This window comes from Oncorhynchus kisutch, linkage group LG2, assembly GCF_002021735.2.
Source record: "Oncorhynchus kisutch isolate 150728-3 linkage group LG2, Okis_V2, whole genome shotgun sequence".
NCBI lineage: Eukaryota > Metazoa > Chordata > Actinopteri > Salmoniformes > Salmonidae > Oncorhynchus > Oncorhynchus kisutch.
Genome location: NC_034175.2, coordinates 50,480,939 through 50,769,296, shown reverse-complemented (window position 1 = coordinate 50,769,296; position 288,358 = coordinate 50,480,939). Strand labels below are relative to the sequence as shown.

Sequence of the window (288,358 nt, the reverse complement as noted above, 5' to 3'; positions counted from 1 at the left end):
AGGGGAGTGAAAGGAGGGAGAGGGGAGGGGAGTGAAGAGAGGGAGAGAGGAGTGAAGGGAGGAAGAGAGGAGTGAAAGAAGGGAGCGGGGGAGGGAGGGAGAGGGGATGGGAGTGAAGGGACGGGAGGGCGAGAGGGGAGGGGAATGAAGGGAAGGAGAGGGGAGTCGAGGGAGAGGGGAGTGAAGAGAGGGAGAGAGGAGTGAAGGGAGGGAGAGGAGTGAAGGGAGGGAGAGAGGAGGGGAGTGACGAGAGGGAGAGAAGAGTGAAGGGGGCGAGAGAGAGAGGAGAGTGAATGGAGGGTTGGGGAGAAAAGGGGAGTGAAGGGAGGGAGAGGGGAGGGGGAGAGGAATGAAGGGAGGGAGAGAGGAGTGAAGGGAGGGAGAGTGGAGTGAAGGGAGGGAGAGTGGAGTGAAGGGAAGGAGAGGGGAGTTTTCTCTTTCTGTATGTTCTGGTTAATTTGTGGGGACCACATCCAATAGGTTCATCAAGACCTGGACAAATCGGTAACACTTTATTTGGATAGTACATCTGTAGATGCTCTTGAGCAGAGATGGACAACTTTGATTGGGGTGGGGGGTGGGGGCCACAAAAAAATCGCAACTCATGATGAGGGGCCGCAGTTCTACACATTTTGCCATGGGGTGTAGAGAAAATGTTGCTGCTTAAAGCAGGTTTACTGCAATTCTAATCATTTTGCCATGGGGCGGAGAGGAAAATGAGCTGTTTTACAGCACATTTTGTGCAATTCTTAACATTCTGCCATAGGGTGGAGAGAACTATTTGCAGGTTTTATATATAATATAATATCTGAGTGAGGAGACTGACTAACAAAATCAGTGCAGTAATTTGACCATGATTACTACAAGTTTAGATAGCTGATTTTACCAATCAAAATATGTTTAGCTGACATGGGCTTATTGAGTTACTATCAATGACTGACATAACAAGAGAAAAACTGCTCATAAACAACCAAATGTTGAATTACCCCTTGTGCATTCTACTTTTCTAACTCGCAACAGTAAGTTGAGACCCCGACTAAATTCCACCCAAAAATGTTGGGTTGCCCACCCCAGCTCTACTATCTACAGACTATCAGTAACATTTCAACTAACTAGCTACTAACTCTTATCCGAACCCTCAACCCTGGCCCTGTCCTAACCCTAATCTTAACCCTTACCCTTATTCTAAACCTAACCTTAACCCTTATTCTAAACCTAACCCTAACTGGCACCTTAGCAAGCAGTTGCTTATCAACAGATAGTTTGTTGATAGTATGACTATCCCAATAAAGTGTGACCGCTATGTCTTAGACATTTGTTTAATCCATCTCCCCTGTAAGAGGGTGTCTTGTTGTTACCCAGCAGTTGTAAACTTCTTTAAGGCACCTCTGCTCCAGAATATTTCCTAATGGTCCTGTAGACTGTTATCGGTGCTTATCACCGGTCTGGAAGTGTTAGTGGCTGCCATTTTCAGACAGTATCTTCCTAGGCGTCTCAACAGATAAGGCATGAGTGTGGCCTGATCCTTGATTGTTTCAAGCCCAGCTTTCTTGACACTCATCGATAACTTTCTCACTAGTGACCTAGTAGTGTGAGTGGCCTGGTGGTGGGAGAGGTGGCGGGTGCCTTGTGCCCACTACAAGTCATTTTAGGAATCTTTTAAAGGTGATACACTTCAGGATCTTGTTTGAATTTTTGCATTGTAATTCCAGAAAATGTCCATAATATATCTGAAGTAATAGTGTAATTATAGTGTTTCACAGTATTATTTACCCACCAGTGTTGTGATTGGCAGTGATATTCGCCTATTCATTTCTCCCGCAAAAGCGGCATCTGTTGTCAAAATGGGAGAGCTGTTTTGACTTTGTGGCTGTGTTATCTAGTGGAAATCGGGTCAAGCGGCTGATGTAGAAATCGTTCTGTAATTTTCCTGGTTATTGAAATTCTACACTGTTCGCTCAATTTAAGTTTATGTGAGAAAACAAGCACTGAATAGTGATAGTGTAGGGAATCATTGTACCATTTAAATCGATGTGAAATATATTTTCAATAACAACAAATATTGTTTTTACAGCTGTTTGAACTGGTGGACCAAAACCGAAAGTAAAAGGCTCAATTGGAGTCTCCGCCATGGAAATGCTACACGGGGCAGATTTGTTTTGAATGCAGCCTAGTACTGTTGCAATTCACCTAGCTTCCACATAGGGGAGAAATTTGGAGACATTCTAGATGTAACACCTTTAAAGTGTGTCATGACAGCATGCCTCTGCCAAGCATGTGAAGAGGCACAAACAGAGATCACATTTCTTCTTAGCTTCAATTCCTTTGTAGTCTCTCTTGACCCACATTCGGCAGACTCAATAACCTTGGTTTCTCAAATGACTGCCTTGTCTCGTTCACCAACTACTTCTCAGATAGAGTTCAGTGTGTCAAATAGGAGGGCCTGTTGTCCGGACCTCTGGCAGTCTCTATGGGGATGCCACAGGGTTCAATTCTCGGGCCGGCTCTTTTCTCTGTATATATCAATGGTGTCGCTCTTGCTGCTGGTGGTTATCTGATCCACCTCTACGCAGACGACACTATTCTATATACATCTGGCCCTTCTTTGGACACTGTGTTAACAAACCTCCAAACGAGCTTCAATGCCATACAACACTCCTTCCGTGCCTCCAGTTGCTTTTGAATGCAAGTAAAACTAAATGCATGCTCTTCAACCTATTGTTGCCCGCACATGCCCGCCCGTCTTGAATCACTACTCTGGACGGTTCTGACTTAGAATATGTGAACTACAAATACCTAGGTGTCTGGTTAGACTGTAAACTCTTCTTCCAGACTCACATTAAGCATCTCCAATCCAAAATTAAAACTAGAATCGTCTTCCTATTTTGCAACAAAGCCTCCTTCACTCATGCTGCCAAACATACCCTCGTAAAACTGACTATCCTACCGATCCTTGACTTCGGCAATGTCATTTACAAAATTCCCTCCAACACTCTACTCAGCAAATTGGATGTAGTCTATCACAGTGCCATCCGTTTTGTCACCAAAGCCCCATATACTACCTTGTTGGCTGGTCCTCGCTACATATTAGTCGCCAAACCCACCGGCTCCAGGTCATCTATAAGTCTTTGCTAGGTAAAGCCCTGCCTTATCTCAGCTCACTGGACACCATAGCAACACTCACCCGTACCACGTGCTCCAGCAGGTATATTTCACTGGTCATCCCCAAAGCTAACACTTCCTTTGGCCACCTTTCCTTCCAGTTCATTGCTGCCAATGACTCGAACGAATTGCAAAAATCATCGAAGCTGGAGTCTTATATATCCCTCTCTAACTTTAAGCATCATCTGTCAGAGCAGCTTACCGATCATTGTACCTGTACACAGCCAATCTGTAAATAGCACACCCAACTACCTCATCTCCATATTTTTACTTGCTCTTTTGCACCCCAGTATCTCTACTTGCACATCATCATCTGCACATATATCACACCAGTATTAATGCTAAATTGTAATTATTTTTGCCTCTATGGCCTATTTATTGCCTTACCTCCCTACTCTTCTACATTTGCACACACTGTACATAGATTTTTCTATTGTATTATTGACTGTACGTTTCTTTATGTGAAACTCTGTGTTGTTGTTTTTGTCGAACTGCTTTGCTTTATCTTGGCCAGGTCGCAGTTGTAAATGGGAACTTGTTCTCAACTGGCCTACCTGGTTAAATAAAGGTGAAATAAATAAAATAAAAAACATTAATACTAGTGTGAGATGTGCTTTAAGAATAATTACATTGATTCAGATGACCATCCTATCCATGCTAGATTATGGAGACATCATTTATAGATCATCAGGAAAGGGTGCAGGTAAGGGTGCTCTCGAGCGGCTAGATGTTCTTTACCATTCGGCCATCAGATTTGCCACCAATGCTCTTTATAGGACACATCACTGCACTCTATACTCCTCTGTAAACTGGTCATCTCTGTATACCCTTCGCAAGACCCACTGGTTGATGCTTATTTATAAACCCCTCTTAGGCCTCACTCCCCCCTATCTGATATATCTACTGCAGCCCTCATCCTCCACATACAACACCCGTTCTGCCAGTCACATTCTGTTAAAGGTCCTGAAGCACAAACATCCCTGGGTCGATCGTCTGCAGCTAGCGACTGGAACGAGCTGCAACAAACACTCAAACTGGACAGTTTTATCTCAATCACTTCATTCAAAGACTCAATCATGGAGACTCTTACTGAAAGTTGTAGCTGCTTTGTGTGATGTATTGTTGCCTCTACCTTCTTACCCTTTGTGCTGTTGTCTGTGCCCAATAATGTTTGTACCATGTTTTGTGCTGCTACCATGTTGTTGTCATGTTGTGTTGCTACGTGTTGCTGCCTTGCTATGTTGTTGTCTCAGGTCTCTCTTTATGTAGTGTTGTGTTGTCTCTCTTGTAGTGATGTCATTGTAAATAAGAGTTTGTTCTTAACTGACTTGGAAGTTAAACAATTTTTAAAAACATTGTCGCCACAAGGTCAAAGTAATTTCCTTCTACGTAACTGCTGGATGGTTTGCTTTGTTAATCAGTCAAAGTCTGACATAAGGGTGACACATCGATTGTTTTGAACTGACATGAAGGTCAAATGCTTTATTATCTAAATGTTGAAAGTGCCTGGGCGACGGAGAGAAACAAAATGGTGCAGTTTGAGGTCATGTGGTGGAGAGGGATGAGGGTGCTGGAGATGGGGGATGTGAGCAGGTGGGTCTGGGCAGGTGTGATGTAGTTGATGTTTGTGTGATATTGTCATTTGTATATGTATGTTTTGTATTGTTAAAATAATCTTACCAAGAAATGTACTGACATGAATATTTGGTTTATATTCCCATACATTTTGCCATAATGAGGTAGTTGTAACATTTGTCGTCGGAAGGAGACCAAGGTGCAGCGTGGTAAGTGTTCATGATTCTTTAATTACTCAGAACACCAAAAGAATAACAACGGCACGTTTTGCATGCTTCACAGAGCTAAAAAATAATAATAAATAAATAAATAAAAATACAAGATCCCACAAACACCAAAAGGAGAATGACAACTTATATGTGATCCCCAATCAGAGGCAATGATAAACAGCTGCCTCTGATTGGGATCCACACTCGGCAAAAAACAAAGAAATAGAAAAACATAGAAATAAAGAAACTAAAATGCCCACCCTAGTCACACCCTGGCCTAACCAAAATAGAGAATAAAAGCCTCTCTATGGCCAGGGCGTGACAGTAGTAAATAACAGTTATTTGTATTGATGGAAAGATTCTAAATGGATCATTTAGAATGGTGAAATCTGGTCCTGGTACCATTAATCCTAACTAAATTGCCTCATTGGTTGTTTTCAATGGGTTTCAACTGGGTCTTTTAGGTCTTTTTTTGCCAAAATACCCTTTTTGGTTTGTTGTTATGCTCTGCATATTTTTGTTGTTTTCAAAGTGACAGGTAGTGCTCAAGTTTTCCTGTACCTTTTGGTTCAGTGGAATGATATTCTTGGCCAATGAAGGTGCTGGTGAATGGTATGGATATTCAGTACTTTTTGAATATTGTCTTACAGTGAATTCACAAGTTCTTTACATTCCTCTGTCTTACTCAGAGGGAGCGTCATGACCACAATGATAACAGGCCATCAAACATATTTGTGCTTCCATTGTAGGATCATGGATGCTCTATCACAAGATAGAAGGGAATACTGCAAAGGATCTGAGTGTTTCCCATCCTCCTGCAGTCTCCCCAAACTTCCCCTATCCCTCCATCCTCCCGAGTATGGTTGAATCTCCCCCTCCTACTGCCAGTATAATTCCATCCTTCCTTAGTCCCCACCCAATTATGTCTGAGTCTCCTCACCCAGTGTAACTGAGAATCTCCCCCATCCTCCCCTAGTATTTCCAGTCTCCCCGATCCTCCCCTAGTATCCCCAGTCTCTCCCCATCCTCCCCTAGTATCCTCCAGTCTCTCCCATCCCCTAGTATCCTCCAGTCTCTCCCATCCTCCCCTAGTATCCCCCAATCTCTCCCATCCTCCCCTAGTATCCCCCAGTCTCTCCCATCCTCCCCTAGTATCCCCCAGTCTCCCCCATCCTCCCCTAGTATCCCCCAGTCTCTCCCCATCCTCCCCTAGTATCCCCCAGTCTCTCCCATCCTCCCCTAGTATCCTCCAGTCTCTCCCATCCTCCCCTAGTATCCCCCAGTCTCTCCCATCCTCCCCTAGTATCCCCCAGTCTCTCCCATCCTCCCCTAGTATCCCCCAGTCTCTCCCATCCTCCCCTAGTATCCTCCAGTCTCTCCCCATCCTCCCCTAGTATCCCCAGTCTCTCCCCCATCCTCCCCTAGTATCCACAGTCTCTCCCCATCCTCCCCTAGTATCCCCCATCCTCCCCTAGTATCCCCCAGTCTCTCCCATCCTCCCCTAGTATCCCCCAGTCTCTCCCATCCTACCCTAGTAACCCCCAGTCTCTCCCATCCTCCCCTAGTATCCCCCATTCTCTCCCATCCTCCCCTAGTATCCCACAGTCTCCCCATCCTACCCTAGTATCCCCCATCCTCTCCTAGTATCCCCCAGTCTCTCCCATCCTCCCCTAGTATCCCCCAGTCTCTCCCATCCTCCCCTAGTATCCCCCAGTCTCTCCCATCCTCCCCTAGTATCCCCCAGTCTCTCCCATCCTACCCTAGTAACCCCCAGTCTCTCCCATCCTCCCCTAGTAACCCCTAGTCTCTCCCCATCCTCCCCTAGTATCCCCCAGTCTCCCCCATCCTCCCCTAGTATCCCCCATCCTCCCCTAGTATCCCCCAGTCTCTCCCCATCCTCCTCTAGTATCCTCCAGTCTCTCCCATCCTCCCCTAGTATCCCCCAGTCTCTCCCATCCTCCCCTAGTATCCCCCAGTCTCTCCCATCCTCCCCTAGTATCCCCAGTCTCTCCCATCCCCCCCTAGTATCCTCCAGTCTCTCCCATCCTCCCCTAGTATCCCCCAGTCTCTCCCATCCTCCCCTAGTATCCCCCAGTCTCTCCCATCCTCCCCTAGTATCCCACAGTCTCTCCCCATCCTCTCCTAGTATCCCCCAGTCTCTCCCATCCTCCCCTAGTATCCCCCAGTCTCTCCCATCCTCCCCTAGTATCCCCCAGTCTCTCCCATCCTCCCCTAGTATCCTCCAGTCTCTCCCCATCCTCCATCTTTCCAAATACACCAAGACAGTCGTGGGCACGACAAAACTATTTTCCCTCTCAGGAGACTGAAAAGATTTGGCATGGGTCACCAGATTCTCAAAAGGTTCTGCAGAGGGTGGTGCGAACGACCCATTACATCACTGGGGCCAAGCTTCCTGCCATCCATGACCTATACAATAGGCGGCGTCAGAGGAAAGCCCATAAAATTGTCAGAGACTCCAGTCACCCAAGTCATAGACTGTTTTCTCTGCTACCACACGGCAAGCGGTACCGGAGCGCCAAGTCTAGTACCAAAAGGCTCCTTAACAGCTTCTACCCCCAAGCCATAAGACTGCTGAACAATTAATCAAATGGCCACCGGACTATTTACATTGACCCCCCCCTTCAATTTGTTTTGTACACTGCTGCTACTAGCTGTTTATTATCTATGCATAGTCACTTCACCCCTACCTAAATGAACAAATTACCTCAACTAACCTGTACCCCTGCACATTGACTCGGTACCAGTACCCCTTGTATATATCCTTGAATTATTTTACATGTTTTACTTTAGTTTATTTGGTCAATATTTTCCTAACTCTTCTTGAGTTCACATCTTTTTTCAAATTTTTTCAAATTCTGATACTATCATCAGTTGGATGGCAGTTGAGGAGAGGCATGTAGGTTCCAGTGTGGCACACTTGGCTTGTACCAGATGATGGGGAGGTTAGGTTGACGCTACAAGCTTGGCACACCTGTATTTGGGGAGTTTCCCCCATTCTTCTCTGCAGATCCTCTCAAGCTCTGTAAGGTTGGATGAGGTTTGTCGCTGCACAGCTATTTTCAGGTCTCTCCAGAGATGTTTGATGGGGTTTAAGTCTGGGCTCTGGCTGGGCCATTCAAGGACATTCAGAGACTTGTCCCGAAGCCACTCCTGCGTTGTCCTGTAGAAAGGTGAACCTTCGCCCCAGTCTGAGGTCCTGAGCACTCTGGAGCAGGTTTTCATCAAGGATCTCTCTGTACTTTGCTCCGTTCATCTTTCCCTAGATCCTGACTAGTCTCCCAGTGTCTGTCGCTGAAAAACCTCCCCACAGCATGATGCTGCCCCCACTATACTTCACCGCAGGGATGGTGCCAGGTTTCCTCCAGACGTGACGCTTGGAATTCAGGCCAAAGAGTTCAATCTTGTTTCTCATGGTCCGAGAGTCCTTTAGGTGCCTTTTGGCAAACTCCAAGCCGGCTATCATGTGCCTTTTACTGAGGAGTGGCTTCCGTCTGGCCACCCTAACGTAAAGGCCTGATTAGTGGAGTGCTGCAGAGATGGTTGTCCTTCTGAAAGGTTCTCCCATCTCCACAGAAGAACTCTGGAGCTCTGTCAGAGTGACCATCGGGTTCTTGGTCACCTCCCTGACCAAGCCCTTCTCCCCTAATTGCTCAGTTTGACCGGGCGGTCAGCTCTAGGAAGAGTCTTGGTGGTTCTAAAGTTCTTCCATTTAAGAATGAGGGAGGCCACTGTGTTCTTGGGGACCTTCAACACTGCAGAAATATTTTGGTACCCTTCCCCAGATCTGTGCCTAGGCGCAATCCTGTCTCGAAGCTCTACGGAAAATTCCTTCCACCTCATGGCCTGTTTTTTTCTCTGACATGCACTGTCAACTATGGGACCTTATATAGACAGGTGTGTGCTTTTCCAAATCATGTCCAATCAATTGAATTTACCACAAGTGGACTCCAATCAAGTTGTAGAAACATCTCAAGGATGATCAATTGAAACAGGATGCACTTGAGCTCAATTCCGAGTCTCATAGCAAAGGGTCTGAATACTTATGTAATGAAGGTATTTTCTTTTTGTCATTATGGGGAATTGGGTGTTGATTGATGAGAAAAATAAGTTTTCCCCACTTTAAATAAGACTGTAACGTAACAAAATGTGGAAAAGGACAAGGGGTCTGAATACTTTCCGAATGCACTGTATAGGCCAAAGGAAAGTTATGACTCACATGGTCATTACATCATGTGTATTACATCATGTCACAGTATGATAAGTCATGTTTTCATGTCTCCACATGTCCTCTGTTGTATAAACTTCTAGGTTTCTATTACAGCCAATGGAACTGCATAGTCCACACCGTGCATACAGGAGCCAGCATATGTTACTGTTCTTGACAGGTTGTAGCATGGGAAAATGATAAAGACACTGAATAATTTTGTGAGCATATGGAAGAAGAGGAGGTGGTCGGGATTGATATACGTTGTGCCTACAATCTTTTGTCTGTAAGCAGAGGATGATGTAACATAGACGCAGGGAGTCAGGAAGCAGGTGCAGTTAGTGCGTTAATAATAACAAACATGGAGCAATACAAGAGAAGCGTCTGACATTGAAACATAAGCAATACTTGTGCTCCTCCAAGCTAGCTGAATAGACCAGAATGTCGTCAATATACACGACTCTCTGGCGTCCAAGCATGTCCTGGAACACCTCGTTGACGAATGCCTGGAACACTAATGGAGCAAAAGGCATCACCAAGTACTCGTAGTGACCAGACATCATGCTGAAGCCAGTCTTACATTCATCCCCCTCCCGGATCTGGATCAAATTGTAGGCACTTCCACAGGTTCATCTTGGTGAAAAACTAGGCCCTGCGGAGTTGTTCAATTGCGGCCCACCCCAACAAGAGAGTGTAGCGGTACTTCTTGGTGATGGAATTCAGATTTCTGTAATCGATGCACGAGCACAATCCTACCCCCTTCTTGGCAAAGAAGAAGAAGGCCACCAACAAAGGGTAGATGCGGCCACACGGAGGCTCAGAGCCTGCAAGCAGGTTGATGGCACAGTCCCAGGACCGATGAGGAGGGAGACAGGTAGCGTGGGTCTTGGAAAAACCTCCCAAAGATCTTGGTATACCTCCGGGATGTTGGGCTGAAGGGTAACCACAGGACTCTCAACCGATGTGGAACCACAGGGAAAGGGTAAGCAGGTGGATGATCTTGTGTACGGGTGCACTGATGATGAGGAAGGGAAGGCTTACTTGATGTATGGATTCCACGGTGAGGGTGAGAAGTGCTGTGATGTGTGTGATTATCCCAGATTCCAGTGGTTGAATCTCCAGTGCTTGAACCAGGCAAGGAGAGGAGAGCGAGTATGAGGTGATGTTAAGGGAGGAGGCGAGGGCCTGGTCAATAAGATTCACCCGTGGCACCGGAGTCCACTAGACCTGTAGAAACAAAACATGAAGGACAGCCAGCCAGTGAAATCGTTACAAGGAAAGGTTTAGCGGAAAGTGATGATGATGGAATACTCACACCTAACCCGTGGACCCCCTGTTAGAACTTACTGGACACCCTAGAAGCTGGTGTCCCTCCTGTCCGCAATAAGGACAGAGCCCCAGCTGTCTATGACGGTGTCGCTCAGCCACGTAGAGACATGTGGCCCCCACCTCTATGGGTTCAGGCTTTGACTCAGAATGATCAATGGAGGAGGGAGAGAGGCGATGGCGGTACCGACGCTCCCGAAAAAGGTTATCAGATGGATGGCCATCGCGTTGAGTGGGTCCAAGGATAGGTTGCCATAGCCAACTCCGTCTAGAACTCTTCGCGCAATCCTCTTCTGAATAGGGTGCGGAGCACCAGCTCATGCCGTCCTCTGGATGCTGCCACTGTCCGAAAGGTGAGTGCATACTCCAACCATAGTCTGCACATCCTGCCCTAGTTGGAATAAGAGCTCACCCCCCTCTCTGCCCTCTGGTGGATGGTCGAAGATCCCCCCCTAAAGAGAGCCATGAACCCCTCATAGGAACCCATCTCTTCCTCTCCTAGATGGCCATGGCCCACTCCAACGCTGGTCAAGTCAGCAGAGAAATAACCGTGGCAACCTTGGACCTCTCCGTGGTGGGGGCTCCCATCTGATGAGCGGAATAGAGGGAGTACTGGAGTAGGAAGCCAAGGAATTTCAATGGAGTCCCGTCATATTTGTCCAGGAGAGACAATCAGGCATCGCTGACCAGAACGGACTGCTGGATGGGCTGCGGTACTGGCTCGCTGGGTCGACTTGTGGTAGAAAATCCTCCTCTGTTTGGAGATGACGCCCCTTGAGTAATGTCGACTCATTGAAGAGCGCGGAGGACCTCATCCATAGCCGTCCCCAAATGAGCCAGCTGGTCATTGTGTTGACGAAGTAGGTGTCTCTGTTCGCCGACCATCTGGGAGATGTCTTGGTTAACTGCTACTTCCATTTGTTGAGGTAGTATTCTATAACGTAGATGTAGGGAGTCAGAAAGCAGGTGCGGTTAGTGAGTTTAATAATAACATGGAGCGATACAAAACAAGAGAAGTGTCTGACATAGAAACATAAGCAATACCACCTGATGACTGAAAACAAAAAAGTCCTATATAAAGGTCAAGTAATCAAGGGAGTAATGAAGTGCAGGTGTGACTGATGATGATGAGATGGAGGTGTGCGTAAAGATGGGTTGCCAGGACCGGTGGTTAGTAGACCGGTGACGTCCAGCGCCGGAACGGGTGAGCAGGAGTGAACGTAACAGGTGAGGTATGAGGGGTGGCAGGTAGCCTAGTGGTTAGAGCGTTTGACTTGTAACCGGAATGCAAGATCGAATCCCCGAGCTGACAAGGTACAAATCTGTTGTTCTACCCCTGAACAAGGCAGTTAACCCACTGTTCCTAGGCCGTCATTGAAAATAAGAATTTGTTCTTAACTGACTTGCCTAGTTAAATGAAGGTTTAAAAAAAAGTATTTATTTTTTTTTAAATGAGAGAGAGAAAGAAGGAGGGAGAGAGAAGGCGAGAGAGAGATAAAGGGGACAGGGCGATTAATCAGACTGGACATTGATGTCAACAGTAGTAGCAGCAGCAGCAGTGGTGGTGATGATGATGATGGTGGCTCTCCTCTCTCGTCACTCAGCCTGCTGCAGTTATATAACATGTGGTCACGTGACTGACTGGGGGGCCTGGTCAAGGGGCAGGGGGTGACGAGTGGCTGATGGCTATGATGCAGCGGGGCCTGTGAGTCGCAGGACAGTTCAGTATCCTATAGACCAAACAGATAGACAGCAAATGTTACATCAGTAGATGTCACAAAGAGTATGTGCCCAGTGTTTGTGCCAATTCAAAACAGCCACAGATTTAACCCTAGGACTTGAAAGTAACATATTACATGCCATTATTGTATTACTTATTAGACAGGAATGGGGGCAGGTCTAGAAGTAGGAGGGCATATGTCTGCCTTGTCATCAACTCTTTAGCAACATCACATGTCACAGTAGACACATCAAGACCCAGAACTGAGATATCAGTTGTCTTTGTAACACTCTGAGTGAATGTTATAGCCATTGTGACTGCACACTGCGCTGTAGATGTGATCATCGTCATCATGTCTAGCATTGCCTCCGTCAGGAAGCCTGAAATAGAGTCCCCTTGCCCCCCCCTCAGAATCATCCACCCCCTTGCAGCAGGCAGGCACTGCGTGCTGGCATTTGGGGCTCCGCTGTGCTGCTGTGCTGACAGTGTGTTCTGAGTCGCTCACAAGGCTGATGGGAAATCTCTCTGTCTCTCTGTCTGTGTCTCTGTCACCCTCTCCCTGTCTATCTATTTCTCTCTCTCTCTCTCTCTCTCTCTCTCTCTCTCTCTCTCTCTCTCTGTCCCTGTCTGTCTCTCTTTATCTATCCCTCTTCTTCCTCTTTCAATCTCCCCCTCTCTCTACTTTTCTCCCTCCCCCGCTCCCCCTCCTTTTGATGTCCTTCTCACACTTTCTTCTCATCCCCTACTCACTCTTTCTTCATGGTCTGTCCCTCTATCTTCCTCTATCTCCTCTTCACACTCTCGTCTTTCCCGCTCTGACTGAGGGGGTGTTGTACCGGGCTCTCTCCCAGCAACTACTGACTCGTTGCTAATAGAGTGGTATGTGTGTGTGTGTGTGTGTGTGTGTGTGTGTGTGTGTGTGTGTGTGTGTGCGTGCGTGCGTGCGTGCGTGCGTGCGTGCGTGTGTGCGTGTGTGTGTGTGTGTGTGCGTGTGCGTGCGTGCGTGCGTGGTATCAGGGGCAGCTCTTCTAATCGTAATGACATGAGACTGCCTGAGGTTGGGTGGTGGGCCGAGCCACAGTACCCACGTCCACCCAGGGAAGCAACACACAGGGACAGAGACAGGGACACACTCTCTCTCTCTCTCTCTCATTCTAATCAGCTTCCTGTGAAGAGACTATTGAAAGCATTAGAAATAGACTACTTTGATCCAGGAATCAAAAGATCCCACACAAAGGAACAAGGGCCTTGAAGATTGATTAACCTTGTTGCACCGAGCAAGAAAAGACAGCAGATCTTGACCAAGATTTCTTTGAACCTTTTAGATAAATAATTTCACTGCTGCTTTTGTGGAAGTTTCAATGACCAACTACACATCATGGTGGTCAAACTGGTCATCTACCCTGGCAATCACTGTCAGTTCCAACACTAGTCCACTCTGCTCCATTCAGCCTGAGGGGTATTGATGTAGAAAGGGAGCTGTCTTGCCACTTGTGTGCCAGCCTGCCGTCCTTGTCTCTCTGTTCTCGCTCTCTCTCCTTCACATTTGTGAACTGTGTCGCACGGCTCACCAGCTTTAATCAGGGTCCCTTTGATCCCGCTTGGAAAGGCATATTCCCTGCCACATGACGTACGGACCCCCCCTCTGTAGCACCTGGCTGTAGGCCTGTCTCTGCCACATCTACTCTGTGCTTATTCATTGCATTCTGGTAATATTTAGGACATGTACAGTAGGCTAACCATTTAGACTTACCTAATATCTGTTCACAGCATTGCAGCTTTCAACACAGCATTACAGCTTTCATAGTGATGCAAAAGTTCACAAACTTCACTGACCTGTGTAAGCGCGGAAAAATGTGCCATAATAGTAATGAGAACTACAGAGTGGTTCAGTTACAATATTGAATATATTTCAGGGACAAATGTCATAATGTCTTGTTCCTGTCCAGGGTTAGCTGACTCCTACACTAGCCGACCATCTCACTGTTGTCAGACTGTTGTCTGGCTGTTTTCTAACTGTTATCTTGTCCCACTACAGGGTTCAGCTGACTCCTACACTAGCCGACCATCGGACTCAGATGTCTCCCTGGAGGAGGAACCGACAGGCGGCAAGCTGGAGAAGGAGCAGCAGGCCACTGTTCAGCTGGAGAAGGCCAAGGTGAGACAGATTTCTGCTAGGTGTCCCACTGTGTAGCCTTATGCTATGTTATTGTACTATCACAGGCATATACCTTAAGAACAAGGCACCTATCATTGGGAAGGCCCCAGTAGGCAAAGCTGGTTGAAATTACATTATTACAACCAAATTAAAACCAGAATGGGCATCTTTGCAACCAGTAATGCCCTGTGGGTTATGGTTGAGCTTATCTACCTAGGCTAGGCACTCTTCTTATACATGGTGTTTCCTGTATCGTCTCAGGCCAAAGCCGTGGCCTTTGCTGTGAAGACTAACGTCAGTTACTGTGGAGCCCTGGATGAGGATGTCCCTGTGGCAGGAACCGCCATCTCCTTCGATGCCAAGGACTTCCTGCACATTAAAGAGGTACAGCATATATAACACACTGTACTGCTAAAGCTATGGCTGCGTTTGAATTGGCATCCTATTCTCTATGTAGTGCACTACTTTTGTCCGGAGCCCATGAGGCCAAAAGTAACTCTGGCCAACAGTAGTGCACTATATAGGGAATAGGGTGCCATTTCAGACAGCCTATGTTTGCTTCAAGCCACATCTGTTCACGGGCCATTATGGATGACGCAATATCAATAATGCATGTCCTGCTTTGGAATCAATGGAGTCACATAGAGTGTGTATACAGCCTTGTATCTCTATGGAGTTTACACACTCTCTTCTGTTAGATTCTGAGTCATTGTGTTGTTTTGTGTTGGCTTTCACAGTCGCATAGAGTTAGTACCGTATGTCTGTGGATTGTTACACACTGATATTCTAAGACATTGGTCTTGTGTTGCTTTTCCCATAGTCACATATTGTATAGTGTGTGAATGTCTATTTAACACATCATCATCACACACACACACACACACACACACACACACACACACACACACACACACACACACACACACACACACACACACACACACACACACACACACACACACACACACACACACACACACAAACACAAACACACACACACAATGCACACACACTTCAGTCATTGAGTTGTTTCATGTTGTCTTGCCCATTATAGAAGTACAGTAATGACTGGTGGATTGGCCGGCTGGTGAAGGAGGGCTGTGAGATTGGATTCATCCCCAGTCCTCTGAAACTGGATAACATTCGTCTACAGCAGGAGCAGAAGAGGGGCACACGCTCTTACGGGTAAGGCCTGGGTGGAGGGGCTGGGGGTGGTGTATTGAGGGTCTGAGGTGGGCTTGGTTGGGTGGAGGGGCTGTGTTAGAGGATAGGTAGGGGATTGGAGAGGGGCTAACAATCTATAAGAACTTTCATGAATAAGCATTAATCAACTATTTATCAACTTTATTAAGCATTTATAAAAGTTATTATAAAAAGTTACTAAAGTACAATGAGAAGCCACCTACTCTCCATTCCAGGTCTGACTCTGCTGTGACTATGTGTTTTACTTATAACAGGTCAGAGATTACTCATAATAAGAGATCAGAGGTTACTCATAATATCAGATCAGAGATGACTCATGATAACAGATCAGAGGTTACTCATAATAACAGATCAGAGGTTACTCATAATAATAGATCAGAGGTTACTCATAATAACAGATCAGAGGTTACTCATAATAACGGGTCAGAGATTACTAATGATAACAGATCAGATGTTACTCATAATAACAGATCAGAGGTTACTCATAATAACAGATCAGAGGTTACTCATAATAACAGATCAGAGGTTACTCATAATAACATGTCAGAGATTACCCATGATAACAGATCAGAGGTTACTCATAATAACAGATCAGAGGTTACTCATAATAACAGATCAGAGGTTACTCATAATAACAGGTCAGAGATTACCCATGATAACAGATCAGAGGTTACTCATAATAACAGATCAGAGGTTACTCATAATAACAGATTAGAGGTTACTCATAATAACAGATCAGAGGTTACTCATAATAACAGATCAGATGTTACTCATAATAACCGATCAGAGGTTACTCATAATAACAGATTAGAGTTTACACATAATAACAGATCAGAGGTTACTCATAATAACAGATCAGAGGTTACTCATAATAACAAATCAGAGGTTACTCATAATAACAGATCAGAGGTTACTCATAATAACAGATCAGAGATGACTCATAATAACAGATCAAAGGTTACTCATAATAACAGATCAGAGGTTACTCATAATAACAGATCAGAGGTTACTCATAATAACAGATCAGAGGTTACTCATAATAACAGATCAGAGCTACTCATAATAACAGATCAGAGGTTACTCATAAAAACAGGTCAGAGGTTACTCATAATAACAGATCAGAGATTACTCATAATAACAGATCAGAGGTTACTCATAATAACAGATCAGAGGTTACTCATAAAAACAGGTCAGAGGTTACTCATAATAACAGATCAGAGGTTACTCATAATAACAGATCAGAGGATACTCATAATAACAGATCAGAGGTTACTCATAAAAACAGGTCAGAGATTACTCATAATAACAGATTGGTGATGTGTTTCTTAGTTGACATTCATATGATAAGAGATTATATGCGTCATCATATATAATTTTCCTCATTCAGCTATGCTTTAACTATTTGTTATCTATTTTAAAGGACATTTTGTATTCCCCGTTGGCCTCATGTTGCAGAGGGTTACATTATGCAACAGTTGTGGTAAAACAGTGTGGTAAAACATAGTGCCGTGATAGATATCATCTCCACGGCGATCACGGCTCATAAATTATATATTAGCCAATTAAATTCCAGCCCTGTGTTATCATAATTTCTGGAACAATGTATAGTCAATACTTATATAGTCTACCATGTACTTATAGTATTCATCCAATTACATTCTACTGTTGGATAATTATATTCTACTGCTAAATATTCAACATGGAAGTGCATTTTAGAAGTGCATTTACCACTACAACACAGTTTACAGTAAAATAGTACAATTCAAGAGATAAAAACATGCAAGCGGCAATAACGGAGAAGAGTAAAATAACAGTAAATCACCAAGGATGTCTAAAGTAACAATAAAATGACTGATTAAAGACAGAGAATTGTTAGTGACCCTGTTTCTCCTGGGGATAGAAGTTCTGTTTGACTCTGTGATGAAACTATCTGTGTTCCACATGAATGATTCTTCTCTCTATCTCTGTCTGTTATCCTTTGTGCCTTGCAGTAAGTCCAGTGGGAATTCCTCCTCCAGTCTAGGAGACATGGTTTCAGGCGGGTTCAAACCCAACCCTCCCTCTGCAGGTGAGCCTCCAGACAGAAGCCTATTAGGGAAGGGCATCTCTCCAGGTGCGACGTCTCATTAGTTGTTTGTCAGAAGGAATCATTAAGCAAACAGAGCTATGATCTAATTGTCCCTGTCTCTAACAAAACATATCATTGTTGCTCAGTGTGTTGTTTATTAACATATCAAATCCAGTGTGAGAACTGTCGGTCCCGTCACTATGAACTGAATGGTTACCAGAGTATACATACCCAATGTTATTGTTCTACACCAGCAGAAAAAAAAATGTAGTTACATTTTCGTAGAATTTCTTAAAAATGATGCACCTGCAAATGTCAAATGGGAAACAGTGGCTGGAGGTTGGGTGGATGGAATATGGAGTTGTGAGATCTTTGTGTCTTCCAGAATGTGCCATGTTTTGGACTGGAATGAGGTGGGCCATGCACTCTCAGTCCACTCCTCTTCCTCTTCCTCCAAGAGGATTATGGACAGGCATTATGTCCATGCAATGAGTTTGCTTTAAGTGAAACATAACCATATAGCCCAAACTCTGGTTATCCAAATCAAAGGATCTTCTCCAACTTATAGCAAGGGCTACTAAGCATACATTGAAATAATACTCTATCTTTATTTCAATTTCTTTATAAGACACCAAACACTTTTATATGATAATGCAACTTCAAAGTTAGTTATCAAGTGCAACCAATGGCTGCCACCTGCAAAGGGAGGTTTGGAATAGAAGCAACAACTAAATAAAGTGTTTCGACCACTAATATACTGTATACATACTGTATATTTAATACTTCATTTATTTGTGTGATAATAAGTTATTTCCATCCATCATTGTACAATTCAAATGTTTCCATCAAATGTTTCAACCCAACCACTGGGTATTAAAGTACTGTGATACTGAAAAGGTATCACTGTAATGTTTTGTACTGTATATTGTATTAGGTCTCTGCTTTGCATTCAAAGGCACTTATCAGTTATTTTCTCATTTTTACAGGAAAACAGAAGCAGAAAGTGGTGAGTAGTATACACACTTTTCATTCTTTCATTCACGTACAGGTAACCTCCAAGATCTGTAACCAAATAAGAAACTGGTTGTACCCAGATTCATAAGTTCGGTCGGCATTTCATCCTCCATATCCAAGTTTCGATCTCTATTTCAGGCATACAGAATAATAATAACTGAATTTACTTGCTATTTATTCACCCCAATTAATGTCTTATAAATACTATACTATCTTTATTTAATTTGTTTAATTTTTTAGGGGGTAGCTTTAATATTGCAAATCGATTGTGGCTTCCATTAATGTAATTGTCTGGATCATTTCCAATCCCCCATATATTCTTTATAAATATATACACTACCGTTCAAAAAATGTCCATTAAAATAACATCAAATTGATCAGAAATACAGTGTCGACATTGTTAATGTTGTAAATGACTATTGTAGCTGGAAACGGCAGATTTTTTATGGAATATCTACATAGGTTATCAGCAACCATCACTCCTGTGTTCAAATGGCACGTTGTGTTAGCTAATCCAAGTTAATAATTTTAAAAGGCTAATTGATCATTAGAAAACCCTTTTGCAATTATGTTAGCACAGCTGAAAAATGTTGTGCTGATTAAAGAAGTATTAAAACTGGCCTTCTTTGACTAGTTGAGTATCCGGAGCACCAGCATTTGTGGGATTGATTACAGGCTCAAAATGGCCAGAAACAAAGAACTTTCTTCTGAAACTCATCAGTCTATTCTTGTTGGCTGGGAGGCCCCGGTGCACAACTGAGCAGGAGGACAAGTACATTAGTGTCTAGTTTGAGAAACCGACGCCTCAAGTCCTCAACTGGCAGCTTCATTAAATAGAACCCGAAAAACACCAGTCTCAACGACTGGGGAGCCCACATTGATATGTTAGTCACTCAGATATCATATTAAAAACTGGAAACAGTTTTCTACACCCTATGGCTGAATGTGTAGAATTGGATATCTCGTCTTTAATCTGCTGGCAGTATTTTTTGTAACAACACTTTGTCAGCACATTATCAGGAAGTAAAACAGAACTGGCCAAATGTCTTAATAGCATCGCTTAACAGAGGATAGCTGTAATACATCCAGCTACTGTTATACACATTCAACATCCATTGGTAACACGTTGCGTTGTAACACTGTAAATACACTGACAAACTTTCTTGACATGTAATAATACCTAATAAAAGGACTTCATAATGGTGAATGGCATGTTACATGTTGCTGTGGTGTCTGTGCTCCCTCTAACCATCTATCTCCACTACAGACTGAACACATCCCTCCCTATGACGTGGTCCCCTCTATGAGACCAGTGGTCCTGGTAGGACCGTCCCTGAAGGGATATGAGGTTGGCATCATAGCAATAATACTTTTGGTCTCTTGTTGTTGTATTGGTCATGTCACGGCCGTCTTCCTGGAAGGAATAAGTGGACCAAAGCGCAGCGTGGTCAGCATACATTACTTTATTTCTAATGTCGCCAACAAAACAATATGACCGTTAAGAGGGCTATAGTGCCACTAACAAAGGCAACTTCCCACACTGACAAAAGGGGAAAAGCTGCCTAAGTATGATTCCCAATCAGAGACAACGAATGACAGCTGTCCCTGATTGAGAACCATACCCAGCCAAAGCAAAGGAATAGAAAAACATAGAAAATAGAACATAGAATGCCCACCCAAATCACACCCATACCAAACCAAAATAGAGACATAAAAAGGCTCTTTCAGGTCAGGGCGTGACAGGTCAAGTGTTATTAAGCCTCCAAAATAGCTATTCAGAACGACTGCAATATTTGGTTGTGTGCCATACATTACACCAAAGTGACAACAATTCCCAGCTCTCCGTTTTGTAATCAATATTGAGGACCGACTAGAGGTTAAGATGCAGCTCCATTGAAGAGGTTTACCCACACATTCACGGACAGTGAATAACTCCCCCATTTATTATCAGAGTAGATATTTGGAGGTCTCCAACAATAACAGCTATGTCAGGCCAATCCATTCATTGCTAACCAACCAGCAATGGGGGCTTGCAGAAGAAATAGGGCAGCATCTTTTCCCCGGCATGTATGGGGGGAAGTGAGGAGCTAGGATCATCTTCACACAGAATCACAGTCCTCATCTCCTCTCCACCGTGTTGCCGTGGTAACAACCTTCTGGGTAAAACACGTCAGTCTGAAAAAGTGGAACATGGCTTGAAATTAGAAACACAGAGCTTAACAGCACCAGAAGATCTGTGTGTGTACAAGAAAACTGTGTTTGTTATTATGATAATACAGCAAAAATATATTTTTTTTTTGTCAGCGACAAGGTGGATGGAATGGGGGCACAATTTGGTCTTATTAATGGGAATTTTTGCCCAACTTACAGAGACGTGTGTATTGGTCCAAAATATCTCATTACAGTACACTGCTTTGTTGTGTGAACAGCATGACGCTGTTGTCATTCATGCTCAATGTCAAGAGAGCTTACACAACATCTGTTTTTTCCTCTAAAAATGTCCCTAGCGAAATGTAAAAAATGTCAATGTTGCCATTAACTATAAAGAATATGATTATTTCTGTGTGAAAAGCACACAAAAAGTCTTTAACTCTCATATTTTTGGATATACCATATAATAATTGTTCCACACTGCTCCTTGCTAGACTTGTCCTCAAAACTACAGTTCTACCCAGCTTCAGAGTGTAATTCAAATAGCTTGCAAAAATAGCATTAATGAAGACTGGTCTGGCCTGCTATAGCCCAATTCATCACATCGGCATTGGTCTTTATGACACTTCATTGTAGGCCTTAATCACCTTATTTAATGTAACCAGGATTAATTCTTTAGAAAATGAAGTGGAAAGAAACCAGAGATCATGCTTCTCCTTTGATGGATGCTTTGGCCCGGTGGAAAAAATCACAGGCAGGACCAGAGGAGCCTGAATGGACCTTCTGGGTGGATGTCATAATTCATTTTTATTTCAACTTTATTTAACTAGGCAAGTCAGTTTAAGAACAAATTCTTATTTACAATGACGACCTACCAAAAGGCAAAAGGCCTCCTGCGGGGACGGCGGCTGGGATTACATTTTTTAATAAATTATATAAAAATATAGGACAAAACACACATCGCAACAAGAGAGACAACCCAACACTACATACATAAAGAGAGACCTTCTAGATATGAAGAATATGGAGAAATCTTTATTGGATGGATAATGGTGGTGGATGGGGAAAGATGGGATGGTCATGATTTAGCACTAATACTGAAATCGAAAATGATTGCAAAGTTGACAACTGTTCTTTTGACATCATTGGGTACCTTTGTCCATAACATGTGCTATTTATAAACATTGCCCATCAGGGAATGTAGCTTCAGCATATGAAATGTGTCTTGCAAGGGTTCTTCCAGGCTTGCTATAGCTGTGAGGAATTGTCAATGAATTTCTGCTGGCTTATTTCCTTGCTGTCTGTCTTAACCCTCTCTCCCCTGTCCTGTTACTCACGCTCTCTCTCTCTCTTTCACTCCTTTTTCCTCACTGTTTTATCCCTCTTTTCTGTCTGCCATCCTCTGCTGCTCCCGGGCTCTGTGTGCAGGTGACAGACATGATGCAGAAAGCACTCTTTGATTTCCTGAAGCACAGGTTTGATGGCAGGTGAGGAGTCATCAGGCCTTTTCCTGCATATTGTCTCCAGCCCTTTCCCCTGCACACTGTACTAACCCTCTGCATGCTGCTCCACTTACCCTCATGCAAACTACTATAGCTAGTTGAAAAAAAGATGTAAAGCACTTGTAAATGAATTGAATGAGTTGTCAAAGTACCTTATTTGACCACCTGTTTTGACTAGGTCTTTCCTTAGGTTGTATAAACATTCTGGTAACCATACAACACTAGTCTGGATTGTGACTAATATGTTGTGTTGTATGTTCTCCTATTCTGTCTGTCTTGATTCTATAACTTGTAGGATATCCATTACAAGGGTAACGGCAGACATCGCTCTGGCCAAGAGGTCAGTGCTCAACAACCCCAGCAAGAGGGCCATCATTGAAAGATCCAACACCAGATCCAACCTAGGTATCAACACAATGGCATTGAATGCTATCATTCTTTACTTTAATGTGGGTATATTGTACATGTTAAAATGGAAGTTACAAATACATGTATGCATATAATATATTTTTCATATCTGATAAAGGATCTGTTTTACACAGAATTTGTGGAATTTATGTCTTCTGAGCTTGTCGTTATAAATAGATTCATCCTCTGTCTGTGATCTGTCTTCTTTTTCCTGTACAGCGGAAGTTCAGAGTGAGATTGAGAGAATATTTGAGCTGGCCCGATCCTTACAGCTGGTGGTTCTGGATGCTGACACGATCAACCATCCGGCCCAGCTCACAAAGACGTCCTTAGCACCTATCATCGTCCATGTTAAAGTGTCCTCTCCTAAGGTAATTTTTAGGCTTCCCTTTATCCCCAAATGGTTCTAATTTTACTAATGTACCTGGATTGAAAATGGGAGAGAATTCAGAGGAACCAGGCTCCGGGAGTGAAATCCTTTTGACATCTACAAATATATTTTTTAAGGTGAATTCCAGGATTTGACATTGATGGGTTCCCACTGTGACTATTTCCATTCCCAACCATGACCAGGCTGATTTGCATTGCTGCCCTCTTCTGGCTTGATTTATATATCAACTATCCACAGGTTCTGCAGCGGCTGATCAAGTCGAGAGGGAAATCCCAGAGCAAACACTTGAATGTGCAGCTGGTGGCAGCGGACAAACTAGCACAGTGCCCCCCGGTAGGCATCCAATATCCCCCACAGTACACTCTGTCAACTGCTACATCCTGTTACTGTCTCTGGCCTTCACAAGGGGTATCAGCAAGTCAGTCTGTCAAGTCTAATTCTACATGTCTCTGCTCTCACCCTCGCTCTCTCTATCTGTCTCTCTCTTTCCCCTCCTCTCTCTCTCAGGAAATGTTTGACATCATTCTGGATGAGAATCAGCTGGAGGATGCATGTGAGCACCTGGCAGAGTACCTGGAAGCCTACTGGAGGGCCACACACACCTCCCTGAGCACCCCTCTCAACCCTCTGCTGGGCCGCAACCTGGGATCTACCGCTCTCTCTCCGTACCCCACAGCCATAACCGGGCTGGTGAACCAACAGGTGATTATAATTGATCTTATTTAGTTATATAGGGGGTTAGATGTGGTGGAAATAGCTATAGTGACTGTTTATTTTGCTGAATTATCGTTGGGCAAATCAGTTGTAAATAATTAATTGGAAAAGGTATCAGTCAGTAGTAAAATGATACAGGATTGTTGCCTATTTATGGAGTCTTATAGTCACTGAGATTTTTCTCACTATATAAAAAAAATATTGCCACAGTAATGAAAATGCTGATGCTATAGTCAATGGCTGAATGACCAGATTTATACAATATGTCCCCTCCTTCTCCCTGGACAGGGCCAAAGAAATACAAACAGGAACAGCAATCACACAGCAGGAGACCACTCACCCATCGAGAGACACAGCCTAATGCCCTCAGACGAGAACTACCACAATGAGCGGCAGAGGAAGAGCCGTAACCGCCTATCCTCCGGCTCGCAGCACAGCCGGGACCAGGTCCACTACCCCCTGGTGGAGGAGGACTATCATGACCCCTACCAGGACACGTACAAGCCCCACCGCAACCGCAACGGCTCCCCCGGAGGCTACAGCCATGACTCCAGGCACAGGCTTTGAGCTGAAGACCCTTATATCACATAGGCCTCTCTTCCCTTCACATTGGGTACGACAGAGCCACAAGACAGCTCTTTCATTTAATTGTACTGTAACAACCTTTTTATAAAGTGTTAGTAACTCGCTTTACCTCTGGCACTGGTTCACACTGGAAACGTGAACATTGACCAACTGAAAATCAAATCTCGACGCCTCCATTTAAAAAAAACAAAAAATAGGATGAGGAGCAGATTTTCAAAAAAAATTTTTTAGGGGAAGGCCCAACACTGGGCTTGTCTTCTTCTTTTCTAACATGGCAGAGACTTGGCATGGCTGGGTGAAAGTGGTGACCATGTGGTCCTCGACTCCCTGTTGTCTCAGTTTTAGCAGGGGTAGCTGTCATGGTGGTCATGATGACCCATCATCACCTGCCTTGAACCAGTGCCAGGCAGCACCATGCATCACTCGATCAGCAGAGAACCTCTTTGCACGTTTCCAGGAGCCAATAGCAGCAGAGTCAGTGCACTGTATCTTTAATTAATATCACTAAGTTGTTTGAAATTGTCTTAGATGTTAGTGTTTCCAGTCCTGTAGCCTATAACCTGCTTCTCAGAGCAGACAAAGTTTCTGTTTTGCAAAATGTTGAGTGATTATTTAGGGGGTTTCTGAATCGGAATCTTCTAGTTTCCTGGACTTCTATTCCCTTCTTCTCCTCAATGATACTTAGTGCCATTTGCGACATGCCGCATCAGGACAGAAAATCACACTTTTCTAAGTAGAATTTGCTGAGCAAGTTTCATATCTTGTGCTCTTTCAGGAAAGGGTGCATCCCTTCTTTATATAGTACCTTAACACTCTAGTGTGAGGACTTTGCCTATCAGTTTAGTATGTGGAATCCAAGAGGAAATAGCCAAATTCAAGTTAGTAGATCTCAAGACTAGGCATCCAATGTTGAGAAGGGCAATATGCCCATGTGTGCTTAGTTTCAATTGTTCAAATGGGTTTCAGAGGATAGGCTCAGTGAAGATGGTTATACTTCCAATCAGGGGACTATTGATCATCTGATTGGTTTACCACATCCCATGTTCTGTACAAGCAGCCTCTGATAGTGATTTCATTTGCATCATATTTTCTTCTCTTTTTAACAGTCTTCTTAATTCAAGTGTAATATATTCAAAGAAAGTCCTGTTTGGCCAGTAAGAAATACCTGCTGTCCGCTCAGCAAAGTTTCATTGGTTTAGAATGATCAATGCCATCATGTCTTTTTGTCAATATACAGTATGTCATGGAATAATGATCCAGTGCTGTTATGTATGTGTTGTTGCTATTTGAAAAACCAGTAGGACACTGTAGTTGAGGAAGTGACTGTTATTTATGGTACTCACATTTCAACAATTAAATTAGTCAACACATAAGAGGAAGAGAAGGATTCAGTGTGCTGTGAAGTTAATGTTATATTGTCAGAAAGGTTTGTGATTCTGACATCAAACACTTGGTCAGTATTATTTGCTTTCCAACCATCGGCTATTCTATATTAATGCCCCATTTAAAAGTCTTCCATGTACTGGCCGTGAAAACAAAATTATGTCGTTTTTTTAAAGGACAATTTTACTATCCCAAGAATTTGCGTATCATAACACAAATTACAGCCTTATTGCTTAACCCAGGCCTTGTGTTAAACTTCTTTCTCTATTCATACTTCCTTTCTTTTTTAGCACTGTAGCAATGGAGTGGTTACTCTCCTAATCATATACATATCCTCAAAATGTAGCATTTTAGTTAGGAGTTTTTAAGGTCTATATGGTTAGCCAATTATAAAAGTTAAGTTGTGTAGAGAGTGTGAAGGGTATAGACTGGGGAGGTGGTGGCTAGAAGTTTACGTCAGATAATGTCTCTCTATATACTATGAGTTGTGTGTTGTGCACCAATACTGGGTGTGCGTCATTATTATTTCTTCTTCATCTTTGAATGCCTTCTTCTATTGCCAAGACAGCTTGATTTCTGTTTATGCTGTATTCTATAAAGGCATGCTGGTAAAGAGAAAAACAAAGAAGACAAACTAATCTAGAGAAAAAAGATAATTTACTATGCAAATGTGTACAGTGCTGCATGCTGATGCTTTTCCTTCCTCGGCTACTTAGCGGCTTCATTGCAGTTCAATGATTATGTTATTGTGTTATTGTTATTTTTGTGAAAGATGACATTCAAAAGGGAAATGCATAACTGCATGACTAATACAACACTTTAATTCATCAAGAAGAAAGAGAAATATGTTTTATGGAACATTGATGTATAATGAGAACCAACTCTAGCTGCATAAAAAATTTACTTATTTTGTTAAATAAATTCCGAGCTCTGTTATAATGAACTATTTTCTTCATTGCCTCCCTTCTTAGGACAGATGTGTTATCTGAAGATGTAGGCCATTGAGTTATCAAAAAAATCATTTCCTCTTCACTAAAACAGAACACAAAGCAGTGTACATCCAGTGGATACTCACCGGATTACAGTGAATCATGATTTATTCATTGTGATCATTTACTTTCCTTCCTTTGTTGTGCAATTTATGTTTGTTTGTCCCACAGGTTCCCTGCATAGACTAAACTGAAGACACTGTCTTATCAAATATGTGGCATTTTGTGTATGCTTGCAATTGCCTCACTTCAAAATATGACTTAAAGTGCCTATTGATGCAGTACTACTGTGGGTAATAATTTTCTGATTCTCTCTGGAATCTATCCTCACTGGACCGACTGTGGAGAGAGTGCAGTTTAGAGTAGGCGTGCGTCAGTGTTGACGACCGCACTCCAGCGGACCAAGCAAGCCAGCTATCATTGTATTATCTAGAAATAAAATGTAAACCGCGTCCTGTAATTCTATGTCGACCATAAAGGCCTTCGTACAAAGATGAAAACGTTGTCAAGAAGCGTTGACATTACCGGTTTATTTTTCACCGTCAAATATTGCCAAGTGTGATACTGACAGCAGCATTGCCTGGCTAGTGCATTAGCAACATCTTCAGGAATTCGCTATAGCCTAGCTAAATTAATTGGCCGTAGCTACTGGTAGTTGTCCAAAGGCTCCGCAACAGCCATGGGAATACTTTTCACCAAGCTATGGAGGCTTTTCAATCATCAAGGTAAGTATATCGTTAACGTCGAGTGTGAAGTTAAATGGATAAGTTAGCTAGCTAGTCCAGCTGTTAGTCAACACAGCCAAGCCGGGTCCACTGGCTACGTTAGCTAGCTACGTTAGTTTACTTGCTAATGTATCATAGCTTTAGTTTTTACCGGGCCTATATCAGTCTAACGTAAAGCTGCCTTTTCTTTACCCAGTTACTGTAGCTACCTAGGTAACTATTTTGCTGTAATTTACAGTAATACATACATTAGTTAGGTAACGTTAGTTGAATGATATATCTCATAGCTAGCTAGCTATCGTCAACACTGCAGTGTTCAGAGGGCCTGTGCTGTACGATTTTATTTGAACCTTTAACTCGTCACGTCCATTAAGAACATATTCTTATTTACAATGACGACCTAGGAACAGTGGGTTAACTGCCTTGTTCAGGGGTAGAACGACAGATTTAGTTAACGTTATGTCCTTAGCTATTCTGATTTTCAAGGCCTAACATTGCTAGCTAATGTTACATTGTCATTGTTTAGAGTAGACCGACTCCGGTTTGGCTTAGTAAACAGAGGAACAGGCACTACAGTACAATGTATATAATGTTGCAAATTTTCTTCCTCTTGGGAAGCATAAGCTCCTGAGTTTTTCTTTTCCATGGGAAGTGTACTAGTAGATTCCATAAAATACAGTACTCTTTTGGTGGGTGTTTATGTTATCTAGGTGTTGTGTCCATATTGAACTAATTTAATGAGAGGTATATTATCGGGTAGGTAAATTCAGGATCACTGGAGAGTAAAATGGAACTTCAAGTTTCAAATTTGAGCACGAGCCCAGCTACATTTGTCCCGTTCCTTTCACAGATTGTAGACTAAAACTGTGTCTGTTGTCTTTAGTGCACTGTGCATTTGTCTGAATTAGCTGAAAATGTAACCAATTCCTCCCGGCTCAATCATGAGCTCACTCAATATGTAATCAGATCTGTGCGAATCCCTGTAACATGAGCGCCGAGGGCAGCAGAGTATTTCTATGGAAAGTTCTCTCTGGACCGTTCGGTTTTATGTTGTAGGCCTATCTATTCTCAGGGGATCACTGACTGCGGTACATACTTGTTTGCCTAGTCAAATAAAAGGCCAAATACATAAACAATCACGGATATAGTAACTAAAGTGGTTCACTCGCATGCAGTCAGTAGCTTGGTTTCCATCCAATTTGCGACAGATTTTCGTGCAAATATTATAAAACCGGCATTAAAATATGTCCCTTTCCACACCAGAGGTGTTTCCATCAGACTGACTTTGCGGATACAAGTCTGTGCGTTATGACATAGTGCACATAAACCATTTTGGCACTTAAATGTTCATGTAACGAATAACAAAACAGTGTCAAGTGTCTCCATTCCATTTTCCATAGTTTTGTCACACAAACTGTTTCGATAATTGGAACATTTGCCCAATCTGGTTATCGTGCATGCTCTCCAGACAACTGTTCACGGATAAAGTAGACACTCGACAGGTAAGATTATATGTTGAGATGGATAAAATCAAAATTATTTTGTTAATTGACAGCTAAGCACCGATCATCGTGTAACTAATTTACAAATTAAGACCCTCGATTTTATTGGAAAGTAGCATCAAGCTCATCACCATGCACTTTTACCACCCTGGACTACATAACTGCCTTGATTTAGCTGGACCTCAGGAAGAGTAGCTGCTGCCTTGCACCTAATGGGGATCCATAATAAATATAGCGTCACGTGACTGCAAATTTACCTCGACATGAAGGTTATTCTATCAACAGTCACACAATAAATCGTTTCCACCGCAATTTGTTGCATAATACATTTTCTGTCGAAAGAACAAATTATCTGTCGACATTTTAAATTATACCGACATTTCCTGTTTCCTTCACACTTGTCGTTTTAAAAATATATATTTTTCATATGCCATGACTTTCCTCGCATACAAACTAGTGATGGGGGTGAAAACATATTGTGATATTATTTCGTATCGTTTTGACAATATAGCAATATTATTTTTGCGCTAGTTGGCTGTACCTGCACCAAAACGTTTTTTTTCCCTCATAGCTTGATTTCCATCTTCTTTCTGAATGGGGAGACAATTTGTTTTTAGCACTTTTATTTCCATGACTGATCAAAACTAGTTTTCTCATGGTTCTCTTGTCGCTCTGCAGAAGGCACTGTGAGCAATATGCTTCAACTATTGAATCACAATACAATCACAGTATCAAATAGCAATACATAGAATATCGAGAATTGCAATACATATTGTATCTGCACGTATGTATCATGATAATATCGTATTGTGAGGTCCCTGGCTGGTCCCTGGCTATTCCCAGCCGTAATAAAAACTGGATGGAAATGTGTTTACTGCCACATCAGAATGTGTTTACCGAAGGATGAAAATGAAGGAATGACTCATTCTGAATGATGACGACTCCTGTCTGTTGTCCTAGTCTGGTTCCAGATATGCTTGATATGCTAGTGTTTTTGCTAACTCCATTTCTGTCATTGTCAAGCCAAACATGTATGGTATGGCAATTCCATAAGGAGTTTACAATAAAGCTACAGTTGTCCCTGGCTGGACAGCTAGCCTCTAACGAAATACAACACCATCTTTTTTGTCTGTTACTACCAGAGTTAGGCATACCTCCCACCCAAAGCATGTCCTGTCATGCAGTGCTTTTTATGTTTTCAACGCTGCTGAAAATGGAAATTATCTGTTTTGTCAACTTTTTACCCTTTTTACCCAACTTTTCACTCAGGCGAACTATTGTTAGAGGCTTACAGCACCTTTCATAAAGCCCATGGGGCGCGAGGCGTTCCGTTTGTGCTGCGGTGTCAGTAGTACGTCAAACGGGAATTTCAAAGACTCATCTCACTGTGGGGGTTTAAATGGAACAATGGCAGTTCATTCACAAGGTGAAGGACAAATACAATACACTAGCACAGCACCAGTTACAATGGCTATTTACAGTAAATAGGGACGGTAGTAGAGTGTGAATGGAACAGTATGCATATATTTTAACTGCTCACACAGCCTAAAGCACCTGAGCGACCTTTGCAACTGAGAAAAGATCTTATGCATTTGCTTACACAAGACTAACTGGTGGTGAGCTCAAACTCCGGTGACGCAGCTGTGTGCTCTGTGCAATCTGCATTTTTTGCAGTGGCTGCAAAAAAAGTTCACATAGTAAGATTTGTATCAGGTTCAAAACAAGTTGGTATCTTACCTAATGGCAAAAAATAACACTCACCAGAACAAGTATCTACATAATGGCATCGATAAGACCACCCCCATGGGAAGTTGGCTTCCCATACTAGTATTGTGTCATCATCTTTAACTAGGAATATACAGTTGTTTCTGAGAGCAAAAATAGGAATTTCCCTTCCCTTAAACTACCAAAGTAGTCTTCTACTATTTGTTCAGTTGTAATGAAAGTAAAGTACTCCACTGACTGACAGACTTTGAAGACAGTCCAGAGTAGTTCAAGTAGGTGTTGAGTGCCGTGTCAAGGTACAGTTGAAGTCGGACGTTTACATACACCTTAACCAAATACATTTAAACTCAGTTTTTCACAATTTCTGACATTTAATCTTATTAAAGTCCCCTGTCTTAGGTCAGTTAGGATCACCACTTTTTATTTTAAGAATGTGAAATGTCAGAATAATAGTAGAGAGAGTGATTTACTTCAGCTTTTATTTCTTTCATCACATTCAGTGGGTCAGAAGTTTACATACACTCAATTAGTATTTGGTAGCATTGCCTTTAAATTGTTTAACTTGGGTCAAACATTTCAGGTAGCCTTCCACAAGCTTCCCACAATAAGTTGGGTGAATTTTGGCCCATTCCTCCTGACAGAGCTGGTGTAACTGAGTCAGGTTTGTAGGATCCTTGCTCGCACACGCTTTTTCAGGTCTGCCCACAAACTTTATATAGAATTGAGGTCAGGGCTTTGTGATGACCACTCCAATACCTTGACTTTGTTGTCCTTAAGCCATTTTGCCACAACTTTGGAAGTATGCTTGGGGTCATTGTCCATTTGGAAGATCAATTTGCGACCAAGCTTTAACTTCCTGGCTGATATATTGATGTTGCTTCAATATATCCGCATAATTTTCTTTCCTCATGATGCCATCTATTTTGTGAGGAGCACCAGTCCCTCCAGCAGCAAAGCACCCCCACAACATGATGCTGCCACCTCTGTGCTTCACGGTTGGGATGGTGTTCTTTCGCTTGCAAGCCTCCCCCTTTTTCCTCCGAACATAACGATGGTCATTATGGCCAAACAGTTCTATTTTTGTTTCATCAGAACAGAGGACATTTCTCCAAAAGTACGATCTTTGTCCCCATGTGCAGTTGCAAACCGTAGTCTGGCTTTTTTTATGGCGGTTTTGGAGCAGTGGCTTCTTCCTTGCTGAGCGGACTTTCAGGTTATGTCGATATAGGACTCGTTTCCCTGTGGATATAGATACTTTTGTACCTGTTTCCGTCAGCATCTTCACAAGGTCCTTTGCTGTTGTTCTGGGATTGATTTGCACTTTTCGCACCACAGTACGTTCATCTCTAGGAGACAGAACGCGTCTCCTTCCTGAGCGGTTTGACGGCTGCTTGGTCAGAAGGTGTTTACACTTGCGTCCTATTGTTTGTACAGATGAATGTGGTACCTTCAGGCGTTTGGAAATTGCTCCCAAGGATGAACCAGACTTGTGGAGGTCTACACATTTTTTCCCGGAGGTCTTTTGATTTTCCCATGATGTCAAGCAAAGAGGCACTGAGTTTGAAGGTAGGCCTTGAAATGCGTCCACAGGTACACCTCCAATTGACTCAATTATGTCAATTAGCCTATCAGAGACTTCTAAAGCCATTACATCATTTCCTGGAATGTTCCAAGCTGTTTAAAGGCACAGTCAACTTAGTGTATGTAAACTTCTGACCCACTGGAATTGTGATACGGTGGCAGGTAGCCTAGTGGTTAGTGTTGGACAAGTAACCGAAAGCTGACGAGGTAAAGATCTGTCTTTCTGCCCCTGAAAAATGCAGTTAACCCACTGTTCCTAGGCCGTCATTGAAAATAAGAATTTGTTCTTAACTGACTCCTGCGTTGGCCAGCAGCTCTTCGCTGTGCTTCAAGCATAGCGCTGTTTATGACTTCAAGCCGATCAACTCCCGAGATTCGGCTGGCAATACTATAGTGCCTATAAGAACATCCAATAGTCAAAGGTATATGAAATACACATGAATACAAATGGTATAGAGAGAGTCCCATAATTACTATAATAACTACAATCTAAAACTTCTTAATATTGAAGACTCACGTTAAAAGGAACTACCAGCTTTCATATGTATCATTTTGACAATACTGCAATGTTTAGTTTTTGAGCTAGTTTGCTGTAACTGCTGGAGCCCATTTGTTTTCAGCACTTATTTTCATGACTGATCAAAACTTGTTTTGTCATGGTTCTCTTTTGTCCCTCTGCAGCAAACATATTGTGAGCAATATGTTAGGAACATTGAATCACAATAAAATCACAGTATCGAAATGCAATACATGTAGAATCGCAATATTGTATCGTGAGGTCCCTGGTAATTCCCAGCCATACTAAAACACTTGTATATAGGTTGAAAATGGCAGATTTGGAGACATATGTGCCTAAATCGGAATGCAGACAGTAGCTGTACACTAACATGTTATACATGACATCAGAGCGCAGGGTCTCCACTTCACACCGCTGTATCAGTTATGACTGACAGCCGTTCTGAACTTGAGCACCACGGGCAACAAGAAGTTGCTCCCCATCCCGTTAATTGGGCCACTTTTGCAAGTGTTTTGTTGTCCAAGTGTGCACTTCACATTTCCATATCATAAAATGCATGTACTGTAATATACTGAGTGTACAAAACATTTACACCTTCCTAATATTGAGTTGCACCCCTGAGTTTGTACACTCAGTGTACGGTGTCAACCTTTCTGATCACTATGTTTGGTGTACAGTTACAAAATGACACGGCGTTATACCCTGGGTTTCCCTGAACAGAATGAGTTTGGTTGTTGTTGTGTTGTCAAGACTATTTGCCGTGGATCACACATCTGAATGCACTCATGACTCTATTCTGTGCGCACCAAAATTATAGTCTGCTTCTCTGAATTGCCTTGTGAAATCCTAACACTGTAAGATCGTATTAATTTACCTAGTCATGTTTGCAATAGAACAAGCTTTCAAATAATGCCCACCTGACCCAGATTTCGATTTACAATGGGCCGTTTTTCGATTGTCTAAACAACAACAGTAATTGTGTGATGGCAAGGTTGAGTTCCAAACAAAAGTGTGCTTGCTCTAATTCCTCAATGACACAGCTAGGAGAACTAGTTGAAGACTCTTTCAGTCATAAGTGCATTGAAATGACTTAGGAACTATGCACATCTCACTCAAGTCCTTGTCATTTATTTGTTGTCTTATGCTTTACGTTTTCCACAAAATTCCCAAGAATATTCTTATCATGTTACTGAATGTATCCAGAGTATTTTCAGATCAACAAATGCAGAGAGAAGGACAGTAAATGTAAAATGCCCATAAAATCAAGTGTAATGTTTGGATTCAGTCTTGTCAGGTGAACTGTTGTCCTCACCTTTTAATCTAATAATTTTCCCATTATCTCCTAACTGTTCCCTTTTAATTGCTACCATGGTTATGCCATCAGTTATGCCATGGTTATGCCTTCCATATTTATTCTGTAGAAACATTTCAATCTAGCCCTATCTATATAGGTCAGTTCCCACTGAGTGTAAGGCTTCATCTTACAGAATGCAAATCATTTCTGCAAAATGAAATATAAATGTTGGTAAAGGTCATTGTTGAGAAAAGTGTGTGTGTGTGTATATGCATGTATGTATGTGTATATATATATATCTATATAAGCACCAACATGTGAAGTTCATAGGAGCACATACAATTTGACTATGAACTTCACATGTTGGTGCTCATGGTCCTTTTACATGGAAATGACCAGAGGACATAAGGAGACGCTGGTGATAATGACCTAGGAGCAGTGTTGGCAGAGTGTAGGCTACTGTTTCTTATCTGCAGTACTGGATCAGTCCAACTATATGTGAGCCCCAGTGCCTTAGACTCAGCATGGTGGATGGTCCTGAAGGCATGTCAGAAAACATGTAGAGATGTAAACTGACTCTCTCCCCTCTTGAGCCTTATGGCCCAGAAACTAACAAGGCTCTAGATGTTCTTGAGGCTCCCTCTCAGTTCTGGTTTTAAAGACAAAAGATTCACTTCTGTAATTTCCGTCCTGCTCAACCAACATTTCCTTGTCAGTCACATGATTAGTCTACATAAGTTGATCATATGGGCATGAGTAAGGGAGATGTGAGAAGGAGAGAGTATTGAGTAGGCCCAGCCCTAGATCCAATCCAAACACACTATACTCCTGTCTGCAGCTTTCAAAGGGGGAGTGGTTAGGCTATTTGTTCAGCTTTGTTAGTAATAATTTTGCTCAACCTGGCCTATGCCCATATCTGGTTGGTTCTTCTCTGGTAATACTGTGCATTTCTCAAATTCCAGTCACAATGTGGTTACGTACAGGCGACAGTGTTTACATGGAGCTGCATGTTTGAGTCCAGAAGGCTTTGACTTTGCTTGGATAACCAGGTGGTGGCTCAGTATCCGTCCAACCATTCCCAACAGCTGCTGCTTTCAGCTTGAGCAAGCAAGCTCACCCTAATGTAGGCCTAACTGTGCGTGCTCCCCCCTCTACTGCTAAGTCTGAGTGAGAGAGCAGTGTGAAAATGTGTCAAACATGGTAGTTTTTCACTGTCAAGTCTCGAAGTCTGCTCCAAAACAGAATGGATTGTTTAATTCATGGATGTGCTTTGGAGATCTGAGGTCCTTTGTTTGAACAATATCAACACTGTTTTAGAAGAAAATTAAGAATGGTGCTGCTCCCTATTGTGTGTGTAGGTCAGCCACAGTGCATTGAAGTCAGACTTATTTTAGAGGTTTATAGCCTAGTGTCTTGTGATTATTTGTACGTGTTTTTAAGACGTATTTCTTCTTACTCTTTTTCTTTCAGAGCACAAGGTTATTATTGTGGGCCTGGACAATGCGGGGAAGACCACCATACTTTACCAGTTGTAAGTTTTTTGCCTACTGTTAGGAGATGAAGATAGGGGGGTGAGAGTGAGGTCTGAAGAAGGGAAAACAGTGGTACAACAACAGTAGTTTCTTCTCACAACTAGGGGGAGATTAGGACTTCATAAGGTTTTTTTCTGCTAAATGAGAAAGTGACCTTAGCTTAAAAACTTTTTGGTTAACCCACTTATGGAAGAATGTGATACAATAGGGAATAGATTTACAAAATTACCTGTTGACAACCACATTGTTTTCATGCCTACCAACATTCTTACTGACTTGATTGTTGTTTTGCATTGATATTGAGAAACTCCTGTGCTTGTGTTTGCAGTTCTATGAATGAGGTGGTCCACACATCTCCTACAATAGGCAGCAACGTGGAGGAGATAGTGGTGAACAACACGCACTTCCTGATGTGGGACATCGGAGGACAGGAGTCACTGAGATCCTCCTGGAACACGTACTACACTAACACAGAGGTCAGACCACATACTGTGGCTGTATGGCAGTTGTTTGTTGAACTGTTAACTTGTGTGTGTCTTGAATTAAACTAGGCTGTCTGGTAACATGTAACAAAAACTGCTCAACAATATTGCTATGTAATTACAATGTATATTCCAAAATATTAAAGGATTAATACAATGTTGCTAGTGTTATTACTTAGATATAAGAGCAACTTAATGTACAGTGTTACGACTGTCTTTTTAATATCCTTTCTTATGTCTCTCTCTATCTTTCTCTCCAGTTTGTGATCGTAGTGGTGGACAGCACAGACAGAGAGAGAATCTCTGTCACCAAAGAGGAGCTCTACAGAATGCTTGCACATGAAGTGAGTTTTGGTGTTCTTGGCCATGTTTTATAGTGCACACTGCACACAATATTTGTGTCAACGTAGAATGAGTTTTACAAATTTGTCATAGAGGGCAGAGCCAAGCACGAGCTAGCGAGATCCTATTGGCGTGTTCTTGCAAACATTTGCCTATTTCCGTTAGGGAACACCTACTCTGTGAAGTGTGCGTGTGCATTAACTCAATTCACCTTTGCACTTTTTCTTATCAACACCATTTTTTAGAACTTTGGCAAAGGCTAAAGTCTACAAAACTTTGCCACTGTTTGAAACAGATTCTAGTTTCGGGAACAGAAAATGTGCAGAATCTCGTTCTTCTATTGCCGGCCGCTGGGCTTCCTCTCACTACCATATTTGGTATTGAGTGGAAACGCCAAGCGGATGCTTCACATTTATACGTCCAGTGAAATATCTGTCTCATTGTTCAATCTGTGATACTACCCTCAACCTAGCAAACATGGAAGCAGCCTATGTTCTATGATGATCTATGAGCACATGGGTACCTCTCAATTTAATTCTCCTCATCCTCCCTCCTTGTATTTACTCCTTAATTGTCTTAGAACCAAAACTCAAATCAAATTTTACTGGTTGCATACACATATTTAGCAGATGTTATTGCTGTTGTAGCGAAATGCTTGAAACAGAGTTGCTTAGGAGCTGGGAATAAAGTGACCATGTCTATCGGCGTCATCTTGTCATCCACCCTCAACCTCTCTTCAGGACCTGAAGAAGGCGGGCCTGCTGATTTTTGCTAACAAACAGGATGTGAAAGGCTGTATGTCTGTGGCTGAGATCTCCCAGAGCCTGCAGCTCACCTCAGTCAAAGACCACCAGTGGCACATCCAAGCCTGCTGCGCCCTCACTGGAGAGGGGTAAGCGAAACATTTTCATTCAACCATTATTTATGCCGGTTATTCTCGTTAGAATTAAAGTTATTTTGCAAGAGACCTGGTCCAACATTCATACAGTAGGGCACTGTTGCTCAGCTTTTTTTAGTGCCAGGCACCGGCAAGCTATGGTCTTTCCTCCTTGGAGGGTCGCTTACATTTTAAACTAGCATTTGTCTTATTCCCACTTTTATATGCTGAAAATGACATTATCTCTCTCCTTCCTGTCTCCCTACCTTTTAGGTTGTGCCAGGGCCTGGAGTGGATGATGTCACGACTGCGGGTTAGATGACCTTTGACGCTGATCAACAACAACAACAGTGTGATGTTCCTTTCTTCTCTCTACACCTTCAGTCCTGAGGGATTGGGTGGTTTACAGGCGACTCTTTTCCTCTCCATGAGACTGACTTGACCCGGTTGGCCAGACTCCATACCGGCCAGGATGTTGTTTTTCTGCTGCGTGTTTATTTATTTCTACAGAACACTGATCTGCTCTGACTGAGAACTGTGAACAACCAGAACTGTACCACTCTACCATTTCAGGATCCATTCTGGAAAGAAAAACTAAACAAAAGACTCTGTATTTAATTTCTGAATCTGCACGCTTGGTTTTCATACTATAAGAAAAAGGAATGCTTGGGACAGCTCAGATTTAACAGGAGTCGTCTTTAGTTGTGTGTGAGTGGGCTTGCCTGCCCAGAGTGGCCTTGTTGCAGTATTGTCGGACGGCCTGAGGTGGTGGTATTGCCCTGTGTGTACAGTCCAGTATTTACATTACATCTGCATCCCAAATGGGATATATATATCAGCAAAAAAAGAAACGTTCTCTCACTGTCAACTGCGTTTATTTTCAGCAAACTTAACATGTGTAAATATTTGTATGAACATAAGATTCAACAATTGAGACAAAAACTGAACAAGTTCCACAGACGTGACTAACAGAAATGGAATAATGTGTGTCTGAACAAAGGGGGGGTCAAAATCAAAAGTAACAGTCAGTATCTGGTGTGGCCACCAGCTGCATTAGGTACTGCAGTACTGCAGTGCATCTCCTCATGAACTGCACCAGATTTGTTAGTTCTTGCTGTGAGATGTCACCCCACTCTTCCACCAAGGCACTTGCAAGTTCCCGGACATTTCTGGGGGGAATGGCCCTAGCCCTCACCCTCCGATCCAACAGGTCCCAGACGTGCTCAATGGGATTGAGATCCGGGCTCTTCACTGGCCATGGCAGAACACTGACATTCCTGTCTTGCAGGAAATCACGTACAGAACAAGCAGTATGGCTGGTGGAATTGTCATGCTGGAGAGTCATGTCAGGATGAGCCTGCAGGAAGGAGGAGGATGTCTTCCCTGTAACACACAGCGTTGAGATTGCCTGCAATGACGACAAGCTCAGTCCGATGATGATGTGACACACCACCACAGACCATGACGGACCCTCCACCTCCAAATCGATCCCGCTCCAGAGTACAGGCCTCAGTGTAACGCTCATTCCTTTGACGATAAACGTGAATCCGACCGTCACCCCAGGTGAGACAAAACCGCGACTCGTCAGTAAAGAGCACTTTTTGCCAGTCCTGTCTGGTCCAGCGACGGTGGGTTTGTGCCCATGGGTGACGTTGCCGGTGATGTCTGGTGAGGACCTGCCTTACAACAGGCCTACAAGCCCTCAGTCCAGCCTCTCTCAGCCTATTGCCGACAGTCTGAGCACTGATGGAGGGATTGTGCGTTCCTGGTGTAACTCGAGCAGTTGTTGTTGCCATCCTGTACCCTCCCCGCAGGTGTGATGTTCGGATGTACCGATCCTGTGCAGGTGTTGTTACACGTGGTCTGCCACTGAGAGGATGATCAGCTGTCTGTCCTGTCTCCCTGTAGCGCTGTCTTACGCGTCTCACAGTATGGACATTGCAATTTATTTTCCTGGCCACATCTGCAGTCCTCATGCCTCCTTGCAGCATGCCTAAGGCACGTTCACACAGCTGAGCAGGGATCCTGGGCATCTTTCTTTTGGTGTTTTTCAGAGTCAGTAAAAAGGCCTCTTTAGTGTCCTACGTTTTCATAACTGTGTCCTTAATTGCCTACCATCTGTAAGCTGTTAGTGTCTTTAATGACTGTTTCACAGGTGCATGTTCATTAATTGTTTATGGTTCATTGAACAAGCATGGGAAACAGTGTTTAAACCCTTTACAATGAAGATCTGTGAAGTTATTTGGATTTTACGAATTATCTTTGAAAGACAGGGTCCTGAAAAAGGGATGTTTCTTTTTTTGCTGAGTTTGTGTATGTGTGTGTGTGTATATGTGTATGTGTATATATATATACACATACATGTGTATATACAGTGGGGCAAAAAAGTATTTAGTCAGCCACCAATTGTGCAAGTTCTCCCACTTAAAAAGATGAGAGGCCTGTAATTTTCATCATACACTTCAACTATGACAGACAAAATAAGAAAAAAAAATCCAGAAAATCACTGTACGATTTTTAATGAATTTATTTGTAATTTATGGTGGAAAATAAGTATTTGGTCAATAACAAAAGTTTATCTCAATACTTTGTTATATACCCTTTGTTGGCAATGACAAAGATCAAACGTTTTCTGTAAGTCTTCACAAGGTTTTCACACACTGTTGCTGGTATTTTGGCCCATTCCTCCATGCAGATCTCCTCTAGAGCAGTGATGTTTTGGGGCTGTTGCTGGGCAACACGGACTTTCAACTCCCTCCAAAGATTTTCTATGGGGTTGAGATCTGGAGACCGGCTAGGCCACTCCAGGACCTTGAAATGCTTCTTACAAAGCCACTTCTTCGTTGTCCAGGCAGTGTGTTTGGGATCATTGTCATGCTGAAAGACCCAGCCACGTTTCATCTTCAATGCCCTTGCTGATGGAAGGAAGTTTTCACTCAAAATCTCACGATACATGGCCCCATTCATTCTTTCCTTTACACGGATCAGTTGTCCTGGTCCCTTTGCAGAAAAACAGCCCCAAAGCATGATGTTTTCACCCCCATGCTTCACAGTAGGTATGGTATTCTTTGGATGCAACTCAGCATTCTTTGTCCTCCAAATGCGACGAGTTGAGTTTTTACCAAAAAGTTATATTTTGGTTTCATCTGACCATATTACATTCTCCCAATCTTCTTCTGGATCATCCAAATGCTCTCTAGCAAACTTCAGACAGGCCTGGACATGTACTGGCTTAAGCAGGGGGACACGTCTGGAATTGCAGGATTTGAGTCCCTGGCGGCGTAGTATGTTACTGATGGTAGGCTTTGTTACTTTTGTCCCAGCTCTCTGCAGGGTCATTCACTAGGTCCCCCCGTGTGGTTCTGGGATTTTTGCTCACCGTTCTTGTGATCATTTTGACCCCATGGGGTGAGATCTTGCGTGGAGCCCCAGATCGAGAGAGATTATCAGTGGTCTTGTATGTCTTCCATTTCCTAATAATTGCTCCCACAGTTGATTTCTTCAAACCAAGCTGCTTACCTATTGCAGATTCAGTCTTCCCAGCCTGGTGCAGGTCTACAATTTTGTTTCTGGTGTCCTTTGACAGCTCTTTGGTCTTGGCCATAGTGGAGTTTGGAGTGTGACTGTTTGAGGTTGTGGACAGGTGTATTTTATACTGATAACAAGTTCAAACGGGTGCCATTAACACAGGTAACGAGTGGAGGACAGAGGAGCCTCTTAAAGAAGAAGTTACAGGTCTGTGAGAGCCAGAAATCTTGCTTGTTTGTAGGTGACCAAATACTTATTTTCCACCATAATTTGCAAATAAATTCATAAAAAATCCTACAATGTGATTTTCTGGATTTCTTTCCCTCATTTTGTCTGTCATAGTTGAAGTGTACCTATGATGAAAATTACAGGCCTCTCATCTTTTTAAGTGGGAGAACTTGCACAATTGGTGGCTGACTAAATACTTTTTTGCCCCACTGTATCTGTATATACATATACAGTATATACAGTGCCTTGCGAAAGTATTCAGCCCCCTTGAACTTTGCGACCTTTTGCCACATTTCAGGCTTCAAACATAAAGATATAAAACTGTATTTTTTTGTGAAGAATCAACAACAAGTGGGACACAATCATGAAGTGGAACGACATTTATTGGATATTTCAAACTTTTTAACAAATCAAAAACAGAAAAATTGGGCGTGCAAAATTATTCAGCCCCCTTAAGTTAATACTTTGTAGCGCCACCTTTTGCTGCGATTACAGCTGTAAGTCGCTTGGGGTATGTCTCTATCAGTTTTGCACATCGAGAGACTGATATTTTTTCCCATTCCTCCTTGCAAAACAGCTCGAGCTCAGTGAGGTTGGATGGAGATCATTGGTGAACAGCAGTTTTCAGTTCTTTCCACAGATTCTCGATTGGATTCAGGTCTGGACATTGACTTGGCCATTCTAACACCTGGATATGTTTATTTTTGAACCATTCCATTGTAGATTTTGCTTTATGTTTTGGATCATTGTCTTGTTGGAAGACACATCTCGGTCCCAGTCTCAGGTCTTTTGCAGACTCCATCAGGTTTTCTTCCAGAATGGTCCTGTATTTGGCTCCATCCATCTTCCCATCAATTTTAACCATCTTCCCTGTCCCTGCAGAAGAAAAGCAGGCCCAAACCATGATGCTGCCACCACCATGTTTGACAGTGGGGATGATGTGTTCAGGGTGATGGGCTGTGTTGCTTTTACGCCAAACATAACGTTTTGCATTGTTGCCAAAAAGTTCAATTTTGGTTTCATCTGACCAGAGCACCTTCTTCCACATGTTTGGTGTGTCTCCCAGGTGGCTTGTGGCAAACTTTAAACGACACTTTTATGGATATCTTTAAGAAATGGCTTTCTTCTTGCCACTCTTCCATAAAGGCCAGATTTGTGCAATATACGACTGATTGTTGTCCTATGGACAGAGTCTCCCACCTCAGCTGTAGATCTCTGCAGTTCATCCAGAGTGATCATGGGCCTCTTGGCTGCATCTCTGATCAGTCTTCTCCTTGTATGAGCTGAAAGTTTAGAGGGACGGCCAGGTCTTGGTAGATTTGCAGTGGTCTAATACTCCTTCCATTTCAATATTATCTCTTGCACAGCGCTCTTTGGGATGTTTAAAGCTTGCGAAATCTTTTTGTATCCAAATCCGGCTTTAAACTTCTTCACAACAGTATCAGCTCTCTGCGCTTTTAACGGACCTCTGAGACTATCACAGTGCAGGTGCATTTATACGGAGACTTGATTACACACAGGTGGATTGTATTTATCATCATTAGTCATTTAGGTCAACATTGGATCATTCAGAGATCCTCACTGAACTTCTGGAGAGAGTTTGCTGCACTGAAAGTAAAGGGGCTGAATAATTTTGCATGCCCAAGTTTTCAGTTTTTGATTTGTTAAAAAAGTTTGAAATATCCAATAAATGTCGTTCCACTTCATGATTGTGTCCCACTTGTTGATTCTTCACAAAAAAATACAGTTTTATATCTTTGTTTGAAGCCTGAAATGTGGCAAAAGGTCGCAAAGTTCAAGGGGGCCGAATACTTTCGCAAGGCACTGTATATACTGTATATGTATGTGTGTATATATATATACATACATACATACATACACACACACACACACACACACACACACACAGTTTTATATATATATATATTGTATATACATACAAACACATATATATATGTGTGTGTGTGCATATATATATACTATATATATATGCTGTATATATACTGTATATAAATACAAACACACATACATGTATATGTATATGTGTGTGTGTACATGTATATACTGTATGTATATATATATATATATATATATATATATGTATATATACTGTATGTGTGTATGTTATTTGGAATGCACATTACATTACCTTGTGCCTGCTGTGTCTGAATCCTCACATGATGGTGGCTGAAGACACTGAATCAAAGAAAACAAGGGAGAAACCCAACTCCCTCAGCTCATATGAAATACAGTGAATAAAAAATGTTTTTAAGTTTTGGGTGCATTACATATGTCATAAATGTGTTTTTATTTTGCAGGTAAGTAATATTTCTCTCTGTGGTTTCTAAACAGTGGTTTGTCTTCATGTGACCTTGTGATAGTGTTTTTTTTTATGTATTGATACTCTTCAACCAACCTCTGGGGGCAGTATGTTCTGCTGTGATTCTTCAACCAACCTCTGGGGGCAGTATGTTCTGCTCTGGACCATTGGACTCATGTTCAACATTCTTTCAGAGAATGGCCACTGACTGACGGACAGACGGGAACAGTGAGGGAGTGACACTGGACAGTCCATGTAGAAGTCTGTAGGACAGCCAGGGACGGGATGAGGAGAGAGTAGACCAAAGTCAAAGTATCCTTTTATTATCCCAAACGTGGGAAATCACTTGCCTTGCTTCAGATAGAAATGGTGAGCAGTCAGGCAGGGTTGAGGTGAGCATCTCCAGCGCTCCCATAGTGTTGTTGTACATAGTGAGACGGCCCTAAATACTGGGCCAGGTTGTCCTTTCGCAATGGTTCAGATTTCAATATTCCTAAAGACAGAGTAAGTCATTTATATCCCAGAACAGCACTTCAGTCAGAGTTGATATTTGCATCATATGTTTGTATAGGAACCTAAGTATTTTATCACCCTTTATTTACACTCGTTCAGTTTTACAATGAGATTAGTTTTAGTTAGCCAGACGTATTTATTTCAGAACTGACGTTTGTCAGTCATTGGTCATCAAACGTGAGTAAAATGACCAATATTAAGCAAATAATAATGACAGTAAGCAAATAACCTACAAGTATAGGTAATGTCTGTTGTCTCCATGATTGCCTTGGTGAGTCAGTAGTAAAACACTATTCCATTGGTCACCTGTCCAGAGTGGAGTAGATGGCCTGTCTTCAACAAGGAAGTCTGTCATTGTGGGTGTCAAACACCATAAACATAAGAATAATGTGATCTGAAAGGTGAGTACCAAATCCTGGTAATGTTATTCTCATGTATGACGCTCAAGTGTCCCATGCTGCAAAATAGTTTTTTTTTTTTATCTCGATGAGAAAAACCTGAGTAAATGAAGGATACATGAAAAATGCAATCGTGTTCATCCGACATATATTATAATGATAGTAAAATATAAACATGCCATCATGACTTGCATGACTCAGCACGCAGTATTAAAAAACAAGACCTCAGTCAGAAAGCATTCAAACCATAGTCATAGTTCAAACTTTATGGGCTATATGACTCTTACATGTCAGTTACCCGTACCCATGGTAAACATCCCAGGATCCTTTGCACGGTCATGCCATGATGACCTATGACACCATCATTGCCACATCTATCCTCTTACCTCAGTGTTGATGGGGACAATTGTTATCCATGAGTTAGTGGTGAGATTTTTGAGAGCTCAGTACCATTGGCATAATGCTGTAGCTATCAATGTGCAGCTGCTACTGTCCTCTATGTCCTCCACCATGCCATTTTTTCCAGTGACTAAGCATAATCATTTGGCTTCTCCCCTGGTGTCGCTCCTGGGTAGTTTTTATCCCTCTACTGTCTGCTAGAATCATATCGATAGCCCCTCCAAATCCCCAACCAAAATAGCAAAATTATCCAATTCTGTTGAAAGAATGGATAATAAAGCATTCTATTCTATCCCCAAACCGTATTATACATTCACAAACCATAAAGAGATGGGTTGTTTTTTAATATACGTTTAACCTTGGCCCATAGTGAAGATACTGTAAACACTCCTACTTCACTGAAACACTGGTGCACTGACTTAGTCTGATAAAGGATGCCATAGCTGTCTCCAATGCAGATAAATTACAACAATATAGACTGGGTACAACGTGTTGAGGTAATGAGCTTTCTCAATGAAGACATGTCTGTATCTTAGCCCTATTTCTCCATGAAGGCCAATTTACCTGTCGTTCTGTTTTTATAGACTTGAAAAACTGCAGCGACGTTGCTAACATGGGCTAGACATCATTGATTCAGTGTATCACAGACCAGAGTGCTGAGACTACTGCTTTCAGACGAGAGAGAGATGTGTTGTGAGGTGATGAAAAACTCAGCTGTGCCTGTTAATCAAAGCCCTGTGACTCCCTTCTCCTGTGGGGGATGTCACATACCTCAGCCAGAGTCGCAGGCAGAGCCATAGGATGGAAAGAGAGGTAATAGAAAGGTGATGCTACTGAGGTAACAATACATGTACAACACTTTTTCTATGAACTTATATACAGTTGCCCATACCAACTTAGGTGAAGGGATATTTTGTATTTTCTCAGGGAAAGCTGTATCACTGTAACATCATCCCCTCCCCCCACTGTACATGTACTTCCACTAGCTGAAAATAGTCCACTGTTGTAATTTTTATTTACAGTGGGGTCCATAATTATTGGCACCCTAGATAAAGCAAAAAAACACTATAAAAGATATAATACAAATACTGAGCTATATTGAATGCTCAAAAATATTTAATACAATTGCTCAGAGATAGAGATTTAGTTTAACAAGTAATAAATCAAATATTGGCAGCCCTGTTTTCAGTACTCCAGCAGTCTACCGAGGATAATGACACTGAGCCTTTCTCTACCAGGTTTTTGGCTAAAATGTCCTGGTACTTTGTAAAGTTCATGATGCCATTGACCTTAACAAGAGCCACAGGACCAGTGGAAGCAAAATAGCCCCATAACATCAAAGATGCACCACCATATTTTACTGCATGTATGAGGTATGTTTCTGCTTATGGTTCCATTTTTTTACGCCAAACCCACTGGTGTGCATGGCAAAAAAGACCTATTTTTATGGCATCTGACAATAGCACTGCCTGGAGTTTGATAAACGGCATTGGCACTTGGATTGGAAACGGTTCTATGGTCAGAAAATAGAGCTATATGGCCACGCACACCAGTGGTGGGTTTAACTGGGATACCACATCTGGGATAACTATAGTTTTAACTATGCTTTGTGTAAAGGATAGTTACTTTGGAGGTGACAACAGCTATTTGAATACAGATCCCAAAAATGACATCTTTTGAAAACTATTTGAGTACAGATCTCAGGAAATAATTACTTTTTAAAACTATTGGAATATAGATCTCAGAAAGCAACTACTTGAAGGAAAGGAGGGGAGCGACTAGGAGAGGGAGACATGCAAGACTTCAGAGACGCAACTTGAAGGGAGGGAAACTGCTGGAAGAATGGAGATGGTTTGACACCACAAACCATAACAGGGTAATGTCATACCAGCTTGACTGGTGCCTGATCTAACCTTTAACTCACAGGCTGAGCTCAATCTAGAAGTATGGTATGAGTAACTTGTCATACGTCTTCTGCAGCATACAGTTACATCAGGAGCTCAGTATCATGCTGAGTTGCTATTTACTTCTTTATGGTGCATATTTATTTAGGGTTGGTGGTGTGACAGCAGGTCAATGGTTTGATTCCCTTTCCTTCAAATCCAGTGGCTCATAATGGTGTTGACCCTGCTCCAGATACCACACAGCCCTGTGGCCAGGGAGACTTAACACAGGACCTTGATCAGAGAGTCTCCTGCATAGAGTCAGTCAGTACAGTCAGTACCCCCACCTGAACTACAGTACCAGTCACTCCAAGGGCAGTATCAAGCGTCTCAGAGTACTGATCTAGGATCAGGTCCCCCCTGTCCATGTTATAATCCTATTCATTCATTATGATCAAAAAGGCAAAACTGATCTTAAATCAGCACTCCTGCTCTGAGACGCTTGATACATACAACCCCAGACTCAGAGCCCACTTCCACTCAAGGAACCTCCTGCAACACACTGTCCCCACTGACATCACCCCCAAACCAGCCAACATTCGTGATCACTTTCCATCACCCCCTAGGGGGGTAGGTAGTTGGGGTTTTCTCTTGCTTTCTTTCCCCTCTCTGCCCCTTCTTACCCCTTCCTCATAGTTGTATACAATGTGTATACAAAACATTAAGAACAGCTGCTCTTTCTATGACATACACTGACCAGGTTTGATTTGATTTGATTTGTTGTCCTCATTTGGATTCCAAGAGTCTTTAAACATTAAAATACAATTTATAATACAATCACATTTTCACATGTAACTCACTGTTACAAACAGCAAACATAATACACTGCCATATTGACCAGATAAATAATCTAACAGTATGCAAAGGTAGATTGGTTCCTTCATGTACCATAGTCCTGCATAACCTTCCAATTTATTATATTTAAATGGTTCTAAAGTATGGTTTTAATTTATTTAATGAAAGGTATTTGGTTTGCTCAGATAAATTATTCAATTTCTTTATTCCTCTGAATCTAAATGTTATTTTGATTATTTCTCTTTTCTGCCTGGATAACACATTGATGGTGGACAATCTATTCTTACTATTGACTGAATGTCTGTCTCTTACCTACTGAATACTGTTGTTAATGGAGTTTGGCCGTTTTAAATGGTGTGCATCGTAAAATAAAATAAGCATGTTTTTTATAATTATCTTGTTGATTGATGACCACCATAGATCATTGTGCATATGACTACAACAGAAGAATCATATCTCCACCTTAAAACAATCCTTGCTGCTTTGTTGAATGCTATGAACCCTTATTGATGTCACTTGTTAAATCCACTTCAATCAGTGTAGATGAAGGGGAGGAGATACAGTTGAAGTTGGAAGTTTACATACACCTTAGCCAAATACATTTAAACTCAGTTTTTCATAATTCCTGACATTTAATCCTAGTAAAAATTCTCTGTCTTAGGTCAGTTAGGATCACCACTTTATTTTAAGAATGTGAAATGTCAGAGTAATAGTAGATATAATTATTTATTTCAGCTTTTATTTCTTTCATCACATTCCCAGTGGGTCAGAAGTTTACATACACCATATTAGTGTTTGGTAGCAAATGTTTCGCGTAGCCTTCCACAAGCTTCCCAGAATAAGTTGGGTAAATTTTGGCCCATTCCTCCTGGCAGAGCTGGTGTAACTGAGTCCGGCCTCCTTGCTCGCAAAAGCTTTTTCAATTCTGCCCATACATTTTCAATAGGATTGAGGTCAGGGCTTTGTGATGGCCACTCCAATACCTTGACTTTGTTGTCCTTAAGCAATTTTGCCACAACTTTAGAAGTATGCTTGGGGTCATTATCCATTTGGAAGACCCATTTGCAACCAAGCTTCAACTTCCTGACTGATGTCTTGAGATGTTGCTTCAATATATCCACATAATTTTTCTTTCTCATGATGCCATCTATTTTGTGAAGTGCACCAGTCCCTCCTGCAGCAAAGCCCCCCCCACAACATGATGCTGCCACCCCCGTGCTTCACAGTTGGAATGGTGTTCTTCGGCTTGCAAGCCTCCCCCTTTTTCCTCCAAACATAACGATGGTCATTATGGCCAAACAGTTCTATTTTTGTTCCATCAGACCAGAGGACATTTCTCCAAAAAGTATGAACTTTGTCCCCATGTGCAGTTGCAAACCTTAGCCTGGCTTTTTTATGGCGGTTTTGGAGCAGTGGCTTCTTTTCTTGCTGAGCGGCCTTTCAGGTTATGTTGATATAGGACTCGTTTTCATGTGGATATAGATACTTTTGTACCTGTTTCCTCCAGCATCTCCATAATGTCCTTTGCTGTTGTTCTGGGATTGATTTGCTGTTGTTCTGGGATTGATTTGCACTTTTCGCACCAAAGTACTTTCATCTCTAGGAGACAGAACGTGCCTCCTTCCTGAGCGGTATGGCGGCTGCGTGGTCCCAAGGTGTTTATACTTGCGTGCTATTGTCTGTACAGATGAACGTGGTACCTTCAGGCGTTTTGAAAATGTTCCCAAGGATGAACCAGACTTGTGGATGTCTTCACTTTTTCTGAGGTCTTGGCTGATTTCTTTAGATTTTTCCATGATGTCAAGCAAAGAGGCACTGAGTTTGAAGGTAGGCCTTGAAATACATCCACAAGTACACCTCCAATTGACTCAAATTATGTCAATTAGCCTATCAGAAAGAAGCTTCTAAAGCCATGACATCACTTTCTGGAATTGTCCAAGCTGTTTAAAGGCACAGTCTATTTAGTGTATGTACATTTCTGACCCACTGGAGTTGTGATATAGTAAATTATAAGTGAAATAATCTGTCTGTAAACAATCGTTGGAAAAATTACTTGGGTCATGGACAAAGTATATGTCCTAACTGACTTGCCAGAAAATGTGTGGAGTGGTTGAAAAACCACCATGTAAACTTCCGACTTCAACTGTAGGTTAACAAGGGATTTTTAAGCCTTTGACATTTGACATTTTAGTCATTTCACAGATGCTCTGATCCAAAGCAATTTACAGTAGTGAGTGCATACAGTTTCGTAATGGTCCCCCGTGGGAATCGAAACCACAACCCTGGCTTTGCAAGCTCTACAAACTGAGCCACACGGGAACACATGGATTGTGTATGTGTGCCATTCAGAAGGTGAATGGGCAAGACAAAAAGTGAACTACCTTTTGAACAGGGTATGGTAGTAGGTGCCCGATCTTTTTTGTCGAGAACTGCAACACTGCTGGGTTTTTCACGCTCAACAATTTCAACACTTGAAGGACATCCAGCCAACTTGATACAACTCTTGGGAAGCATGTGAGTCAACATGGGCCAACATATCCCTGTGGAATGCTTTCGACACCTTGTAGAGTCCATGCCCCGATGAATTAAGGCTGTTCTGAGGGCAAAGGAAGGGGGGTAAGGTGCAACTCAATATCAGGAAGGTATTTCTAATATTTGGTATACTTAGTGTATATTGCACTCAGATAAATTTACTTAACAGGTGCTATTTTCTTGAGGGATCACTTAGGTATATTTAGATTTTGAAACCTGAGAGCGCCAGCCTCTGATTGGTTGTTTGGACCACATGATAACCACGGTGCTGCTGCAGCTGTGAGCTGTCGCCCATCGTTTCTGTGGAGGGAAGTTGGGGAGGCTCTTTGGCGGCTTGGGAAACAATTAAACTCTAAAGTAAACTGGTAAGCTAAAAGAATCAATAAACTGAACATATTCCTTCCTTTCATCTTACCGCTCCAGCATTGCCATCGTTTGGGACTATTTTGTCTTCTGTACAGTTTTGTCTCCTGCTGCTTTTGGATTGCTTAGAGATAGTTAATGAAGGAACAATCCCAGTTAACGGGCTGTGTCCTCATTAAAGCAGTCTCGAAGCAGGTGATTTCCAGAGACCAGCAGACCAACAATGGGACACCTTTTTAAAACACACCATGAGTTTGTTGCATTTTCCAAACCTCTCCTGCTTCTGTTTTCAAGTCATTTTTGGTGGAAAAGTACTTTCGTGAATGGAGTGCTAAAAAAGGGTAGTTAGTACAGCCATCCTAAATTTAACCTGCAGCCTCAGAAGGCATTGGAGCTCTGTTAGCTAAACAAAGCCAGCCAATCAGACTGTGGTATCAACTTACATGACAAACAGCTGTCCCAACCCTTCAGGACTGCTCTAGGGGGGTTTAAGGTGTCAAACTCTCATCAAAGTCTACCGGCCTTCAAAAGGCATTCCAGTACAACTGTGATCCCACCTTTTAGCTGTACCTGAGCTTTATCTTATCTGGTGTGGAATTGGAGTTGATCACATTGAGAGTGAATGTTAATTCTGACGCTTATTTGTTTACTTGTCTAGGCTTTAGGACAAAACACAAATTGGAATATCAGTTTGGGACCCTAGTGGACAGCAAGTCAGCAGCTTCCTTTACTGTAAGGTTGCTGGAAATACTACAGGAGTCTTTCTTGGGTACGACATGTTGCACTGTTTGGCATCATTGTGTGTGCATGTTATGTGTGTATGACTTTGTTAGAAGGTTCTGTCCATATCCTGTCTTTGACTTTGGTGGTTTGGGTTCACCAGAGACTGCAAGGCAGGTTCTTAAAATATCTCTGTTAAATGTTGTCCTTCAGCCTCTGGTAAAGACACATTGCTCTATGGAGGGCACTAGTACTGCTTTTTCCTTCTAAAGAGGAAATGTATTGTAACACAGAGTTTTACATTGATGTTGACTGTTACGTTCAAATTATGGATACTAGATGATTGTGAATTGTGCTTGTAAAGTTTCAACCGTATTTTACTGGGAAGTGCATCATTGAGAATTTAAATGCCTGATGATGTTATGTGTTTGAGGTAGAAACCCCTAAAACTGCATCATCATGGATGAGAATGAAGAAATTGAGGAGGAGTTTGAGGAGGATGAGGAGATTTTTGAGGAAGAGGTAAGTAAATATTTTCTTGCGACATCAACACAACACACCGTCATTGTCTTAGGTACTCAGACTCAGTCAATTCAATTCAAATTCATTCAAGGAAAATTAGAATAGGAATCAGAATTTCAGTTTACCTCCTGAATTGAAATGTAATTGGAACCCCAACCCCATTCCAAACCCATTACATATGTTCTTAGGTCTGAGTTGAGTTATTGAGTTGAGTTTATTTTATTTTTTACAGGGACAGTGCACATTAATCAACGTTTCAGTAAAAGTGCCGGTTTTAGCCAGCCGGCTAATTTTCAACCGCAGTCCCTGGGCATGTTATTAAAAACAATTACAATATATACAATAGCAACATAGGACACACAAGACATAGCATACAGACATAGCAACATAGAACAAAATGTTGTCCATGTTGTCTGTTGTCTGTAGCTTGTGAGGTGTTTCCACACCTCACAAGCTACAGACAACAGACAACATGGAAAGCGGCAACACACAGCTAGGGACCATGTTCACAAATCTGATTGACCTTTAGCCATGTCTGATTGACCTTTAGCATTTTGTGAAAGTGGCCACAGTTCTATGGCCACAGTAGTCAAATCAAATCTAATTTTATTGGTCATATACACGTGGTTAGCAGATGTTATTGCGAGTGTAGTGAAATGCTTGTAAACAAAGTTTCCTAAGGACTAGAAGCGAGACAGGCTCTCTGTCGGCGCCATTTCTCTCTTCCCTGGCTCTGGTACTGGTGGGTCTCCAGGTTAACTAGCTAGCTTTACTCAGTCCCTATGACTAGGTAACTTAGTTTTGATACCACCCCAGTAAGTCATTCAGGAGTCCAGGTGTCTTTGAGCTGTGAGCAGGGTTAAATCCTGTTTCCAAAGAACACGCATCTTCCTATATGCTAGCTATAGACATGGCCCTGGCTAGCCCTGTACAGTCCAGATAACTGTAAATCAGACCAGGGACCAGCCATTAAAATCAAAACCCCTGCCACTTTCCTCTTTTCTTGGACATTTTAAAGCCCAGTTATGAACATAAAAAGTAATCACACCCTTTTGTTTACAAGGACCATCGCACTTAAGCAGTGTGATGTTCAAAATGAGAAAACACCTTTAACTTGGTAGTCGATATAGAAGTAGTAGAAGTACACTTCACCTGACCAACCACCAACCACTTCAAGACTCCCAGAGAGATCAACTTCTGACAACTATAGGCTTTGATGGCAGGAGCACACTGATGTAATAGGTCTAGTTATTACACAACAGACAGTGTGAAGACATTGCTGTCATTCCTGCAGATATTGTCAATTTGTATTAAGTTACACTGCAATATGCATGAATGGAAGAGTCCATCATCATTCGTCATCTATAACATTTCTTACACTATTGGTGTAAAATGTATAGTAATGTTGGGATGATGTTCCATTCAGAAGAGTTATGGATTGTTTGGGGAGCTGCTATTTTGTTGGAAGTAACCAACGATTTGTGTTAGATATAAACATGTATCTGTAAGATTATACTGTGCCTTTCTTCAACAATGTGTAATATTGGTGCAAAACCTCTGTCACACAATTAAAACATTTTGAAGCATTTGGCTTCAGACTGGCAGTTCTGGAGATGTAGTATCACCATAATCTACACAGTCTATTCCAGTGTTGACAGCTCCCCAAGCTCTAACATAGATTTTCATACTGTGTCATTGTATTTCTTTGTGATGGTCCACTCAGAGCGTCCAATGGAAGAGTGAAAGCAGAAGGCTAATAACTGAATCTCTTATTTCCTGGTGAAATAGGGTTAAAGTTAGCCTCGTATTTGTCTAAACTTTATGTTGTTGATAACTTATAGGGGAATCCAAATCATTTCTTCCTAATTGAGGATGTGGAAGATACTTCTGATTTGTCATTGTTACAAATTCAAAACATGAACTACAGTATTTGGAAAGTTATTGTGTGCTTCCCATATAACATATCCACTTTTTCAAAGAGATTTATCTTTAATGCAAAAATGTAAATGCTTTGTAATGCAGAAAAATAATAATACGCTCAACTCAATACACTCTGATTTCACTACTACTTCCATCTACACTTTGGAGGTCATTTTTAAAGAGATGACTTTGATCTTAATAGTAAGATAGCTTCTTTCATCTGATCTACAGGCTGGGGAGAAACGTGCAGCTGTGCATTTTATAGGATATACAGTACTCTACGTTGCGGATAATAACTGGGTGGATTGTACAATCATTCAGGACAACAGTTTTTTGTTGACATTTCAGGGTGGTTATTAAGTGGTTATTAATATGGATTATGCATCATATGCAGCATTTAACGATTTGAACAAGAGCAGTTTCTCATGATAGTACATTGTTTTATGTTATGCTGCTTTTCCCTCTTAATGTTAATCAAGTTTGAGATCTTTTCAACTTCCAATTTGACAGCATATTTTTTTCCCAGTAAGATAAATATTTATTCTGAGCTCTGATATGTGGCTGTTAAACACTCTCGGGACGGGACAGCACAGGAGATACACATTTAGCAGTTGACATAGTGAGAAGTGCTGCCTGCTGTAAATCACACGGTAGCAGCTCCAGTAGCCGAGCTTGGGTCTGCTAACATCACTCATAGGATGTGCTTAGGAGGTTGATTCATGTAGAGAGAAACCAGCAGGCAACTAGCAGCTAGCTCGAGGAGGAAGGCAAATCTGAGCTCTGTAGGAGCAGAATCTCAGCCTGATTCCAGATCTGTTCGTGATGTCTTGCCAACTCCTGACAAGAAGATTCTACCTGTTCTCTGTCCTCCATTGTTTATTGTCATTTCTAAAACCTGTTGGGGAACAACAACAAAGCGGGTGTGGGGTAGTTCATGTACCTGTATGATTCTCCTCCTGTCTTGTAGAGTCAGAAAACGGCCTCTTACAACTGCTGTTTAAAGTGTTTGCGATTTTTTTTCTCCCCCAGCTCTGGTCTATCAGTGTTTCAGTAGGCTGTTTGGCATTTGAATCGCAGGCCTATGTTGTGTCGGGACGATAATGATGATGATTCTGACCATTAGTTCGAGGGTTTTCTAGACAGTTCCACCAGTAGGGTTGTTAGATGTGTTCATTGGGCTGTCCCCTATTAATGGTATGGCAATGAGTACCTTCCTGAGTTAGAGAACAATGTCTCACTCTCAACTCACAGAGGCCACTGGTTATAAGTTTGGCTTAGTTAAAGTTAGACACAGGCTATTCAGGGAACATGTGTGAGAATGTTTTTAGTTTAGTAGAGTATGTTTCTCTGATTTAAGCTAATAGTAAGGAGATTTATTAGTATAATCACGAAGGATTAAAACAGTTTTAGCTGTCTTGTTGATATTTGGATTCATAGCGACTGTTTACAACAAGGACAATGGACTTGTTAATCGAATAACCAACAAGAATAGCCAGTGAGGTCATGTTTTGCAAATATTCTACTGTTTCCATTGTCCCAGACAAACTCAGTCAAAACCAGCTAAAGTTATTATTGTAAGTAGATTTGAACCCAGGTCTGGTCAGAGGGCTCTGTCAGATGCAGGCAGGCAACCAGCACAGAGTCAGTCAGGCAGACAGAGCCGTCAGTCAGGCAGTCATTCAGGGCTATTATAGGCTCCTACTCCTCTTTCCCCCTGGAATAGAGGCTTCATTACACTCTTCAGTAATCACAGTATATACCAGGATCCAAAAGGACACCTTCAAGGTCACTGGAGGGATCTGGGATATATGGAACCTTTTATTACATTATAGTGAATGTAGTTATTATATCATTATGCTAATTGTCAAAGACTAGCTGAACGTTAGTGCTGAAAGTAGAATATCTGACTTAACTACCACTGGTGACAGTGCAGATGAGTATTAAGTGAGTATAAGAATGAGTATTACTGTTTATCAATGTTGTTTACAGTATAAAAGACTAACTGAATGTGTCAGAGATCAGGGAATTATTGCACCAGAGCTGGGGAAAAACTCCATCCAATACATTTGTGATATGTCTTCCTTTTGCTTGTAATGGCGATTTTGAAACCAGCGAGTTGTTCCTATATTTATAGTATTTTGAGGAGACGGTGACTTCGACCACCTCTCACCAGACCACAACTCAGGTGGGAGCAGAGGTGAAGCAACAGGTAGAAGACAACAGTGAAATAAACAGCACATGCAGCTCATGATGCTTCGGTTGTGCTTGCATGTCATGGGGGTTATTCCACAGATGTAAGCCTAACAAAGGAGAGAAATTCTAGAAAGGATACTTTTTAAAAAGGCGATGTGTGTGACCCTGTGGATTATTAAACAAACTACCTTGTTTAACAATTCACAATTTACTCAAGTCGAGGAAGACATTTTTTGGGCCATTCCAAAAGTGAGTTCCCAAACAAAAAGGCGATTGTTTGGGTAATTCACAAATCATGACTTCATGTACATTTTCTCAGGCTAGTGAGTGATTGATGAAATAGCCCTCATATAGGCAGATTTTGCTAAATGATGCATGCAGTCAATTGTGTCTTGTTCACCACTGCTTTTGTCCACTGGCTCATTCATGGCCAGTCTCTCCTTCCCTTTCCTTCAGTCTCCTTTCCTTTTAATTTCCTTCATTCATTCCCTTTCCCTCAATTCCTTTCCTTTCCGTCATTCATTCCCTTTCCCTCAGTTCCTTCTTCTTTCCTTCATTCAGTCCCTTTCCCTCAGTCCCTTTCCTTTGTTCAGTCCCTTTCCCTCAGTCCCTTTCCTTCGTTCAGTCCCTTTCCCTCAGTCCCTTTCCTTCGTTCAGTCCCTTTCCCTCAGTCCCTTTACTTCGTTCAGTCCCTTTCCCTCAGTCCCTTTCCTTCGTTCAGTCCCTTTCCCTCAGTCCCTTTCCTTCGTTCAGTCCCTTTCCCTCAGTCCCTTTACTTCGTTCAGTCCCTTTCCCTCAGTCCCTTTCCTTCGTTCAGTCCCTTTCCCTCAGTCCCTTTCCTTCGTTCAGTCCCTTTCCCTCAGTCCCTTTCCTTCGTTCAGTCCCTTTCCCTCAGTCCCTTTACTTCGTTCAGTCCCTTTCCCTCAGTCCCTTTCCTTTCCTTCGTTCATTCCCTTTCCCTCAGTCCCTTTCCTTTCTTTCATTCAGTCCCTTTCCCTCAGTCCCTTTCTTTTCCTGTAGCCCTGATAATAAGTCCTATTCTCTGTCCCTACTAGACCTTAACCTAGCCAATACCATATTATCTCCCATCCCATTACCTCCATGTAGAATTACATTGTCATGTAATCATTCCATGTAATGCCTTGATACAGTCAAATACCACAATTAGTAGCTAAGGTGTTTTTTTTAATCAGCCATTGCAATGAATTCTTGCAGGTAAGTGAACTTGGTTGCAGAGTAGCATGAAGTAGACTAAGTCATTGTTGCTTTCACACACGTGTCCCTTTTGTAAGAGACTTATGATAGTCAAAATGTAATTCACTTGTTTACCCATTTATTTATATTACACCTAGTATAATATTAATATTCTGTCATTGTTACAGTAGCATTGATTCTGTCTTGTTTCTGGTTTCTCTGTATTGTCTCGCCAGCCTCTTTGTTGTAAATAGATATGTACCTCTGGCCTGGTTTCCTCTCATAAAGGAACAACAGTCATAGTTTGACACATGACTAACAGTCTTACCTCTGTTCCCCAGTCTGGTGCTCCGGTGAGAAGAGTCGTCAGGAAGAAGGCTAAGGTGGACACCTCCAAGTTCATGACTCCTTACCTGGCCCACAGCCAGAAGATGCTGGACTTGTTCTCCTACGTAAGCAAGCCCATTACAACCAGGTCATGTTCATTAGGGTACATCGTAGCAAAACGTTTTGAAAAGTCTAGGTAGTCCCTTTTCTGTTTCCTTCAGTATTCTTCCGTATATTACCAAATGAAGAGAACCCAAGTCAATGCTTTTTTCATGCCCCCCCCCCCCCCCCCTTTTGGATCATGATTATGAAGTTACATTGTTCCGATGTGTCCCTAACAGAACAAGTATCGTCATGCCTATGACAAGGCTAAGGGGAAACCCTATGACATCTCGGCTGACACCCCTGAGATGGTCCGGATCAAGAAGGCTCAGGAGCAGCTGTCTGAGGTATGGAGGCCTCGGTTCTATTCTGTCCGCTTCTCTGATAGATATCATATATCACAGTCTCAGTCAATGTTGCACTGTCACTAATAATAATATCAAAATAAAACTTTGGTCAAATCTACACTTGACTCATTGCCCCTACCAGGTGAAATACCGGATGGAGGGAAATAAGGTCAAGTGTACCAGTCTGTACGATGGGGAGGCCAGAGAGATCGCCCATGTCAAGCATGTCTCGGAGTTGATCAGCAAGGTTCTGTACAGGGCCAAGTGGGATGAGACTAAGGACAGGTACTTGCTGCCCCCTGATGCCCCTGAGCTTGTCCTGGCTGTGAAGAATGCTGCCAACTACAGCAAGGTAACTTCATACTCAGCCTTCACTGTAGTGGTGCTGTTACAACACTTGTCCCAGGCTAATTTATTGAGTCGTAGGAGAGAATAATAATATTTTGTACGTAGATTACTCAATTTAGATGAATCAAGAATGATCTAAGTAATTCATCTTTATTCCAAAAAAGGTAGATTGCTTTTCTATATTTGAACTTCTCCTTTTGTTTTTCTGTGTGATCAGAAACTGTACACAGAGGCCTGGGATGAGGACAAGACCATGTGCTATCCCTACAGTGACTCTCCTGAGCTGCGCAGGGTGGCAAAGGCACAGGAGGTCCTCAGTGATGTGAGTACTGCAACTACCTGTTGGTATTCTAACCTACACTTAACTACACTTTTCCTTGTGATTACAGCAAGTTGATATCAGTGTTATTAGGTCGGTTTTATAGTACTGTTTTAAAGTTACTGTACGTTGTATTTGAACAGCATTCATTTTTTACACTGAGTGATTGTTATAACTGGTTGTTCTATGATTTAAACGTTGTAAGTCATAAATATCCTTCTCAACAACACTTCCTAGAATGCAGTGTCTGCATCAGTCAGTCAGCTGAACCACGTCCACGAGTGTGGTGGTTCACTTTGTAATTCACTTGGAACAATTCATTGCTCACATCACATTTAGGACAGTAAGGTGTCCAACGTCAATCAGACTTCAGGAAAACACAGTTTACCCCCTTCATTTAAAAACTCTATTTTTGCTTCCTGAGCTTTTTGTTTTCTGCTGACTCAGATGTTCCATATGGAACCATTTCTTCTGAGCAGCTATTTCTACATGTAAGATGCAATTAAAATGGTCACTGCTGTCGCTCTTTTTTTTAAAGTGAACTTCAGATTTCCGCTGTTCCAATTTATTGGCTTATCCAGTTAGATATCATCAAGCAGAGCATTACCACATGTAGCTAACAGGCATCACATGTTGTGTCAAAGATCAACTATTGATTAGAGATACATCTCGTCATGGCCTGGGGTGGCCTAGCGGTCACTGCTGCTGCCTTCAGAGCGAATAAGCTGGTGTTAATATGGGTTTGAAACCAGCACACACCCTTCTAACACACTGTTCTCCTTACTTTCCTGTCTCCCTTCTGTGTCTCTTCTGTTCCTCTCACCATTCTGTTCTGCTCCATTCTGCAGATCTTGTACAAGAAGGGTCATGCTGAACGCACGGCGAAGTACACCTCTCTGGCTGTCCCTAACGATATGGAGTTGGCCAAGAAAAATTTTGAACAGCGCAGTGACGTAAGTGGTGTGACACACACACACACACACACACACACACTGATTAATTGACAATGGCTTCTCATCATCCTTGACAGCATTGTAATGTAGACATTTGAGAGAATCATTATCATAGCCCTCAGCTGTAGAGTCCTGACAGTGAGGACAAGGTGGACCAGTGGGTGCTGTCAGTCACTGCCTGACATGGGTGAGGTCCCCAGCCCTGCTGTCCTTGTCCCTGGGAGATAGAGGGGGATGACTGCCACCTGCTCCATGATATTATTGGAAGGCAGCAGCCCTGTTCTGGCAGACAGACGTGGCGCAACGACAATAGCCTGAGATTATTTTAAATCCCCGCCACTCCCAACATGTTTTATACACCCCCTGTAGCTGCAGAGGCCCAAACAATTTCAGCGTCCATCTATAATGTTCATATCATTCTGTTTTGAATGACTTTTAAGGCAACATTTTGACAGATAATATTTGAAGTGTTTCTTGATTGTGTCATGCCTTTTAGTTCAGTAGCTTATTTTAAATGACCCCAAAGTCTGACTTTTCCTTGCTTTTCTCTTGCAGCTCAAGTACCATGAGGACTACAACAAGAACGTCAAGGGCCACTGGTGCGAGACGCCCTACATTGATGTGGCTGTTGCTAGGGTGGCTATGGACAACGTCAGCAATGTAAGAGCCCACTATTGTATTGCATATTAATAGTTATTGGCATAAATTACATTACAGTATGCCTTCATCAAGTCATAACCCATCATATCAATATTTGTCTTTTCTCATTTCAGAAAAAGTACACGGCTGCATATGAGGACATAAAAGACCAAATAAATTTTATGCAAACTGAGACGCCAGAATACAAACAGAACAAGAAGGCTGGTCACGCTGCCAGCTCAGTGAGTCTATAGTCCTCAAAGAGAGGGACATAAAGGAGAACACACAAGCACACACAACACACACATACACACACCAACCAACCAGCTAACCAACCAACCAGCTGTCTTCTGCTTCTCTCAGAGTAAAGATGCAGGGAAGTGGGAGCTGGCTGAGTATATTTTTATAAGATCCATCTCATGCGGCAGCAAGCAGAGAGACACACGACACTGGTTTGACCTCGAGCTCTAAACAGAGCGTGAGTCAACACTGTGACTCTTTTGTCACGCAGACATCAAGATGTGCCCACACATGTTCTGTACCCAGAGTCAGAACACTTGATAAAGAATAAATCACTGGCAAACAGTAGTTTAAATACATTTAGGCTAAAACGTAGGTGGTAACAAAACTGTACCTTTTTTTTTTTTAGTTTTGAGAAGGAGTCATTGCCTATAAGCATTTTTCAATCCAATTTAAACACTTCAATCCAAAATCTGCTATCATGATGAGTAATTGTATTAACCTTGCCATGAATCACTGTATCACAGCAAACCATATGTATAATGTTTTGACTTGTACCCATTCTTCTCTCCTCAGATCAAATACAAGAAGGACTATGAGAAGAGCAAAGCGGTGGCTGACTACAATGTTCTCCCAGCCTCTGACAACCCTATGCTCAGGCAGCTGAGATACGCTGGCACCATCTTGAGTGACGTAAGTGTCTAAGTCGGGGAGACTGAACCATTGGTCCAAACAGGTGTCATACTGAAATAGACAGAAGTTACAGGAAGCTAAACAATCACATCTCTTCTATGAGAGGCAGTCATTAGTTACAGAAAACAATTCAGTATCCCATCCCATGTTCTGGCAGACAGCAACAGTTATCTTTCATCTCCGTTCTCAAAAGTCACTACTCGTGTTTCAAATGAACTTGTATAGTTTTTACTAGTACATTTTTATCTAGACAGTTGGCAGTTTGCTAGTTGGACAGTTTGATAGTTGGCTGCTAACAGGGTAGAAGTTATCACAGCAGATTCCTGCTAGTTAAATCATGACAGTAAGTAAGGGTGCACCCCCCCCCCCTCTTACTGAATTATCAGGAGCCACTTATACTGTAGTTAACCCACTGAAGGTGTAACATGACCCAAGCACTACTTTGATGAGTCTAGTTAGTTACTAGTCATTCACTGTCAACTTCTTAATAATTAGTGTAGCCATTCATAGAGCCCTATATTTGGAAATAAGATGGATATAGTTTTACTCATTTTGCTGAATTTCATCAATTGAAAGCCAAGTGCTAACTTTGATATGTATTTGTGACATATAACTACTTTTGGTTGCCATTATTTTCTGCTCATCATTTCTTCTCTGATCACTCCTTTTGCAGAAAGTGTACAAGGCCAGCTATGAGAAATCGAGGGGGTCCAGTATCAACTACTGTGACACGCCCAAATTCAAGATGGACTCTGTTGTACAAAAGTTCAGTGACGTGAGTATTCCCTTCATAGTCTTCACTGACGATGTTAAATGTTTTGTTTTTTAAATTGTTCAACAAATCATTGAACAGCACATTTTACATTTACATTTGACATGTTAGTCATTTAGCAGACACTCTTATCCAGAGCGACTTACAGTTAGTGCATTCATCTTAAGATAGCTAGGTGAGACAACCAGACAACGCAGTCATAGTAAGTACATTTCTCCTCAATAAAGTAGCTATCAGCAAAGTCAGTGCTATTAAGAAAAGACAAGTGCGAGTGTTAGTTCAAGAAAGACATTACAAATGGCAGCAACGACCCGACTGATGATTTAAAGTGGATCTCCTTTATTGTATGTAAGTGGCGAATGGATCTTACATGGATTCATCTTTACTCCCTCTATCTCCCCTCACAGGTACATTATAAAGACAAGTATAAGAATGAGGTGAAGGGACACTATATTGGCAGCTATGAGGACATCTACATGCTTCACTGCAAGAAAGTGGAGGAGATAAAGAGCGACGTAAGTCATGTTGCATTGTTTTTATTTTGTTCTCTCCTCTGAGGCTTTGTTAAGAGTAAGACATTGGTTGTCTCTCAAATGCCTCCTTACTCCTTATATAGAGCACTAGTTTGATCCAGGGCCCAGTGTACGACAGGCAAGTTCACTCTCAGTGATTAGAAATGAATCATCTGTTCTTCTGTCTTTTCAGCAAAATTACAAAGCAGATTATGAGGACATCAAGACGAGATGTTTCTATCCTCAAACCATGACGCCAGAATATGAGGCTTATAAGAAAGTTGCACAGTGTAAAGATGTAAGTATGCCTCTTGAAGAAATATTACAAATTATAACCAGTCATTTGCACTATGATTAGTGATTGAACATTAGATTGACATAATTCTTTCTTTTGTATTCTTGATATTGATATGTATAATTTACTTTTTGATATAATTTAATTTACTTTTTTGCAGAAAGTTTACCGGCAACATCCGGACACAGTGAAATTTACGCAAGTGACAGATTCGCCTGTTCAAGTGCAATCTGCCATCAATGCCAAACAGCTGAGTGATGTATGTATTCAACTTTTACGACAGACCTTATATGAGTGTTAAGTTCAATTTTAAATAGTTACAGTATGAAATTACAATTATGTATATCTGTCTCCCTTACAAAATAGGTATTATGACCTCAATGGAACAACCTGTTAAAAAATATATGATTTAGAATTTTGTTAGAATTTTGGAACATATACCAGAAAATAGACTTCAAGGTTGAGCCGTTGCCATGACATTAAAGATTCCTGAAGGCTGTTGCCTGAAAATGTGCTCATTCATCCACTTAGCACATAGCTCAGCTGTCTTCCTGTGGACGCCATGGAAACCAGAGAGAGTTATCTCTCTCTCTCTGTAGTATTAATAGCAACATGCATTCAGTCTGCTGAAAATAACCCTAGTCTCAAATGAGAGGAGGGGGGCTGACAGTTATGAGAGACTACTCTGAAAAGGAGAGGCCTCTCACTCCTTTGAGACAGGCAGCACTGCCCTCTAGTGGTGTGGAATGACCCATGTAGTACTCATCTTCTCCACAATATAGCTCTCCTCTGATCTACATAATACCAACCGTACATTTTCCTGTACCTGACTACTGTATTTTCATGAGGTTCTTTCTGTCTTTTCCAGCTCAACTACCACGCGGCGTATGAGTTGGATAAGTTTAAGTGTGCCCTGCCTCCAGACTACCCATTCTTCATCCAGTCCAAAGTTAACGCATTTAACCTTAGTGATGTAAGCCAAATTCTGTTGATGATACTGTAGATAATGTTTTAAAAATACAGTTGTAAATCGAATCCAGTTATAATTTAATTTGTTATAATATGATTTGAAAATAATATGCTAGTATTGACATCATTTCACAATCATTGTAGTTGGTTATCGTTGACCTCATTGGATAAACCCTCCTGATTTTTACTTGCATGATACTGATATTTTCAATGTATTTGCAACTCTGTGCAGAATTGTTACAAGTATGATTGGGAGAAAGCAAAAGCCAAGCAGTTCGAGTTTAAGGGTGATGCTATCTCAATCCTTGCAGCCCGTGCCCACACAAATATAGCCAGTGACGTGAGTATGCACGCACTGACATAAACAACTACACATACATGTAATATTAGTATTCATATCGATAATGCTGACAGTTTCCTTTGGTGTACTTTGTAGTATAGGCCTTGACCTAACTTTTGCTCTTTGCCCTCAGGTTAAATACAAGAAGGATTTTGAGAAGAACAAGGGAAAGATGGTGGGAGCCCTCAGCATCCATGACGACCCCAAGATGCTACACTCCATGCACGTGGCCAAAATACAGAGTGATGTAAGTCATTTTCCTGCCCAGGGAATAATCAAGATTAGACCAAAAATGTGTCGGCTAGCTTAATCTGGCACATTTGAAATGTTGGTTGATGTTCAATGTCTTTGACAAATAAACCTAATAAAGTAAATTCAATTCCACTTAGTTTTGGTATGAAACAGAAATATGAGGATAGTGGCTGTCAGTGTGACAGGGGTATAAGGGCTTACTGTGACTCGTCTCAACTTTATATTAAATAAACACTTTTTTATCATAGAGAGTATGTGGTGCCTCACCTTCTAATTCTCTCAAACTCTCTCCACAGCGTGAGTACAAGAAGGACTACGAGAAGACAAAGACCAAGTACATCACCACGCTGGACATGATGTCTAACACCCTGGCCAAGAAGTCCCAGGGTATCGCCAGCATGGCCGGCTACAGGACCATCCACAACCGCTACTTCCTGCCCTACGACGCCATGTCCCTGGAACGGGCCAAGAATGCCAACATCATCCAGAGTGACGTAAGAACACCATCAACCAGATTGATCGATAGATAGATTGATGAATGAATCTGTCTGATTGATCTAATTGATTGACTGATTGATTTGGTTTGCTTCCATCCTATTAAAGGTCTGGGGAAAAGGTTTTAATAATATTGGAGCATTTCAAAAACAGTAGAAGTATAATGAAAGTATTACTCCCACTTGGTTATTTTCCCTCACTACAGAATGAATACCATTCAGACTACAACAACTTCACCAAGGGATCTGGTTGGGTCACCTTCGGCTCCATGGAAGTGGAGAAGGCCAAGAAAGCCGGAGAGATCCTCAATGAGGTAGCTACTACAACATGATCTTGTTCAAGGTTTAAGTTTATTTGCCATAATGTAGTTAATACTCAGGAAACCATATCATAACTCTCACAATAAAAACACTATAAATTGTAAAATATGTTTTGTTATGTATGGTCCTTTCTTGCTTTGACAATACAGAAACACAACAAGATTGGTTTCATCTGCTTTGACCTATTTGTTCAATTTTTTCCTCCACTTCAGAGAAAGTACCGTCAGCACCCAGACACCGTCCCGTTCACTTCCATCGCTGACCACCCAGTCATGATGCAGGCCCAGGTCAACCAGCTAATGAGGAGTGATGTGAGTATTATTATAGTAACATTATTGGATGATAGAATCGTGTTATTCAGATCATTTAGACATCATGGGGCGGTTTCCCTGTTTCGAGAAAACTGTTTATTTCATAGAGGTGACATATTCAACTTAGTACAAATGTGATTTACATTTTTTAAAATAAAGATGAAACAATCAGTAATTCATTTATTTGGACGGAACACCTATTTTATATCTAGAAATATGTGTTTGTGCACTCAATGCAATTTGTATTCTTCTTCCACTGCAGCTTCACTACAAGAAGGGTCTTGAGGAGATCCACCAGAAGTACTCGCTGCCCCATAATGACCCCCAGTTCCTTCAGGCCAAATGCAACGCCTACAACATCAGCAAGGTACTGTTGACTAAGGCTAATTAGTTATGCCTCATATTCATATTTAATTTCATGAATTATCAAATGTTTTATCATATTATCACTGCCTGCCCGTTCTATAAAGAGCACACTACTCTGAACTGTGTAGACATCTTTCCTCCACATACAACACATACAACATGCATGCCTATACTGTGTTGTATTAGTGTCTCATGGAAATAGTGTAATAATTTACCGTATTGCTTTATTTCAGAACTACTACAAGCAAAACTGGGAGGAAACCATTGCAAAAGGCTACGACATGAGGCCAGATGCTATCTCCGTCATCCATGCTAAGCATGGCAGACATATTGCCAGTGATGTAAGTATGCAATAAATCACCAGGACAACATAAAAAGCTGTACAAGATGTAGTCAACAACAATGTTCCTACTTTAAATAGTGTCAGATTATCTGATTATTTTTTTACTTGTTCTTTTCAGATCCAGTACAAGAAAGACCATGTGAAGGGAAGAGGCAAACAAGTGGGCTGCCGTAATCTTCAGGATGACCCCTTGCTGGTGCACTACATGCAGGTGGCCAAGATGCAGAGTGAGAGGAACTACAAGAAGGACTACCACAAGTCCAAGCTGAAGTACTGCTCCCCAGTTGACATGATGAGTGTTGCACATGCTAAGCAAGCCTCTGCAGCACAAACCTATATTGGCTACAGGAAGATCCGACACCATTACAGTCTTCTCCCTGACTCCATGAACTTTGAGCTGGCTCGCACCATGAACACCAACGCCAGTGATGTGAGTACTCTGACTCCTACCCAGGGATAGAACAAAATAATTGGTTCGATTCCAGGCTGTATCACAACCTGCCGTGATTGGGAGTCCCATAGGCGGCGCACAATTGACCCAGCGTCGACCAGGTTAGGGTTTGGCCGGGTTTGGCCGTCATTGTAAATAAGAATTTGTTCTTAACTGACTTGCCTAGTTAAATAAAGGTTAAATAAAAAAATGCAAACATTTCACTGGCCTGGTGGGCTAGTTTGGCACATTTTCTACTAGGCTGGTTGGAAAAGTACTAGCCTCCGGCCTTTAGAAACTCTAGCTTTAACTTGTAAGTTGTAATGCTGCATCTTAGATTTTTATTGTAGTGGCTTTTTGCAGCATTTCTCACATTGTCTCCTCTCCTTGCCGGATGCAGGTGAACTACAAAGCGGACTGGGAGAACTATGTGAAGGGAACTGGCTGGATCCCTATCGGATCCATTCCAGTGGAGCTAGCCAAGCAGGCCGGCGCCGCTCTGGATGAGCACAAGTACAGGCAGCACCCTGAAAACTTTAAATTCACCAGCAAGATGGACGGCATGAATATGGAGCTGTGCAAGCAGAACCAAAAGATTATGAATGTTGTGAGTAGTATTTACTTACTAGGAAGGCCAAAAATCTAACCATGGTTGTCCATTGAATTGAATTTTTCTATTGAATACATTTGGTTGAAATACACTTTGTATTAAATACATTTTGTTGGATGGAATTTAATTGAACTGAACAGAAGTGTTGATTTAAATCTATTGTTGTTATGATGTGTTTTTTTTTGCAGCATGACTATAAAGCCAGTGGAGAGAAGTTCCTGCACACCTACAATCTCCCTGCAGATGCACCAGAGTTTATGCAAGCCAAATACAACGCTGTCAACATCAGCACGGTTGGTTACATGTTGATCACTGTCCATACTATTATATACCTTTGCTATCATACACAATCAATACACATACATATCCATACATTCATTTAAATGTGGCTTTATTTATACTGTATAGTTGGTTATATGTTGACTGATTACAGTCCTATTTTACACACACACACACACACACACACACACACACACACACACACACACACACACACACACACACACACACACACACACACACACACACACACACACACACACACACACACACACACACACACACACACACACACATATATATATATATTACCATGATGCATTCATTGAAATGTGTCTGTAAGTAATGTGTTTATTTCTCATTCTCCTCATCACAGAACTATTACACATACGCTCACCGTCAAGACATTCTCAAAGGACACCAGATGAAGGCAGATGCCATCCCCATCCTCGCTGCCAGGGCCTGCACTAATATTGCCAGCAATGTATGTATGAATTGGAAGAAATTCTAAATCTGTATTTTGGTTTATTGATTAACCATAGTTGACCATAATCATGACATGCTATTCATGGTATTTACATTCATCATTGTATTTCCTGTACAGTACAAGTACAAGCTGGCGTACGAGAAGGGAAGAGGCAAACAAGTGGGCTGCCGTAATCTTCAGGATGACCCCTTGCTGGTGCACTACATGCAGGTGGCCAAGATGCAGAGTGAGAGGAACTACAAGAAGGACTACCACAAGTCCAAGCTGAAGTACTGCTCCCCAGTTGACATGATGAGTGTTACACATGCTAAGCAAGCCTCCGCAGCACAAACCTATGCTGGCTACAGGAAGAGCCTCCACAACTACACTCTTCTCCCTGAGGCTATGCCTGTTCAGCTGGCTCGTACCATGATGGAGATCCAGAGCGACGTGAGTTCATTTCAATATCCTTGCCATTCAATACCATAATGATGGTATGAAACCAGGCTTGACTGAGTAAGTGTACTATCGACCTGTGTGCATAAGCAGTAACTACTATCGATCCGGTGGGCATCAACACTAACCGCATCCATTGCTGACAATAGTAGTAATGATTTTTGTGTATTTTGAGTGAGAGGAACCTGTCTGATACCTGTGCTGTCCTGAAACCTGACCTGTTCTGATACCTGTCCTGATACCTGCCCTGTTCTGATACCTGTCCTGATACCTGCCCTGGTACCTGTCCTGATACCTGCCCTATTCTGATATCTGTCCTGATACCTTCCCTGATAACTGTCCTGATATCTGGCCTAATACCAGTCATGTCCTGATACCTGACCTGATACCTGTCCTGATACCTGACCTGATACCTGCCCTGTCCTGATACCTGTTTTGATACCTTTACTTATACCTGTCCTGTCTTGATACCTGTCCTGATACCTGTCCTGTTCTGATACATGTTGTGATACCTGTCCTGCCCTGATACCTATCCTGGCCGCATACGTGGCCTAATAATTGTCCTGATACCTTCCCTGATACCTGTCCTGTCCTGATATCTGACCTGTTCTGATACATGTCCTGATACCTGCCCTGTTCTGATACCTGTCCTGATACCTGCCCTGGTACCTGTCCTGATACCTGCCCTATTCTGATATCTGTCCTGATATCTTCCCTGATAACTGTCCTGATATCTGGCCTAATACCAGTCATGTCCTGATACCTGACCTGATACCTGTCCTGATACCTGACCTGATACCTGCCCTGTCCTGATACCTGTTTTGATACCTTTACTTATACCTGTCCTGTCTTGATACCTGTCCTGATACCTGTCCTGTTCTGATACATGTTGTGATACCTGTCCTGCCCTGATACCTATCCTGGCCGCATACGTGGCCTAATAATTGTCCTGATACCTTCCCTGATACCTGTCCTGTCCTGATATCTGACCTGTTCTGATACATGTCCTGATACCTGTCCAGATTCCTGTCCAGATACCTGCCTTGATAACTGTCCTGATACGTTCCCTGATACCTGTCCTGTCCTGATAGCTGTTCTGTTCTGTCCTGTCCCGATACCTGTCCTGATACCTGCCCTGATACCTGTCTTGATACCTGTCCTGATACCTGCCCTGATACCTGTCCTGATAGCTGTCCTAATACCTGTCCTGATACCTGTCCTGATACCTGTCTTTATACATGTCCTGATACCTGTTATAAAACCTGTTTTAATACCTTTACTGATACCTGTCCTGATAGCTGTCCTGATAGCTGTCCTGATACCTGTCCTTATACCTTTCCTGATACCTGTCCTAATACCTGTTGTGATACCTTTCCTGTTTCGCTGTGTGTCTCTACAGAACACCTATAAGTCTGACTACAACAACGTGTACAGGGGTTCTGGCTGGATTCCTATTGGCTCTATGGAGGTGGAGTTGGCTAAGACAGCCAAGGCAGCCCTAGATGAGCACGGCTACCGTGTGCACCCCAGCACCCTGAAGTTCACCAGTCTGACTGACCAGATGAACATGGCTCTTGCCATGACCAACACCAAGTTACTTGATGACGTAAGAACTTAAAGTAACTTTGATTATCATTTATTGTTTTTTAGGATCTATTTTAGCCCACCAAGGCTAGTCTTTCAGAAGTCATACATTTATTGAGTTTACATACAAGATATGAGGAAATTAATGGTTTTCATGTTTTTATTCCATGTATTTTATTCCCTACTATGGATGTTGAATGTGATTACCTTGTTATTTCTCTCTGTTCAGGCTTCATACAGAGCGTCTGGCGAGAAGTTCAAGCACACGTACAACCTGCCTGCAGACAGCCCTCAGTTCCTCCAGGCCAAGTACAACGCCCAGACCCTGAGTGAGGTCAGTACACACCCACAAACATACACAGACTCAATTTCTCTGACATTTTAAAGATGTGCAAGTATTGCCTATAGACAGGCGATGTTTGACTGGTTTCTTTGATTTCTCATAGTCTCACTACAAGCACAAGTGGCTGGAAGATATCGCCAAAGGCTACGACATGAGGCCAGATGCTATCTCCGTCATCCATGCTAAGCATGGCAGACATATTGCCAGTGATGTAAGTATGCAATAAATCACCAGGACAACATAAAAAGCTGTACAAGATGTAGTCAACAACAATGTTCCTACTTTAAATAGTGTCAGATTATCTGATTATTTTTTTACTTGTTCTTTTCAGATCCAGTACAAGAAAGACCATGTGAAGGGAAGAGGCAAACAAGTGGGCTGCCGTAATCTTCAGGATGACCCCTTGCTGGTGCACTACATGCAGGTGGCCAAGATGCAGAGTGAGAGGAACTACAAGAAGGACTACCACAAGTCCAAGCTGAAGTACTGCTCCCCAGTTGACATGATGAGTGTTGCACATGCTAAGCAAGCCTCTGCAGCACAAACCTATATTGGCTACAGGAAGATCCGACACCATTACAGTCTTCTCCCTGACTCCATGAACTTTGCGTTGGCTCGCACCGTGAATGCCAGTTGCAGTGATGTGAGTACTTGTTTATGCGACTTCAGCCTAGTACTAGGGGTGTACGTTTTCTGTTAAAAAGCTTTCGGGTGTCAAATACTTAATTTATTTGCCTTTGTTTCATTCTCCAGTACGAGTACAAGTCTGACTGGAACAACTATGTGAGAGGAACGGGATGGATTCCTGTTGGCTCGCTGCCGGTGGAGCTTGCAAAGGTTGGCGCGGACATCCAGAGTGAACATAAGTACCGTACACACCCTTCCAAATTCCAGTTCAAGAAGCTGATGGACTCCATGGACATGGTCCTGGCCACTGACAACAACAAGATCATGAACAAGGTAAACTATAAACTGTAACACCATATTGGAAATTAAAAACAGATTGTTTAAAATGTGATGTTATCTCGTTTGTCCTAATGTTATTCTTAATCTGTGTTTGTGTCAATTACTTTGCAGCAAGAATACACCAAACAATGGCACAAGGACAAGCTCACAGTCCATGTGATGCCAGATGCCCCTGAGATTGTCCTGGCCAAGGCTAATGCTATCAACATGAGTCAGGTATGATCATCACGTCTCATCTTCCAATGTCACTACTAACTAATACTGTATACGACGGCATACTCGTTGCCCCTTTCGAACTAGTTACTGTAATTTTAATCATAATCTATAGAATCAAAACTACTTTCAAAAGTCTGAAAGTCACAGACATTCAAACTGTAATTTAAAAGTAAGAACCATGCATTTAATAGTCCTTTTTGGGCTCTGTTTCTAAGCTGTGTCTATATACCTTTTCAGAAACTCTACAAATCCGGTCTGGAGGACATGTATAGAAAGGGCTACGATCTCAAACCTGATGCCATTGCCATTCTGGCTGCCAAGAAAGGCACTACCATTGCCAGTGATGTAAGTGTAAAATAATTTCATTTATTTTTGCTTGCTGCATAGATCCTGTTTTCTGTCACTTTTATCAGCTATCAACTGTGTAGAGAATTAATGTGATCAGATGCTGCTTCTGTAATTGACTAAACACCTGTATATTTTTTACAGTACAAGTACAAGCTGGCGTACGAGAAGGGAAGAGGCAAACAAGTGGGCTGCCGTAATCTTCAGGATGACCCCTTGCTGGTGCACTACATGCAGGTGGCCAAGATGCAGAGTGAGAGGAACTACAAGAAGGACTACCACAAGTCCAAGCTGAAGTACTGCTCTCCAGTTGACATGATGAGTGTTGCACATGCAAAGCAAGCCTCTGCAGTGCAAACCTATACTGGCTACAGGAAAGTCCAACACCACTACACTCTTCTCCCTGACTCCATGAACCTTGAGCTGGCTCGCACCATGAATGCCAGTTGCAGTGATGTGAGTTCAGCAGTTACATAGTAACATAGCACCAACTAAACATAGTAAACATTGCTGATCAATTATACATCCTTACCACTCATATTATTGTTTTGCTAATCACCCGTTTCTCAACTCTAATGTCTTTCTATAGTACGAGTACAAGTCTGACTGGAACAACTATGTGAGAGGAACGGGATGGATTCCTGTTGGCTCGCTGCCGGTGGAGCTTGCAAAGGTTGGCGCGGATATCCAGAGTGAACATAAGTACCGTACACACCCTTCCAAATTCCAGTTCAAGAAGCTGATGGACTCCATGGACATGGTCCTGGCCACTGACAACAACAAGATCATGAACAAGGTATGCTCAGACCAGACGTGTACGTTTGTGAAAAATAAAGCTGTTATCACAGTTTATTTCTAATGTGTCTCATAATGAGAGTCGAGGTTAATTGATTGGTGAATCATTTTGATTGCAGCAAGAATACACCAAACAATGGCACAAGGACAAGCTCACAGTCCATGTGATGCCAGATGCCCCTGAGATTGTCCTGGCCAAGGCTAATGCTATCAACATGAGTCAGGTAAGGCTACCATTTCCACACGTGTGTTACTATCTATCATCAAAATATTCCTCTTTGTATCCATCATGCTTTTGCAATATAACTTCAAATAGGTCTTGGAAGTATTTAACAAATGTTATTTTGGTCGTATTTTTTATAAATAGTTTCTCCTCCATTCCAGAAAACCTACAAAGCAGGTCTGGAGGCAATGTATAATAAGGGTTACGACCTGAAGGTTGATGCCATCACCATCCAGGCTGCCAAGCAGGGCACCAAAATCGCCAGTGACGTGAGTGACTCAGACCAACAAATAAAAGCCTTTAAAACCATTTTACAATGTGCTCCAACCTCTGTTTGAGTATGTGAGTCTATCAGATCGGTTGGGATAAAGCAGAAGGGGAATTTCCATTGGACCTTGTGTCCAATAAATTCTTATTTTTCGAAATATTATCTTTCGTTCTGGGAATAATACATTGTTTATTTACACAGTACAAGTACAAGCTGAATCACCAGAAGAATAGGGGAAAACAAGTGGGCTGCCGTAATCTTCAGGATGACCCCTTGCTGGTGCACTACATGGAGGTGGCCAGGTTGCAGAGTGACAAGAACTACAAGAAGGACTACCACAAGTCTAAGCTGAAGTACCACTCCCCAGTAGACATGATGAGTATTGCGCATGCCAAACACGCCTCCACAGTGCAGACGTATGCAGGCTACAGGAAGATCCAGCACCATTACACTGTGCTTGCCGATGCCATGAATGTGGAGTTGGCTAAGCAGATGCAGACGATCGCTAGTGATGTGAGTATTATTTTACTCATAAATACATAACAACAAACAAAAAAACAACAACATGTTTTTGTGTACAATGTATTATTTTCCCTGACAATAATTGATCCATTCCCCTATTCTGAGCTGTTAAACCACATCCAAATCTGTGAGAATGTTTTATGATGTCCGTCAATTCTTTACTCTGTTATTTAGAACCTGACAGTATTTACTTATTTCTGCAGAATTTGTACAAAAGTGACTATGAGACTTACATCAAAGGCACAGGATGGATTCCCATTGGTTCTCTGGATGTAGAGAAAGCCAAAACAGCTGGCCTGATTGGCAGTGAGAAACTTTACCGCCAACACCCCAGCGGTTTCAAGTTTACCAAAGACATGCACTCCATGGACCTTGTCCTGGCCAGTGCTAACAATGCGATCATGAACAAGGTCATTCTTTGCATCTAGGTCTATGCATACTGTATATGTATACAGTATATTATATACACATATACATGGTGATACTTCAAAACACTAACAAATATATCTGTCTTATAGCAAACGTACATTGACACCTGGAATAAGGATAAGACCACTGTCCACATGATGCCAGACTCAATGGAGGTGGTTTTGGCCAGAGCCAACAAGATCAACTGCAGCAATGTAAGTTATTCCTTCCACACCTCATTGTATTGTTCATCTAGGCTGCATTGTCATAATTCAGTCATTCAAAACACGTTTTTCTTCTCCTGTACAGACACTGTATAAGCTTGCCAATGAACAGGACAAGAAGAAGGGTTATGACCTGCGCAACGATGCTATTGCAATCCAGGCAGCCAAACAGGGCACATCCATTGCTAGCGATGTAAGTTAAACACTGTTTATTGAATAAATGGTGTGTGAACTTCAGCTTTTGAATGAAACCTAACTATCTCAATATCATTTATTAAGTTCAAATACAGGGCTGGCTACCGTAAACAGATTGGCCACCACATTGGAGCCCGCTGTATCGAGGATGACCCTCTGCTCATGCTGGCTCTGAACTCAGCTAAGATTGCCAGTGATGCTCTGTACAAGAAAGACTTCCACAAGTCCAAGACAAGGTTCCATCTCCCATTGGACATGATTGCCTTTGAGTTGGCCAAAAAGAACCAGATTCAGGTCAACCATGCCAAATATGTAACTCGCCTGCACAACTGGACCTGTCTGCCAGACTCCAGTGATGTCGTCCATGCCAGACATGTCTATGACATAGCGAGTGATGTAAGTATGTATTAACTAGATCATGTTTTTCCAGTGTGATTGTTTTTATTCTGGCCATGTTGACCTTTGTGGTATTGTTGTGTCTAGGCTGTGTACAAGGCTGATCTCAAGAGCCTACAAGGTATCGGATGGGTTCCCATCGGCTCACTTGATGTTGAGAAGGCAAAGAAAGCCTCAGAGGTCCTGAGTGAGAAGCTGTATCGTCAGCACCCAAGCAACTTCAAGTTCACCAGCTCAGTTCAAGACATGGGAATGGTTTTGGCTAAACAAAATAATGATAATGCCAACAAGGTATTTGACTACCTGGTATATCTTTACTAATCCTTTGCCTTCGTATGTTTCCCCTGGTAGATTATATTCAAATAATGATTCCATCATTTAAACCCTCTTTAATGTAATCTGATCTCCCCTACTTTGCATTATATTTGAGCCAATGATATGAAGAGGCACTTAATGTTGTTAGTTTGAACTTGAAACTCATTATTGCAGCAAGCGTACACTGAGGCCTGGGAGAAGGACAAGACCAAGAACCACATTATGCCAGATGCGATGGAAGTGGTTTTGGCCAATGCAAACAAGTCCAACTACAGTTGGGTAAGTAAATGGTGGCACAAAGGTAACCCTCCTGATGAATGTATATGTTCAAAAATAATACTTATTGTAGAGAAATCCATATCTATGGATGTTTTATTTTCTTCATACAGAACCAATACAGAAAAGCAATGGAAGAGGATAAGAAGAAGGGCTATGATTTGCGCAATGATGCCATTGCTATCATCGCAGCCAAGCACGGCAGGGAAATTATCAGTGATGTAAGTTCATTGAACATCTAGCCATCGTAACCAATTATATTTCTTAACTATTTCATGACACAATATATAAACTGTACTTCTGGAAAATTAAGAGAATCCTCAACACTGCCATTTCATATTTGCTTTCTGTAGCACAAGTACAAGACTGGCTACCGTAAGCAGGTTGGCCACCACATTGGAGCCCGCTGCGTTGAGGATGACCCTCTACTTATGCTGGCTATTAACTCAGCAAAGATTGCCAGTGATGCCCTGTACAAGAAGGATTTCCACCAGTCCAAAACCAAGTTCCACCTCCCATTGGACATGATTGCCTTTGAGTTGGCCAAAAAGAACCAGATTCAGGTCAACCATGCCAAATATGTAACTCGCCTGCACAACTGGACCTGTCTGCCAGACTCCAGTGATGTCGTCCATGCCAGACATGTCTATGACATAGCGAGTGATGTAAGTATGTATTAACTAGATCATGTTTTTCCAGTGTGATTGTTTTTATTCTGGCCATGTTGACCTTTGTGGTATTGTTGTGTCTAGGCTGTGTACAAGGCTGATCTCAAGAGCCTACAAGGTATCGGATGGGTTCCCATCGGCTCACTTGATGTTGAGAAGGCAAAGAAAGCCTCAGAGGTCCTGAGTGAGAAGCTGTATCGTCAGCACCCAAGCAACTTCAAGTTCACCAGCTCAGTTCAAGACATGGGAATGGTTTTGGCTAAACAAAATAATGATAATGCCAACAAGGTATTTGACTAACTGCCCTATCTTTACTAATCCTTTGCCTTCATATGTTTCCCCTGGTAGATTATATTCAAATAATGACTCCATCATTTAAACCCTCTTTAATGTAATCTGATCTCCCCTACTTTGCATTATATTTGAGCTGATGATATGAAGAGGCACTTAATGTTGTTAGTTTGAACTTGAAACTCATTATTGCAGCAAGCGTACACTGAGGCCTGGGAGAAGGACAAGACCAAGAACCACATTATGCCAGATGCGATGGAAGTGGTTTTGGCCAATGCAAACAAGTCCAACTACAGTTGGGTAAGTAAATGGTGGCACAAAGGTAACCCTCCTGATGAATGTATATGTTCAAAAATAATATATATATATTTTTTTTCTTCAGTAAAGTATGTTGTAACTTTGTTAAATGCATTTGAAATAAATTGTGATTTGATTGCCATTGCTATCATTGCTTGATGCCCTCAATCTCACACAAATTATCAATGAACCTACCCGGTAAAACCCGAAATCCGTAAACACGGGCACCCTCATAGCTATCATCCTAACTTACTCGCCTTCCAAATATACCTCTGCTGTTTTCAACCAAGATCTCAGGGGTCACTGCCTCATTGCTTGCATCCGAAATGGGTCTGCGGTCAAACGACCACCCCTCATCACTGTCAAACGCTCCCTAAAACACTTCAGTGAACAGGCCTTTCTAATCGACCTGGCCGGGGTATCCTGGAATGACATTGACCTCATCCTGTCAGTAGAGGATGCCTGGTTATTCTTTAAAAGTGCCTTCCTCACCATCTTAAATAAGCATGCTCCATTCAAAAAATGTAGAACTAGGAATAGATATAGTCCTTGGTTCACTCCAGACCTGTCTGCCTTTGACCAGCACAAAAACATCCTATGGCGTTCTGCATAAGCAACGAATAGCCCCCGTTATATTCAACTTTTCAGGGGAATTAGGAACCAATATACACAGGCAGTTAGGAAAGCTAAGGTTAGCTTTTTCAAACAGAAATGTGCATCCTGTAGTACAAACTCTAAAAAGTTCCGAGACACTGTAAAGTCCATGGAGAATAAGAGCACCTCCTCCTAGCTGCCCACTGCACTGAGGCTAGGAAACACTACCGATAAATCCCCTATAATTGAGAATTTCAATAAGCATTTCTCTATGGCTGGCCATGCTTTCCACCTGGCTACCCCTACCCCAGTCAACTGCCCGGCACCCTCCATAGAAACCCACCCAAGCCCCCCCCATTTCTCCTTCACCCAAATCCAGATAGCTGATGTTCTGAAAGAGCTGCAAAATCTGGACCCCTACAAATCAGCCGGGCTAGACAATCTGGACCATATCTTTCTAAAATGATCTGCCGAAATTGTTGCAACCCCTATTACTAGCCTGTTCAACCTCTCTTTTGTATCGTCTGAGATTCACAAAGATTGGAAAGCTGCCAAGGTCATCCCTCTCTTCAAAGGGTGAGACACTATAGACCCAAACTGCTTACAGACCTTTATCTATCCTACCCTGCCATTCTAAGGTCTTCGAAAGCCAAGTTAACAAACAGATTACCGGCCATTTTGAATCCCACCGTACCTTCTCTGCAATGCAATCTGGTTTCAGAGCTGGTCATGGGTGCACTTCAGCCACGCTCAAGGTCCTAAACGATATCATAACTGCCATCGATAAGAGACATTACTGTGCAGCCGTATTCATCGACTTGGCCAAGGCTTTCGACTCTGTCAATCACCACATTCTTATCGGCTGACGAAACAGCCTTGGTTTTTCAAATGACTGCTCGCCTGGTTCACCAACTACTTCTCTGACAGAGTCCAGTGTGTCAAATCGGTGGGCCTGTTGTTCGGACCTCTGGCAGTCTCCATGGGGGTGCCACAGGGTTCAATTCCCGTGTCGACTCTCTTCTCTGTATACATCAATGATGTCGCTCTTGTTGCTGGTGATTCTCTGATCCACCTCTACGCAGATGACACCATTCTGTATACTTCTGGACCTTCTTTGGACACTGTGTTAACTAACCTCCAGACGAGCTTCAATGCCATACAACTCTCCTTCCGTGGCCTCCAACTGCTCTTAAATGCAAGTAAAACTAAATGCATGTTTTTCAACCGATCGCTGCCCAAACCTGCCCACCCGCCCAGCGTCACTACTCTGAACGGTTCTGACTTAGAATATGTGGGTGTCTGGTGTCTGGTTAGACTGTAAACTCTCCTTCCAGACTCACATTAGGCATCTCCAATCCAAAATTCAATCTAGAATCGGCTTCCTATTTCACAACAAAGCATCCTTCACTCATGCTGCCAAACATACCCTCGTAAAACTGACCATCCTACCGATCCTCGACTTCGGCGATGTCATTTACAAAATAGCCCCCAACACTCTACTCAACAAATTGGATGCAGTCTATCACAGTGCCATCCGTTTTGTCACCAAAGCCCCATATACTACCCACCACTGTGACCTGTACGCTCTCGTTGGCTGGCCCTCGCTTCATACTCGTCGCCAAACCCACTGGCTTCAGGTCATCTACAAGTCTCTGATAGGTAAGGCCCCGCCTTATCTCAGCTCACTGGTCACCATAGCAGCACCCACCCGTAGCACGCGCTCCAGCAGGTATATTTCTCTGGTCACCCCCAAAGCCAATTACTCCTTTGGCCGCCTTTCCTTCCAGTTCTCTGCTGCCAATGACTGGATTGAATGGCAAACATCACTGAAACTGGAGACTCTTACCTCCCTCACTAGCTTTAAGCACCAGCTGTCTGAGCAGCTCACAGATCACTGCACCTGTACATAGCCCATCTGTAAATAGCCCATCCAACTACCTCATCCCCATACTGTATTTATTTATTTATTTTGCTCCTTTGCACCCATGTAACTCTACTTGCACATTCATCTTCTGCACATCAATCACTCTAGTGTCTAATTGGTATATTGTAATTACTTCGCCACCATGACCTATTTATTGCCTTACCTCCCTTTTCTTACCTCATTTGCACACACTGTATAAAGATTTTCTTCAACTGTATTACTGACTGTATGTTTTGTTTATTCCATGTGTAACTCTGTGTTGTTGTATGTGTCGAACTGCTTTGCTTTATTCTTGGCCAGGTCGCAGTTGTAAATGAGAACTTGTTCTCAACTTGCCTACCTGGCTAAATAAAGATGAAATAAAATAAACATTTGAAATACCCATATCTATGGACGTTTTATTTTCTTCTTCATACAGAACCAATACAGAAAAGCAATGGAAGAGGATAAGAAGAAGGGCTATGATTTGCGCAATGATGCCATTGCTATCATCGCAGCCAAGCACGGCAGGGAAATTATCAGTGATGTAAGTTCATTGAACATCTAGCCATCGTAACCAATTATATTTCTTAACTATTTCATGACACAATATATAAAATGTACTTCTGGAAAATTAAGAGAATCCTCAACACTGCCATTTCATATTTGCTTTCTGTAGCACAAGTACAAGACTGGCTACCGTAAGCAGGTTGGCCACCACATTGGAGCCCGCTGCGTTGAGGATGACCCTCTGCTTATGCTTGCTATTAACTCAGCTAAGATTGCCAGTGATGCCCTGTACAAGAAGGACTTCCACCAGTCCAAAACCAAGTTCCATCTCCCATTGGACATGATTGCCTTTGAGTTGGCCAAAAAGAACCAGATTCAGGTCAACCATGCCAAATATGTAACTCGCCTGCACAACTGGACCTGTCTGCCAGACTCCAGTGATGTCGTCCATGCCAGACATGTCTATGACATAGCGAGTGATGTAAGTATGTATTAACTAGATCATGTTTTTCCAGTGTGATTGTTTTTATTCTGGCCATGTTGACCTTTGTGGTATTGTTGTGTCTAGGCTGTGTACAAGGCTGATCTCAAGAGCCTACAAGGTATCGGATGGGTTCCCATCGGCTCACTTGATGTCGAGAAGGCAAAGAAAGCCACAGAGGTCCTGAGTGAGAAGCTGTATCGTCAGCACCCAAGCAACTTCAAGTTCACCAGCTCAGTTCAAGACATGGGAATGGTTTTGGCTAAACAAAATAATGATAATGCCAACAAGGTATTTGACTAACTGCTATATCTTTACTAATCCTTTGCCTTCATATGTTTCCCCTGGTAGATTATATTCAAATAATGATTCCATCATTTAAACCTGCTTTAATGTAATCTGATCTCCCCTACTTTGCATTATATTTGAGCCAATGATATGAAGAGGCACTTAATGTTGTTAGTTTGAACTTGAAACTCATTATTGCAGCAAGCGTACACTGAGGCCTGGGAGAAGGACAAGACCAAGAACCACATTATGCCAGATGCGATGGACGTGGTTTTGGCCAATGCAAACAAGTCCAACTACAGTTGGGTAAGTAAATGGTGGCACAAAGGTAACCCTCCTGATGAATGTATATGTTCAAAAATAATACTTATTGTAGAGAAATCCATATCTATGGATGTTTTATTTTCTTCTTCATACAGAACCAATACAGAAAAGCAATGGAAGAGGATAAGAAGAAGGGCTATGATTTGCGCAATGATGCCATTGCTATCATCGCAGCCAAGCACGGCAGGGAAATTATCAGTGATGTAAGTACTTATTTTGTTATCATAAAGGAACTGACTATATCAATACTGTGTACACCTTTAATTTACTGAAATCCCCATTACATACTTTCTACCTTTTTGGTTCGGTATAGTACAAGTACAAGGCAGGCTACCGTAAACAGGTTGGCCATCACATTGGAGCCCGCTGTGTCGAGGATGACCCTCTGCTCGTGCTGGCGCTTAACTCAGCTAAGATTGCCAGCGATGCTCTGTACAAGAAGGACTTCCACCAGTCCAAAACCAAGTTCCACCTCCCATTGGACATGATGGCCTTTGAGTTGTGCAAGAAGAACCAGATCCAGGTCAATGACTTCAACTACAGAACTCGCCTGCACAACTGGACCTGTCTGCCAGACTCCAGTGATGTCGTCCAGGCCAGACATGTCTATGACATTAATAGTGAGGTAAGTTTAAGAAGTTAATTCCATTCTTTCTTGTAAAATGTTTACTCGCGTTGTTAATGAAGCACCCAGGACTGGTCAAACCCAGTGATAAAAGGTTTGAGATGGCACCATGTAATGGGAGTATGATATCCCTCTTAGGCGGTGTACAGGGCTGACACAAAGTGGCTCAGGGGAATGGGATGGGTCCCCATTGGCTCACTTGATGTGGAAAAAGCAAAGAAGGCCGCCGAGATCTTGAGTGAGAGGAAATACCGCCAGCACCCCAGCACTCTGGCCTTCAAAAGCCCCCTCGACAGCATGGATATCGTTCTGGCCAAAAGTAATGCCCAGATCATGAACAAGGTAAACTTCAACTAATGTCTTCCAGCTAACTACACAGTTTCCTGTTACACCAGAATTCAACACCAAAATCCAATTTGAGGTTTTATGGAGCTGCCATTCTCATATGATATCTTGCAGCATTTCTACACTAAGGCATGGGAGAACAAGGTCCACCCCAACACCAAGTCCAAGACCCTATCTAATACAGTTGAAGTCAGACGTTTACATACACCTTAGCCAAATACATTTAAACTCAGTTTTTCACAATTCCTGACATTTAATCCTAGTAAAAATTCCCTGTCTTAGGTCAGTTAGGATCACCACTTTATTTTAAGAATGTGAAATGTCAGAATAATAGTTGATAGAATTATTTATTTCAGCTTTTATTTCTTTCATCACATTCCCATTGGGTCAGAAGTTTACATACACTCAATTAGTAGTTGGTAGCATTGCTTTTAAATTGTTTAACTTGGGTCAAACGTTTTGGGTAGCCTTCCACAAGCTTCCCACAATAAGTTGGGTGAATTTTGTCCCATTCCTCCTGACAAAGCTGGTGTAACTGAGTCAGGTTTGTAGGCCTCCTTGCTCGCACACGCTTTTTCAGTTCTGCCCACACATTTTCTATAGGATTGAGGTCAGGGCTTTGTGATGACCACTCCAATACCTTGACTTTGTTGTCCTTAAGCCATTTTGCCACAACTTTGGAAGTATCATTCTCTCAACTACATTTCACATTCTTAAAATAAAGTGGTGATCCTAACTGACCTAAGACAGGGAGTTTTTACTAGGAGTAAATGTCAGGAATTGTTAAAAACTGAATTTAAATATATTTGGCTAAGGTGTATGCAAACTTCCGACTTCAACTGTAGATTCAGTATCTAATACATACAAGGATTGTTCAGCTCTTTCATAACATAGACTGACCAGGTGAATCCAAGTGAAAGCTATGAACCCTGATTGATGTCACTTGTTAAATCCACTCCAATCAGTGTAGATGAAGTGGAGTAGACAGGTTGAAGAATGATTTTTAAGCTTCGAGACAATTGAGACAAGGATTGTGTATTTGTGCCATTCAGAATGTGAAATGGCAAGACAAAAGATGAAAGTGCCTTTGAATGGGGTATGGTAGTAGGTTCCAGGTGCACCGGTTTGAGTGTGTCCTGCTGCCCCCTGAGCGTGCTCGCACACACGACATCTATTTCTATGGGCACAAGCACTGTTCATGACATAAACTGTTCACACCCTTCTTGTTGGTCAAGAGAATTTTGCAGGTTTAAAGCTTATTTCCTGCAATTCTACACATGTTGTCATTACATTTGGAGTGCAAAGACCATTAAGCAGTTTTAAAGCCCATGTCTAATGTGCATTCATGCAATATTTGTGTGACCAAGAAATTACAACAAAATCTATGGGCTTAAAAACCTAAATAAAAAATGGGCTTGTTGATCTGGACATTTCTGACAAGTTATAAATAGCTCTCTATGCAATGACTGACATGACAAGAGGAACTGATGATGCACTACCCAATTTAGCACATACACCTTGTGCATTCTACTATTACAACTTTCAAGAGTAATATTAAAGCCAGACTGAGTTGCTTAAAAAAACATATACATATTTATTATTTTTTTCTCGTATTTCAGCGCCAGTATGTTGAACAATGGGATGCTGATAAGATCAAAATCCACGTCGGCAATGAGCTTCCAGAGCTTGTGCTGGCCAAGGCCAACGCGATCACCTTGAGCAACGTAGGTCCTCCTTACTTTACCTCAATCTGTTTTCGTTCACTCAAATCTAGTTTTAGCTATATCTATATATGTACTGTATATCTGTCTAATCTATATATCTCTCAACCTCTCCAATGTTTTGTGACCCGTTTTTTAAACGCTTGTTCTTTCTCCTTTTTATAGAAACTGTACAGACAAGGATTTGATGATACCATCAAGAAGGGCTATTACCTACCTGTCGATGCTATCTCCGTTAAGGCTGCCAAGCACGGTAGAGAGATTATCAGCGATGTGAGTACTGTACTTTTGTCCCCCTTTTTTCACAGAATTTTTTTTTCTTCATAATTTTACCATTTCCAAGGCCTTAAGCTATATTATCATTGATGTAAGCAAACCTTTAAAGATATTTTCCTAATTATTAAAGTGCTAAGGAAGCGTTATACTAATAACAATTCCCGAATTAAATTCCTGAATCAATTAATGAGTGAATGACTCAGGCATAAATACACTTGGAATGTCTTATTTGAAACACTGACAAATTTATAAGGAAAGGACGTTCAATAAATGCACCCTTTTATGACTGAAGTTGGTACACAAACTCGAAAAATTATCTTCTGATCTCTTTCAGTACAAGTACAAGGCTGGATACAGCAAGCAGCTTGGCCACCACATTGGAGCGCGCTGCGTTGAGGATGACCCTCTGCTCATACTGGCTATTAACTCAGCCAAGATTGCCAGTGATGCCCTGTACAAGAAGGACTTCCACCAGTCCAAAACCAAGTTCCACCTCCCATTGGACATGATGGCCTTTGAGTTGTGCAAGAAGAACCAGATCCAGGTCAATGACTTCAACTACAGAACCAAACTGCACAACTGGACCTGTCTGCCAGACTCCAGTGATGTCGTCCATGCCAGGAGGGTCTACGATCTACATAGTGACGTAAGCTTCTTCTCCATATACTGGATCAAATTCTTGTTTCTTTTCCATTAACCACTTACAATTGTTTTTATGTCTACAGTAAGTGTGATTGTTTGTTTGATTGATTGATGCTTTCCACCCTTCAGGCTGTCTACCATGCCGACATGGAGTTCATTAGAGGTACTGGCTGGGTCCCCATTGGCTCTCTGGATGTGTTGAAAGCCAAGAAAGCTTCAGAGATCCTGAGCGACCGCCTCTACAAGCAGAAACCAGATACTCTTAAATATACCACCGACATGCACTCCATGCCTATGGTGCTGGCCAAGGCCAATGCTGAGATCATGAACAAGGTTGGTGAAATGTTCAATACATAAATGCTTTTTGAACTATGTCTCTCACTCAGATCAGTGGTTTGGATGGTCAATCTTGCATTTCTGGTTGCTGTTTTCAAGAGTCTTTGGGTCTGACAAATGCGCTATTAAAATGGCATGTAATATTACCTTAATATTTTCTTATAACATAATAATGTTTTCTCTTGTTTTTCAGGGCAACTATGTTGCACAATGGGATGCTGATAAGGTCAAAATCCACGTCGGCAATGAGCTTCCAGAACTTGTGCTGGCCAAGGCCAACGCGATCAACATAAGCAACGTAGGTCCTCTTTGCTTACTTTGCTACATACATTCCTATATTACACTTTCAATAGCTGATGTGTGGCCAAAGACTTTATCTGAAGCTCTAGTAATTAATAATATATCTAGTACTGTTCTAGTAATTATTATTAATGTGTTGGCTTTGTTTCTAAGCTGTGTCTCTATATGCTTTTTCAGAAAACATACAAATCCGAACTGGAGGAGATGTACAAGAAGGGCTATGACCTGAAAAACGATTGTATCGCCATCAAAGCTGCCAAGAATAGTAGAGAAATCATCAGTGATGTGAGTACAGGATACGTTCCTCCTTTTTTCATATTATTGGAAACATTTCAAGCGGTTGATGCAAACAGATTATCATCATTTATGTCATGTTGACAACGTTGTACAAGTAGATACTTTTTTGCCTCTATATAGTACAAGTACAAGATGTCAGTACTTATTTGTTATGTTATCACGTTATCACAAAGGAACTGACTATATCAATACTGTGTACACTTTTAATTTACTGAAATCCCCATTACATACTTTTTCTACCTTTTTGGTTCGGTATAGTACAAGTACAAGGCAGGCTACCGTAAACAGGTTGGCCATCACATTGGAGCCCGCTGTGTCGAGGATGACCCTCTGCTCGTGCTGGCGCTTAACTCAGCCAGAATTGCCAGTGATGCCCTGTACAAGAAGGACTTCAACAAATCCAAGACTAAATTCCACCTGCCAGTGGACATGCTGACCATTGAACTGGCCAAGAAATGCCAGATTCAGGTCAACGACTTCAACTACAGAACTCGCCTGCACAACTGGACCTGTCTGCCAGACTCCAGTGATGTCGTCCAGGCCAGGAAGGTCTATGCTCTGCATAGTGACGTAAGTAGATTATCATCACTCATTAAGATTATGAGGTGTCGGGGGGGCTACACCTATCATTTCAGACAAATATTATACCGCTGACGTTTACTTCCTGACCAATTGTTCTCTCTCTGTTGCTCTCATATAAAACAGGCTGTGTACAGGGCTGATTTGGAGTGGCTCAGAGGCACTGGCTGGGTCCCTATTGGCTCGATCGACGTTGAGAAAGCCAAGAAGGCCAGCGAGATCCTGAGCGAGAGGAAATATCGCCAGCATCCAAGCAACTTCAAGTTTACCGCCACAACCGACGGAATGCCTTATGCCTTGGCTGCGGCCAATGCCCAGATAATGGACAAGGTAAAATTACTTATTTCTTTCTAGTGTGGAGGGAGATTGAACTCAGGTATACATACATTCAGATTCACAGGATGCAGAAACTAATATTGAAAACAGAGGAATAGTGAAACACATTATTTTCTTATAACATTGCCATCCTTTTCTCATATTTCAGCGCCAGTATGTTGAACAGTGGGAGGCTGATAAGGTCAACATCCACGTCGGCAATGAGCTGCCAGAGCTTGTGCTGGCCAAGGCCAACGCGATCATCCTGAGCAACGTAGGTCCTCCTTACTTTGCCTCAAGCTGTTTTCGTTCACTCAAGTTGATCTAGTTTTATCTATCTATATGAGCTATAGGTCTCGCAACCTCTTCAATTCTTTAGATTTTTGGTGTTATTTCAGAAACACTACCGTGAAGGATTTGACGAGATGATCGGACAGGGCTATCATCTGGATAAGGATGCCATTGCTGTCCAACATGCCAAGAAGGGCAGAGAAATCATCAGTGATGTAAGTTTGTATATCCATCTCCTCTGAATGAGCATAGGCAGCAATCATAAAAAAACAACTCAATACTTAGCTAGTCCTCTCTTTTTTCAGTACAAGTACAAGGCCGGCTTCCGCAATCAGTGTGGCCACCATGTTGGAGCCCTATGCATTGAGGATGACCCTCTGCTTGTGATGGCTGCCAATGCCGCCAGGATTTCCAGTGATATTCTCTACAAGAAGGACTTCCACCTCACCAAGACCAAGTTCCGTCTCCCACTTGACATGATGTCCTTCGACTTGGCCAAGAAAGGCCAGTCCCAGATTCAAGAATTCTCCTACAGAACTAAACTGCACAACTGGACCTGTATGCCAGACAACACTGATGTTGTCCAAGCCAGGAAGGTCTACGATCTGCATAGTGATGTAAGTACACAGAGAATTATAGTCCAATCCGTATTGTCTATTTCTGGATCCTAACCTATCGACCGTTGAAGTTCAACCAACTATTACACTACTATCCCATCAGGAGTAATGATTACCTGAACCATGGTTCCTTCCTTCCAGGCTGTGTACAGGGCTGATCTGGAGTGGCTTAGAGGGTGCGGCTGGTTGCCCCAGGGTTCTGTGGATGTCATTAAGGCTAAAAATGCCCAAACCATCCTCAACGAAAGGCTGTACCGCCAGCCCCCCAGCTCTATCAAATTCACCAGTGTCATTGACTCTCCAGAGTTTGTCCTGTCAAAGCAGAATGCTGAGACCCTCAGTGGTGTGAGTACTTTGTTTTTTCCTATTGAAGTGTCCTTCTTGAGTAGCCAAACCTAACCTGTTATCTTGGTCTCTTTGTAAAAATACATTTCTAGTAACAGCGGAGATCGAGATTTTGTAAAATATAGAGCTAGTCTGCGATAACAATGGTTGGATTTATCATTAACCCTTTGATTGTGTGTGTTTGTTGCTTTTCACAGAGGAAATATAGAGAAGTTTGGGATACTGAGAAGACCAATATCCACCTGAACAATGACCTACCTTCTATAGTGCTGTCCAAGGCTAATGCTATTGCCATCAGCAACGTACGTCTGGTTCACTGAACGCTTTGCACATACTGTGTCTTTTGTTTAATTTAATCTATTTTCAGAGTGCAATGAATGCAATGAATATTATATTCAGTCAGCAATAATATAAATAAATTGATTCAGATACACATATGAAGAAACCTATAGCGATTTTTGGTTCATATGCATATAACAGTATGCCCAGATATTATTATTTGACTCACTGACTCAATGATCTTTCCATTTCACAGAAACTGTACACTAAGGATTGGGATGCTGACAAGGCTAAGGGATACCACATCAAGGAGGACGCCATCGCTGTGCTGAAGGCCAGAAAATCTAGAGACATCATCAGCGACGTAAGAGAAAATAACTGCGTCCATTTCATTTAGGTCACTTGATTCAATGGAGTCAGTGGAATTAACTCTCTGATCCCCCCCTGTTTTCACTTAGTACAAATACCACGAGGGCTACCGCAAGCAGGTTGGCCACCACATTGGAGCCCTCAGCGTCAATGATGACCCTCTGATCATGTTGGCTCTGAACTCAGCCAAAATTGCCAGTGATGCCCTGTACAAGAAGGACTTTAACAAGTCCAAGACCAAGTTCCACCTCCCAGTCGACATGCTGACCATTGAACTGGCCAAGAAATGCCAGGTCCAGGTCAACGACTTCAACTACAGAACTCGCCTGCACAACTGGACCTGTCTGCCAGACTCCACTGATGTCGTCCAGGCCAGGAAAACCTATGATCTGCAGAGCGATGTGAGTTCCTCTTTTTATCCCTCTATCATATTGTAATTATATGGCCATGATAATGTTTTATGTGCTATATTCGCCTGAGAGTATTTCAGAGACATCCTTATCGCATACATCTTTGTTGATTTTAACCCTCTGTTCAGTCGTATCTGGGAAAGGCAATCAGTATTTAGTGGCACACTGACCCCTATGCCAATACAAACACCCTGTTGTCTTCTCCCAGGCTGTGTACAAGGCTGATCTGGAGTGGCTCAGGGGATGTGGTTGGAACCCCCATGAGTCTGTGGAGGTGTTGAAAGTGAAACACGCCCAAGCGGTCCTGGCTGACGTAAGTCATATAATATAATGTAATAAGTACATATCATGTAATAAATAAAGTACATATGTGAACTTGACAATAATATAACAGTAATATATGCCACCAAGTGTCTGTCGTCTACCTGATCATTTTAATTGAGGACAGAAAAAGGTTCATATGCAATGAAATTGATTGAAGCTTGATGTTGGTTTGACTGTTGTTGCCGATGTTGTCTTGCAGAGAGGTTACCGCGTCAAGTTGGATCAGCAGATGTTCACGGCTCCTGTGGACCGAATGGACCTGGTTTGCGCTAAGAACGCGGCAGATATCCTCAATGAGGTGGGTGGGGACATGGGCCAATTCTTACATGTTACAACACATGAAAGAATCACAATGTTTTTTTTCTGTGGGGAATGGCTATCAAAATGATGAAGTAAAAACATTGGACTATTGAAGCAACTCTTAATAGAGCCAATAGTAATCATCATAAGTACAATACTAGTCAATTGCTTTTGTGTTTTGATTTTGTGCAGGCTAATTACCGTGCACTCTGGCACACAGAGAAGACTAAGTACACGATCACAGACACCCCAGTACTGGCAACAGCAAGAGAGGTGGCCAAGAATCTCCATCCAGTAAGTTAACTCTTCTTTCTTTACATCAAAGCCTTTCCCTACACCCGCAATAACATCTGCTAAATATGTGTATGTGACCAATAACATATGATTTGATTTGATCAGGGTGCTCAGACATTTGAAAAGCTCAAATGGCCTTTTCCAGTCTGAATAAAGCTTCAACAATACTGAAGGTAGAGGGGAACTCGAAGAAGAAATGCTCATACGACGTGGTGTTGTCACAAAATTGTACCATTACTTCCTGTAATTTACGGTCCTATCTATCTTACCCTTTCACAGAAACTGTACACCAAGGACTGGGATAAGGTCAAAGCCACCGGCTTCTTCATGCCCGGAGATGCTGTTCCCATCAAGCAGTGCATCCACAACAATAAAGTCCAGAGCGATGTGAGTATCACCGTTTTCACCTTTATTTTAACAGGTTATTGAGGTCAAAAATACTTATCTCATCTGAATGCAAATGTAATTGAACAGTAAGTGTCCGTTCACTCCTGATAAAGATAACATTAACTACATCATTTACTTAAGTTCCTAACTTTGTAGTGTTTAAGTGCCTCAAAATATCCATTCACTCAATCCCGTTTTAATTCTAAATGCTTAGATCTCTATTGCAGTATGTATGAATAAACAGTCAATTAAATTCCACTAAGTATGGCACTTTTAATTTAATTTGATCATTTTATTAGGATCCCCATTAGCGGACACCATGACGTCAGCTAATCTTCCTGGGGTCCAACACAGACCTAAAAAGACATTACAAACAATTACAATTTACATTAAGACATAACCGACACTCTACAAGTTTGTTATGACTTCGACATTGTAGACCATTAAAATACCTGACAGGTAATACAGTAGATGCTCTTCAGAATAAGACTCTGTCCAGTCATATGGTCCATCGCATTAGATGTTCTTTTATTGTTTTATTGAAGGTGGATTTACTTTTGTCTCCTGAGAAATGTGAGTTGGTTAAGAATTCCATTCAGTGATGGCTCTGTAAATTACTGTAGATATGAGGAGATTTGTCCTTGGTCTGGGGGTTATCAGATTACCTAAACTTGCCTGGGTGGTTTGGTGGTTATGTTTGTTGCTGGTATACACTAATTTGTATAAAAAGTACTTTGGTTTCATGAAAAATATTACGTTCCTCAAGAAATTCAAAAGACTGCTAGTAATTTGCTTTCAACAGGAATCCATGAGAGATGAATGCATTCTTTAAAAAAATATACAGTGGGGCAAAAAAGTATTTAGTCAGCCAGCAATTGTGCAAGTTCTCCCACTTAAAAAGATGAAACAGGCCTGTAATTTTCATCATAGGTACACTTCAACTATGACAGACAAAATGAGAAGAAAAAAATCCAGAAAATCACATTGTAGGATTTTTAATGGATTTATTTGCAAATTATGGTGGAAAATAAGTATTTGGTCAATAACAAAAGTTTATTTTCCACCATAATTTGCAAATAAATTCATAAAAAATCCTACAATGTGACTGTCTGGATTTTTTTTCTCATTTTGTCTGTCATAGTTGAAGTGTACTTATGATGAAAATTACAGGCCTCTCTCATCTTTTTAAGCGGGAGAACTTGCACAATTGGTGGATGACTAAATACTTTTTTGCCCCACTGTATATATATATATATATATGGATAGAACAATGAAGAGCTAATCTGGCAGCCCTGTTATTTAGGGGCTGAACAGTACTCTAAGTGTGACAGGAACAAAAATGAAATCACCTGATTCAAAATGCTGGATGTTAAATACTCAGAACATTTTCTTGTTATAGCAATGCCCTTACCCATTTTAATGACAATGTTCTCTATATGCTCAGACCAGGATAGATCTGTGTCCAACGTGACGCAAAGTAGTTTGGTCTATTTAACTTGTTCGACAGGCATCCATTCATCGCCAAATTTAATTGAGGGTCACCAGCAAGTATATTTCTTGTACCAAATACAATACTTTGACACTTGCTTGTTCTCTTTCACAGCACAAATACAAGGCAGAATACCGTAAGCAGGCTGGCCATCACATTGGAGCCCGCTGCGTCGAGGATGACCCTCTGCTCATGCTGGCTCTGAACTCAGCCAAGATCGCCTCTGATGCCCTGTACAAGAAAGACTTCAATAAGTCCAAGACCAAGTTCCATCTGCCAGTGGACATGCTGTCTTTCGAGCTGGCCAAGAAATGCCAGGTCCAGGTCAATGACAAACATTACAGGACCCATCTACACAACTGGACCTGTCTGCCAGACTCCACTGACGTCAAACAGGCCCGCAAAGCGTACGACCTTCAGAGTGACGTGAGTAGAATATCTCCTCTCTCTCTCTCTCTCTCTCTCTCTCTCTCTCTCTCTCTTTTGCCCCATCTCTCTCTCTCTTCTCTCCCCATCTCTCTCTTTCTCACCCCCGCTCTCTCTCTCTCCCTAATTAAATCAGGGAAATACCCCGAGATACAATTATGGTTTGTCTAACTCTCCTCTGTCTGTCTGCAGTTTGTCTACAAGGCCGATCTGGAATGGCTCCGTGGCTGTGGATGGATGGCTGCAGACTGTGTCGATCACGTCAAAGTTAGGAATGCCCAGAAGATCATGAACGAGGTAAGCTCCTCTATCTGTATCCATGCTGTTTTTGGTGTGGTTATTGGTTTCATTGGGCACATTCTGCTCCTCAAATGTCAGTCATTAGTACTGCATGTGTTTGCTACCCTTCCGGGAATTCTTACCACTTCTCTCTCTCTACTGTCTTTTTGCAGAGGCTTTACAAGAAGGATGCCAAAGACAACTTTGCCAAATACACACACATCGTGGATCGTCCTGAGATTATCCTGGCCACCATCAATGCTTTTAACCTCAGTGATGTGAGTGAATCATTTTACTAGTTTAGCTTATACAGTATGTTAAGAATAGCCAAAAAACGACATACAGTCTTTGGATGTCTCTTTTGTTTGATGCACATTTTCTCTGTTTCAGATAGCCTTTGACCCATACCTAAGCTTAGAGAAACGTGAGGATGTTGTGTTGTGTGGGTTGTTTCGATTTGATCATGACCTGTGCCTATATGTCCTTCTGTTGTAAAGCTGAAGTACAAGGAGACCTTCAACGCAGAGAAGGGCAAGTACATCGGCTCAGAGGACACACCCCAGCTGGCCCATAGCAGAGAGGTCGCCAAGGTCATCAGTGAGGTAAAGTACTCTACATCCATATGATTTGGTCTTCATAGGAACATCTATCTGCACAAATGTCAAATTTTATATGCAATTATATTTTTTATAATGTTGATAATAATTATAATAATATTGTTGAAACTAATACATTTTATAATGATGATGTTATTTAAAAAAAAAAGTTTTATCTGTAACTTCTGATTTTGACATTGAGGATTGTTTTGATGTCATTTGTAGAAATACTACAAACTGGCTTGGGACGAAAGCAAAGCCACTGGTTACCAGCTCGACCCTCAGTACATTCCAGTAGTCGGAGCCAAGAAGAACAGGGAGATCATCAGTGACGTGAGTCTAATTTACATCCTCTTGACAATCAACAATACAAATATTATGATTAACTATAAAGAATATGATGATTATTACTATAAGTGTAAGGGGTGCGTAACCGGTGGCAGGGAAGTCTGACGCAGGAGAGCAGAACTAAGTAATAGCCAAAGCAGTTTAAGAGCAAAACCAACGGCATAAAGAGTAACAAGACATGAGTAAAAAAAACTTTGCGCACCGGTCATCATGTGCACAAGCATTTACAATAAACAATTCTGCACAAAGACATGGGGGGAACAGGGGGTTAAATACACAACACATAATGAGGGAATGAAAACCAGGTGTGTGGGAAAACAAGACAAAACAAATGGAAAATGAAAAATGGATCGGTGATGGCTAGAAGACCGATGACGTCGACCGCCGAACACTGCCCGAAACAAGGAGAGGAACCGACTTCGGGAGAAGTCGTGACAATAAGATATATATAATATTTAAAGAGCAACAGACACAACGGACTTTAGTACTATTAAATCTAATTCAAATAGTTCAATGCGTGTTTGTTAAATGATTAACTGTAAAGAATATGATGATTATTACTATAGGATATAAATAATACTTAAAGAGCAAAGAACACAACGGACTTTAGTACTATTAAATCTAATTCAAATAGTTAAATGTGTGTTTGTTAAATGATTAACTATAAAGAATATGATGATTATTACAAACAATCGTATAAACTGGGTGGTTTGAGCCATGAATGCTGATTGGCTGACAGCCGTGGTATATAAGTATACCACGGGTATGACAAAAACATTTTTTTTACTGCTCTAATTACATTAGTAACCAGTTTATAATAGCAATAAGGTTTCAGGGGCTGCGTCGTGCCTAAGAACATCCCTTAACCGTGGTATATTGGCCATATACCACACCCCCTCAGGCCTTATTGCTTAAGTAACTGCTAGTGGTTGCATATGTTGTTGTGGTAAGCTCTTTCGCTCCCTGCAATCATTGATGACAATAGTTTTTTTTTCTTTGAAACTGAAACCTTTCAGGCTAAGTACCATGACGCCCATGAGAAGGCCAAGGGCCACTACCTGGCTGGCACCCTGGTGGACTTCCCTGAGGTGATGCGCTGTGGAGAACAGGAGAAACAGAAGGGCCTGGTAAGATATGATACTGCTATATTACTATAGTATATCTACACTATATCTAGTAAGATATAATACTGCTATAATACAATAGTATATCTACACTATATCTACTAAGATATGATACTGCTATATTACTATAGTATATCTACACTATATCTAGTAAGATATGATACTGCTATAATACAATAGTATATCTACACTATATCTAGTAAGATATGATACTGCTATATTACTATAGTATATCTACACTATATCTAGTAAGATATGATACTGCTGTATTACTATAGTATATCTACACTATATCTAGTAAGATATAATTCTGTTATAATACTGTAGTATATCTACAGTATATCTAGTAAAATATATTATACTGATAACCTACACAGCATAATCTAGTAAATCACACACATGATAATCCGGTCGCTACAACAGCATCTCACCATTAAGAATTTGTTCTTAAATGACTTACCTGTATAAATAAACATTTTAAAAGATACTCTGTTGGAATATGCCATATTTACTCTTTAGATATGCTTTCCTATGTATAATTCTATCATGTTCTTCTATTTATTTATTTTTCTTCCATTTAATATTGTTTTACTTACGTATATTCTTATTTTGTTGTTGCCATGTAGAGAGGTGAACCTGCATGTAAGCATTTAATTGTACTCTGTACAACACGTGCATAGGACAAATACACTTTGTATTTGCACTCATTTGATTTGAAAATAATCCACACAGTGCGCTGTTCTTTCTTCCAGAGGGATTACCAGAAGGAGTATAACACCAACAAGATCAAGAACCACATCCCCGCTGACATCATTCCCAACGTGGTGGCTAAGAGGTCTCAGGACATGCTCAGTGATGTGCTGTACCGCACCTACCTGCACAACTGGACCTGCCACCCCGAACAGGAGGACGCTATCAGAGCCCGCAAGAACAACGAGATCCTGAGCGATGTACGTTTCAAGATTAATAGATTTGAAAGTGTATTTCGCAAAAGGACACAACACATCTTTAGTTGGCTACACTACCTCACACTATCACAGTATTTGTAAAATCATATCAAATCCAACTATCTGAACTCTGCATTGTGGTATTGTCTATCTGTTTGCTAGGTGTACTACAAAGATGACCTGAACTGGATGAAGGGTATTGGTTGCTATGTCTGGGACACACCTGAGATTGTCCGCGCCAAGAATGCCTACCTGCTGCAGAGCGAGGTGAGTAGCAAGATAACTTACTGTCATTTATACCAATGATTTTCCTAGTCTTTTGTTTGTTATTGATTGAATACCAGTCTATCATAAATGGATAAATACATATATATTTTATCATAAAAATACTTAAAGACAATCAAAAGGAATAGTGATAGAGACTACTTCAAAAGGAGTATTCCTGCATGGGGACTATGGTTTATTAACCCTCTGCATTTGTTTTCTTGCAGCTCAAATACAAAGAGGAGGGTAAGAAGGAATTCAACAACTACTCCATCGTGACAGACACCCCTGCCTATGTGACTGCTATCCTGGGTCACACCTGGGCCAGTGATGTGAGTGTCAGATGTATTGTACAGAAATAAATACTATACTATACTACACATCACGTCTTAATAGTATAGACATTTATAAAAACCCACTTTGTATCAAAACATATGCTCTTTATCTCAACAGCTGAACTACAGGGAGGCTTACCATAAGGAAAAACATATGTATACCACAATTCTGGATACCTACGACTACGTACGCTACGCCAACCTCAAGCACATCTACAGCACCGTAAGTGTGGCTCTACTGTAGACGTACACTGTGTCTCCAAATACTGTAATGTTTACCTATTAGGATTGAAATGCTTCATTTATGATGTTTATGTTTTCTTTTGTGTCGTCTAGAAAACGTATACATCTGCCTGGGACCAGATCAAGGCTAAGGGTTACACGCTGCCATCAGACTCCCACGCCATGAAACACGCCAAACAACAGAAGGTCATCCTCAGCAGTGTGAGTTCAACTTATCACCCAACTTATCACCCGTTATAGTCTAAGACCCTTTTGACTTTTGATGTTCCTCATTTGCTTGAACTTGTTGTTTAGGATTATCAGTCGTCACATACGTAAAAGTTGCATTGTACATTGTCAAAGCTCACTACCCAAACCTACCCATATGATGTCCTCCCCTATAGGTCAAATACAGGGAGGATTATGAGAGGTTCAAGTCCCTCTACAGTCTGCCCAAGTCCCTGGAGGACGACCCACAAACTCTCCGCTGCATCAAAGCCGGACAGATGGGTCTTGACGTAAGTCTATCGCCTCTTTACTTTACTGTCTTCCATATGGCAGTCAAAGACATTGATCTTAAATCAATGGAAATGTACACACACATGATAACATAATGGTTTATGTACCCTCCCTACATGTAGCGCTTGTACAAGGCAGACTATGAGAAGATCAAGGCCAAGAACCACATCCCTCCAGACATGCTACATGTCTTGTCAGCCCGTCAAACTCAGAACCATGTCAGTGAGATCGGTTACAGGAAGTACCTGCACCAGTGGATCTGTATGCCTGATATGCAGGTGTACACCCAGGCACGCAAGGTCAACGAGCAGCTCAGCGACGTGAGTCATCCGAACCTTTAATATTTTAATAAACTTTCTTTATGTGGAAAACTGTATATATTGGATTTTCACATTGCATTTAATCACAGTTTCATGTGAAGTTAAATGATTCAATTGAATTCACTTTTTTCCCTTACTTATTATAAACAATATTGTTGTTTATAATAACATATATATGAAATGTTCTTCGGGTAGACCTAGAGGACTTTTATTTTATTTTATTTTGGGTTATAGTAATTTATTTAGGATCCGGTAGTGTCAGAAAAAGTAACAAATATTGCTGATTACTTCAAAACTATTGTGACATAGTTATATATAGTTATATTAGGTAGTTCAAAGTTATAGTTCCCAAATGCTGTACTTCTTCTTGCTTGTCCTTCTATAACTTTCCTGTGGCTCCCCAGGTCTTCTACAAGGATGACCTGAACTGGCTGAAGGGAATTGGCTGCTATGCTTGGGACACCCCTGAGATCTTGCGCGTCAAGGCTGCTGACAACCTGCAGAGCGAGGTAAACTCCCTTCCCATGCCTCTCACCTATCTTTCTTCATCTGTCTTTCCTCCTCTCCTCTCCTCTCCTCTCCTCTCCTCTCCTCTCCTCTCCTCTCCTCTCCTCTCCTCTCCTCTCCTCTCCTCTCCTCTCCTCTCCTCTCCTCTCCTCCTCCTCTTCTCCTCTTCTCCCCTCCTCCTCTCCTCTCCTCTCCTCTCCTCTCCTCTCCTCTCCTCTCCTCTCCTCTCCTCTCCTCTCCTCTCCTCTCCTCTCCTCCTCCTCTCCTCCTCTTCCTCCTCTCCTCTTCCTCTCCTCTTCCTCTCCCCTCCTCTTCTATCCTCTCTTAATCTAATGATTCACTCCACAGATGTGGACATTGATGTGGATGTGGATGTATTTGTGTGATTGTTCTTGTCATTCAGAACAAGTACAGAGCCAAGGGCATTGAGGCATTCAAGGAGTACTCTATGGTCATCGACACTCCTACCTATGAAACAGCCAAACAGAGTGCTCAGAACCTGAGCGATGTGAGTACTGTCGCTAAAGCTTCTTCTTTTTCTGTCACCATCTTGTTGTTTTATTTAACCCTTATTTAATCAGAGTTCACTTCCTGGTCCAGGCTCTCATTTTTGTACTGTCTCTCTTCCCTACTCTGTCTCCCCTGTATATCCAACTGTCTCAATAAACAAAACATTTATATATATATATATATATATATATATATATATATATATATATATATCAATTCTAATTATTTTCATGATGGGGCATATGAAGTTTTCTCCTCTCATGTTCTCAGCTCCACTACCGTAATGACTACGTCACCAATGTCAAGGGAACTAACTCTTCCCCCGCTGTCACCGTTGACACAGAGAGGGCACGCCTGGCCAACTACAACCAGAGTGATGTAAGATATCGTCCATCCTCACTTCTTTTTTGGGGATCATTTCTTTACTTTAAGTACACTCTTACAAAACATAACTCACTCGTAACTTTCAAAAACGCCTAAATAGTAACTACTCCCTCACTGTTTATAGAAGTAAAATATGCTTGTTTTATTATGATTCTCATATCTTATGTCCTTCCGTTTTTCCTCTCTCATGATTCTCCTCAGAACTTCTACAAAGAGGCCAACAAGAACTTCATGCCTACTGGCTACTCTCTACCCCACGACAATCCTCTCATGAAGCAGGCTCAGCACAACACCATCGTTGTCAGCAGCGTAAGAAAGACACAACACTTTCTTTTATTCAATGTTCATCTATTCGTTTTTTTAAACTTGAACCGTCCCCCCCAAAATAGAGAGAAACCCCCCCACCTTGTGTATAAAATATGAACCATTAAGATTCTCATTGAGGTAATTATCACACCAAAAAATCTATTCAGATGCAAACGTTCAGTTACGAGAGGCACGCACTGTGTCACTCACACTTGTCTTCTGTACTGTAGCTAGGTGAAGTAGAAGGAAGCCTGTATGTTATATATCGTATCTCTATTGTAGGAACTCACACGTGGAATTCTGTTGTGTTGTGTAGGTGAAGTACAAGAATGACTATGAAAAGTCAAAGGCTACGAACTACACCCTAGACCCAGAAGGTGTCAGCTTCGTCAACATCAGGAATGCCAACAAGGTCACCAACCCGGTAAGATTACAAACGTCTTCTCCTCTACACCCAGTAATTGGAAAAATATCATAATTGATGAATTATTGAATTTGATTGATGATCCATCTATGTGGCTATTTGTTATGAGTCCCTTGAAAGATGTTGAGTCATTATAGCTGTGTACAGTCCAAGACCCGGGAATGTGGGCATCATTAAAATGATTATTTGGGGCGTAGTGGTGATGTTATTTCCCCTCTCCATCTGTCTGTCCCAGCGTCTGTACCGTGAGCTGTATGAGAAGGAGAAGGATAAGGTCCACAGCACCTACGACACACCTGAGATCAGACAGGTCAAGATGACCCAGAAGGCCGTCAGCGACGTACGTGACCTTTTGTCATCCTGTCATTATCACTCCTAGACTATTGTCATGATGTTTGTTACTATTACTTAGTGTTGATGCTTGCTACAAGACTAATTCCATCATGATTATCTCTGTTTTCATTCATACACTTCTTTTCAAAACTATTTTATTTGTTTGTTCTCTTTGCTGTGAAGTTTGTCACGTGTTCTAAGTACTGTGTGTCTCCCTTTGTTCCGTGAAGTTGTGTTACAAGGAGAAGTACTTCGCCAACAGAGGCACCATGATCCCCATGGGCATCACTCCCCAGATGATACACTGCAACCACGTCAACGAGATCACCAGTGACGTACGTGGCCCAATAACATTCACTCAAAACAATGCAGCCAAGCAACTTCTGAAACATGCAATGTGTAGGCTATAAAACCAATGAAATATGTTTTTTTCAATGAAAACTTAAGTTAACTTCAGTGAGGATACGGGAAGAATTTCATTGATAGGTTATTGTTACTTTACCAAATCCCTCCATGCCTATTGAATGATTATACAGTAATGTAACCATTGTCTGTCTCTGTTTCCATCACCAGCTGAGATACAAGGAGGACCTTCTGTGGCTGAGAGGCGTTGGCTGCTTCATGTATGACACACCTGAGATGGTCACTGTCCGCAACATTAGCAAGTTCAGGGTAGATGGCCTTTCCTTTCTTTTTCATTTTATCATGGCTTCAATCAGCAATCAAAGGAGCTAAGTATACACAATCTGCAAATACTGTAAATAATATGTCTATGCTAAGCTCATAATACATCTGCTAATCCATGTTAATTTATCTCCCCAAAACAGGCCAACTATGATGTTGAGGCAAAGAAGAACCGTGCCAACTTTACTGTGGTCCTGGGCACACCAGAGTACCAGCGCATCACTGAGCTCAAGACCCACATGAGCAACGTGAGTCATCTTCACTATCATATCTCCCACCATTTTCCACACATATATATATATATATATATATATTATTATATAATATTATAATATACAGTACAATATATTATATTAACACAATACAGTAAAACGTCCATTAACTGCCAATATACGAGGTTGATGCTTGTTGGAGACTCAGGTCTGTCTTTCTGTCTGAATTGGCAGTGTTAACCTTTAACCTCTCGTCCTCAGCTGAAGTACAGAGCCAAAGGCAATGTGGAGAAGAGCAAGTGCACCACCACCCTGGACTCCCTTGAGGTCCAGAGAGTCAAATGGGCCCAACAGCTCAGCAACAAGGCAAGTCAAAAGGAGATGCCCACAGCTTTTTTTTGTGTTTCATCTTAGCGCTCACAGATACATTAAACCTGCTTAACTCTTTGGAGGACTGATAGCTGTGTTAAGATTTCTATTGAGGCCAACTTAAAGCACAACAATGACAAAAAGGTACAAAGAAAGAGATTTCTGACGTTTCTGTTAATGTTAATTACAGTTTATGTACACTGACCTGGCCTCCAAGGAGAGAGCCCACTTCACTCCGGAGATCAACACCCCCATAATGGACCACGCCAGGGCTATGAAGGTGGTCTTCAGCGAGGTAAGTCTTTCCAACGTCATTTCTCCAACATTCCTCTATCACCACTATATTGCCCTTCTTATGTCCCAGTATGATACCATAGTATTTGCCCTTCACCACAGCTCTAACACAGTTTCTCCTCTGTGTCTTCTCCCAGATCAAATACAAAGATCAGTATGAGAAGATGAAGCACAAGTACACCAGCATCCATGACACACCCATCCTGGTCCGGGCCAAGAAGGCCTACCTACAGTCCAGTGATGTGAGTATGCTCTCTGGTGATCCCTCCTCCACCTCTACTGTCTTTGGTCTTTAAGTTGTCCTTCTTCCAAATGACTGACCTATGTACTACTCTCTCTCTCTCTCTCCCTGTCTCTCTGTCTCTCTCTCTGTCTGTCTGTCTCGCTCTCTCTCTCTCTCTCTCTCTCCCTGTCTCTCTGTCTCTCTCTCTGTCTGTCTGTCTCGCTCTCTCGCTCTCTCTCTAGCTGCGCTACAAGGAGAGCTTTGAGCAGGCCAAGGGTCACTACCACAGCGTCAAGGATGCCCTGGACATCGTGTGTCACCGCAGGGTCACCGATGACATCAGCGAGGTCAGTGTGCCAGCCAATTAGACGAGATCTCCCCAGCGACCAAAACTGGTTGAAACGACATCCCTACAACCAGTTTACGAACAGTAATCTGTGTTTTAAGGAAGTCGTTTCAACCAGCTTTGCCTGCTGGCTCAGAGCCACCCAATAGGATTATTTGGTCTATTAAATGGACTCCATTTGGTATGTGGTTTTTGCCAAACACTGTATGTATGTTATCATACAGATAAAAGACACTTCTCTGTCTCCACACAGATGAAATACTGTATACACATATGTTATCATACAGTATAAGTCAATTCTCTGTCTCCACACAGATGAAATAGTGTATACACATATGTTATCATACAGATAAAAGACACTTCTCTGTCTCCACACAGATGAAATACTATATACACATATGTTATCATACAGATATAAGACAATTCTCTCTCTCCTTCACACAGGTCAAATACAGAGAGAAGTACAACAACACTCTGGGTACGTGGAGATCCATCCCCGACCGTCCCGAGTTCTTCCACAGCAAAATCATCTATGATAACGTCAGCAACGTGAGTGGTGTCAAGTTAACATCTGAAAATACCCTCACAGCTGAATCACTGTATTGTCAATTCCAATACATTTGAGTGCTTACAATGTGTAGTTTGCCATAGAAAGATTGCATTGTCCATTTCCGCGTATTAGAATACTTTAACCTGTATGTTTTTGCGTGACCCAAAACATGAATATATCTGCCTAACATTAGATCAAGTACAAGGAGGACCTGGATTGGCTGAAGGGTATTGGCTGCTACGTGTGGGACAGACCTGAGATGGTCCAGGCTGAGAAGAACAAAAGCCTCTACAGTGAGGTAAGAATTTAGGAAAGAAAGAATTGACCACTACAAATTCAATAAGACCATTCTCAGATGTTATCTTTCTCTTCTCATATCCACAAAAGCTCTTTTCTCCTCTTCTTTTCCCTCTTCTCCTTTGAAAACAGAGACTCTACAAAGCAACTTTTGAGAAGAACAGACACCAGTTCAAGTACACAAGTGATACTCCATTCTTCCAGGCCGCCAAGAATGCCTCCGTTATCATCAACGAAGTAAGTCACAGCTGCACTTTCGGGAACACATTTATGCAAACTCATGTCTGTTTTAATTTGGATATACTGGATATATTTCATCTTATTTAAACGATCTTATGAAAACCAGATACAGTAATGAGTATAACATGTGTTCTCTTTCTATCTCATTTGGATTCTCAGCTTTGAGGGTAACAGATGATCATGATTAGTTCATAACATTTAGTAGATGTACTGTAAATGGTGATGAATGCACCCTCCTTCTTCCTGTGGTGGTCCTAGCCACAATACTGTGTCGTTGTCACTCAAGTTTCTCTTGTCTGCGATTCCTCTATTTATCACATGCTATTAACCTTGACTTTCTTTCCTGGTAGTCTTCTTATTTCCTGACTGTCGCAGCTCACTGTTTGTTTGTCAGTTGTCTTTAACTTTTTGACATTCTGAGCAGAGGCGCTATAGAGCAGCCTATGAGAAGACCAAGGATAAGTACAGCAGTGTGTTGGATGATCCTAGAAACCTCCTGGCTAAGGAGAATGCCAAGAATAGCCAGGTAAAGCTATGATTGGCCCACTGCCGAGTCCCGCCCCCGTCCGCCTCCGTCTACTCTGGGCCTATCAGAACGCTTGCTTCTGAGCCCGGCGCATGAGGTCATCTGACTGCAGGCCTTTCCGGAGGTCGTAGTCGCATGGCTAAGATGTCATCATTCGTGTTCACCTCTCTCTCTCTCTCTCTCTCTCTCTGTCTTTTTCCTTACGCCACAGGTGTCGTACTCTGCCACTCAAATAGCCCTCTGTGGTGGTTTGAGTGAGCGGCTACACTTTCCTTGATCTGTGCACTCAGTGTTGAACCCGTAAACTTGGTTGAACCCTTTTCTCATGTCAGTTTTAATGACAATTGTCAAAAACAAATTCAGCATTGTCAAAACCATGAAATCTAATAAAAAGGCGTATTTGATTCATTGATTGAACCCAATTCAACCAGGTTTAATATAGCTGGGCGATTCACTCTGAGGGCACAAATCAGGAGGACACAACTCAGACTCCACGCCTGGGATCTTGGGAGCTCCTCTCTTGTCCTGTCTGTCCCACTGTCCCTGTCCTCATCCTCTGCATGCTGTGTGTGTTTGTTGGTGTGTGTCCCCGTGGACAGAAAAGATATAGGTCCAGGGCTAAAGAGCTGCTAAAGAATGGCTGCAATGAGCTGCTCCGTCCAGACATCCTCAGCGCCATTTGCCAGTCCAGCGCGCAGTGTAAGGTAATCATCCATTGGCCCGGTAGACCTCATCTCGTAAAGTCCTCAAAATGTCCACTCCATTCCAGTTTTCCCAATTCTCACTCCCTCCGGTTGTCTTCCCAGCTCAGCCCTCGCTAACTGTAGCTGTGGAAACCCATGCTGAACTCCCATTGGCCAGTGACTAGAATACCTCACCTCTGTCTGCCCCACATTCCCCTCACACCGCTGCTTCATAAACACTCCTGAATCCTCACTGATCTCAGAACCCGAGCTACCCAGCTTACCCCAAGTTATAATTCATCTGCCTATAACCCACATCACAAGTACAAACTGAACTGTCTAGAAATACGTTTTACGTCAAATTATGAACACAGTCGATAGATTTATTTTCATTTATTTTAGTTGAAATTCTAAATCCAAATGATAATTTAAAAAATACTTATTAACCTCTAGCCGTACTACTCATGTTCAATATGTATCCACACCAGATTTATCATCAGCAGGACATAGTGTAGAAACAGACAAGCTGATCAGGACATAGCGTAGATACAGACAAGCTGATCAGGACATCGTGTAGAAACAGGCAAGCTGATCAGGACATCGTGTAGAAACAGACAAGCTGATGAGGACATAGTGTAGAAACAGACAAGCTGATCAGGACATAGTGTAGATACAGACAAGCTGATCAGGACATAGTGTAGATACAGACAAGCTGATCAGGACATAGTGTAGATACAGACAAGCTGATCAGGACATAGCGTAGATACAGACAAGCTGATCAGGACATCGTGTAGAAACAGGCAAGCTGATTAGGACATTGTGTAGAAACAGACAAGCTGATCAGGACATAGTGTAGAAACAGACAAGCCGATCAGGACATAGTGTAGAAACAGACAAGCTGATCAGGACATAGTGTAGATACAGACAAGCTGATCAGGACATAGTGTAGATACAGACAAGCTGATCAGGACATCGTGTAGAAACAGGCAAGCTGATCAGGACATAGTGTAGAAACAGACAAGCTGATCAGGACATCGTGTAGAAACAGGCAAGCTGATCAGGACATCAAACATCAGCTGGAGAAAATCATCCATGAGAAAATGACAGACTGTGCCCTAACAGACTATTGGTAACACGTATCCCTTGTCTCTGTTTTCGTTCTCAAACTGTATATTTGTGGAACTCTCTTTCCACATAATTTCAGTTTGTTACCTGTTTCCGTTAAGCATGTACCAACCTCTGCATGGTGTCTTCCTATTGCATTCATTCATTACATTGACATGTGCTGTAGTTGTTTCACAGAATCACCATTTCTTTGAAAATACATTTCATTTGATCAAGAATGGATATAGGCATGTAAAATAAACTCATATAGCCTACTGAAAATCAATATGCAAAGCACATAGATAATCTATAGATAATTTAAACACTGTTAATAATATATACATTTATACTTATTTGACAGTAATGTCTCCTGTGTGTGTCTAACTCTTGTGTTCTGCCCCCATTACCACAGTGGAAGTACAGGGCGCAGTATGAGCGCGCTAAGAACAAGTTCACCTCCATCCTGGAGACACCTGAGCATGAGAGCCACAAACGCAGCAAAGCCATATTAGACGTGAGTTCACTTGGCCACACAACATTGAATTAAAGATACTTTTTGTTGCAATTGTTGTCACTGTTTCTCTCTTATAAAAATAAATAGTTATTACAAAAATAAAGATATACAAATAAATAAATATACAAATAATAAAAGAATATAAATAAATGTGTCCTTTCCTTACTGCTGTGCATTTATCTACATAACACTATATGTGAATCATTTAGACTTGCACCATTTTCTCATCACTTTTTCCAGAATGTCTACAAGATGGAGTATAACAAGAACAAGGCTAAGGGCTACACCCTGGGCCATGACACTCCACACAGCACACACATGAAGAAGGTCAAGGAGATCACCAGCGTGGTATGTACTCTACACTCTCAAAATGGCCACCTTCCTTCCCTCTCACAACTGGACCTCTAAGATGGAGGCAGATACAGTCGTTGCCCTGGTACTGTATGTGAGTGTGTTTTTATCTCCTTTGTCACTCAGCTGAAGTACAAGGAGATGTATGAGAGGAGCAAGGCCCAGATCAACATGGACCCTGAATCCTTTGAAATCCGCGCTGCCAAGGAAGCCTACAAGAACATCAGCAATGTGAGCCTCTCTCTGCTAGTACTCCTCTTTTCCTTGTATCCATTTACTTCTGAAAGCCACTTTTGAATAAATGAATTAATAAATGAATTAATAAAAATAAAAGAATGTGGCTTGTTAAGGACAGGCATAATACCTGATGTGTTCTACCCCACTTGAATGGTTGCTTGAGACAGGCCCTTCACTCACTCACTGTTCTGTTCCTGTCTGATTTGTCTCCTTCCAGCTGGACTACAGGAAGAAGTACCAGGCCACCAAAAACAAGTGGATCTGGACGGTCGACAGACCTGACTTTATCCAAGCTGCCAAGGCCAACTTCCAGCAGAGTGATGTGAGTGATGCACTACAGACATAGTGTAGTTTGGATGTATTTTAGCCCACAATGGTGCTAATCGTCTAAGAGTCCATGAAGAACAAATCTAGACAATAGCGACGTACATGACTAACACACATAACACCATCCCAGGTTTCTATACTGACACCTTGTATCTTTGACATGGCACCTCTGGTCAACCCCTGTTGTGTATCTGGCTGTCCTCAGGTTGAATACAAGTATGACAAGGAGATGATGAAGGGTTGTGTGATGTCCATCGTGGACGACAAGTTAGCCATCCTGGCTAAGAAGAATGCTGATTTCAGCAATGTGAGTAGTTGTTCCTTTACCTGCCACCCATCAATCAAAAGAAAATTATTATATTCTGTTCTATCCTATTCTATTCTGACACATGACATTTTAATCTTAAGAAAAAAAGAACCTGTGTTAATTGTTGTGCTTTGTTCTGTCCAACAGGTGAAATACAGAGAGAAGTTTGAGAAGGCAAAAGGCCAGTATAAGACTGTTCTGGACACTCCTGCTAACCTTCATGCCAAGTCAGTGCGCATTCTGGCATCTGAGGTAAGAAGCAGAAAACATCAAACACATGTTAACTACAGATACTTACTATGTAATGTTTATTACTGCCAGTGATTGGCTGTCTTTACTAACCTACAGTATAGTTATCATAGATAGATCGTAAATGTCATAATGTAGGTGAACAAGGAATTTGCTACAAAATATTTCAAGAACACATGTTTTAATGAAAGAAGCTACTGTACACTATGTTAGTTTCGTTTGTACGAGACCCAGTCAGATTCCTGTCAGACACTAGTTGTTTGTTTTCTTCCTTTCCTCAGAGCAAATACAAACTGGCCAGCAAGATGGAGCATCAGACCAGCAAATTCAACACTCTGCCCACGACCCGCGATACCATCCACGCCAAGGACATGGGCAAACTGGTCAGCGAGGTCAGTCCCTACTCTCCATATCAGCTGTTTAGTTGGAGCTGGTATACAGGCTTGAACCTCCATTTCCAGATTTCTCACACAGAGTGAATGAGACTTCCCAAGACTATACAGTCCTGAGCCTTTTGTTACCTTTGACATTTTTGTCTTTGCCATTTTGTCCACAGAAACAGTACAAGAAGAAGTTTGAGAAGGAGAAGGGCAAGTCCAAGTACAACAACATGAGTGTGCCTCCCGATGTGCAGCACGCCATGGACGTAGCCAAGAATCAGAGCAATGTAAGTCACTAACCATCCTCCTCTAGAAAAATACATCACTATATCTCCTATATTAAAGACATTCAACAGTTCATGCTTGCTTGATATAATTGGTCGTTATTAATCAAGTATTCATTTTTACATCAGCAGTTGTCACAAAGTGGCTTTTATGTTTTTCACTCTCTATGTCATGCCTTTAATATCAGTCTTTCAATGTGGGGGATTCACTCTTTCCTCTCTCCATCTCTAGTTTGCCTACAGGCAGGGCGCTAAGGCCAAGCTCAACTACACCTCTGTGGCTATGCGCCCAGACATCATGAAGGCCACCCAGGCCTCCAAGCTCACCAGCAATGTGAGTGTTTAGTACACTGTGAATAGCCTACACAGTGGTGAAGACTGTTAGCCTGTTTGGCAAAATGTTGTATTTGTTTACCTTTCTGAGTTGAATATGCATGTTTACACTCTCAGCATAACAGCATCACAAGGCATCAAGTCAAATCACCACAGTCTGTGCTGAGCTGTTACTCACTGATGGTTTGTGTATTGTGTCTGGTAGATTGGTTACCGTGACAAAGCTCGCCAGGAGGCTGCCCATGGAGGCTCACTGACCCACCGTCCAGACATCGCTCTGGCTACTGCAGTGTCCAAGCTGACCAGCCAGGTACGGTCAACACCAAACCCTGGGACAGGGTCAAATGGGCTGCAACTTCCTGTCTGTGTCTTGCGACTTCCTTTCTCCTATTGAATGACTCACTGATTGGTTGATTTCTGGTAGCATCTGTTGGGGCTTCTCTGCTTCCATAATTTAAGATGACGTTTTTTCATTTGTGTTATAATTCTTTGATATCTGCCAATATTCTTGATTGTTATAGTTTTTCCTCCAGTCTTTTTTGTTTTGTGTTTTGTTTCCTTATACCTGTAGCTATCTTCTTTTTCTCTCTCCCATCGCAAGCTTTTGCAAACACAGACATGCATTCTGCCCTACCAAGCAAAAAGGCAGTAACTGCTCATAGCGTGGAGAAAAATGGCTTTAATATACCTTTGTTTCACAGTAACTTTATGCAGTTACTGCTAACATGACCCCCATTTTCTCCAAAACACAATACAATAGAGGCAGGATACTTGTCCACATGATTAAGCATGTATTTAATGTAGCAAAAATGGAATTAACTCATTTTCGACCAAATGAGCAGTTACTGTCTTTTTGCTTGGTAGGGCAGCATAGTGACGCAATAACTATTTTCCTAAAAGTCAACAGAAAATATTGTTTTCTATTGCTTTTTTCCTTTTTATTTTTCCTTTTCTCCCTCAGTTGAATCAACGTCTTAAATGATCAATGTCAGAAAAGCCGGGACATCTGGTTAGTCAATGTCTCTGCCTCCTCTGGAATGGCCCCTACAGTGATAGCATGTCATAGGGTTATTGTTGCTGCATCGTTCGACAGAATTGTCTCTGTGCCACGAAGACTGTAAATCCTGTATCAAAGCTTCTGTCTAAAGTATATTATTCACAACTCTTCTATAGTATAGACAACACTGAACACTAGGAGGCAGAGTTGACCATTTGATTGGGTTGCCAGCAGTTCTGTCATTGCTTTTTCATTTGGAGCATGATTATAATTAGACAGATTTTCTTTCCTAATTTCTATTGGATTTACACACTCTCTCCCTCTTTCTCGCTCTCCCTGACTTTGTGTCAGCTGGTTCCTCTACAGAATAGGAGTCTATCTCAGACTCTCAGCAATGGGATCCCAGCATCACTTTCTCCCTCATTTTCTATTTCTGACTACCATACACACTGTTCCAATGGTATATGAAGTCAATGTTCTGTTTGTACAGTTGCTTCTTCTTAGTGTTGTCTTAATTGCCTTCTGAGGTTAGTTGACTCATTGAAAGTAAGAAATAATGCTTATTTATTCATTTGTTATACCCACCAGATACATTATATCAAATTAATCCTAGAAGGCAACCTATGGTTTTTGACTTCAATTGGTTATGCTGTATAACAAGGGCTACTAAAACAGCACAGTAAGGAGCTACCTAGATGTAGAAATTCTGAATTTGGATCCCTCTAAAATCATTCAACAAGCCATGAGCCCTTTTTATATTATGTGACCGAATACTGTATTTTTCTCCTCATTAATCTGACTCTCGCTGTGTTTTTCTTGGCTTACCTGCCTCACAGACACAATTAGACTGAGACTAACACACACACTGCCATATGATATCCCTCCAGGTGCAGTACAAGGCCAAGTTTGACAAGGAGAAGGGGCTCAGGCCAAAGTATGACATGAAGGAGAGTGTGGTTTACAAGACTCAGAAGGATGCACACAAGCTGGCTAGTGAGGTACGTGTTCCACTCTCCCAAGTAGGTGTAGTACTCTTTTAATATGATACATTTGCTTACGGGCTAAGACCTCTTTACTCACAGGTCTTTATCAAAGATATACAAAGTGACCAGGACCAAGCAGTTCATGAGAAATGCTATATAAAACTCTAGAATAATAAATCTATATATATATATAATTACACTATATTCTAATAATACAGTGCCTTGCGAAAGTATTCGGCCCCCTTGAACTTTGCGACCTTTTGCCACATTTCAGGCTTCAAACATAAAGATATAAAACTGTATTTTTTTGTGAAGAATCAACAACAAGTGGGACACAATCATGAAGTGGAACGACATTTATTGGATATTTCAAACTTTTTTAACAAATCAAAAACTGTAAAATTGGGCGTGCAAAATTATTCAGCCCCCTTAAGTTAATACTTTGTAGCGCCACCTTTTGCTGCGATTACAGCTGTAAGTCACTTGGGGTATGCCTCTATCAGTTTTGCATATTGAGAGACTGAATTTTTTTCCCATTCGTCCTTGCAAAACAGCTCGAGCTCAGTGAGGTTGGATGGAGAGCATTTGTGAACAGCAGTTTTCAGTTCTTTCCACATATTCTCGATTGGATTCAGGTCTGGACTTTGACTTGGCCATTCTAACACCTGGATATGTTTATTTTTGAACCATTCCATTGTAGATTTTGCTTTATGTTTTGGATCATTGTCTTGTTGGAAGACAAATCTCCGTCCCAGTCTCAGGTCTTTTGCAGACTCCATCAGGTTTTCTTCCAGAATGGTCCTGTATTTGGCTCCATCCATCTTCCCATCAATTTTAACCATCTTCCCTGTCCCTGCTGAAGAAAAGCAGGCCCAAACCATGATGCTGCCCCCACCATGTTTGACAGTGGGGATGATGTGTTCAGGGTGATGAGCTGTGTTGCTTTCACGCCAAACATAACGTTTTGGTCAATTTTGGTTTCATCTGACCAGAGCACCTTCTTCCACATGTTTGGTGTGTCTCACAGGTGGCTTGTGGCAAACTTTAAACAACACTTTTTATGGATATCTTTAAGAAATGGCTTTCTTCTTGCCACTCTTCCATAAAGGCCAATTTTGTGCAATATACGACTGATTGTTGTGCTATGGACAGAGTCTCCCACCTCAGCTGTAGATCTCTGCAGTTCATCCAGAGGGATCATGGGCCTCTTGGCTGCATCTCTGATCAGTCTTCTCCTTGTATGAGCTGAACGTTTAGAGGGACGACCAGGTCTTGGTAGACTTGCAGTGGTCTGATACGCCTTCCATTTCAATATTATCGCTTGCACAGTGCTCCTTGGGATGTTTAAAGCTTGGGAAATCTTTTTGTATCCAAATCCGGCTTTAAACTTCTTCACAACAGTATCTCGGACCTGCCTTGTGTGCTCTTTGTTCTTCATGATGCTCTCTGCGCTTTTAACGGACCTCTGAGACTATCACAGTGCAGGTGCATTTATACGGAGACTTGATTACACACAGGTGGATTGTATTTATCATCATTAGTCATTTAGGTCAACATTGGATCATTCAGAGATCCTCACTGAACTTCTGGAGAGAGTTTGCTGCACTGAAAGTAAAGGGTCTGAATAATTTTGCACGCCCAATTTTTCAGTTTTTGATTTGTTAAAAAAGTTTGAAATATCCAATAAATGTCGTTCCACTTCATGATTGTGTCCCACTTGTTGTTGATTCTTCACAAAAAAATACAGTTTTAAATCTTTATGTTTGAAGCCTGAAATGTGGCAAAAGGTCGCAAAGTTCAAGGGGGCCGAATACTTTCGCAAGGCACTGTATATCCATATAATAGCTCTCTATAATACGATGATGTTCTTCTGTCCGTCTTCTCATCTCACAGGTGAAGTACAAGGGTGACCTGAAGAAGCTGCACAAACCTGTAACAGACATGGCAGAGTCTCTGTCCATGCAGCACAACCTGAGCACCAGCAAGCTGTCCAGTGACGTAAGACAATCTGCACATAACACCGTCTTCCTACCCGGTAGTGTCATCATCACCATCATCCCTTCTGCATAACCACTGCCTTCTCAACAACCAACCACCTCACCACCACAACCCTCCAAGAAAGTCATTCCATATAATTAGGCTTTCCCTAGCTCTCTCTCAGCAGGCAAATCTGGTTGAAATAACTTAATTACGATCAGTTTACAACCAGAAGTAGTTGGAATGTGATTGTAATGACGTCATTTCAACCAGTTTGGTCCTGCTGTGTATATACTGTATGAGATATAGTAAAACACAGATCTGTAGTATCAGAATTTTTGCAACATACTCTTTTACCCATAATCCTCAAGGACATCATCTGGTAGTGACCCTGACCCTTCTCACCTTTGACCTCCAAACTTCCTGTACTAGCACCCGCTATAACCTTCTCCATCTCTTTTTTCATCCATCTATAGTCCATCTATAGTGTTTTCTTTTTCACACGGTCTCTAGCATGTTATCATGTGCTGGATAATTTTAACATTTTTTTTTATTAAAAACATTACTTAGTATATCATAACTTAGTCTTCTAGAACTCTCTGCCTTACCTTCTCTTTTCTAATTGTTCTTCATTGCATTCTTTTCATCCCTTTTTATTCACATTCCTTAACTTTTTTATAAAACATTCTTGTTTAAAATAATATCTATTTTTAAATTGGCGGCATTGAGGGAGCTAACGGCAGTGGCTATTTTTCCCCACGTTGTTGTACTGAGCTGCTTTACTGGGCATTGATTCCCTCTTAGTACCAGTACAAGAAGAAACATGAGGACAGTAAGGGTCACTACCTCATGATCGCTGACTCACCAGAACAGCTTCATCACAAGGAGGCTTCAGAACTACAGAGTCACGTAAGTGGCCGATGACTGGGACGACCGATGGACCTGTCCAACTGACATCACCGGGTTTTAACTTTCTATGTTTGAGATTCGGCAACTTTCAGTTTGAAAATCATCTTTCCAATATTCCATTTCAAAATCGAATCAAATTGTATTTGTCGCACCCGCCGAATACAACAGGTGTAGTAGACCTTACAGTGAAATGCAGAATACAACAGGTGTAGTAGACCTTACAGTGAAATGCAGAATACAACAGGTGTAGTAGACCTTACAGTGAAATGCCGAATACAACAGGTGTAGTAGACCTTACAGTGAAATGCAGAATACAACAGGTGTAGTAGACCTTACAGTGAAATGCCGAATACAACAGGTGTAGACCTTACAGTGAAATGCAGAATACAACAGGTGTAGTAGACCTTACAGTGAAATGCAGAATACAACAGGTGTAGTAGACCTTACAGTGAAATGCCGAATACAACAGGTGTAGTAGACCTTACAGTGAAATGCTGAATACAACAGGTGTAGTAGACCTTACAGTGAAATGCCGAATACAACAGGTGTAGTAGACCTTACAGTGAAATGCCGAATACAACAGGTGTAGTAGACCTTACAGTGAAATGCAGAATACAACAGGTGTAGTAGACCTTACAGTGAAATGCTTCATCCTGTGACTTGGGAATCTAAATTCTCCCAGGCTTCTTCTCCAACATGTAAAATCATTAAATAGTGGAACACAATGAAACAGAGTTCATGTTTGTATTGTTGACTTGTCAGGGCTTGGTGGACTTGTAAAAACAGTTTTACTGGAAGCGTTGGTTGGCCTGTGTGCTATTATGTAAGTCCTTTTTTAATTGATCCATAAAATCTCCCACTCGTCACTCCATCATTAAACCTGAGAGGTTTACATTGCGGTCATTATAAATCGGTTCCCATGCTCCCATTTTAAGTGGAGTAATTGTTCCCTCTAGAAGTCTTCGATGAACACGATATCTGGACCAGAGTTCACTATATTGAAACAGACCTGTCACAAACCCTGTCAGTTTGTGCTCCGAAAACACCTTGTTAAACTGTCATGATGTTATAACAACAGCAGTTGCTATCGTTTAGGCCTCAAGGATAATATTAAATGGCCTATTTAGTCATATTTATTGAATAAAGTAAGTCAACTTTATTCAATAAATGAATTCAGACATTGTGAATATATTTGTCTGACTCCTGTGTGTCCATCCACAGGTGAAGTACAAGGAGAAGTATGAGAAGGCTAGAGGAAAGGCCATGCTGGACTTCGAGACCCCCACCTATGTGACGGCTAAGGAGGCCCAGCACATGCAGAGCGCAGTAAATACTCATTATATAGTTTCAACCCCATATCTAATTGTTTCATACAACAACACCTCTACTTTGCAGTCTGGAGTTTCGCTGATGCTCCAAAGAGAACATGCATGGAATAATCTGTTGTTTTTGTCTGTCATTGTATTGGATCCTCTGTTTTATTTGGAAACTCTGTAGTCTGTCCTTCAAAAGTCTATCTACAATGTCTATGAAATGTGATTTTTCCAATGTGTAATTTGATGTGAAAGTGGAGCGCTGGGACTATGGCTTATGGCAGTCTTGTGTGACACTGACACATGATGTTGTGTAAGTACAGAAAGTGAAATATTCCTCTGATGATCCACAGTTAAGGCATGGTACTGGATGTCTGTCTGGTAATCATGTCTCCCTGCTAGTGCACAGACTGACTGACACAAAACAGGAAACGTACCAGATTGCGTAGATACTTTTCTTTTTAAACCAGTGACTGCTGAAAACCTGGATCCATACATAAAATATCAGGATTATACATATAAAGATTTCAAATATTTGAATATCTGTACATAAAAACATTACACACACCAGAGGCATACTGTCGTCATACGTAGAGCAGTACACTACTGAGTTGTTCTCAGGAAGAGCAGTAAAGACTGAGGTGAGGCTTGCATTGTGATGAGACTTGCATGTATCTCAGCTGTGTCTGTCCCTTGTCTTATCTTTGCGGCGAATAGAAAGACTATCATAAGGAATATGAGGAGTCCATAAAGGGAAAGAACCTCTCAGGCTTGGAGGTCACCCCTGCCATGTTACATGTCAGACACGCCACCAAAATAGCCAGCGAGGTAACGAACAGACGTCGATTCCCTTTTGTACCCCTCCTCCTCTTCTTCACCCACCTCTGATAATCATACTAAGACCACCATAACCACCACAACCCTCCTTCTTTTAATCCCACGTGTGTGAATTTTTCTCCTCAAGAAATTGTCACACCCAGGTTAGTTGTGGTTAACTTGCATGGTTCACCACCCAACGATAATACACTCTATTACGATTACACGTAATACACCCTTCCCTTTTCATAGTACCATAGTAGTGTTGCGTGACTGTTTTAGTTAAAGACTTTGTTTTATTGCCATGTCTGCACTATTAGTGTTATGTATGAACTGTCATCTATGTTGACATTGTGACCTTTGTAGTTCCCACCCATTCCTTCAAAACAACTGTCTTAATTTGTCTGGTTTTTCTGTCTGGTTTGGCTTTTTAAATAACCCTGTTTCCTGTGTTTGTTCTGCATGATGCCCTAATGAAATGCAAACATGAGTGCTTTTGGCAAAAAAAGCCTCATGAACAAACTGTCTTGTACCAAATGTCCTGTGGGTATTTTTTGTCTTATTGTTCTATCTGATAAAATTCAATTTGTGTTTTATCAGGCTGCTTACCAAACTCACCAATGTCTTTCCAATGACCAATTTAATGTCTATTGGTCAAAATACGTATTGTATAAAAATAAATGATCATGTCCGACTTGGCAAGTCAATATTTGTCAGTACATGTCAACCAAAACCACAACTGGTTTGTCATAATTTGAAGGGGAAACTTGGTGACTTTGAGATCTATGGGGGAGCGGTATTACTTACCAGGTGAGCAGGTACTGTACCGTATCCTGTCTGTGTTGCCCTGCCTGTGTTGCCCTGCCTGTCTCTCTGCAGTCTCTCTGTTCTTCCTTCCGCTCTGTAGAAAGAGTACAGGAGGGATCTAGAGGAGGGGGTGAAGGGTAAAGGGCTAACTGTTTTTGAGGAAACTCCGGAGCTTTTGAGAGCAAGAAATGCCACTGCTATCCTGAGTCAGGTAGGACTGCTACAGATGGAACAGTCTTCTTCTCCCATTTCTCTCTCCCCTTCCCCGTCCTCTGCTTCCGTCTCCTCCTCCTCTTCCTGTTTCATCAACTAACCAGGCAGCTGATTGTTTTTTTTTCTTGACGCAGGATGACATCACTAATGTGTTTACAACGCAGTTGTCGAGCTAGTAGTGTCATTCCCCCAACCTAGTCCCAGATCTGTTTGTGCTGTCGTGCCAACTACATTGGTGACATTGACCATAGGAGTTTGCAAGACAGTACAAACAGATCTGGGACCAGGCTAGTAGTTCCCCAGGTTAACCAGATAATATGGTGTCTGAAACGACCTACACTACCTCACTGAGATTCACACTAAACCTTCTTCTGTCTTTCAGCTTTGAGTGGACCCTTCCTGTCTCCCTCCCTCGTAGCTTGATTTATCCCGTTAATGTTGGTTTGTTTGAGCTAACCTGTTTTAACTTTTGCCATTTTTGGTTTTGCAGTCCCTAAACAAATGAGATCCCTTTCCTTCCTAATATAATATCCAATAGCTAGATTTGAATACTCTAATAAAGAATTGTTTGACTTGACTGTGTGCAATGTGGCTGTTTGCAGAAAGAGTACAAGAAGACATTGGAGACAGAGATAAAGGGCAAAGGAATGTCGGCTTTGGCTACAGACACGCCAGACTTCATGAGGGCTAGGAATGCTACAGACATCCTCAGCCAGGTCAGTGGGGCTGGGTACTTGGACCAAGCCATCCTTTTTTTGTGATATGTTCATTAAGTCCATTCATTGTTTTTTGTAATATGTGCACTACGCATTATTTTCAGCATTGTACATTATTAAAATATTTTTTAGATTACTATCAGAGAAGGACTTTTTTTGGAACCTAGAAGATATTTCACATTGTCCAACTGTCTTAGTTATACTTGGGTTTCTGTATAGCTATTTTACATGTAACAAATGCATATTATAATCATAACCATATCCCAATGTTAATGTCTTTCAATACGGTAATTGTGTACTATACCAAGAATACTGAAAGACTACTCTTCATCAGTGCATGTAGTTGTTATTTAACAAAGAGTGTGTTTCTGAGCCGCAGTTTGTGCCCCTCCTCAGCAAAAGTACAAGCAGACTGCTGAGGCGGACAGGGCTAGCTACACTAGCGTTATCGACACCCCTGACATCCTCCACGCACAGAATATCAGGAACATGGTCAGCCAGGTAAGAGGAACGCTCCGAATGACTATGGAGTGTCCACAAGCCATGTTAATAAACTCTCCACAAACTATGTAGATTACCTTTGCATTGATATGAGGGATATAGATTGATATGCGTTGAATATATTGACATCAGAGTTGACCAAGGTGTTGTGTGACTTCTCTCTCTCTCTGTGTGTGTGTGTGTATTGTGTCCAACAGAAAAAGTACAGGGAGGAGGCTAAGAATACCATGTCTCACTATGTGCCCGTCCTGGACACCCCTGAGATGATGAGAGTCCGTGAGAACCAGAAAAACTTCAGCACTGTAAGTAGAACCCTTTTAGAACCTTCTGTTTTAGAATCCTCTGTTTGGAACCAAATGCCCAGGTTCCAGATCACAGGTTCATCATCACCCATGCCAGTCAGTGGCAGCAAGGTGGCTCTCTGTGTGTCTTCGGTGTCTTGTCTTCAAAGTATTACCTATAATACTTTATATACATTTACAGTATATGTTCATTGTTTCTTTATGACCATCTGTTGTGTTGTGCTGTCTGAACTAATGAAAACCAGCAGCATACTGTACATTATGTTTATTATGTAATTGTCGATTCAGAAAAGCCAGGCTCAAGGCTTTTTATTGTTCTTGGGAAGAACAGCAGCTAATTACATAGTTGAATCTATATAATTAGAGAATGGCATATTCCATAAACAAGAGTAAAGAGATCTTTTTTTTCCAGTGTAGAGCAGACCATGCGGTTTATGCATTTTACTATCGGCAGTAAAAAAAAGGCAGTGCGTTTGTAATGTTTCACATATTCATTAGAGCGCCATGGTTTTATCACGGTTGTTGCTTTTTTCTCTTTTTGTTTTCTTTTTCTATCTTTTCTTGATTTTTTTGTTGTTATTATTGCGAGACATTTTAACTGCACTTGTGCTCTTTTCCCTGTAGCTTCAGTACCAGACAGACCACCTTAAAAACGTTAAGGGCAAAGTGTCATCAATAAAGGACACCCCTGAAATGCTACGTGTTAAAGAGAATACAAAGAATTTCAGCTCGGTATACCTACTGCTACATGAGTATCTTTTAAAAATATGTTTGACCTTTTCTAATAACATATTTTCACTTTTTTTAATTTTTATACCTCCCCTTTCTTGATATTTTTATTTCTTTGCTTATTTTTTGACTCTCTTTTGAACTGAAAGTTAACATTCCCTGATATGCAGCCCTTTTTGATGTAGATAATATAGATATTAACTATGATAGATAGTGCGAGATTAATCCTAGACAAACTTCCCATTCGGCACACACTGGTTGAATCAATGTTGTTTCCACTTCATTTCAACGAAATGGAATAGATGTTGAATTGACGTCTGTGCCCAGGGTTGCTGTATTTTTTCTATAATTAGCAGCTTTAACCTTTAGGTTAATAACATTTTTAGATGTTAAACCTCTGGTTTGTGCAATGCTGAAGTGCCATTATATGGTAATTATTTTACTGTTAGCCAACCGGTGTAATGCTTCAGTCATGTGCCATCTAGAAATGTTTTGTGTCAGGTTAATCGCCGCTCACTACTTTTTGCCTCCTCTTACTGTTTAAAGATTCAGTACAAAGAGGATTTGGGAGGAGGAACAGCTCTGTCAGACACCCCAGAGATGGACAGAGTTAAACGCAATCAGACAAACATTAGCACGGTACACTGTAGTGTGAACCTGCTTTTCTTCTCCTCTCCTCTCCTCTCCACCCATCTTCACTCAGGCTACACTTCCATGCCATAGGCTCCACTTCCCCACACCACCACCAACACAGTTCCCATAATTTTAAATACTAGACCATATAATGGTTTAATCTTTACATAATGGCAACCATTTTTAATTTCCACCTTTTCAACACTGTTCTGCAGAGTTTATACTAATCTCAGAGTTCATTGTCCCAGCAGACTCAGCAGAAGTCATCAAACAAAACAATAATTCATTACATCTAAGATCTGTAATAAACTAAACCAAATATCAACCTTTCATTCGCTCAGAAGTTTCCTATTCAGCTACAGTTGAAGTCAGACGTTTACATACACTTAGGTTGGAGTCATTAAAACTCGTTTTTCAACCACTCCACAAATTTCTTGTTAACAAACTATAGTTTTGGTAAGTCAGTTAGGACATCTACTTTGTGCATGACACAAGTAATTTTTCCAACAATTGTTTACAGACAGATTATTTCACTTATAATTCACTGTATCACAATTCCAGTGGGTCAGAAGTTTACATACACTAAGTTGACTGTGCCTTTAAACAGCTTGGAAAATTCCAGAAAATGATGCCATGGCTTTAGAAGGTTCTGATAGGCTAATTGACATCATTTGAGTCAATTGGAGGTGTACCTGTGGATGTATTTCAAGGCCTACCTTCAAACTCAGTGCCTCTTTGCTTGACATCATGGGAAAATCTAAAGAAATCAGCCAAGACCTCAGAAAAAAAATGTGTAGACCTCCACAAGTCTGGTTCATCCTTGGGAGCAATTTCCAAATTCCTGAAGGTACCACGTTCATCTGTACAAACAAGAGTACGCAAGTATAAAGACCATGCGACCATGCAGCCGTCATAGCACTCAGGAAGGGGATGCGTTCTATCTCCTAGATATGAATGTACTTTGGTGCGAAAAGTGCAAATCAATCCCAGAACAACAGCAAAGGACCTTGTGAAGATGATGGAGGAAACGGGTACAAAAGTATCTATATCCACAGGAAAACGAGTCCTATATCGACATAACCTGAAAGTCCGCTCAGCAAGGAAGAAGCCACTGCTCCAAAACCGCCATAAAAAAGCCAGACTACGGTTTGCAACTGCACATGGGAACAAAGATCGTACTATTTGGAGAAATGTCCTCTGGTCTGCTGAAACAAAAATAGAACTGTTTGGCCATAATGACCTTCGTTATGTTTGGAAGAAAAAGGGGGAGGCTTGCAAGCTGAAGAACACCATCCCAACTGTAAAGCACAGGGGTGATAGCAACATGTTGTGGGGGTGCTGATGCACTTCACAAAATAGATGGCATGAGGGAGGAAAATTATATGGATATATTGAAGCAACATCTCAAGACATCAGTTAAGTTAAGTTAAAGCTTGGGCGCAAATGGGTCTTCCAAATGGACAATGACCCCAAGCATACTTCCAAAGTTGTGGCAAAATGGCTTAAGGACAACAAAGTCGAGGTATTTGAGTGGCCATCACAAAGCCCTTACCTCAATCCCATAGAGAATGTGTGGACAGAACTGAAAAAGCATGTGCAAGCAAGGAGGCCTACAAACCTGACTTTGTTACACCAGCTTTGTCAGGAGGAATGGGACAAAATTCACCCAACTTATTGTGGGAAGCTTGTGGAAGGCTACCTGAAACATTTGACCCAAGTTAAACAATTTAAAGGCAATGCTACCAAATAATATTTGAGTTTATGTCAACTTCTGACCCACTGGGAATGTGATGAAAGAAATAAAAGCTGAAATCAATCATTATCTCTACTATTATTCTGACATTTCACATTCTTAAAATAAAGTGGTGATACTAACTGACCTAAGACAGGGAATTTTTACTAGGAGTAAATGTCAGGAATTGTGAAAAACTGAGTTTAAATGTATTTGGCTAACATGTATGTAGACTTCCGACTTCAACTGAACATTGTTTATAGTGTTATAAACGGTGTATGCTGTAAACTTAACTGCTGTTACTGCTGTTAACAATCATGACTACATGTGAGCGTTCTTGTGCTTTACGCCAGCTGCATTGTCACTGTTTTCAGTGAGGCCTTTGTCTTTGCTGCTGTGTGTATGTACAGTATGTGTGTGCTTTATATCTGTCTTGCTTTGTCTCTGTGTTCCTCATGGAACCCCTATGGTAGATAAAGTACAAGGACTCGTTGGGTCAGGGAACAGCTGTCTCAGACCTACCTGAGGTGAAGAGGGTTCGTGAGATGCAGAAGAACATCAGCTCGGTATTAAAGTTTCTATCTAGCCCCGTCTAATTTCCCAACCAACAAACTCCCAAAAATGTCATGCCTTCTCTGTCATATGACCCCTAACTGACCTCAAATTATGTACCCTAAACTATCAGTGGTTATTCTTCTGACCTTTGACTCCTGTGCGCCAAGATGAAGCCAAGTGCTTCCTCCTGAATACAAAATAACATAACTTCATTTTTTCCTCCAAACTAAAGGCCCAAATAGAACCATCTCCTTTTAGGTTTCTTGTTTTTCAATCTGTGTCCCACCAGACAAACAAACTGCATTTAGATTTTTCTTCTCCAATTTTTGTTTCAAATAATTTCATCATACTTTTTAATTTAAAAAATATATATTCTCAGTTTCTTTACTGTAGTGCTGTGAGATTTCAGAACATTAGTTTAACTGTAACCCAAAACTTTGCATGTATTTTATGGCGGCCATCATAAGTTTACAATATCCTTTGTTTGTATTTAAGTGGGCAATCAACCCTCTTTCTGACTGGTTGTCCCTGTGTTACTGTTTAAAGATTCAGTACAAAGAGGATTTGGGAGGAGGAACAGCTCTGTCAGACACCCCAGAGATGGACAGAGTTAAACGCAATCAGACAAACATTAGCACGGTACACTATCGTGTGACCCTGCTTTTCTTCTCTCCTCTCCACCCATCTTCACTCAGGCTACACTTCCATGCCATAGGCTCCATGCTGACCCCCACACCACCACCAACACAGTTCCCATATTTTTAAAAACTAGACCATATAATGGTTTAATCTTTACATAATGGCAACCATTTTTAATTTCCACCTTTTCAACACTGTTCTGCAGAGTTTATACTAATCTCAGAGTTCATTGTCCCAGCAGACTCAGCAGAAGTCATCAAACAAAACAATAATTAATTACATCTAAGATCTGTAATAAACTAAACCAAATATCGACCTTTCATTCACTCAGAAGTTTCCTATTCAGCTACATTGTGTATAGTGTTATAAACTGTATATGCTGTAAACTTAACTGCTGTTAACAATCATGACTGTTTTACCTACATGTGAGCGTTCTTGTGCTTTACGCCAGCTGCATTGTCACTGTTTTCAGTGAGGCCTTCGTCTTTGCTGCTGTGTGTATGTACAGTATGTGTGTGCTTTATATCTGTCTTGCTTTGTCTCTGTGTTCCTCATGGAACCCCTATGGTAGATAAAGTACAAGGACTCGTTGGGTCAGGGAACAGCTGTCTCAGACCTACCTGAGGTGAAGAGGGTTCGTGAGATGCAGAAGAACATCAGCTCGGTATTAAAGTTTCTATCTAGCCCCGCTTAATTTCCCAACCAACAAACTCCCAAAAAACTCATACCTTCTCTGTCGTATGACCCCTAACTGACCTCAAATTATGCCCCCTAAACTATCCATGGTTATTCTCCTGACCTTTGACTTCTGTGCGCCAAGATGAAGCCTAGCGCTTCCTCCTGAATGCTAAATAACGTAACTTCCTTTTTCCTCCAAACTAAAGGCCCAAATAGAACCATCCCCTTTTAGTTCTTGTTTTTCAATCTGTGTCCCACCAGACAAACAAACTGCATTTAGATTTTTCTTCTCCATTTTTTATTTATAATAATTTCATCAAACATTTATTTTTTCTTCTCAATTTCTTTACTGAAGTGCTGTGAGATTTCAGAACAGTAGATTAACTGTAACCCAAACCTTTGCATGTATTTTATGGCGGCCATCATAAGTTTACAATATCCTTTGTTTGTATTTAAGTGGGCAATCAACCCTCTTTCTGACTGGTTGTCCCTGTGTTACTGTTTAAAGATTCAGTACAAAGAGGATTTGGGAGGAGGAACAGCTCTGTCAGACACCCCAGAGATGGACAGAGTTAAACGCAATCAGACAAACATTAGCACGGTACACTATCGTGTGACCCTGCTTTTCTTCTCCTCTCCTCTCCACCCATCTTCACTCAGGCTACACTTCCATGCCATAGGCTCCATGCTGACCCCCACACCACCACCAACACAGTTCCCATATTTTTTAAATACTAGACCATATAATGGTTTAATCTTTACATAATGGCAACCATTTTTAATTTCCACCTTTTCAACACTGTTCTGCAGAGTATATACTAATTCCAGAGTTCATTGTCCCAGCAGACTCAGCAGAAGTCATCAAACAAAACAATAATTCATTACATCTAAGATCTGTAATAAACTAAACCAAATATCGACCTTTCATTCACTCAGAAGTTTCCTATTCAGCTACATTGTGTATAGTGTTATAAATGGTATATGCTGTAAACTTAACTGCTGTTAACAATCATGACTGTTTTACCTACATGTGAGCGTTCTTGTGCTTTACGCCAGCTGCATTGTCACTGTTTTCAGTGAGGCCTTCGTCTTTGCTGCTGTGTGTATGTACAGTATGTGTGTGCTTTATATCTGTCTTGCTTTGTCTCTGTGTTCCTCATGGAACCCCTATGGTAGATAAAGTACAAGGACTCGTTGGGTCAGGGAACAGCTGTCTCAGACCTACCTGAGGTGAAGAGGGTTCGTGAGATGCAGAAGAACATCAGCTCGGTATTAAAGTTTCTATCTAGCCCCGCTTAATTTCCCAACCAACAAACTCCCAAAAAACTCATACCTTCTCTGTCGTAAGACCCCTAACTGACCTCAAATAATGCCCCCTAAACTATCAGTGGTGACCTTTGACTTCTGTGTGCTAAGATGAAGCCTAGCGCTTCCTCCTGAATGCTAAATAACGTAACATCCTTTTTCCTCCAAACTAAAGGCCCAAATAGAATCATCCCCTTAAATTTTTGTTTTTCAATCTGTTTTTGTCCTACCAGACAAATTGCTCTTAGAGTTTTCTTCATTTTTTTTTCTATTAATTTCATCAAACTTAAAAAATATATTTTGATTATATTTCTACTCAGTTTCTTTACTGAAGTGCTGTGAGATTTCAGAACAGTAGTTTAACTATAACCCAAACCTTTGCATGCATTTGATGGCGGCCACCATAAGTTTACAATATCCTTTGTTATTATTTGAATGGGAAATCAACCCTCTTTCTGACTGGTTGTCCTGGTGTTACTGTTTAAAGATTCAGTACAAAGAGGATTTGGGAAGAGGGACAGCTCTGTCAGACACCCCAGAGATGGAGAGAGTTAAACGCAATCAGCAACACATTAGCACGGTACATAGTATTAGAGTGTGAACCACCTACCTACCTTTCATCTACCAGCCATATACTCATGTCTGTCCTGCTCCTGTTATTCAAGCCCCTGTACAACTCAAACCCCTCTTTAATTCCCCTGTCCAACCCTTTCCAATCTCACCCCACCTCAAAACTTATCTGTGAAAGATACCCTATTAAACCAGCCTTTATCACCATCTCATCAAACATATCATGTAGTAATGATACTAATGTAGCTTGTTCCAGTTAAACATACATTTTTCCCAAAAATGGAGCAAGTAGATGATGATTTTACAATGTCAAGTTCTCTGGTAACATGTAACTGTCTGAACAATATATTGGTAGAGGAACCACTCTCTGTGATTACATGTTTCCATCTAAGAGGTGAGGCCCAACATGCTGTTGCTGAAGTTGTTGCTGTGTTCTGTGTGTTCATTCTAGCTTTATTCTTCTGTAGTTGCTCTTGTCCTTGTGCTATTATGAGTTCAATGCCATTTGTAGCTGCTGTCTGTCTCTGGCTTACGGTTGCTCTCTGTGTGTATGTCCATTGTGACATCTACTCTGCATGGGACCCGTGCTGCTGATCTGATGTGTAGATAAAGTACAAGGACTCGTTGGGGCAGGGCACAGCCGTCTCAGACCTACCAGAGGTGAAGAGGGTCCGTGAGATGCAGAAGAACATCAGCTCGGTACTAGAGGAAACCATTGAACCCACCAACACGTGTTTCTGTGTTTCTCACTGGGTTTAGTTGACATTTGAGCATGACCCTCCCTCACCTGACCATCCCTCACCTCCTTAAACCGTCTTCTTTATCTGCTGACCCCTCATCATCAACCCTCATATACTCCTTTTATCTTCCTGCATCAGCGATGCCCATCGGTTCAGGCTGGAGCTCCCTGAGCTACAGCCCCTGTCATCAACAATCAAAAATCCTAATATAACACATCCGTCCTTCTCCCTCCTATCTATCCATCCATCCACCTTCCAACATCAGTAAATCACCTTTGACTCTCCCTTAATTCCAACCTCAGCCAAAAACACCCTCTACGATGTGGCTCCCTCATGTTCTGAGTGTTTTTGCTTTTCCATTTTTCCCTTTCCATAACCTTTTTCCCACAATGTTTTTATCTCCTCTCCACAGCCGTGTTAGTTTTGTGTTATTATATCTCCTGTTTTAGTGTGGCAACTAACATCCTTGCCATGCTGTGGAGGCTGCAGATGTTTTAGTGTGTGTGTGTTGTGTTGTGTGATTGCTGTCTGTGTTGTTGCAGTGTGTCTTACGGTCCCCTGGGGGGCATTGTGTTTCTGTTCTGTAGGTGTTGTATAAGGACAGTTCTGCTAAAGGAACACCCCAAGTGTTCACTCCAGAGATGGAGAGAGCGAAACGGAACCAAGAACAAATTAGCTCGGTACACCAGCCATCCTCCATGACCTGTGTGCCCCTTTAGAACCCACGTTAACCCTCTCTAACTCCTCCTTCTTTAGTTAACCATATTAATCAGATCTACAGTAGTCAGCCTCTACTCTCCTCATCTCTTTTAATACCACCCACCAGCTGTGATGTGTTGTCTGTATTATCATCGCTAACCTTCTCCCTTGTTCTTGAAACTAGTCAACTTCCTCCTGTTCCCCTCACACTCCCATCACCCCCATAAAGGATTGGAAAACAGACTCCTAACCCCCTTATGAATTGGGACACACCCTCTTAATCCACACCCACTCTGAATGTTTGAATCTCTCTGCTAATATCATCTGGTCCCAATAATAAGCCCTTCTCAGAGTGGGCCAATCTGTTAACTCTGGTGCTCACGTTGTTCCTCTGCTGTCCTCTCTGCCATCCCACAGGTGTTGTACTCTGACAGCTTCCGTAAGCAGGTCCAGGGCAAGGCTGCCTTTGTGTTGGACACACCTGAGATGAGACGGGTCAAGGAGACTCAACGCAATATTTCTGGAGTTAGTCTCTGGTTTTTACAATGTTATTAAGCTTGTAAAGTCATTTATATGTAATAACTGATGCCCAGACAAAAATGTATCACTTTCATAATTCGTCCCAATGTTAAACCATACCACTTAAATTGAACTAGGCTTTCCACTTAGTCCTTTATTAAAATGAAATACCAAGTTGATTACTCCTTCCCTACCGATGTGAAACCATCCCAGTGCTGTGTCCACCAGGTGAGATACCACCAGGACTTTGAAAGGACTAAGGGCAGTTTCACTCCCACTACCTCTGATCCTGTCATGGACCGCGTGAAGAAGAACACCCAGGAGTTCAGCGACATCAACTACCGTGGCATCCAGAGACGCGTGGTCGAGATGGAGAAGAGACGTGTCGTGGAGCACGAACAGGAGACTGTCACTGGTACCCAATAAAACACCCACACACACACCCACTGTAGTGCCGTGAATCAATCTGAAACAGTGCTACAGCCAGTGGTGGAAAGTACAAATACTTTCAAATACTACTTAAGTTGTTTTTGGGGGTATCTGTTTTTGACAACTTTATTTTATTTAGGTATGTAGTGGAATAAAATGATGTACTTTTTACTCCATACATTTTCCTGACACCCAAAAGTACTCGTTACATTTTGAATGCTTAGCAGGACAGGAAAACTGTCCAATTCACACACTTATCAAGAGAAAATCCCCGGTCAACCCTAATGCCTCTGTTCTGGCGGGCTCACTAAACACAAATGCTTCTTTTGTAAATGATGTCTGAGGGTTGGAGTGTGCCACTGGCTATCCAAAAACTAAACTAAAACGAGGCTGTCTAGTTTGCTTAATATAAGGAATTTTGAATAATTTATACTTTTACTTTTGTACATAAGTATATTTGAGCAATTACATTTACTTTTGATATAAGTATATTTAAAAACAAATACTTGTTGACTTTTACTATGAATGTGTCTTTACTTTTACGTAAGTATGACAATTGGGTACTTTTTCCAACGCTGGCTACAGCACGCTTGACATTTAAGGTAAATCCCAACTGAATTTTACCTAAAATCAATGCGCTAACTTTGCCTTTAAAAACCACATTATCTACAAGCGCGGTCGGATTGAATCCAGGCCTAGATATACGATGTACTTTTTAACGCAGAATGGGTCAGAATACGTACATGGACAATGAAGAAAATTGCAGGTATTGGAAACCCCAGCAGACCATTAAAGCCTCCCTGTCTGTTCACCCTCAGATCTACGCGTGTGGCGCACCAATCCCGGCTCTGTGTTTGACTATGACCCTGCTGAGGACAACATTCAGTCCAGGAGTCTGCACATGATGTCAGGTGAGAGATGCCTGGGCATGACATGATTTACATTACAGGAAATCATATAAATGAAAGAATTCTGAATTAGTTATACAGGTAACAGCCAAAATAATGGAAACACCAGCAAAGTGTCTTAATAGGTCGTTGGGGCACCACGAGCAGCCAGAAAGGCTTCAATGCGCCTTGGCATAGATTCTACAACTGTGTTGAACTCCTGTCAGGAGGAATGCGTAACTATTCCATAATTTGGTGTTTTGTTGATGGTGGTGGGAAACGCTATCTCAACTGCCACTCCAGAATCTCCCAGAAGTGTTCAATTGGGTTGAGGTCTTGTGACTGAGATGGCCATGGCATATCGTTTTCATGCTCATCAAACCATTCAGTGACCATGTGTGCCCTGTGGATGGGGACATTGTCATCCACTCCCATCAGGATAGAGATGATTAATCACAGGTTGAAGGTGATCACTCAGAATGGCTGTGTATTTACTACCGTTTACCTTGCCCTCTCTGTTTATTCCATGTGTAACTTTGTGTTGTTGTATGTTTCGAACTGGTGTGCTTAATCTTGGCCAGGTCTCAGTTGTAAATGAGAACTTCTCAACTAGCCTACCTGGCCAAATAAAGGTGAAATAAAAATAAATAAGGGGTTGAGTGGACATAAACCATGCCAGGAAATGCACCCCACACCATAACAGAGCAGCCAGAACCAAATCTAATCAATTTGTATTTGTCACGTGCCGAATACAACGGGTGTAGACTTTCCCGTGAAATGCTTGTTCACGAGCCCCTCCCAACGATGCAGATAATACGAAATGATAATATAAATATTAAAACACCCAAGAATGGAGCTATATACAGGGAGTACCAGATCAATGTGGAGCTATATACAGGGAGTACCAGATCAATGTGGAGCTATATACAGGGAGTACCAGATCAATGTGGAGCTATATACAGGGAGTACCAGATCAATGTGGAGCTATATACAGGGAGTACCAGATCAATGTGGAGCTATATACAGGGAGTACCAGATCAATGTGGAGCTATATACGGGAGTACCGGATCAATGTGGAGCTATATACAGGGAGTACCAGATCAATGTGGAGCTATATACGGGAGTACCAGATCAATGTGGAGCTATATACAGGGAGTACCGGATCAATGTGGAGCTATATACAGGGAGTACCGGATCAATGTGGAGCTATATACGGGAGTACCAGATCAATGTGGAGCTATATACAGGGAGTACCAGATCAATGTGGAGCTATATACAGGGAGTACCAGATCAATGTGGAGCTATATACAGGGAGTACCAGATCAATGTGGGGCTATATACGGGAGTACCAGATCAATGTGGAGCTATATACAGGGAGTACCGGATCAATGTGGAGCTATATACAGGGAGTACCGGATCAATGTGGAGCTATATACGGGAGTACCAGATCAATGTGGAGCTATATACAGGGAGTACCAGATCAATGTGGAGCTATATACAGGGAGTACCAGATCAATGTGGAGCTATATACAGGGAGTACCAGATCAATGTGGAGCTATATACAGGGAGTACCAGATCAATGTGGAGCTATATACAGGGAGTACCAGATCAATGTGGAGCTATATACAGGGAGTACCAGATCAATGTGGAGCTATATACGGGGGTACCAGATCAATGTGGAGCTATATACAGGGAGTACCAGATCAATGTGGAGCTATATACAGGGAGTACCAGATCAATGTGGAGCTATATACAGGGAGTACCAGATCAATGTGGAGCTATATACGGGGGTACCAGATCAATGTGGAGCTATATACAGGGAGTACCAGATCAATGTGGAGCTATATACAGGGAGTACCAGATCAATGTGGAGCTATATACGGGAGTACCAGATCAATGTGGAGCTATATACAGGGAGTACCGGATCAATGTGGAGCTATATACAGGGAGTACCGGATCAATGTGGAGCTATATACGGGAGTACCAGATCAATGTGGAGCTATATACAGGGAGTACCAGATCAATGTGGAGCTATATACAGGGAGTACCAGATCAATGTGGAGCTATATACAGGGAGTACCAGATCAATGTGGAGCTATATACGGGAGTACCAGATCAATGTGGAGCTATATACAGGGAGTACCGGATCAATGTGGAGCTATATACAGGGAGTACCGGATCAATGTGGAGCTATATACGGGAGTACCAGATCAATGTGGAGCTATATACAGGGAGTACCAGATCAATGTGGAGCTATATACAGGGAGTACCAGATCAATGTGGAGCTATATACAGGGAGTACCAGATCAATGTGGAGCTATATACAGGGAGTACCAGATCAATGTGGAGCTATATACAGGGAGTACCAGATCAATGTGGAGCTATATACAGGGAGTACCAGATCAATGTGGAGCTATATACGGGGGTACCAGATCAATGTGGAGCTATATACAGGGAGTACCAGATCAATGTGGAGCTATATACAGGGAGTACCAGATCAATGTGGAGCTATATACGGGGGTACCAGATCAATGTGGAGCTATATACGGGGGTACCAGATCAATGTGGAGCTATATACGGGGGTACCAGTACCAGATCAATGTGGAGCTATAAACAAGGAGTACCAGTACCAGATCAATGTGGAGCTATATACAAGGAGTACCAGTACCAGATCAATGTGGAGCTATATACAAGGAGTACCAGTACCAGATCAATGTGGAGCTACAGTGCCTTGCGAAAGTATTCGGCCCCCTTGAACTTTGCGACCTTTTGCCACATTTCAGGCTTCAAACATAAAGATATAAAACTGTATTTTTTTGTGAAGAATCAACAACAAGTGGGACACAATCATGAAGTGGAACGACATTTATTGGATATTTCAAACTTTTTTAACAAATCAAAAACTGAAATATTGGGCGTGCAAAATTATTCAGCCCCCTTAAGTTAATACTTTGTAGCACCACCTTTTGCTGCGATTACAGCTGTAAGTCGCTTGGGGTATGTCTCTATCAGTTTTGCACATCGAGAGACTGATATTTTTTCCCATTCCTCCTTGCAAAACAGCTCGAGCTCAGTGAGGTTGGATGGAGAGCATTTGTGAACAGCAGTTTTCAGTTCTTTCCACAGATTCTCGATTGGATTCAGGTCTGGACTTTGACTTGGCCATTCACCTGGATATGTTTATTTTTGAACCATTCCATTGTAGATTTTGCTTTATGTTTTGGATCATTGTCTTGTTGGAAGACAAATCTCCGTCCCAGTCTCAGGTCTTTTGCAGACTCCATCAGGTTTTCTTCCAGAATGGTCCTGTATTTGGCTCCATCCATCTTCCCATAAATTTTAACCATCTTCCCTGTCCCTGCTGAAGAAAAGCAGGCCCAAACCATGATGCTGCCACCACCATGTTTGACAGTGGGGATGGTGTGGTCAGGGTGATGAGCTGTGTTGCTTTTACGCCAAACATAACGTTTTGCATTGTTGCCAAAAAGTTAAATTTTGGTTTCATCTGACCAGAGCACCTTCTTCCACATGTTTGGTGTGTCTCCCAGGTGGCTTGTGGCAAACTTTAAACAACACTTTTTATGGATATCTTTAAGAAATGGCTTTCTTCTTGCCACTCTTCCATAAAGGCCAGATTTGTGCAATATACGACTGATTGTTGTCCTATGGACAGAGTCTCCCACCTCAGCTGTAGATCTCTGCAGTTCATCCAGAGTGATCATGGGCCTCTTGGCTGCATCTCTGATCAGTCTTCTCCTTGTATGAGCTGAAAGTTTAGAGGGACGGCCAGGTCTTGGTATATTTGCAGTGGTCTGATACTCCTTCCATTTCAATATTATCGCTTGCACAGTGCTCCTTGGGATGTTTAAAGCTTGGGAAATCTTTTTGTATCCAAATCCGGCTTTAAACTTCTTCACAACAGTATCTCGGACCTGCCTGGCGTGTTCCTTGTTCTTCATGATGCTCTCTGCGCTTTTAACGGACCTCTGAGACTATCACAGTGCAGGTGCATTTATACGGAGACTTGATTACACACAGGTGGATTGTATTTATCATCATCATTAGTCATTTAGGTCAACATTGGATCATTCAGAGATCCTCACTGAACTTCTGGAGAGAGTTTGATGCACTGAAAGTAAAGGGGCTGAATAATTTTGCACGCCCAATTTTTCAGTTTTTGATTTGTTAAAAAAGTTTGAAATATCCAATTAATGTCGTTCCACTTCATGATTGTGTCCCACTTGTTGTTGATTCTTCACAAAAAAATACAGTTTTATATCTTTATGTTTGAAGCCTGAAATGTGGCAAAAGGTCGCAAAGTTCAAGGGGGCCGAATACTTTCGCAAGGCACTGTATATACAAGGAGTACCAGTACCAGATCAATGTGGGGCTATATACAAGGAGTACCAGTACCATATCAATGTGGAGCTATATACAAGGAGTACCAGTACCAGATCAATGTGGAGCTATATACAAGGAGTACCAGTACCAGATCAATGTGGAGCTATATACAGGGACTACCAGTACCAGATCAATGTGGAGCTATATACAAGGAGTACCAGTACCAGATCAATGTGGAGCTATATACAAGGAGTACCAGTACCAGATCAATGTGGGGCTATATACAAGGAGTACCAGTACCATATCAATGTGGAGCTATATACAAGGAGTACCAGTACCAGATCAATGTGGAGCTATATACAAGGAGTACCAGATCAATGTGGAGCTATATACAAGGAGTACCAGTACCAGATCAATGTGGGGCTATATACAAGGAGTACCAGTACCATATCAATGTGGAGCTATATACAAGGAGTACCAGTACCAGATCAATGTGGAGCTATATACAAGGAGTACCAGTACCAGATCAATGTGGAGCTATATACAAGGAGTACCAGTACCAGATCAATGTGGAGCTATATACAAGGAGTACCAGTACCAGATCAATGTGGAGCTATATACAAGGAGTACCAGTACCAGATCAATGTGGAGCTATATACAAGGAGTACCAGTACCAGATCAATGTGGAGCTATATACAAGGAGTACCAGTACCAGATCAATGTGGAGCTATATACAAGGAGTACCAGATCAATGTGACCTGTCCATGTGGGCATGCGCTCCTTTCTGCTGTCGTCCACGTTCAGCTCCTTGGTCTGACTGACATTGAGGGAGAGGTTGTTGTCCCAGCACCACACTGCTAGGTCTCTGACCTCCTCTCTGTAGGCGGTCTCATCACCATCGGTGATCAGGCCTACCACCTTCTTGTCGTCAGCAAACTTGGTGATGGTGTTGGAATCATGCTTAGCCACGCAGTCGTGAGTGAACAGGGAGTACAGGAGGGAACTAAGCACACACCCCTGAGGGGCCCCCGTGTTGAGGGCCAGCTTGGCAGAGGTGTTGTTGCCTACCCTCAATGCCTGGGGCCGGCTCGTCAGGAAGTACAGGATACAGTTGCAGAGGGAGGTGTTCAGTCCCTGGGTCCCCAGGTTTGTGATGAGCTTGGATGGGACTGGCACGCTGCCGGCCAATTACGTGGCGGGGACTACGGAACCCTCATTTACTCACGCGTTTCCATTATGTTGGCAGTTACCTGTAGCTTAAAATACAAATACAAAAATTATTCAACCCATGACATTCCTTATCTGACAGTCCAAGCCCAGCGACGCAGCAAGGAGCACTCCCGCTCTACCAGCGCTATGAGTGGTGTTGGCGATGAGAAGTCTGAGGTGTCTGAGGACCCAGGACACCACATGTCGCTGTACAGCAACGGGTTCACTCTCCCCTCTATGGGTAGGTCTACTGTAGTAGGTCCTCCTCTGCTCACTCACAACCAAGTTTAGATATCACACCACCAAACCACTTTGGACCACTTGAAGTTTAAGTGTCCACATGGATTTAAGACCTATATATTCAAACCTCATCAATACTTTGTATAGTCAGTACCCTGTGCCCACTCCTCTTTGGTAGAAGTATCCATAACTAACCCTCATCCTAACTTTGACGGCTGACTTGACTAATGTCTTTCCTATCTCCTGCAGGCTACACACACACCAAGACCGTGGAGCTGCAGCAGAGGTCTTCCTCTGTAGCCACCCAGCAGACCACAGTGTCCTCTGTCCCCTCCCACCCCTCCACCACCGGGGTGAGTACTGTACCCATGTACCACGCTCACAGGAGAAAGGTCGTTACCATGGCAACCAGTCCTCAGTTTGTTGGCTGCTGACTGACTGTGAAACAGATTTAGACATTTTATTGCCTCCACATTGGGAAGGGAGATGCCAGAAAAACAAGGAGGCCTGTGTTGGGAGTTTTGGCAAAATCCATTTGGTGGGATGTTGTGCACTACTTTGTTCCAAAAATGGGATTTGGAAAAAAGATGTCAGTAAACCATCCGCTGCTTTCTTTATCAGCTACCATGACTAAAATCTATTTTTTGTCCCTTTCAGAAAACGGTGCGTGCCATGTATGACTACTCCTCTGCCGACAGTGACGAAGTGTCCTTTAAGGACGGTGATGTCATCGTAAACGTGCAGGCCATCGATGAAGGTTGGATGTACGGCACCGTGCAGCGCTCAGGCAAGACTGGCATGCTGCCGGCCAATTATGTTGAGGTTATCTAAAGACAAGGCCCGCCCATCCCCCCAATCCTTCCTCCAGAGTGTGTGAGACATCCACTGGGCTCCCTGATTGGCCCCTACCTGCGGCTGAATCTGTCACTTCGTAAACCTTTTGTGTAGACTAGTGCTTAAAATTAGATTTTAGTAGCTATGTAACTATTAGTCTACTATAGTATATTGTCTACATGAAATTGACACCCGTTTCATTGTCCCCTGTGGATGACGTAGAAATAAACATACCTATATATAGACTACTGTCGAATGTTAAACCTCTTCCAAGACCTTGTTTCGCAATAACAAAATCCCATTGTGTAAATTGCAGGCAAATGTATTTATCAGTTAAATATTCTTAAACCTTTAAAGTTAACTTTCACACAAGAGATGGGCTACATGCAATTTAAAAGTGAACGTATGGAGAGAATAAAGTTATTATTATCACCTAAGTCTACAAGGGGTTGATGAAAATAAATTACAAAGATGTGTAACCTTACCGAGGCATCAGCCATTGCCTCAATGATCTAACCTTAAACCATGGGTCTGTTCAGGATGTAACATTACAGAAAGTTCAGATAGAAATGTATTGTGTAGAACAAATGTTTGTTTGTCAGAGAATAGGGAACCGTGTCAGCTCTATTCACTGTATTTCCATCTACAACGTTCAGAGCGTTTCACACCCCAGTTTCTGAAGAGTTGTGCGTTCTGAAGTTGTAAAAGAGCAGCCTCTTCCCTCCTGAAGGCTGGCCACTAGTTGCATGTGTGTTTTGTTTCTTCTAATTACCTAGGTCTGGGGGTCAAGGAGGTCATGTAGCTAATAAAGCACACCACGCTCTGCACTAGTGCTGTCTTGTGTTCATATTTCTGTATCTTGTGGCCTCACTTTGATTTAGCTACATTACATACATTTACTGCAGTTCAAAATGCAGAACACGTTAGCAGTGAAACCGACATCAGTGTGCTAGCTTAGCAGTAAAGGGTCCTCTGAGTACAACTCAGGATAAACTGTCCATAACATGACAGAAAGGCCCCAGGTTCGAGCCTCATCAACACACTATTGTCCTCCTTGACAACGTACCATCCAGTTGCACTATAGAAGAGGTTCCAATTCGCTAGCACCACTGGCAACAGGCAGCTGTATCACATCCGGCCGTGATTGGGAGTCCAATAGGGCGGTGCACAATTGGCCCAGTGTCGGCCGTCATTGTAAATATCAATGTTCTTAAGTGACATGCCTAGTTAAATAAAAGCTTGCTGTGGCATGAGCTTATGGAACATTCACTTTCCATCCCCCTATACATCCAAAATAACACTTGGTGATACACCCTCATAAGTTCTCATCCTTTATTTAAGAACGCAAAATGTAAAAAGTGCCACCTTCCTAGCCAGTATTTATTGCTAAAAAGTCAATTCATGGCAAAGTCTTGGAACAGCCAATCAGAGACCGTGCTTCCCTTTCACTCGTACCATAGCAACAGTTAATCATCATCATCACCCAACCTTTCAGGCTAAAAAGAAAAGTAAAGTAGTGAGCATTTATAAAATACCTCCCTCACCTATCAGAGGACATGGACAAAGGCCAAAGACAACAGTAGTTAAAAACATGTAGCACAGTCCTGATTAATTGTTAAGAGTGTAATAGGAAAAACAGCCATTGGAGTGTTCAGGTTCGAAGTCCATGGGGGCTGAGGGGCCTGGCCACCCATATAAAAAAAAAAAGCTCTATAAGATCTCTAAAAACACCAACGTTCCGCCCTCCACAAATGTCAATAGGCACCCTCAATTGACGTCACGTCGGGCATTCCCAAGAAATGCAATCCAAACCCCGTAGACCGTTTGGATCAGGGTCCGCTGTCCTTGTTCTGAGAAAGTAGTCTGCTCTGCAGCTGCACCACTACATTCTTCATCATCCCTCCCAGCTGATCATGGAGCTGAACAAGCTGGTCAGGGGAGCAGCGGCTCAGTTCCTCCCCAGCTAGACGAGCTCCCAGGGACTCCACCTCCAACAGAAGATCCCCCTCAGGCCTCTGGTGGTCAGGCCTCTCCTCTGGACCCTGCTCATCCAACATCTCTGTGGCTACAGCAGGGATCAGAGAGAAGACCATGTATGACATACTGAAGACGAGCGGTATTAGTAATACTACAGATCGCTTAAACTAGATTGAAGGTTTATAGAAAAATATAAAGATGTTTTGAGGTATTGTGACCTTAAAATGAATTAAAAAGTAATTAAACTGTGGCCTAGGCTGGATTACAGTACAGCACTGTGACAACTGTTGCTTTTCAAAGGGCTAGACATGTGATTGATTGTTAAAGTAACATATTCAATTCAAATCGCACCCAAAAAAAACATCATTAGGACATTTTTCAAAAGTGGAGTGTATTTGGTAGGAACTCACCGAGGGCCTCTCCAGGAGTCTTGTCCTCCTCTTCCTGGTTCTGAGGAAGGGTTGGCTCCTCCAGCTCTGATGTCATGTTCTCCATCTCTTCAAAACTCTTCAACTCATCACTACGGCCCTTCCGCTGAAGCAAGGACAAGGCAAACAATCAGATACAACCCAAACAGATGGCATCAGTTCAGGTGGGTTTTATCTGCAGTCAATCCATGTAGGACAATTATTTATCTGGTAAGATAAGGTGAACAGAAGAGATTTCATTTTAGAAGGTGGTGGAAAGTTACTGTTTTGAAAGTTTTCGGCATTACCTGCTGTTCGTGGTATGTTTTAAGTGCTGTCTTCACATTAGAGATCTTTGGGGAGCGAATGGGAAGGTTCTTGATTTCGCTGGGTGTGAGAGCACTGAGGTCTCCAACCGTTTTGATATTACGGGCACGCACAAGATGACCAAAACCACGAGGCCTATAGGAAGAGAGAAAAATAAATACAAATCTCTCTCCATGTCTGGGGGGGAAAGATCTCAAACTGTCCAATATGAAGTTTTGGATGTCAGCAACACTTATTATTGAAAGGAGCATCAAGCTCATCACTGCACTTTCACCACCCTGTGAAGATCATCATAACATATTTCATCTGTAGCCTAACGCATATTGTTTTGTCGACATTTGGAAGACAATGTTCTGTTTCCATCAGGCCCGTCTTGACATTTCTTATCCGACATTCAGTTTACGCATTAAAAGGTTGCCGGAAATGAAGATTTATTTGCCTATAAACCTAAATAATTGAGGGTCTTATTCTGGTGACATGATGATCGATACTTGGCTGCCGTTTGACAACTAAAAATAATCTCGCTCTCTTGTCCATAATCATCTCATCATGTAGGCCTTTTTTTCTTTCTGGGTACATTAAATCGCAAAAGTAATTTTATGTACACTACGTCATCAACACACTGCATTTTATCCACAAATCAATTTGATGGACACATCTGGTGGGAAAATGCGCATATTGTTTTTATGCAGATTTTAGAATATTCACATGAAAACCTAGCTAGTATGTCAGATTTAGCCAGCCAGAAAAATGTTCCATCATATAGGGATTTATGTCCTCACCACATGTTGGAGGTGATCTGAGGCAGTACCGCCTCCACAGGCGTAGAACAGCTGACCAGGGCCGGGTACACACAGTCCTTAGGGATGGGCCTCGGCTCCTGGCTCATCTCTGAGATCTGAAACAACATTCATCAAGTCAGCCACTGATCAAAGGAATTGGACTCATGTACTTGTTCTTCAAAACTATGATGCACAACAATCATGCACTTTGAGATATCATGCATTTCTGTATGTAGTAAAATGAATGTCCTTGTTCTTGATAATAAGGTTTCTGTAATCGGATACATTTGGTTAAAAAGGATTGAATTTGGATTTTAAAAAAAAGGTAAACCGTGTTGCATTTATGATGGTGTCTGAAAATAACTTGGGTACTACCTGTCTAGCTGGGGAAACATACCAGGCATTTCTTGGAGCTCTTGTACCCCGGGCTGCAGAGATTGCGTGGACTAAGGATCATTAGACCCTTTGTTGGTGTTGTGATATACTGCAATATAGAGCAGAGGTTAGGCTAAGAGTCAAAATGTAAGACATTAAAAAAAGTAAAGGCAAAGTTCTGTTAATCTGTGGCCACTTATAGAGTGGTATTCTCACTTGATATCTGCATGATTAACTAACATTCTACACACGGTCTCCCATTGATGACGATGAATGATTTACAAGAAAGTCCAAGTGGCACATACTTGACCCTAAATCAAACCTATAAAGATTTTGTGCAAAGTATATCAAATGACATTGAATAAACATCACTAGTGGATCATATACCTTAGGCTGAGTGATGCTACTGCTGGCAGTTTTGGCTCTTGGGGAGCTGGATCGGATGACAGGGCTGCGACGGTCAATGTCATCTGCCAGCTCCTGGTGTTGGATTGGGTCGGCAAATGATACTCGTCGAGACTGCAAAATATAGATTAATTTAACACTGTTTTCAGAACTTGCTAATGCCATTCTAGATACATCAAGGTTTCTCTTCAACCGAATGTAATTTTCAATTCATAATGATTTAGTGAAATGCAGATCATTCTAATAAATGCATACAGTGCCTTCGGAAAGTATACCGACCCCTTTAGTTTTCCCACTGTGTTAGGTTAAAGCCTTACTCTAAAATTTCTTAAATATATATATTTTTTAAATCCTCAAATCTACACACAATACCCCATAATGACAAAACAAGTTTAGAAATGTTTGCAAATGTATTAAAAATAAATACTTATTTACATATAAGTATTCAGCCCCTTTGCTATGAGACTCGAAATTGACCTCAGGTGCATCCTGTTTCCATTGATCATCCTTGAAATATTTCCACCTGTTTATTTATTTAACCTTTATTTAACTAGGCAAGTCAGTTAAGAACAAATTCTTATTTTCAATGACGGCCTAGGAACAGTGGGTTAACTGCCTTGTTCAGGGGCAGAACGACAGATTATTTACCTTGTCAGCTCGGGGATTCGATCTTGCAACCTTTCGATTACTAGTCCAACGCTTGAACCCCAAGGCTACCTGCCGCCCCAGATCTGGGAAGGGTACTAAACATTTCCGCAGCATTGAAGGTCCCCAAGAACACAGTGGCCTCCATCAGTTTGGAACCACCGAGACGCTCCTAGAGCTGGTCGCGCGGCCAAACTGAGCAATTGGGGGAGAAGGGCCTTGGTCAAGGAGGTGACCAAGAACCCAATGGTCACTCTGGGAGAATCTTCCAGAAAGACAACCATCTCTGCAGCACTCCACCAATCAGGCCTTTATGGTAGAGTGGCCAGACGGAAGCCATTCCTTAGTAAAAGGCACATGACAACCCGCTTGGAGTTTGCCAAAAGGCACCTAAAGACTCACAGACCAAGAGAAACAATATTCTCTTGTCTGATGAAACCAAGATTGAATTATTTGGCCTGAATGCCAAGCATCACGTCTGGAGGAAACCTGGCACCATCCCCACCATGTTTTTCAGCAGCAGGGCTAGGGAGACTAGTCAGGATCGAGGGAAAGATGAATGGAGCTAATTACAGAGAGATCCTTGATTAAAACATGCTCCAGAGCACTCAGACTGGGACAAAGGTTCATCTTCCAACAGGACAACGACCCTAAGCACACAGCGAAGACAACGCAGGAGTGGCATCGGGACAAGTCCCTGAATATTCCTGAGTGGCCCAGCCAGAGCCCGGACCCAATCTAACCCCTCTGTAGAGACCTGAAAATAGCTGTGCAACAATGCTCCCCATCCAACCTGACAGAGCGCAAGAGGATCTGCAGAGAAAAATAGGAGAAACTCCCCAAATAGAGGTGTGCCAAGCTTGTAGCGTCATACCCAAGACGACTCGAGGCTGTAATCGCTGCCAAAGGTGCTTCAACAAAGTACCGAGTAGTGTCCAAATACTTATGTAAATGTGATATTTCCATTTTTGTTTAAGTAACACGTTTGCAAAAATGTTTAAAAACCTATTTTTGCTTTGTGGGGTATTGTGTGTCGATTGATGAGGGGAAAAAACTATTTGATCCATTATAGAATAAGGATGTAACGTAACAAAATGTGGAAAAAGTCAAGGGGTCTGAATACTTTCCGAATGGACTGTAAATGTATCATAAAGAACGCATTGTAACCATAGTATGATTTGTGTAAATCTTCATAGATTAAGTACACCGGATCATGTTACCTTAGTGAAAGGTGAAGAACTCTCCTCTTCTATTGATCTTTTCTGTCCCTTCTTCAGTATAGAGGTGGAGGGGGAGGCTGAGGGGGTCCACATTCCCCTGATCCTGCCACTGCTGGGGCTCTGGCCCACCTCCAAACCCATCATAGCCTCCAAACCCTTCTGCTTGGGAGGCGAGTCTTGGCACAACACGTCTTTAGAAGTACTTGGATGATGTAGAGGCACTGGTGCTTCGCAAGTGTCGAAGGTCAGAGGGGCAACAGAGTCTAGAGGATGTAGAGTTAGGTCATTATTGTCTAGCCGAGTTTCTTCACCGTCCTCTTCTTCACACTCAAGACTTGGAACCGTATCCATTTTTGCCCTCTCTTGGAGAGGAGTGATATCTTGAATGTCGTTTGCCTGAGGCTCTGTGTCATTTTCTCTGGTCCTAGTAGAGGTGTTGTCAGATTCTGGCTGGCCTTCTTTAATACATGTGTACTGCTCCTCCTGTTGCTCCTCATCTAAGGCATTGAAACCCTCTGGTTGGGTATGCACAATAGACATGAAAACATCCTCTTCTGGTTGGTCCTCCTCTAGAACATTGTTAGTAGACTCTGGATGTCGGTTCTCCTTGTCTTCTCCCATCTGCTCCTCTGTCACCTCCTCACTGGACACAGTCACAGGCTTCGGCACATCTACAAGCTTCTCCCCTGAAGACTCAGCAACCTGAAGAATCAGGCTCAGTTTCTCCTCTGCAGCTTCGCTGGGTGAAGTATCTGTGGGGAGACCATTGGAGATGGGAGGGGTGCATAGTTTGTTTGGTTCAAGTAATACACTTTCATATCCCGAGAATGAATTTCCATCAGCGGAAGGCACTGGAGAGTAGGCCTGCTCAGAGTCAGTGAGGAGCTTATTTTGGAGCTGTGTTGGCCCTTCACACCCAAAGTCACTATGGACACCTTCCTGAGAAGAGACTGTTTTGAGGTTCTTCCGTGGGGATATGCAAAAATGCTGAATCTTAAGTTGTTCTAGATCAGATTTGAATGAAGAGTCGATCAATTGAGAAGGCAGCTTGGTATTCTCACACTCACCCTCTATATCTACCATCTCAGTGTTTTCCTCCCTTTGCCCCATATTGTTCTTTGTTATCAGAGGAAGTTTCAGAACATCCATAACAGGTTTAAGGGAGTTGATACTTTTAATGGTTTCATCCACATCCTGAGGAATCTTAACTTCTAAGGCCTCACTCAATGGGTTTTGCAAGTCTGACTTTTCAGATTCAGACTTTAGAGAAGATTCAGAAAGATCCATTGGGATCTCTAGGTAAGCCCCTGGCTCTCCTGATCCAACAGTAGCAAGTGGGCTTTGAAGAGCTTCGGTGGATTTGGGATTCCTGCCTCTCTTCTTGGGTTTCTGGGCATCCTCCCGGGTCTCTGAAGTGTCTGACTCCTCCACGTTGGAGGACAGTAAGCCCTGAGAAGCTCTCCGTCTCGTAGTCCTTCTGCTTCCTTGGGGGGATTCCTGTGTTCCAGCCTGGTCTGCCACCTGTGAGCTATGAGTCTCTATGGTAGGGGTTGGCATAGGGCTGCTGCTGGGCTTCAACTGTTCCTCTAACTTGCTTCTCTTACTGGATCTTCCTCTGAGCCTCGGCTGGCTGTCTGTTTGTCTGGTGGCGGAAGGAGTGACCTGAGAATCAGTCTGGCTCATCTCGGGTGCTGCTGCTGAATCAGTGGCCACATTTGGACTTGTTTTGTCCTCCAACTTAGCCACTTCAAGGGGCACCTTGCTTTTCCTGCTTGCTCTACCCTGTGACTGGCTATCTTTTGGAGTGGCTGAAGGTGTGGTGATCTTGGAGTCAATTTGACTGAGTGTGTTTTCCGTGCCAACTCTCCTCTGTTTGTCTTTACCCTGTTCTTCGGACTGTGTGACCAATTTACTCCTCCCGCTTGATATACCCTGTGATTGTTCATCTCCTGTTTGAGCAGCAGGAGATAGTGTGGCCATCTGAGAATCACGTTGGCTTTGCTCCTCCTCAGTAGGATCCTGCTTTTCAACCTTGTCTGGGAGATCAAACTCCTCCGAATCACTGACGGCCTTGCTCCTGCTTGTTCTACCCTGGGACTGACTCTCTAGTTGAGATGGTTTGGCTACATGTGAATTTGCTTGACTTGGCTTCTCCTTCTGAGCCCTACCACCCTTTCGTTTCTGATTGCCATCATCCTCTACTTCCACAGCCAGCTTACTCCTCTGATTACGTCTACTCTGTGATTGGCTATCATTATCAGAGGCAGTGACCGTTAGGGAGTCACTTTGACTGAGCTCTTCCTTTGCAACACCTCTCCTCTTCCGTTTGTCTTTTACCAGCTCCTCTGATTCCCTGACCAATTTGTTGCTCCTCCAACCCTGTGATAGGCTGTTGCTATCACCAGCAGGTGAAGGTGTGGCAAGCTTGGAATTTGATTGACTCAACTCCTTGTGACTTCTCTTTCTCAGCTTGTCTTTTCCACCATCCTCCTCAACAGCCAGCTTACTTCTCCTACTGGCTCTACGTTGTGACTGACTATCATTTGGACTGGCAAGAGAGGGAGTAGTCTTTGGTGAATCAGTTTGACTCACATCCTCTCCAGGTTGAGACTTCTTCCTCCGTTTGTCTAGATCATCTCGTTCCTCTGTGTCCTCTCCTGGTCTCAGTGGCCTACTCCTCCGCCGTCCGGACCGCCTTGGTTCACCTTGGCTCAGAGTGGACTGGGAGCTGGTAGAATCTTCCAAAAGACCTTTAGATTCCTCTTCTTCCTGACTGTTGTTTCCCATTACTTCTTCAACTGCAGGAACTGGAACTTCCTTCAGTACTTCCACCTGAGTCTGGGTGTCTGGGATGACATCGTCCTCTGTGGTTTCACTTGACTGTTTCTCAGCGATTATCTCAACTTCAGATTCCTTTTTGTTTTCTGAAGATTCGTGTTCCTCTCCCTCCTTTAGGAAAGACTCATTCCTGGCGCTTTTGTGTCTTACTTGTTCAGTCTCCTGGGAGTCCTGTCGGTCTGTGTCATCCTCAATCTCTGCCGATGGTTTCTGAGAGGCAGGCTCCTGCTCCTGACTGTTCAAGGTCCTGGTGAGGGGGCCTGTAAACTTCACCACGCTGGCAGGACTAGCAGGCTTCCCCTCAGCATACTTCTCCAGAGTGATGAAGGACTGGCGACGACTGTTGTGTTTCTTAGGTGTCCCCGAGATGATATCAGAGCCGCCAGAAACAATTGGACTGGTGCCCTCTTCTCTAGACTCCATGGCAACATCGGAGTCCTCCAATGGAACATCTTCGTTGGCATCCTCCATGGAAACGTCTGCAGAATCAGGAAGTGCTTCCACAGGAGGCTCCTCTTCCATTGGGGGTTCTGCCATCTCATTGGTTGGACTGATATATTCCTGGGTGTCTTTTGCCAAAACCTCAGAAGCTTCATCCCGTTCCACGTTACCCTGTGGAGAAAAGAATGCAGAGACATTTGATTTGTATTTTCACTTTCTTTTGCATTTGAGGAAAAGGCTGTTAGCTTTGATGGCTTCTATGTTTTAATTTAAATGAAAACAGTTCATACAGGGCAAAAAATATATAATTCATAATTCAGAACTCTGGGGCAAATGTAACAATTGTTGTTAAGATTCTCTTTACCTCTGCTTTGACCTCATCTTTAGCGGCATCTCCGGCTTGCTCATCTGCTGGTAATTTGTCCCTGAAAAATATATTTACGTTTTAACCATTGTGTCTCCCAACGTTGATAGATTAGTGGTATACAGTGTAACGGCAGCAGCCAACTACTTACAGTGATTCCTCCTGACTCTGTGTGTACTGGGTGAAGACTGTGGTATCAAGGGAAGCATCCAGGTTGTTGTACATGGCAGGGATGTCAACCCTTTAGAATAAAACCCATACAAAAGCATTATACAGTGAGAAAATGTAAGCATTTCTAAACTTTGTTGATTTGTCTAAAGGCAAAAATAAAGAGACGACGTAAAGAGACTTTCTGGTTAAATAAAGAGTAAATTAACAAAGTTGATTTGCCCGAAACTGACCTTTTGGTTCTCTTGACCTCTTTCTGGTGCTCAGTGAGAACTCTCTCCTTGGTCTCAGGGGGGATGAACACAAAGTCTATTGAGGCCTGCTCCTCCAGTTCCTCTCTACGAGGCAGCTTGTGAGAACCAAAGTCAAGTTTTGTCTGACAGGGAGAGAATAAAAGTCAGCTCTAATATGATGCTGGTGGCAATAGAGACAACTTACTGTGTTTTGATGGCCTTTGTAAGAATATAAAAGCTGCCGAGCACAAGATTTGGTCATGGGGTTCAGAGAATAAACAATTCCATTTCAATTGAGTCAATTCCATTTTTCCTCAATGTGGGGAATTGAAATGGAATTCATACACGGGAAATTACTGGGTAAAAGCAGCACTTACAGAGACGGGCTTGGTAGAGGTCCTGGAGTTCCTGTCCTTTATCTCCTCAGCCCTGGGCAGTAGAGAGTCCCTCTTCACCCCAGAAGTGACCTGTACTCCACTCAGTTTGGTCTCCAGCTGAGAGCTCTCACTCTGCATCCACAAAACATAATCCAGGGATTATTACACCATTCATATGAAACCTGCTCCGATTTGACTTATTCAACAGGGAAAACACTCACCGAGTACTGTCCACTGAGTTCATCTGGAACTTCAACAGACTGAAATCCAGGTAGAATGATAGGAGTGTTCTGCTTCACCTGGCTCAACACCGGCCTGGAAAAAACAAACATTAGCAAACATGAAAACCTTTTAGGGTCAGTTTAGGGCCAGTTTTCAGGACCCAGATTAAATACATTGCTGGACTTTAAAAGCAGTTTTATTGGAGATTCTCCACTGAATATTCTATTGGTCCAGGAGATCACCCCATAAATATAATATGGCTCATCTTAACGTCCAAACAGATTCTTACTTGAGTTCCTCTGGATAAACGAGGACCAGAGTGTTGGCGAAGGTTGCATTCCAGAACTGTGTAGCTAAGGAGCGGACCTGCTTGCGCCGATGGAGGAACAGGACACAGAGCAAGGGGGACAGCAGGGAGAGCAGCTCATCATCATAGGCCAGGGCTGAACGGATCTGCAGGCACCCCAAGACATCACTCAGGAGCTTCTCCAGCTGCAGAGAAAGAACACACTTATAGTGAGACTAGCACCCAGACACAGATGATCGGTTAAAGAGGTAGAAGCACGCAAAGAAATAATCAATTATTTAGAAACTGAACAAAAATATAAACGCAACATGTAAAGTGTTGGTCCCATGGTTCATGAGCTGAATTTAAAAAAATCCCAGAAATGCTAAATACGCAGCAAGAATATTTCTCTCAAATCTGTTAACATCCCTGCTCGTGAGCATTTCTCCTTTGCCAAGATAATCCATCCACCTGACATGTGTGGCATATCAACAGGTCAGTTTTGAGGGAGCGTGCAACAGGCTTGTTGACTGCAGCAATGTCCACCAGAATTGTTGCCAGAGAATTTAATGTTAATTTCTCTACCAATGCCGTTTTAGAGAACTTGCCAGTACGTCCATCCGGCCTCAAAAACAAAGACCTTGTGTAACCACGCCAGCCCAGAAACTCTACATCCGGCTTCTTCACCTGCGGGATTATCTGAGACCAGCCACCCGGACAAGTGATGAAAGTGAGGAGTATTTCTGTCTGTAATAAAGCCCTTTTGTGGGGAAAATCTAATTCTGATTGGCCTGGCTCCCAAGTGTGTGGGCCTATACCCTCAAAGGCCCACACCCATGGCTGCGCTCCTGCCCAGTCATGTGACATCCATAGATTAGGGCCGAATGAATGCATTTCAATTGACCGGTTTCCGTATATGAACATTAATTCAGTAAAATCGTTGAAATTGTTGCATTTATATTTCTGTTCAGTATATAACATTAATGCAGTAGTTTATACAGACATCCATTTCAGTACAGATAAAGAAACAACATGGAAAACATCTCAACACACCTTTGCTCCAAGACTTGAGGTACATTTGCGCTGCTCATTTGGAGTCCTCCCAGCCTGTTCATAGAGGGCTACGAGGGGATGTGAGAGAGAGGCCAGGGCCTCCTGGATGGCTGTACCCAGAGACAGATTAGAGAACAAGATAGAGAGGATGGAGACCAGGGCTAGGCCTGTACCATTAGGGGCAGTCTCAGGGGCCTCCAGTGCATTGAAGGTCTCAAGGGATTGAACCAGCAGGGTCTGGAAGGTATACAGGTTCCCCAGCGCCTTGCTTTTCTTACGCACCCAGGTTAGATGGTTGTGGGGAGCTGGAAGGGACGAGGGGAGGGTAAGTAAACATCAAGCCCATTGAGTTAAAACACACCGTGCATTTGTGATAAAACAGTGCTAAAAGAATCTTACATTTCATCTTCTGCTGGAACTGTGGTGTGTAGGGAGAGAAGTCTGCACTCTCAGCGATGACCAGGAGGATGTTAGCAACCGCATGCAACGTTGCTGGAACCTGGAGGATAAACAAATGGGCATGGAACGGCTCAATGAATCTGAACAAACTACTGGACCACAGTATTCATCAAAAGGCTACCAACTCTGGTAAATTAGATAACCATTGGGTGTTGGGTACAGTGCAGCAGTCCCCTCTTGCTTACCTTCAGAGCCTTTCTGTCCAATATGGCAGCCATCTTGACACACAGCTCCTCACAGCAGACGTTCTCCTCGGCAGTGGCCACCAGGGCAGAGCAGCGGGCAAACACCTTATACAGCCCGCACCACGTACCCAGCATGGCCTTCTGAGTCATCTACAGAGGCAGAAAGCATGTTTCAGATTGAGCACGTTGCAGTGGGACAACGCAGAATCACATATCTTCAAACTACCCTGCATTCCAGCCCTCATTATGAGGATAGTGAATCTGCGCCTCCTCGACTTTCTGAAACTGATCCACTCAGATCACACCGACAGTATGGTACTTCATTTAAAATGACTGAAAATTAGAGCAAAGCCCTCAATAGGTTCCACCGTGGTTTATTGGAGAATCCTATAGCATGATCTTTTAAAAGATAAGCAGACCTGCCAACCAATTTTTACCACTTCAGCACGGCGCCGGCACCCCCAACTGCGCACGTGCGACACCCACACTGCTCAAATCATAGGCAAATGCACAGATTTTTTTGCCCAACAATGGTGTTGGCAGACTGCCTCAGTATGAATAGTAGTCTATAGACTTATGGGTACTTGGTTGTTCTATGGCAGCCAACTAGAAATACGTTTAAAATGTACACACGAGGGCTCTCCCTAGAATTTCCTGACAACATGGTGCTGATGTAAGATTAAAGTTGGTTGGTTGGGGTCAGTCAACTTCCCCCCTCAGGAAGTTGTAGCATTTTGCAACCATTTTTTTTTTTTTTAAACGGCCATTTCCTGAAAGTCTTACATATCAAACAATGTACCCAACTTAGATGTTTTGTTTGATGCTAAATTAAATTCAGGTCTCAATGACACTTTCAGTTTTCTAGGTTAAATGTAGGGGTAATGATTATTCTAACAGGTGTCTATCTGGATAGTCTGGTGAAAACGTTCACTGGCTTCTTCTGAATGTTGTCGTAGTCTAGCTTACTGTTGGCTATCTGGAATATGAAACACCTGAACTAGGCCTGTATGAGATGTTTCAGTTCTCCATCCCCGACCTCATCCATCTAGTTTGGTATCCTAGTTGTCAGACCTTTCTTTCAACATGCCTTGTCATTGGTGAACTGACTATCACATCCGCAGCCTAGTGTTGACATATGCCTACAGCTATATTAAGAGGACTGATCAAGAACTGATTCATTAACATAGGCCTACATTATCGTTTCTGCTTGTCCATGCGCTTGCTCATACTACTGTTGCAAATATCAAAGCATGTGCAGGCTAGAAAGTGTTCTCGCTTAGTTGACTAAACTCTGCAGCCAACTATCTTTGTCGTAATGACGCCTTAGCTAAGGAACCAACTAAGAAATAAGTGGTCAACTTCAGACGGTTGAGTCAAAAACCACAATGTGTCAACTAGAAGCCTATTGTTGTGTATTTAAGGGTTGTTTTTCCACACAAGCATACATTGACCTCACATTGCATGCATGGTACGCAAAATGTGTGCAGGCTGGCAGGTCTGGATACAGTATGCCATCTCAGAGACTCACCTGTGGCAGAACCTTGCCAGGTAGCAGGTGTATGATGGGGAACATCAGGGCAGTGAGCACAGCACTGAAGTTGTGCTCCAGAGCATCCCCTTGGTTCACCTCATTGGTCTGTGACGAGGGAGGAGAATCTTATTAAACCAATCTCCACCTCTATCTCCATCTATGCAACACGTAGGTGAAATATAAATCAGTTTGTTTAAGGTGACCCCTTGGCGAAATTGTTATTGCATCTAAACAAACAAGCATCGCATGCAGTGCAGTTCTAGAGCATTTACATGACATGTACAGATGTTAGTTATACAGTTTGTTCCTTTCTAACCTGTGTGATGGTGTCAGTCAGCGGGTTGACCACCAGGCTCCACATCCTCCAAAGCTGTTCTTTGTTCTCCAGAGTCCCCGCGCTGCAACCAACCGCCGCCAGGACCGCCTCCCCAAATGCCAGGGGGGACGTGGGGCCGGACAGACCACAGCTCACCAGTGTCTCCAAACACAGGAAGAACCTGTGTGTGTGTGTGTGTGTGTGTGTGTGTGGGTGTGTGTGTGTGGGGGGGGGGACAGGCAGAAACAGATACAACTCAAATAAGACCAGAAAAAGACATGTGGCTGCTACATTTACTTATGGTAAGACAGGGGGAAACCCACCTCTCATCCTCTACGAAGCCTGCCACCAGACTGTGGTTGTAGAACAGGAGAATCAAGAACAGAGCTGGGGTTCCCTGGGGTAGAGACGGACGAGAGAATGTAACCACACCACACACAGAAATCAGAACACATCTGGCTCCCATAAAGATACTGCAGGATGTTCATTTACACTGATCTAGAGAAGACATCTTTATAGAGCAGGTCACAGGGTTGTCATCAGTACAGTGTCATAGGAGTCTATAGCTATGTCTCAGGGAACCTTCTATTGTTCAGATTTAAGATTGTGTGCAACAAAGAAAGGAGTCCGAGCTAGCAGGAAGCCGCTGGATAGACCTACTGCATTTCAGTTGATTACGTATGGAAACTGTTGCTTACATGGTGCCTTTCCCAATGATCCTAGATCTGTGTCAAGAGCATAATCAGATACACCCTGCATACAGCTGAACAGAAAGAGAAGAGGCAGAAACTCACATTCAGTACATCCATTTTGCCCACTTGGTAAGAGGCAGATCCCAGTACTCTCTGAGGGATACCCTTCACTGTCAATTCCAGCAGACCCTGTTGAGAGAGTCAGTAAGAAAACCATATACTGAAAGCATTACAGCAGACCTTTTTACAAGCTAAGTGTGGCGCTTCAGGGCATTGAGCGATATCCAGAACATCTACATACAAGGTGGTCTACTGACACTTGTATGAAAAACTTCTGGACCAAAACACAGACTCATTAACAGAAGTTAGTAAGACTTCAGCTTTTAGTTTCCACTAACATGGGCTACCAGAAGACCAGTCCTGGTTGGAGGTGTAGTAGAATAAGAGTAGGTAGTACAGTTGTGGAGGCAGGTCTTACCAGAGCCCTGTTTGCAGGGAGGGCCTCTGAGGAGATGATGCTCTGTAGAGCCTGTAGCAGCAAGGTCAGCACCTCAGAGCCTTGCCTGTCCTTCTTATTGCCTGCTGTCACAGTAACACAGGTACAAGGGACAGGATGAGAGACAAACAAAGACAACATACTAGGGGTGGAACTCCATTGGTCTTTCCTCTCTCCTCACCACCTTCTCAAAACACATTGGAGAAGGTCCAAGGAGAGGGACCTTGAATTTACTTTTTGAGAAAGAGGCAAGGACTCTTTCTTTCAAGGAAAGACTTGAGATGAATTTACGTAATTTCTTTGGAAGGTCATCACTGGGGTCTTGCCCCTCAGATTTCATTCCTCGTCACAGCGGTTTCAGACCCGAAAGTCTGACGTCCGCTCAGACTTAAACTGATGACAGTGGGGTAGGGCCTGGGGTGGGGGAGGCTGGGGTCTCTGCTCTCCCCCCTGACAAAGAGCACTCAGGCCCAGCTCTGGTACTCTGTGTGGGGCCGCAGGGCTGACCCCATGGCTGAAAGGGTCAGTCCAACAGAGCAGCGGCCACAGAACAGAACATTTCCCAATAGTAGCCAACTAAATGAAGATGGAGTGAGGTTAAACTATGGCATTACTCATCCAGCATGATGGTCTATCATTTCAACGGAGCAATGTTTCCCAAACCTCTCCAGTCATTCCACTTACTTGATGTATTCCAGTAATAGCACACTTATAAATGACACTACTGGTCAACTGATCACCATGTCCTTCATTAGTTGACTCAGCTGTGCCTGTACTGCAATACATAAAGTAAGTGGAACGGTTGGGGGTAACGAGGAGACGTTTGGGTAACATGGGTATAGAGGAGCTAGCCAAGGCTGAAACTAGCTCATCAGTGAGTGAGATTACAGAGCTTCCTGGATAGACTGCAGGCCTAAATCATGATAGCAGTTCTTCTCTAACTCCAATCTGATGTGATTGGACCCTGGCACTCACCAGCATCAATCGTTGTGCTTACGAAACTGACGAGGTTCTTCCATATAAGGGAAAGCAAGGCATCTGCAGGGGATAGAGAGAAAAGGCAAGTCACCCCACATGAAGTGGCAGTCATTTAACCCCCCCCCACACATGCACTTCTACACATACAATCATTCCTTCCAACTCCTCCACCCCCAAGCAATGACTCTGAGGCTGTTTCCAATTACTAGTCGGTGTGAGGGAGCCCTTCCACGACAGCAAGTCAAGCCAGAGCTATTCTATTCCCTTAATGGAGAGAGTACTTCTCTCTGGGTGCGTTTACACAGAGAGTTCACGATCCAAAATGTATTGAGATTCGAAACAACGATTTTATTGCAATTTGCTGTTCCAAACATATTGCTCACCATACACCGAGTAAACAAAACATTAAGAACACCTGCTCTTTCCATGACAGACTTTTTTTTTACACCAATAACACCTAACAAAAAAGAAAATTACAAGTATCGCTAAAATATGGCCCAAAATAACTATTGATTTTTTAAACCACATCCCTACTCTCAAGGAGCCAAAATGCCAGTCAGAGCCATTATGGCGTTCATTGAGCCTATGCTTTTGTCAATTAGAGTGAGTTACTTGAGGGCAGGTAGGTACCTGGGGCGTCTTTGCCGATGCAGATGAAGCTGTCGTGCACAGCAGTGATCAGCAGAGGGGCGTGCTTGGTGAAGGAGAAGGGGCTGGACAGGAAGGGGTGAGAAATAGGTTCTGAGAAAACAAAGAGGGTCAGTCAAGTTAGAAACAGGCAAACCGGTTCCAACAATTATTTTTTATCTGACAGTTTACTTTACAGGGATTGCACATGGATAGGATAATGTGTGTGTCATCCCACGGTAACACAAACATTTATTAAACTAGTTCTACACCTCCACAGGTTCAAAGGGCAAATCATATTCAAACAGCGCCACAAAGCAGCAAATCAAATTGTGGTAGCAACCATTGTATTTCTATGGTAGCAACCATTGTATTTCTATGGTAGCAACCATTGTATTTCTATGGTAGCAACCATTGTATTTCTATGGTAGTAACCATTGTATTTCTATGGTAGTAACCCGCCCCCTCCCTCACCCAGGCTGAGCGTCAGCTTGTTCTTGGCTGCGGCGGTTGTGACTTCTGACCCCAGGAAGTAGTGCAACAACATCTCTAGTCCCAGCAGCTGGATGGAGGGGTAGGCTTGGGCCACCACCACACTGGTGTTTAGGTTCAGACGGGGCACAATAGTGCCAGAGAACGCTGGGGAACCTGGTGGGGCGGGGGAAGAGGGATTCATCAATGACGTATGAATCTCAGAATAAAACATTCAGTAACATTTTTTTTTACATCCAATGTTTCCACAGTTCCAGGTGACACATTTCAGGTATATCCGACACGAGAATATTAAGTAATGCTGTTCTATACGCTACTAGGTAAATGCAAGTACATAACGGCAAGTCACGCATGCAAATTGAAAGCAAAACAGCTAACGAGCAGCAGACAATATTTTCCAGTACTAGTCAATAGAAGGTAGGTGAGGGCAGTCAGAGGGAGACTGTACCAGATTTAGGAGTAGTGGTCCCCACAGCACTGCACTGGCTGGAGCTCCTGGAAGGAGTGGCTGGCAGGGCCGAGTCCGGGCCCAGGGTGCACTGGAGGAGAGGAACACCAACCTGACAACACAGACTACTAGTCAACAACAGTAACACATTAAGTGTGGTTAAAAACAAAGGGCAATGATGACGTCAGATAAGACAATACATGAGTAGATTCAGGTTCTCAATTGAATCTCAATTCCCCAGTAACAAATCCTGCTCAGAGTCCTAACACATTATCAGGTTATGTTATTCTAGAATAAAGATGAAATGCTTGTTGTACCTGTTCAAAATGTGCAGTATAAACATGTACATAAAACAGTAGGATAAACACGAGCAGTACCTGTTCAAAATGTGCGGGCAGGTTGGCTCCCAGTTTGACCACCAGGTACCACCAGACCTCCAGCTTGGTGAGCAGCAGGGCCTCAGTCCTCACCTGGATGGAGCTGAGGGGCTGCAGCAGCAACTTTAGACGCTTGGCACTGCACAGGATCTCTACAGTAGAGGAGACAGTTACAGTCCGTATAGAACAGGATCTCTACAGTACAGAGGAGACAGGCACAGTCCGTATAGAACAGGATCTCTACAGTACAGAGGAGACAATTACAGTCCGTATAGAACAGGATCTCTACAGTACAGAGGAGACAGGCACAGTCCGTATAGAACAGGATCTCTACAGTAGAGGAGACAGGCAGACGGTTACAGTCCGTATAGAACAGGATCTCTACAGTACAGAGGAGACAGGCAGACAGTTACAGTCCGTATAGAGCAGGATCTCTACAGTAGGAGACAGGCAGACAGTTACAGTCCGTATAGAACAGGATCTCTACAGTACAGAGGAGACAGGCAGACAGTTACAGTCCGTATAGAACAGGATCTCTACAGTACAGAGGAGACAGGCAGACAGTTACAGTCCGTATAGAGCAGGATCTCTACAGTAGGAGACAGGCAGACAGTTACAGTCCGTATAGAACAGGATCTCTACAGTACAGAGGAGACAGGCAGACAGTTACAGTCCGTATAGAACAGGATCTCTACAGTACAGAGGAGACAGGCAGACAGTTACAGTCCATATAGAACAGGGATCTACAACCCTAGCTAGCCACAATTGGATTTTTTTATTTTTATATATATATATAAAAAATTATCACATTATCTGCCAATTCATTTCCAGCAGTATTTCCCTGTATGTTTGTGTGTTGCACGCATTTGTCAATCATTCACTCTGTGTAACCAGTTAGCTATCATGATAACTTTCTTCTGGGTTGATAGACTTCCCCCCCCAAAACTTTCAGTTAAAAGTTAACTGCAGAGTAGGCTTACCTGGGCTTTTGTTTCGCAATCTCTGTCATGAAATATGCAGCATCAAAAAACATGGCTAAACCAGTACAATCCTAGCTCGCAAAATGCACAATTAAAGGGGTAGAGACCAAAATATCATAATAAAAACAAATGGTCTTTGATGCAATTTTACCACTGACATGGACTCACATCAAATATTACTGTTCAGAAAAAAATCCCAAAACAGAAAAATGTAACAGAAAAGGGAATTCTGGAAAGTACAGAGGGCCTATTTGAAAGCTGGGGGAAAAAATGTACAAGTAGCTCACGACATGTTTCATAATTTAAAAGTAGCTCTCATGCTAGGAAATGTTGGAGACCCCTGGTATAGAACTTCCCTAAACCACGAATACATAAAGTAACATGGTCAACTGTTATTGAGTGGTCCTCATAGTTTTCCATTTGAGGAGTAGTATTTTAGTAAACTTTCCTAACTCAACAGTGAGAATCAAGTCTCTTAGCACATGATCGACATAGAAAATAATGTGTGAGGACTCAGTGGATGTTTACTAGAGTATCTTATAAACCACGTCATAGAAACCTCGATTAAAATACATTTTAAAGTAAAACAGCTGGTGAAAGTAAAGACTAAAAAGCAGCAACTCAATTCAACTGTATTAAGTCAAAGCATGCGGTTTTCTTGTACACACCTGGGTTGAGCGCGAAATTGTCAATAAGGCTCTTCCAAGCGATGAAGGCGATTTTCTTGATGTTTGGGGAGGAGCTACGGAAGCCCAGTTCCTCCAGGCCAAGCAGGGAGTTGATGAAGGGACCACCTCTATGGAGCAGCTGTGGGATGGAACACAATTCAGTGTTTCAATACAACTTTTGAAGAGCCAAGCAGATCATTACATGCACTGCCCAATTCCCTCCCTAACCATTACGTAGTAGATAAGTAGCGAATAAGTAGTAAATGGTGTAGGTTTCAAACCATAAAGAATGACCGAGCCTTACCTTCCCCAGGAGCCTGACAAACAACGGCCAGAGTTTCAGCACGTTGGTCTCGTTCTTCGTGGAGAACAGTTTCTGGAGCTCTGGGATGAGTTTCTGGAGTGAAACAAGATAAATGATGTCGGAATGTGAAGAAACCTGCATGAAACATGCTGCGTTTGATGTGCTGCATTTCCAAACCTTCCATTTCAGTTTTTACATCAGCAGTTGTCACAAAGTGATTTGACAGTAACCTGGCCTAGACACAATGACAGAGTAAAGACTCACTGAGGACATGAGAGGTTCTAGGATGGCAGCCACCTCCTTCTGTTTCTCCAGAAGTAGAGGCAGGCCCATCTCCAGGGCTGCTGCCGCCCGCAGGCGCACCTTAGAGGCAGAGTGGACCACCAGGGGGATGACCAGCTTGGCCCACTGTACTGCATCCTCACCCATCTGGGCCGAGGCCTGCTCCAACAAACTGACCACAGAGAGAGTGTGTCATGACAGAGTAAGTGCTGATGATCACTGAAATAAAGTCAGGACAGTCTCCTCCAGCCCAGAGAGCTATGAACACAAGCCAAAACAGAGACAGAATGTTGAGACAGATAGAGTACTGTAACATCCATCTGCTTAATGTCAGCGTTATCACGCTGAACCATTAAATGGTGCTTTCCTAAATGAGGGTCATACACCCAACTAAAGCTATTGATTACGAGGTAGGAGTACATGAGTGGGTGGGTTTGTATACCTTATGACAACATTCAGAGACTCGTGCTCCATAACTACAGACTGGATGTCTTCTCTCGTCCGCACACACTCCAGGGCCCTCAGGATCTCTGGAACCTTCTTGGCCACCACCTCTGTAGGGAAGTTCTGTTTGGAAATTACCCATAATGCTCGTGTGCATGTGTTCTTGTCTGTGGACTTCACCACCAGAGAGGAAAGTGCTGACAATATCTCCTCTGCAAAATTAGCTGTGGGGAAAGGGAGAGAAAGAGAGGATTACAAATCACATTATCTTCATCCTTATCATACATTACAGGCTTGTTTCCAGAACATAGATAAAGAAAAATATCTGTCATTATCGGGAAAATGTACTTGCTAACAACCCGTGACTGACGTCATCAACCAGAAACAGGACATGCTGTCATTTGACTTTTAAAATAAATAACATCACTTAATTACTCAAAATGACAGAGCGGTCACGACTTTTCACAGTGGAAGAGGCTGTATTCTGTGTCGTTTGGCGATACGGATTCAGACACGTCTTCGCACTTTGAAAGTGATGATGTCGAGGTGAGTGAAACAAGTCAACAGCAGATATATGCTTGGTGTTGTTGATGTTTGATGCTGCTCTCTGATTAGCAAATCCTGTCATGATCACATGTTTGGTACAGCCAGGTGAGCACATCAGCAGTGAAGCAGGAGCTCAAATGATTGCTCTCTGTCTCACGGGAATAGTTGCAGTGTTAGGCTATATATACTCCGCTAACTAATTGGTTGTTTTGTCTTGATCCTACCAATGTAATCCATATGGAAATAGCCCACGCTGCTTGTCAGGCAAGAAAAGTACTGTGGCGATAAATTAATGTTGAGCTTTCGAAGCACCGAGCTCAGCTGTCACTTTCACTAGTCAGCCATACAGACAAGCAGCTAGCAAGCCACCGAAATTGAGATTAGAGTAGTTTGTGTTTATCTGTTGGGCGTAAGTCATGGTTTGTCCTGTTCGCTAGGTAAAGATATTCGTAGGCTATACATTGCCTTGTTTTCCTATTATTTGACAGCGTAGCTGTCGTGTTATGGTTGACGCCCGCGCAGTGGAGCTCATATGATAGAGTTGTGGTGATATTTGTTTAAATAGCCAAGTAACAAGTTGCGTGTTTTGTCCCGTTTCTACCGATACATTTCAGTTGGAAACTGTCCCAGCTTTGTCACTAATCAACTAACACTGGCGAACTCTGTAGTTAGGCTGTCAGGCAAGAAAACAAGAATTGGAGGCGACATTATGTGTCACTGACGATGCGGTCACTTGATCGGGGCAGCTCTAGCAGGGCAGAAATGTTACTAACTGGCTTGTTGGAAAGGTGGCATCCTATGATGGTGCCACGTTGAAAGTCACTGAGCTCTTCAGTAAGGCTATTCTACTTCCAATGTTTGTCAATGGAGATTGCATGGCTGTGTGCACAACTTTATACACCTGCCACTTTGTAGGATGGGGCCGTGCTTCAATACGTTTTATGGCATGTTGAAGGCTAAATCCAAACACTCAAGTGAGTGTGATATGAATTTAACCTACAAATCTTATTAGGGAAATTGTGTACTTTTTTTATTGTCCCTGAACAGTTGTTTTGTATCTTCTCTCTTTATCGGTCTGTCTATCTAATACTTGCATTCACTGAATTGTCGTCACCCAAGTTACTATTTCTACCTTTCGTGTCAGGCCTGGTCTGTACTAAATCTTATTGAGAGAGGTTATATACATTTTGAAATAGTCTGAATAATTGTTTGTATTTTAAAATTGTTACAGAAGTAAGAATCGTTGCCGATCAAATAACCCACTGTGTGGGTTTTGAAATGCTTTCTAAATATTGTACTCTGGTCACATTATGGATTATTTTTCATACATGTAAATAATATTTACAATATATAATACTTAGTACTTTTTGAGTGAGTAATTTAATTACTCCAGGGTTTTAGTTGTGTGTTATTATTTTTATAGTGAGTGTTATTACATAAAGGGAAACAAAATTAGTGTTATTCCAATTGACATGAATGTGGGGTCATATCAAAGAGGTCGTGCTCCTTAAAACTAAGTCAACAAACAAAATTTAAAAGCTCTTTGTTTTGGAGCCATATCTGCTTGAAATGTGTGAGAAAAAGAGAAAATTCTCAGTAATCTACAGCTGCATTCTAGAATTCTATTGGGGTCTGTAAATTAAGTCTACCTTTGGAGTATAAAGTAGTGTCAATGTAAATCTGGATTAGTGCTTCTTAGTCTAGGACTAGACTTATCCGTGCCAGTTACACTTGTACCATGTAAACCTATGAAGTGCTCTACTTGTTCAGTACCTGAGATAGCAGAGACAACGTGGACATGAAACACACAGAACCCCAGGGCCTGCAGGGCAGCTTGGCTCAGCTCTGCATTCTGACTGGAGATATGGGTCTAAAACAACATGACAATAGCTTTACAAGTGGACATTTATGACAGTATCCCTATGTTAAATGTAAATGTACTGCTTTATAAATATTATTCACATAAAGCAAGCACTCACCTGGAAAGTTTTACCCAAACGTGGAAAGTGCTTTACTACTGCAGGGAGGAATTGCGTTCCATCATCTCCACTGAGACGACTGAAAAGACAAGTCAGACCCAGGAATTACAGTGTACATTTACAATAGAAAATTAGGCATCTTATATAGAGTTACACAAGACACACAGATCTACCCCCTACCATAGCTCATTAGAGAGAAGAATATACACCTGACATGACCTTAGATCAGCATCTAGGGATAACAACGTCACCTTACAGGCTACGCATGTCCAACTAAAGCACCTACTTGGCAATAGTGAGGTAGGCTTCAGTCTGCTCCGGTTGTCCAGCTGTGCTATCCTCCAGAGATTCCAGCAGAGGAAGGAGACCTGAGCTGGTAGGAGGCACCATCGCCATCATCCTGGTTTCTCACTCAAACCCTGCTGGGAGAGGATGTTGAGACAGACAATGTGACAATGTTCCTTCTCTGCCTCAACAGGTGTTTTTGTTTAGGTTACTAGATAACTAGAGTAAAGTTTTGGATTCATATTTTTGATTTGGATATATGCATGTTGTTTGACACAGTTGCTACGAGTTGAACGTGTAAGCGTGTATCCTTCCATGTGAGTACGAGGGGTCAGGCTCGGCATCACTGCCAGAATCAAAACATCCCTGAACTGTACTTACTCTTCAATCCTCTTAGCTAGCTACCCTTCTAAGTAGAGGGCATTAGTAGCTGTTCAACATACAGGACTGGACACCTATAAGCTTAATACTAACTTATTAAAAAAAATATATAAAAAAATAGCTCAAAACTATCTGAAGTGAGCTGGTTAGCTAGGTAGCCACAACATTAGCTAACTGGTTTGCTAACTAGCCATCTACAAAAAATATATATAATACCAAATATACGCACATTCTCAACTTACGAAATAATGTTGAATGGCACTACTGTCAAAAATAATACAGGTGGCAAACTAATTAACTAGCAATTGCTCACGAGTATTTTATTTCTAGCAAGCTACTCCCTCGGATCGCGCGAAAATACAAAGAAAACACAGCCAAATGCACTTCCTCACCTTGCAATTCCTGAAAGAACACAAACGATAAAAGAAAATGATACCATCAACGCCAATAATATACTGCAAGTATACGCGATATTATCTTATTTCAGCAAATAGTTTACGTATTTTCTTTCTCTCTGACTCTCCCAGTGTAGCTTCCTCTCCCCGCGAAAACGCTGGCGCGAAACTAGTACGCTGTCTGAAAGTCACCTATGACCCGACGCACGGACCGCCCACTCTGAGCAGAACACAAAAGATTCTGTTTCTTGAAAAGCTTTGATGGTAGTCTTCAAACTGTGTCCACATTTTACATATCAAGACAGGAGGTGTTATCAGTACTTTATACACATAGCAATATATCCTAAAATACTTTTCACAAAATGTCAAATGTGATATATCTTTCTCTTCTTGTAATATAGGATATTTAATATTTTTTAAGCATAAATGAAAATCCTGCAAATGCTCTTTTTATTTGAAAAATGATAGTCTACATTTGCAGAATAATAAATAATAATAAAGCCTATATCCAAATAACTAACTCCCTATTACTCTGTGCTATATAATCCTAATCGGGGAATTGTAGAATCGTGTATTGCCTTTCTATTGACAATGTCCCAAATTGGTGAAAATTAATTTCACTGAACATCCCAAAATTGTGCTACAACATTATTTACTGAATAACTCCATTCAAAACTTGATGATCATCCTAAACAATGATAAGGATGGGGAGGGACATTGAAGTACAGTAGTGACAAACTCAACAACACCCAACTCAAATAAAACATTCAACATGTGAGGTTATACATTTAATACAGCATTTATTTGCCTTCCCTTGAAGACAACAAGGATACACACATCAATTTCATGAGTAAAAATGACAACATTATAAATACAATAGGAAACATTAACATAAAAAACATCTATTAAATAATTTGTCAAGTGAAGTAGTAGCTGGTGTCATTCTGGAAGTGGTGGAGAGAAGAGTTCACAGCAATGTACTCCAGCTGGAAGCCTCCTGCCACTACAGAGGCATCGGACAGGAACTTTAGTGTCATCACATTCCCTGTGGGAGAGAGAAACGGGGAAAGGTGACATTTGGATATTTGCTATGTGGATATATCAAATCACATTTTATTTGTCACAGACAAGTGTTCAGCAGATGTTGTTGTGGGTGTTGCGAAATGCTTGTGTTTCTAGCTCCAACAGTGCAGTAATATCTAACAAGTAATATCTAACAATATACACAATCTAAAGTAAAGGAATGGAATTAAGAATATATAAATACTTGCACGAGCAATGTCAAAGTGGCATAGACTAAGATACAGTAGAATAGGATAGAAAACAGTATATAATTACGATATGAGTCATGCAAAATATGTCAACATGATTAAAGTGACTAGGGTTCCATTATTAAATGGGGGCCAGTGGCCAGTGATTTCCAAGTCTAAATGGATATATTGCTATGTGTATAAAGTACTGATAATACCTCCTGTCCTGATATTTGAAATTTGGACATAGTTTATCAAAGAAAGCCATTATAACTAAAAATCGATAAACAATTGATGATTAAAAAAGGGCTTTGCCTCATGCCTACTACCGCAGCACAGCCGTACTAAAAAAGTCACAACACACCTCCTCTTGTGTACATTTGCTTTAATCCTTGGCAGAAATATACAGTAACTTCTTGATCTATAATAATGAATATTCATAATAATATGGTAATAAAATAGGAATGTGTTTGTTTCATACCTGTGCTAATTAAGTCATCTGGTAAGTAATCTCCACAGTACCTGGAAATAATAAATGTATTTATTTGATCGTAGAGTAACATGTTGACAAAATGGTCATACGAAACACAACTAGAGGACAGTAGCCTATGTTATGACAGTATGTTGTGTGAAAAGAGAGTCTTATGAGTCTTGTGAGTCTATATGAGTATCAATACATTTAGTACAATGCACCTTTCTGACATCTTGGATAAGACTGTAACAACCCTGAATCAACCATACAATTTAAACTCAACAAATTAAAACGTAATGCAAAGGCACATTCAATCAAAAGCTGGATCCTCACCTCCCGGCAAAGCCAGAGACGTCGTCATAGCTGTCATAGATCTCCAGGTAGTCTGCTAGACAGGACGTGTCCTCCTCCACGTCGAACTCCAGGAAATGCAGGCGTATCCTATGTCCATAGCGCACACGGATGTGCCAGTAGCAGATCTGCTCATCTTGGTACTCCTCTGGGTAACCAGGTGACTGGATGATCTTCTGCTGGTCTGTCAGAGTTCCTCCACACTCCTTCGCTGTGGACCATGAGAGAGGAGGAGACAGGATGAGGAAATGTTATATTAGAAATGATAGATATAGTGTAACAGATCAAATAGAAAGAACAAAATAATAAGCATAATTAATAAACTAAAATAGATCCAGAGGACTTTCAATTAGTCGCTTTCCTTAGCTGATTGTAAATAATAAAGTGAAGAGAATATTCTGCACAATGGCTGTTACTAGACTGTTAATAGTAATGCTGTAGACATAACAAGTCTATTAAAGCACACATCAGTGTGTTTGTTACATGTGCTATCAACATATGCATTATGATACATTAAAATAATGGGACGTTCTGCTTGTTTGGTTCTCTTTCACGTGTGATGTGACCACTGAATGAAGTTAGAAATGGGAAACGAGACTTCTTTGTCATTTGAATGAAGAAAATGAAATGAGCAGTTTGGATTAAATGAACTGAAAAGCTCTAGATCCCTTGGATTTGTAAAGGGAAAATGATTGTATTTAGGAGCTGTTTTATGCAATTCATCGATGAAATGCGAACCATACATCCTCTAAGTCACAGGCAATTATGGGGGAAATGAGTGGCTGTGCCCTAAATGGCACCCTATTACCTATTTAGTGCATTACTTTTGACCAGAGTGCTATGTCAAAAACTAGTGCACTAATAAGGAAATATGGTGCCATTTGGGACACAGGTAGTATCTTAAGGCAGCTATCTCATCCAATGAGGCAACCTCTTCCATGTTGAGTACGGTCGTCACATGTGCTGCCAACTCCAAACGTGGTCATGTATCATTCTCCACCATGAAAACATCATGACAGGTCCCAATACAGCTGTTTTGTCATGATTCATTTTTAAATGAGGTGTAAGTGTTATTTACAATATCTGGATAAAGGTCTTACCACACACTGTACAGTCGTGGCCAAAAGTTTTGAGAATGACACAAATATTAATTTTCACAGTCTGCTGCCTCAGTTTGTATGATGGCAATTTGCATATACTCCAGAATGTTATGAAGAGTGATCAGATGAATTTCAAAGTCCCTCTTTGCCATGCAAATGAACTGAATCCCCCAAAAACATTTCCACTGAATTTCAGCCCTGCCACAAAAGGACCAGCTGACATCATGTCAGTGATTCTCTCATTAACACAGGTGTGAGTGTTGACAAGGACAAGGCTGGAGATCACTCTGTCATGCTGATTGAGTTCAAATAACAGACTGGAAGCTTCAATAGGAGGGTGGTGCTTGGAATCACGTGCTGTCATCATTGCTTTGCACAAAAAGGGCTTCACAGACCAGGCTATTTCTGCCAGTAAGATTGCACCTAAATCAACCATTTATCGGATCATCAAGAACTTCAAGGAGAGCCGTTCAATTGTTGTGAAGAAGGCTTCAGAGCGCCCAAGAAAGTCCAGCAAGCGCCAGGACCGTCTCCTAAAGTTGATTCAGCTGCGGGATCGGGGCACCACCAGTACAGAGCTTGCTCAGGAATGGCAGCAGGCAGGTATGAGTGCATCTGCACCCACAGTGAGGCAAAGACTTTTGGAGGATGGCTTGGTGTCAAGAAGGGCAGCAAACAAGCCACTTCTCTCCAGGAAAAACATCAGGGACAGACTGATATTCTGCAAAAGGTACAGGGATTGGACTGCTGAGGACTGGGGTAGAGTCATTTTCTCTGATGAATCCCCTTTCAGATTGTTTGGGGCATCCGGAGAAGAGAAGGTGAGCGCTACCATCAGTCCTGTGTCATGCCAACAGTAAAGCATCCTGAGACCATTCATGTGTGGGGTTGCTTCTCAGCCAAGGGAGTGGGCTCACTCATAATTTTGCCTAAGAACACAGCCATGAATAAAGAATGGTACCAACACATCCTCCGAGAGCAACTTCTCCCAACCATCCAGGAACCGTTTGGTGACGACCAATGCCTTTTCCAGCATGATGGAGAACCTTGCCATAAGGCAAAAGTGATAACTAATTGGCTGGGGGGAACAAAACATTGATATTTTGGGTCCATGGCCAGGAAACTCCACAGACCTTAATCCTATTGAGAGGATTGTGGTCAATCCTCAAGAGGCGGGTGGACAAACAAAAACCCACAAATTCTGACAAACTCCAAGAATTGATTATGCAAGAATGGGTTGCCATCAGTCAGGATGTGGCCCAGAAGTTAATTGACAGCATGCCAGGGCAGATTGCAGAGGACTTGAAAAAGAAGGGTCAACACTGCAAATATTGACTCTTTGCATCAACTTCATGTAATTGTCAATAAAAGCCTTTGACACTTATGAAATGCTTGTAATTATACTTCAGTATTCCATAGTTAACATCTGACAAAAATATCTAAAGACACTGAAGCAGCAAACGTTGTGGAAATTAATATTTGTGTCATTCTCAAAACTTTTGGCCACGACTGTATGTCCCAAAGAGTTACAGTTTAAAGACTGGGTTCTTACCACATGATTTTCATATAATCTACAGACAAGTTAGACCATTAAGAGTTCAGTGTGTTCCTTGTTGGATTTAAACCTCAACATGTTGCTTTGCCTCGTCATTCTACAGTACAAAAATGTTCATTGACTCGAGAGAAGTCCCAGTCATTGGGTATTTAGTGTTCCTTGTTGGCTTCACACCTAGAGGTGTTTCTTTGCCTCATCCATAGACTTGTGTAATTATCTGCCTCACCATTCTATAAGACTGAGACACCATTAAACAGTCCAGCCTCTGTTGGCTCTCTCCAGAAGCATATTGGCATGGATGCACACTTTAGAGCCACTGTCACAGGCAGTTATGCCGGGTGTTTATATTAATAATATTGCATTTGCAACCTTTTCCAGATATACTGAGATGGATAGGAAGCTAAATATCTTTCAACAAGAAAACAATCTTCATCTCCATGTATGAGCCCAGTCAGAGACAATCTTTATGAAATGAATCAACATTTAGTTGGCTGTTGGCGTTCTTTTCCCTCCTGTCGTCCATCATGACAGCTCAAAGGCATTCAGGTCTCGCTTCATCTGCAAGGCTTTGGTGAATCATCTGGAGTGTCTACAGCTGTACGTCACCCCATCACTCATAGGCCAGACTATCTCAGTTACAGTTATCACTGTTACTACTCCAGTGTCCTGCCTTACTCATGTTGGGAGTTCTTATGAGGTCTTTATCCAAACCACAGCCCCCCCTGCCCATGTACAGTCATCAATGTGTCCCACTAGTACGTCATGGACCACAATCAACTTTACAACTCTGACCCTGTGTGTCCTTAACCTCGCCCCTTAGAAACCAATGTCTGTCTGACTCAACCACACACTCATCTCATATGGTGGAGACTCATGATCGATTAAACTGTTAAACCAACACACCCAGGATTGCCTAAACCTCCATTTGTCATGCAAGCAGACGGGTTCAAATATTATTTGAAATCCTTCAAATACTTTGAGCGTTTTCTTTAGCCTGCCTGGAGAGTCAGGTGGGTGAAGTTTGCACTTTTAAAAATGTTCTATTGGTTCCATTTGCAACAGTCAGTTCAATCAATCACAGATCGAGAATTTGAAATGATTTGGAATATAATTTGAAAGCAGGTCTGTTCACTACTCACAGTTGGGATTGTAGCAGTAGACGTCCCATCTTTCACTCTTGTTCAGCCTGTACCCGTAGTCGATGACACCAACCTTCCCAAAACCACAGTTGGCACCAGCTTTGACGATAGGGTAGCCTACACGACCTTTGTCATACCACCCAGCCGCACACACGTGAAAGCCTAGGAATGAGGGACAAAGAATTAGCCTGGTAAGAAACTGAATTTGCAAAGTTTCGGGCTAAGAGTGTCATATTGGTAAAATCATAAGAGAGCTTGGTTTCTAAAACTAGCATCCCCCTCTTAGTACCACAGATAAAACCCTTACAGAAGATCCATGGCCATATTGGGTTACCACAAGCCATTCGTCTTGCTCGTATTCTCAAAACAAAACCCTGTCTTTGGAAATGCTACGGTCCCTGTCAAAAATGTGCCTTCCACTGACTTTGCATCTGCAATTACAAGCGGACCATTGATGTGGGGATGTGGATGGGTGGTGGGTGGTGGGGGTAACGCATAATGAACTCCAATGTATCTAAAAAAAGCCTCCAGTCACAATCAGTGGACCACAGTCAGTCAGGAAATGCAGGGGAGACAAACTCAGACCTCCTAGGATAATTGTCCATGGGGCAGCTCTGCTTTAACCACACACATACAAGTGGTGGTTTCCCAAGACAGGGCCTGGTCTGGCTACAGTTTGTCTGCCATGGTAATGTTAACATAAGCCAGCCAGGCAGGTGTTACTGTTCTTACTATACTGGGAAGACGTCTCAAGCTGGTACCAATTCACTACCTATAACTCTTCTCCTTGACCCTAAACCTTTGATGTTTGATCTGTAAAGTGTAGGAAATATGGTGAAAACAACACCCCCTGCAGTATACTGCTTACATGTATATACCCTTCAGATCTACAGACATCGAAGGGTTAGGGCCAAGGGGAAAGGGTAGGGAGCAGATTGGGACCGGCTGAAGTCCCACAGAGCAACAGGCTGTAGTGTAGTGGCAAGACATCTTTGACTGATTTCATGGGAGAAAGGCAAGATAAACACACTTTTTCCTGGCATTGCTTGTCCAGTGAACACATGGTCGGATAATTTAAACTGTTTAATAATTAGGGCTCTTAGGCAAACTGTAAGGCATCGTTAAATCAACAGTGATAATGGCATTTTGTAAACTCAGGGGCCACTCATTAGTTGCCACTGCTTATTTTGAAAGTCTGCATTGACATTGACAGAATCCAATTGGCAACATTATGCTGCTTCTGAGTTGTAGTCCTCCGACTCTTTCCTTGTAAATTCAGAGAGAGGGGGGAGAGACAGAGACAGAGCGAGAAAGAGAGAGCGCAGGGGGAGGGAGAGAGAGATGGAGGACATGGACTAGAGGGGTCTAGGGGTGATTGGGAGGATAGGGACATTATTGTAAACCTATTTGACGAGCAGCCTCCAGTTGATCGTAAGTGGCAAGATTTCCTCCTTCGTATTTGCACACCGTCTTGGCCTCCTTATAAGTCAGCTGGTATCTCCCTTTACGCGATTCCCTGTGGTAGACTCCAGCAGCTTGCTCTGTCCAGAAAAAAAGATGTCCCCCTCAGTCAGTCAACACTGCTATCACTATCAAAGCACTACAGATAGACAGATATGCTGCCAATGCCTGTGTAGTGTCCCACTGCCACAACCACAAAGATACGTATCCAGGCAACAGAAAAACAAGTGGAAAATATTATGTTTAACAAGATTGGAGGAATCCTTCTCGGGGAGCTAGAACAAGTAAAGTGGCATACAGACTAAGAAGTTCATAGTGGAAGAAAAGAAACATGAAACACCCACGGTGGATAGGCCAACATCTTTCAACTCTGTAATGTGTTGTGGTTGGATAGAAAGCCTTAGGACAGACGCTAAGTGTTTGTAATCTCCCTCTCAGGAGTGGTCATACTGCTGTGCTTCCCTATGGGGGGTCCACCTTTGAACCCGTTTTGACATCAGGCATGCATGACCTTGTAGGACTTGGGAGTGCAGTCCAAGCTGGCTACGAGTCAATGTTTGCAACTACTAGTCAACCTCTTCCTCCAAGGTGCCTTGTGAGGTGGTAACTCATTTTCAGTATAATCCTAGAGAGTGGTGTGTCTCACTATTAGTCTAACCAAATGATATAGGGGGTTTGGGTTACAAGATATATTACTGAAAACATGCAGTTTAGTTTATGTGTTCCAGATGTGTGTAGGCCTGATGGGCAAGTCAAGCTCATTAACTCTATCAGAAGTAGCCTATATGACACATTCCGTTGAAAGTAGTTTGAGGGTGGGAAAAAACGTTTTGCCTGTGCTGCAGATGGGCTATATCGGCTAATATAGGAATATAAATAGGCCCAATGCACTACTTTTGTGAGAAAAAAATATCTATATATATGCATTTTTGGGGGGTGCTGCAGCAGCCTCAGTACCCTTAATTCCTGCAGATATGGGTTGGGCCAAATTCAGTCTTCAATATAATATTATTAGAAAATAAGCAGACTGGTCTATAAACTCAGTGTGTCAGGGGCAGATGTTATAGGAGTGGATCTGTCTCTGTTTTACACAAGAAATGTGGAGTCTGATAAAACTTTCTGTCCTATTTTTTCATTTCTATGCCATAACATAAACACTGAAAGAATGATCTGCACAGAAATTTGCACAGCTTTCTTGTTCATGTGTGTTTCTCGTCCCTTAGACAAAATGAAGTCATGCTTTGCAAGACGCTCATGCATGTGTACAGTCATAAATTTGTCCCGTCTCCAACTGTGCCCTCTAACCAAACACACACCATAGTGATATGTGCAATTTAATAACGTTACAACATAAGTCAAAATGATGTAGACAAAGTGTTATCAGGGTTAATTAATGCTAAATGTTTTTAGGCAAAATATATATATATATATATATAAATAGCATATGTTGTGCAGGATTGTGAGATTATGTTGAAGATAAAGACCTGTTAGAGAAGTGAACATATAAAGCAAAACTTTTTCTAACACATGGGAATGATAATTAGCCTAAGTTTATAGACACATCAAAAAGGCTTCACTACAGACACGGGTTCGATCCCGGGCTGTATCACAACCGGCCGCGTTAGGGAGTCCCATAGGCGGCGCACAATTGGCCCAGCTTCGTCCGGGTTAAGGTAGGGTTAGGCCGGGGTGGGCCATTGTAAAATTAAATTAACAAAAGAGAAACCGGCGCCTCTTATAGGCCTATGTACAAGCAACCAAAACAAAAGAAAACCATACCACAGTTTTTTGAAAGATTCAGTGTCATTGTTGTGCTAAACGTTACATCGGAACATTCCACAACCATATTGTAAAACACAACACATACATCTTTCAGGAGAACGTCCTACAGAAAGCAAATGTTTCCAACCGCAGTTGATGGAATGCTTAACAGTTCAAAAAGTAGCCTATCCTTGTTGGGAAAGTAATGACCCCAAGATCACAAAATAAAACATGATTTACCCAACCATATGGAGTTATGAAAGATTCCATTTCTGAAGCCCCACGCTTGCACTTCCTTCAAGAAGAAGCAGATGGCCCAGATGACAGTGAAGATGCGCATCCTTCTCCTGAACAGAACAGAGCTGTGCGCAACGGGTTGATATCCTCTCGCCAGCTGCTACCGCTCGCGCTGTGCTCGCTGCTCATCTGGCGACTGGCCTTTTAAATAGACTGCCCCAGCGGCGCGCTCTGCCAAGGCTAAGCGTCAAGGTAATGAGAATACGTTGCCCAACACTGAGAAGTGACCATACATAGACTTATGCGAATTTACCAGTGGGGGACCATGACCTGCGTTAGATTTAAAAGAGTCTGTGTCAAGCATTAAGACATGATAGGTTATACAGATGTTTAATGTGTCATTGACTTTATGCATTAAGGCATAAAGACATCCATGTTAATCACGAAACAATATGTTCATGCAAAAGAACACACTTCTTTAATACATTTTTTTAGGCCTATAGGGCAATGGCTAAAATATCCCCATAGATTTTTCCGCTACCTTATCACCCTCTTTGGTCAAGTGCCACTTAACAAAAAAATATACCTGGTTGTCAGTGGCTTAGACCATAAATATTCACAGATTTATTGCTGGAAGTATGTTGTTGAAGGGTGCACTTTAAAAAAGGATGTTCTACTGTATGAAAATAATATTTCCATGTATCAAGTTGCCTAGATAGGTTTCCAAAAAATGGGATATCTAGTATATCAGAGGTATAGGAGGCACAGAGGCCTATTTGGGGTGTGGGACTTTCTTTCATGATAACCAGGATAATTACTGAAGATCTGATGTCAATAGATAAAATGGTAACATATATATCCTGGTATTTAAAGGCTAAAATGGTGGGTTTTAGAAAATTATCTGGGAATTATCTGTCTACCAATGCTGCTTAGAAAGACATTTATATACAGTCTAAGAACCTCTCCCTTCATCCATCAAGATGAATCTTTCTATTGGTTGGTATGTTAACACTAACATATAAATAATATCAGGCCAGTATTTTCCAGACCAGAGAACTTTGAACACTGCTGGCTAAGAATGAGGCCGTTTGACAAGGTTGTTCAAGACTACTATGATATTCGAGTGTGCTTATTAATGTCTCCGGGTTTTTCTGACATTCTGCAATAGACCAATTTTTCAGTATTCAGCAATCTCAGCGTAATTTGAGTATGAACTTGTTGGAGTCAGCGCTGAAGGCAATGATGACTCTTCTGAACTGGTTCCAGACAAGTTACAAGAAATGAGCTGAACCTTCTCAATTCCCCCAAGTGTCCCTTCCATTTACACCCACACATGGAAACTCTGGCTCAGACACAGTAATTGCCATATTGGTTACTGTCTAAATTTTAAAGGACTTTGATCATCGTTATAAATGACATACAGAAACCGGCGCCTCTTATAGGCCTATGTACAAGCAACCAAGCAGCCACAATTACTCGCAGCTTAGGCAATAAAGTTGAATGGTAAATGATCTGCCCTGTTTACATTTTTCATTGAATTGTGTGTTTTGTAACAGTTTGCCTTCAAAATTGAAAGGATCAGTACTTGTATGTGTTATCCTCAAACACAGAATCACAGCGATAACATGTTATTAAAGTGTTGTAATTACATGGTTATTATAAGATCACATTAATTTGAGACAAAAAAAAACTTTAGGTCTTAGTTTCCAGCTGTTTTCAACAGGCATAAATCCTACTAAGGTTGGTCTCTATGCGATATGAAACTGAGGAGCTGGTCTTGCTTTGCTAGACATCACACTGTATATTCTTTAGAGACTGAGAGGCTTGAGAAGACACTTAAACAGCTGGGGGTGGGGCTACTTGAGAGTCAACTCTGACCCCAGTTGAGGGATTTGGATCCTTTGATACAAGTAGGGCGGTGGTAAGGGCATGGTAGGTTGTCTGACCACTGCTGTACTCAATGGTGTAAAGTACTTAAGTAAAAATACTTTAAAGTACTAATGAAGTCTGTTTTTGGGGTATCTCTACTTTACTATTTATATTTTTGACAACTTTTACTTTCACTCCACTACATTCCTAAAGAAAATAATGGACTTTTTACTCCATACATTTTTCCTGACACCTAAAAGTACTTGCTACCTTTTGAATGCTTAGCAGGACAGGAAACGGGTACAATTCACACACTTATCAAGAGAACATGGTCATCCCTACTGCCTCTAATCTGGTGGATTCACTAAACACAAATGCTTGATTTGTAAATTATTTCTGTGTCACACCCTGACCATAGTTTGCTTTGTATGTTTCTATGTTTTGGTTGGTCAGGGTGTGAGCTGAGTGGGCATTCTATGTTACATGTCTAGTTTGTCTAGTTCTATGTTTGGCCTGATATGGTTCTCAATCAGAGGCAGGTGTTCATCATTGTCTCTGATTGGGAACCATATTTAGGTAGCCTGTTTGGTGTTGGGATTTGTGGGTGATTGTCCTTGTTCCGGTCTCTGTGTTACTTTGCACCAGTATTAGGCTGTTTCGGTTTTTGTGTTGTGTTTGTATATGATTCGTGTTTACTTTGTTTCATTAAACATGGATCGCAATAGCCACGCCGTATTTTGGTCTGACACTCTTTCACCTAAAGAAAGCCGTGACATTCTGAGTGTTGGAGTGTGCCCCTGGCTATCCGTAAATTTAAAAAACAAGAAAATAATGTTGTCTGGTTTTCTTAATATAAAAAATATGAAATTATTTATATATTTACATATACTTTTGATACTTACACCAAATACTTTTAGACTTGTACTCAAGTAGAATTTTGCTTGGTGATTTTGAATTTTACTTGAGTCATTTTCTATCAAGTATGATAATTGGGTACTACAATTTCCCACTATACTTTCCCACAGTCCCTAATGTCCTTTAAATCTCAGTATTTTAACCGTGTTAAAACTATACCCACCCTCCATTCCTACTAATACACACACAGGGACAGCTTTTTATATACTTGTTCATTCTCTCACTATGTCATCTGGTGCTACTTTGGTTCATAAGACAAATGCAGTGGTCTCTTATATATATCTGCAGTATGTACTGTATGGTACATGCAGTCTGTGGTAAACAGTTTATGTAACTGTATTATAATTACAGCCTCCCATACGCTCTGGTAATTGGGTGTGTGTGACAATTATACTGTACAATATTTACATCTCACTACATGTCAAACACATTCTAGGCTTGTGTTCTTTTCACCATCCGAACTCCCTCTGGCAGGGCCCGTGCGGCTATTGTTTACTATAGCCCAGTAAAGCCACGACAACATGAAACACAGGAGGTCGGGTGTAGAAGAGAGAGGGATAAGGGAGTCTTTGTTTGCAGGCTGCTTTTACTGTGTTGCAGCTCCATGACTTAACATCCTGCCGTCGTGTGCCAAACTGGTGGTGGTGCGCTCTCTCTCTCTTTCTCTCTCTAACCTTTTCTCTGTTGGTTCATAACATACAGCCTGCAGCTGGATACATACCTGGGTTCAAATAGTATTTGTTTTCTTTCAAATACTTTGAATGTTTGATTCAGCCTGCTAGAATGCCTGGTGGGACTATCCATTTGGTTCCATTGTGCCAGTAAAGCTGAATCGAGCGCATCTTAAGTATTTGAATGAAAACAAATATTATTTGAACCCAGGACCGAAGACCATATGGCATGTGGACAGTGAGTTAAACATACAGAATCCTTTCCCTATAGCATATTATTAATCCACCAGGCCAAGGCTGGTCCCTCTGGGTTTGCCATCCCCGATGAGAACATGGGGGATACTGTAGCTAAAGACTCATATGCCATAGTGTGGTTTTTCCAAGAGAGGAGTTCAACAGAAAGTCAGCAGCAACTTGTCTTTTGACAAATTAAATTCCTTTTAACACATGTATAATAATACATCTGTGTCACGTTTGTCGTATAGAGGAGACCAAGGCGCAGCGTGATGTGAATACATTCTTCTTTAATAAAAGGAAGAACACTAATCAAACTATACAAACAACAAAATGAACGTGACGCTATAAAGACAGAGTGCTGACATGCAACTACACATAGACAATAACCCACGAAATACCCATGGAATATGGCTACCTAAATATGGTCCCCAATCAGAGACAACGATAAACAGCTGCCTCTGATTGAGAACCAATCCAGGCAACCATAGACATAAAAACACCAAGACCAGAAACAACCCCATAAACATACAAAAACCCTAGACAGGACAAAAACACACATATTACCCTCATCACACCCTGACCTAACCAAAATAATAAAGAAAACAAAGAATACTAAGGTCAGGGCGTGACAATCTGTAACACTGCCAGTGGCAGACGTTTAGAGTCGATGTCCGTGCACCCGCAAAAATCCAATTAGCATGATAAAAGAATCCCCATAAAAATCTGTCAGTTTAAGCTAGAGATATGTTGTTTGCATTGGATGTATCTCAACCCACTATTTTTTTAATTTCACCTTTATTTAACCAGGTAGGCTAGTTGAGAACAAGTTCTCATTTGCAACTGCAACCTGGCCAAGATAAAGCATAGCAGTTTGAACAGACAACAACACAGAGTTACACATGGAGTAAACAATAAACAAGTCAATAACATAGTAGGAAAAAAATTATCTATATACATTGTGTGCAAAAGGCATGAGGAGGTAGGCAATAAATAGGCCATAGGAGTGAATAATTACAATTTAGCAGATTAACACTGGAGTGATAAATGATCAGATGAACATGTGCAGGTAGAGATACTGGTGTGCAAAAGAGCAAAAAAATAAAATAAAATAAAAACAGTATGGGGATGAGGTAGGTAAATTGGGTGGGCTATATACTGATGGACTATGTACAGCTGCAGCGATCGGTTAGCTGCTCAGATAGCAGATGTTTAAATTTGGTGAGGGAGATAAAAAGTCTCCAACTTCAGAGATTTTTGCAATTCGTTCCAGTCGCAGGCAGCAGAGAACTGGAAGGAAAGGCGGCCAAATGAAGTTTTGGCTTTAGGGATGATCAATGAGATACACCTGCTGGAGCGCGTGCTACGGGTGGGTGTTGCCATCGTGACCAGTGAACTGAGATAAGGCAGAGCTTTACCTAGACTTGTAGATGACCTGGAGCCAGTGGGTCTGGCGACGAACATGTAGCGAGGGCCAGCCGACTAGAGCATACAGGTCGCAATGGTGGGTGGTATAAGGTGCTTTAGTAACAAAACAGATGGCACTGTGATAAACTGCATCCAGTTTGCTGAGTATAGTATTGGAAGCTATTTTGTAGATGACATCGCCGAAGTCGAGGATCGGTAGGATAGTCAGTTTTACTAGGGTAAGTTTTGCGGCGTGAGTGAAAGAGGCTTTGTTGCGAAATAGAAAGCCGACTCTAGATTTGATTTTCGATTGGAGATGTTTGATATGAGTCTGGAAGGAGAGTTTGCAGTCTAGCCAGACACCTAGGTACTTATAGATGTCCACATATTCTAGGTCGGAACCATCCAGGGTGGTGATGCTAGTCGGGCGTGCGGGTGCAGGCAGCGAACGGTTGAAAAGCATGCATTTGGTTTTACTAGCGTTTAAGAGCAGTTGGAGGCCATGGAAGGAGTGTTGTATGGCATTGAAGCTCGTTTGGAGGTTAGATAGCACAGTGTCCAAGGAAGGGCCAGAAGTATACAGAATGGTGTCGTCTGCGTAGAGGTGGATCAGGGAATCGCCTGCGGCAAAGGCAACATCATTGATATATACAGAGAAAAGAGTCGGCCCGAGAATTGAACCCTGTGGTACCCCCATAGAAACTGCCAGAGGACCGGACAACATTCCCTCCGATTTGACACACTGAACTCTGTCTGCAAAGTAGTTGGTGAACCAGGCAAGGCAGTCATTTGAAAAAAACGAGGCTACTGAGTCTGCCGATAAGAATATGGTGATTGACAGAGTCGAAAGCCTTGGCCAGGTCGATGAAGACGGCTGCACAGTACTGTCTTTTATCGATGGCGGTTATGATATCGTTTAGTACCTTGAGCGTGGCTGAGGTGCTGGCCGAGTTTGGACTAGCCAGGAGGAAGGCATGGCCAGCCGTTGAGAAATGCTTGTTGAAGTTTTCGATTATCAAGGATTTATCGGTGGTGACCGTGTTACCTAGCCTCAGTGCAGTGGGCAGCTGGGAGGAGGTGCTCTTGTTCTGCATGGACTTTACAGTGTCCCAGAACTTTTTGGAGTTAGAGCTACAGGATGCAAATTTCTGCTTGAAGAAGCTGGCCTTTGCTTTCCTGACTGACTGCATGTATTGGTTCCTGACTTCCCTGAACAGTTGCATATCGCGAGGACTATTCAATGCTATTGCAGTCCGCCACAGGATGTTTTTGTGCTGGTCGAGGGCAGGCAGGTGTGGAGTGGAGTGAACCAAGGGCTATATCTGTTCTTAGTTCTGCATTTTTTGAATGGAGCATGCTTGTCTAAGATGGTGAGGAAGTTACTTTTAAAGAATGACCAGGCATCCTCAACTGACGGAATGAGGTCAATATCCTTCCAGGATACCCGGGCCAGGTCGATTAGAAAGGCCTGCTTGCAGAAGTTTTTTAGGGAGCGTTTGACAGTGATGAGGGGTGGTCGCGGACCCGTAGCGGATACAGGCAATGAGGCAGTGATCGTTGCGATCCTGATTGAAGACAGCAGAGGTGTATTTGGAGGGCAAGTTGGTCAGGATAATGTCAATTAGGGTGCCCATGTTTACGGATTTCGGGTTGTACCTGGTGGGTTCCTTGATGATTTGTGTGAGATTGAGGGCATCTAGCTTAGATTGTAGGACTGCCGGGGTGTTAAGCATATCCCAGTTTAGGTCACCTAACAGAACAAACTCTGAAGCAATCAATTCACAGATGGTGTCCAGGGCACAGCTGGGAGCTGAGGGGGTCGGTAGCAGGCGGCAACAGTGAGAGACTTATTTCTGGAGAGATTCATTTTTAAAATTAGAAGTTCGAACTGTTTGGGCATAGACCTGGAAAGTATGACAGAACTATATCGTACCTGTGCATCTGCGGTGAAAGGTAACAGAGCTAGAGCTGTGTTTGTTAGACCATGGGATCCCAAAAATGTTTTTTTTTGTCATAAAATAGTCTGTAGCGTCCGAATGGTTTGGCCTACAAATTTTGCTACAAATTTTTCTCTACAACCCCCACAAGTGTCTTGGGTCTGAAGTCAATAAACTGATCTGTCACAGGTCAGGCTTTCTCCCTTGAGTGTGCTACTTGAGGTTGCCACTGGAGAGCTGCCTTTGGTTACTTCTAGTATCCAAGCAGAAATCAGACATTTGTTTCAATTGGCAAAGCTTCACCCAGGAGATGAGGGTTTTGATCACCCCATCAGTGGCAGGAATGATGCTCAAAGACTCATTGTGCTTCGGGCAGTGCAGCCGGAGCGTAGCTGATTACGCTGTTGACTTTCGGACGCTCGTCGCTGAGAGTGGTTGGAATATAGAGGCACTTCAATCAGTCTTTCTGAACGGACTCCGCGAGGCCCTCAAGTACGAACTGGCTTCCCGGGACAACCCTGACACTCTGGAGGAGCTTACCATTCTGGACATCTGGGTTGACAACCGGCTTCAAGGGGGTCCGAGTTGGTTCCAGTGTTTTGGGCCTCGCTGAGGGAGTCGATTCTTCATTTGTTCCACTGCCGTATGCTGGGCCTGCTTGTCCTGTACCCCGTCAGGGTTCTTCATATCCTTCAGAGGGACCGATGCAATTGGGAGGCACCAGACTTTCCGCTCTGGAGAGTCAGATACAGTCTCCTGAGGACCTGCTCATCTAGAGACTTCCGATCCTCCTTTTCCTCTGGCTGGGAATGACAGGCCTGACCTTACCCGCATACCTCGGGATTACTGGGATTTGGGTCAGGTCTTCAGCAAACAAAGAGCCAGCAAACTATCTCCTCACAGGCCCTACAATTGTGCCATCAACCTCCTGTTCGGTACCACTCCTCCGAGAGGAGGGCATTATTCTCTCTCAGGTCCAGAGACTGCAGCCATGAACAGTTATATTGAGGAGGCGTGGCGGCTGATTTTCATCGGCCTCCCACTTCACCTGCAGGAGCGGGTATCGATTACCGGGATTTAAATAACATTACCATCAAGAACCGTTACCCCCCTTCCTCTTATGTCATCAGATTTTGAGAGACTCCAGGGAGCTACGGTTCTCTGTAAATTGGATTAGGGAAGACGGGAGACGAGTGGAAGACAGCGTTCAACACTCCTAATGGACATTACGAGTACTGGGTCATGCCGTTTGGACTTACTAATGCTCCAGCTGTTTTTCCAGGCCCTGATTAATGATGTGATGTGTGACTTCCTTCCCCAGTTCGTGTTTGTGTACCTGGATGACATCCTCATCTTCTCCAAGTCCATGGTTGAACATGTCCAACATGTCTGCCAGGTTCTTCAAAGACTCCTCGCTCATCACTTGTTCGTGAAGCTCGAAAAGTGTGTGTTTCACGTCCCTCAGATCTCCTTCCTGGGGTACATCGTGTCTCAGGACTGTGTACTGATGGACTCCCAAAAGGTAGGAGCGGTGGTCAACTGGCCGCGACCCAGCACGGTCAAGCAAGTTCAGCGTTTTTTGGGTTTTGCTAATCTTCTACCGGAGATTTGTGAGAAACTTTAGTGCTGTGGCGGAGCCATTGACAACACTCACCAAGGGCTCGGCTGGGCATGTATGCTGGACCACTGCTGCTGAGAAGGCGTTCCAGGATCTGAAACGTCGGTTTTCTTCTGCGCCCATTCTCGTTCATGCGGATCCTTCTCTTCCCTTCGTGGTAGAGGTGGATGCCTCTGATGTTGGCTTGGGGGTGGTTCTGTCTCAGCGCTCGGCAAAAGACCAAAAGCTTCATCCCTGTGCCTTCTTCTCCAGGCGTCTCACTCGAGTGGAGAGGAACTATGATGTTGGCAATCAGGAACTTATTGTGGTCAAACTGGCTTTGGTGGAGTGGCGGCACTGGTTGGAGGGCTCGGAACATCCCTTTATGATTTGGACTGACCACAAGAACCTGGCCTACATCTAGGAGGCTAAACGCCTCAACCCCCGAAAGGCTCACTGGGCTCTCTCCTTTACTTGGTTCAGATTCACATTATCTTACCGTCCGGGGTCTAAGAACGTGAAGCCGGATGCCCTTTCTCGCCAGTTCCCCAGCTTCAGTGAGGAGCGCCCCCTTGAACCCATCATCCCCAGGTCGCTCATCCTCGGGCCGGTGTCCTGGGCTATAGAGACTGTAATGAGGGAGCTGTCCACCGAACATACTTCTTGTTCCTCTTGGGGCACGGTCCAAGGTACTTCAGTGGTATCACTCATCGCGTCTCACCTCACACCCTGGAGGGCAGCGAAAGCTAGAGTTTTTGAGGAGGTGGTTTTGGTTGCCCTCGGCGGAGGCGGACACTCTGACCTTTGTGGCTGCCTGTCCTACATGCCTGGAACAAGACTCCTTGTCAGCAACCTCTGGGGCTTCTTCATCCACTGCCAACAACTTCTCAACCCTGGTCCCATCTCTCTATGGATTTCATCATGGGCCTTCCATCCTCAGAGAGACTCACGGTCATTCTGGTCATTGTGGACCTATTTTCCAAGGCGGTCAATTTAATTCCGCTGCCCAAGCTTCCATCTGCCTGTGAGACTGCTCAGCTAGTCATTCAGCATGTTTTCCGCCTTCACGGACTTCCTCTGGACATAGTCTCTGACCGGGGCCCCCAGTTTGCCTCCAGATTTTGGAGGGCATTCTGTACTCTTCTGGGGTCATCAGCCAGTCTGCCCTCAAGGTATCACCCTCAGTCCAACGGTCAAACTGAGTGTGTGAACCAGGATATGGAGACCGCCTTTACGATGTTGTGTGTCCGCCAACCCCACCACTTGGAGTCAGCACCTTCCCTGGGAGGAGTATACACACAACTCTCCAGTGTTCCTCCACTGCCTTGTCACCATTCCAGGTGTTGTACGGTTACCAGCCCCCCCTGTTTCCAGATCAGGAGATTGAAGTGATGGTTCCGTCCGCTCAACGCCTCATCTCTCATTGCCGCCGGACCTGGAAGAGGGCTCAGTCAGCGCTCCTGAGGTCCTCAGCTTGGGTTCAACGACAGGCCAACCGTCATCGCCACCCGAGTCCCCTCCTGCGTCCAGGCCAGATGGTCTGGTTGTCTACTAGGGATCTGCCTCTATCTGCCTCTGGAATCTAGGAAGTTGGCTCCCTTGTACTTTGGGCTATTCAAGGTTCTACAGTGCTTTAATCCAGTGGCCTATCGCCTTCGTCTTCCCTGGTCCATGAGGGTTCATCCCACCTTCCACATCTCCAGACTCAAGCCTGTGGTGTTCAATCCTCTGGTTCCGGCCACTCGGCCTCCACCTCCGTCTCGCATGATTGCAGGACAGCCAGACTACATTGTGCGACGTAACCTCTCCAGTCATCAGTTCCGGTGAAGGACACAGTATCTCGTGGACTGGGAAGGTTACAGGCCTGAGGAACGTTCTTGGGTTCCGGCCTGGCACATTGTGGACCCCGGACTCATTCGGGACTTCCGTCAACGTTCAACTACCCCTGGTGGACCATCGGGAGCCGTTCCTTGAGGGCGGGGGTGGAGGGGGGATGACTATTTAGGTTCCTCTGTGGACTGGGCCAGTTGCTCAGGTCTCATGATTTATTTAGTGTTCTCGTGTGCCCTTGCGTTGTTGTTTTTCTATGAAGACCTTAAGTAAATACTCTAAAATAACATCAAATTGCCTAGAAGGCCAGCATCCTGGAATCGCCTCTTTAATGTTGACGTTGAGACTGGTGTTTTGCGGGTACTATTTAATGAAGCTGCCAGTTTGGGACTTGTGAGGCATCTGTTTGTAAAACTAGACACTCTTATGTACTTGTCCTCTTGCTCAGTTGTGCACTGGGGCCTCCCACTCCTCTTTCTATTCTGGTTAGTGCCAGTTTGCGCTGTTCTGTGAAGAGAGTAGTACACAGCGTTGTACGAGATCTTCAGTTTCTTGGCAATTTCTCACATGGAATAGCCTTCATTTCTCAGAACAAGAATAGACTGATGAGTTTCAGAAGAAAGTCCTTTGTTTCTGGCCATTTTGAGCCTGCAATCAAACCCACAAATGCTGATGCTCCAGAAACTCAACTAGTCTAACGAAGGCCAGTTTTTTTTATTGCTTCTTTAATCAGTTGTCAGCTGTGCTAACATAATTGCAAAAGGGTTTTCTGATTATCAATTAGCCTTTTTAAAATGATAAACTTGGATTAGCTACATGCCATTGGAACACAGGAGTGATGGTTGCTGATAATGGGCCTCTGTACGCCTATGTAGATATTTCATTACAAATCAGTCGTTTCCAGCTACAAGTCGTTTACAACATTAACAATGTCTACACTGTATTTCGGATCAATTTGATGTTATTATTATTTATTTGTATTTTTTATTTTACCCCCTTTTCTCCCCAATTTCGTGGTATCCAATTGTTTGTAATTACTATCTTGTCTCATCCCTACAACTCCCGTGCGGGCTCGGGAGAGACGAAGGTCGAAAGCCATGCGTCCTCCGAAACACAACCCAACCAAGCCGCACTGCTTCTTAACACAGCGCGCATCCAACCCGGAAGCCAGCCGCACCAATGTGTCGGAGGAAACACCGTGCACCTGGCGACCTTGGTTAGCTTGCACTGCGCCCGGCCCGCCACAGGAGTCGCTGGTGCGCGATGAGACAAGGATATCCCTACCGGCCAAACCCTCCCTAACCCGGACGACGCTAGGCCAATTGTGCGTCACCCCACGGACCTCCCGGTCGTGGCCGGCTGCGACAGAGCCTGGGCGCGAACCCAGAGTAGTTCTGTTAATGTTATTTAAATGGACAAAAAATGTGCTTTTCTTTTAAAAACAATGACATTTCTAAGTGACCCCAAACTTTTGAACGGTAGTGTACATGTCGGTTGTTTTGCTCTGGGACGACCACAGACCTCACAAGACTCGTCTGAAGGCCCCCAGTTGAAAAAAAAGTTTGGAAGTATATATGTATATAGTGGCAAAAATAAGTGGAAAAAATAAGGGGTTAAATACATGTTAAAAAAAATAACCTTTCTTTCAGATATATAGGACAGTCACCTCAGAACAAACTTCTTTTTTTATTTATGATCTGTTATTCAATGCATTTGTATGGTCTAATAGCAGTAAAGCCAAAATACAATTTTCATCAAATCATTTTTTTCTTTGATACTTCAAGGGGTCTTAAAATTACAAATCAAATAGTTAAATGATCCTTGGTATTACCTTAAAACAATTCCATATTGAGCCGGTTTCACAGACAAGGCTTAAGCCTAGTCCCAGACTAAAATGCCTGTTTGTGCTGTCTTAACTAAAAGCGACTTGCACAGACCTATCTTAAAATAGTTGTAGATTTAGCCTATTCTGGACTAAACAACGCCAATTGCAAGAGGGAGGATTAGAGCTACTCTAGGACTAAATTGAAGCTATAATGAATCCTTCAAAGAGGGAGGTTTAACTTCTGCTTACAACTGTTTATGAGGGTGCATGGAATATCTAAATGAAGACCAACATGCACTACAGAGGCCAGCCACACAAGTACCTGTGGATAGGAGTAATCCATTAAATTACTTTTCGAGGCCGCTTTCATATGTGCAAAGAAAATGCATTGGAGATAATATCTTTGCTTGACCCTAGACTTTCCTCTCTGTCTCAAAGAGGAAGGCCTTTACCCAATTCTCTCCAAGTTCTGATCACTTTGAGGATTTTGGAATCTTTCATCGTGAAACTGGTGATTTGTATGGTGCCAGTGAAGCAAATGTGTGTAGAGTAGTTCAACGTCTGCAGGGCCATTTGTGAACTGAGGAGTCTTCACATCAAGTTTCCTGATGCTGCTGCTGGCCAAGCCAACTATAAAGTGCAATTCTATGAATATGAGCACTTCCCAGGAGTGATTGGCTGTATAGATGGATGTCATGTTCCCATCAAGTGTCCATCAACTCCTGATGTTGAGGAGTCTACAGGCACCATAAGAACTGGTTTTCCATCAATGTTCAGGGTGTATGCACTCCTAATTTAGAGTTTTCATACATTGTTGCCCGTTGGAAAGGTGCAACTCACGATTCAAGGATTTTTCTCAACTCTTCATTGTGTGCTCAGTTTCAAAGAGGACAACATAGTGGACTACTACTTGGTGATAGAGGATATGGTCAAAGTAACTTTTTATTCACTCCATACATAAATCCCACAACAGCTGAGCAGCAAAGATACAACACAGCTCATATCCGCACGAGAGGGATGGTTGAGGCTATGTTTGGAGTGTGGAAAAATAGATTCCAATATTTACGCAATACACGTTGTTTCAAGCCAAGAAGATGCTGCAAGGTGATCATTGCTACAGCAGTGCTGCACAACTACCTGAAGCGGCACTGCTGTCCTCCAATGGAAAATCAGGATCAAGCAGATGTGCCCATGGCGGAGGCAGGCAATGACCAAAGAGGACTTGCACACAGAGTTGCTTTCACATTGTAGCACTTCAACTAGATGAGATACATTTAAATATGGAATGTATTCATTATGGCTTAATTTTGCATTGATAATGTTGGTTCTGTACAAAATTAAAATAGTGTGCAGCAAAATTAAGTGAGTGACTAAATCAAAGCTGGTTTAAAATATAGTTTGTGGTGATTAAAATACTCTCACTCATGAATATCCAAATGACAAAACATTTATTTTTTACATATCATATTGTTCACCATGGCTGGTAATCTTTTTTGGATCACACTGCCCTCTCTCTTCTGACTTCATATCCAATTCAACCTGTAGAATTCTTATTTTCATTTCATGTTCTTCCTTCAGCTATTTCATTTTATGCTCATGAAATTCTCTGGCTAACTTCTTATGCATGGTCATATTTTTTGTTCTATGCTGAAAGGTGGTGGCAGCATCTTCTCTCAGGGATGCTATAGCAGATGGAGGGTACACACTCACTGTGCACTGGCTCTTCCAACCTGTTCAGATTCCCTTCCTCTGGAAAAAGAACACCGTTAGAAGCACAGATAAACTCATATGATCCTTAGAATGAAAGAAGAATAAAGATTGACAGACAATGGAATATATTTACCAAAGGAAGTAACCAATTTACTTTCTTTGGTATATGTACCATTTGTGCTCAGTTCTTCATCTGGACTGCCCAAATGGTCATCATCTGGTATACCATCCAGAGGTTGGTCATCATCTGGTATACCATCCAGAGGTTGCTGATGCCCTTTTTACTCCAGACAGCTAAATCACTCAATTCATCAGTCTTGTCTTTTTTTGGTGATCAACCAACCGCTAGTAAATCGCTCTCTTCTGATCTCTGCATTCTCTCTTTTTTAAAGCCCGTTTAAGATTCTTCCACAGAGTCTATAAAAAGGCAGATATCATTCAATATGTGATGTCACAAAAATATGAATATGAGATATGTGAAATATTGATAATAATGAAGATATCTCACCTGAAGTTGCTGTACTCTTCTTGTGTTTACATTTTCATCTGCATTGAATTCACTACAAATTGCAGCCCAACCACTATTTTTCTGTTTTAGTAGCGTTTTTTCATACTCACTAAAGTTTCTTCAACTAATTATTTTTGCCTCTGCCATTGTCTCAAGATTCACACCAGTAATGGTGTTTTCTAAGCCAGTCCGGGTTTTATGAGCACCATTAGACCAACAGCATGTGCTCATACTTAACGTAATCAGGCTTAACCCAGGTGTTCTCATTTAGGTTTACTTACCTTACTCGAGGACTCCATAGTCTCTGACTAACTAAGCCAAGTTCATGAAAGCTACTTAAATATCCTAGTTTAAATAGTACACATTAAGGCCTACTCCTGGCTTAATCTAAACCCTGTCTGTGAGACCGGCCCATAGTTGAGTAGAACCCCTCCCCTGGTTTAGACTACTAAATGAACAAAAGTATCAAGCACTTACTACTACTTCACTCCATCCAGTAGATGGCAACAAAATACACTTTATATTAGAGTGTGGGGAGTCGGTCATTAGCCATTAGTTTACTCCAGAGATGTCATGTACTGTAATGTCCAGCATGTGGAGCCACATGATAACATATCTGCCTGCCTCACTGGAGAGGGCTACGGCATGGTTTTTGCATGGATAGTTTTACATCTATTCTTTATCATATCTGTTAGGTCGATCTACACCTGTCATTTCACTCCGAGGACATATAAGTGAATCTGATATGAACTAAGACACACATGGTCAGGATAATGCTACCTAACTCGGGTCAAAGGTTATGTTACCGCTGTGTTAGTTTAACTGGACCTGTTTGATTGTGTGTGTGTGTGTATTTGGGTGTATCTGCGTGCATGTGTGTCAACATCTATGAAGGTAGATGTAATTAATGTGATTTATCTCTCATATCTGGAATGATGCCGGCAGACAAACCAAGCATTCACAAGCAGGGGGACAATTCAAATTCACAAAAGCATGACGTTCTGGTAAAATAATGTGCTTGTTATGGCTCGCGGGGCCTTTGTGATGGATATTTGTTACATGCTTTGTTTAACACTACATCATAGTTGGCATGATGGGCCTGGGCATGGGAGCACAGCGGGATACGCATGGAAGCGTGTGGATGCCAATGGTGGGGACAGGAGCCCGGTGATGATTGGCACACACTGCCTGCATGCGTGTTAAAACCTCCTGGTCCCTGTATTGTCTTTGGTACGGACATGGGAACTAGGCCATAGTTTACAGAGTATTTACATCACAAAGAGACGCTAATCCCTACTGAACAACACTTCTTACTGCAGAACCTTTTCCCCCTGGACCCTCCAAAGCTGTGAAGAAGAGAGAAAGCTAGCTATGCATGCTGCAACAGTTGCATGACCCTGTCAATGTTTAATTCCAGGAGAATGGGTAAATAAATTGGCTTAATTACAGTGCCTTGCGAAAGTATTCGGCCCCCTTGAACTTTGCGACCTTTTGCCACATTTCAGGCTTCAAACATAAAGATATAAAACTGTATTTTTTTGTGAAGAATCAACAACAAGTGGGACACAATCATGAAGTGGAATGACATTTATTGGATATTTCAAACTTTTTTAACAAATCAAAAACGGAAAAATTGGGCGTGCAAAATTATTCAGACCCCTTAAGTTAATACTTTGTAGCGCCACCTTTTGCTGCGATTACAGCTGTAAGTCGCTTGGGGTATGTCTCTATCAGTTTTGCACATCGAGAGACTGAACATTTTTCCCATTCCTCCTTGCAAAACAGCTCAAGCTCAGTGAGGTTGGATGGAGAGCATTTGTGAACAGCAGTTTTCAGTTCTTTCCACAGATTCTCGATTGGATTCAGGTCTGGACTTTGGCCATCCTAACACCTGGATATGTTTATTTTTGAACCATTCCATTGTAGATTTTGCTTTATGTTTTGGATCATTGTCTTGTTGGAAGACAAATCTCCGTCCCAGTCTCAGGTCTTTTGCAGACTCCATCAGGTTTTCTTCCAGAATGGTCCTGTATTTGGCTCCATCCATCTTCCCATCAATTTTAACCATCTTCCCTGTCCCTGCTAAAGAAAAGCAGGCCCAAACCATGATGCTGCCACCACCATGTTTGACAGTGGGGATGTTGTGTTCAGGGTGATGAGCTGTGTTGCTTTTACGCCAAACATAACATTTTGCATTGTTGCCAAAAAAGTTCAATTTTGGTTTCATCTGACCAGAGCACCTTCTTCCACATGTTTGGTGTGTCTCCCAGGTGGCTTGTTGCAAACTTTAAACGACACTTTTTATGGATATCTTTAAGAAATGGCTTTCTTCTTGCCACTCTTCCATAAAGGCCAGATTTGTGCAATATACGACTGATTGTTGTCCTATGGACAGCGTCTCCCGCCTCAGCTGTAGATCTCTGCAGTTCATTCAGAGTGATCATGGGCCTCTTGGCTGCATCTCTGATCAGTCTTCTCCTTGTATGAGCTGAAAGTTTAGAGGGACGGCCAGGTCTTGGTAGATTTGCAGTGGTCTGATACTCCTTCCATTTCAATATTATCTCTTGCACAGTGCTCCTTGGGATGTTTAAAGCTTGGGAAATCTTTTTGTATCCAAATCCAGCTTTAAACTTCTTCACAACAGTATCTCGGACCTGCCTGGTGTGTTCCTTGTTCTTCATGATGCTCTCTGCGCTTTTAACGGACCTCTGAGACTATCACAGTGCAGGTGCATTTATACGGAGACTTGATTACACACAGGTGGATTGTATTTATCATCATTAGTCATTTAGGTCAACATTGGATCATTCAGAGATCCTCACTGAACTTCTGGAGAGAGTTTGCTGCACTGAAAGTAAAGGGGCTGAATAATTTTGCACGCCCAATTTTCCAGTTTTTGATTTGTTAAAAAAGTTTGAAATATCCAATAAATGTCGTTCCACTTCATGATTGTGTCCCACTTGTTGTTGATTCTTCACAAAAAAAATACAGTTTTATATCTTTATGTTTGAAGCCTGAAATGTGGCAAAAGGTCGCAAAGTTCAAGGGGGCCGAATACTTTCGCAAGGCACTGTATATTATTACAGTAGCTTAGTTTGACTTCATGGGGGGGTCTGACACTGTTTACAATGTGCCACATAATTGTTCATTGTGACTGGTCTAGAGAAAGGCCTTTGTGCTGCTGAAACGTCAACATAAAACCCTCAAAGATATCCCTTTTTTGTTTTGTTTCAATTGTACAGTATGAAGTTCTATAGTGGATAAGCTTTACTGTGAAGTGTTCATCTTCATCATTCTCTACACTGCTTAAACTGAACTCTGGACCTCAGCCAGTTCCACTGAGTTTTGTCATTGTTCCACTAGTATAAATCAAATCAAATCAAATTGATTGGTCACATACACATATTTAGCAGATGTTATTGCGGGTGTAGCGAAGTGCTTGTGTTACTAGCTCCAACAGTGCAGTAGTATCTAACAATTCACAACAATACACAGAAATCTAAAAGTAAAAGAATGGAATTAAGAAATATAGAAATATTAGGATGAGCAATGTCAGAGTGGCATTGACCAAAATTCAGTAGAATACAGTATATACATATGAAATGAGTAAAACAGTATGTAAACATTATTAAAGTGACCAGTGATTCCATGTCTATGTACATAGGGCAGCAGGCTCTAATGTGCAGGGATGAGTAACTGGGTGGTAACAGTCCGATGGCTTTGAGATAGAAGCTGATGCACTTGTATTGACCTCGCCTTCTGGATGGCAGTGGGGTGAATAGGCCACGGCTCGGGTGGTTAATGTCCTTGATGATCTTTTTGTCCTTCCTGTGACATCGGGTGCTGTAGATGTCCTGGAGGGCAGGCAGTGTACCCCCGGTGATGCGTTGGGCAGACCGCACCACCCTCTGGAAAGACCTGCGCTTGCAGGCAGTGCAGTTGCCGTACCAGGCGGTGATACAGCCCGACAGGATGCTCTCAATTGTAAATCTGTAAAAGTTTGTGAGGGTCTTAGGGGCCAAGCTGAATTTCTTAAGCCTCCTGATGTTAGAAGCACTGACTGGATACATTAAAAAGGTGTTAGAATGGGAGAGAGTAGCCTTTGTATGTGCTTTCCCCTTTTTTGATGAGATACATTATGACAGACAGTTGAGTTAGAGTTGTTGTTATGTGGAATTTCCTCCCGAGGAATAAAATGGTAGTTAGTGTCTTGCTTTTGAGAAGCTTATTTAACATTCCTCTAATTCCAGTCGTGTCAGTTATTGACAATCACGGAGTGCAGTTTGCCTGGCCCCAACCAAACTGATGCATCATGTGGTCGGGGCCCCATGCTGTTAGTGCAGTTAGCAACAGCAATGAAAACAGCACACACATCCAGATGGTAGATAGCTTGTGCTGCGAGTTGTCTTTTTGGCATCCAGTGTTTCTTGCGATCAGTTCTCTCCCTCAGGCTGTAAGGATTACAGATGGTACTGGGTCATCTTGACACATCTGAGGTGAGACGGGAAGTGAAGAAGAGGAACAAGACAAAGAGTGGGAAGCTGGAAAGAGGATGTGTAGTCTAAAGAGAGCGAAAACATGAGAAAGAGGAAAGGGAGCAATACAGACAGCAGAGAAAGAAAAACGAAAGCGGGACATGTGTGAATGAAGAATGAAGAATAGAAACATGGTAGAAGGTCAGCTGACCAATGGAAGAACCTTCAGGTTTGTCAAAGTGTGATGAGAGGTAAGGGAATGGGTGCATGGAAGACACACTTTCACACCATTAGTCTGCTACCCTCTTCCAAAATACACACACACACACAGATTTCCAAGCTTATCTACTTATCTACACTATTGTAGGAGCTCCCTCCCTGCTCACAATAACATTGTAAAATACACCCCCCCCCCCCCCCCCCCCCCCCACCCGAGTGCCGTTTACATCTAACATCTTATCCAGCATGCATTTCCCAATCATGTGCACTGAGGAGTGAATGGCATCTATCAGGAGTCACTGATGTATTGGTCCTATTACCATTGACTTCTCTTTTCAACGACCCATTCATTGCCCCTCATTATACCCCTCCAGACCCACAGTCAGGCTACATCACACTCCGGGGCCAGCTCGATTGTGCTTAATTAAAGTATTGATTGTGTTAACGAGGCTAGATTTCCAGTCCACAGAGGCTACCTGCTGATTGGGCCTGATCTTTCTGAAGCCTTCGGCATTATTTCCTTTACTGTTCAACAAACAAGTGCACTTACCGTACTGGAAGTCCCTAGAGCTTCCATTTTAACTGTGCCCTGTGTCCCTGTTCAGCAGGCAGAGATAATAAACGAACACACTAACCTACTTTTTCCCTACAGCTGAAACCTGGACTGAGGCTGGGCCCTGCCTTGCGGGGGATGAGGCCCCCACCAAAACACCAAGGGGGGGGGGGGGGTTTATGACCTCACTTCAGGCTGAAATAACAGCCCCTCCAGTCCCATAGACATGTTCCAAATCCCAGCGTTAGTTCCACCCTCTTCCCTGTATACTTGGGATCTTCCAAACTATGAAGTTAGCAGGGAAATAGAATGCATTTTCCAGCTCATGTGAACCATCAAGTTCTCGGAAAACTGAATAACAAATAGGGTGTACACATAATGTTTATTGACATTACTTTGGGTTGTTAGTGCTTCTATGAGTCTTATTTGCAGTTCATTTCATCTCTGAAAAAAATTCTGAATTTATGCAACTAATTTAGCAGCTAAAATACAAATCTGTGTTAGCTAGGGAGAGAAGCACATGGTGAGGGTTGTCATGGGCGACAGCAGAAACCAAGGTGTAAAGGGAGACAAGACCACCTTTACTCTGTGTTTCTGTACGAGGGCAGTAGACTGCTGCTTATTGGTTGAGAGTGAGAACAGATGTGTTTGAACACATGCACAGCTTCCCTGGCACCTGAGGTCTAAGCCAAAGACAGACCCCCAATTCATTCATGTCACTCTTAACATTGTCACCCTCCAACACTCAGTTCATTTCATTCATGTCTCTCTTAACCTTCAGTCACCCTCCAACACTCACAGTTTATTTCATTCATGCCTCTTAACCTTCAGTCACCCTCCAACACTGGCTGTTTATTTTTGTTATTTGGAAATGTGCTGCTGCTAGGAAGTATAGTTTAATGGTGAAACAGGTGAAACTATGCATAGGTAAAACAAATAAAAGGTTGAGGAGTCTAGACAGGGTGGGGCAAAAATTGCAAGAGGATCACCATGGGAGTAAAAGTCAAATAAATGGGATATATTTGCTTTTAAGTCATCCATTTATTGCTGTTTCGTGAATACCTGCTCTGTGTGCAGAATGACATATACACGCAGTAGTGTTGTAAATCTATTGGTTTCTAATGGTGAATTATCAATGCTGTACAGGAAAGGTCTGGGCTCATGCATTTCCTCACATGGTGCCAAGACACACAAGTAAGCAGATTATTTTTATATGATTCTTATTGCGTTTGGCACACACACATCCATAAAAGTTAGTGCGCACACTTTTTTCGTCCATCGTCTCCCGCTCTCTCTCGCACTCTCTCAAGCCTAGCTCACCATCACAAAAAAAGGCCATGGAACACATTTAATGAGAAGTATTCCCTCCCATCTCATACTGTAGCCCTTTCATAACTCCAGTGATATGTTTTAGCCTGCTTCTTCCTGTTGGAATGGGTGAGGGAGAGAGTTATGTCCCATGTCAACACAGCTTAGATACGTTCCCCGTCGCTCCGCCCACCCACACTCACAGTGCAAGTAATGTAGCCATGACAGAGAGCAGGGTTATTGCAGTCATACTGAATAGTAGCCTGGTCCCAGATCCGTTTGTGCTGTATCCAAATGTATCTATTTGTTTGGCAATGACAATAGGTGCTGACACAGCACAAACAATAGATCAAGACTAGAGAAAGAAGTGCATATATAGTGTAACAACAATAATAGAAACACAATGAGAATAGATGGAGATTCCTAGTCACTTTGAGCCTCTCCTAATAATATAATATATTGTGTGAAACAAGGGTAAGAAAACTATTGCTCTTTTAATGTTAGTACCATGACGCCAAAGTCCACAAAAAAAATGTGATGTTATTATCTCATAAACCTGAAAATCTCCTGCTGATGTACATTAATTCATATTTCCATTTGTTATGAAGGAGGATGCATAGTGAGTGTCAGGATAGGCATTTTTAAGAGTAAAAAAAATATATACATACAAATATAAGTCGATGCCTTGGCTGTCTGTACAATGTGTATTGCTGTTTATGTGAAGGAGATGTTATGGTTTATGACAGCGTTTCCCAAATTCGGTCCTCGGAACCCCAAGTGGAACACATTTAGTATTTTTCCTTAACACTACACAGCTGATTCAAATTATCAAAGATAGATAATTAGTTGATTATTTGAATCAGCTGTGTAGTGCTAGGACAAAAAAACAAAATGTGCACCCTTTGGGGTCGTGAGGACAGAGTTTGGGAAACCCTGGTTTGTGTTGTGAAGTTGGCAATTTAACACAAATTGTCAGTGACAGATAGGGTTTCATTGTTCTGTCTACATAGTTCATTCTGCTTATATAACATCCGCTTGTTAGCTAGAGAGATGACTCAGAGGAGCACAGATTATTGTCTCTGTCCTCTTTAAACAATTTCCAGACCAGGAGAATGTTGTTGCTTGTCCTCTGGGCTGTATTCTACTGACATCAGTAAATCATACAGAGCTGCCTAGAGCTTTAAGTCACATCTCATTACTTCATGGTAGTTGGTCACTTTGTTTCTCCTCAGTCAGAGAGAAAAAAAAGGCCACAGTCCCCAGAAACAATCCTTGGCAGATCAGATAGATGGTTAAGTTTATTTAATCATTTCCCACCCCTCCTGGTTCTCTACTTGGACCGGTCCTGCCGTGCCCCCGCACCACCAACACCCCCATGGGGAGGTGGTCAGTGGGCTGCTCCGTTGTAAGACTTGCCATACATAATGAAGTCTGTCTCTATTGGGTGGCTGGAGATGGGCTGCTTGTAGAGGGGGTTGGAGGCCTGGAGAGAGAGATGAAAGAGCGAGAGAGAGAAAAGGGGAGAGAGTAACAAAGTTTGAAAAATTGGTCAGTTCATCAACGTGCACATGTTGAGGCAGGATGGACATTTAGGCCACAGCCTCAGAATGTTGGAACAGTCACTGACTGTCACTAACTGACACTAACTGACAGTCACTAACTGACAGCTATGTGGTCCAACATGATGGTTCAACACATTGTTTTTGTTCCAGCAGATGCTTCAAGTTAGGCTCTTCACACTGATCACATTTAAGTGGTCATATAGAGCATATCATATAGAGCATATCATACAGAGCTACCGCACAGAGCTTCGCAGCCAACTCCGAAGCTATGGTTGAAGACACGAACAAGAATTCCCACTACAGGGCCTCCCGGGTGGCGCAGTGGTTAAGGGCGCTGTACTGCAGCGCCAGCTGTGCCATCAGAGTCCCTGGGATCGCGCCCAGGCTCTGTCGTAACCGGCCACGACCGGGAGGTCCGTAGGGAGACGCACAATTGGCCTAGTGTCACCGGGTTAGGGAGGGCTTGGTTGGTAGGGGTGTCCTTGTCTCATCGCGCACCAGCGACTCCTGTGGCGGGCTGGGCGCAGTGTGCGCTAACCAAGGTGGCCAGGTGCACGGTGTTTCCTCCGGCGCATTGGTGCGGCTGGCTTCCGGGTTGGATGCACGCTGTGTTAAGAAGCAGTGCGGCTTGGTTGGGTTGTGTATCGGAGGACGCATGACTTTCAACCTTCCGTGATCTTTCCAACAATGCCTCTCTACCAGAAAAAGACAATGCATTTTATGCACGCGTCAACAAAAACACCACAGAGCCATGCACAAGGGCCCCCGCCGTCCCAGAGGACTTGGTGATCTCGCTCTCCAAGGCCGAAGTAAAGTTTTTAATCTGGTCAACACGGTATTCCAGGGTGTGTTCTCAGAGCATGTGCAGACCAGCTGGCAGGCATCTTCAATGTCATTTTCAACCTCTCCTTGTCACAGTCTGTAATCCTCACGTCTAAAGCTGACCACCATCATTCCTGATGGTTACTACCACCCTTTCCTGGTGCACTAACATCTGTAATCATGAAGTGCTTTGAAAGGCTGGTCATGGCACACAACACCATACCTTTATTTAACCAGGTAGGCCAGTTGAGAACACGTTCTCATTTACAACTGCGACCTGGCCAAGATAAAGGAAAGCAGTGCGACACAAACAGAGTTACACATGGAATAAACAAACATGCAGTCAATAACACAATAGAACAAAAAAATCTATATACAGTGTATGCAAATGGCGTAAGGAGGTAAGGCAATAAATAGGCCATAGTGGAGAAGTAATTACAATTTAGCAAATTAACACAGGAGTGATAGATGTGCAAATGATGATGGGCAAGTAGAAATACTGGTGTGCAAAAGAGCAAAGATTAAATAAAAACAATATAGGGATGAGGTAGGTAGATTGGATGGGCTATTTACAGATGGGCTGTGTACAGATGCAGTGATCAGATAGCTGATGCTTAAAGTTAGTGAGGGAGATAAGTCTCCAACTTCAGTGATTTGTGCAATTCGTTTCAGTCATTGGCATCTACAAACGATGCAATCTCCACACTCCACACAGACGATGCACTCCACACTGCTCTCTCTCACCTGGAATACCTATATGAGAATGCTGTTCATCGACTACAGCTCAGCATTCGACAATCTCATCACCAAGTACGGGACCCTGGGACTGAACACCTGAATCCTGGAGTTCCTGATGGGACGCTCCCTGGTGGTGAAAGTAGGCAACAACACCTCTGTCACGCTGACCCTCAACACGTGGGGGCCCCCTAGAGGTGTGTGCTTAAGCCCCTCCTGTACTCCCTGTTTAATCCCTATGTGGCCGTGCACGACTCCAACGCCATCAAGTTTGCTGACAACATGACAGTGGTAGGCCTGATCACCAACGTCAATGAGACAGCCTACAAGGAGGTGGTCAGAACTGGCAGTGTGGTGCCAGGACAACCACCGCTCTCTCAACGTCAGCAAGACCAAGGAGCCGATTGTGGACTACAGGAAACAGGGGGGTGGAGCACACCCCCCTCCACATCGACGGGGCCGAAGTTCCTGGGTGTCCACATCACTGAGGACTTAAAATGGTCCTCTCATACCAGAACAGTCGTGAAGAAGGCACATCAACGCCTCTTCTCCCTCAGAAGGCTGAAATGATTTGGCATGGCCACTCAGATCATCAGGAAATGTTACAGCTGCACCATTGAGAGCATCCTGACTGGTTGTGTCGCCGTCTGGTATGGCAACGGTACCACCGCAAACGGAAGGCCCTACAGAGTGTGTTGCGGACGGCCAAGCACATCACTGGGGGTGAGCTCCCAGTCATCCAGGACGTACATGCCAGACGGTGTCTGACAAAGGTCAAAAAAATTGCCAAAGACTCCAGCTAGTGAGACATGAACTGTTCTCCATGCACCCGTCCGGCAGGCGGTACCAGTGCATCAAGGCTCAGATAAACAGACTCCTAAACAGCTTCTATCCCCTGACCACGAAACTGTTAAATAGCTAACAATTACTGCTCTCCCACAGACTATCCACACTAACTCTATGCCCATCCACAGGACCCTACCCACTCAGAAACAACCTACCTTGCTGCTAAATTATTGATTTGATTTATTACTCCATTACACTGCTGTCCATTGATTATTGATTGCCATTAGTATTTATATATTTATCCTGCTACTGGTCACTTTTCAGCCCTGTTTCCATGTACAGTGTATATCCTACTACATGGGTGCCTGACGTCGTCTGAAAGCGAGGGTAAATAAAAAAAATGGAATTAAACATTTTAAAATGCTTACTTTTTTCCAACAATTTCCTGCAGTTGCTTCACAGGCGGAATACATATTTATGAACAGAATGCAACTATTTTTCTTAGATTGTGCCACAATAAATGAAATTGAACACAGAATGAACAGAAGGCCAGACAAGAAAGTGCACACTTATCTATATTCCATCAGTGCGCAACAATGCCTAATTAATCATAACCATTACAGAGAATAAATCCCAATTGCCCCATACATACATACAGTCAATAAAAAAACAAGTGCCATTTAAGTTTGATTTATTGAAACCGTAATACCAACTGGTTATATTATATTGTGGAACACAATCTTCAAAAAGATAGTAACCTCAGCAGTGGCGCTTGCTTGCAGAAGCCTATGGCTGTGCAATAGAATAGCATTGTTTTGTTCATTTAGCAGACAAGACAAATGTTATTTCGCAAGCCCTTATCACAGACAAGACACCTATTTTGTAGTAAAAAAACATGTAATATAACAGAATACATTTCCAAATGAAAAAAAGTTACCAGTGCTAAGTGATGTGCATATCCTGTCTTGAACAGTTATTCTCAGTGGTCATTTGAAATGGGGCTCAATTTGGCGAGTTGAAAGACAATTGTTTCAGGGTTACAAACCAAAATCTGTCTTCTTTTCGATAGACATACGTTCAATTTAGTTTATTCTGCCTATTCTTTGGAATTTTCAAAAAAAAAGGTCAATTCCACATTGAACACTGCATGGTGATGAATTACAGCCACATCATCTGTTTGTTGAGTAGGCTTAAGGATTCTGATCAAAATATGCTCTGTCTTCATCGAACTAAATTAATCCATATTTTCAGTGTGGAACCCATCTATGTTTGGGGGGGGGGGGGTTATAGCCTAGGATAACCAATTCTAAAAATGTCATTAGCAGTTCGCAAAGTAGCTTAAGCGGGGGAAAAACAGGACACAATTACTCCAAAACTGCCGCTCATTGATGGAATACATATTGTCCTACTTCGATCAACCAGTCCATTTTGAATGTGGGATAAAACTGTCATGATTTGTCAAGGAATGTCGATTGTGTATCCCTCAGATACGTTTTTATAGAGATTTATTTCTGTAGGCCTAAAGGGAGCGTGTGTAGAGGGCAAGGTCAAACGCAATTGAGTGAGTGAGACACTTGGTTTAGTTTTTGTGGTGCCCTGTAAATGAACATGTAGACTTATGGAACACTAGACTCAAAGAAAACTAACGTAGTCTTCAAGACAAAAAATATATAATAATTCAAAGCATATTCCACCAAATAGTTTTACACTATTTGAAAAAAAAATGAATCTCTGGTTAAAGATAGTTTTGAACGGATTAACCCGGCCAAACCCGGACAACGCTGGGCGGAGTCAAACGAGACTCAAGCGCATCTCTACCTCCGACAGAATTTTTTAGTTTGAAGCGCTGTCAGTTTCAGCAATTTGATTTGACCATTAAAGTGTTTAAAACTTGTCTCAGCAGAATACATATCTGATGCAACGAGGGTAAAAACTACTTATTTGGTCAATATTACTTACCAAGCAAAGCAGAGCTGTTTTATCGGCATACAAATATCCTATGCTTTTTCTATTTTGCGCATAAGCACATACGCTACATTGTAACTTTTTTATTTAACTGGCCAAGTCAGTTAAGAACAATATATTATTCACAATGAAGTCCTAGTAACTACTTGTTCAGGGGCAGAAGGACAGATTTTTACCTCGTCAGCTCGGGGATTTGAACTAGCAACCTTTTGTTTACAGGCCCAACGCTCTAACCACTAGGCTTCCTGCACCTGCATATGGGGTTCAACCAGGACTGTTACATTTGTAACTGAATGAAGACAATTTAACCTATTGTTAGGAAAAAAAGATGGGAAAAAAATGTAGAATGAATCATACAATATTAGGCCTATGTGCTCAATGGGATTAAGATCCGGGCTCTTCGCTGGCCATGGCAGAACACTGACATTCCTGTCTTGCAGGAAATCACGCACAGAATGAGCAGTATGGCTGGTGGCATTGTCATGCTGGAGGTATGTCAGGATGAGCCTGCAAGAAGGGTACCACATGAGGGAGGAGGATGTCTTCCCTGTAACGCACAGCATTGAGCTTGCCTGCAATGACAAGCTCAGTCCGATGATGCTGTGACACACCGCCCCAGACCATGACGGGCCCTCCACCTCCAAATCGATCCCACTCCAGAGTACAAGCCTCAGTGTAACGCTCACTCCTTCGACGATAAAAGTGAATCCGACCATCACCCCTAGTGAGACAAAACCGCGACTCGTCAGTGAAGAGCACTTTTTGCCAGTCCTGCCTGGTCCAGCGATGGTGGGTTTGTGCCAATAGGTGACGTCGTTTCCAGTGATGTCTGGTGAGGACCTGCCTTACAACAGGCCTACAAGCACTCAGTCCAGCCTCTCTCAGCCTATTGCGGACAGTATGAGCACTGATGGAGGGATTGTGTTCCTGGTGTAACTCGGGCAGTTGTTGCCATCCTGTACCTGTCCCGCAGGTGTGATGTTCAAATGTACCGATCCTGTGCAGGTGTTGTTACACGTGGTCTGTCACTGTGAGGACAATCAGCTGTCTGTGCTGTCTCCCTGTAGCGCTGTCTTAGGCCTCTCACAGTAGGGGCATTGCAAATGATTTCCCTGGCCACATTTACATCATGCCTCCTTGCAGCATTCCTAAGGCACATTCACACAGATGAGCAGGGATCCTGGGCATATTTCTTTTGGTGTTTTTCAGCGTCAGTAGAAAGGCCTCTTTAATGTCCTAAGTTTTCATAACTGTGACCTTAATTGCCATGCGTCTGTAAGCTGTTAGTGTCTTAACGACCGTTCCACAGGTGTATGTTCTTAATTGTTTATGGTTCATTGAACAAGCATGGGAAACAGAGTTTAAAACCTTTACAATGAAGATCTATGAAGTTATTTAGATTTTTATAAATTATCTTTGAAAACAGGGTCCTGAAAAAGGGACATTTATTTTTTTGCTGAGTTTATATTATTAGTATTACTACATTGTTGGGAAATAGCTCTCAAGGTAAGAATGTCACTGTACTGTTTTACACCTGTTGTATCCTGTGCACGTGGGTAATAAAACTTTGAAAAACATATTTGTTCCTTCCCCAGTTCACACATATGGCTTCAGTGTTATGATACATGGAAACTGTTCCAAAAGTACATTAGATGTATACCACAATGAGATGAAAGACAACAATTACATTCCACAACTTGGCATTTCAAATGGGATGTGCTTATATCCTATCCTTCGCAGACATGCAAGTCTCATCACTTATATAGGCCTACTCTTGTCCCAAAACAGGCATCACAGCAATTCACACAGCCTTTCATTTGATAGATGGTGTAATAGTCCTCATTGACTCCCATATCAAATGTGGCTCAGTCACATATGAATTCAACCTGTTTATATGTGCAGTGCCTTCTGAAAATATTCATACCCCCCTTTGACTTATTCCACATTTTGTTGTGTTACAGCCTGAATTCAAAATGGATGTATTTTCTCACCCATTTATCTACACACAATACCCCCTAACGACAATGTGAAAACATGTTTTTAGATTTTTGTTGATAATTTATTGAAAATTAAATACAGATATATTTCATTCACATCAGTATTCACACCCCTGAATCAATGCAAGGTAAAACCACACTATGCAGTGATTACAGCTGTGAGTCTGAGTAAGTCTCGAGCTTTGCACACCAGGATTGTACAATATTTGCCCATTATTCCTTTTCAAATTCTTCAAGCTCTGTTAAGTTGGTTATTGATCATTGCGAGACACCCATTTTCAAGTCTTGCCATAGATTTAAGCTGATTTAAGTCAAAACTGGTGCTAGGCCACTCGGGAACATTCAATGTCGTCTTGGTAAGCAACACCAGTGTATATTTGGCCTTGTGTTTTAGGTTACTGTCCTGCTGAAAGGTGAATTAATCTCCCAGTGTCTGGTGGAAAGCAGAGTGAACCAGGTTTTCCTCTGGGATTTTGCCTGTGCTTAGATCTATTTAGTTAATTTTTATCCCCGCCCCCCCAAAAAACTCATAGTCCTTGCTGATGACAAGCAAACCCATAGCATGATGCAGCCACCACCATGCTTGAAAATATGAAGAGTGGTTCTCCGTGATGTGTTGGATTTTCCATTAAAAAACACTTTGCATTCAGGACATGAAGTTAATTTCTATGCAGCATTACTTTAGTGCCTATATTTTCATTATGTACATGCATCCTTTTCACTCTTGCCATTTAGGTTAGTTTTGTGGAGTAACTACAATCACTGCCATTAAACTCTTCAACTGTTTTAAAGTCACAATTGGCCTCCGGCAATGGAGTTAGGAAGGACGCCTGTATCTTTGGAGTGAATGGGTGTATTGATACACCATCCAAAGTGTAATTAATAATACTCAAAGGGATATTCAAGGTCTGCTTTCTTTTTTTGCAAGGCATTGGAAAACACTCCCTGGTCTTTGTGGTTTAATTCTGTTTGAAATTCACTGTTTGACTGAGGGACCTTACAGATAATTATATGTGTGGGGTAGAGAGATGAGGTAGTCATATTTTTATTTATTTAAACACTATTAATGCACAAAGAGTTCATGCAACTTATGTGACTTGTTAAGCACATTTTTACTCCTGAACTTATTTAGGCTTGCCATAACAAAAGGGGTTGAATACTACTGACTCAACACATCTCTGCTTTTCATTTTTTATTCATTCGTAAACATTTCGAAAAACATAATTCCACGTTGACAGTGTGTAGGCCAGTGACATCAAAAAGATTTATATTCAGGCTGTAACAACAAAATGTTGAAAAAGTCAACTTTCTGAAGGCACTGTAAATCACTGTTATAAATAGGATAGTCATCCTCCTCACCATCTCGTAACGTGCGCGGCAGCGTGCGCTCTGGAAGCGGGCAAACTCCCGTCGGTCGTGCACGGTGATGACAAGCTTCCAGATGGCTAGCAGCACAATGCCCACCAGCAGGATACTGCCCACCACTGCCAGGAGGACCGTCATGGCATCCGGCGCTGCGCCACACTCTGGAGACGGGAGGGGAGACAAACAAAGATTATTAAAAAGCAGATATACACAGGAACTAAGAAAATACACAAAGATATAGATAGGAGAAATATATAAAGAGACATATACACTGAACAAAAATATAAACACCATGGTCAAAGTGTTGGTCCCATGTTTCATGAGTTGAAATAAAAGATCACAGAAACGTTCCATACGCACAAAAGGCTTATTTCTCTCAAATGTTGTGCACAAATTGTTTACATCTCCGTTAGTAAGCATTTCTCCTTTGCCAAGATAATCCAAGATTTTAAGGAATGTCCACCAGAGCTGTTTCCATAGAATAGAATGTTAATTTCTCTACCATTAGCCGCCATAAGAGTGGTCTATGGTGGATGTGGGGTTATGGTATGCGCAGGCATAAAGTACGGACAACGAACACAATTGCATTTTATCGATGGCAATTTGAATGCAGTTACTGTGACGAGATCCTGAGGCCCGTTGCCATGCATCCATGTTTCAGCATGATAATGCACAGACCCATGGAACTGTACACAATTCCTGGAAGCCAAAAATGTCCCAGTTCTTGAATGAACTGCATATTCACTATGTCACCCATTGAGCATGTTTGGGATGCTCTGGATCCACAGGCCACAATCAACAGCCTCTATGCTAAGGAGATGTGTTGTGCGGCATAAGGCAAATGGTGGTCATACCAGATACTGACTGGTTCTCTGATCCACGCCCCTACTTTCTTTTTTTAAGGTATCTGTGAAAAACAGATGCATATCTGTATTCCCAGTCATGCGAAATCCATACATTCCTAGACAGTCCTAGTTAATGGATTAATTTAAATTGACTGATTTCCTTATATAAACTAACTCAGTGTCACGCCTTGGTCTTAGTATTTTGTGTTTTCTTTAATTATTTGGTCAGGCCAGTGTGTGACATGGGTTATTGTGGTGTGTTTTTGTCTTAGGGGTTTTGTGGGGTGTCTACGTAGTCTATGGCTGCCTGAGGCGGTTCTCAATCAGAGTCAGGTGATTATCGTTGTCTCTGATTGGGAACCATATTTAGGCAGCCATATTCTGTGAGTGTTTTCGTGGGTGATTGTTCCTGTCTTTGTGTTTGCACCAGATAGGGCTGTTTCGGTTTTCATACTTTCATTTCGTTAGTGTTGTAGTTTCTGTATGTATAGGTTTTCCTTCATTAAAATATATAATGAATCATCATCACGCTGCATTTTGGTCCGATCCTTGTTCTACCTCTTCATCAGAGGAGATAGAAGAGAGCCGTTACAGAATCACCCACCACACCCGGACCAAGTGGCGTGGTAACAGGCAACAGCAGCAGCAGGAGCAGCAGCAGCTGCAGTGGGAGAGGTTGCACCACCTGGAGAAATGGACATGGGAGGAGGAACTGGACGGTAAAGGACCCTGGGCTCAGCCTGGAGAATATCGCCGCCCCAAGGAAGAACTGGAGGCGACGAAAGCGGTGAGGCGCTGGTATGAGGAGGCAGCACGGCGACGCGGATGGAAGCCTGAGAGTCGGCCCCAAAAATTTCTTGGGGGGGGGGGGCTCACAGGGAGTATGGCTATGCCAGGTAGGAGACCTGCGCAAACTCCCTGTGCTTACCGGGGGGCTAGAGAGACCGGGCAGGCACCGTGTTATGCTATGGAGCGCACAGTGTTTCCAGTGCGGGTGCATAGCCCGGTGCGGTTCATACCAGCTCTTCGTCTTGGCCGGGCTAGAGTGGGCATCGAGCCAGGTAAGGTTGGGCAGGCTCGGTGCTCAAGAGCTCCAGTGCGCCTGCACGGTCCGGTCTATCCAGAGCCACCTCCAAACACCAGTCCGCCGGTGGCAGCTCCCCGCACCAGGCTTCCTGGGCGTGTCCTCGATCCAGTACCACCAGTTCCAGCACCACGCACCAGGCCTTCAGTGCGCCTCGCCTGTTCAGCACAGCCAGAGCCTTCCTTCCCTCTAGCGCTGTCGGAGCCTCCCGCCTGTTCAGCGCAGCCAGCGTTTTCCTCCTCTCCTGCGCTGTCGGAGTCTCCCGCCTGTTCAGCGCTTCCAGAGCCTTCCTCCTCTACAGCGCTGCCGGAGCCTCCTGCCTGTTCGGAGCAGCCTGAGCTGCCAGAGTGCATGGAGCAGCCTGAGCTGTCAGTCTGCATGGAGCAGCCTGAGCTGTCAGTCTGCATGGAGCAGCCTGAGCTGTCAGTCTGCATGGAGCAGCCTGAGCTGTCAATCTGCATGGAGCAGCCTGAGCTGTCAATCTGCATAGAGCTGCCAGTCTGCATGGAGCAGCCAAAGCTGCCAGTCTGCATGGAGCAGCCAGAGCTGCCAGTTTGCATGGAGCAGCCAGAGCTGTCAGTCTGCATAGAGCTGCCAGTCTGCATGGAGCAGCCAAAGCTGCCAGTCTGCATGGAGCAGCCAGAGCTGCCAGTTTGCATGGAGCAGCCAGAGCTGTCAGTCTGCATAGAGCTGCCAGTCTGCACGGAGCAGCCAAAGCTGCCAGTCTGCATGGAGCAGCCAGAGCTGCCAGTCTGCATGGAGCAGCCAGAGCAGCTAGATCCGCCAGTCAGCCATGATCTTCCAGATCTGCCAGTCAACCAGATTCTTCCAGATCTGCCAGTCAACCAGATTCTTCCAGATCTGCCAGTCAACCAGATTCTTCCAGATCTGCCAGTCAGCCATGATCTTCCAGATCTGCCAGTCAGCCAGACTCTTCCAGATCCGCCAGCCAGCCAGGATCTGCCGGAGCCAACTACCTGCCTGAGCTTCATCTCAGTACTGGGCTTCCTCTCAGTACTGGGCTTCCTCTCAGTACTGGGCTTCCCCTCAGTACTGGGCTTCCCCTCAGTACTGGGCTTCCCCTCAGTCCCGGGCTTCCCCTCAGTCCCGGGCTTCCCCTCAGTCCCGGGCTTCCCCTCAGTCCCGGGCTTCCCCTCAGTCCCGAGCTGCCCCTCAGTCCCGAGCTACCCCTCAGTCCCGAGCTACCCCTCAGTCCCGAGCTACCCCTCAGTCCCGAGCTGCCCCTCAGTCACGAGCTGCCCCTCAGTCACGAGCTGCCCCTCAGTCCCGAGCTGCCCCTCAGTCCCGAGCTGCCCCTCAGTCACGAGCTGCCCCTCAGTCACGAGCTGCCCCTCAGTCACGAGCTGCCCCTCAGTCCAGTGGGGTTCTGGGTGAGGACTATTAGGCCATGGTCGGCGGCGAGGGTGGATTATCCCAGGACGCGAGGGGGAGGAACTATGACATTTATGGAGTGGGGTCCACGTCCCGAGCCGGAGCCGCCACCATGGACAGACGCCCACCCGGACCCTCCCTATGGTTTTGAGGTGCGTCCGGGAGTCCGCACCTTAGGGGGGGGGGGGGGGGGGGGGGGTTCTGTCACGCCTTGGTCTTAGTATTTTGTGTTTTCTTTAATTATTTGGTCAGGCCAGGGTGTGACATGGGTTATTGTGGTGTGTTTTTGTCTTAGGGGTTTTGTGGGGTGTCTACGTAGTCTATGGCTGCCTGAGGCGGTTCTCAATCAGAGTCAGGTGATTATCGTTGTCTCTGATTGGGAACCATATTTAGGCAGCCATATTCTGTGAGTGTTTTCGTGGGTGAGTGTTCCTGTCTTTGTGTTTGCACCAGATAGGGCTGTTTCGGTTTTCATACTTTCATTTCGTTAGTGTTGTAGTTTCTGTATGTATAGGTTTTCCTTCATTAAAATATATAATGAATCATCATCACGCTGCATTTTGGTCCGATCCTTGTTCTACCTCTTCATCAGAGGAGGAGATAGAAGAGAGCCGTTACACTCAGTGAAACCTATAAAATTGTTGCGTTTATATTTTTGTTCAGTGTGTGTGTGTGTGTGTATGTATATATATATGTATTTATATACACTGCTCAAAAAATGATTGATAAATTAGAATAAGGGGTCTGAGGATCTCATCTCGGTACCTAATGGCAGTCAGGCTACCTCTGGCGAGCACATGGAGGGCTGCGCGGCCCCCCAAAGAAATGCCACCCCACACCATGACTGACCCACCGCCAAACCGGTCATGCTGGAGGATATTGCAGGCAGCATAACGTTCTCCACGGCGTCTCCAGACTCTGTCACGTCTGTCACATGTGCTCAGTGTGAACCTGCTTTCATCTGTGAAGAGCACAGGGCGCCAGTGGCGAATTTGCCAATCTTGGTGTTCTCTGGCAAATGCCAAACGTCCTGCACGGTGTTGGGCTGTAAGCACAACCCCCACCTGTGGACGTCGGGCCCTCATACCACCCTCATGGAGTCTGCTCAAACGGTCAAACAGACACATGCACATTTGTGGCCTGCTGGAGGTCATTTTGCAGGGCTCTGGCAGTGCTCCTCCTGCTCCTCCTTGCACAAAGGCGGAGGTAGCGGTCCTGCTGCTGGGTTGTTGCCCTCCTACGGCCTCCTCCACGTCTCCTGATGTACTGGCCTGTCTCCTGGTAGCGCCTCCATGCTCTGGACACTACGCTGACAGCTACAGCAAACCTTCTTGCCACAGCTCGCATTGATGTGCCATCCTGGATGAGCTGCACTACCTGAGCCACTTGTGTGGGTTGTAGACTCCATCTCATGCTACCACTAGAGTGAAAGCACCGCCAGCATTCAAAAGTGACCAAAACATCAGCCAGGAAGCATAGGAACTGAGAAGTGGTCTGTGGTCACCACCTGCAGAACCACTCCTTTATTGGGGGTGTCTTGCTAATTGCCTATAATTTCCACCTGTTGTCTATTCCATTTGCACAACAGCATGTGAAATTTATTGTCAATCAGTGTTGTTTCCTAAGTGGACAGTTTGATTTCACAGAAGTGTGATTGACTTGGAGTTACATTGTGTTGTTTAAGTGTTCCCTTTATTTTTTTGAGCAGTGTATATATATACATAAGAGAAAGAGAGAGATAGGAATATAGACAAAGGGAGATGTAAGAAAGAAAGAGTCAAACAATCATACAGAATAGCTGTTAAAAAACAGGCCTCATTTACACAAACACATATAAATCTATCATAACCTAATTGTCAAATAGAGTGCATGTCCAAAAGAGGCCTAGACTGACACTCTCCAGATAATAACAGACAGACATGGTATACACTATTTCATACTACAACACATGACCTTCTCTGTTATTGTTTTATCCTCCATTTCTTTGAATGTGAAGAGAAGCAGCTGGCTGATATGTTATGTCCATGTTTTCTGTAGCAGTACTGACCTGGCTCTTTGAGCGCGGTGAGGACTGACATGCCGTTGGCGTGTTCAGAGTACATGAACTTCATCACACACTCGTTCTCCGTCTTGTACAAGCAAAGGACAGCGTTTGGGTCTTCCGTTTCTATAAGAGGACATAAAAAAGAGAGGGGCACTGCTGAGACACAAGCAAGAAAAAAGCTGGCGAAACTTACTGAGAGAAGAAACAAAAGACAAAAGAAAGAAAACGAGAATGGTGAAGGCTCCGACAACACAACAATGTGGGAAAATGTATCAAGATGCATTGCTTTATTGTGAAATCACTCTTGGATAAGTGATTGATTGCATTCCACAGTAAGGACAGAGCCATTTGCTTTGCTTTTTTGTCCTTGTTTTTGTGAACTCTATCTTGATCCAAGATGGCGTAGCAGTAAGTCGTCCTGTCGTGTCGTGTCCCTGTATATTTTGTTTATATTTTGTTTATTTTTCGTTTTTTACATATTTTTCGTTTTTTACATATTTTTCGTTTTTTACATAGCTATCCCTTTAAAAACATTTTGCTAAACCTAAGCTTCCAAATACGCTGGATCTTCACAACTAGCTATCTAGCTAAACCGCAACCCCGGATGATTACCCCTGGCTAGCGTTTCCACCCACTTAGCTTGAAGCTAGCCCGGCCTGCGCTACCACCGTAGCATACTCCTGAGCTACAATACCCGGGCCCACGACTGGTCTATCGATGTCACCGCATGAAGAGGAATAAACAGACTCACCCCATCGCGACGTCCCCCAAAGGCTAACTCTCTAGCCCTCGCTATCTCCCTGCTTGCTAATTCGGCCTGCTAACTGCTAGCTTGTCCAGCTCCGGTCCGCTAACTGCTACCTTGTCTAGCCCGGGCCTACAAACTGTTAGCTTGTTAGCACAGGCCTGCTAACCGCCTTAATCGCCGCGTCCCAAACGCCCACCGGACCCATATTTACTTTCTATCTCTTTTGACTTTTAATTTGTTTATACCTTCCGGAAACCTGCCTCACCCAATGTGATACGGAATCGCTATTATTTTTTATTTATTTTTAGAACACACTCAAGAACCTCCAGAAGCTAACCAGCTAACTAGCTACAAGCTATTTAGTCATTGTTCGTTTTTTTTAACCTGGATAACACTCGCCAGTCCAGCTTCCCTTCCCCATCCACCGCTGCCCCCTGGACACTGATCTCTTGGCTACATAGCTGATGCACGCTGGACTGTCCATAAATCACGGTACTCCATTCTGCTTGTTTGTTTTATCTGTTGGCCCCGTTGCCTAGTCTACGCCATTTTACCTGCTGTTGTTGTGCTAGCTGATTAGCTGTTGTCTCACCTACTGTTTTAGCTAGCTTTCCCAATTCAACACCTGTGATTACTGTATGCCTCGCTGTATGTCTCTCTCAAATGTCAATATGCCTTGTATACTGTTGTTCAGGTTAGTTATCATTGTTTTAGTTCACAATGGAGCCCCTAGTTCCACTCTTCATACCCCTGATAACTCCTTTGTCCCACCTCCCACACATGCGGTGACCTCACCCATTACTACCAGCATGTCCAGAGATACAACCTCTCTCATCATCACCCAGTGCCTGGGCTTACCTCCGCTGTACCCGCACCCCACCATACCCCTGTCTGCGCATTATGCCCTGAATATATTCTACCATGCCCAGAAACCTGCTCCTCTTATTCTCTGTCCCCAACGCTCTAGGCGACCAGTTTTGATAGCCTTTAGCCGCACCCTCATACTACTCCTTCTCTGTTCCGCGGGTGATGTGGAGGTAAACCCAGGCCCTGCATGTCCCCAGGCACCCTCATTTGTTGACTTCTGTGTTCGAAAAAGCCTTGGTTTCATGCATGTCAACATCAGAAGCCTCCTCCCTAAGTTTGTCTTACTCACTGCTTTAGCACACTCTGCTAACCCTGATGTCCTTGCTGTGTCTGAATCCTGGCTCAGGAAGGCCACCAAAAATTCAGAGATTTCCATACCCATCTATAACATCTTCCGTCAAGATAGAACTGCCAAAGGGGGAGGAGTTGCAGTCTACTGCAGAGATAGCCTGCAAAGTAATGTCATACTTTCCAGGTCCATACCCAAACAGTTCGAACTACTAATTTTGAAAATTACTCTCTCCAGAAATAAGTCTCTCACGGTTGCCGCCTGCTACCGACCCCCCTCAGCTCCCAGCTGTGCCCTGGACACCATTTGTGAATTGATCGCCCCCCATCTAGCTTCAGAGTTTGTTCTGTTAGGTGACCTAAACTGGGATATGCTTAACACCCCGCCAGTCCTACAATCTAAGCTAGATGCCCTCAATCTCACACAAATCATCAAGGAACCCACCAGGTACAACCCTAACTCTGTAAACAAGGGCACCCTCATAGACGTCATCCTGACCAACTGGCCCTCCAAATACACCTCCGCTGTCTTCAACCAGGATCTCAGCGATCACTGCCTCATTGCCTGTATCCGCTACGGAGCCGCAGTCAAACGACCACCCCTCATCACTGTCAAACGCTCCCTAAAACACTTCTGTGAGCAGGCCTTTCTAATCGACCTGGCCCGGGTATCCTGGAAGGACATTGACCTCATCCCGTCAGTTGAGGATGCCTGGTCATTCTTTAAAAGTAACTTCCTCACCATTTTAGATAAGCATGCTCCGTTCAAAAAATGCAGAACTAAGAACAGATACAGCCCTTGGTTCACCCCAGACCTGACTGCCCTCGACCAGCACAAAAACATCCTGTGGCGGACTGCAATAGCATCGAATAGTCCCCGTGATATGCAACTGTTCAGGGAAGTCCGGAACCAATACACGCAGTCAGTCAGGAAAGCTAAGGCCAGCTTCTTCAGGCAGAAGTTTGCATCCTGTAGCTCCAACTCCAAAAAGTTCTGGGACACTGTGAAGTCCATGGAGAACAAGAGCACCTCCTCCCAGCTGCCCACTGCACTGAGGCTAGGTAACACGGTCACCACTGATAAATCCATGATTATCGAAAACTTCAATAAGCATTTCTCAACGGCTGGCCATGCCTTCCGCCTGGCTACTTCAACCTCGGCCAACAGCTCCGCCCCCCCCGCAGCTCCTCGCCCAAGCCTCTCCAGGTTCTCCTTTACCCAAATCCAGATAGCAGATGTTCTGAAAGAGCTGCAAAACCTGGACCCGTACAAATCAGCTGGGCTTGACAATCTGGACCCTCTATTTCTGAAACTATCTGCCACCATTGTCGCAACCCCTATTACCAGCCTGTTCAACCTCTCTTTCATCTCGTCTGAGATCCCCAAGGATTGGAAAGCTGCCGCAGTCATCCCCCTCTTCAAAGGGGGAGACACCCTGGACCCAAACTGTTACAGACCTATATCCATCCTGCCCTGCCTATCTAAGGTCTTCGAAAGCCAAGTCAACAAACAGGTCACTGACCATCTCGAATCCCACCGTACCTTCTCCGCTGTGCAATCTGGTTTCCGAGCCGGTCACGGGTGCACCTCAGCCACACTCAAGGTACTAAACGACATCATAACCGCCATCGATAAAAGACAGTACTGTGCAGCCGTCTTCATCGACCTTGCCAAGGCTTTCGACTCTGTCAATCACCATATTCTTATCGGCAGACTCAGTAGCCTCGGTTTTTCTGATGACTGCCTTGCCTGGTTCACCAACTACTTTGCAGACAGAGTTCAGTGTGTCAAATCGGAGGGCATGCTGTCCGGTCCTCTGGCAGTCTCTATGGGGGTGCCACAGGGTTCAATTCTCGGGCCGACTCTTTTCTCTGTGTATATCAATGATGTTGCTCTTGCTGCGGGCGATTCCCTGATCCACCTCTACGCAGACGACACCATTCTATATACTTTCGGCCCGTCTTTGGACACTGTGCTATCTAACCTCCAAACAAGCTTCAATGCCATACAACACTCCTTCCGTGGCCTCCAACTGCTCTTAAACGCTAGTAAAACCAAATGCATGCTTTTCAACCGGTCGCTGCCTGCACCTGCATGCCCGACTAGCATCACCACCCTGGATGGTTCCGACCTAGAATATGTGGACGTCTATAAGTACCTAGGTGTCTGGCTAGACTGCAAACTCTCCTTCCAGACTCATATCAAACATCTCCAATCGAAAATCAAATCAAGAGTCGGCTTTCTATTCCGCAACAAAGCCTCCTTCACTCAAGCCGCCAAGCTTACCCTAGTAAAACTGACTATCCTACCGATCCTCGACTTCGGCGATGTCATCTACAAAATGGCTTCCAACACTCTACTCAGCAAACTGGATGCAGTCTATCACAGTGCCATCCGTTTTGTCACTAAAGCACCTTATACCACCCACCACTGCGACTTGTATGCTCTAGTCGGCTGGCCCTCGCTACATATTCGTCGCCAGACCCACTGGCTCCAGGTCATCTACAAGTCTATGCTAGGTAAAGCTCCGCCTTATCTCAGCTCACTGGTCACGATGGCAACACCCATCCGTAGCACGCGCTCCAGCAGGTGTATCTCACTGATCATCCCTAAAGCCAACACCTCATTTGGCCGCCTTTTGTTCCAGTACTCTGCTGCCTGTGACTGGAACGAATTGCAAAAATCGCTGAAGTTGGAGACTTTTATCTCCCTCACCAACTTCAAACATCAGCTATCTGAGCAGCTAACCGATCGCTGCAGCTGTACATAGTCTATTGGTAAATAGCCCACCCTTTTCACCTACCTCATCCCCATACTGTTTTTATTTATTTACTTTTCTGCTCTTCTGCACACCAATATCTCTACCTGTACATGACCATCTGATCTTTTATCACTCCAGTGTTAATCTGCAAAATTGTAATTATTTGCCTACCTCCTCATGCCTTTTGCACACATTGTATATAGACCCCCCCTTTGTTTTCTACTGTGTTATTGACTTGTTAATTGTTTACTCCATGTCTAACTCTTTGTTGTATGCTCACACTGCTATGCTTTATCTTGGCCAGGTCGCAGTTGCAAATGAGAACTTGTTCTCAACTAGCCTACCTGGTTAAATAAAGGTGAAATAAATAAATAAATAAAAATTCAAATATTCTAAATGCCTTGTGGACTGAGGAATTAGACTAGCTCTAACCCCTCCAACGTCTTCCATCTCCCCTCGATTCCCTCCAGCCTCCTCTCCCCTCTCTGCTTCCGGCGGGAGAGAAGTTTGTGGAATGTACATGCAGAGTCTATTAGGGGAGGTCAGATGGTTGGAATAGCAAAGTGAGAGAACGCAGTGAACAGAGCAGATCTAGGACAGTGAGGGCAGAGCGACAGTGATGGGAGGGCCTTAAGATATAACAACCTCTTTAAATCCAGAGCCCATGTTGAGTCTGAAACAGCACCTTATTGCCATCTCAGCATCACAATGTCCCCACAAGCAACATTAACATATTAAAACATTCCTAGTTAACTATCCCCTGTAATGCAAAACGCTGAAGGGATCCAGACAGACCAAAACCTGGGACTGTCTATGTTCCACTTAAGACCTGTGGGTTTTAAACGACAGCACGTGATGTCAGTTTAGAGTTATGGGTGCAGGTAGAGTTACATGTTTGTTTAGAGGGCGGGGTAGATGGGGAGTAGCCAGGGGGCATCATGTTTTAATGGGGCTGCGTGTCTTTGAACCAAATGATGGGTTTGGCTGCATGGCGCTGCCCGTTATTATAAGCTGCTACCCGGAGGACAGAACAGAAGATGTCCGTCCGCTCTGCCACTAGAGACCCAGACTGACACTCGCCAGAAAATAACAGACACCCACTCTGGACTGGAGAGGGTATATTTATTTTCATAAGTAATTACAGATGAGGCATATGGGCGTGTGTGTGGGTTGGAGAAGCGTGCGTTACGTTGGTCTGAGCTAAACCGTCAGAGCAGCTGGGTGATGTCACATTAGCTAAAACAGCTCCAACGGCAAGTCTGTGCTCAATAAGAGTGGGAGAGAGAGCTAATAAACTAGAAGAGCTAGAGAGCTAATAAACTAGAACAAGGGAAGACGTCTGTAATGCATCAACAACAAAGTGCTGCAGACGCTAATCACAGATGTTGATACTCCTCTGTGTGTGTGTGTGTGTGTGTCTCTCTCTCTGCTGGCCAGCTGATGTTAGAGAGTGGAACCACAGTCAGTCAGTGTTTTGTTTACTCACTAAGCGTTTCCACAGTGATGATCTCGTCCTTGCATAGCCGCTGGCACGTCTGGTTGTCGGACAGTCTTCCGGAGTCGAAAAGCCGGCACTCGATGCATTCCCTGGAGAGGAGAAAGAGACAGATGACAGAGCGACAAGAGAGACCGTGCGTGGCATAATTACATATGTGCCGTGTTTACAGAAGCAGAGCTGACCAGGCCTAGAGTTTAAGGTCAGTTTATGGTCAAGGGTCACACCCAAAATGTTCACCTTTTACCTCTGAAATGAGAGCCATGTGTGAGTATAGGAGCATGCTGGGAGGGTACAACTGTGACTGATAGCAACACATTCCCTGGGATAGCCTGCTGATACACTCTGCTCCTGATATAGGATGAGTGAGGAGTTTGAGTCGTAAACCTTTTGCTTTTTCGGAGGACACCAATGGAATGGGAGCCGTCTTAACATCTTTCTGAAGCGCAAATCATAGTCCACAGTCACTGAGACTTACGATAGTCTGGCATCCCATTGTGATATAGCTGTGTGGCTCAGACTACCATCCATGGGGGGCGTGCAGCCCAAAAGCGCACATCCTAGACTGAGTTATATGTGTCTTAAATCCTTTTTGTACCCTAATGCATGGTAATGGATGATATGCGTCTTACCATGATAGGTCAAACCACAGCTTCAGGTGCACCTTAGAAACCCCTGGACACTTAGGACATGGTTGACCCTCCTCTCCCTCCCTACTCTTCTTCTTGCCTTCCTTCTTTCCCTCCACACATCCCTTCCTCTCTGTCTCTGTCCGTACCTTTTGGTGCCACAGGCATCGGGGCAGGTGGGGCATTTCTCGCAGGTGTCCCCAAAGGCCCCTGGTTCTGTACACTGGCAGTGCCCGCACACACAGCTGCCTCGCCCACTACAGATCTTCCCGTCATCAGACACACAGGAAGACGTGTCCGTGGAGCAGTTACAGTTGTCTCCGATGTAGCCCGCATGGCACTTACACTCCCCACAGTGGCACTCTCCGTGACCTGAGAAGAGAGGAGGTAAGGAGGGGGAGACTATGAGGACAGTCATCACAGACACAGTGTCAAGCGGTATTAAACACAGGTCCATATGGTAGAGCCAAGGAGCAATATGCAGTTGATACATACATTTGGTCTTATAAATGCATGATATGTACCTATTGATTCTTGAAGAATATAACTATAAATGCTTAGTTCAACTGTCGAACCCCATTAGAACACAAAATATAAACTTGTTTGTATCCAATGTTCGTAAAAACACTGTATATCCTCAAAACATGGTTAAAACTATCATTTTGATATCATCAATGGTCTGTCTTTGACATGAATTTGAGCATGGACACATTTCTCCAAGCCCAGGCGGGAGGATGCTTTGTTATGGTTTTAAATGCTGATTAGAGAAAATAAAAACAAAGTTTAACATTAAGAAAGTTTCTTAATGTTTGAACAATCTATAGACAATACGGCTATTCGGCTTAACCCAAATTGTTATGGATCACAAAAGCTGTGATCTTCCTTGCCTCCGGGCTCCCGAGTGGCGAAGTGGTCTAAGGCACTGCATCTCAGTGCTAGAGGCGTCACTACAGACACCCTGGTTCGAATCTAGGCTGTATTACAACCGGCCGTGATTGGAAGTCCCATAGGGCGCACAATTAGCCCAACGTTGCCCGGGTTTGGCAGGTGTAGGACGTCATTGTAAAAAATAATTTGTTCTTAACTGACTTGCCTACTTAAATAAAAGGTTACATTTTATTTCATCAGTCATGATTTCATCAGTCATGAACAACTGGAGTAATTTCAATTATTCCAGTTGGGGCCTGGGTCTCTAGAACCAACAACGAGCATGTAAGCCTAACAAACTTAAATGGGACAAAGCTTATCGACATTGGAAGCAGCCCAAGGTGAAGCTAAGCCTTAATAGGTGTGATGTCAGAGTAGAGTTAATCACAGATCAAACACTGATTTGTCTCAGTAGCTGTCCTGTGTGTGTGTGTGTGTGTGTGTGTGTGTGTGTGTGTGTGTGTGTGTGTGTGTGAGGCCTAAGGGCAGATCTCACAGTAACAACAGACAGTAGGCTGGGTTCTTCAGACAAGAGAAATAACCCCTTAAAAGCTTTATCAAAGTAAAACAATTGGTCTACTGTAAACAATTGGTCTACTGTAAACAATTGGTCTACTGTAAAACAATTGGTCTACTGTAAACAATTGGTCTACTGTAAACAATTGGTCTACTGTAAAACAATTGGTCTACTGTAAACAATTGGTCTACTGTAAAACAATTGGTCTACTGTAAACAATTGGTCTACTGTAAACAATTGGTCTACTGTAAAACAATTGGTCTACTGTAAACAATTGGTCTACTGTAAACAATTGGTCTACTGTAAAACAATTTGTCTACTGTAAACATTTGGTCTACTGTAAACAATTGGTCTACTGTAAAAAAAAAAATGAAAGAAAAGCTTTTTGTGCATATGGACCATTTCTGGGATCTTTTATTTCAGCTCATGAAACATGGGACCAACACTACATGTTGTGTTTATATTTTTGTTCCGTATAGGTAGAAGAGAGAGATCTTTCCTAATCCAGGTGTTTTAGCCTAGTCCCCTCTAATGGCAGGATAATTCCACAGGGTTTAAATATTAAGAAAGCCTAATACTACAATAAACCTTAAAGGTTGAACAACATGGGTCTAACTAACCAGTCTGAACACTGCAGCAAATCACAATGATGGTAAACTACTAGCGTACAGTGTGATGTTTCATCTATGGAGCCGTTTTCTAAAGCTTGTTCTAGAATCTACAGAAGGATTCCATTCTGTTGTGGTACAGTAGAGATGTATGCCGACTGACAGACAGGGCCCAGAGACTGTGGAACGCCTAACAAATGTAATTAGTGCTGTCTGAGTAGGATGTTCACATTGTTTTAGACACACTACACCCTTAAATCATGGTAATAAGGATTTTGTGGCTAAGTAATTTTGCTCATAGATTATGCATATATGAACTACACATCGACGCATCCAGCCCAAAGTGAGAGGTTTAAAAATAATACTTTTAGTCGCCAATGTACCAGAACATGTCTTAATGGGATTAGTGTTGTTTTTAAGGACCATATTTTAAGAGGTGGAAAAGTTGAGTCTGGTCAGATTAATCACCCCTGTGGTTTATGATCATGTCTTTGCCGCGCCCAACAACGGTCACTGACGGCGGCCAGTAGCACAACCAGGGTGTGTGCGCGTGTTTGTGTGCACAACTGACGGGTGTGTGCCTCCTGGTCCTGGCGGCTGAGTCACTGTGAGCGAGGCCTGGGAACATGTCTTTAACCAGAGGGCATTGCTGGGAAATTCATAGTGTGAGTGGCAATGTCACAGTAGATCAGGGCTTTCCAACTCTGTTCCTGGAGAGATACCATCCTGAAGATTTTCGCTCCAACCCTAATCTAGCGCACCTGATTTGAATAATTGGCTGGTTGATAAACTGAAATCAGGTTAGTTACAACTGGGGCTGGAGTGTAAACCTACAGGATGGTAGCTCTCCAGGAACAGGGTTGGAGAGCGCGATTCATCTTGAAGGTTTGTTTGGGTAACGCTCACTTGACTGTCTACATGACACACTGACTACTGCCTCGTGGCTTCTACAATATTGTTTTGAAACACTGAGGCATGTCCTAACGTGCTGCGGTTTCTCCTATTCCCGACTTCTCAATATTGTGTGTGCGTCTCAAATCAAACTTTGTCACATGCGCAGAATACAGTGCAGACCTTGATGTGAAATAGTTTTGGCAAGTCGGTTAGGACATCTACTTTGTGCATGACAAGTAATTCTTCCAACAATTGTTTACAGACAGATTATTTCACTTATAATTCACTGTATCACAATTCCAGTGGGCCAGAAGTTTACATACACTAAGTTGACTGCCTTTAAACAGCTTGGAAAATTCCACAAAATGTCATGGATTTAGAAGCTTCTGATAGGCTAATTGATATCATTTGAGTCAATTGGAGGTGTACCTGTGGATGTATTTCAAGGCCTACCTTCAAACGCAGTGCCTCTTAGCTTGACATCATGGGAAAATCAAAAGAAAACAGTCAAGACCTCAGAAAATAAATGTGTAGACTTCCACAAGTCTGGTTCATCCTTGGGAGCAATTTCCAAACGCCTGAAGGTACCACGTTCATCTGTACAAACAATAGTACGCAAGTATAAACACCATGGGACCACGCAGCCGTCATACCGTTCAGGAAGGAGACGTGTTCTGTCTCCTAGAGATGAACGTACTTTGGTGTGAAAAGTGCAAATCAATCCCAGAACAGCAGCAACGGACCTTGTGAAGATGCTGGAGGAAACAGGTACAAAAGTATCTATATCCACAGTAAAACGAGTCCTATATCGACATAACCTGAAAGGCCACTCAGCAAGGAAGCCACTGTTCCAAAACCGCCATAAAAAAGCCAGACTATGGTTTGCAACTGCACATGGGGACAAAGATTGTACTTTTTGAGTACGATCAGAGAAATGTTCTCTGGGCTGATGAAACAAAAATAGAACTGTTTGGCCATAATGACCATTGTTATGTTTGGAGGAAAAAGGGCGAGGCTTGCAAGCCGAAGAACACCATCACAACCGTGAAGCACGGGGGTGGCAGCATCATGTTGTGGGGGTGCTTTTGCTGCAGGAGGGACTGGTGCACTTTGTTAGGGCTCGTTCCTGTTTCCTTGTCAATCATTGGTGAAATCAGCATTATGACAATATCTTTAATTAAATAATTAAAAAACCTTTAATACAATTGCAGACAGAAGTTGACAATCAGGAACATAGCACGCATGTTTCAGAGTAAGTTCTGCATCAAAGAAAAGGTCACATGTTATTTTATCAAACCCGAAATCCAGCCCTCGTGATGTCACTGCCTACGTCATTATCTTTTACTCATGAGACCAAAACCATGCCTACAAAGCTATATAAACAAGGCTTTTAGTGTGTTATCTAAAAGCTTCGCAGTAAATGACCAAGTTGATTTATAGTGGAATGTCTTTTGTAGTTTTCTCCCCTACAGAGTTCTGTCTCAGTCACACATTTCTTCGAGGGGTCTCTTTATAAGAAAGAGAGCGCGAGAACTAGAAAACTGAAACAATATTAAAACCTCAATGTATATATCTTGTTAATCTGTAGTCTAGAACCCTATAAATGTAAAGAGGGAGGTCTTATAACCCCTCCCCTTTTATTAATACAACATAAGCATAATCAATTATTCTAATATATCAATAATTTGGTACAGCCCCAATCATGACCGCTAGGTGAACTTCTAACAACTTCACAAAATAGATGGCATCATGAGGCAGGAGAATAATGCGGATATATTGAACCAACATCAAGACATCAGTCAAGAAGTTCAAGTTTGGTCGCAAATGGGTCTTCCAAATGAACAATGACCGCAAGAATACTTCCAAAGTTGTGGCAAAATGGACAACAAAGTCAAGGTATTGGAGTGGCCACTACAAAGCCCTGACCTCAATCCTATAGAAAATTTGTGGGCAGAACTGAAAAAGTGTGTGAGCAAGGCCTACAAACCTGACTCGGTTACTGACTCAGTTACAAACTGACCCAGCTCTGTCAGAAGGAATGGGCCAAAATTCACCCAACTTATTGTGGGAAGCTTGTGAACAGCTACCTGAAATGTTTGACCCAAGTTAAATCAATTTAAAGGCAATGGTACCAAATACTAATTGAGTGTATGTAAACTTCTGCCGCACTAGGAATGTGATGAAAGTCAGAATTTAAAAAAATTATGAAATAAATTAGTCCCTCTACTATTATTCTGACATTTCACGTCCTTAAAATAAAAGTGGTGATCTTAACTGACCTAAGACAGGGAATTTTTACTAGGATGGAATGTCAGGAATTGTGAAAAACTGAGTTTAAATGTATTTGGCTAAGGTGAATGTAAACTTCCGACTTCAACTGTAGGTTTTGGATGGCAGGAAGCTTGACCCAGTGATGTACTGGGCCGTACGCACTACCCTCTGTAGCGCCTTATGGTCAGACGCCGAGCAGTTGCCATACAGGGCGGTGATGCAACCGGTCAGGATGCCCTTGACGGGGCAGCTGTAGAACTTTGAGGATCTGGGGACCCATGCCAAATATTTTCAGTCTCCTGAGGGGGAATAGGTGTTGTCGTGCCCTCTTCACGACTGTCTTGGTGTGCTTGACCATGTTAGTTTGTTGGTGATGTGGACATTAAGGAACTTTCAATTCTCGACCCGCTCCACTACAGCCCCATCGGTGTTAACGGGGGCCTGTTGGGCCCACCTTTTCCTGTAATCCACGATCGGCTCCTTTGTCTTGCTCACATTGGGGGGGGAGGTTGTTGCCCTGGCACCACACTGCCAGGTCTCTGACCTCCTCCCTACAGGCTGTCTCATGATTGTCTGTGATCAGGCCTACCACTGTTGTGTCGTCAGCAAAACTTGATGGTGTTGGAGTCGTGTTTAGCCACGCAGTCGTGGGTGAACTGGGAGTACAGGAGGGGACTAAGCACACACCCCTGAGGGGCCCCAGTGTTGAGGATCAGCATGGCAGACTTGTTGCTTACCCTCACCACCTGGAGGCGGCCCCTCAGGAAGTCCAGTACCTGTTGCAGAGGGAGGTGTTTAGTCCCAGGGTCCTTAGCTTAGTGATGAGCTTTGAGGGTACTATGGTGTTGAATGCTGAGCTAAAGTCAATGAAGAGCATTCTCACATAGGTGTTCCTTTTGTCCAGGTGGGAAAGGGCAGTGTGGAGTGTGATTGAGATTGCCTCATCTGTGGATCTGTTGGGCCAGTATGCAAATTGTAGTGGGTCTAGGGTATTCGGGAGGATGCTGTTGATGTGTGTGTTTGCGTGCATATGTGTTTGTCTGTGAGAGAAAGAGTGTTTTTAAATAAGAGAGTGAGCAGGCAGAGATCCTAGAACATGTCGATGAGGATCAGTAGAGCTGGTTTAATGTCATCTGGTATAAAATGGCCCAGGGAAGTCAGGACGCAGTACAAGTATTTCCTCTGATAGCATCAAGACCATTTCTCTTCTGATTGAAGGTCAATACTGGTGTGGACTCTTCATCATGGTCACACAGCCCTACTAATAATCCTTATCCCTGAATGACCCTTTACATCATTTGGTTGGTTACTATGAGCATACAATCAGATAGGACTACAGTACATCTAAAACACTATGGGTCTGATTATCCATTGGGAATGGGTCACCAACAGACATGCTCTTTATCTAGCTGCAGACAGAGTTCACTGAGAAAGCATACGGGTTAATGTAGCAATACATTATTAAAATACCCAACTTTACGTAACAACTAGCACACTTTCCATAATCGTCACATAATTCCACTCACACCCTGAAACAGATGTGCATTTGGCATAATGCATGGGTACTGGTCTGGTGCTGTTAATCATCGTAGACTTGTACTATTTTTGTTATTCAGCAGTTAATATTTTGCTTATCTTCTCCCCTCTAATGACTTGGTCATCCTGACATCCAGGCCAGCACACCAGGCAGAGAGATTAAACAGAGGCTGTGTCACAAATGGCACCATATTCCCTATTTAGCTCACTACTTTTGACTAGGGCCCATCAGGATGCAGACTTGGGGATGCAGGCTTAGCCTCAGATAAACCGAGCCATAATGAGGGGAGAACCGAGTCATGATGAGGGGAGAACCGACCCACTTCATCCCAGTCAGACAAGCTTGGCATGCTGCTGCAGAGGCCATTCCTCCCAGCTCTGCAAGCTCTCACTCTCGCCGTCTCCCTCTCTCCTCTGTCAGGATTCAGGTCACTGAGTTAAGTTAATGCACATCTCGCATCACTGCCATTCTGGCTAAAGAACAGCTCTCTTTCTGACAGAGAACAACAAGCGAGATACAGGCAGAAAAGGACCAACCAATGTGTTGTCTATCCCTTTCACAGCCAAAGCCCAGCTTAGCTCAGTCCAGGGCACTAAGCCAAGTCAAAGCAACCAAATCACACGTGTGGGAGTGCAGATCTACCAAGCCCCAGAGAGAGAGAAAGTCATTCAAACAAATAAAGTGGCAGGTTGGGCTGAGTGTGTTGTTGCCTCCATCCCTCAGGGTTAGCACTGAAACTATAGGCCTGGAATATAAGGTGATATATAGGTGAAGTATAGTGTTTCAATGTGTTGAGTATAAGGTTGGCTGATTGGCTGACTTCAGAGCAGGATAATAGGGAACCTAAGAAGTGTTAGAGAGGCAGGTAAGTGTGGGTTAGTTAGAGAATGGTCGATGCACTGTTGGCGTATGGTGCGATAGAGCGAAGAGATTCAACTGTAAAACAAATGAGAGAAAGGTGAAGTTTATGCAGGCCGCTTCATAAGAGGTGCCAAAATAAACAGTGTTTCCCATACCGAGTTATTACTGAAGTCTGGACCAAATGCTGTGTTTCCAAATATAGTATTTCCTGTTGCCTGAGACTGTCCAAACTCCTGCTAACTCTCTGCTCTCTGTCCTTCTCACAACACAGACCAGACAGACAGACAAAAAAAACACAACAGGAAGAGAAGGAATCATTCAACTTATTTAGAACTGCTGTGAGCCCGGGGCTGTTTGAAAGCATCAACTGTAGCGCTCTACTGCTTTTGATTCTGTTGCTCATATGGACCAAAATAGTATTTTAATTTTAAAAAGTACAGCTTTAAAAACAAAAATGGGTCACTGAAATGTTAAGCCTCCCCACTGAAGGGTAGAAAGATTTGTTAAAATCTGTTAAAAGCAAAAACACTACATGGACTGCACAACACATGGGTCACATAGACAGGGCTCTAACTCCTCTAGCTCCACAATGAAATAGGGTGCAGGCCAGGCAGCAGGCTGTTAGCCAGCCTGCCAGCATAGCGGAGTCTGCCACTAGCACAGTCAGTGTAGTCAGCTCAGCTATCACCATTGAGACCGTGTCTGTGCCTCGACCTGGGTTGGGCAAAACTAAACATGGCGGTGTTCGCCTTAGCAATCTCACTAGGATAAAGACCACCTCCATCCCTGTCAGTATTGAAAGAGATCATGATACCTCACATCTCAAAATAGGGCTACTTAATGTTAGATCCCTTACTTCAAAGGCAATTATAGTCAATGAACTAATCACTGATCATAATCTTGATGTGATTGGCCTGACTGAAACATGGCTTAAGCCTGATGTTAAATGAGGCCTCACCTCCTGGCTACACTAGTGACCATATCCCCCGTGCATCCCGCAAAGGCAGAGGTGTTGCTAACATTTACGATAGCAAATTTCAATTTACAAAAAAAATAGACGTTTTCGTCTTTTGAGCTTGTAAATTGAAATCTATGCAGCCTACTCAATCACTTTTTATAGCTACTGTTTACAGGCCTCCTGGGCCATATACAGCGTTCCTCACTGAGTTCCTATCGGACCTTGTAGTCATAGCAGATAATATTCTAATCTTTGGTGACTTTAATATTCACATGGAAAAGTCCACAGACCCACTCCAAAAGGCTTTCGGAGCCATCATCGACTCAGTGGGTTTTGTCCAACATGTCTCTGGACCCACTCACTGTCACAGTCATACGCTGGACCTAGTTTTGTCCCATGGAATAAATGTTGTGGATCTTAATGTTTTTCCTCATAATCCTGGACTATCGGACCACCATTTTATTACGTTTGCAATTGCAACAAATAATCTGCTCAGACCCCAACCAAGGAACATCAAAAGTCGTGCTATAAATTCACAGACTACACAAAGATTCCTTGATGTCCTTCCAGATTCCCTCTGTCTACCCAAGGACGCCAGAGGACAAAAATCAGTTAACCACCTAACTGAGGAACTCAATTTAACCTTGCGCAATACCCTAGATGCAGTTGCACCCCTAAAAACTAAAAACATTTCTCATAAGAAACTAGCTCCCTGGTACACAGAAAATACCCGAGCTCTGAAGCAAGCTTCCAGAAAATTGGAACGGAAATGGCGCCACACCAAACTGGAAGTCTTCCGACTAGCTTGGAAAGACAGTACCGTGCAGTACCGAAGAGCCCTTACTGCTGCTCGATCATCCTATTTTTCTAACTTAATTGAGGAAAATAAGAACAATCCGAAATTCCTTTTTGATACTGTCGCAAAGCTAACTAAAAAGCAGCATTCCCCAAGAGAGGATGACTTTCACTTTAGCAGTGATAAATTCATGAACTTCTTTGAGGAAAAGATTATGATTATTAGAAAGCAAATTACGGACTCCTCTTTAAATCTGCGTATTCCTTCAAAGCTCAGTTGTCCTGAGTCTGCACAACTCTCCCAGGACCTAGGATCAAGAGAGACGCTCAAGTGTTTTAGTAATATATCTCTTGACACAATGATGAAAATAATCATGGCCTCTAAACCTTCAAGCTGCATACTGGACCCTATTCCAACTAAACTACTGAAGAGCTGCTTCCTGTGCTTGGCCCTCCTATGTTGAACATAATAAACGGCTCTCTATCCACCGGATGTGTACCAAACTCACTAAAAGTGGCAGTAATAAAGCCTCTCTTGAAAAAGCCAAACCTTGATCCAGAAAATATAAAAAACGGCCTATATCGAATCTTCCATTCCTCACAAAATGTTTAGAAAAGGCTGTTGCGCAGCAACTTACTGCCTTCCTGAAGACAAACAATGTATACGAAATGCTTCAGTCTGGTTTTAGACCCCATCATAGCACTGAGATGGCACTTGTGAAGGTGGTAAATGACATTTTAATGGCATCGGACCGAGGCTCTGCATCTGTCCTCATGCTCCTAGACCTTAGTGCTGCTTTTGATACCATCGATCACCACATTCTTTTGGAGAGATTGGAAACCCAAATTGGTCTACACGGACAAGTTCTGGCCTGGTTTAGATCTTATCTGTCGGAAAGATATCAGTTTGTCTCTGTGAATGGTTTGTCCTCTGACAAATCAACTGTAAATTTCGGTGTTCCTCAAGGTTCCGTTTTAGGACCACTATTGTTTTCACTATATATTTTACCTCTTGGGGATGTTATTCGAAAACATAATGTTAACATTCACTGCTATGCGGATGACACACAGCTGTACATTTCAATGAAACATGGTGAAGCCCCAAAATTGCCCTTGCTAGAAGCATGTGTTTCAGACATAAGGAAGTGGATGGCTGCAAACTTTCTACTTTTAAACTCGGACAAAACAGAGATGCTTGTTCTAGGTCCCAAGAATCAAAGAGATCTTCTGTTGAATCTGACAATTAATCTTAATGGTTGTACAGTCGTCTCAAATAAAACTGTGAAGGACCTCGGCGTTACTCTGGACCCTGATCTCTCTTTTGAAGAACATATCAAGACCATTTCAAGGACAGCTTTTTTCCATCTACGTAACATTGCAAACATCAGAAACTTTCTGTCCAAAAATGATGCAGAAAAATAAATTAATCCATTCTTTTGTCACTTCTAGGTTCGACTACTGCAATGCTCTACTTTCCGGCTACCCGGATAAAGCACTAAATAAACTTCAGTTGGTGCTAAATACGGCTGCTAGAATCCTGACTAGAACCAAATAATTTGATCATATTACTCCAGTGCTAGCCTCTCTACACTGGCTTCCTGTCAAAGCAAGGGCTGATTTCAAGGTTTTACTGCTAGCCTACAAAGCATTACATGGGCTTGCTCCTACCTATCTCTCTGATTTGGTCCTGCCGTACATACCTACACGTACGCTACGGTCACAAGACGCAGGCCTCCTAATTGTCCCTAGAATTTCTAAGCAAACAGCTGGAGGCAGGGCTTTCTCCTACAGAGCTCCATTTTTATGGAACGGTCTGCCTACCCATGTCAGAGACGCAAACTCGGTCTCAACCTTTAAATCTTTACTGAAGACTCATCTCTTCAGTGGGTCATATGATTGAGTGTAGTCTGGCCCAGGAGTGGGAAGGTGAACGGAAAGGCTCTGGAGCAACGAACCGCCCTTGCTGTCTCTGCCTAGCCGGTTCCCCTCTTTCCACTGGGATTCTCTGCCTCTAACCCTATTACAGGGGCTGAGTCACTGGCTTACTGGGGCTCTCTCATGCCGTCCCTGGCAGGTGTGCGTCACCTGAGTGGGTTGATTCACTGATGTGCTCATCCTGTCTGGGTTGGCGCCCCCCCTTGGGTTGTGCTATGACGGAGATCTTTGTGGGCTATACTCGGCCCTGTCTCAGGATGGTAAGTTGGTGGTTGAAGATATCCCTCTAGTGGTGTGGGGGCTGTGCTTTGGCAAAGTGGGTGGGGTTATATCCTTCCTGTTTGGCCCTGTCCGGGGGTGTCCTCGGATGGGTCCACAGTGTCTCCTGACCCCTCCTGTCTCAGCCTCCAGTATTTATGCTGCAGTAGTTTATGTGTCGGGGGGCTAGGATCAGTTTGTTATATCTGGAGTACTTCTCCTGTCCTATTCGGTGTCCTGTGTGAATCTAAGTGTGCGTTCTCTAATTCTCTCCTTCTCTCTTTCTTTCTCTCTCTCGGAGGACCTGAGCCCTAGGACCATGCCCCAGGATTACCTGACATGATGACTCCTTGCTGTCCCCAGTCCACCTGGCCGTGCTGCTGCTCCAGTTTCAACTGTTCTGCCTTCTTATTATTCGAACATGCTGGTCATTTATGAACATTTGAACATCTTGGCCATGTTCTGTTATAATCTCCACCCGGCACAGCCAGAAGAGGACTGGCCACCCCACATAGCCTGGTTCCTCTCTAGGTTTCTTCCTAGGTTTTGGCCTTTCTAGGGAGTTTTTCCTAGCCACCGTGCTTCTACACCTGCATTGCTTGCTGTTTGGGGTTTTAGGCTGGGTTTCTGTACAGCACTTTGAGATATCAGCTGATGTACGAAGGGCTATATAAATACATTTGATTTGATTTGATTTGATGGGTCTCATGTTGATGACACAAAATAAACAATGTTTCCCATACCGAGTTATTACTGAAGTCTGGACCAACTGCTGTGTTTCCAAATACAGTATTTCCTGTTGCCTGAGACTGTCCAAACTCCTGCTGACTCACTGCCCTCTGTCTGTGTGTTGTGAGAACGATAGACTCACAGACAGACTCACAGACAGATCGAGAGAACGACAGAGAGAGAAAAACACAACAGGAAGAGAAGGAATCGTTCAACTTATTTAGAACTGCTGAGCCTGGGTCTGGTTGAAAGCATCAACTGTAGCGCTCTACTGCTTTTGATTCTGTTGCTCATATGGACCAAAATAGTACAGCTTTAAAAACAAAATGGGTCACTGAAATGTTAAGCCCCCCCACTGAAGAGTAGAAAGATTTTAAACATCTGTTTTAAAAGCAAAAACACTACATGGACTGCACAACACAAGTCCCATGTTGATGACACACAAATGTGTTGTTGCTCGTGTGAATAGAATGCATACATCATTGACTTGACAACAGTTATTTCTATGGGTTTAAAACCAAACAGAGTGCATATACTGTCCACACAGAACACAACCACACAAAACTATTATTTGTGCAGTCTTTTCACAACAACTCTGTCTTGGCTTCCTGCCCTGTAGAAGGACCCTAAAGAACTCAAACCAAGATTACACATCACCTATCTGGTGGTGCCGTGGCCACACAGGGATACTAGAATCTCCCCATGCTGATAGACAGACTTCTACCAGAGGCAGTGACTCCGGTGTAGCAGTAGGAAACACACTTTCTGAAGTTGAGCACAGTGATGTGAGGAATGAGGATATGTTGTCACTGATGGGGAAAAGAAAACATTTGGATGATGTCAAACCTCGGCCCAGGGTGGTAGGGCTGATTCATGCTAGGGCTGAGATGGAGAGAGATTGAGGAGAGGAAGCAAGTATTATTTTATTAAGTAAGCCAATAGATGAGGATGGAAGCTGGGCCCTGCTGCGCTCGAGTGGTATGGCTGATTGATGGAGCCGAGATGGAGAATGAGATGTAAAGAATGGACCTTGCTGCGTTCCACAGTGTCCCAGACTAAATCTACAAAGACATACTGTATACCGGAGTCATAGGTGCCTGTTTAAAGCTGGAATCCTTAAACTGTCAGTTCGTTTGGGATATTACAACAACAAAGACGCGCAAACAGCGAATACTGTGTTTATCCCCTCTGACATCATCGATGTCAATAGAACAGCAGATGATGTACTGGAATCTTTTTGACCACCCTGCTCCGCACACCTCACCTCTGTTTTGTCCTCAAAACAAAAACAACAAAGGTGCTGGGGCCAGACCATGCTGCTGTTTCCCCTTTATTTAAATTTTTTTATTTCACCTTTATTTAACCAGGTAGGCTAGTTGAGAACAAGTTCTCCTTTGCAACTGCGACCTGGCCAAGATAAAGCATAGCAGTGTGAACAGACAACACAGAGTTACACATGGAGTAAACAATTAACAAGTCAATAACACAGTAGAAAAAAAAGAGAGTCTATATACATTGTGTGCAAAAGGCATGAGGAGGTAGGCGAATAATTACAATTTTGCAGATTAACACTGGAGTGATAAATGATCAGGTGGTCATGTACAGGTAGAGATATTGGTGTGCAAAAGAGCAGAGAAGTAAATAAATAAAAACAGTATGGGGATGAGGTAGGTAAAAATGGGTGGGCTATTTACCGATAAACTATGTACAGCTGCAGCGATCGGTTAGCTGCTCAGATAGCAGATGTTTGAAGTTGGTGAGGGAGATAAGTCCCCAACTTCAGCGATTTTTGCAATTCGTTCCAGTCACAGGCAGCAGAGAACTGGAACAAAAGGCGGCCAAATGAGGTGTTGGCTTTAGGGATGATCAGTGAGATACACCTGCTGGAGTGCGTGCTACCGGTGTTGCCATCATGACAGGTGAACTGAGATAAGGCGGAGCTTTACCTAGCATGGACTTAGATGACCTGGAGCCAGTGGGTCTGGCGACGAATATGTAGCGAGGGCCAGGCGACTAGAGCATACAGGTCGCAGTGGTGGGTGGTATAAGGTGCTTTAGTGACAAAACGGATGGCACTGTGATAAACTGCATCCAGTTTGCTGAGTAGAGTGTTGGAAGCAATTTTGTAGATGAAATCGCCGAAGTCGAGGATCGGTAGGATAGTCAGTTTTACTAGGGTAAGTTTGGCGGCGTGAGTGAAGGAGGCTTTGTTGCGGAATAGAAAGCCGACTCTAGATTTGATTTTCGATTGGAGATGTTTGGAGATGTTTCCCTAATGCGGCTTCTGTCTTTAAAGACAAGCCTTCAAACTTCTTTATAATCTCTTTTCTAGATATGGGAAAAGGCCTTGTCATGGATATTTTTTTATTTAACCAGGCAAGTCAGTTAAGAACAAAATTCTTATTTTACCATGACGGCCTACCCTGGCCAGACCCACCCATAACCCGGACGACGCTGGGCTACATTCATCCCTCTTCAAAACGTCTGTAAAGTACAGGTGAAGTCAGAGTCAATCATGCTATCCTATTCTAGAAGATTGAAAGACAAAGTGAGAACTACTGTCGTAGGTTAAAAACCCGATTTCAAAGAGCTACAGGCATCCATTATTACACTGGGCCACTCCCTTTGCTTGGGAAGTCTACTGCCTCTAATGATCACTTTGAAAGCAGAACAATATCACCATAACCACATCTATCCCAGCATGTATTTGGTCTGTTTGACCTCAGTCCAGGGTTATGCTATGGTGGTTTGTGGGTCCACCATTTGTTTTGCATGGTTAATTTATAAAGGACCCTGTTGTGGAGATGCAAACAAACAATCTGCCTGTACACAAGTCTTTGAGGAGATTGGAACTTATTTTATACAAATGCAGACGTTGAGTTTCTGGCTGCTGTACAAACGCACCAAACAAACCCAACAGAGAGAAGAAGTCAGAGCACAGCTGCCAAGAGGCTCCAATGTAGAGACATTCCCAATTCCCCATCACAGCACATCACAACAACAGTGCACAGCATTCCCAGATGGTCAGCACGCTGCCAAACAGTACAGAGATGGTTTCACAATGGGGGGAGAAAACCACAAAAACTACAGGGAGAGAGACTCTAAGCTCTGCAAAGTGTCAACAATGTGACAGGAAACTTTCCTGAGATTTGATATTCACACAATACATTTCAATCCCAAAGTTCATTAATTAAAAATTATAAACTTCTTTAAAAAAACTGCATATTTTGTGGGTTTATAGTGACATTACTAAGATATTTCGTAGAGTGGGGTCTATGCTACGACCCCAGGTCTTCAAATCAGAAGTCAAAAGACCAAGAGGTAATACCATTTTCCTGAAAAACCTGGTCTGAATGAGGCATTATCAGCTGCTAATCTGCATATCCCCTGTAGAGAAGGACAGGCAGGCAGCGGAGCAGGCGGGCAGCAACGGAACAGGCGGGCAGCAGCGGAACAGGCGGGTAGCAGCGCCATAGGCGGGCAGCAGCGGAACAGGCGGGCAGCAGCGCCATAGACTACACAGTCAGACACACGGGGCCTCCCTCCTGACTCCCAACACCTCAAGGTCAGCGCTGCTCATATTTAATGCTGCTACATTGGGAGAAAAAAGCTAACTTTGCAGTGGGGGGAATGGTCATTAATATCATCCAGTTTTAGCATAGGGAAATACCACATTTTATTAACTGTTTTTGAGGAAGGGCAAATCCGCTTTGCCGTGTCCTATGAGGTGGAACAGCTAAAACATCACATAATAAAAGTGGACGTTGACACTGACAGCCGTGTGCGGTAGAGATGTAGAATTTGGACGGTGTGACTTGGAGACAGAGGAAAACCCCGGCCGAGTTGAGAGGAACGTGGAATGCCCACTGTATTATGTATGGTAGGACTGTGAGTGAGTGAGCCAGAGTGCTGCTATGGCCTAGTTTAACAGAGAATAGCCTGGCTGGGCCTGGGAGAAGCGAATGCTTTCTGTCAGTGAGAGGGAGGGCAGTAGTATGTGTGCTCTGCCATGTTCCTCGAAGCCAGGCACTGTAAGGGGGAGAGAGAGCGAGCGAGAGAGCGAGCGAGAGAAAAAGAGAGGGTCAGCCAGGCGCTGTCAACAGCACAACATCTGCGCTACTCTCAACATCCAGAACATAGGACAACGGTTCAACAGAAACACAAACCAGAGGAGAAGCAGAGGCCGAGTTGGACCGAAACAGAGGTTAAAATGTTACCAAGGCCTAATATATTCCTAGTCAAGGGCCCAGGAAGGAGCTACAGTATTTGTATTTGGCTAAGGTGTATGTAAACTCAGTTTTTCACAATTCCTGACATTTAATCACCACTTTATTTGAAGAATGTGAAATGTTAGAATAATAGGAGATAATTATTTATTTCAGATTTGATTTATTTAATCACATTCCCAGTGGGTCAGAAGTTTTCATACACTCAATTAGTATTTGGTAGCATGGCCTTTAAATTGTTTAACTTGGGTCAAACGTGTCGGGTAGCCTTCCACAAGTTTCCCAGAATAAGTTGGGTAACTGAGTCAGGTTTGTAGGCCTCCTTGCTCACACACGCTTTTTCAGTTCTGCCCACACATTTTTTATGGGATTGAGGTCAGGGCTTTGTGATGGCCACTCCAATACCTCGACTTTGTTGTCCTTAAGCCATTTTGCCACAACTTTGGAAGTATGCTTGCGGTCATTGTCCATTTGCAAGACCCATTTACAACCAAGTTTTAACTTCCTAACTGATGTCTTGAGATGTTGCTTCAATATATCCACATAATTTCCCGCCTCATGATGCTATCTATTTTGTGAAGTGCACCAGTCCCTCCTCCAGCAAAGCACACTCACAACATGATGCTGCCACCCCCGTGCTTCACGGTTTGGATGGTGTTCTTCGGCTTACAAGCCGCCTCCTTTTTCCTCCAAACATAACGATGGTCATTATGGTCAAACAGTTCTATTTTTGTTTCATCAGACCAGAGGACATTTCTCCAAAAGGTATGATCTTTGTCCCCATGTGCAGTTGGAAACCATAGTCTGGCTTTTTTTTAATGGGGTTTTGGAGCACTTGCTTGACCTTTCAGGTTATGTCGATATAGGACTTGTTTTTACTGTGGATATAGATACTTTTGTACCCGTTTCCTCCCGTATCTTCACAAGGTCCTTTGCAGGTCGTTCTGGGATTGATTTACACTTTTCGCGTTCATCAAGTACGTTCATCTCTGAGCGGTATGACGGCTGCGTGGTCCCATGGTGTTTATACTTGCGTACTATTGTTTGTACAGATGAACGTGGTACTTTCAGGCGTTTGGAAATTGCTCCCAAGCATGACCAGACTTGTGGAAGTCTATCATTTATTTTCTTAGGTCTTGGCTGATTTCTTTTGATTTTCCCATGATTTCAAGCAAAGAGGCACTGATTTTGAAGGTAGGCCTTGAAATACATCCACATGTACACCTCCAATAGGCTAAATGACATCATTTGAGTCAATCAGAAGCTTATAAAGCCATGACATCATTTTCTGGAATTTTCCAAACTGTTTAAAGCCACAGTCAACTAAGTGTATGTAAACTTCCGACCCACTGGAATTGTGATACAGTGAATTAAGTGAAATAATCTGTCTGTAAACAATTGTTGAAAAAATTACTTGTGTCATGCACAAAGTAGATGTCCTAACTGACTTGCCAAAACTATAGTTTGTTAACAAGACATTTGTGGAGTGGTTGAAAAACGAGTTTTAATGACTCCAACGTAAGTGTATGTAAACTTCCGACTTCAACTGTATATATGGATCTAGGTTTCTCAGTTACCAAGGGCACCGTGGAGTATGGACCCAGATGTGACACACTAGTCTAGTGGAGGACTGTTCCTTACCACACAGTTGGCTCAATTCACCCCTTCTCTCTAGTTAGGGCCTGCCTCCCAAACTGTTCCCATATGCTGCCTACTGAGCTCCAACATATTATTTTTAGTCCGCTCTGATGTGGGTGCCATTCTGTATGAGTTAATGTATTGTAGTCTGCTCTGATGTGGGTGCCATTCTGTATGAGTTAATGTATTGTAGTCTGCTCTGATGTGGGTGCCATTCTGTATGAGTTAATGTATTGTAGTCTGCTCTGATGTGGGTGCCATTCTGTATGAGTTCATGTATTGTAGTCTGCTCTGATGTGGGTGCCATTCTGTATGAGTTCATGTATTGTAGTCTGCTCTGATGTGGGTGCCATTCTGTATGAGTTAATGTATTGTAGTCTGCTCTGATGTGGGTGCCATTCTGTATGAGTTAATGTATTGTAGTCTGCTCTGATGTGGGTGCCATTCTGTATGAGTTAATGTATTGTAGTCTGCTCTGATGTGGGTGCCATTCTGTATGAGTTAATGTATTGTAGTCTGCTCTGATGTGGGTGCCATTCTGTATGAGTTCATGTATTGTAGTCTGCTCTGATGTGGGTGCCATTCTGTATGAGTTCATGTATTGTAGTCTGCTCTGATGTGGGTGCCATTCTGTATGAGTTAATGTATTGTAGTCTGCTCTGATGTGGGTGCCATTCTGTATGAGTTCATATATTGTAGTCTGCTCTGATGTGGGTGCCATTCTGTATGAGTTCATGTATTGTAGTCTGCTCTGATGTGGGTGCCATTCTGTATGAGTTCATGTATTGTAGTCTGCTCTGATGTGGGTGCCATTCTGTATGAGTTAATGTATTGTAGTCTGCTCTGATGTGGGTGCCATTCTGTATGAGTTAATGTATTGTAGTCTGCTCTGATGTGGGTGCCATTCTGTATGAGTTCATGTATTGTAGTCTGCTCTGATGTGGGTGCCATTCTGTATGAGTTAATGTATTGTAGTCTGCTCTGATGTGGGTGCCATTCTGTATGAGTTCATGTATTGTAGTCTGCTCTGATGTGGGTGCCATTCTGTATGAGTTAATGTATTGGAGTCTGCTCTGATGTGGGTGCCATTCTGTATGAGTTAATGTATTGTAGTCTGCTCTGATGTGGGTGCCATTCTGTATGAGTTAATGTATTGTAGTCTGCTCTGATGTGGGTGCCATTCTGTATGAGTTAATGTATTGTAGTCTGCTCTGATGTGGGTGCCATTCTGTATGAGTTCATGTATTGTAGTCTGCTCTGATGTGGGTGCCATTCTGTATGAGTTCATGTATTGTAGTCTGCTCTGATGTGGGTGCCATTCTGTATGAGTTAATGTATTGTAGTCTGCTCTGATGTGGGTGCCATTCTGTATGAGTTCATGTATTGTAGTCTGCTCTGATGTGGGTGCCATTCTGTATGAGTTAATGTATTGTAGTCTGCTCTGATGTGGGTGCCATTCTGTATGAGTTCATGTATTGTAGTCTGCTCTGATGTGGGTGCCATTCTGTATGAGTTAATGTATTGTAGTCTGCTCTGATGTGGGTGCCATTCTGTATGAGTTAATGTATTGTAGTCTGCTCTGATGTGGGTGCCATTCTGTATGAGTTCATGTATTGTAGTCTGCTCTGATGTGGGTGCCATTCTGTATGAGTTCATGTATTGTAGTCTGCTCTGATGTGGGTGCCATTCTGTATGAGTTAATGTATTGTAGTCTGCTCTGATGTTCCTTCAGCACAATGAGTTATTAGACATGACAATTTCTTCTCCTTCAAGACAGTATCACAACAACTGGCCCGTCTGTGCCTCTCTTCTACATCGGAGAACAACCATAACACAGTTCTCAACAGAGAAGTGTGTTGTTAAGCATGCAGGCAGGCCAAGACAAGCTGCCGCTTGTATGCCGAGTCAAGCTTGGGTCGTCATCAGCAAAAAATAAAGAAAATATAGTCAAACTTCTGTAAGATGTGTGGGGTAGGAGACGCATTCAAATAACTACAGTCACTACGGCTACATTAGATGACTACATTTAAGCTATGCTTAGGTTTGTGTGCAGAGGATTTAAGATTATTTTATAATAACACTACTTTGAAATATCCTGTGTCAGTGAAAACAATATTTGATACAGTGTTGGCAGACCAGACCATTGACAAACCTCAACTGTGAAACAACCAGTACAATGAGCTCTTAAAACCCTAGAAACACACACACACACACACACACACACACACACACACACACACACACACACACACACACACACACACACACACACACACACACACACACACACGAGGGATGGTTGCAGTTTAAATACCTACTGGCATTGACCGTTTTGTCCCGAGTCAGCACAGATGACAAACATCACATGCCTACTGTACCAGTCACCAGACAACAGCAATTACAGGGCATGAAAATAATGTTTAGGCCTTTGAACTGGTCAGCTGATTAGAACACATGAAGTAAACCGTGAACATTTTCACAGGTCTATAACCTGACTGTCTCTATCATTTACGGGTGCTGGCAACATGGTGTTCATGTTATTGAGTAGGCATTTGACACACTCCAGTGTGTGTGTTTGATATGCTAAGGCAGCATATTTCTTTTCCTCAGAAGCCTTTTGCTGACTTTTACACCACAATATATTCACTCATCAGGAAACACATGGGAGTGATGGGACTTCCTCTAACATGAATAGAACAATAGTCATAAGTCAAAATAATGAGCCAATTGCCTCTCAGGTCCCAGATCCCCTTTTACCGCCACACAGGAGGATCATGTATGGGAATGTACAACATCTCGACATGCCCCAGATGCGCTTCTGTGTTCGACAGGATTCTATTCCGGAGGAGGAGCAGTGGATGCCGGGAGCGTTGTGAGTGATCACAGAGTCAGAGGTAGAGGCTGCCAAGACCAGCAGAGAGAGAGATTTACTGTGAACAGCCCAGCCAAGCGCTTGTTATCTTCCTCCAAGCAATTACAGTCTTGTTCCAACCTGACCTGTATGGAGTTCTGGAGGGCTCCAGGCACCGCCCAGAATACAGCCACGTCATAAAGACAGAAGAATTCAGAAAACGTTTTTAAAACGTGTTGAGCCCACAAAATAAAAAGCAAATACTGTTAACTCTTCCCACCTGACGTTTGGGGTGAACATAAAGTCACTCACTTTGCTCAGGTGCAAATGCTTTAATCTGGCATTAAGGGATTGTTATTCAACTGTGGTGCAAATTATACCTTAAAGTGACATGCCATAAGAGAGAATTCCTTCCCTAACAAAGGGCCAATCCTAACCTGAAGTCGACAACAAGCAACTAGGAGCTTAATGCAAATCCCTCAGATAACATATGCAGACTTATTTCAAGTTATCAAATCAAATTGTATTTGTCACATACACATGGTTAGCAGACATTAATGCGAGTGTAGCGAAATGCTTGTGCTTCTAGTTCCAACAGCGCAGTAATATCTAACAATTCCCCAACAACTACCGAATAAGTCACAAATCTAAAGGGGTGAATGAGAATATGTATGAGCGGCATAGGCAAGGTGCAAAAGATGGTATAAAATGCAGCATATACACATGGTATGAGTAATGTAAGAGTTATTGGCAACCTGCCCAGAGCTTCACACAAATAATGTACAGTAGGAGTAGCATGAATATGATAATAACAATGACCTTTGGTAGCCATGGTAATCACAGCTGCATACATGTATCGACAAAGAGGTGAAGTCAGTAGCAGCCATTGTAATATAATTAGATATATCTAGAGAAGGGGAGTGTGGTGTGTGGATTCCAGAAACTACACTATTCTGCTTCCTGTCTATCCTAGGGACAGTGACCTCAGATCCTTGACAGGATGGAAAACATGGAAGAACATGCCCTGTTGGCCACAGTGGTTAATGTGTACAGAGAGGTTCTGCAGCAGCAGTGTTTAGCCCTCTCACCACTACAGAAGTACATTGGACAAAAGAGAAGCTCTGAGTTGAGATCTGACCCCATTTTCTGTGTCACGTTTTCTCTGCATATTTCACTAAATATTTCAGTGTCTCTCCTCTGGAAGCCCAGCAGTATGCACGTCTCGGGGTGCGTCCCACATAGCACCCTACTTCCTATATAGTACAGTGCACTTCTTTTGAACAGAGCCCAATGGGCCCTGGTCAAAAATAGTGCAATATAAAAGGAATAGGGTGCTATGTTGGACGCAGCCTTGGAGTACCACTCATCAAATATATTAAGATGGTGCTGAGAGAGCTGTAGGTTTCCAGCAGCAACACCTGTAGTGCTTTGAGGGGAATAGGTTCTTTACTACACGGGGAGGGAATCCTTGTATCTGAAGTAGTTCTATGGGGCAAGAGGCCCCAAACAGAGCAGGCATGGGAAGGGAGAGAGTCTTGTATAGTATTTATTAGTTAGAGGAGAGAGTGGAGGAAGGACAATCCTGGGTCTTTATCATGGTCAGGTTCAGTCAGGTTTGAGGGGGGTTGAGGTGTCATCCTGTGTTTGCTTTGGGTCAGGGGGCTACTAGCCTACTGAGCAGCAGTAGGAACCTAGGTGCTGTTGAGCTAGCTTCTGCCTAGCAAGGGAGATGAGGGAGATATGGGGTGAGGGACAAAATCCAAACACACACGGAATGATGCACACGCACGCATGCCCATTTGATAGGCACATTTCTGCTCAATACGCATTGCTGAGCTCCGTAGTGAGTTTACATCCTGGGCTGTCTGCCAAGCATTAACCCAGAATAGGTTGACTACTAATTGCTGTGTGTTCAACGAACTACAAATAAAAACACTAACTGACTCCACAGCTGTGCCAAAATGTTGAATGAACTGCTGCTTCAGCCTTGTAGAACCAGAGATCCTGTTCAAACTATGTTCCAGTCAAAAACATCAAAGTGATTGCGTGAAATCAGACTACTACTGGGCAGGGAGTAGGTGCTACAGTAGGTAGTAGCAGGAGCTACAAATCATGATGGTTGTTGGGACATCTTGAGTACTGGTATTAGCTGTGTTTCGACTTGTCCATGTTCCAGCTGTCGCTGCAGGCTTTTCATACAATCAGAGTAGGCCAGACAGCAGTACCGTAGTCTAAAAATGCATTTTCGATTGGCAGTGTCTATAAATTAAAGAGCTGAGGAGGAGAATAGAAGAAGCTGTAGGATAAAGGACGGCTCTACAACATTTTGACCGTCAAGCAATAAAACCACAGTGCTTGGATTTGCCAGATGTTTTGCAAACACAGGACCAGTTACAGTCGACGCTAACTATTTTGCAAAATAGGCCAATCATGTCAGAGAGAGATTGGAAGCCAAACTAAATGCTTTCATTTCAATAAGGCAAAGGCACAGTCGTGCCAGGCACACACACATTAATAAACACATGTTCACATTTACTGTTTCAATCCTCCATCTGAGGCTGACGATTTATGAGGAGGAGGGGTTCACGGGTAAAGTGCAAGTGTGGAAAACAGCCATGCTATTTCTGGCGTTTGGTGCTATTGAGTGGTTAGATTGTTACCGATAAGCAGCTGTAGATGTGTGACAGAGCAGAGGACCACAAAGTCTGTTTACTGAGGCCTCGTCAAAAGCAGCCGACACACAGACTTAGCGGATCCATGCTTACACAGAAAGACGCAAAGAAAGTTAGTTTACTGTTGCCTCTATGAACATATTTTAACTCTCTCACACCCTGGTAATCACCCTTTCATACTTTACTGTAAGTGATAAAGACTAATTCTATCCATACAGTACCCATCTATCTACGCCTACTTAATCCTCCAGATATCTTGACAGACTCAGCACAGGCCTTAGGGCAGAGAGTCTGGCCTTGCAGAAGACACTGAGGTTACAAATGTGAGCACAGGTCAGAGACTCTCTGTACTCTCATACATTTGTAACCTCAAACACAAGCACACAGTGTGGCCCCTGTGGGAGGTTACTGACACCACTCCTCCCCTATCCTTGCTCCTGCCAGACCTACTAACTTCAGAGACTGATTAATGCCCCTGACCTGACCTTCATTCTACAGGCCACTGTCTTAGTTTCACAAGAACAGGCTTGCCCTTGCACAGCAATAAGAGGGTCTTTGACTGTAAGCTTAGTATCACACTATCAACCCTATCCAGAAACAACCCCATAACCTCTAGGCACCATTAGTTCTGTACGTCAATGGTGAATATTCCCTCTATCCTATCAGAGGGTAAGGTGGAACGTTGTCTATAAGCAACACACGCATCCCACCCAAACCAACTGAAACCCTTCCACTCATTGAAAGACACCGGACGCAGCGGAAGACCACCAGTGTTTCATTCAGTTTATCTAACCCCGTTGCAGAGATACAGCAGCTTATTAGTGACGAGACCATTAACACATGTAGGAAAGGTGAGTGACGAGACCATTAACACATGTAGGAAAGGTGAGTGAAGAGACCATTAACACATGTAGGAAAGGTGAGTGAAGAGACCATTAACACATGTAGGAAAGGTGAGTGAAGAGACCATTAACACATGTAGGAAAGGTGAGTGAAGAGACCATTAACACATGTAGGAAAGGTGAGTGAAGAGACCATTAACACATGTAGGAAAGGTGAGTGAAGAGACCATTAACACATGTAGGAAAGGTGAGTGAAGAGACCATTAACACATGTAGGAAAGGTGAGTGAAGAGACCAAAAACACAGTCTCTCAAACTATTTCTAACTATCAACTTCAAATGAAGCTGTGAATAGTTAACTTCTATGTCTGAGCTTTGTAAATTATGGGTTATTATTATTAGCAGTTCTGCCATTTTGTGGACTAAATTACTAGTATAGTGGTATTTCCAAAATTGTATTGACCTATTGCCAACTACATTAAATACACCAGTTGATTGAATCATTGGTTCGATGTGGGTGTAATTAGTTCAGGCATGTACAGCTGATGACACCACCACAGTGACAGTCACTGGCCAGAAAAACCAGACTGTAGGCAGTTAGGCTCTATGGGAGGTTTGGCTTGGTGCTATATTATATCACCACAGCACCAGGCAGCACAGACATGACAACAGCAACAGCTGGGTGTGGAGCGTGCCTGGCTTCCATCTATCGGTCCTCCTCACTCTACTCAGAGGGCCAGGGCAAACAAGAGCATGGCTGCTAAAGCTATCAAATAAGGAATCTAGGAAGAGAGTCCTTTCCTCCAAAGAGCAGAAGGAAACAACATACTCAAAAACAGTAGGTAGTGAAATAGTGTGGGTAAAAGCTCAATGACATAGCTACATTCCAGAAACACAGAGAGGATGGTACAGGTTGGCACAGTCAAATATCTGTGTATTTATAATTGCAGTAAAAAGATTCTGGTAAAAAAAAAAAAGATTGTGTACTGTAGTAGTACTACGATATAACCTCAGAGCTCTATTTACAAGAAGAGTGGGACCCACTCGTCTCTCTCCACAGTTGTCTTTTAGTGCGTAAGCAGGAACCAATATTCTTGGTTCCTGGAGTCTTGGCCTGGCGTGCGTTTTGGCCGTGACACAGTAATCAGATTAGATGGAGGGAAGCAACAAGGAGAAGGAAAAGAGTCAAGGCCCTAGTGAGAAGGAGCCGCTTCCTGTAGGCCTGGCTGCGACACTGGTCTCTAGCCTAACCCCTGACCCCCTCAGCCTCATGTAGGCCTGGCTGCGACACTGGTCTCTAGCCTAACCCCTGACCCCCTCAGCCTCATGTAGGCCTGGCTGCTACACTGGTCTCTTGCCTAACCCCTGACCCCCTCAGCCTCATGTAGGGCTGGCTGCTACACTGGTCTCTAGCCTAACCCCTGACCCCCTCATCCTCATGTAGGCCTGGCTGCTACACTGGTCTCAAGCCTAACCCCCTCAGCCTCATGTAGGCCTGGCTGCTACACTGGTCTCTTGCCTAACCCCTGACCCCCTCAGCCTCATGTAGGCCTGGCTGCTACACTGGTCTCTAGCCTAACCCCTGACCCCCTCAGCCTCATGTAGGCCTGGCTGCTACACTGGTCTCAAGCCTAACCCCCTCAGCCTCATGTAGGCCTGGCTGCTACACTGGTCTCTTGCCTAACCCCTGACCCCCATGTAGGCCTGCCTGCCTGGCTGCTACACTGGTCTCTAGCCTAACCCCTGACCCCCTCAGTCTCATGTAGGCCTGGCTGCTACACTGGTCTCTAGCCTAACCCCTGACCCCCTCAGCCTCATGTAGGTCTGACTAATACACTGCCGCGCAGAATAAATATCAGAGCACCCAGAGAAGCACGAGATTGAACTTCACACAACTTTCTAGAGTTTTCCCTGTTAGTTAACACTATCAATATTTTCCTTTACTGTGGCAATTATAATTGAATCAATGCAATATTAGTCACTTGTAACGCAACCTACTAAATCAGGTTTTATTGGTCTCATACACATATTTAGCAGATGTTATTGCGGGTGTAGCGAAATGCTTGTGGTCTATGTAAGACTTAGTATGCAAAACTAACTACGCAAGAGATTGTTTTTAGTCAGAACGCATCGAAGTAGGATTCTATTTCATTGACAGGCACAACTCAGGCCGGCCCGTACTCTACACAGACCGGTGTGCCATAACAAATCAGAGCTGAAGTAGGACTACATGCAAATATACTACATATGAATGTGCCATTCACTTTGAACTGGACTGTTTTTACAGCATGAGCAGTCGTGGGTAGATACAGTACTTTGAATCAAAACAACAAGATAAACGTCAAGATTTCTTGCTGACAATGCGGTTATCATGAAAAGGCTGCTTTGAGCTAGAAATGAGAACCCACCCAAGGACAACGCACCCATTTATTTTCTCTTTAATAATGACAAATGCCTTACGGCAGTTAATCAGCCTGGATCCTGCAGTTCAATCCAAACCAGCTTCTCTTCCTAACACAACGCAGAGCAAATGAGCTGCTATCATCACAGCGTAACCAATCTAACCTATTGCACAATACTGTTTAGATGGCATGTAACAGGAGGGGAATGGGACTCCGCACAGAGTCTGAACCTCCCCATAACCATTGGTGGGTTTAGAAGACCAATGGTGGTATACAGAATTATTTTACAACACTGTTTATTACACGATTAAGTAACAGTGTCAGAGAAGTGTGGGAGAGACTTTCATTCAGATTCATTAGGAACTCATTATAAACTGAGCCAACCATGCACAGCGAGGAGGTGTGTGTGTGAGAGTATGGGGGGCCACAGAGCATACTGGACTGTTAAGATTTAATTACTACCCCACCCCTTCCAGTTATCATCCTACCCTAAGGGCCTACTTATGGTCAGACCAACCGACAAACAAAATGGTCCATTTTGTGTTTGTCCGCTGCTTGGTCCTGCTGACTAAACGAAACAAGGCATTTTAACTGAGTATAGACCCATGAATTGTATTTGGCAATACACACAAGGCACTGAGCAGGGCCTCTGTTACAAAGCCCCCTCTGTGGTTTGGTGGAACAGCCGTTAGCTTGGGGATGAGCCAGGGGCCCTTGGCCAACATCCAGCAGGTCTCGACCCAAAACGCACAGAGGCTACTTGGACTGGACCCGATGTTCTGGGAATCCAATAGGACAGCCTGTTTAGTATATCACTAAGTTGCTCCCAGATAGCAACCCTGCCTGCTGCCCAGGCCAGTGTGAGAGAAAACTAGGGCATGGGCTTCAAAGCAAGCAAGACCCTCAGGCAGGAGAAAACAGGATTTGTGGTCAACATCAGCACATGCACATTTAATCAATAGAGCACATGAATAGTATGGGGAGGGAAAATATTGGTGGTCTGTTCAGAAGGAACAGCTCTGGTCTGGTTCTAGAATTCATTCCTGAATCCTGCACACAGCCACCCCAACTCTCCAGGGTCCCAAAGCAGAGAACACAGCTCAGCTAGAGACAGTAAAACATGAACTGCACAACAAACTAGCTCCCAGCAGCTGTTCCTGAGCACTTTACCTTTCCCGAAGAAGAAATTCAGAATCAAGAGACCTTTATCATTAAAAAAAACACCCCAAACATGTATGGTTTGGTATTAACACACACACACACACACACACAACAGTAGCAGACCTGCAGGGCTGTGTTCAACGCTGCACCACTAACAGGTGGCTTTTCCTCTAATAAATGCAGATTGACATTTATTGTCATGAGTCTTGCATTGGAGGCAGAAAGAACTAAGTGGTTTCCACTACACAGGCATGCTGCAAAGTCAAAATTGGCAATATCGTAAAAATTCATGAAAAAACACTAGCTTTTTAGTCTTAATTTAAGGTTAAGCATTAGGCCAAGCAGTATGGTAAAGGTTAGGTTTAAAATCAATATGACTTTGTGGTAGTGCCAGCTAGTGACCACTCTGCAGAGCTGCCTCCAGTACATGAGTCATCTCAATAAATGCCAAACTGCCTAATAAACACAGACCAGAGTGATGTGGTAACAGACCCTGGAAACAACATCCCACCTGCTCACTACTATCATACAGCCTTGTAGATCAATAAACATGAATTGAATGCGTCTCTTAGCATCAACATGACAGCACAAGCCAACTTAGACACACCCTCAATAGCGACACATCTAGGACTCGTGTTTCTGCACATGTATCAGGTACTGTACGAAGCACTACTGTGTATGTCTGAATAATTTATGTTGTACACATGCAGAAGTAGAGAGGAGATCCAGCAATTTGGAGAGCGAAGTAGCGGCAGTGCTCCCTTCTCTTTGCACACCTACCTGAGCAGAGGATGCCCTTGTGTCGGGCGCAGGAGAAGTCGTCACACTCGCAGAAGGTCCCGTAGATCTTCCCGAACTCTGACTCGTAGCAGAGGCATTGGTTACAACTGCACTCCCCTCTCCCACCACAGATCTGCTTCCCCTCCGCCTCTCTACAGGCGCTCAGGTACATGCTGCCAGCCTCGCCCTCCTGGCACTCACAGCGGGCGCCCAGGTAGCCCGGGTCACAGCGGCAGGTACCACAGGTGTACTGTCCGATAGAGCTGCAGCGGCTACTGTTAGCCTGGGTCTGGTCGGTGCAGCCACAGGCACAGCGGTAGTCCACTGACACCTCCAGACGATTCTTGAAACCCACAGGTTTGATGGTGAATCTCTGCTGGGTGCCAGGGGCAGGGCAGCCCCTAGCATCCACACTCACGTTGAAGGACACCTGGAAGAAAGAAGAACAGTACAACAGGGTTAGTATATGGACTGGAAATAGACAAATTGCAACAATTTGAGACAATTTCTCAATCAAGGAGTTTTACACAAACCTACGTCATACTCATGACTGGATTTTAAAATGGTCTCAATCTGGATCCATCACAATTACACCATCTACCTCCAGATAAACCCCTTTTGCTCATATTAAGGCTTGGCTGTGATCTACATTTGACCTGCAAGCTGTGTTTATACATGTGGAATTATCTCAGAGAGAGAAGGCGCGAGAGAGCGCGATCAGAGGATAGAGATCAGAGGACAGTTTGTGGCTTTGAGTCAGTTAGTTGATTAATCACAGCCAATTCAAGCAGCAGATGACACAGACAGGACCACCACCCATTTGATTGCTCTGAGGAAGGAAGTCTGAACAAGACAGAAACTCCACCCTCCCTTTAGATTGGCCTGTCTCATCAGTTACGTTGATTGGAAGATGGTGCTGCATTGGATAGCAGATGTTTTACGGACTTCTCCTATAGAGCTACATTTTTATGGAATGGTCTGCCTACCCATGTGAGACACGCAGACTCGGTCTCAACCTTTTAAGTCTTTACTGAAGACTCATCTCTTCAGTGGGTCATATGATTGAGTGTAGGCTGGCCCAGGAGTGTGAAGGTGAACGGAAAGGCTCTGGAGCAACGAACCACCCTTGCTGTCTCTGCCTGGCTGGTTCCCCTCTCTCTTTTTTAAATTTTATTTATTTTTGAATTTTTACCCCTTTTTTCTCCCCAGTTTCGTGGTATCCAATTGTTGTAGTAGCTACTATCTTGTCTCATCGCTACAACTCCCGTACGGGCTCGGGAGAGACGAAGGTTGAAAGTCATGCGTCCTCCGATACACAACCCAACCAGCCGTACTGCTTCTTAACACAGCGCGCATCCAACCCGGAAGCCAGCCGCACCAATGTGTCGGAGGGTACACCGTGCACCTGGCAACCTTGGTTAGCGCTCACTGCGCCCGGCCCACCACAGGAGTCGCTGGTGCGTGATGAGACAAGGACATCCCTACCGACCAAGCCCTCCCTAACCCGGACGATGCTAGGCCAATTGTGTGTCGCCCCACGGACCTCCTGGTCGCGGCCGGTTACGACAGAGCCTGGGCGCGAACCCAGGGACTCTGATGTGCCCTTAACCACTGTGCCACCCGGGAGGCCTGGTTCCCCTCTCTCAACTGGGATTCTCTGCCTCTAACCCTATTACAGGGGCTGGCTTACTGGTGCTCTTTCATGCCGTCCCTAGGAGAGGTGCGTCACTTGAGTGGGTTGAGTCACTGACGTGATCTTCCTGTCTGGGTTGGCGCCCCCCCTTGGGTTGTGCCGTGGCGGAGATCTTTGTGGGCTATACTCAGCCTGGTCTCAGGATGGTAAGTTGGTGGATGAAGATATCCCTCTAGTGGTGTGGGAGCTGTGCTTTGGCAAAGTGGGTGGGGTTATATCATTCCTGTTTGGCCTTGTCCGGGGGTATCATCGGATGGGGCCACAGTGTCTCCTGACCCAGCCTCCAGTATTTATGCTGCAGTAGTTTGTGTCGGGGGGCTAGGGTCAGTTTGTTATTTCTGGAGTACTTATCCTGTCTTATCTAGTGTCCTGTGTGAATTTAAGTATGCTCTCTCTAATTCTCTCTTTCTCTCTCGGAGGACCTGAGCCCTAGGACCATGCCTCAGGACTACCTGGCATGACTCCTTGCTGTCCTCAGTCCACCTGGCCGTGCTGCTGCTCCAGTTTCAACTGTTCTGCCTGCAGCTATGGAACCCTGACCTGTTCACAGGACGTGCTACCTTTCCCAGACCTGCTGTTTTCAACTCTCCAGAGACCGCAGGAGCGGTAGAGATACTCCTAATTATCAGCTATGAAAAGCCAACTGACATTTACTCCTGAGGTGCTGACTTGCTGCACCCTCGACAACTACTGTGATTATTATTTGACCATGCTGGTCATTTATTAACATTTGAACATCTTGGCCATGTTCTGTTATAATCTCCACCCGGCACCGCCAGAAGAGGACTGGCCACCCCTCATAGCCTGGTTCCTCTCTAGGTTTCTTCCTAGGTTTAGGCCTTTCTAGGGAGTTTTTCCTAGCCAGTGTGCTTCTACGCCTGCATTGCTTGCTGTTTGGGGTTTTAGGCTGGGTTTCTGTACAGCACTTTGAGATGTCAGCTGATGTAAGAAGGGCTATATAAATACATTTGATTAAAAAATAAAGTCTTAAAATGCTAGGTCCGACTTTGGGATCAGAATTTACACCTGCTGCACCAACCAAAAAGACTAGTTGTAGCTAAATCCAGTGTAAGCAATGATTAAGCAATGCATGAGATTTGATGCTTCAAAATGGTGGCTGCTAGGCAGCACCCATTACTAGGCTGTTACTGTTCTCGTGGCAGTTTTAAACTTTGCCAGGCATGTCCCATCACTTCAAAGCCCACCACTATGCATGCATGTTGTTCTCTTAACCATACTTTGATGAATCAATCAATAATTACTGTGGAATGAATATCACTGAATGACAAAGTTATTGGATAAAGTAGGCTAATGCTATTGAAGGCATTTATCATATTGTTGCTTACTGAAACTCCCAAAGTCATCGAACTGTTTTCAATACTTTAAAGCAATAGCCGTGTGGTCAACTATAATTTCAGCCCCTTATCATTGGGACAACATTATCGCCCTGTTTTTAGACAAGCGTGGGGAATCGTCTTCATAAATCAATCGTCCAGATTTTTGTTTTCCCGGAACCCCCGATTGGATATTTGATTACATTTAGGCTGGGAAAATGTTAGCCAAATTGGGGTCAGTGTTCATAATGATAATCTTTAGTCTAGTTTGCTCATCTAACTGCATTATCAGAACATTTTGCTAGCATGTTATGTAGTCTAAGGTAGCCTATTGGTTGTCTAGCAATGGTCAACCAATTTGAACAGATCTTGAAGAATTTTTTAAGAATAATGGGCAAATATTGTACAACCCAGGTGTGTAAAGCTCTTAAAGACTTACCCAGAAAGACTCAGCTGAAATCGCTGCCAAAGGTGATTCTGACATGAATTGACTCAGGGGTGTGAATACTTATGTAAATGAGATATGAGCTATAATAAAAGTGGAGGTGGCAGCTCATCTATTCGTTTTCTAATGTCTGATCAGACACATTTAGCATGCTGTAATGTAGCATGAATCAAGTGTATTATTTTGCTATTGACTCGCGCATAGGCAACTCGAAAAGCCTGGAGGTTGGGAAATATGAACACGAGACTCACATCCTTTAGAAAATATAGATTGTTCCTTCATGGTATGTACAGAAAAGAATAGCATAGTCCCACCTCCCGACCAGGCGTAGAGTCTACGCCCAGGCATAGCTCATAGAAGGGCTCACGCCCAGGCATAGCTCATAGAAGGGCTCACGCCCAGGCATAGCTCATAGAAGGGCTCACGCCCAGGCATAGCTCATAGAAGGGCTCACGCCCAGGCATAGCTCATAGAAGGGCTCACGCCCAGGTATAGCTCATAGAAGGGCTCACGCCCAGGCATAGCTCATAGAAGGGCTCACGCCCAGGCATAGCTCATAGAAGGGCTCACGCCCAGGCATAGCTCATAGAAGGGCTCACGCCCAGGCATAGCTCATAGAAGGGCTCACGCCCAGGCATAGCTCATCGAAGGGCTCACGCCCAGGCATAGCTCATCGAAGGGCTCACGCCCAGGCATAGCTCATCGAAGGGCTCACGCCCAGGCATAGCTCATAGAAGGGCTCACGCCCAGGTGATGCAACAGGTATAATCTGTACGTCCACATAGAGCATATCGAACCGAGTTACGACCCACTTACAACCAACTGCTTCAAATCGGCCCCAGAACAGCGATCACTAACCTCGATCCATGTGATTTTTTACTGGTTATTGTTATTCACTGTATTTATTCCTCGTGTCACCAATTCTATTTATCTTTAACTCTGCATTGTTGTAAAAAGACCCGGAAGTAAGCATGTCCTGGAAGTAAGCATGTTAATCTACATCTGTTGTTTACAAAGCATGTGACAAATAACATTTCATTTGCAGCGCATTACTGTGTCCTTCTCTGTAGCTTACTGCCACAGCAACCATCTCTAGTGTGTGTACGTGCCGTAGATGAGGCAGTGTGTTATTCTGTGGTTTCACTCACTTTAGATGGGATAATGGTGTGAATTCCTCCAGTTAAACTGATACTACCATGAATCTACAAAACTGCAATGTACAGTATATATGTCAGTTGATACATCATCACCTGCTGCAGTGAGCACATGAAGGCTCTGAGGCAAAACATCTTTAAAACGGAATAATTCTGTCCAAAGAAAACACAAGGACCGACTTCAATAACGCCAATTAGAATACATATGAAATGTGGTTAACTTTTCAATACATAACACAGCTCTGGATGAGAGCATGGATACTTTCAACCACAAAAATATTTTAGCGAAAAGAAAAGCTAATCTGAGGCAGCTGTAGGGGTATTTCAGGAAGGATGTCCTTCCATGACGTAGGTCTGATAAGGTTCACTCTTCCACATCATTCTCCTTCTCCCAGTGGTTCTAGATGAGTGAAGAAGCGCGCACACACACACACACACACACACGTCTACAGGTAGCCTATGTGCCCTTTGGCAGTGTTGAGCCCGGAGGGGTCATTGGAGGTGGAGAGGCAGGGATGTGAGGGGGCACATGCTGTGCTTTGAAGTTTAGCTCCCAAGACTGAAGGCCATAGCCCTCTGGACTGCAGCCCCAAAGGCAAACACTCAGATGCTTAGGCCGTGTTGATGTTGGCAGCAGCTCTGCACGCAACGATCTGAGTCTTCAGGAGAGAAAAAGAGCATTGGCCTGTCACTCAGAATGCAGGACCTTTTGCTCTCTCTCTATAGGTCTCCTAGGCCATCAGTGTCTTCCATCTTCCCTTCCTCTTTCAATGAGAAGTGAACATCAACAGGCTTAGTGGTGAAGAGGTCATAGTACCACAGACCCTACTGGGTGAGCCGCTGACTAATATGAAACGCTGTACAATATGAGGCAATATGAGGGTGTGGCTGTGTGTGGAGTAACCACTCATGACATCAAACTGCGTCATCGGTCCAACCCAAACCATTGATCTAGTTAGTAAGTGATGAATGTCCGTAGGTAATACAGAAACACGAGTCAAAAATAAATAAAAAACATCAATAACAAAGCTATTGTCATCCACAAGCACAGCATTGCAGAAGAACAGGACATGAACGCAGAGTTGTGGTATGTTCCTGCTGAGTACTAGATAAGCCTCCAATCAGAGTCCACAGGAAGGAAGGGCCCACTTGGGCCCACTTGGAAGACCTGCTTGTCTGCTATTTGCCTCTTCCACTACAGCAGTGCTCTTCCTAATGAGGTAATGAGATTTAGGGGAGTGAGTCACGAGGAACCCATCTCCTTTAACCATGTGGCTCATTAGGGAAACTAGCAACCATGAGATAAAGCTGCTGGAGTAAAAAGGCAGGGGACCAAATCCCAGGACATTACTGCTGTGATTGTGAGAGAGGGATGGAATGGAGGCGTGGAACGGAGAGAGCAGCAGATTAATCACCAAAGTCTGTCTTGAGTAAAGTATTCAACCACTTTGTTATGGCACGCCTAAATAAGTTCAGGATAAAACAGTTGCTTAACAAGACACAAGTTGCATGGACTCACTCGGTGTGCAGTAATAGTGTTTAACGTAACTTTATGATCACCTTATCTCTGTACCTCACACATACAGATCATTTTAAGGTCCCTCAGTCGAGCAGTGAATTTCAAACACAGAATCAACCACAAAGACCAGGAAAGTTGTCCAACGCCTCACAAAAAAGTACACCTATCAGTAGACAAGACATTGAATATCTCTGGGCCATGTGAAGTTATTAAATTACACTTTGGATGGTGTATCAATACACCCATTCACTACAAAGATACAGGCGCACTTCCTACCTCATTTGCCGGGGAGGAAGGAAACCGCTCAGATGACGCTCTATCAAATCATAGACTTAATTATAACATAACACAGAAATACAAGCCTTAGGTCATTAATATGGTCAAATCCAGAAACTATAATTTCGAAAATAAAACGTTTATTCTTTCAGTGAAATACGGAACCGTTCCGTATTCTATCTAACGGGTGGCATCCATAAGTCTAAATATTCCTGTTACATTGCACAACCTTCAATGTTTTGTCATAATTACGTAAAATTCTGGCAAATTAGTTTGCAACGAGCCAGGCGGCCCAAACTGCTGCATATACCCTGACTTTGCGTGCAATGAACGCAAGAGAAGTGACACAATTTCCCGAGTTTAATATTGCCTGCTAACATGAACGGTCTCCAAAAACGCCAATTACCGATTGTTATGAAAACTTGAAATCTGCCCTAATTAAAATCGGCCATTCCAATTAATCGGTCGACCTCTAGTGCATATGGGGGAAAGCTTCCTGCCATCCAGGACCCATATTCTAGGTAGTGTCAAAGGAAGGCCCCCAAAAAATTGTCACCCAAGTCATAGACTGTCCTCTCTGCTACCACATGGCAAGCGGTACCGGAGCAGCAACTCAAGGAACAAAAGGCTCCTTAACAGCTTCTACCTCCAAGCCCTAAGACTGCCGAACAATTAATGAAATGGCCAACCGGACTACTTACATTAACCCCTCCCCCCCTTTGTTTTTACACCACTGCTACTCGCCGTTTACTATCTATGCATAGTCACTTTACCCCTACCTACATGTACAAATTACTTCACCTAACTTGTACCCCCACACATTGACTTAGTACCGGTACCCCATGTATATAGCCACGTTATTGTTATTGTGTTCATTTTAATTTTATTTCTTACTTTAAGTTTATTCAGTAAATATTTTCTTAATTATTTCTTGAGGTGCATTGTTGGTTAAGGGCTTGTAAGTAAGCTTTTCACATTAAGGTCTACACCTGTTGTATTCGGCACATGTGATAATTAAAATTGGATTTGATTTCACCATGAGGCCAATGGTGACTTTAAAACAGAGTTTAATGGCTGTGATAGGAGAGGACGGATCAACAACATTGTAGTTACTCTACAATACTAACCTAAAGGGCAGAGTCTAAAGGGCAGAAGTTTGTACAGAATAAAAATATTTAAAAAATATGCATCGTGTTTGCAAAAAGGCACTAAAGTAATACTAAAGAAAATGTGTCCTGACTACAAAGTGTTACATTTGGCAAATCCAATACAACACATTACCACTCTCCATATTTTCAAGCCTAGTGGTGCTGCATCATGTTATGGGTATGCTTGTAATCGTTAAGAACTGTGGAGTTTCTCAGGATAAAAAAAAAGGAATGGAATGGAGCTAAGCTAAAATCCCAGAGGAAAACCTGGTTCAGTCTGCGTTCCACCAGACACTGGGAGATCAATTCACCTTTCAGCAGGACAATAACCTAAAAACACAAGGCCAAATCTACACTTGAGTAGCTTACCAAGAATACTGTGAATGTTACCGAGTGACCGAGTTACAGTTTTGACTTAAATCTACTGCAAGACCTAGAGCTTGAAGAAGTTTGAAAAGAATACATTGGCAAATGTTGCACAATCCAGGTGTGGAAAGCTCTTACAGACTTACCCAGAAAGACTCACAGCTGTAATCGCTGCCAAAGGTGCTTCTACAAAGTATTGTCTCAGGGGTGTGAATACTTATGTAAATTAGATATCTGTATTTCAATTTATTTGCCAACATTTCTAAAAACATTCATTTTGTGATTATGGGGTGTTTGTCCATTTGGAATTCAGGTTGTAAAAACAGCGTGTGGAATAAGTCTAGAGGTATGAATACTTTCTGAAGGCACTGTACAGGATCTTAATTTTGTTGCAGAGAAATGCAGATGAGCTTCATGATTTACAGAAATTCAGTGAAAACCCACACTAAGACACAGTTCTATTAACATTGCACATATGTATATACTGTACTCTATACCATCTACTGCATCTTGCCATCTTTATGTAATACATGTATCACTAGCCACTTTAAACAATGCCACTTTTATATGTTTACATACCCTACATTACTCATCTCATATGTATATACTGTACTCGATACCATCTACTGCATCTTGCCTATGCCATTATGTACCATCACTCATTCATATATATTTATGTACATATTCTTCATCCCTTTATACTTGTGTGTATAAGGTAGTTGTTGTGAAATCGTTAGATTACTCGTTGGTTATTACTGCATTGTCGGAACCAGAAGCGCAAGCATTTCGCTACACTCGCATTAACATCTGCTAACATCTGTATGAGACAAATAAAATTGGGTTTGATTTCATGTAGCCTAATTTTGGTCAGTTAATAGTCTACACACTGATCAAGCAACATTATGGACTATACTGATCAAATTAAGATCCTACATCTGTATGGGAAATATTTAGTGCTCGAAGGTTTGAGAGTGTCACAGTGAAAGGAATGTGGGCTTTAGTTTGTACACTGGGTCTAAGACACCATGTTGTCTTTGTTCGTTAAATCTTCTCTGGTTTCACCAACTCTTCTTTCTCTAACTTTTGTAGTGAGGACATTGACATGCAGCATCAGGCCTCAGAGCAAGGCTGCAGCCAGAGACCCTGTGACCGACACCTGGGAACTTTCCCAATTCCTCCTCCCTCTATTCCTCGCGTCCTCTTTCCTCACCTTTTTAGGAGGACAGATTAGCACTCAGAGACCTGCAGAGAAAATACCCCTGCTGCAGAACAAAAGACAGAGTTAGACCCATCACCCTGGCCAGGCAGAGATGTGATTCCCCCATTCACTACTATTATTCATTCACCCTCCATCCCCACACACCATCCTTATTTCCTACATTCAATTAAGACAAATAAGGAATCAGTGAGGGAGACACTGGGGCTTTGGGAAGAAGAATTCCACAGGGTCGGATCTCTGCGTGGTGGAGTGTACAAAGTAGCCCCTTGCTGAGCATTTCAATAGATCCTGTACAAATCCTCATTGGGGCCTGAGGATTTGAACAGTGCAGAATTCAAAGCAATTAAGATGTGCAGTGATCCCACATCACCTGACCTTTAGAGTTTTGTTAGCTGAAACAAAGGAAGAGAAGAATGCATTCCATCTAAAATGGCAAGAACATGTTGGAACACAATTAAAAAGCCAGCTAAAATATTCTTCCCCTGACAAATTATAATCCCACCCCCCTATATGTAGGTCTACTCACACTAAAATGCTTTCTGCGGAGGCTACTGATGCCACATCTCCCATAGACTACTTCATCCAAAGCCATCCAAAATAGCTTATTTGGAGGGCTATTTGGAAAGCACAACTGATATCCAATTGCAGTGTTCAGAAGCCAAGAATAAGTTAAGTCAGTTCAAACTCCCACTGCTATCCCAGGAAAAGGATGACCCTTGCCTTGAGAATGGCCAGTGTCTGTCGAGACAGCCGCGTGTTGACAGAGTATGTGTTGGTTGGAGACAGGAAATTCTGGAGTCTCAGAGAAGGGATGGACACCATGACTAATATTTTTCCAAAACAGACAGACAGAAGCATTTTTGCCACCCCCAGTTTGGTTTCTTCCAAGGGAAAGAATATGTTTGCATTATTTCAGTCATGGTCTGCTCATATCAAATACATTAAGCAGGGTAAAATCTGAGCGCACACACGTTAACTGTTAAAGAGAGTAAGCAAAGCAACAAAATTGTTGTTCTCTCACTCAATCGCTCTTTTTCTCAGAGTCTAAGACATGGCCGATATCGCTCCTTTAGTCTCCCGGCAACTGCAGTTTAATTTAATCAAACAGGAACTGCAAACTTAAGAGGATTGAAAGGTCACACTGTGCTGCCAAGTCACAACTTGCTTCCTTCAGTCAGTCATTCGCTGGCTGGGTGGATGATATCCATGATATTCCTGTCAGTGTTGCAGAGAGACATGCCACTGGGCTAACTAAGCCTTAATGCAAAAACCCCATGATGCATCTGTCCACAGGCTGGAATTACATCCTGTTACAGTTGTGTTGCATCATTCACATGGTGTCCATGACATGACAGCCAGATCACCTGTACATTAGGCAGGATGGGAAAGGTTCACTTGGCCACTATCAGGCAAAGCTGCAAACTCAAAGTCCTAAAAATCTGTTTTTATAACCAACCCTAACTTTTGATAAACCAAAAAGCATATTTTCGTTTATATACATATTCACGATATGTATATGTATATGTATATGACTTTCCAGCTTGGCCTGATAGTGCAAATCCATAGGAAGCCAGGAGGTCTGAGAGACTCACCGTGTCTCCGATCTTGAGGTCAGCACACTTCCTGAGGCCTGGTAGGGGCTGTCCGTCCTGACAGGTGGCCGTGAAGGACAGACTGAGGTCTTCAGGTTGATCCCACACGGTCAGCTCCACTTTGGACCGGATGTTCTGGAGGGAGGACACACAGACAGAGAAAGAGAGAGATTGGATGAACTCACAGATACATATGCCATGAACACAAAAACAGACAGACACATATACAGATAGACAGACACACACTTATGAGTAAGTACTTTTGACATTTGCATCAAAGTAGTAAATATGTCATTTATTTGAAAACAAGACAGATGGTTCACTGGTCAACTATCCAAACATGTCTGATCAAAGACTCCTATCAATAGATCCCATGAGCATTAAAGTATGTATGTATATTAGAGCTGGCACAGAGGTTCCCTGGTGGTTTCCATACTATTTGAATGTTAAATGCTTCCAGTACCCCTGGCACTGGATCCACTCAGAACCACCACAACTCAGCATTTTAGAATGAAACCAGCCTGTTATTTAGGCAGGGTGGAAAACAGAGAAAAAGATAGTTGGAAAGAGCGTAAAATGCCTTGGTTAAGCAAGATTTATACAGGTCATTCTGTCTTTTGTAAACTTCCCCCAAACCCACAGTGGTTCGGTTAGCATGGACGGATGTGGAGCTCGTGCGTGTGTGTGTCATAGCGTGCCTTTGCTGCTACATGCCAGCCTTATCTGTACTTTATGTGCGTGTTCACTCCAGCGCATAAAAGCTACAGAACTGTGGAAGGGGGTAATCAGAATCATGCCCGACTGACAGATACCCATGATTGATCTATGCCCTGTTTTGGCCTGTACTGGAGAAAGAACACAATGAACTGATAACAAAATGTGCTGAAATAACTCAAATGCTTGTGTTCAAACTTCACAATACTCAAAAAAGATACAATTATGATAGGAACCAAAATGTGGTGCCATCTGCCCATTGTGTAAAGTGAACAGAATGTAGGCTACTTGGTATATAAGGCTGTCAGGTTGCCTAGTGGTTAGAGCGTTGGGCCTGTAACCGAAAGGTTGCTGGATTAAATCCCTGAGTTGACAAGATAAAAATCCCACTGTTCCCTGGTAGGCCGTCATTGTAAATAAGAATTTGTTCTTTACTGACTTGCCTATTAAATAAAGGTTTAAAAAATATATATATTTAATTATCAGTTGTTAAGGACACGGCTTGAGTCTACTCTGCAAAATCAAGTTGTAGTTCCTCAACCACAGGAAGGAAAAAATGCTTGACTGAAGAAAAAACCCACTGCTTTATTGGAAAATATTTTTGAGGATAGTTGACTAAAAACAGGCAAATACTTTGGTTTTAAAATATTCTAAATACACGGAGAAAGATTCGTTCTTCCCTTAAAATGTTGTTTTCTCTCAACTAGTCAACAAAAGTGAATTATATAACTGCTTTCCAGCAGTGCATTGAAGGCTAAATCTGCCATTTCAACAGTCTGACTGCCACTTTGTTTGGTAAGCTAAGGTATGGGGCTGGAGAAATATAGGCAAACCACTCTCAAATCACAGACTGTGACTTTAAGATCCCTAAATGGCCAAACCAGAGCCACAGTGTCAGAGTACTCACTCAAACAACACAAAAATACAAGACCGGATGATTCCATGCTTTGAGAATGGATTATGAGAGAGTGTCTTCTGTGACATTTAAACACTAACGTCAAATTAGAATTCAAGGCCATTTGAGGCCCCTGCTTAACTTGGGTAGAATGAAGATTATACATTTATCATGACCCATAAATTGAAGATGTGTTTTTGTTGTTGATCTTTCCATAAATGTGAATTGTAAACGAGGACAAGATGTAAATCTCCTAGCACACGAGTCTATAGCCGTTTATTGTGTTTAAAATACACAGGAATCCCTTCTAGAACCCTTTTCAGGCCGTTTGAAAACCCTTCCTTCAAATAACTGGAAGAATGGAATCTATTTCCTGTATGGAGGGGACTGGGGAGTAGCAGCACCACAGTGTCTCAGGCAGGATTTGCGCCATAAACCTGCTTCTTCTTCAGTAACCATAAAGTGCTAGTGCAGAGTTAAAGACAGTGCCGTAGTGTGAGCCAGAAGTAGAGTAAACCCCAGACCACCACAGCAAATAGAGGGGCAGGGTGTGGGTCTCCATATCACCACAGCAAATAGAGGGGCAGGGTGTGGGTCTCCATATCACCACAGCAAATAGAGGGGCAGGGTGAGGGTCTCCATATCACCACAGCAAATAGAGGGGCAGGGTGTGGGTCTCCATATCACCACAGCAAATAGAGGGGCAGGGTGAGGGTCTCCATATCACCACAGCAAATAGAGGGGCAGGGTGTGGGTCTCCATATCACCACAGCAAATAGAAGGGCAGGGTGAGGGTCTCCATATCACCACAGCAAATAGAGGGGCAGGGTGAGGGTCTCCATATCACCACAGCAAATAGTGGGGCAGGGTGAGGGTCTCCATATAACCACAGCAAATAGAGGGGCAGGGTGAGGGTCTCCATATCACCACAGCAAATAGAGGGGCAGGGTGAGGGTCTCCATATCACCACAGCAAATAGAGGGGCAGGGTGAGGGTCTCCATATAACCACAGCAAATAGAGGGGCAGGGTGAGGGTCTCCATATCACCACAGCAAATAGAGGGGCTGGATGAGGGTCTCCATTTCCAATGCTAATGCATAAAAATTCAACACTTCCTCTTGTCCTCTAGAGACCGGGGACATGTTCAGTAGGCCTCACAGTTTTGCAAAGGAAAACAAAAATGACAGGTTCAGGGTATACCGGTCTGTTTCCTGGTTTCAAAACATGTTCAGCCAACTATCAACCAACATCCATTTCAGAAGAGGACAGCTGAGAGACTCTCTTTCCCTCTCAAGCGCACACACACACCCTGTGCTCTAAATGGGAGAGAACGCTCCTTTACTTACATTGTAGGCGTTAACGATGAGTTGGATGATGTTCTTGGAGTCCTGATCCAGAATCTCCACTGTAGTTCCAGGTATCAGTGCTGTGAAATTCTGCATAAACACCAGATATGATTTATTTAATTAAAAGAAACAAATATAACAAAGCAATAAACACAATATCAAAGGCCACCATTCCCACCGAAGTGTACACACCATACACAATATGTGTACACTATACACACAGCTACTCTCAATCCTAAACACATATACACATACATACACACTGCTCAAAAAAATAAAGGGAACACTAAAATAACACATCCTAGATCTGAATGAATGAAATATTCTTATTAAACACTTTTTTCTTTACATAGTTGAATGTGCTGACAACAAAATCACACAAAAATTATCAATGGAAATCAAATTTATCAACCCATGGAGGTCTGGATTTGGAGTCACACTCAAAATTAAAGTGGAAAACCACACTACAGGCTGATCCAACTTTGATGTAATGTCCTTAAAACAAGTCAAAATGAGGCTCAGTAGTGTGTGTGGCCTCCACGTGCCTGTATGACCTCCCTACAACGCCTGGGCATGCTCCTGATGAGGTGGCGGATGGTCTCCTGAGGGATCTCCTCCCAGACCTGGACTAAAGCATCTGCCAACTCCTGGACAGTCTGTGGTGCAACGTGGCATTGGTGGATGGAGCGAGACATGATGTCCCAGATGTGCTCAATTGGATTCAGGTCTGGGGAACGGGCGGGCCAGTCCATAGCATCAATGCCGTCCTCTTGCAGGAACTGCTGACACCCCCCACCACATGAGGTCTAGCATTGTCTTGCATTAGGAGGAGCCCAGGGCCAACCGCACAAGCATATTGTCTCACAAGGGGTCTGAGGATCTCATCTCGGTACCTAATGGCTGTCAGGCTACCTCTGGCGAGCACATGGAGGGCTGTGCGGCTCCCCAAAGAAATGCCACCCCACACCATGACTGACCCGCCGCCAAACCGGTCATGCTGGAGGATGTTGCAGGCAGTAGAACATTCTCCACGGCGTCTCCAGACTGTCACATGTGCTTAGTGTGAACCTGCTTTAATCTGTGAAGAGCACAGGGCGCCAGTGGCGAATTTGCCAATCTTGGTGTTCTCTGGCAAATGCTAAACGTCCTGCACGGTGTTGGGCTGTAAGCACAACCCCCACCTGTGGACGTCGGGCCCTCATACCACCCTCATGGAGTCTGTTTCTGACCGTTTGAGCAGACACATGCACATTTGTGGCCTGCTGGAGTTCATTTTGCAGGGCTCTGGCAGTGCTCCTCCTGCTCCTCCTTGCACAAAGGCGGAGGTAGCGGTCCTGCTGCTGGGTTATTGCCCTTCTACGACCTCCTCCACGTCTCCTGATGTACTGGTCTGTCTCCTGGTAGCGCCTCCATGCTCTGGACACTACGCTGACAGCTACAGCAAACCTTCTTGCCACAGCTCGCATTGATGTAGCATCCTGGATGAGCTGCACTACCTGAGCCACTTGTGTGGGATGTAGACTCCGTCTCATGCTACCACTAGAGTGAAAGCACCGCCAGCATTCAAAAGTGACCAAAACATCAGCCAGGAAGCATAGGAACTGAGAAGTGGTCTGTGGTTATCACCTGCAGAACCACTCCTTTATTGGGGGTGTCTTGCTAATTGCCTATAATTTCCACCTGTTGTCTATTCCATTTGCACAACAGCATGTGAAATTTATTGTCAATCAGTGTTGCTTCCTAAGTGGACAGTTTGATTTCACAGAAGTGTGATTGACTTGGAGTTACATTGTGTTGTTTAAGTGTTCCCTTAATTTTTTGAGCAGTATATATATATATATATATATATATATATATATATATATATATATATATATATATATATATATATATATATATAAAATGTACCTTGTAAATGACATAGAGCCTTTTAGTCACGGCGAAGATGAGATAGATGTTGTTCTCCGCCAGCTTCTCTCCCAACAGAGCCAGAGAGGGATAGTCCTGCAGACAGACAGATAGATATGCATGGAAGGGGATGTTAGAGCCATTTCAAGTTCATTAGTTTAGCTTCCAGCTCACCCAGGGAAGGAAAGTCATTGCTCCTCTGATTCCAGTGTTGTCTTTACACGAGTTCCCTGACATTTCATTTTTCACCACCAGAACGAAGTCAGAAGTGATTTAGACCTATTTATTTACAGCTCTGCACAAGAGCTGTGGATTGAGGAGCAAATCCTAACTTCCACTTAAGTCAAAGATACACTATAGTCAAGGCATGACTGAGTGAAAATGTTTAAGCATTTAATAAGCAATCACTTTATCTCAATCAGATATGAGATTTTTGTCTTCATTAGCCTTTATCATTGTGTACATACGAATCAATCAACAGTGAGATTTACAGTTGAAATGGCCCGTGAGGTTCACCGATTTTCATGAAAAACAGTGCTGTTCTGGGAAGCACCCATTCTTCCATCCCACATTCAGATGAGATGAGGGTAAACATACTTAGCCTGTTTGGGGATTACTCAAGCTGAGGATCCATTGGTGTTGAAGTCTGATTTGTGTTGGAGTACCTCCACTGAACTTAATGTGTTGAGACGTAACATGACTATCGAGCCCAGAGCACCAAATGACACACAGCAGAACAGATCAGCAAATAAAACTAGAGGAAAACATTGCGATTCCAGGAGAATACAAAAATATCATTGAGTTGGATTGGTTGAAATGAGCATGATGTTTATTAGGTTTTTATTGCATTAGTTCTTCAGACTTCAAATAGTGCTAGCCATGTAAACAAACCGTGCAGAAAAATATCTAGTTGTTTATGTGATGCAGTCTCATCATACAAAATCCAAAACCTTAATATCCAGAACAAAAAAGAAGTTCACATGGCTTGTACCATTTCTTTATGTCCTCTCTTAAGACTGCTGAGCTCTCACCCTAACTGCTGTCTAAATTAACTCCCAACTAAGTGTATTCCCAACTAAGTGAACTTCCCTGAGTTCATTAAAGCTTCACCTACAGCACCCTATGGCTGTTCGTAGATAAGCAACAGCAATAAGACATGAAGTGAGTTCCCAATAAAGTCAGTTGGACCTCCACTAGGAGCAGAGCCAGGCAGACTCAGGGAACTAGCATACCTCAGTTTACATTGCATTCCTCCTTACCTAAATTTAGCCTGGCTCTGGCCATCAAAGAATCAGACCAGCAGTTAAATGCTTTGTGTCTGGAAGGTTGAGTCATTTATGTTAGCTTTACCTCAAAGCAATCCATCTGGACCAAGTCTATTCTTGAGAGCTGCTGCTTCAGCATGGAATTTTAGCCTAATAATATATTACACTGACAATGTGGATAAAAAATAACCATTTCAAATAGGTTACAAGGCATAGGGAGGTTTGACTGTACTCTATAATTGTGTGTGTGTGTGTTAAATAACATAGCTAATCATGTTGTATACTGCTGTACACACTTTCTATTCATATACTGTCCATACATACCATCATATACATACATATTGATATTTCAGACACTGACATTGTTCAGATATTTTTTAATTTCGTTATTTACATTTGTGTGTATTGTTCACTATTACTGCCCTGTTGGAGATAGGTGCAGAGAAATGCTTATGTTTCTGAGATAGCATCTGTAGAATACGTGTAAACTGGCAATAACATTTGATGTTATAGCCAAGATGTATTATAAGCTAGATCTATAGTTATTTTATAGCTCTAGAGTAACCATGTTACAGTTAGATGTTATAGCTCTAGAGTAACCATGTTACAGTTAGATGTTATAGCTCTAGAGTAACCATGTTACAGTTAGATGTTATAGCTCTAGAGTAACCATGTTACAGTTAGATGTTATAGCTCTAGAGTAGAGGTCGACCGATTAGGATTTTTCAACGCTGATACTGATCATTGGAGGACCAAAAAAAGCCGATACCGATTAAATTGGCTGATTTATATATTTCTATCAAATCAAATCAAATTTTATTTGTCACATACACATGGTTAGCAGATGTTAATGCGAGTGTAGCGAAATGCTTGTGCTTCTAGTTCCGACAATGCAGTAATAACGAACAAGTAATCTAACTAACAATTCCCAAAAAACTACTGTCTTATACATAGTGTAAGGGGATAAAGAATATGTACATAAGGATATATGAATGAGTGATGGTACAGAGCAGCATAGGCAAGATACAGTAGATGATATCGAGTACAGTACAACATATGAGATGAGTATGTAAACAAAGTGGCATAGTTAAAGTGGCTAGTGATACATGTATTACATAAGGATGCAGTCGATGATATAGAGTACAGTATCTACGTATGCATATGAGATGAATAATGTAGGGTAAGTAACATTATATAAGGTAGCATTGTTTAGTGGCTAGTGATATATTTACATCATTTCCCATCAATTCTCATTATTAAAGTGGCTGGAGTTGAGTCAGTGTCATTGACAGTGTGTTGGCAGCAGCCACTCAATGTTAGTGGTGGCTGTTTAACAGTCTGATGGCCTTGAGATAGAAGCTGTTTTTCAGTCTCTCGGTCCCAGCTTTGATGCACCTGTACTGACCTCGCCTTCTGGATGACAGCGGGGTGAACAGGCAGTGGCTCGGGTGGTTGATGTCCTTGATGATCTTTATGGCCTTCCTGTAGCATCGGGTGGTGTAGGTGTCCTGGAGGGCAGGTAGTTTGCCCCCGGTGATGCGTTGTGCAGACCTCACTACCCTCTGGAGAGCCTTACGGTTGAGGGCGGTGCAGTTGCCATACCAGGCGGTGATACAGCCCGCCAGGATGCTCTCGATTGTGCATCTGTAGAAGTTTGTGAGTGCTTTTGGTGACAAGCCGAATTTCTTCAGCCTCCTGAGGTTGAAGAGGTGCTGCTGCGCCTTCTTCACGATGCTGTCTGTGTGAGTGGACCAATTCAGTTTGTCTGTGATGTGTATGCCAAGGAACTTAAAACTTGCTACCCTCTCCACTACTGTTCCATCGATGTGGATAGGGGGGTGTTCCCTCTGCTGTTTCCTGAAGTCCACAATCATCTCCTTAGTTTTGTTGACGTTGAGTGTGAGGTTATTTTCCTGACACCACACTCCGAGGGCCCTCACCTCCTCCCTGTAGGCCGTCTCGTCGTTGTTGGTAATCAAGCCTACCACTGTTGTGTCGTCCGCAAACTTGATGATTGAGTTGGAGGCGTGCGTGGCCACGCAGTCGTGGGTGAACAGGGAGTACAGGAGAGGGCTCAGAACGCACCCTTGTGGGGCCCCAGTGTTGAGGATCAGCGGGGAGGAGATGTTGTTGCCTACCCTCACCACCTGGGGGCGGCCCGTCAGGAAGTCCAGTACCCAGTTGCACAGGGCGGGGTCGAGACCCAGGGTCTCGAGCTTGATGACGAGCTTGGAGGGTACTATGGTGTTGAATGCCGAGCTGTAGTCGATGAACAGCATTCTCACATAGGTATTCCTCTTGTCCAGATGGGTTAGGGCAGTGTGCAGTGTGGTTGAGATTGCATCGTCTGTGGACCTATTTGGGCGGTAAGCAAATTGGAGTGGGTCTAGGGTGTCAGGTAGGGTGGAGGTGATATGGTCCTTGACTAGTCTCTCAAAGCACTTCATGATGACGGATGTGAGTGCTACGGGGCGGTAGTCGTTTAGCTCAGTTACCTTATCTTTCTTGGGAACAGGAACAATGGTGGCCCTCTTGAAGCATGTGGGAACAGCAGACTGGTATAGGGATTGATTGAATATGTCCGTAAACACACCGGCCAGCTGGTCTGCGCATGCTCTGAGGGCGCGGCTGGGGATGCCGTCTGGGCCTGCAGCCTTGCGAGGGTTAACACGTTTAAATGTCTTACTCACCTCGGCTGCAGTGAAGGAGAGACCGCATGTTTTCATTGCAGGCCGTGTCAGTGGCACAGTATTGTCCTCAAAGCGGGCAAAAAAGTTATTTCGTCTGCCTGGGAGCAAGACATCCTGGTCCGTGACTGGGCTGGATTTCTTCCTGTAGTCCGTGATTGACTGTAGACCCTGCCACATGCCTCTTGTGTCTGAGCCGTTGAATTGAGATTCTACTTTGTCTCTGTACTGGCGCTTAGCTTGTTTGATAGCCTTGCGGAGGGAATAGCTGCACTGTTTGTATTCATGTTACCAGACACCTTGCCCTGATTAAAAGCAGTGGTTCGCGCTTTCAGTTTCACGCGAATGCTGCCATCAATCCACGGTTTCTGGTTAGGGAATGTTTTAATCGTTGCTATGGGAACGACATCTTCAACGCACGTTCTAATGAACTCGCACACCGAATCAGCGTATTCGTCAATGTTGTTATCTGACGCAATACGAAACATCTCCCAGTCCACGTGATGGAAGCAGTCTTGGAGTGTGGAGTCAGCTTGGTCGGACCAGCGTTGGACAGACCTCAGCGTGGGAGCCTCTTGTTTTAGTTTCTGTCTGTAGGCAGGGATCAACAAAATGGAGTCGTGGTCAGCTTTTCCGAAAGGGGGGCGGGGCAGGGCCTTATATGCGTCGCGGAAGTTAGAGTAACAATGATCCAAGGTCTTTCCACCCCTGGTTGCGCAATCGATATGCTGATAAAATTTAGGGAGTCTTGTTTTCAGATTAGCCTTGTTAAAATAATGACAATTACAACAACACTGAATGAAAACTTATTTTAACTTAATATAATGCATCAATCAAATCAATTTAGTCTCAAATAAATTATGAAACATGTTCAATTTGGTTTAAATAATGCAAAAACAAAGTGTTGGAGAAGAAAGTAAAAGAGCAATATGTGCCATGTAAACAAAGCTAACGTTTAAGTTCCTTGCTCAGAACATGCTGGTGGAAAGCTGGTGGTTCCTTTTAACATGAGTCTTCAATATTCCCAGGGAAGAAGTTTTAGGTTGTAGTTATTATAGGACTATTTCTCTCTATACCATTTGTATATCATATACTCTTGGCTATTGGATGTTCTAATAGGTACTTTAGTATTGCCAGCGTAATCTCGGGAGTTGATAGGCTTGAAGTCATAAACAACGCAGTGCTTGAAGCACATCGAAGAGCTGCTGGCAAATGCAGGGAAGTGCTGTTTGAATGAATGCATACGAGCCTGCTGCTGCCTACCACCACTCAGTCAGACTGCTCTATCAAATCATAGACTTAATTATAATATAATAACACACAGCAATACGAGCCTTAGGTCATTAATATGGTCAAATCCGGAAACTATCATTTCGAAAATAAAAAGTTTATTCTTTCAGTGAAAAATGGAACCGTTCCATATTTTATCTAACGGGTGGCAAACCTAAGTCTAAATATTGCTGTTACATTGCACAACCTTCAATGTTGTCACAGTTATGGCAAATTAATTACTGTCTTTGTTAGGAATAAATGGTCTTCACACAGTTCACCATGAGCCAGGTGGCCCAAACTGCTGCATATATCGAGACTTGCCAGAATGCAAGAGAAGTGACACAATTTCCCTAGTTAAAATAAATTCATGTTAGCAGGCAATATTAACAAAATATGCAGGTTTAAAAAAATATACTTATGTATTGATTTTAAGAAACCTCCCTGGGATAGGCGGGACGCTTGCGTCCCACTTGGCCAATAGCCAAATGCAGAGTGCCAAATTCAAATTAAATACTATAAAAATCAAACTTTCATAAAATCACACATGTATCAAATTAAAGCTACACGTTGTGAATCCAGCCAACATGTCAGATTTCAAAAAGGCTTTTCGGCGAAAGCATAAGATGCTATTATCTGATGATAGCACAACAGTAAACAAAGAGTAGCATATTTCAACCCTGCAGGCGCAACACAAAACGTAGAAATAAAATATAAAACATGCCTTACCTTTGACGAGCTTCTTTTGTTGGCACTCCAATATGTCCCATAAACATCACAAATGCTCCTTTTGTTCGATTAATTCTGTCGATATATATCCAAAATGTAAATTTATTTGGCGCGCTTGATCCAGAAAAACACAGCTTCCAATTTGCGCAACGTCACTACAAAATATCTCAAAAGTTACCTGTAAACTTTGCCAAAACATTTCAGACTACTTTTGTAATACAACTTTAGATATTTTTTAAGCATTAATAATCAATCAAATTGAAGACAGGACTATCTGTTCAACACAGGAAGACAAACTGACGCTACTTTTCGAGTCATGCGCCTCTGCTAGTGACTGGAACGAATTACAAAAATCGCTGAAGCTGTAGACTTATATTTCCCTCACTAACTTTAAACATCAGCAATCTGAGCAGCTAACCGGTCGCTGCAGCTTTTATTTTTTTACTGTTTTTAATTTCACTTCTATTTAACCAGGTAGGCTAGTTGAGAACAAGTTCTCATTTACAAATGCGACCTGGCCAAGATAAAGCATAGCAGTGTGAACAGACAGCAACACAGAGTTACACATGGAGTAAACAATAAACAAGTCAATAACACAGTAGAAAAAAGAAAAAGTCTATATACATTGTGTGCAAAAGGCATGAGGAGGTAGGCAAATAATTACAATTTAGCAGATTAACACTGGAGTGATACATGATCAGGTGGTCATGTGCAGGTAGAGATACTGGTGTGCAAAAGAGCAGAAAAGTAAATAAATAAAAACAGTATGGGGATGAGGTAGGTAAATTGGGTGGGCTATTTACCGATGGACTATGTACAGCTGCAGCGATTGGTTAGCTGCTCAGATAGCAGATGTTTGAAGTTGGTGAGGGAGATAAGTCTCCAACTTCAATGATTTTTGCCATTCGTTCCAGTCACAGGCAGCAGAGAACTGGAAGGAAAAGCGGCCAAATGAGGTGTTGGCTTTAGGGATGATCAGTGAGATACACCTGCTGGAGTGCGTGCTACGGGTGGGTGTTGCCATCGTGACCAGTGAACTGAGATAAGGCGGAGCTTTACCTAGCATGGACTTGTAGATGACCTGGAGCCAGTGGGTCTGGCGACGAATATGTAGCGAGGGCCAGCCGACTAGAGCATACAGGTCGCAGTGGTGGGTGGTATAAGGTGCTTTAGTAACAAAACGGATGGCACTGTGATAAACTGCATCCAGTTTGCTGAGTAGAGTATTGAAAGCCATTTTATAGATGACGTCGCCGAAGTCGAGGATCGGTAGGATAGTCAGTTTTACTAGGGTAAGTTTGGCAGCGTGAGTGAAGGAGGCTTTGTTGCGAAATAGAAAGCCGATTCTAGATTTGATTTTGTTTGATGTTTGATATGTTTGAGTCTGGAAGGAGAGTTTACAGTCTAGCCAGACACCTGGGTACTTATAGATGTCCACATATTCTAGGTCGGAACCATCCTGGGTGGTGATGTTGTACCTTGAGCGTGGCTGAGGTGCACCCGTGACCGGCTCGGAAACCAGATTGCACAGCGGAGAAGGTACGGTGGGTTTCGAGATGGTCAGTGATCTGTTTGTTGACTTGGCTTTCGAAGACCTTAGATAGGCAGGGCAGGATGGATATAGGTCTGTAACAGTTTGGGTCCAGGGTGTCTCCCCCTTTGAAGAGGGGGATGACTGCGGCAGCTTCCCAGTCCTTGGGGATCTCAGACGATATGAAAGAGAGGTTGAACAGGCTGGTAATAGGGGTTGCGACAATGGCGGCGGATAGTTTCAGAAATAGAGGGTCCAGATTGTCAAGCCCAGTTGATTTGTACGGGTCCAGGTTTTGCAGCTCTTTCAGAACATCTGCTATCTGGATTTGGGTAAAGGAGAAGCTGGGGAGGCTTGGGCGAGTAGCTGCGGGGGGGGGGGTTCACGGATTTATCGGTGGTGACCGTGTTACCTAGCCTCAGTGCAGTGGGCAGCTGGGAGGAGGTGCTCTTGTTCTGCATGGACTTTACAGTGTCCCAGAACTTTTTGGAGTTAGAGCTACAGGATGCAAATTTCTGCTTGAAAAAGCTGGCCTTTGCGTTCCTGACTGACTTGGTTCCTGACTTTTCTGAACAGTTGCATATCGCGGAGACTATTATATTATGTTTTTGTGCTGTTCGAGGGCAGTCAGGTCTGGAGTGAACCAGGGGCTATATCTGTTCTTAGTTCTGCATTTTTTGAACGGAGCATGCTTGTCTAAGATGGTGAGGAAGTTACTTTTAAAGAATGACCAGGCATCCTCAACTGACGGGATGAGGTCAATATCCTTCCAGGATACCAGGGACAGGTCGATTAGAAAGGCCTGCTCGCAGAAGTGTTTTAGGGAGCGTTTGACAGTGATTAGGGGTGGTCGTTTGACTGTGGACCCGTAGCGGAAACAGGCAATGAGGCAGTGATCGCCGAGATCCTGATTGAAGACAGCGGAGGTGTATTTGGAGGGCCAGTTGATCAGGATAACATCTATGAGGGTGCCCTTGTTTACAGATTTAGAGTTGTACCTGGTGGGTTTGTTGATGATTTGTGTGAGATTGAGGGCATCTAGCTTAGATTGTAGGACTGCCGGGTCGTTAAGCATATCCCAGTTTAGGTCACCTAACAGAACAAACTCTGAAGCTAGATGGGGGGCGATCAATTCACAAATGGTGTCCAGGGCACAGCTGGGAGCTGAGGGGGGGAGGGTGTCGGTAGCAGGCGGCAACAGTGAGAGACTTATTTCTGGAGAGATTCGTTTTTTAAATTAGAAGTTCGAACTGTTTGGTATGGACCTGGAAAGTATGACATTACTTTGCAGGCTATCTCTGCAGTAGACTGCAACTCCTCCCCCTTTGGCAGTTCTATCTTGACGGGAAATTTTATAGTTGGGTATGGAAATCTCCGAATTTTTGGTGGCCTTCCTAAGCCAGGATTCAGACACAGCAAGGACATCAGGGTTGGCAGAGTGTGCTAAAGCAGTGAGTAAAACAAACTTAGGGAGGAGGCTTCTGATATTGACATGCATGAAACCAAGGCTTTTTCGATCACAGAAGTCAACAAATGAGGGTGCCTGGGGACATGCAGGGCCTGGGTTTACCTCCACATCACCCGCGGAACAGAGGAGGAGTAGGATGAGGGTGCGGCTAAAGGCTATCAAAACTGGTCGCCTAGAGCGTTGGGGACAAAGAATAAAAGAAGCAGATTTCTGGGCATGGTAGAATATATTCAGGGCATAATGCGCAGACAGGGGTATGGTGGGGTGCGGGTACAGCGGAGGTAAGCCTGGACATGCTGGTTGTAATGGGTGAGGTCACTGCATGTGTGGGAGGTGGGACAAAGGAGGTATCTAAAACAATGATAACTAACCTGAACAACAGTATACAAGGCTTATTGACGTTTGAGAGAGACATACTGCGAGGCATAAAGTAATCGCAGGTGTTGATTGGGAGAGCTAGCTAAAACAACAGGTGAGACAACAACAGCTAATCAGCTAACACAACAGCAGGTAAAATGGCATTGACTAGGCAGAGAGGGTCGGATTAACGACACACAGAGCCTTAGTTCGCGGCTGGGGCCGACAGATAAAAAAATAAACAGAATGGAGTACCTGTGATTAATGGACAGTCCAGCAGGCATCAGCTATGTAGCCAAGTGATCTTACCTGGTGAAATAAATCAGCTGTGCAGTCATATCCTGGGATTCATCAAATTTCAGCGAAAAGCACTGTGATAAATCCTTGAGTACTTGTTGATTCACGTTATCCGATAAAGACTCTACCCTTCTTGTCACAGTGGCTGGGCCAAGTGTTTAATAATAAATAAATAAATAAAGTCCCACTTCAGATAGCATTTTTTTATGTCCTCTTTGTTTTTGAATTCTTTGAATAACGTCTTGGCGGCAACCGCCATTGACTCCTTGTATAGCGCTCCATCAGTGAGCAGTTTATGTTTAGCCAAGAGATGGCTGACACAGAAGGAAGGCTCTGTTGCAGCCTTATTTTAAGCTGTCGGTTTGGTAAAAAGCGACTGCTGTGCTTTCAATAGACTTGAGCTGGTCAATTTTCTTTGAACGAAGCATGCTCTTTAGCGGGTAAGTTTCTTTGAACTTGGGGTGGATGGTGTTGCGGTGCAGCTCCACGTTACCCCTTTTTGCTAGCGCTATAGCCTGGTGACAAATCAGGCAAATCCTTTTGTCCTTAACTACAATGAACAGAAAATCGTGTTCCCATTCTAAATGAAAATTAGACGTTTTTTGCTTTTCCCCCCTTGTGCCTCCGCCATCGTTTCGTTAGTTTGCTTTTCGTTAGCTTGATAGCATAACAACAAGTGCCTGAGCTAAGGCAGGAGTCAGGGATTTAATTTGACAGACATCAAACCTAGAAAATGTATTAGATTGGCCAGATATACCCCTCCCCCGCACCTCGATCACCATAACTACACACAGGGCTCACACATGGCACATTTTAAATTCAATTCATAAATAATAAAACATTGACATTTGATTTTTTTTCCCCCTCTGATTTTGAAAACTCCTCGCGATCGACTTGGAATGCTTCCAAGATCATCTTGTCGACCGAGATGGACTGGTTGGCGACTCCTGCTCTAGAGATATAACATCATTGTAACATGGTTACTCTAGAACAGTGGTCGCCAAACCGGTCGATCGCGGTCGACAAGTCGATCACCAAATACTTCTGTAGAAAAGCCAACGAACGGTAAAGGCTTACACTCCTTTTTAAATCGTGTTGAGCTGTTGCCAGTAGGTGCACTTGATTCAAAAGTCCTGCGCACCGGGTAAGCAAAGTGTTCCCATGAGACAAACTCCGCCTACCCGGCGGACCGGCAAATCTGTGACTAAATCGAGTGCACCTACTCTGCTGCCCGTCAGATAGCTCAAATCACCATGGCTACAGAGCTTCCATGACACGAACCCAAACTGGCTGCACGCATGCGCCATCGTGCATACGTTTTCTCCCCCCCACACCAACCACGATCACGACACGCAGTTTAAAATATCAAAACAGACTCTGAACCAATTACATTAAATTTGGCGACAGGTTTAAAAGCATTAAACATTGATGGCAATTTAGCTAGCTAGCTTTCACTTGCCCAGCTAATTTGTCCTATTTAGATAGCTTGCTGTTGCTAGCTAATTTGTCCTGGGATATAAACATTGAGTTGTAATTTTACCTGAAATGCACAAGGTCCTCTACTCCGACAACTAATCCACACATAAAAACGGTGAACTGAATCACTTCTAGTCATATCTCCTCCTTCCAGGCTTTTTCTTCACTTGACTTTATATTGTGATGGGCAACATTCATGAATTAGTTGCATTTCCAACACGACCTCGTTCGTCTTTCAGTGGGTACCTGCTTCTGTAAACCAATGAGGAGATGGAAGAGGCAGGACTTCCAGCGCGATCTGTGTCACAAATAGAACTGACTTCTATTTTAGCCCTTCGCAATGCAGACCCTCGTTGGCGTGCGCAAGCAGTGTGGGTGCAATAATTGAATAATATAGATTTCTAAATTTATTTTGCAACGCTTGTGCACGCGACGCGAGGGGTGTAGTCAAGCCTGTGACCCTGACCACAGCCAAGTTTAACAGGCTACTAGCCTACATAAGATTTAGTAACTAATTAAAACCATGACCACAGAGAGATTGTCAACGAATACAGCAAAGAGCTGCTGTTTTTAAATCTATATATTTGTTTGTTTTGTTTTTATTCAAAACTATTACAAAAAGGCACTTCTCCGTAGTTCCGCTCAGGCTGCAGCTGCAATAAATGAGTAGCCAAGTATCAATAGCATTGCATTTTATTATTATTAAAAGCTCGTCGTCTCGATTTTAATATGAAAGAATATTTAACTTTCTCTGGTCATAGGAACAACATGAATTTGTGCATGAGGCAGATGCGGTGCTACTCGAGTTTCACCATCAGGTGGAAGACAGTGTCCCCTTTCTCTGGTCATCAGTCTCACCGGAGGAAAGCATTCCAAGTCAGAAATTTGGGCATCTTTCTAGAGCTCCGACTTTTTGACCTGAAGAACACTGACATCGTTATTTGACCTTGTTGACCATCAGATGCAGGTACCATCAGTCCAGTAAAATAATAAAGATACATATTTAAATTCATGCTGCACAGTGCCTCAAGTGCTAAACCAACTGATCTATTCTGTTATCAAAGCTCGAGTTTTTAAATATAATATGGTCTGATGAACAATATTGGCAGGCCGATCATATAACCTATTTGCTGTGATAATTTGTTTTCTACTGTGTTATTGACTTGTTAATTGTTTACTCCATGTGTAACTCTTTGTTGTCTGCTCACACTGCTATGCTTTATCTTGGCCAGGTCGCAGTTGCAAATGAGAACTTGTTCTCAACTAGCCTACCTGGTCAAATAAAGGTTAAATAAAAAAAAATAAAAAAAATAAAAAAAATGTATTAGGCCTACTGCCCAAACCTCATTCCTACAAAACTGTTTGTGTGAGGTTAAATGTAAAAAATTCTGAGGAGTAGATCTCAGCTTGCTTTTTGACTGCGAAAGTCATCTGGACTCAGAAAAGGTTGGTGACCACTGCTCTAGGGTAACCATGCTACAATGACGTTACAGCTCTAGGGTAACCATGCTACAATGACGTTACAGCTCTAGGGTAACCATGCTACAATGACGTTACAGCTCTAGGGTAACCATGCTACAATGACGTTACAGCTCTAGGGTAACCATGCTACAATGACGTTACAGCTCTAGGGTAACCATGCTACAATGACGTTACAGCTCTAGAGTAACCATGTTACAATGACTTTACAGCTCTAGGGTAACCATGTTACAATGACTTTACAGCTCTAGGGTAACCATGTTACAATGACTTTACAGCTCTAGGGTAACCATGTTACAATGACTTTACAGCTCTAGAGTAACCATGTTACAATGATTTTACAGCTCTAGGGTAACCATGTTACAATGACTTTACAGCTCTAGAGTAACCATGTTACAATGACTTTACAGCTCTAGAGTAACCATGTTACAATGACTTTACAGCTCTAGAGTAACCATGTTACAATGACTTTACAGCTCTAGGGTAACCATGTTACAATGACTTTACAGCTCTAGGGTAACCATGTTACAATGACTTTACAGCTCTAGGGTAACCATGTTACAATGACTTTACAGCTCTAGGGTAACCATGTTACAATGACTTTACAGCTCTAGAGTAACCATGTTACAATGACTTTACAGCTCTAGAGTAACCATGTTACAATGACTTTACAGCTCTAGAGTAACCATGTTACAATGACGTTACAGCTCTAGAGTAACCATGTTACAATGACTTTACAGCTCTAGAGTAAACATGTTACAATGACGTTACAGCTCTAGAGTAAACATGTTACAATGACTTTACAGCTCTAGAGTAACCATGTTACAATGACGTTACAGCTCTAGAGTAAACATGTTACAATGACTTTACAGCTCTAGAGTAAACATGTTACAATGACTTTACAGCTCTAGAGTAAACATGTTACAATGACGTTACAGCTCTAGAGTAAACATGTTACAATGACTTTACAGCTCTAGAGTAAACATGTTACAATGACGTTACAGCTCTACAGTAACCATGTTATAAAGTTAAAGTGCTTCAGTAACCATGTTATAGCTCTATAGAAACCGTGCCTTGTCTTACCATCTTGGTGGAGCCGCTGTATTCGTTCTTCTCATTCATGTGGCACTCCCCATCATGGGGCTGGACCAGGCCTCCTAGTTTACCGTCCAAGGCCAGGTGAGGCACATCGTCTGTGGCAAACACCAGCAGGTGGAAGGCCTCCTTCCTCCAACCTATCCTCTCCTGCACAAGGGAAAATATGGTCACTTTACTGAAAGTTTTAGAGACACCTAACTGAGGTGTAAATTAAAGCTCATTTATGCTTGAGCCGTAAAATGTGGCCTCCGGAGGCATGCAGAGGCTAAATCAAGCTCTGTATCGCATCTCTGTGCGCCTCTCAAATTCTGTAACAATGTGGAGGGCTCCGTATCGACATGATTGGTTGATGGTAGGTGGGGGCAACTTCCTTCACAATAGCTCTGCCCTGGTAAGCGCAAGTAGTATTAAAGCCCTGACGTCTGCGTTGCAGTAAATCCTGAATGGCCAGTGCAGATGGCAGATTGACCATGAAGCGCCTTTTAGTCTCCTCCAGTTTACAGTAGGCAATTATTATTATTATACGTTTTTAACTAGGCAAGTCAGTTAAGAACAAATTCTTATTTACAATGACAGCCTAGGAACAGTGGGTTAACTGCCTTGTTCAGGGGCAGAACGACAGATTTGTACCTTGTCAGCTCGAGGATTCGATGTAGCAACCTTCCGTTACTGGCCCAATGCTTTAACCACTAAGGCTACCTGCCGCCATATGTAGTTTTGTACTTTCGTACTTTCGTAAATGCACAGGGGATCAGTCCATGAAATCAAGACAGAAGTACAGGCTTGATAAGAACAAAGAGACAAGTTCATTCTAACTGATCATAGATAGAAATTGATTTAAGATATAACAGTACTATAAAGCCTTTATAAAAGTGTTTGTAAAATATTTAATGTAAAAAGAGCTTGGCACGACACAGCTGACATAAAAGATCCCAGAAATGTTCCATATGCACAAGAAGCGTATTTCTCGCAAGTTTTGTGCCCAAATGTTTACCATCCCCGTTAGTGAGCATTTCTCCTATGCCAAGATAATCCATCCACCAGACAGGCATGGCATATCAAGAAGCTGATTAAACAGCATAATCATTACACAGGTGCACCTTGTGCTTGGGGACAATAAAAGCAACTAAAATTTGCTGTTTGTTTTGTCACAATGACAATTTTTGAGGGATCGTGTATTTGGCATGCTGACTGCAGGAATGTCCACCAGAGCTGCTGTCAGATAATTGAATGTGCATTTCTCTACCATAAGCCGCCTCATGTCATTTTAGAGAATTTGGAAGTACGTCCAACCGGCCTCACAAACGCAGACTACGTGTAACCACGCCAGCCCAAAACCTCCACATCCGGCTTCTAAGACCAGCCACCAAGACAGGTGACGAAACAGTGAGCATGCACAACCAAAGAATTTCTGCACAAACTGTCAGAAACCATCTCAGGGAAGCTCATCTGCGCGCTCGTCGTTCTCACCAGGGTCTTGACCGGACTGCAGTTCGCTTCATAACCAAATTCAGTGGGCAAATGCTCACCTTCGATGGCCACTGGCACGCTGGAGAAGTGTGCTCTTCACGGATGAATCCTGGTTTCAATGGTACTGGGCAAATGGCAGACGTGTGGGCGAGTGGTTTGCTTAGGTCAGCGTTATGAACAGAGTGCCCCATGGTGGCGGTGGGGTTACTGTATGGGCAGGCATAAGCTACGGACAACAAACAATTGCATTTTATTGATGGCAATTTGAACACACATATACCCAGTTACGAGTTCCTGAGGATGATTGTCGTGCCATTCATTTGCCGCCATCACCTCATGTTGAAGGATGATAATGCATGGCTCCATGTCGCAAGGATCTGCACACAATTCCTGGAAGTTGAAAATGTCCCAGTTCTTCCATGGCCTGCATACTCCGACTTGTCACCTATTGAGCATGTTTGGGATCCTCTGGATTGACGTGTATGACAGCTTATTCCAGTTCCCCCTAATATCCAGCAACTTCACACAGCCATTGAAGAGGAGTGGGACAACATTCCACAATCAACAGCATGATCAATTCAATGTGAAGGAGATGTGTCTTGCTGCATGAGGCAAATGGTGGTCACAACAGATACGGACTGGTTTTCTGATCCACTCCCCTACTGTCACCTTCTTGGAAATGGGCGGACCAAGGCGTAGCATGAGTATTGTTCCACATATTTATTTAAGTGAAACGAACAAAACAAAATAACAAAACTACAAAGACCATGAGGACGTAGTACACTAACAATCAATATCCCACAAAACACAGGTGGGGAAATAGCTACCTAAATATGATCGGGGCGGCAGGGTAGCCTAGTGGTTAGAGCGTTGGGCTAGTAACCGAAAGTTTGCAAGTTCAAATCCCTGAGCTGACAAGGTACAAATATGTCGTTCTGCCCCTGAACAGGCCGTCATTGAAAATAAGAATTTGTTCTTAACTGACTTGCCTAGTAAAATAAAGGTAAAAATTTAAAATAAAATAAAATAAAAATCAGAGGCAACGACTGTTGTGGTCATCCTGTCTGGGTTGGCGCCCCCCCCTTGGGTTGTGCCGTGGCGGAGATCTTTGTGGGCTATACTCAGCCTTGTCTCAGGATGGTAGGTTGGTGGTTGAAGATATCCCTCTAGTGGTGTGGGGGCTGTGCTTTGGCAAAGTGGGTGGGGTTATATCCTTCCTGTTTGGCCCTGTCCGGGGGTGTCCTCGGATGGGGCCACAGTGTCTCCTGACCCCTCCTGTCTCAGCCTCCAGTATTTATGCTGCAGTAGTTTATGTGTCGGGGGGCTGGGGTCAGTTTGTTATATCTGGAGTACTTCTCCTGTCCTATTCGGTGTCCTGTGTGAATCTAAGTGTGCGTTCTCTAATTCTCTCCTTCTCTCTTTCTTTCTCTCTCTCGGAGGACCTGAGCCCTAGGACCATGCCCCAGGACTACCTGACATGATGACTCCTTGCTGTCCCCAGTCCACCTGGCCATGCTGCTGTTCCAGTTTCAACTGACCTGAGCCCTAGGACCATGCCCCAGGACTACCTGACATGATGACTCCTTGCTGTCCCCAGTCCACCTGGCCATGCTGCTGCTCCAGTTTCAACTTCCACCTGACTGTGCTGCTGCTCCAGTTTCAACTGTTCTGCCTTATTATTATTCGACCATGCTGGTCATTTATGAACATTTGAACATCTTGGCCATGTTCTGTTATAATCTCCACCCGGCACAGACAGAAGAGGACTGGCCACCCCACATAGCCTGGTTCCTCTCTAGGTTTCTTCCTAGGTATTGGCCTTTCTAGGGAGTTTTTCCTAGCCACCGTGCTTCTACACCTGCATTGCTTGCTGTTTGGGGTTTTAGGCTGGGTTTCTGTACAGCACTTTGAGATATCAGCTGATGTACGAAGGGCTATATAAATAAATTTGATTTGATTTGATAAACAGCTGCCTCTAATTGGGAACCACATTAGCACCAACATAGAAATAAATATACTAGATCACACCATAGAGAACCAAGGGCTCTCTATGGTCAGGGCGTGACACCTACCTTTTATTTTTAAGGTATCTTTGACCAACATCTATCTGTATTCCCAGTCATGTGAAATCCATAGATTAGTGCCTTATGAATTCATTTCAATAGACTGATTTCCTTATATTAACTAAGCTCAGTAAAATTTTTGAAATTTTTGCATGTTGTGTTTATATATTTTTTCTATGTAGTAGGGAGTTGTAGTTGCCAACAGGCCAATATTGTACATAGTTTAGCGCAGAAAACGTGGTAATTAACTGCAATGACTATAATCCATTGCGCACACGCTTACTTGTCCGGTCTCGGTATGTATGGAGCAGACAAGGAGACCTACCTCGTTGACTGAAACAGAGAGAAGTGAGAACATGCAAGAGGGATAGAAAGCACACCTGAAAATACATGTACAGGTGTTGTCTAAGTGATTGATAGTTGGTATTCAGCAGTCAGAAAAGTATGCCTTATTTACATTGAAGAACTACTAAAATAGTGATTTTGTCAGAGAGCATAGACAACACCTGTACAGAGAAGAGATTACTTGGTCATCAAATAAAATAAATATTTGATTTAAAGTATTGTGAATAAATTATGGTTAATAAGTGATAAGCAGCAAATACTTGGTCATACTTGGTCATCAAATAAAATAAATATTTGATTTAAAGTATTGTGAATAAATTATGGTTAATAAGTGATAAGCAGCAATGGGCAGTCACAACCATCATGGGACAAAAAAAAAATTCTGTGTTACAGCATTCAACCCACATAATGCATTTAATGTCTAACCGAAACCGACCTCAAAATGCACTAATCGCTCTGCACTACTAGCTGTAAAGAGTAGTTCCTGCCCCTATAAAACACTATCACTTCATCATTATTATTATTATTACGAGGAAAGGAAACTATCACTTTCCACAAGCTTGACAACCACATACATCAACAAGGAGAGTAGCAGTTGTTATATCCAGAACAAGGTCATTATCAATGGAAAGCAGAGGTCAGAAAAAGTGTAACAGCAAAGTTAACATAGTGCTGAGTAATAGCATAACACTAAACACACCTGACCTTTCACCCATGTTTAGACATAAAAAGGCATCCATTTGTGATGCCCAGCCCAGTATATTCCCAAACTGTACCTCATACCATCATGGTCACCTAATCATCCCCAGCTTACAATTGGCTCATTCATCCCCCTCCTCTCCCCTGTAACTATTCCCCAGGTCGTTGCTGTAAATGAGAACGTGTTCTCAGTCAACTTACCTGGTAAAATAAATAGAAATATTATGTGCCACAGTACACAATAGAAAGAGATGTGGGTTGGCAGTTGGCATACGGGGCCCTTTTTGAATAACATGCTGGAATGCTAGAGACATTAAACAGAGCTGCCATGCTTCAAATGCGTTTTGTCTGGAGTGGTAGTTAGTTCACTATGTACGACAGTCATGCAACCATGCCCATTTGATGTGCAAAACAGACTGCCCGATCCAAGTTTCTGTTACAACAAATCGCATGGTAGAGTTGGGAGGGAGGGAGTCATTCTCTGTGATATAAACTGTGATATGACCGGGCCTGTTTCTATTAGTGAGTGGGCTTCTTGTCAGCTGCACCAGACTAGACATCCTGTTCAACCAACAGGTGCTTTGAATTAACAGACTCAATTAACCCCAAGTCTCAATTGTGACTTGTGTTCATTAAGCACAAAATGGGGGGGGGGGACGACAATCAGACCAGGGAGGGACTACCTACACCTACTCAGTAATAAATGCTCATTTTCGTATTCCATTGTGTGTGCTAATGAACACGACCAGGGCCTCAATCCATCATGTCTACCTGACTGACAGCTCACAGTAGAAAACCTAAAGGGACTTGACTGACAGAAAACCTGGTTCTGATTGGTTAGGATTAAGGTTTAAGATTAAGGTTAGGGTCAGGGTTATAGGTTGGCATGCCAGCCGGTCACATCCCATTAATCACACCCCGGCCTCAGCTCACCTTACAGACGGCAGCCTGCAGGATGGCGTCGAAGCCTCCCTCCGGAGCGTCCCTGTTGCGAGACACCATCTGTTTCTGCACCTCCTCGTTGAAGCGATCCACCTTGTCCGTCAGGGAGAGGAGGTGGCGGAACCCAAAGGAAGGGACACAGTTGGGGAACAGCTTGTATCTGTGGAGAGGGAACTTTTAAAATAAATTATGCTATGTATGTAACAGACCTGGGTTAAAATAGTATTGATTTGTGTTTGATTGAGCTTGTCTGGCACAGTGGAACCAATGAAATAGTGCAAACCCTGCACATTTGGCACCCCCACACAGGCTCTCATCCAGGCAAACTATTTCAAATACTGGCTACATTTAACATGGTATAATGCAGTTTCCTCAAGAGGAAGACCTCAGTGACATTCTAACACGCAATTCATCCTGGAGGAAACCCATATCATTTGGGGCATTTGATGGTTTTGGCAAGGGCAGAGGTGTGTTAAGGACGAGAGGCCCAAACGGCATGATCTGTCCTCTGCCCCTAACATTTTCCTGCAGTACTGCCTCTTTGACTGACACACAGTCCACACACAGGACCCAGGGCATAACCTAGTTGGGCAGTGATGCGTGATGATGGCACTAAGTAAGTGCGGCGTAATCTCACCTCCAGGGCAAATGTGGTGTGTGATGTGTGGGCGGCTGCTTTCAACCTCTATGTTCTATTCTGTTCCCTTTCAGCCTGCCATCATCATCATCATCATCATCATCATCCACAGCAAGCCTCAGCATCACTTGATAAAGATTAACAAAAATGACTGTATATAATTCAAATACTGAGCTATAGTGTATGCTCAAAACATTTGGAAATTAGATTATACTAATACAATTGCTTAGAGAAAGATTTTGCTTAACAAGTACTATTTATTTCCTCCAAAAAGCTAGGGGTCAAAATTGACACCCCTGTTGTCAATACCTCACCTTGCTGAGCATTTTTCTAAAATGTTTAATGAGTTGGAGAACACATTGGGAGGGATGTTAGATCATTCCTCCATACAGCATCATTCTATATATTTGATATCCTTCATCTGCACTTATGGACATCCCTCAATTCAAACCACAGCTTTTCAATGGGTTTCAAGTCCAGACACCGAGATGGCCATTGCAAAATGTTGATATTGTGTGTGCTTAGTGTTATTGTCTTGCTGGAAGATCAACTTGCATTTTCAAGTTTCAGCATCCAGGCAGAGGTGAGCAGGTTTTTGGCTAAAATACCCTGGTACTGGGTAAAGTTCATGATGCCATTAACCTTAACAAGGGCCTCACTCCAGCGGAAGCTAAATATCCCCATAACATCAAAGATCCACATTCTCATTTTGATGCCAGACCCACCACAGGTGTGCTTTGCCAAAGAGCTCTATTCTCATTTTGATGCCAGACCCACCACTGGTGTGCGTTGCCAAAGAGCTCTATTCTCATGTCATCAAACAAATGTAATCGCCCTGAAGTTTGCTAAATGGCATTGGCACTTGGATTGGTTAATGGCATCATGAACTTTACCTAGTACCAGGATATATGGTCAGATGACATGAAAATAGAGCTTGAATTGAAGGCGGCAGTCCAAAAAAACAAACCCGATGTGTTCTTCAACTCAGAAAACATTTTAGAAAAAGGCTCAGTACAGTTATCTTCGCAGGGTGAGGCATTGTTCGCTGCAGCTAGCGACTTGAACGAGTGCAAACACTCAAACTGGACAGTCTTCATTCAAAGACTCAATCATGGACACTCTTACTGATAGTTGTAGCTGCTTTGTGTGATGTATTGTTGTATCTTTCCCTTTGTGCTGTTGTCTGTGCCCAATAAATGTTTGTACCGCTACCATGCTGTGTTGTCATGTGTTGCTGCCTTGCTATGTTGTAGTCTTAGGTCTCTCTTTATGTAGTGTTGTCTCTCTTGCTGTGATGTGTGTTTGTCATACATATACACACACAATTATTATAAAATATTTACAAAAATGTAAATACCAGGCCCAGGAAGCCTTTTGCTAGGCCGTCATTGTAAATAACAATTTGTTCTTAAAACTTGCCTAGTTAAATAAATAAAAGAAAGAAAGGTATTGAAAACAGGGGTGTCCATTTTTACTCCTACCTTTGTTTAAGAGGTCATCTTTTTTTCTTTTCAGTCTCTTTCTCTACAGCTCAGTATTTGAATAATTATTGTATACAGTCATTTTTCTAATCCTCATTAAGGGTGTCAATCATTTCAGACCCCACTGTAACAGAGTGGACAGGACAGGGTCAATTACCACTTTCACAGAAAAATGATCCTGAAGTGTGAATGGTATAAGAAGATATAAAATGGTTAGTGAACTGACACAGTGATACAGTCGTTCCCTCTCTCACACTACTACTCTAGTTTTAGAGGAAGACATTCTAAGCAAAGTGCCCTCACTTCCATTTTAGTAGAAATACAGCACCTTGATATATATACTAAAATATTGATATTACACTTGATCCTAGATGAAATCCACAAAATCCCAACATGAACCCAAATGATTTCAGCTGCACTCCCTATTGGATTCCCAAATCAACCGAAAACACATGGTCGTGCTCTTGCAGTCAGTAACAATGCCCTTCCTCAGTTCTCACCATTGCAGGGGTTGTCCTGGTACTTGGTGGCTGTGTAAGAGAATGGTGACATGTTCTTGTCTACGAAGGAGCCAAAGCCTAGTCTGAAGTTTGAGGTGAGTTTCCTCATCTCGTCAGCCAGCTTGGTGCCCAGGTTCCTGATGGTGTCCAGGTCATCCTTCATGGACAGAGACAGGTCCATCAGGTAGTACAGGTCAACAGGGTAGTCCTCCACCTGACGCACCTGCACTTCGAATGAGGTCTGGTCACCTAGCGGGAGGGGGAAATTGATTGATTTGTGCCATTGCTTTGATAGGTTTACAAATCAAACAGCATCCTACATTTTCCCTGTACAGTGGGTTGACTTAATATTTTCTAAGAAAAGTGGTTTTTCCCCCAATTATACTGAACAGAAATATAAACGCAACATGTACAGTGTCGGTCCCATATTTCATGAGCTGAAATAAAAGATCCGATAAAGGTTTCAAACCAGTGGCAACCTGTCATTTGAGACTTGCCTTGTTATTAAAAAATACATGTTTATTGCCTGTTATTCTGGCATTAACACATGTCACATATCAGTTTGGGGGGGGGGGACACTACGTCACCGCCAAGTCTGAGGGTAGAGCTAGAAAATGTTATCCCTCTGTGTGCAGGCATAGAGTTACATAAGAAGTGCCCATCCAAGAAGGCTCAAGGTGAGAACTTGTTCTCAACTGGTCTACCTGGTTAAATAAATGTGGTAATTTTGTATTTATTTTTTAAATAAGGTTATTTGCCACAGATAAAATGACATCTACAGTAGCTTTGATTGGACTAATCATGTCATCATCATACTTTCAAAATCTTAGCTAGCAGTCATCATAAATCAAGTCGAAAATCTACTGGCAAACGTTTTTAATCCTTGTCATATGAAGATAAATAATGAAGAGAAATTATAGATAAAACATAGTGCTCATCGGCCATTGGACATAAACATTACAAAACAAGTTGGAAATCGCAAATTCAACAATGAGTGCTTTGGAAGGAATCAATGACAGTGGCTAACTGCAAGCATTGCAAAGCAATCACTAGCCTGCTATTCAGTGGCTGTGTGGTCCCACATCTGGGATTAAGGGGCACTTTTCCAAGTTTAAAATGATAAACTTTCAACATCGGCCATGCTGTCAATGAAGCATGATTTGTGCAGCACTCAAAACAACTGTTTACTTGGAACGGCAAAATCTGACTTAGTTAGTTCAAGACAACTGGGAACTCGGGATAAAGAAACTACGACTGGGAAATACGTTTTGAACTTTCATCCAACTTTGAATTGTAAAGCCGGCGTCTTTCTAGAGATAAGACCGGAGATCAATGACGTCATCATGAATCAACCTTGTTTTGAAAGCACCATAAATACAGAGAATGCCAGACTACGATGACAAAATTTGCCCACGAAGGACCGCCGCACCACCTTCCATTTCAAGTGAGCACAGCACAAGGGAGTCCAGAAATGTATTGTATGCTGCTGCCTAAATTATGTAATATGCCAGGGAGATATGTACAGTGCAGTTAAGAAAGTAATACTAGCGTATGTTGTGTAGTAAGATGTTAGTAGCACATGTGCGTCACCCTAATAATTTGTTCTATTTAACCCACTTAATTTCGCCTACTGTTCTGACATGTAGCCTATAACCGGTTTTTAGAGAAATGTAATCATTGAATATTGTAAGAGCTTTCATTGTCTGCTTATATGCCCTCTATATTTATCCTACGGTTCTAACTTGGTGTACAAGGAGAACACTAAGAACGGCCCATGTTCTGAATTCTGTTGCTGTACATTTCAAAGTGCTAAACAAATAGTTAGGATGACGTAGTCAGTATCTCTCGCTCATTAATGTCTTAGTCGAAATTAAGGATTGCCTCATGCGCTCGTTGTCCCCTTATGCCATAGTTTGGCAGTAAATTAGGCTGAATTAAACTGTTTCGTTGCCAGACAAGGCTCTGCAGATAGCCAGGTGTGCAGTCGTAAGATGTTGGGACAGCTTTATGTAGGCCTTTAACAGTTTGTGGGCACCTTTTGTCACCGTTATAGTGCAATTCATGTATTGTTTAGTGTTGTGGCTTTGCTGGCCATGCATTCCACTTATATTATTTTGCCCCACCAAGATTTACATGCTAAAATCGACACTGTTCCATACGCACAAAAAGCTTATTTCTCTCAAATTGCGTGCACAATGTCTTTACCTCCCTGTTAGTGAGTAGTTCTCCTTGCCAATATAACCCAACCCATATCAAGAAGCTGATTATACAGCATGAACACTTACACAGGTGCACCTTGTGCTGGGAAAATAAAAGGCCACTCTAAAATGTGCAGTTTGTCACACAACACAATGCCACCAGTTGTCTCAAGTTGAGGGAGCGTGCAGTCGGAATGCTGACTGCAGGAATGTCCACCAGAAGTGTTGTCAGATAATTTAAAATGTTAATTTCTCTACCAATGCCGTTTTAGAGAATTTGGCAGTCTGTCCAACCGGTCTCACAACCGCAGATCATGTGTAACCACGCCAGCCCGGACCTCCACATCCGGCTTCTTCACCTGCGGGATCGTCTGACACCAGCCATCCGGACATCTGATGGAAACTGAGGAGTATTTCAATCTATTATATAACGCCCTTGTTTGTGGGGGGAACTTGTTCTGATCGGCTGGGCCAGCATCCCAGTCTGGCTCCTAAGTGGGTGGGCCTATGCCTTCCCAGGCCCACCATGTCTGCGCCCGTGCCCAGTCATGTGAAAACCATTAGGACCTAATAAATGTATTTCAATTTACTGATTTCCTAATAGGAACTGTACATGTTGCGTTTCTATATTTTTGTTCAGTAAACAGTGTAAACAGTGTTCCATATACAGCTCATGTCTCTCCAACCTTTGGTTCAAACCCTGTTACCTTTGTGCTCAAACCCTGTCACATTGTGCTCTGAGAGGGTTGATTCTCTGTGCTTGCCTGGTCTCATACATGACATAGGCCTACATGGCACAAAAAGACTGGATCACTAGGCTAGGACTGGGCTTACCTGGTCTAAGATTCAGGGAGATCTTCTGGGGCATGATCTGGATGACATCATACTGGGTCGGCCCGGAGCCTTTGGAGCTGAGGGGTTCGCTCTTCACTACCATGGTTGTGCTACTAGGACTCTCTATGTTATGGGCCTCACAGCCTCTCTTCTGCAGGTTCTGACTCAAGTCACACCGTGACGTCAGGGTCCTCGCCCTGCCAAACTCCTGAGGAAAGAACAAACTAATGACACCTGTCATGCAATGTAAAAGCTAGAGTACACACTTGTCTGCCTCTCAGCCCTGCCTCTCCGCTTCAGTTGAGTATTGGTAAGCGAAATTAAAGGATAGGGGTAATCTTCTAAATTTTTCTTTTAGTTCTGTGAGACAATTGTAGGTCTGAAAGCAGGTGTAGACAATCCACTATGTACAGAGAACAAATTTCCAGAACTGCACAGGTGCACTCTTACATCCTGTTGGCTCAAACATGCTCAGGAGTGATGATGGCTTTTCGTTTTGCATGTGAACTCGAAACACTACACAGCAGTATGAGAGTCCTCACCTCACACTAAGACAACTATTGGGTTCAGTATGTCACATTTAGACATTTTGTGAGAGTATTACTAATCTCACCACCACAGTGGTGCATTGTAAACCTAACACTGGAGGAGTGAGGCACATGCCCTACCTCTTGCGCGCACCAGGCGCAGCTCGGAGAGATGAGGAGGCATTCTTCACAGGATGTAGCGCTGCCACTCATACAAACATTGAGTCCTAATGAGAAAGTAGTAAAAGTAACCAAACAGAATCTCTGGAACAGTGTTGATCGTTCATTACATTAGATTTACAGACAATCAAACTCACGTGAACAGACATGTAATACACACATATTTAGTATTTTTCTTATTCAAGCGCAGGTGGAATATGGCAATTACAATTTAGATCATTTCTTCCACGTCAGCGTGAAACATAGTGCTTAAATCGATTTAAAGGTATATGATCGAAGATGTTGGTTTAGAAATAGCCTTTATTATTCAAACATGAATTTACACTTCAATGCAACGTGTCAAACATTTGAAAGAGTGACAACCACAACAGACTATTTAGTTTTCACAGGGAAACAATCGAGTGTGTATGGCAACATTGTTGCATGATTTTCACGGCTACTATAACGATTGTCCCACTTTTAATACACTATAACAAGCGACTGCATATGAAAACTAGTCTTCTAGAACACTTTCCCGTGGATTACAGCCAGTATAGGCCATTTAGAACACGTTTCGAGAATAATGTTTTGCTCCTCAGTTTCAAGAAGAAAAAACGTTCTTACCTTGTGCAACATTGTGAATAAATATTTCCAGAACCATGCAGCCGAAGGCTGTACGGTACACCAACTGCCACGGGCTCCACATAATTTCCTCGTAGTGGGTCCGATATTCAAAAGTCTATGTTTGTGAAGTTATGGCACTGAAGTCGGCAGTCGAACCTCACTTTAGATCCAGGTTCTGTCTGCTCGGTCGGTGAAGACTAGTGAACCATTCTCTTTGTCCATTTGAACTCCAGCAAAGCTAATCGGCCTCATAATGTAAACGCGACCTCCAAACAAACATTACAATTCATTGTCCTTCTGAAGAATTCCGCACAACAGGAGGAAAACAATATTTTGCAATGTTGGGTTTAAGGAGTCAAAAGCTGTGATTTTTGAAAGTAGTTATGCAGAGCCAGTTTACCATGATGTCCGGAGTTCACTCATAACTGACACCATTGGTTATTGTTTTCCATAACTTTTCAAATGGTTATAAGCCCTTATTTTTGTGCAATAATTGCCAGTCAAAATTAGTTGAAAGTAGAAGTTCGGTCTAAATGTAGAATAGAATTTCACTTTATTAGAATAGTTTTTCCCTAGCAAATGTGTGTTTTAATCAGTCTCTATAGTTGCAAATCCAGCCGCTAGTCTCCGCCCATTCGTTAACCCCATAGAGATAGACAGAGGAGTCGTCTCCATTACGATGCCATTATAGCGCCTGTGACAGCATCGGAGTCGCTGTTGAGGCTACAACCAATAGGAACACCACACAGCTTACTACTTTAAAATGGCGGAAGCACGGTGGAAGCCCTCAATGGCACTGCCCATGCTAAAATAGCCTTTTGGCTACTAGAGGCCTCTATGATTTTCTATGGTTAACCCTTTCGTTTGTTAACCACCTCAGATGACTTCAACACGTTGCATTGACACAGATAACAGACACACATCCATGTTTGCCAGGCAGGGCAACAACAGTCATTATAAACTGGGTTGTTCGAGCCCTGAATCCTGATTGGCTGACAGCCGTGGTATATCAGATCGTATACCATGGTATGACAAAACCTGGACCCGTACAACGGCTGTCAGCCAATCAGGATTCAGGGCTCGAACAACCCAGTTTATAATGACTGTTGTTGCCCTGCCTGGCAAACATGGATGTGTGTCTGTTATCTGTGTCAATGCAACGTGTTGAAGTCATCTGAGGTGGTTAACAAACGAAAGGGTTAACCATAGAAAATCATAGAGGCCTCTAGTAGCCAAAAGGCTATTTTAGCATGGGCAGTGCCATTGAGGGCTTCCACCGTGCTTCCGCCATTTTAAAGTAGTAAGCTGTGTTGGTGTTCCTATTGGTTGTAGCCTCAACAGCGACTCCGATGCTGTCACAGGCGCTATAATGGCATCGTAATGGAGACGACTCCTCTGTCTATCTCTATGGGGTTAACGAATGGGCGGAGACTAGCGGCTGGATTTGCAACTATAGAGACTGATTAAAACACACATTTGCTAGGGAAAAACTATTCTAATAAAGTGAAATTCTATTCTACATTTAGACCGAACTTCTACTTTCAACTAATTTTGACTGGCAATTATTGCACAAAAATAAGGGCTTATAACCATTTGAAAAGTTATGGAAAACAATAACCAATGGTGTCAGTTATGAGTGAACTCCGGACATCATGGTAAACTGGCTCTGCATAACTACTTTCAAAAATCACAGCTTTTGACTCCTTAAACCCAACATTGCAAAATATTGTTTTCCTCCTGTTGTGCGGAATTCTTCAGAAGGACAATGAATTGTAATGTTTGTTTGGAGGTCGCGTTTACATTATGAGGCCGATTAGCTTTGCTGGAGTTCAAATGGACAAAGAGAATGGTTCACTAGTCTTCACCGACCGAGCAGACAGAACCTGGATCTAAAGTGAGGTTCGACTGCCGACTTCAGTGCCATAACTTCACAAACATAGACTTTTGAATATCGGACCCACTACGAGGAAATTATGTGGAGCCCGTGGCAGTTGGTGTACCGTACAGCCTTCGGCTGCATGGTTCTGGAAATATTTATTCACAATGTTGCACAAGGTAAGAACGTTTTTTCTTCTTGAAACTGAGGAGCAAAACATTATTCTCGAAACGTGTTCTAATGGCCTATACTGGCTGTAATCCACGGGAAAGTGTTCTAGAAGACTAGTTTTCATATGCAGTCGCTTGTTATAGTGTATTAAAAGTGGGACAATCGTTATAGTAGCCGTGAAAATCATGCAACAATGTTGCCATACACACTCGATTGTTTCCCTGTGAAAACTAAATAGTCTGTTGTGGTTGTCACTCTTTCAAATGTTTGACACGTTGCATTGAAGTGTAAATTCATGTTTGAATAATAAAGGCTATTTCTAAACCAACATCTTCGATCATATACCTTTAAATCGATTTAAGCACTATGTTTCACGCTGACGTGGAAGAAATGATCTAAATTGTAATTGCCATATTCCACCTGCGCTTGAATAAGAAAAATACTAAATATGTGTGTATTACATGTCTGTTCACGTGAGTTTGATTGTCTGTAAATCTAATGTAATGAACGATCAACACTGTTCCAGAGATTCTGTTTGGTTACTTTTACTACTTTCTCATTAGGACTCAATGTTTGTATGAGTGGCAGCGCTACATCCTGTGAAGAATGGCCTCCTCATCTCTCCGAGCTGCGCCTGGGTGCGCGCAAGAGGTAGGGCATGTGCCTCACTCCTCCAGTGTTAGGTTTACAATGCACCACTGTGGTGGTGAGATTAGTAATACTCTCACAAAATGTCTAAATGTGACATACTGAACCCAATAGTTGTTCTTAGTGTGAGGTGAGGACTCTCATACTGCTGTGTAGTGTTTCGAGTTCACATGCAAAACGAAAAGCCATCATCACTCCTGAGCATGTTTGAGCCAACAGGATGTAAGAGTGCACCTGTGCAGTTCTGGAAATTTGTTCTCTGTACATAGTGGATTGTCTACACCTGCTTTCAGACCTACAATTGTCTCACAGAACTAAAAGAAAAATTTAGAAGATTACCCCTATCCTTTAATTTCGCTTACCAATACTCAACTGAAGCGGAGAGGCAGGGCTGAGAGGCAGACAAGTGTGTACTCTAGCTTTTACATTGCATGACAGGTGTCATTAGTTTGTTCTTTCCTCAGGGAGTTTGGCAGGGCGAGGACCCTGACGTCACGGTGTGACTTGAGTCAGAACCTGCAGAAGAGAGGCTGTGAGGCCCATAACATAGAGAGTCCTAGTAGCACAACCATGGTAGTGAAAGAGCGAACCCCTCAGCTCCAAAGGCTCCGGGCCGACCCAGTATGATGTCATCCAGATCATGCCCCAGAAGATCTCCCTGAATCTTAGACCAGGTAAGCCCAGTCCTAGCCTAGTGATCCAGTCTTTTTGTGCCATGTAGGCCTATTGTCATAGTATGAGACCAGGCAAGCACAGAGAATCAACCCTCTCAGAGCACAATGTGACAGGGTTTGAGCACAAAGGTACAGGGTTTGAACCAAAGGTTGGAGAGACATGAGCTGTATATGGAACACTGTTTACACTGTTTACTGAACAAAAATATAGAAACGCAAATGTTACAGTTCCTATTAGGAAATCAGTAAATTGAAATACATTTATTAGGTCCTAATGGTTTTCACATGACTGGGCACGGGCGCAGACATGGGTGGGCCTGGGAAGGCATAGGCCACCCACTTAGGAGCCAGACTGGGATGCTGCCCAGCCGATCAGAACAAGTTTCCCCCACAAAAGGGCGTTATATAATAGATTGAAATACTCCTCAGTTTCATCAGATGGGTCCGGATGTGGTGTCAGACGATCCCGCAGGTGAAGAAGCGGATGTGGAGGTCCGGGCTGGCGTCTTACACATGATCTGCGGTTGTGAGACGGTTGGACAGACTGCCAAATTCTCTAAAACGGCATTGGTAGAGAAATTACATTTTTAATTATCTGACAACACTTCTGGTGGACATTCCTGCAGTCAGCATTCCGACTGCACGCTCCCTCAACTTGAGACAACTGTGGCATTGTGTTGTGTGACAAAACTGCACATTTAGAGTGGCCTTTTATTTTCCCCAGCACAAGGTGCACCTGTGTATAGTGTTCATGCTGTATAATCAGCTTCTTGATATGGGTTGGGTATATTGGCAAAGGAGAACTACTCACTAACAGGGAGGTAAAGACATTTGTGCACGCAATTTGAGAGAAATAAGTTTTTGTGCGTATGGAACAGTGTCGATTTTAGCATGTAAATCTTGGTGGGGCAAATAATATAAGTGGAATGGCATGCCAGCAAAGCCACAACACTAAACAATACATGAATTGCACTATAACGGTGACAAAAGGTGCCCACAAACTGTTAAGGCCTACATAAAGCTGTCCCAACATCTTACGACTGCTACACCTGGCTATCTGCAGAGCCTTGTCTGGCAACGAAACAGTTTAATTCAGCCTAATTACTGCAAACTATGGCATAAGGGGACAACGAGCGCATGGGCAATCCTTAATTTCGACTAAGACATTAATGAGCGAGAGATACTGACTACGTCCATCCTAACTATTTGTTTAGCACTTTTGAAATGTACAGCAACAGAATTCAGAACATGGGCCGTTCTTAGTGTTCTCCTTGTACACCAAGTTAGAACCGTAGGATAAATATAGAGGGCATATAAGCAGAAATGAAAGCTCTTAATATTCAATGATTACATTTCTCTAAACCGGTTATAGGCTACATGTCAGAACAGTAGGCGAAATTAAGGGGTTAAATAGAACAATTATTAGGGTGACGCACATGTGCTACTAAATCTTACTACACAACATACGCTTAGTATTACTTTCTTAACTGCACTGTACATATCCCTGGCATATTACATAATTTAGGCAGCAGCATACAATACATTTCTGGACTCCCTTGTGCTGTGCTCACTTGAAATGGAAGGTGGTGCGGCGGTCCTTCGTGGGCAAATTTGTCATCGTAGTCTGGCATTCTCTGTATTTATGGTGCTTTCAAAACAAGGTTGATTCATGATGACGTCATTGATCTCCGGTCTTATCTCTAGAAAGACGCCGGCTTTACAATTCAAAGTTGGATGAAAGTTCAAAACGTATTTCCCAGTCGTAGTTTTCTTTATCCGAGTTCCAGTTGTCTTGAACTAACTAAAGTCAGATTTTGCCGTTCCAAGTAAACAGTTGTTTTGAGTGCTGCACAAATCATGCTTCATTGACAGCATGGCCGATGTTGAAAGTTTATCATTTTAACTTGGAAAAGTGCCCCTTAATCCCAGATGTGGGACCACACAGCCACTGAATAGCAGGCTAGTGATTGCTTTGCAATGCTTGCAGTTAGCCACTGTCATTGATTCCTTCCAAAGCACTCATTGTTGAATTTGCGCTTTCCAACTTGTTTTGTAATGTTTATGTCCAATGGCCGATGAGCACTATGTTTTATATCTATAATTTCTCTTCATTATTTTATCTTCATATGACAAGGATTAAAACGTTTTGCCAGTAGATTTTCGACTTGATTTATGATGACTGCTAGCTAAATTTTGAAAGTATGATGATGACATGATTAGTCCAATCAAAGCTACTGTAGATGTCATTTTATCTGTGGCAAATAACCTTATTTAAAAAATAAATACAAAATTACCACATTTATTTAACCAGGTAGACCAGTTGAGAACAAGTTCTCACCTTGAGCCTTCTTGGATGGGCACTCTTATGTAACTCTATGCCTGCACACAGAGGGATAACATTTTCTAGCTCTACCCTCAGACTTGGCGGTGACGTAGTGTCCCCCCCCCCCCAAACTGATATGTGACATGTGTTAATGCCAGAATAACAGGCAATAAAACATGTATTTTTTTAATAACAAGGCAAGTCTCAAATGACAGGTTGCACTGGTTTGAAACCTTTATCGGATTTTATTTCAGCTCATGAAAATATGGGACCGACACTGTAATGTTGCGTTATATTTCTGTTCAGTATAATTGGGGAAAAACCACTTTTCTTAGAATATTAAGTCAACCCACTGTACAGGGAAATGTAGGATGCTGTTTGATTTGTAAACCTATCAAAGCAATGGCACAATCAATCAATTTCCCCCTCCCGCTAGGTGACAGACCTCATTCGAAGTGCAGGTGCGTCAGGTGGAGGACTACCCTGTTGACCTGTACTACCTGATGGACCTGTCTCTGTCCATGAAGGATGACCTGGACACCATCAGAACCTGGGCACCAAGCTGGCTGACGAGATGAGGAACTCACCTCAAACTTCAGACTAGGCTTTGGCTCCTTCGTAGACAAGAACATGTCACATTCTCTTACACAGCCACCAAGTACCAGGACAACCCCTGCAATGGGTGAGAACTGAGGAAGGGCTTTGTTACTGACTGCAAGAGCACGACCATGTTTTTTCGGTGATTTGGGAATCCAATAGGAGTGCAGCTGAAATCATTTGGGTTCATGTTGGGATTTTGTGGATTTCATCTAGGATCAAGTGTTAATATCAATATATTTAGTATATATATCAAGGTGCTGTATTTCTACTAAATGGAAGTGAGGGCACTTTGCTTAGAATGTCTTCCTCTAAAACTAGCAGTAGTAGTGTGAGAGAGGAACGACTGTATCCTGTGTCAGTTCACTAACCATTTATATCTTCTTATACCATTCACACTTCAGGATCATTTTTCTGTGAAAGTGGTAATTGACCCTGTCCTGTCCACTCTGTTACAGTGGGGTCTGAAATGATTGACACCCTTAATGAGGATTAGAAAATGACTGTATACAATAATTATTCAAATACTGAGCTGTAGAGAAAGAGACTGAAAAAAAAAAAGATGACCTCTTAAACAAAGGTAGGAGTAAAAATGGACACCCCTTTCAATACTTTCTTTCTTTTATTTATTTACTGGCAAGTTTTAAGAACAATTGTTATTACAATGACGGCCTAGCAAAAGGCTTCCTGGGCTGGTATTACATTTTGTAATATTTTTAATAATTGTGTGTGTATATGTATGACAAACACACATCACAGCAAGAGAGACAACACTACATAAAGAGAGACCTAAGACTACAACATAGCAAGGCAGCAACACATGACAACACAGCATGGTAGCGGTAAAACATTTATTGGGCACAGACAACAGCACAAAGGGAAAGATACAACAATACATCACACAAAGCAGCTACAACTATCAGTAAGAGTGTCCATGATTGAGTCTTTGAATGAAGACTGTCCAGTTTGAGTGTTTGCACTCGTTCAAGTCGCTAGC

At 43.0% G+C, this 288,358-nt stretch overlaps 6 protein-coding genes and 1 long non-coding RNA gene across 42 annotated transcripts in view; 3 read left to right on the top strand and 4 right to left on the bottom strand.

Moving 5' to 3' along the window:
- LOC109868051 (voltage-dependent L-type calcium channel subunit beta-4) overlaps nt 1–26,737 on the top strand; it is a 50,295-nt gene extending 23,558 nt beyond the window's left edge. For 2 of the 3 annotated variants that reach the window (XM_020457454.2, XM_031797104.1), the window contains 12 exons: nt 14,256–14,375; nt 14,637–14,759; nt 15,430–15,560; nt 17,570–17,646; nt 18,633–18,652; nt 19,928–20,008; nt 22,240–22,298; nt 22,609–22,718; nt 22,941–23,092; nt 23,350–23,445; nt 23,620–23,814; nt 24,115–26,737. In XM_020457454.2, the coding sequence (XP_020313043.2) occupies nt 14,256–14,375; nt 14,637–14,759; nt 15,430–15,560; nt 17,570–17,646; nt 18,633–18,652; nt 19,928–20,008; nt 22,240–22,298; nt 22,609–22,718; nt 22,941–23,092; nt 23,350–23,445; nt 23,620–23,814; nt 24,115–24,393 (1,443 nt within the window). In that variant the 3' untranslated portion in view covers nt 24,394–26,737. The remainder of the gene's footprint in view (nt 1–14,255; nt 14,376–14,636; nt 14,760–15,429; nt 15,561–17,569; nt 17,647–18,632; nt 18,653–19,927; nt 20,009–22,239; nt 22,299–22,608; nt 22,719–22,940; nt 23,093–23,349; nt 23,446–23,619; nt 23,815–24,114) is intronic. The other variant, XM_031797094.1, reaches the window with a different exon arrangement.
- Nucleotides 26,738–27,121: 384 nt separating this feature from the next.
- On the top strand, nt 27,122–38,228 carry arl5a (ADP-ribosylation factor-like 5A). Its single transcript, XM_020499466.2, has 6 exons — nt 27,122–27,508; nt 35,598–35,658; nt 35,988–36,135; nt 36,402–36,485; nt 37,224–37,375; nt 37,634–38,228. Exons 1-6 carry the CDS (start codon nt 27,463–27,465, stop codon nt 37,680–37,682), a joined length of 540 nt encoding a protein of 179 aa, XP_020355055.1. The 5' UTR covers nt 27,122–27,462; the 3' UTR covers nt 37,683–38,228.
- A 12,092-nt stretch (nt 38,229–50,320) lies between these two features.
- On the top strand, nt 50,321–134,542 carry neb (nebulin). Of its 31 annotated transcripts, none has more exons than XM_031796959.1 (142): nt 50,321–50,381; nt 51,038–51,148; nt 51,537–51,621; nt 55,676–55,750; nt 57,270–57,380; nt 57,597–57,704; nt 57,847–58,056; nt 58,270–58,374; nt 59,220–59,324; nt 59,880–59,984; nt 60,098–60,205; nt 60,780–60,896; nt 61,570–61,671; nt 62,076–62,183; nt 62,374–62,478; nt 62,636–62,734; nt 63,344–63,448; nt 63,677–63,784; nt 63,918–64,031; nt 64,333–64,530; nt 64,737–64,844; nt 65,064–65,162; nt 65,425–65,529; nt 65,762–65,869; nt 65,990–66,301; nt 66,702–66,908; nt 67,100–67,204; nt 67,567–67,674; nt 67,795–68,106; nt 69,512–69,718; nt 69,926–70,030; nt 70,143–70,250; nt 70,371–70,682; nt 70,793–70,999; nt 71,117–71,221; nt 71,459–71,566; nt 71,711–72,022; nt 72,156–72,362; nt 72,481–72,585; nt 72,746–72,853; nt 73,054–73,365; nt 73,578–73,784; nt 73,893–73,997; nt 74,092–74,199; nt 74,286–74,597; nt 74,685–74,888; nt 75,087–75,191; nt 75,302–75,409; nt 75,542–75,853; nt 75,941–76,144; nt 76,343–76,447; nt 79,381–79,488; nt 79,621–79,932; nt 80,020–80,223; nt 80,422–80,526; nt 80,640–80,747; nt 80,858–81,169; nt 81,308–81,511; nt 83,134–83,238; nt 83,401–83,508; nt 83,846–84,157; nt 84,283–84,486; nt 84,683–84,787; nt 84,967–85,074; nt 85,345–85,656; nt 85,792–85,995; nt 86,150–86,254; nt 86,379–86,486; nt 86,577–86,888; nt 87,030–87,233; nt 87,431–87,535; nt 87,769–87,876; nt 87,971–88,282; nt 88,500–88,604; nt 88,815–88,913; nt 89,108–89,209; nt 89,489–89,596; nt 91,200–91,511; nt 91,704–91,808; nt 91,964–92,068; nt 92,288–92,392; nt 92,612–92,719; nt 93,751–93,861; nt 94,611–94,808; nt 94,968–95,072; nt 95,297–95,401; nt 95,523–95,627; nt 95,741–95,848; nt 96,031–96,144; nt 96,268–96,465; nt 96,870–96,974; nt 97,376–97,480; nt 97,753–97,860; nt 98,068–98,175; nt 98,489–98,596; nt 98,832–98,936; nt 99,160–99,264; nt 99,503–99,601; nt 99,757–99,861; nt 100,087–100,191; nt 100,385–100,489; nt 100,626–100,730; nt 100,954–101,058; nt 101,502–101,606; nt 101,801–101,905; nt 102,037–102,141; nt 103,270–103,374; nt 104,870–104,971; nt 105,212–105,319; nt 105,449–105,553; nt 105,777–105,881; nt 106,092–106,193; nt 106,341–106,445; nt 106,724–106,834; nt 106,999–107,109; nt 107,339–107,440; nt 107,645–107,749; nt 109,324–109,434; nt 111,313–111,417; nt 112,201–112,305; nt 113,527–113,631; nt 114,336–114,446; nt 115,342–115,452; nt 116,057–116,170; nt 116,567–116,671; nt 116,869–116,973; nt 117,598–117,705; nt 118,249–118,341; nt 120,541–120,633; nt 121,169–121,261; nt 121,833–121,925; nt 122,448–122,540; nt 123,116–123,208; nt 123,732–123,824; nt 124,421–124,513; nt 125,142–125,234; nt 125,671–125,778; nt 126,001–126,187; nt 127,020–127,112; nt 132,739–132,879; nt 133,128–133,231; nt 133,536–134,542. In XM_031796959.1, exons 3-142 carry the CDS (start codon nt 51,559–51,561, stop codon nt 133,707–133,709), a joined length of 19,302 nt encoding a protein of 6,433 aa, XP_031652819.1. In that variant the 5' UTR covers nt 50,321–50,381; nt 51,038–51,148; nt 51,537–51,558; the 3' UTR covers nt 133,710–134,542. The 31 variants fall into 31 exon arrangements, with proteins under 31 accessions (XP_031652819.1, XP_031652833.1, XP_031652832.1 ...); XM_031796961.1 differs by lacking the exon at nt 103,270–103,374 and adding an exon at nt 102,569–102,670 and having other exon boundaries at nt 50,322–50,381; XM_031796973.1 differs by lacking the exon at nt 114,336–114,446.
- A 480-nt stretch (nt 134,543–135,022) lies between these two features.
- On the bottom strand, nt 135,023–158,864 carry rif1 (replication timing regulatory factor 1). 4 transcript variants are annotated; one of them, XR_004204130.1, is made up of 34 exons: nt 158,695–158,864; nt 157,923–158,058; nt 157,637–157,715; nt 157,431–157,527; nt 155,110–155,335; nt 154,650–154,839; nt 154,386–154,478; nt 154,082–154,220; nt 152,434–152,585; nt 152,057–152,168; nt 151,591–151,764; nt 151,120–151,230; nt 150,487–150,549; nt 149,494–149,597; nt 149,118–149,204; nt 148,647–148,720; nt 148,324–148,504; nt 148,005–148,112; nt 146,477–146,626; nt 146,232–146,331; nt 145,833–146,137; nt 144,783–144,985; nt 144,493–144,586; nt 144,272–144,403; nt 143,895–144,037; nt 143,645–143,734; nt 143,494–143,554; nt 139,851–143,300; nt 137,968–138,099; nt 137,581–137,689; nt 137,206–137,321; nt 136,405–136,558; nt 136,100–136,223; nt 135,023–135,777 (listed from the first exon to the last, which is right to left on the bottom strand). XR_004204130.1 is itself a non-coding variant. In XM_020457415.2 (34 exons), the coding sequence occupies exons 2-34, from the start codon at nt 158,033–158,035 to the stop codon at nt 135,542–135,544; spliced, it is 7,680 nt and encodes a 2,559-aa protein (XP_020313004.1). In that variant the 5' UTR covers nt 158,036–158,058; nt 158,695–158,864; the 3' UTR covers nt 135,023–135,541. The 4 variants fall into 4 exon arrangements, 3 of the variants coding, with proteins under 3 accessions (XP_020313004.1, XP_020313024.1, XP_020313014.1); XM_020457415.2 differs by having other exon boundaries at nt 137,603–137,689; XM_020457435.2 differs by having other exon boundaries at nt 135,075–135,777; nt 137,603–137,689; nt 149,494–149,594.
- Nucleotides 158,865–159,472: 608 nt separating this feature from the next.
- tnfaip6 (tumor necrosis factor, alpha-induced protein 6) lies at nt 159,473–168,214 on the bottom strand. The gene is made up of 6 exons (XM_020457402.2): nt 168,027–168,214; nt 165,968–166,105; nt 164,565–164,726; nt 160,753–160,981; nt 160,429–160,469; nt 159,473–159,742 (listed from the first exon to the last, which is right to left on the bottom strand). The coding sequence occupies exons 1-6, from the start codon at nt 168,124–168,126 to the stop codon at nt 159,615–159,617; spliced, it is 798 nt and encodes a 265-aa protein (XP_020312991.1). The 5' UTR covers nt 168,127–168,214; the 3' UTR covers nt 159,473–159,614.
- Nucleotides 168,215–181,772: 13,558 nt separating this feature from the next.
- LOC109902806 (uncharacterized) lies at nt 181,773–182,680 on the bottom strand. Its single transcript, XR_002256934.2, has 3 exons — nt 182,527–182,680; nt 182,191–182,435; nt 181,773–182,057 (listed from the first exon to the last, which is right to left on the bottom strand). It is a non-coding gene; the product is annotated as an uncharacterized LOC109902806 (long non-coding RNA).
- Nucleotides 182,681–188,136: 5,456 nt separating this feature from the next.
- Nucleotides 188,137–281,701, bottom strand: LOC109904443 (integrin beta-5-like). The gene is given in 15 exon segments (XM_031796948.1): nt 188,137–190,564; nt 198,308–198,474; nt 203,682–203,801; nt 209,830–209,930; nt 210,617–210,839; nt 239,329–239,758; nt 250,075–250,209; nt 253,030–253,119; nt 254,938–255,033; nt 268,579–268,740; nt 274,104–274,272; nt 276,709–276,979; nt 279,763–279,970; nt 280,431–280,516; nt 281,073–281,701. Coding segments are annotated over 15 exon segments (2,436 nt in total). The 5' UTR covers nt 281,155–281,701; the 3' UTR covers nt 188,137–190,468.
- Between the last annotated feature and the right edge of the window lie 6,657 nt (nt 281,702–288,358).

Bases quoted from the DNA above. Each gene is read 5' to 3' on its own strand.
- arl5a (XM_020499466.2), top strand. From the start codon at position 27,463: ATGGGAATACTTTTCACCAAGCTATGGAGGCTTTTCAATCATCAAG. The intron at 36,136-36,401 runs GTCAGACCACAT...CTTTCTCTCCAG, and splicing joins CGTACTACACTAACACAGAG to TTTGTGATCGTAGTGGTGGA. The intron at 36,486-37,223 runs GTGAGTTTTGGT...ACCTCTCTTCAG, and splicing joins ACAGAATGCTTGCACATGAA to GACCTGAAGAAGGCGGGCCT.
- neb (XM_031796959.1), top strand. From the start codon at position 51,559: ATGGATGAGAATGAAGAAATTGAGGAGGAGTTTGAGGAGGATGAGGAG. The intron at 63,785-63,917 runs GTGAGTATGCAC...CTTTGCCCTCAG, and splicing joins ACACAAATATAGCCAGTGAC to GTTAAATACAAGAAGGATTT. The intron at 67,675-67,794 runs GTATGTATGAAT...TTTCCTGTACAG, and splicing joins GCACTAATATTGCCAGCAAT to TACAAGTACAAGCTGGCGTA.
- rif1 (XM_020457415.2), bottom strand. From the start codon at position 158,035: ATGATGGCGATGGTGCCTCCTACCAGCTCAGGTCTCCTTCCTCTGCTG. The intron at 148,721-149,117 runs GTGAGTTTCTGC...TCTCTACCCCAG, and splicing joins GCAAAATGGATGTACTGAAT to GGAACCCCAGCTCTGTTCTT. The intron at 138,100-139,850 runs GTAACATGATCC...TATATTTTGCAG, and splicing joins GTTCTTCACCTTTCACTAAG to TCTCGACGAGTATCATTTGC.
- tnfaip6 (XM_020457402.2), bottom strand. From the start codon at position 168,126: ATGCGCATCTTCACTGTCATCTGGGCCATCTGCTTCTTCTTGAAGGAA. The intron at 160,982-164,564 runs GTGAGTAGTGAA...CATGGTCCACAG, and splicing joins CTACTGCTACAATCCCAACT to CGAAGGAGTGTGGAGGAACT. The intron at 160,470-160,752 runs GTGAGGATCCAG...TATTATTTCCAG, and splicing joins GTCTCTGGCTTTGCCGGGAG to GTACTGTGGAGATTACTTAC.